The 288,358-nt window shown below is 41.5% G+C and overlaps 5 protein-coding genes across 6 annotated transcripts; 4 read left to right on the forward strand and 1 right to left on the reverse strand.

The window, feature by feature from the left end:
- Positions 1 to 16,317: 16,317 nt before the first annotated feature.
- On the forward strand, positions 16,318 to 162,133 carry dlg2 (discs, large homolog 2; the record flags this gene model as incomplete). The annotated part of the gene is made up of 23 exons (XM_080749255.1): positions 16,318 to 16,416; positions 31,190 to 31,351; positions 105,851 to 105,904; positions 108,229 to 108,279; positions 108,923 to 109,047; positions 110,388 to 110,557; positions 111,934 to 112,070; positions 114,757 to 114,901; positions 116,142 to 116,283; positions 129,666 to 129,824; positions 130,274 to 130,409; positions 133,627 to 133,854; positions 137,604 to 137,706; positions 145,699 to 145,813; positions 147,133 to 147,309; positions 148,415 to 148,490; positions 150,402 to 150,498; positions 156,784 to 156,834; positions 157,812 to 157,913; positions 159,769 to 159,941; positions 160,055 to 160,164; positions 160,268 to 160,359; positions 162,003 to 162,133. 23 exons carry the CDS (start codon positions 16,318 to 16,320, stop codon positions 162,107 to 162,109), a joined length of 2,811 nt encoding a protein of 936 aa, XP_080605381.1. The 3' UTR covers positions 162,110 to 162,133.
- Positions 162,134 to 196,793: 34,660 nt separating this feature from the next.
- bbx (BBX high mobility group box domain containing) lies at positions 196,794 to 216,505 on the forward strand (the record flags this gene model as incomplete). 2 transcript variants are annotated; one of them, XM_080748936.1, is made up of 14 exons in its annotated part: positions 196,794 to 196,952; positions 197,632 to 197,889; positions 201,424 to 201,628; positions 202,743 to 202,810; positions 203,543 to 203,620; positions 205,268 to 205,348; positions 206,529 to 206,591; positions 206,679 to 207,495; positions 208,203 to 208,332; positions 208,600 to 208,751; positions 210,812 to 210,898; positions 214,068 to 214,265; positions 214,831 to 215,026; positions 216,257 to 216,505. In XM_080748936.1, 14 exons carry the CDS (start codon positions 196,794 to 196,796, stop codon positions 216,333 to 216,335), a joined length of 2,571 nt encoding a protein of 856 aa, XP_080605062.1. In that variant the 3' UTR covers positions 216,336 to 216,505. The 2 variants fall into 2 exon arrangements, with proteins under 2 accessions (XP_080605062.1, XP_080605063.1); XM_080748937.1 differs by having other exon boundaries at positions 197,635 to 197,889.
- Positions 216,506 to 223,707: 7,202 nt separating this feature from the next.
- vps11 (VPS11 core subunit of CORVET and HOPS complexes) lies at positions 223,708 to 244,831 on the forward strand. The gene is made up of 16 exons (XM_080748839.1): positions 223,708 to 223,858; positions 224,905 to 225,053; positions 225,690 to 225,825; positions 226,535 to 226,698; positions 228,613 to 228,863; positions 233,365 to 233,566; positions 234,608 to 234,759; positions 235,774 to 235,960; positions 237,188 to 237,331; positions 237,793 to 237,990; positions 238,729 to 238,890; positions 239,483 to 239,616; positions 241,469 to 241,671; positions 242,475 to 242,646; positions 243,121 to 243,343; positions 244,135 to 244,831. The coding sequence occupies exons 1-16, from the start codon at positions 223,717 to 223,719 to the stop codon at positions 244,297 to 244,299; spliced, it is 2,784 nt and encodes a 927-aa protein (XP_080604965.1). The 5' UTR covers positions 223,708 to 223,716; the 3' UTR covers positions 244,300 to 244,831.
- A 2,786-nt stretch (positions 244,832 to 247,617) lies between these two features.
- hyou1 (hypoxia up-regulated 1) lies at positions 247,618 to 271,843 on the forward strand. The gene is made up of 24 exons (XM_080748553.1): positions 247,618 to 247,790; positions 250,224 to 250,297; positions 250,621 to 250,714; positions 251,024 to 251,102; positions 251,280 to 251,434; positions 252,968 to 253,044; positions 253,185 to 253,366; positions 254,525 to 254,640; positions 255,925 to 256,111; positions 258,362 to 258,496; positions 258,845 to 258,927; positions 259,499 to 259,631; positions 261,215 to 261,402; positions 262,139 to 262,277; positions 262,846 to 262,903; positions 263,215 to 263,291; positions 264,632 to 264,805; positions 265,361 to 265,545; positions 266,272 to 266,359; positions 267,734 to 267,990; positions 269,765 to 269,849; positions 270,385 to 270,646; positions 270,905 to 271,015; positions 271,730 to 271,843. Exons 2-24 carry the CDS (start codon positions 250,231 to 250,233, stop codon positions 271,777 to 271,779), a joined length of 2,982 nt encoding a protein of 993 aa, XP_080604679.1. The 5' UTR covers positions 247,618 to 247,790; positions 250,224 to 250,230; the 3' UTR covers positions 271,780 to 271,843.
- A 5,403-nt stretch (positions 271,844 to 277,246) lies between these two features.
- On the reverse strand, positions 277,247 to 286,386 carry LOC308304632 (zona pellucida-like domain-containing protein 1; the record flags this gene model as incomplete). The annotated part of the gene is made up of 10 exons (XM_080749256.1): positions 277,247 to 277,401; positions 277,489 to 277,509; positions 278,201 to 278,342; positions 279,588 to 279,759; positions 280,387 to 280,467; positions 281,095 to 281,192; positions 281,833 to 281,905; positions 282,271 to 282,458; positions 283,362 to 283,588; positions 286,245 to 286,386. 10 exons carry the CDS (start codon positions 286,384 to 286,386, stop codon positions 277,247 to 277,249), a joined length of 1,299 nt encoding a protein of 432 aa, XP_080605382.1.
- Positions 286,387 to 288,358: the final 1,972 nt, after the last annotated feature.

Raw genomic sequence — 288,358 nt, forward strand, 5'->3', positions numbered from 1 at the left:
CTGAACTTCCTAAACTTCGGCACGCTACTAGTCCCACAGTTTTGCCACCACACACTCGCGCCATATGTCAAATCGACCGGCTTACTCGGGAATCGTGGGCTAGTAACTTGCTAAGAGAAAGGTTCAATAGTTTAATTGATATTAATTTATTAGTGAATTAATTTTCCCCATTGACTTATAATGGGAATCGCAAAAACTCACATTCAATTATTTGTCTCTCGCAAACCATAGGGGCTAGAGTTTCAAGACTTGGAGAGGAGGTTCATAATGATTTCAAGGATTAAATAAAAAATAATTGTGTCATTTGGCCGCATGGTGGCGCCATAACACCCCACTTTACGTTTTGGCCTGTAACTCTTGAACCGTAGGTCGGAAATTTAAAAATATTTTTTCCCTGGATTCCTTGGGTCATGACGCATCTCCCCATATAGGCCACGCCCATTTGCGCCATGATAGATTTTCCGCCATCTTGAATTTTCTCCAAAACACACTTTTTGCTCCTTTTCCTACATATTTTCTTCAAATGTCACAAAAATCGGTACACATGATCCACACACACACACACACACACACACACACACACACACACACACACACACACACACACACACACAGCTCCACTTCACACGGGTGTGATTTTTAACATAATAATGCTATTTATGATTCAGTGTTTTAAAGACATTACCAGTGTGGACTAAGGCTAAAGGATTTTACATACTGGGATGATCTTATTTGTGGTGGGGAGCAATTTATGATGAAAATAATAATATTTGTATTTATATGGCACATTTTTTACAGTTTACAAAGTCATTAACACAACACAACATGTATATTAAAGGGCAGAATCTCACATTTACTAGAACGACATTAATAACATAAAACAGGGCTAAAACAATATATGGTAAAAGACATCAAGTAAACCGAACAGCAACCAGTAAGATTGAAGAGTAGAAGAGAGGGTTGACTCCTTGTTTTTGTCCCACAGCCCTCTTTGTCAGGGCCAACAACATGGCCCCTATAGCCCATTCATCCCGTCCCCCTCTGTCCGTCTCTCTCCTCCCTCTTTCCAGCGCTCCCTTTCTCTTGTCAGAATGCAGGTATTGTTTAGGGAGGAAAGCCCCCTTCTGTTTGATTCTGGTGGAATGGCTGTGGTGTAGGGAAGAGAGCACAGGGCTGGTGGAAAGGCTGTAGGGGTGTAGTAGGGATGAAAGCATGGGTCTGGTGGAATGGCATGGGTGCAGTGGTGGAAAAAGTGCTAAAACTCAAGTAAAAGTATCAATACTGCAATGTAGAATGTAGAAATAATGTAGAAATAATCTGTTAAGTCAAGAATTCAAAATTGACTTGAGTAAAAAGTACTAAAGTATTGTCATGAAAATGTACTAAAGTACCAAAAGTAAAAGTACTCATTTTGCATAATGTCCCATTTCAAGTTTTCAAATGTATGCAAATCTTTTGAAAATAAGCTCACAATGCGACACATTAATGTAGGTTAATGTATGTTGTAAAAATAATCAAAATCTTCAAAGTAACTAGTAACGACAGTTTTCAAATAAATGTAGTGGAGTAAAAGTACAGAGATGTGGTGGAGTAGAAGTAAAAGTATTGAAAATTAGAAATACTCAAGTGAAGTACAAATAACTCAAAAGTGTATTTAAGTAAATGAATGTACTTAGTTACTTCTTAGTTACTTTACACCACTGGCTGGGTGTAGGGAAGAAAGCATGGGTCTGGTAGAATGGCTGGGTGTAGGGAAGAGAAAGGGAACCAGAACAGGTTTTGAGAAAGAAATGTACAAGGTCCCGTGTAGATATCAAGGAACCAGTTGAGTCATACAAATATTGCTGGTTTTGAGTAATTAAATTGCAAATGAAGTCACTTGGAGGTCAGAAAACCCAAAACTATCACATACGCTGTCTGTCTGTCTGTCTGTCTGTCTGTCTGTCTGTCTGTCTGTCTGTCTGTCTGTCTGTCTCTCTCGCTCTCTCTCTGTCTCTGTCTCTCTCTCTCTCTCTCTCTCTCTCTCTCTCTCTCTCTCTCTCTCTCTCTCTCTCTCTCCAATTCACAATTCACAATTTAGGCATTTAGCAGACACTTAATCCAGATCGATTTACAGTAAGCAAGGCAAACAAACACATCAAATGCATAGAATTAGTAATCTCTCTCTCTCTCTCTCTCTCTGGGTGTTTTCTTTAAGTTCAATCAATCAATTTAGTTTTTCAATTCATTTTTTAAATGCTTTACGGTTGCATTTACTATAAAAACCTGCAGATCCTGTGCGTGCGTCACAATGCGTGACAGCCCATCCCAGCTCAGAAGAAGGATATAGCTGACCTGTTCTGACATCACAATGACGCCTCATGTCACGCTGAGGAGTCCCGTTTTGACCATCTGTTTGCCTGTGTCCATTCATGCCCATATATGGAGATATCTGTCTGTCTGCATCCATTTTATGCCCATATTTGGAGATCTCTGTATCTGCCTGACGGGCGGCCGAGCGTCTAGTCGAGGACCAGCCTGCTTGGGAACGATGTAAATAGGGAATGAATGCCCCACCCTTTAATGCAAACTCCATTATACCTGTTGTCATAGGACTTGTTTTAACCATCTGTTTGCCTGTGTCCATTTATGCCCATATATGGAGATATCTGTCTGTCTGCGTCCATGTAATGCCGATATATGGAGATCTCTGTATCTGCCTGACGGGCGGCTTAGAGTCGAGGACCGCATACCGGGTAGGGTCGAGGCCGGGCACTGCACTCCCTGCTGTGGCGGGGAATGTGCGTGCTGAAGTCTGTGTAATGCAAACCCCATTATACCTGTTGTCTGTTTTAACCATCTGTTTGCCTGTGTCCATTTATGCCCATATATGGAGATATCTGTATCTGTCTGTCTGCGTCCATTTTATGACCATATATGGAGATCTCTGCAGACAGTGCGGTTCCGGAATCCCCTGATGTCAGACATCAGCTCCACATACGGAGAATCTGAACCTTTCGCACCTGTTCCGGAAAATCGTGTATCGGGTCGGGTTGAGGCCGGGAACTGCACTACCTGCTGCGGCAGAGATACGCGGATTTCATACATACATACACGCTCACAGAGATGTTTTACCTCGCCTGGTATGATGCCTGTCATGGTGATGATGTGCATAGCCTGGTTCATAGGCTACCATCAGCATATCGTCATTGTCGGGTGGAAACCTTGTATGTCCAAAACCGTTCGTTTTGCATTTATCATTTTAAAAATTATTATACTAGTGATCTACAAGCACTACAAGCACACAACGCCTCGCAGTGCGAGGCGTTGTGTGCTTGTAGATCGGCTGTTTTCACTACTTGTGTGCGACGGCCTTGTATGATGAAGCAAGGCTTTACTTTGTGAAAAAACATACAAATTTGAAACTTGGAGAAACGAGGTTTCCACCCGACCACGACGATATCGTCGTTATGGGGTGGAAACCATGCATGGGCGGACTGGTCGTCTGGCATACCGGGCAAATGCCCGTTGGGCCGCTAGGCTAGGGGGCGGCCCAGTGGCAAAGAAAAAAAAAATGCAACAGTTGTTTAGAATGGACATATCAAACTCAATGTCCAACAGATTGCTTTGTGTTAACAGCTGAGTTTCTAGTGTCAATCTCCCTCTGGAAGAGATTACACTGAGGCCTCACTGCAGTCTGTGTTTTATGCTTTGAAGAGGACATTACATTATGTCTGTAGTGTTTTCTCACTGTAACATTGCTGTCTGTATAATGACTGGTTGCACCTGAGGGGAGCTGTGGAAACATTTGGTGGATACTAGGCTAGTATGCACAACTAAAAGAACTGATGCACTATTGTGTTGGAGCGCCTCAGTGCGGCTGCAGAGTTAAGGTGCTATCTATTCCTGATTGATTGATTGAAGACTATTTGAAGTTTGCATAGGAAAAGGTACAGTTTCACTATGGTTGAGGGCTATCTTATGGAGAGTGTCTGGTTGCTTTATTTTAGGTGATTATAGAATTTAAAGGAGCTATAGTCAACTTTTTCTTGAAAAACGGATCATAAAATAAAAATAATCTTTCGAAAATATGTTATAAAAAAATAAGCTTCATAAATGTGTTTCTATTAACACATATGGTGCCAACCCCGAGTTTCCCGAGTTTGTATTGGTACTACCGCTGTGCCAACCCCGAGTTTCCCGAGTTTGGGACGTTTTTGAAAAAAAAAAAAAATTTCAAAAACATTTTTTGGACCTCCAGAAATGTATTAGGCATGATCGCGATCGCGAAATTGCATGTTTAACCCCCATACCAACTCATTCTTTCAAACATGGCAGCCTTGTTTGTTTACATCTGAAGAAAACATAATGGCTGATAATTGATAAATCATGAATGCCTGAACGGATTTCCAAGCGGATTTTTTTGTTTGAAAGCTGTGAACAGCATCTACACACGTGGTGCATCATCTAGGCATGGGCGTGCACTTTTTACACAATTGCACAATTACATGGAAGTCTATGGTAACCATGGCAACGCGAGACATTGAAGAGAAAAAATCATTGCAACATAAGTGTTAAAAAATGACCACAAAAAGCGTAAAATAATGATAAAATAATCATTTTGGCCATTGTCAGACCGACACTTTGTTTACATTCTAGTCTATAGACTAGGATGTAAACAAAGTGTCGACCCTACAATGAAAAAGTTGACTATAGCTCCTTTAAGTGCTCTCTTTTTTACTTTTATAATGAGTGGGTATCGTCCTAATTCTGCACTGCAAGCATTGTTTGTTGTTTTCCGTTGGGTGCGGAGTATAGATTTGCAGAGTTCTGCGTGCAGAGTCTCAGTTTGGTGTCTGTGTCATGCTCTAGGATATAATATACAGTAGCCAATAGCCTACTGCATATTGAACAATACAATACAACTTGTTTGTCCAATTCTCAGATCAATATGCTTATTTTCCATTCATTAGCTAACTTGCCAAAGTTCTGACACATTTTTGGCACTAATCATGTTCATACTCCGCTTGTTGGTGGTATAAAAGTTGTGGTATTAAAAGCTTAATTGTGTATTTATATGTGCTGCCCTCGACCCAACGAGTCGGTAGAGTATCTGCGCGCGCTGGTTGTGGGGGCTGGTCTAGTCAAGATGCCAGGGCTGAATTTTAGTCCCAGTCCGTCCCTGGTGGAAACCTTGTATGTCCAAAACCGTTCCTTTTGTGTTCATTCAATTAAAAAATGACCTAAAATAGTGAAAATAGACGATCTACAAGCACACAACGCCTCGCACCTTGAGGGGTTGTGTGCTTGTAGATCTGCTATTTTCACTAGTTTTGTGCGCCAGCCTTGTATGATGAGGCAGGGCTTTACTTGACGAAAAAAAAACCTACACATTTGAAACTTGGAGATACGATGTTTCTGCCCAACAGTGACGATGTACACATTTCTACAGTGTCACAATGCGTCGCGTCGCTGTACTTTAGATCAGCAAATTCTGGCGTGTGTCACTGGCGTTTCAAACAAACACGTGCTTCACTATGACCTCTCGCACATCTACTCCCGAAACGGGCATCTCAAATGTGGCTGCGCTGGTGCAACCCCTTTATTTTGTTTTTATGAACCCAGTTCAGTTCCTGCTTTTTTTCCCCTCATGCATTAAAAAACGGATTGACATTAGACATTAAACATAGTGAAAATGGCAGATCTACAATGTCAGCTTGTAGATCTGATATTTTCACTATATTTGAGGTAGGACTTAAGTGGTTAATTCATGCTTAGTCCCAAGAGCCTTTTAAGTACAACATTTGTATTTGAAATGTAGCATAGTGAAAGTCATGAGTTTGAGGGGAAATAATTACAGTACTCAAGTAAATATTACTGGCCACCTCTGGTTGTTATGTGCGGATGTGGAGCAATTTAGTAGTCAATATCACCTAGCAGCTATTGATCTGATTGGGCCTATTGTGTTTCCTCTGTGGAATTTTGGGTTACCACAATGCATGCTCCTTTTTAGATGGCTGTCATACATTTGAAGTTTTCACATTTGACACTGCAATATGAGATTACTGTAGCTTATAGTTTCTGCTATATCTTGAAATATTTATTTCCGTCGACTGCGGATCAAGATGACCTGCCAAAATGTGCGTTGGCAGCTACAGTTGTATATTATTAATGTCCCAGTGGCTTCATCCACTGTTGATGATGACTTTGCACGTCATTTTATTCGGGCCAAATTGACTTTAACATTGCATTACACACACACACACACACACACACACACACAAAAAAAACATTGTCAGTGGAATGCAAGTTCTTCTTGGAGATGGATCAATAGCGGCAGTGATGTGGCAACCTGATAAGTGCTATGAGAGCATTGTCCATTTGCTGAATCAACAGCTTTGATATGATGGAAAATAATTATGTCATAATTGTGTTTAATTGTAGCCTGGGTAGTGAAGGAAGAACTAAACCTCTATCAGTGTTGTTTTTGACAGAGAAATTTGATTTAGTTTTAGTCATAGTTTTTTTGAATAAAATGTCTTTTAGTTTTAGTCATAATTTAGTCACCTGAAAAGTTTTAGTTTTAGTCTAATTTTAGTTGACTAACTATTATAAGATGTATTTTGGCCGGCCTTGATGGCATCCTAATGACTGATTTTACACTTTTTTGCATGCTGAAAATAGCCGATCTACAAGCTCACAACGCTCCGCAGCGCGACACGTTGTGAGCTTGTAGAGCGGCTATTTTCAGCGCGCAACACCTGAGAGCAACCAAACATAAAATGACTCTCTTCTCCACTAGTCCCTCCCTAACGTTTTAGTCTAGTTTTTATAGTTTTGATGAAATTGTCAATATATTTAGTCTTAGTTTTAGTCACCATAGCTTAGTTTTGATTTAGTTTTGATTTAGTTTTCGTCAGTGAAAAAAACGTAGTCGACAAAACTTTTCGTCATAGTTTTAGTCGACGAAATCAACAATGACCTCTACCTACAGTATGTATGTACTGTAACTGTACCAGGGAGCCCATTTGTGTTGTTAAAATATATTTATATACTGTATATAAAAAAAGAAAGACGCAATGTGAGCTTGTCCCGTACCTAACTTTGAGCACCACTGGTTTACAGCCGTGTGTCTCTTATGTCTCTTGTGTGTCAGTGTTTATATTCCCCTTGCCATGACACATTTGTAACTGGATCATTAACATGTGCTGTATGTAAACAGTCATCAGTCAGCCACTGTGCAGCGTGGGTTTTAAATTACAGCTATGCTATCTGTCACTGAATCACAAGCTATCTGCTTGGGGCTGATGCATTAAAGCAGGAGTCTTCAACGTTTTCAGGCCAAGGAACCCTTAGCTGAGAGAGAGATGAAGCAGGGACCCCCTCTACATATTGTATAAATGTGTGATACAGATTTTCATCGATTTCATAGATAGATTCATAAACTTGTTTGACAGCACTGTCATCAGTCTGTTAGATTCGTGTTGATGTGTTTTCCTTTCAGACTTTTAACCACTTAAATCGTCGTTACTTACTAAACTTGACATTTCACTCTGTACTTGCCTGGTCTGCTCTTTTTTTTTACCTCCACGCCAAACCTATTTGCCAAAGAGGCGTTGAGAGCTTTTGGATCTGCTATTTTTGGCTAAACTTCTCCTCAGAATAGGGATGCGAGGGTTCAAGTTGTTAATTTTAAAAGAATGATCCTATCACACAAGGATTTGGCGGCCCCCCTGTAGTAACTCTGAGGACCCCCTAGGGGTCCTGGACCCCCTGTTGAAGTCCCTGCATTAAAGGTTTAGGATTGTTTAAGTGTTTTACAGGAGTCTGATACAGTAATCAAGTCTGAAGGCGATGAAGGCATGGATGAGAGTTTCTGCAGCAGTATGTGACAGTTGGTTCGGAAGCAGTGTTGATTTTGACAGTACATTTTGATTTTGTTTTAGTCAAATATAAATCTACAGTTGTAAAATGTATTTTGGCATTGCGACGTGTTGTGTGAGCTTGTAGATCTGCTATTTTCAGAGCACAACCAAGCATAAAATGACTTGTCTTGTCTTTCGGTTTTACTGGATCTCTTCGCCACTAGTCCCTCCCTAACATTTTTGTTTGTTGAAGAAAAATTCAATATACTTAGTCTTAGTTTTAGTCATTATAGCTTAGTTTAGATTTTTTTTCCCCGTCATAGTTTTAGTCTACGATATCAACACTGTGTCAAGGATGACTCTGGGGTTACCGACCTGGTTTTGGGAGGCTGTGGAAAATATGGAGCAGGCGAGGGAACCTGGACTGATTGTAAGAACTGCAGATTTATTGCAGTGGAGTTTTAGAAAGATTCTTTTCATGAATGTTTCATGAATGATGGCAGGTGATAAAGGTAGAGCAGGTGCACAGTAGCAGTGATGGCTTTTAGTGAGGTAGAGTTGCAGAGTAGGCAGCTTAGCAGTGGGATCCGAGGCCATGGTAGCGGAGGACAGTGGTGCAAAAAGTACTCAAAAGTATCAATACTGCAATGTACCGGTATAACTACTCCGTAAGGGTGCCCTCACACCAAAATACCTTGAGTGGAATCCGCCAATGCATTTCAATGAGAATGGAGGATTTCTGCAAAATACGCTCCATTCTCATTGAAATGCATTGGCGGATTCCACTCTAGGTATTTTGGTGTGAGGGCACCCTTACAAGTAAAAGTCCGGAATTCAAAATGTACTTGTGTGAAAGTATGAAAGTATTGGCTTGAAAATGTATTTAATCACCAAAAGTAAAAGAACAAAATGTTTGAAAATATTTTCAAATAGCCTAGGTATTTGAAGAAAAGGCTTACACACACCCAGTTCCTCTCTTAGCCTAGGTATAAAATAGGGCTAAAGCTGTTTATGGGGGCGCCTGGTGGCCTAGTGGATCAGGCATACCATATAGGCATTGCCATTTCGGCATCAATGCCTGTCGGCGTCGGCGGTTCGATTCCCGATCCGGGCGACCTTTGCCGCGTGTCACTCCCTGTCTCTCCCCCATTTCCTGTCAGTCTACTGTCCTATGCAATAAAGGCAAAAAGCCCAAAAAAAAAACAAATCTTTAAAGTGGTTTATGTATGTTTTATAATATTATAATTTAAAGTAACTAGTAACTAAAATGAAAGTACAAATACCTCAAATTGTACTTAAGTACAGTACTTAAGTAAATGTACTTAGTTACTTTACACCACTGGTGGAGGATCTATCCAAGAGAGTGGTTAAGCTTGGAGCAGCGGTTCTATGCCAGAATACACAATGTCACACATATCATATTATGATATGTGTGACATTGCATTCACAACGAGAATTCAGACATTTCACCAGATCAGCACTGATATAATGGTACTGGTACTGCATAACAGCACAGCCTGCAAGATCCAAAGAGCACCAGCAAGTACTAAAAGCAAACGGTACCTATATGGCAAGATGCCCGAGTCCCCAGTTATTGTGTTTTGAAGAAAACACAGACGGAGCAGCATCATTTGATGGCTCTAGGGACAAAGGATTACATTTGCTCCGGGCTCGTTTTCCAAGAAAAGCAGTTTTCAGATGAAAAGCCATCAGTTGAAGTCTCCCCAGGGGTTTGAAGTCTCTGCATTTCACCCAGCTGTAGGATGAAATCCCCCGTTCCTCCTTTTGATGCTGCCTTCCACAGTTACACATGCATGTCAACTTCTGTGTGTGGGCAAACGCTCACGATCACAGTATGCTAGGACAAGCGCCAGTGCTTCTCGGAAAGGATACAGTATTATATATGGCACTGTGTGTGTGTGTGTGTGTGTGTGTGTGTGTGTGTGTGTGTGTGTGTGTGTGTGTGTGTGTGTGTGTGTGTGTGTGTGTGTGTGTGTGTGTGTGTGTGTGTGCGTGCGTGTGTGTGTGTGCGTGCGTGCGTGTGTGCGCTCGCGCGCGCGCATGTGCACGTGTGTTTAATAACTTCACGTAACATAACTCTGTCTCGGTGTAATCGTTTCCCATCTTCCTAATTAATTAATCTTGACCTCCGCCACCATTCGCTGCTTATTAAATTGTGCTGTAATTGAGGTCTTAGTTACAGCTGTCTCTTCCCACTGTGCATCACTCATGAGCTGATGGTGCAGCAGCAGATATCCTAGATGGAAGTACACTTCCATCTAGTGGTTGTGTCCTGATAACACTGCAGAATGCAGTGTCCCAGATCACTGCTTCTCAAAGGACCTCCAAATTAATAAATTAATAGGTATTTGGCCCTGAACCCCCACCTGAAAATATTTTGTGCCGGGGACCCTCATAGAAAATTTGTGTTGTTAAAATGTTCCATTTTAAGATATTTAGAAAATAGACAATCTACAAGCTCACAATGTGCCGCAGTTAGCTGTTTTCAAAGAGCCGATATAGAGGTTAAACAAGATTTTGATGCTATATTAGAGCTCCAGGCAGGAATAACCTAACAGTACTGGAGAACTCTACGCACCTGTGTCACCTCAAGACCTCAGGAGGGACCCACCCAATACTTCCCCAGAGGAGCCTCTTGTTGGGAAAAAAAAAGAAAAATAGAGCAGGAGAGGGGAGTTTAACCTTGGTCAGGAGGAGGAGATGGGCAGTGATTTGGCCACCACTGCCGACCCTGCCATCAGGAGGGTGTAGCGGTTTAAGGGTCGAAACACCTTATGATCGATGGTTACCGCCTGAAGACATCAAATTTTCCTTGCCAAGGCTACATTCACCAAACGTGAATGGAGGAGAAGCATCGTTAGATGTAATTATAATCATTAACTAATTTGCCTGGGGACCCCTCCTCAAGACCCCCATTTTGAGAACCACTGTCATAGATGGAATAATGCTGTTATATATGTGAGTGTACTTGCTAAAGGTAATGCAAGAGGAACTGTTCCATGGCTTCTATCAGATGAAGCAGTAACGTAAACAGAAAGCGAATGGCAAGAGGGAGAAAGAAGTTTGGAATGTTTTAAACTGTGTTGTATAGTAGACACATCTGTAGGTTTTAAATTAAGTGTAGACTCAACAGTAGATGCCAGGCACACATTTCTTTTAAAATAAATAAATGTAATACATTTTAAATATGGTTAGGTATAAAATAGGGCTTAGTTGGTTAAATGTCTACATTTAAATGTATGGGTAAACAAAATAAATAAACGTAGAAAGAACAAGGCAAGAAACCTCACTGTGTATCAACACTGTGTATTAGTGTGTTTACTTTTACCTTGCTTTATTAATCCGCTGGGACTTTCTCTCTCGAAATGTTTAGTTACAGATGTGCCATTTCAAAACTTCCCACGTCCTGCCATTGGCAAGACAATAGGGGATCTGGGGATAGGGGTTTGCAGAACATTGAGCTTGTAGATCAGCTATTTTGCTATTTTTATGACCTTCTCTTACTTCTAAGTTTAAATGTATCTATGAAGGTGGATTCTGCTTTTCCATGGGAATGGAGTGGTTTCTTTCAATTTGCGAGTTTCAGCAGAAAATCGCTCCATTCTCCATAAAAATGTGAAACAAGCAAAACCGGGAAAGAAACGCATTTGCAGAAAAAGAGCAGTAAATACCGAAGGGTTGAAACGGCATATCTGTACGACCAAAACGGCAAGCTTTGTGTTTGTAAATGACCACTTAACAAAGTATAACACCTCAGACGCCCACATGTATACATGTGGCGCTGGGAGATGACTTAACAGATCAGCCCACTGTGGTTTTGTAATTTTCGCCTAGAATGTGCACATCAGTACTTCTCCTGCTCTCACCACTTACCTGCTGGTGTACCCTGGCAGGTAAATGTGTGGTGTAATAAGCTGTATTCAGACCCACACCCATGCATGTCCTCAGGGGTGTCGCACCAAATTCTGGGCCCTGGGTACAAGGATTCACTGCGGGCCCCCCATGAATGTTCTTCATAGGGGGAGGGGGTTTAACCCATTTAGACTGGGAACGCATTATTACGCATTATTTTGTGCTTTAACTTTTGAAAAATAGCAGATATACAAGCTCGCAGCGCAACACTTGTAGATCTGCTATTTTTGAAAAATCTTGAAAGTTTTGAAAAACCTATGTTTCTATGTCAGTGGTGCTCAAAACTTTTCACATGAAGGACACCCAAAATGATATGTATTTGGCCACGGACCTCCATCTCAAAATATTTAGTTCCAGGTACCCCCCCGAAGCAAGATTTGAGTTAAAAATGTTCACTTAAAAAATACATATATTCAAAGATTTGCACACATGTTCACGACTATTAAAAATAAATATTTTTCAATAGCTAAAGTATAAAATACTTTTGGGCCCTAGTAACTCAGTCCCACTCACCCCCCCCCCCCTTGTGACGCCCCTGCATGTCCTGTCAGAGAGTGGGTGGGTGGTGTAAACTTGTGTCTGCCAGGAGAGGGAGCTCAATATAATATAATGTTGTATAGACGGGTTTCTGGTCCACGTTACACTGATAAGAACTAGATGCGTGCGCAGGGTCAGTACCAGAATTAGCCAATGAAACCAGCGCTCCCCAAAACAACAGGTTTGGGGATTGGACGGAATTGATAACATGATACAGTCAGCTGTGCATTTAGTCTCAATGTTTGTAAACAAGAAACCCGTCTATATTCGTTGCTGTTGGGTCGGCTATTTTTAGAAGAGGAAAGTTACATTTACGAGAAAAAAATTATCATAAAAAGTAAACATAATGGAGATAAGAGGATTCTGCCAGACAGCTACAAGGTACCGTGATTAGCAAGGCATGGCATGAGTTACCATTGCAGGGATAAAAGTTCATCAATAATAGTAAATACAAGAAATAATGTAGGCAGACCAAGAACCTTATTCAGTAAAACGTTATATAGCGCCTTTATCCAAGGCGCTTTACATAGATTGTGCATTACATTAACACACACACACACACACACACACACACACACACACACACACACACACACACACACACACGTCACACACACACACACACACACACACACACACACACACACACACACACACACACACACACACACACACACTCTCTGATGGCAGAGGAAACCATGCAAGGCACCAACCTGCTCATCAGGAGCAGTTAGGGGTTCAGAGTCTTGCTCAAGGACACTTCGACACTAACTCTGGGGGAGCCCGGGATCGAACTGGGAACCTTTCGGTTGCCTAGCTCAAGCTGCCACTCTACCCCTGAGCCACTGCTGCCCTACAATGGATATTTAACCTGACTTTACACTTGGTTTCATTACCTTAGTAATGATTGTCATGAATACAGGGACCCACAAGCCCAAAAGCTCAAGGTATAGACCTGTGATGTCTTGCTGTACTTTTAATTTCAGTTTTATTTATTAGTTTGGTCATTAAGATCCACAGAATGAGAGGTCTGCTCTGCCGGAAACATCGCAAAAGAAAGTTATGGCCATTCGTATATATTCACTGTCCCATTCATTGATTCCACTACACAGGATCAGAAAAATATTTTAAAAAAGAAGAAAAAAATCTGCTTTGTGAGGGGCCATAACTTTTTTTTGCAATGTTTCCGGCAGAGCAGGCTGCTCATTCTGTGGACCTTAATGACCAAACTAATAGATAAAACTGAAATAAAAAGTACGGCAAGACATCACAGGTCATCTCACATTCTGGGCTTGTGGGTCCTTGGCAAGTAGTGCCCAGGATTACATTAGACAGTTGACACCGGCTGAAAAAATGGGTTACAAAATAGTAAAAAAAAAAAAAACTGTCATGTATTTATTTTGCTAGAGTATACTGTAACTGAGTATTTTTTCTTTTCTTTTTTGCTAAGCCCGAAGGGCTTGAGCCACTATTGTATCTGTACCTTTTATTCTTCCACCACTTTTAGCAACCGTGCAGCAAAAGTTGCAGAACCCTTGCAGAAATGTTGAGTAAAATAGGTGGCATATCGCTTTCCAAATGGCCAAATACATCAGGAAAAACCAGGGCCAGTTGGGGGCACTCTTGGGAGCCAATATAGACTGTGGCAGACATGCTGAAACACTTCCAATAGCATGTATTCCACATAGGGTTGCCACCCGTTCCGTATAATACGGAATCGTTCCGTATTGGACAATTAAAAGATGCGTTCCGTATTGAACCAATACGGAACGCGGTTTGTTCCGTATTTAACCAAATGCCCCATAAAGGTCTGTCACACAAACCTCAACACAGAATTTAACAATAATGAATGAAATAAAACACAGGAAAAGACAGCAAAAGGAGGGAGAGGCACGAAGGACCGTCTGTGAGGCGGGTCGCAGTCGCTGTCTCCTCTCCTCTCCTCTCCTCTCTAGCCCGGCCCCTGTCTGCATATGCACTGCATGTCGCTGTCAATCACCGTTGCCTAGTTACAGTCAGTGATCACTGAACTTCCTCCTTCCACCAGGCAGATGCACACGCGCGCTTTAAAAATGTCGTCTGAAGACAATACTCCACCGCCTCAAAAAAAGGACAGACGCCTACAAAGGTACAGACGCGAGTGGGAAGAAACAAACCTGTGGCTTGACAGCGTCAGTGAAGGTTGCTTGCCAAGCAACCTAGCCTACAGTGTGTGGAGAAAAATAACAACATGCAGTTGCCAGGTCTGATAATATAAGCCATGTTGGGCTAGGTTGGATGAAATACCATGCAGTGTTGCCAAATCTGACTATTATAAGTATTTTGGGCTCTTATTTCTGTAAAGTTGCTCAGGTTTAGGCTAGTGAAGCCTATTCAGCCTAAAGTAAAAAAAAATAATCTTCGTTGCTAATAAAGCACTTTAAACTTTAAGTATATGACTTAATGGTTTCTTGACTACCTTCTCTTTACTGACCACCAAGTGACCCAATACAAGAGCCAGGTTCAAATCATTCATACATTGCTTTATTTCATACAAAATTAACTTATTGATATTTTAGAAACAATTGGCCACTTCAAACCGCAAAACAATATAGGTTATACCATGTTGTGTGTTATAGTTATAACTATTCTATGCATTTCATGGGTTTGGGACTGCATTTTTTCGCCGGCCGGCGGCTGTGCCACGCGCACGGAACGCACGCACCGCGTGCCCGGAAGAGGTGTTCCTTATTTCAATTTCTGAAAGGTGGCAACCCTAATTCCACATGTAACACTCAGCTTGACTATTGATTATTATTAGTGTGGTTGACACAATGTAGTTCTGGGGAAAAAATATTTTCACTAGATAAACTTCACTAGATAAACTTTTCCACCACTAGATAAACTTTTACGCTTCCATTGGAAATTGATGGAATCAATGGGAATGGGAATCAATAGGGAATCAATGGGAGTGGGAATCAATAGGGAATCAATGGGAGTGGGAATCAATAGGGCAGTGTTTCTCAACCTTTTTTCTGCATGAGCACACTTTTCATGTCCCAAGAATCCATGAGCACACCAACATAATACGGGGGTGTAAATGTTTTCACTGTCGGGAAAAAACCTTGTATCTCCAAGTTTAAAATGTGTACGTTTCTTCGCAAAGTAAAGCCCTGCTTCATCATACAAGTCTGTTGCACAACAGTAGTGAAAACAGCAGATCTACAAGCACACAACGCCTCGCACCGCGAGGCGTTGTGTGCTTGTAGATCGGCTGTTTTCACTAGTTTAAATCATTTTTAAAATGATAAATACAATACTGGCTTTCAAGCCGTTTCAAGGGGCACACTTGACCCTATACTCAGGGGCACACCAAAGGTCCCTATCAGATAGGGAATATAGGGAATCAATGGGAGTGGGAATCATTAGGGAATCAATGGGAGTGGGAATCAATAGGGAATCAATTTTGTCGAGCTTCACATCACAGTTAGCTTGCTGCAGAATATAGTCAAGTCGGCAACCACACTTGCAATTTCCAATTGCATCTTTCTGGTTATTTTATGACCTGGTTATGAGCTCATGCTTCAGCAGTGACAGAGCTGTTCATAGGGGAATTATAATGCAAGGAGGTCACAGAGAAGGGAGTAAGGGTGGGTGGACATGGGGGGTGGTGGAGCGGGGGGTTGAGGGAGACAGAGAGAGTGTGAGAGAGAGAGAGGGAGAGAGAGAGAGAGAGAATCAGTAGGCACTGCTAACAGAATCAGACTGAGAATGAGATAGTATGGTAAAGAGTCAGCGTTAGGGTCGGTCTGTGTGAAACCTCTCTCTCTCTCTCTCTCTCTCTCTCTCTCTCTCTCTCTCTCTCTCTCTCTCTCTCTCTCTCTCCGTCTCATGCGTGCACCCTTTCTGTAGTTATTTCGTTCTTCTTTGTAGCACATCCCTTCTGTCTCTGTCTCTCTCTGCTTCCGTCCTCCGCGAGCTCTTTCTTCGCTACCTACCGTACGGTCGGTCCATTTGGACAGGAATGTCTCCCATAGTGAAAAGCCCGGAGTGCACTCCAGTGCTGTGCCACTGCAAAGTTGCCTGCACTAACAACACTTTGTCCTTGATGTTTGGATGCAAGGTAGGCTGCCTCCCTCCTGGTGACCTCTCTCTCTCTCTCTCTCTCTCTCTCTCTTTCTGTTGTTGTTGATGTTGAGCATAAGGATTTTGTTTGCTTTGGATATGTACAGTAGACTGTAAAATCCCAAGTGCTAATGTAACTCAGAGACAGTGGTGTAAAGTAACTGTACTTATGTACAGTGTTGAGGTATTTGTACTTTGCTTGAGTATTTCCAGTTTCCTGTACTTTTACTTCTACTCCACTACATTTCGGATCCGAATATTGTACTTTTACTCCACTACAATTATTTGAAAACTTTAGTTACTATTTACTTTGCAGATATAAATGATTATATTATAAAACATACATTAATGCACTTTTGCCCTATTCTATAGCCGATCTACAAGCTCACAGCGCGTCGCATCGCGACGCGTTGTGAGCTTGTAGATCTGCTATTTTCAAACATTTTGTACTTTTACTTTTGGTACTTTTAAGTACATTTTGATGCCAATACTTTCATACTTTTACTCAAGTACATTTTGAATTCCAGACTTTTACTTGTAACGGAGTACATCTGCATTGCAGTATTGATACTTTTACCGAAGTAACAAAATGTGAATACTTTTTCCACCACTGCTCAGAGAGTGTCCAAATGTAACCAAATGGACCTGTGTGCGTCCATTGGGTTACACTCTGGGCTCTATTATGATCCAGGTCTTATGCCTATGCCTTATTAAACTTCTTTGCCTTTTTTTACTATTTTGAAAAACATTTTTAAATACTTCAAATGCTGATCTACATCTGCACGTTGTGAGCTTGCAGATCAGCTATTTGAAATATTTAAAAAAATATGTCTATATAGTAAAAAAAAGGCAAAGAAGTTAAGGCATAAGACCTGGATCATAATAGAGCCCTGAGTGCTTAATGAGGCTAGAATAGATCTCAGGCATATGCATGGCTCGCGTAGTGTTTCTGCATCCTGTTACTGTCGTTCTTCATTAATTGTGTGAAAAGGTCAACATTTAGCCCCCCCCCCCCCCCCCCCCTCCTGTACTTCTGTTTCTCTCTCTGTGGTGCGAGTCACATGTGCCATCCTTGTTCTCCTCTGTCACACAGCGCTCCGCTTGACTTGTTTGATTGTGGCTGCCTTCAATCTCCTCCTCTTGGCTTCAGGACAGAACCCATGTGTTTACTCTGTCAGCTGGGGTGGTCAAAGTGAAAAAGGGGATTCGGGTCTAACAGAAATTGAATCTTGCCTGCACAAGAACAAAACTGCATTAATTCGATCTTCCCTTTTCTACATTTTGCTGATTTTTCTGTTATTCGCCATCAGCCCTGTGGAAAAATGGAAGTCATCTTGGATTCCGTGACTAAACGTGCAGTGCCCCAAATGAAACAGTCGCAGTATGTGCAAAGGAATTATTTGTTTTAGTGTAACAAGCGAGGCTCTTTTACGGGATCAGAATAATTATTTTTAAGGGATTAATTGTGTTTGTTGTTTGAATCTAGGTTATGTTAGCAGTGGAATGAATTCTGTTGGCTTGAGGCAAATCTTAGAAAGCCAATTTTCTTGATTTCGTTACGGCCTATTCATGCTACAGTTTGTAGACATCAGTAACAACAAGTTACAGTGTCTATTGTTCTCAGTGATCCATGTTTATGCTGAATCCGAGAGTCTTATGAAATAGAATATCCGAAAAAAACTCTGCTTTGATCTTTGCTTGTTAATTTTCAGTTTACTTTGTTGTTTAAAAGAAGAAAAAAAAACATAAATTCAACAATAATACACGAGAGGGAGTGCTATACCATGAAATATTGGCACTGACGTACTGCAGACATGGGAACGAGGCTGTAGGCCGAGTGCCATAGATCAGCACACTAGTGTCAAGATATGTTATAGTACGACCATGATTGTATTGCGATGATATCACAGTCTCATCAATAATATTCATGACTAGAAAGCAAAACATTTCAAGAAACAAAGAGTGCTGTATTAAATGCAAAATGAAACTAGAAAAGTGTGCCCAGGGTTCTGCCGTCTAGCTTGTGTAGCGGCTCCTATGGTTAATTTCTTTTAGCTGGGTTGATTGTTTGTCTTACGCGGTGCAAGAGTTATAGCAAAATGTGAAGCGTCACCATGAGGCCGATTAGAAACATTTGGGATGGAGGACCTTCCTGCAAAGTTGCATGCCAATTGGTCCAGCGGTGCCCGAGATTAGCTGCTCACAGATGGACGGACTGACGGACCCAAGGGAGGGAAAACATAGTCCTTCACCTTAGACCATTTTGGGGTTAACTAACTTATATAATATAGCTATATTTAATAACTTATGCATTCTCCAATAACTCCACCACCAACCAGAACAGTAACTCCCACTTGCATGAAGATGGCACCTTAAAGTATATTACTGTGTTTTACTGTACTGTGCTGTACTTAAGTTATAGTACTCTATTCCAGATTGTATTGTTCTCGATCTTCTTAAGTAATTATGCTACCTCATTCTCCAAACGATGTCCGTAGCATGTCAAGTCAAAGCTCTGTACAATACATACAAGTAGTGTAGTTTATTAACAAGTCGTTTGTTCGTTGTTCGTTGGTTCGTTTGTTGGTTCGTTCGTTGGTTCGTTCGTTCGTTCACTCATTCATTCATTCATTCATTCATTCAGTTGACTGATATGTGAAAGACATCATGTGGAGAATGAGGTTGTGTAATTGTTTGCTTATCCACAACTTTTCCATGTCCCGTCGTGCATTGCGCAGAAGGTGTGCGGCAGTTTCCGGTGTCGCAGCCGAGAATGATCTACAAGCTCACAACGGTTGCAACTGCGACGCGACTTGAGCTTTTATGTCTGCTGTTAACCGGAAGTGTCCCACAGATAATGCTACAGTAAATACTCGCGGAAACAGGTGGATAGAAGATACTAAAGTTTTCCTCAATGGTTAATCACATTGCTGCTTTGCTCCGGTCCTGTTTTAGTTGGGCTATATAGCACTATTATATTTAGCTGTACTCCACTCTTATCATGGATTCCTGACTGGTGGAAGTTCTTACTTTAAAAGTAAGAAATATATACCATGATTCGGGAATATTTTGTATAATTATGAGTAAATATTTTGACCAAACTAACTGGTCACCCATATTCTTGATTAACACTGGTTGTAGTGACGATGATGCCTTTTCATCAAGTACTCAGCTGAGGTCATTGAGAACTGTATTTTGTTCCCATTCCTAATCTTTTCTGTCAACAGGGTATTATGGTGTTTGCCAGAAAGGGACACAACCCAATGCTAAGAGGATTTCCAAATCATTAGAGATAGAGCTTTCCCCCCAACCCGCTAGTTTTACATTTAAAGTACAGTTAAGTGTACCTATTCCTCAGCATAACGATGATTTGAAATATCTGATATACTTTTCAAAATGTCGAGATCAAACATCAAATCCAATTGTCAAACTTTCTGTTAAGTGACAGCCCTACACAGGTAGGTCAAAGATCAGAAGCAATATTGTCAAGTTCAAAGTTTATGTCCAAGTCAATGTGTAGGGTCACTAGGGTTATTGCATTGACCTAGGATTTAAATATATTTATTTATATTTCATATTTATTGAAAAACATTATTCTAAACTCACAAGTCCACAAGAATTCTAACAATGTAGTAATGTGCACAAATGCACAAAAAAAGGCAAGAGTGCTGCTCTCTCTCTCTTTTCCTTATCGTTCGTTCAGCTGTTCATACGTGTTTTCAAGTGAAATGTTAAATATGTGGGGTTTCTGTTGTACGTCATTCATCGATGTATAAATAAGGTTCAACTGTCTTTAGGAATTAGGGCTATGGCAGAGAGGGGGTTGTGAGACGTGCGGTAGGTACATAAAGCCACAGAAAAGGGGGTCAGTGCACGCAACTGGCAGGAGATTCCACAATAATAATTCAGGCCTTGAATCTGCCCGTGGCCATGCCAGTGCACGTTTTCATCTCATCGTGTTTCTGCTGGCTTGGAAATCCAGGGGACTGCACGGGACATAGGAGCAGAGGAATCCTCTCTGTCAGTGTGGCACGTGAGCACTTAGTCCTGGAACACAGCTCACCAGGCCAGCCCTATAGCTAGGGCATCTTATGAATCCTCAAGTTGCATGGACTGTATGCTGTTTATTGAAGCCAGCTGGACTGCCGAAAGGAAAGGAATATTTATTAAAATCCCTATGTCGTTGTTGTCGGGTGGAAAGCTTGTACTGTATGTCCAAAACCGTTCCTATCGTTACCCTTGACTAAGTAATTTCAAGGGTAACGATAGTGAAAACAGCCGATCTACAAGCAAACAACGCCTCGAGGTGTGAATAGATCTGCTATTTTCACTAGTTTTGTGCAACAGTCTTGTGTGATGAAGCAGGGCTTTGCTTTACGAAAGAACATGCAAATTTGAAACTTGGAGATACAAGGTTTCTGCGTGACAGACTGACAGTGACGATGTACTTATAGTACGATAAACAACAGGAACCTTTTGGAGTTCCTTTTTTGGAGGAACTATCATTTTGGGGGTGAACTATTCCTTTAGGGCTGAATTGTGCAAAATGTGTTCTAATTAACTTGACATGATTACATTTCTCAAAATAGCCTTGCTGGTACAGTAGTAGCTAGTAGCTACGTTTATCTCATTTTGGCTGCAGTAGACTGGTGGGTGTGAGGGAAGGTTGTCGTTAGAGAAGGAACGATGCCACAACCAAGCTGGATTGTTTTGAGACAGAACAGCTTGTTATCATCATTCCCTTTGTTCATCATGCCATGTCATTCAGGGGCGGTTTTTATAAACTGGGGGCTCCCCACAAAGGTAGTAAAAGAGGCCCCCCCATGAGCGCGCGTGAAAAATAGGTATGCACGAAAAACAGTATGCGCGCGCGCGAAGCGCAGGAATTAAAAATGCCACCCTCCAATTCTGAAAAAGTGATGATTTAGCATGACAAGACAATGAACTTTACAAGACAATGAAGAGCAGAGGCAGAGGAAGCCTATTTGTTGTCATTATGGTTGGTTTTAAATACCTAACCACAATCATTTTGGATCTATTTGATTAATTTAAGAAGAGTACAGTAAGGTAAGTAAGGTAATCAAAGGTATATAGAGTAGGCCTATATTGTATATTTTTATACAGGACATATTTGATGCAGGACAATAATTATTTTAATAACAATAAGGGAATATCAGTGAATAATAATAGTTTAACATTTAAATTTTTACAATTTCTTTTTAACTCTTATTGTGCCTATCCCGAACTAGTTCGGGATAATTATTAACGTCCTGGGTGCCTATCCCGAACTAGTTCGGGATAGGCAGGCCGTCGGCCGTCATCTGTTTACACGGCCCGCGAGAGCGTCGCGCCGCCGATATTTACCATCCACTCCAATGCAATCCAGGATCTTTAGAGCTCATTTTCTCTGTTCCATGCATATCCATGAGGTGTGCAAGGTTTAATCATGGCTAAATCGCCGAAAATAGGGCTTCTAAAATGCTTGGTAGCCAATAGCTAACTTCAAGCTAACTTCATCCTGTCTCTGTTTATACTAGGGGTGTAACGATATTGTAACTACACCGAAACATCGTTTTTAACTTAAAAAATTGAAGTATATTGAAATGAAACGGATAAAATCGAATCGTATCGTTTGATTTTGTATCGTATCGAATCGGCAGTGCAAAGAATCGATTGTATCGATACTACCTACTTGTGCATTGTATTTAGCATTTTTAAGAAGAAAAAATGAAAAGGAGGGGTTTGATTACTTTTCCTTTCCATATATAGCTACACTGGTCTATCGATAAATGTGTGTAATCTCTGGGTTTATGTCAAAGTGCAGGTTTGGCAATATACAATGTCCATGTATTTGGCAGATAATCACTGTGTTTACTTATTTATATCCATAATAATACATGTTTCCCTTAAAAACCTGCACTATCCACACCTTTCACACAGATTTAATTTCTTTGCTAAATAGTTACTATATCGATTTTAAATCATTGAATCGTATCGTAACGCCATGAATGAACCAATATCGTCCATGTATTGTATCGTCAACCATGTATTGTGATATGTATCGAATCGCTATTAAAATGTATCGTTACACTCCTAGTTTATACGGTAAGTCACTATAAGTGGTCATTACTATCAGTCAAGAGTATTATCATGAAGCATTATATATTATATTGTACTTATTAGTGCTTATAACTGTAATTATACAGTAAGTAGATTATATTGCCTTATAAGTAGGTTTAAAATGCATTATAGATATATGGGCTTCATAAAAAGTATTAGCCGGCATTTTTGTCACACTTCATACTCAGAGGCCCTCTATTCTCACTCTGTGTTTCTGTGATTCTCTCTCGTGGTCTGTTGCTCCCTCCCTCCCTCCCTCCATCCTTCTCTGCGTCCCCACAGCACTAGTAGTCACTCATGGTTAAAGTATACGTCAGTTGTCTAAATCGTGCTCCATTAAGCTCACGTGGTCCTCATTTCCATGACTGCAGTTCCACTACTTTACACAGCAAAGTATAATGCTAGCTGGGGGGGCACTAAGCTCACACATCTGATGGTAGCTTATATCTATTGTTGGGTTAGAGCAGTGGTTCTTAAACATTTTCTTGTCAAGGACCCCCAAATTGATATGGATTTAACCACATGCAGACCCCCTTTTGAAAAGATTGCGTGGCAGGGACCCCATGCAGTGAGCTCACATGAGCTTAGACTATTATATCGTCGTTGTCGGGGGGGAAACCTCGTATCTCCAATTTTCAAATGTGTACGCTCTTTCGCAAAGTAAAGCCCTGCTTCATCGTACAAGGCCGTCACACAAAAGTAGTGAAAACAGCAGATCTACAAGCGCACAACGCCTCGCGCTGCGAGGCGTTGCGTGCTTGTAGATCGGCTGTTTTCACTAGTTTAGTTCTTTTTTTAAATGATAAATGCAAAAGGAATGGTTTTGGACATACAAGGTTTTCACCCGACAACGGCGATAGTCTTTAGTTTATTTTGTTCCTCATTTTGCTGAGCAAATCTAGACCCCTGGGACTCCCCGGACCCCACTTTTAGAAGCTCTACTGTATGTGCCGTATGTGACTCTTCACTGTTACATACTGTTAGAATTTCTAAAACACAATCTTCACCTAGTTGTAAATGAATGCCTGATTTATATATGGTTGCGCTTTGTGTCTATACAAATAAATAACCTATCTACAAGCTCACAACGCATGCTGTGGTACCCAACCAACAGAGCTCCTTAAATCTGTGATCATTCAGGTGGTTTTATTTCCCTCTGCCTGTTATTTTCGCCCAACGATACTCACTCTGGATTTATTTTGACCTCTACAAAACATCACAAACACAGCAATTACATTTGCCGCTGTGGGATATCTTGTGATTTTCCACATCAAGTCAAGTCACAGAAGAATCGTGATGCCACATGTTACGGAGAGGTTTATGAGAGGGTTTTGGAGGGACACCATTGGAGATGAGGGAACATCAATCTACGCCGGCTAAAAATGAAATGTTTTCTCAGTTCATCGAGAGCCGTCACAAAGTATAAAAAAACAGTTTTTGAAGCCTTACATGCTAGAAGATGCCTTAAAGGTGTTAAAATAAATATGAGTTTCTACTGTATGCCATTGCTTCAGACATGCATCACATTACAGTTTATCGAGTGGTCACATTGCTCTAAAAGGTTTTTCTTCACTGCTGTAAAACAGTTATGTAAGCATAGCTGATTGTACCTTGGGCTATTGTACTTGTTTTATATTGTAGGTCACTGGGCTTCTTTCAGGCACAATGTCAAATTAACTTTGATTTGTTCGAGATATGGCCTTTATCTCCGAGATTCCCGCTATACTGTATGTACTACAGCAATGTAACAGACTAAAGTCATGGGTCAGGTGTAGCCTATACTGCATATATTGTCCAAACTATGGACCATATCCCTGTTGACTGACTAGTAATTGTACATACATCCTCCTGACTGACATGAATTCTGTAGCCTGAATTTAAACCAATAACGGATTAGATGCCTTGTCTACACCGTCAACATGAAAGACCACATCTGTGTTTGTGTAATGGCCAAACTGGCCTTAAGCAGGCAGCATTGCTTCTAGCCTCCATCATGTTGTACTCTCTTGAGATTGTGTGTGTGTGTGTGTGTGTGTGTGTGTGTGTGTGTGTGTGTGTGTGTGTGTGTGTGTGTGTGTGTGTGTGTGTGTGTGTGTGTGTGTGTGTGTGTGTGTGTGTGTGTGTGTGTGTGTGTGTGTGTGTACATGTGTGCGTGTGTTAGAGAGAGCATGCATGCATTTTCAGTGCTTCCTCGTGCTTCCTCGTTATTTATTCAACACTGTTACGAAACCACTAAAAAAATATACAGTGATGCATTTCGAGCTTGTATTTTGCGCTATTTTCGATTCTCGCCTATATTGACATGCCCAAAATAGGGACTCCATAGTTGAAAGTTAACTGCTAATTAATTGCAAAACGAGCAGTTTGGAAGAACACTCATGTCAACTATTACATGTCGAACAGGAACAATGTGCTCCTCCTGTATCCCCTGAAGTTGAGGTTTGCTGAATAATCCTCCTCGCTGACTCTTGCTAATTACAGAGTACACTGAGACACAGCCTCAGTAAAACTCGCCTACCTAAGCGGTAATAACCCTCCAAAAATAGCAGTCACATAAAGAAAATGGAGCATAGACGCGCACATAAACTTGAGCACGTGTGCACACACCTGCTCCGAGACTCCCCCACTCCATCTCTATCCCCAAACTGGGTCTGCTCTCTTCGCCTTCCTCCATTCATACAGTAAGTATGTAGGCTAGGCTGAAAATGAATGGAGGGAAGTGAATGAAGCTTCACCTCAATGTGTGCCATTGTTTTTACATACATTACTGTTTATCGTCGTTGTCGGGTGGAAACCTTGTATGTCCAAAAAAACAGCAGATCTACAAGCACACAACGCCTCGCACCGCGAGGCTTTGTGTGCTTGTAGATCGGCTGTTTTCACTACTTTTGTGTGACAGCCTTGTATGATGAAGCAGGGCTTTACTTACACAAAAAACATACACATTTGAAACTTGGAGATACGAGGTTTCTGTCCGACAGTGACGTTATGCTGTGTTTGACGTTGATATCTCGTATGCACGTGGCACGCGCACACACACTCTGCAGACCTGCCTGCAGGGAAATCCCCGCAGACCCATTCCTGCAGGCTGCAGCCGTTAGTACTTGAAACCCATGTACACGACCAGACAGACGGAGACATAATGTGCCGTTTTACATACTAAACTGCGACCTTCGGTCGCAAAATGGGTACATTTACAGGATCTTGTGAACCGGGCCAGTGGACTAGAGACAGATATTCCTTTGGCTAGTATAGTATGTGTATTGGTACTTATTATTATAAATGAATGATATACAAGTATACTACTTCATTTGTACTTCATTTGCCCATCGTTCCCTATATGGAGCATAAGCCATCGATGACTATTCTCCATCCAACATGGCCTTGGGCTGTTGCTTTTAAGTTGTCGTTGATGCTTCTGTAACTCGCTTTTTCTTGGTAGGGGTTATGCCCCCTTTATCCCTTTTAACCCCCGGTGGTCTAATTTGTCTCACCTCTACCCTTTGACCGGTCCAGCGGGTGTGACCCTGACCGGTGCTTGCGCACAGGGGCGTCACAAGGGGTAGGAAAGTGGGACTGAGTTACCAGGGCCCAAGGTGGAGGGGCCCTATAGTAACTTTAGCTATTGAAAAAATAGCAGATATACAATCCTCGGTGCCGCGCTGTGAGCTTGTAGATCTGCTATTTTTGAAAAGTCGTGAAAATGTGTGCAAATCTTTGAATATGTATTTTTTAAGCGGACATCTGTAACTCAAATTTTGCTTCCGGGGGGGTCCCTGGAACTAAATATTTTGAGATGGGGGTCCGTGGCCAAATTCATATCATTTTGGGGGTCCCTCACATGAAAAAGTTTGAGCATCACTGACATGGAAACATGGGTTTCTTGCACACTTTTTCCACACTTTTTCAAAAATAGCAGATATACAAGCTCACAGCGCGGCACTCGGTGCCGCGCTGTGAGCTTGTATATTTGCTATTTTTCAATAGTTAACATTCATGGGGGGCCCGCAGTGAATCCTCGTACCCAGGGCCCAGAATTTGGTGTGACGCCCCTGCTTGCGCACCCGCTGGCAGGCTTTATCACCTGGTATTCATTCAAGGTTGTCCAACCGAGGCCTTGTTCTTCCCTGCATAAGAATTTAATACATCGGCAGCACTGGCTCCTTTTAGCCAGTAGTATAATATCGGAATTGTATCATTTTGAAAGAATTCTAATGGTCCAGGTTCAGACTAGGACAGCAGTGCACCTCAGTGATTAGCAGTAACCTGTGCTCATACTGATGTTCTATTCTGTCCTGTGTGGGAAGACTGGGTGATTAACTTCTACATGCTCTTCTACAGCGGTAGTACATTAAGCTGCTTGTCGCCTGGTAGCCTGGTAAGAGGGCGGAAAAAGAATAATTATGCAAATTACTTTCTGACAGGAATGTCAGAAAGTAATTACATTTTTTTGCTTCGGTAATCTGGATTTTATTGTGTATTTTCTTCCAAAACAAAATGATAAATGTAGATGTTTGTTAAAGTCAGACCCCTCTCAAGTTTCTTTTAAAGCCTGTGTTGTTTTCTTGCTCCAGTGCACATACAAGACTAAAGTATAAAGATTGAGCACAGGGAGATACATTCACATTAAATTAGACAGAGTCTTAGTCCAAATTAGTGCAGTCCAGTGAAATGTTCGCTGATGTTCACTGCAGTGAAGTTACTCTTAAGGAAAAGAAAGAGTTTCTCGTTCAGCTCAGTTGATTTCACATTTAGTGTAAAGTCTGGACCTGTGGTGTTTCTTTAGAGATGCTTTATGTTACTAAACAGATCAGGCAGACATTATCTTGCCACTTCCCTACATCTACTGGCATTATAGGAGTTCACGCATGAGACCACATCGCAGGCACAATTGTAGAATGTATTCCTATTTTTAGCAGCTCCAGTAGCTTATATATCATTAGCCCAGAGCTGTGCTGAGCTGCCGCTGTTTACAATGCTGCCTCGAGGCCTTATCAAAAATAACTGTAATCACTGGGGCGTCGCAATTGAGTTGCATCTCACTCATGCAGATATACACACGCTTTGCTTGGGGTTCTCGTCAGCTCTGTGTGTAGTAACTCTTTGAGAACTGTGACTGGCATCATGTCTCTCTATTAGCCAGTAATTTATTTTCAGTGTGAAGAAATTAAATATCACATACGGATGCCACAGAGGCATGCTTTTCTGTTAGGGTGACTCTTGTGGACTCGTCATAGCCTCACTTGCTAACAATTAATCTCTTCATGCTCTAGTGTTAACCCAGAGACGTTAAAGGGGAAGACCACCCATTTTCAATATTGAACTATGTCATTAATATACCTTAGAGGAGTTGTGTGGAAATAAAGAAAAAGTTCCCCCTCTTCTGTGTTGCCTAGAACTGGAGGATTGATTTTGGGGTTTGTATTGTAAAGTACAATGTGTGATGTCATCAAATTGTAATTTGCAATACAAACCCCAAAATCAATCCTCCAGTTCTAGGCAACACAGAAGAGGGGGAACTTTTTTTTCCCCCACACAACTCCTCTAAGGTATATTAATGACATAGTTCAATATTGTCACAAAAAGTCACTTTTTTAAATTTACTCATAGAGGAATTAAGGTCATTATTTGGGCCAAAGAATCGTGCTTTTCTGCACACCATTAGTCAACAAATGTAATTACTTCTCTTTCACTGGGGCAAGGGATTAGTGAATTAATCGTAGCTTTTGAATTGTGTGTGTGTGCGTGCGTGCGTATGTATGTGTGTGTGTGTGTGTGTACGTGCGTCCACATGTTCAAGTTTGAAATACCTGTATCTGTCATCTACTTTGTACTGACTTCTGCCTTTGACACACGCACGCACGCACGCCACGCACGCCACGCACGCCACGCACGCACGCACGCACGCACGCACGCACGCACGCACGCACGCACGCACACACACACACACACACACACACACACACACACACACACATCCTTTGTGTTGAGCTTCTTTCCTCACTACTTGAATGCTTTTTACCTGTTGTTTGGATGCCTATGATCTTCTAGTTTATGTGAAATATCTTCCAAATTGACATACAGGCCTACAGATGAATAGTTCATACTGCATCGTGTGGTTCTGGGAATAACAGCAGATGTGACTGACATTCAGCAATAGCGTCAGTCTGTACAGCGCCAAGTGTCAAGTCCTTCTTATTATTATCACTTGTCTTGTTTTGCTCTTGGTGTCCCTCCGGTGGTCACATGTGGTGCTACTCCTCTCTCCAGAACAGGCCACCGGCAGTGCAGGGGTCCCCACACAACGGCCAGCCCCCGCCCTGCATGAACCCCGCCTTGATGAACGCTCCCTGGGTGAGAGAGAGGGGGGGAGAGAGGTCTCTACTGTCATAGAACAACATCCTATCATAATCATAAATATTTGTCATAGAGTTTCTTGTATTTTTGTTTTGTTTGTTTCTCTCATGCCTTCTTCTCAGACCATACTTACCTACCATCACTGTGTCTGACATGATATACGTGTTTCTTCTCCTTTCTGATGTCGGTTAATTCTACTCTGTGAGCTGTTGAGTGGGTCAATTTGTGCACTCTCAGACTTAAAATAACACTCTTTTGCAGTGTACTCCTGCAGTGGCGTCAGTTCAGCAAAAGCTAAGGTATGGCAACATGACTGGTGTCTTGCACGCGCGCGATGTTGCCATACCTTAGCAACAGGCATGATACATTTATTTTAAGAAGTACATTTTATTTTTCCCCCCGTTTTACGGTTTCTTGGGCTGGATATGGCAGCCTGGAACGGTTGTTCAAGGGCAGCTAAACTTGGCATGTTAGTAAACGTGCCACAATTAACAATAATGCATTGCACCTGTGCAGCTGCCCTGCGGAACCTGGGAATATACCATTCTCAAGATAGAGAGATAATATTATAATACCTTGTTAAAGTGACCATTTTGTTAAATTTTGCATTTGTAGTTATTTTACTGTAATTTAACAACATAATAACCAGAACAGATAGACAAAGAGAAATTCATTTAAAAAAAGTAACTTTTATTTTCCCCCTGGACCCAGGGTATGGCAGCTGCATACCACTGCCATACCCAACTGACGCCCCTGTACTCCTGTTAACAATGCCGATGCAATTTAATAATCTATTCATTTGAAATATCTCCTGTCAACTTCTCTGCTGGTTTTCATTGGTGCTGAGGGGATGACACACAGGTGATGTCATCCCTATGACTTCACCTCAGCACTCTTCAGGGTCTTGGCTCAAAACTGATGTCATTGTCTGAATACCTCATTATGTGTTGGTGACATTATTCATGTTAACTCAGGGGCTTATGCACACCGTTTTGTCAAAACGGTTGCACAAGCCGAACACAAAATTACACACACATTTTAATTTTGTGTCATTTTGTGTTGTTATAGCAATGGGTACTTATTGTTCACAATATAAGCTGTAAGATGGTGGTGCATACTACTGCAATTCAGTCACTTACAAGTTTGCATTGCAAAAAGGGCCTTACTTAAATATGAATGTTTTTAAGTGAAATTCTAAAGAAGTAGAATAATGTAATCTAATCTTAAAATAGTTAAATACTAATAATATCTAACTAACTTAATTTAGTCCGTCCGTCTGACCATCTGCATGCTGACATTACTGATACTATACAGTCTAACTCAACTGTAATTGTTGCCATTTCTGATTGACTGATTACTACTTTAGATGTGTAAAATGTTCTATACATTTAAAAAAATCACACCCAATGTGAAGTGAGCGGTGGTTGTGCTTGCATAACATCTTCAGACTAGGATTTAAGTCTAGGATGTACAGGCTATGCTACACACACACGTTTTGCTATGGCAAAACGCTGAGGAAAAAGGCTACAGACATACGACATATGACATCACTAGACAAACATGATGCTACGCACACACATTTTATGGCAAAACGCTGAGGAAAAAGGCTACGGACACACGCACAGCCACGTATAGGAGCGGTTTGCACCGCTCAAAAATGAATACAATAAATAATAAACAGATTACTCGCTTGCGCATCATAGCTCACACCGTAAAGCAGCCCAGTGTGAGCTTGTAGATCGGCTGTTTTCGTTGTGAGACCCCGGCGCGCAACCAAGTACAAATCAGGCCTAAGTGTTCGTTTGTCTGTGTTGCGGTTTCCCCTCTGACGTCTTCTCTCTCTCTCTCTCCACCTTTCCTCCACCTCCCTCGCTCCTTCCCCCTCTCTCCACCTTTCCTCCACCTCCCTCACTCCTTCCCCCTCTCTCCACCTTTCCTCCACCTCCCTCGCTCCTTCCCCCTCTCTCCACCTTTCCTCCACCTCCCTCGCTCCTTCCCCTCTCTCTCCACCTTTCCTCCACCTCCCTCGCTCCTTCTCTCTCTCTCCACCTTTCCTCCACCTCCCTCGCTCCTTCCCCCTCCCTCCACCTTTCCTCCACCTCCCTCGCTCCTTCCCCCTCTCTCTCCACCTTTCCTCCACCTCCCTCACTCCTTCCCCCTCTCTCTCCACCTTTCCTCCACCTCCCTCGCTCCTTCCCCCTCTCTCCACCTTTCCTCCACCTCCCTCGCTCCTTCTCTCTCTCTCCACCTTTCCTCCACCTCCCTCGCTCCTTCCCCCGACCCCTCTGCAGCAGTATCACTACCAGGAGGAGGATTCCCCGCAGCTGGACCATGCCTTCCCGCGGCTCACCAACGAGGTGCGCGCCCCCGAGCTGGTGCATGTGTCCGAGAAGAACCTGTCGGAGATCGAGAATGTGCACGGCTACGTGTCGCACTCCCACATCTCCCCTCTCAAGGTGAGCTTCTGAAGCCCTGGCTGCCGGGACTGTGTTTGTGGCACCCGTCCGTCTGAGGTTCTCTCACAAAACCTCGTACCGACACGCTCACCATGAATGACTGCCAACGTGTTCTGTCAGTCTCCACTCTCCACCCCCACCTCTCTGACCCCTCCTCTGTTGCCTCTTTAGCTTACATCAGTCCACCAACATTACATGAAATACCGATGTCTCTGGTTCACATTGGCACATTTCCTGGGGCAATCTGCCCAGATCATGCATGTCTTCTTCTTCTTTTTTAGTTTTTTACTCTCAAAAAAGCATCTGCAATGTAATGCATTTGAAACTACATTGCAGTGCTCATCATGGGGTGATCACTGCTTGCCTCCTGTGAATTGTTTTATTTTAATTTTTGTTTATTTTATTTTTATTTTGTTGCTGAGTGAGGTCAGCAGCCAAAGTCACATGAGTGAGATGAAAAAACCTGAGTGAAATGTGCCAATGTCAACCAGAGACATCGGTACTTAATACTGTAATGGTAGGCCCCCATGCCCTTTTCGCTCTACTGACTTTTTATAGTCATGTGAGCTTTTTTCTCTCTTTTCCTCTTACATCAAGTTAGTGAAAATGACAGATAGAAGTTTACATAGCAACCCATATTGCATTCATATTTTTTTTTTTAAAGCTAACCATTAAGAAAAGCTATGAATATACATCATTTAGTATGTAATCAACACTTTTATTGAGATTCACAAAGAACGACCACGCCAAGTAAGATTAAACTCTTATTCGGTATCAATTACAAAAACAGCAGTGCCATAGAATATTTGTACATCCATGCTAATCCTGGAGCAGTGATGGAGAACAGATGCAAATCTTGTTGTTCTCAGGCAAAGTTTTATTTTCTTTTTGCGTCCTTTTTACGCCTGTTCTGGAATTGTTCATAATCCCCTCCTTCATTGTCTTGTCCCAGTCTCCTGTCCTGATCTACAGTAAGCCTGTCCACAAATACAGCTTGAATCCACACACACTAGACTGTTACACCATGGTGTGTCAGCCACAACCATACAATCATTTAATGAAGGATAAAATTAGATTCACAACAAAACAATCAGGCATAGGTCATTCCATTCACCCATTTTCATGCATTGAACAGTCAGGTCATACAGGCAAAATAACTCTTAGTATCCCTGCATGGCGATCCATTATTCCACCGGTTCTGGGCATCTTCTCTTCTGGGGGTCCACAAAATATGGTCAGATGGGGCCAAATACTTGTACCATACAATTTCTGGGTCCTTGACATGAAAAACATGGGAACCACTGCATTATTGTTCTTCAGGTGTAGAAGGTTGACAGAGATCAGGACCGTGCTAGTGAAATCAGTTAGAGCCTCTAGGGGGCAGTGTTGGAGATAAAAAGGGCAAGGCTGTTGGCAAATCACTAATTTATGAAGGGCTTTTTTCTTGTGTAGCATAATTTGTAGATAGAAAATATATATTGTTTGAGGTTAAATGAATCCATTTGTGGTGTTGTAACATAGTTTTGAAGAGTGAAATATTGAAGCTGTCTTAATCACCACAGGGACAAAAGGTTAAAATGAAGCAATACTTTGGGGAGTTAGACAGGATAACACATTTAACATCCTGCAGTAACTTAAATGCAATCCAACATTTTACATCTCAATAGCATTGTAGCAGTGTTGTTTTTGACAGCAAATTTTGATTTAGTCACCTGAAAAGTCACCTGAAAAGTAGAAGTTTTAGTCTAATTTTAGTCGACTAAATATCATACGATTTTAGTTGACTAAATCTACAGTTGATTTAGTCAACTGAAATACATTTTGACAGGCCTTGATGGCATCGTAATGACTGATTTTACACTTGGTTGCGTGCAGCGCGACGTGTTGTGAGCTTGTAGATCTGCTATTTTCAGCACGCAAAACCTGAGAGCAACCAAATATAAAATTACTCTCTTCTCCACTAGTCCCTCCCTAACGTTTTAGTCTAGTTTTTATTTTGTTGACGAAATTGTCAATATATTTAGTCTTAGTTTTAGTCATCACAGATTACTTTTTATTTTAGTTTTTATTTAGTTTTCGTCAGTGAAAAAAATGCAGTCGACAAACATTTATCGTCATAGTTTTAGTCGACGAAATCAACACTGCATTGTAGTACAATACATTTTCAGAGAGAGGTTTTCTCTCTTGATCAAATTTGTTTTAATCCTTTATTTGGGTTTAAACTGGTATAAAGTAGAATTTGAGTGCAAATCGTGTACACTATTGTCTCTGTTTTTTGAAGAAAGATAAACAGTGAATTGGTTAATCTTAACAATTCTGAGATATTATAAAGGAAGGGATTGTAGCATGCACTGTCCCGTGCTAATGTAGATTCATAGCTCTGAAATTACAGTCCAGTCAAAAAGAGCATACTGTACATACTGTACTGGATTGAATGAATAAGTGACAATCAATGACTGTAACAAGCTACGAAAAATGAACTTGTCATACAATATGTGGTCTAGATGCTCAGAGCATAGCATCTGACGCCTTTGGTGGGCTTCCTATCTGAAATGCAAACTACAGTAGTTGTATTTTAGAAGTTAATAGTTGCATTGCCAGAATGGAAAACTCTGGAATAGATGCAAGAGAGAGAGAGAGAGAGAGAGAGAGAGAGAGAGAGAGAGAGAGAGAGAGGAGAAGAGAAGAGGAGTCAGAATTGACACTGATGTCAGTATCAGTAGCATCCTGTCATATTGATGTCCATCACATCTCTCAAAAGCAAGTGTCTACTGACTCATGAAGAGAAGACATTTTGGAGCTTTCATTCATTATGTGTCATCATGATTCATCCTTGTTTTTATTATTGTTTTGCTGTGCCTCATTCCCTGGCTGTCACATTGTCCTTTTTTTTGAAAGATTATTTGATGGCATTATGCTGTATTAGGACAGGATAGTGCAGAGTGACAGGAAAGCGATGGCAGAAAGGATTGTCGGCACAAAGTTCCCGACCCAGTAATCAAAGCCTGGATGTTATGGTTATGTGGTCGGTGTATTGACTGGCTGAGCCACAAGGGTGCTCCCCTTCCCCCCTAGACGTTTATTCCCTCAAAGGCATCTTAATCTTCTGAGACATTTTTATTTATTTATTTTTGAAATATATTCTTTGGGCTTTTTCTGCCTTTATTGATAGTCCACAGTGAAGAGAGACATTAAACAGGGAGAGAGAGTCGAGGTGTGACATGCAGCAAAGGTCCGCCGGGCTCTGGAATCGAACCCGGGACTCGCTGTCAGGCTCCACAGAGCACGCGTGGTACTCGCCCCAACCACTCGGCCATCGGCACCCCAGAATGTTTTTGTCTTACCCCCAACAGTGAAGCCCTGCAAAATTCATACAGTACATTCATACAGTAAAAGCCTGCAAATTCATATTCCAAATGAACAGATTTGTTGTTATACTTTGTCTTAATGTAACTAATGTAACTGTTACACTTTGAAACAAAGTAGTTCCAAACAGGGGCGTCACACCAAATTCTGGGCCCTGGGTACAAGGATTCACTGCGGGCCCCCCATGAATGTTAACTGTTGAAAAATAGCAGATATACAAGCTCACAGCGCGGCACCGAGTGCCGCGCTGTGAGCTTGTAGATCTGCTATTTTTGAAAAATCGTGAAAATGTGTGCAAGAAACCTATGTCAAGGACCTCCAAGATGATATGTATTTGGCCACGGACCCCGATCTCAAAATATTTAGTTCCAGGGACCCCCCAGAAGCAAAATTTGAGTTAGAAATGTTTGCTTAAAAAATACATAATATTCAAAGACTTTCACACATTTTCACAACTTTTCAAAAATAGCAGATCTACAAGCTCGCAGCGCGGCACTCGGTGCCGCGCTGTGAGCTTGTATATCTGCTATTTTTCAATAGATAAAGTTATTAGGGCCCCTCCACCTTGGGCCCCAGTAACTCATTCCCACTTTCCTACCCCTTGTGACGCCCCTGGTTCCAAATACCGTTCCCGGTGGGGATAAGGTGAAATTAGCAGGTAGAGAAAGATGTGCTGTGTCTGTACCTCGCCACGCTTGCCACTTAGCAATAGATTGCTGTCGGCTTACTGAGCATGTTAAACACTGAACGCACAGATGAAGGTATAGCTGGACGTTTCAATCAGTGGCGTCAGTTCAGAAAAAGCTAAGGTGTGGCAACATGACTAGTGTCTTGCACGCGTGCCTTTCGTGCGCGTGTAAGAGACCAGTCATGTTGCCATACCTTAGCAACAGGCATGATACATTTATTTATTATTTTTTTTTTTTTAAGATTTGTTTTTGGGCTTTTTATGCCTTTATTGATAGGACAGTAGACTGACAGGAAATGGGGAGAGAGATGGGGAATGACATGCGGCAAAGGTCGTCCGGATCGGGAATCGAACCGGCGACGCCAGCAGGCATCATAGCCTAGTATGTGGTACGCGCCTTGACCACCAGGCCATTGGGTGCCCCGTGATACATTTATTTTAAGAAGTACATTTTATTTTTTCCCCCGTTTCTACGGTTTCTGGGGCTGGATATGGCAGCCTGGAATGGTTGTTCAAGTGCAGCTAAACTTGGCATGTTAGTAAACGTGCCACAATTAACAATAATGCATTGCACCTGTGCAGCTGGCCTACAGAACCTGGGAATATACCATCTTGTCAAGATGGGGAGAATAAAAGTGTGGAGAATATAATTATAATACCTTGTTAAAGTTACCAATGTGTTAAATTTTGCATTTGTAGTTATTTCACTGTAATTTAACAACATAATAACCAACACAGATAGACAAAGAGACATTCATGGATTTATATTTAAAAGTAACTTTTATTTTCCCCCTGGACCCAGGGTATGGCAGCTGCATACCCCTGCCATACCCAATTGACGCCCCTGATTTCAATACTGCACCACCTACAGTATTTTTTGCTTAGTGAAACCAACTTCAATATGTCACATGTTAAAGGGGAAGCAAGAGAGTTGGATATTTGAGAGGACATGGTTTATAATATAATAATAATAATAATAATAATAATATTTATTATTAAGTATTTGTTATATATTTATACAAGCATTAATTATTCAATGCGACAGATACAATTGAATAAACATATCGTCGTTGTCGGTTGGAAACCTCGTATCTCCAAGTTTCAAATTTGTATGTTCTTTCGCAAAGTAAAGCCCTGCTTCATCGTACAAGGCCGTCGCACAAAAGTAGTAAAAACAGCAGATCTACAAGCACACAACGCCTCGCGGTGCGAGGCGTTGTGTGCTTGTAGATCGGCTGTTTTCACTAGTTTAAATCATTTTTTTAATGAAAAATGCAAAATGAATGGTTTTGGACATACAAGGTTTCCACCCGACAACAACGATATACAGTATCACCCACCCACCCCGATGTCCCTGCTCCGACAATGCCCCAACTTAACGATAATTATATTTCCATAACAAAATGTCCATATTGTTCTCTAATCTCATCCTGTAGAATTCGATCGTAGGTAGAATTTGGTAGAAGGAAGCATTTAGTTACAGCATCGGCTTACACATGTTTCTTTCAATGTTATATACTAAGTAAGCTCTTTGCTGTTTGTGGCCGGAAATTATGTTCAATCTCTGAACAGAACACTTTGTTTCTACATTACCTTTCCCACACTAGACATTTGTTAAGTAGAGAATGTGTTCTCTTTGAGGCTTTATAGGCCCATTATTATGCAGGGAGCCATAATGGACTGCTCTTTCTCCTTCTCATCCCACATAATGTATGACTGGGTAACCATCAACTGTTTCCCCCCCATGTACAGTATTAGGTTTTCCATACCTCTCTCTCTGTCTCTCTGTCTCTGTCTCTGTCTCTCTCTGTCTCTCTCTCTCTCTCTCTCTCTCTCTCTCTCTCTCTCTCTCTCTCTCTCTCTCTCTCTCTCTCTCTCTCTCTCGCTCTCTCTCTCTCTCTCTCTCTCACACACACACACACACACACACACACGCACACACACACACACACACACACACACATCCTTTCTCCTCTCTTCCTAAATATTCTAGCTGGTGATGTTGTCTTGTATTTCTTACTTGCAGCCTGCGCTGGTTACCCGTTTTGATCTTGCATATCCGGGTGTGACCACAGCAAACTACATGGCAAGTTTTGTTTCGTTTTTAGTTTTTGTTTTTTGGGAGGCGTACGTATTACCTCTTCAATTTCTTTTTCTTTTACTTCTTTTTTTCCTTTTCTTCGTTTCAAACCTTCCTTGGTTTTTGGTGACCCTTGCACCCAAAACATACATTTTTTCCACGGTGATGCATGGACTTGTTGTTTTGATGTTGCATACTCTACTTGTGCAGTTTATTATCGCCTGATGAAACAATCATTCTTGAATGACATTGTTTGAGGTTCACGACTATTTGTATGACACGCTCCCATGTCTCTCTGTGATTCATCTGCTTGCCAAGAAATACTTAATGTGCTTGCTGCGGTCGGTGTTGTCCGCCACTGTGATACGGTGCCCTTCTTATCAATCATGTACGACTACGTTTGAAAATATCAGTGGCCCTAGCCTAGGTCATGTGCTTGGAACGTTGGCCTACACCGGGGGTCAACAACCTGCGGCTCTAGAGCCGCATGCGGCTCTTTAGCGCCGCCCTAGTGGCTCCCTGGAAGTTTTTCAAAAATGTATGAAAATGGAAAAAGATGGGGGGAAAAAATGTATTTTTTGTTTTAACGATTTTTTTATCGTCACTGTCGGGCAGAAACCTTGTATCTCCAAGTTTCAAATTTGTATGTTTTTTTTTCGTTAAGTAATGCCCTGCTTCATCATACAAGACTGACGCACAAAAGTAGTGAAAACAGCAGATCTACAAGCACACAACGCCTCGCACCGCGAGGCGTTGTGTGCTTGTAGATCGGCTGTTTTCACTAGTTTAGTTCATTTTTTTTAATGATAAATGCAAAATGAAGTTTTAGACATACAAGGTTTCCACCCGACAACGACGATATATAAGGCTTTTATAATTTTTTGCGGCTCCAGAGTCCAGACAGATTTGTTTCTTTTTTTTTTTGGTCCAATATGGCTCTTTCAACATTTTGGGTTGCCGACCCCTGGCCTACACGTATCCCAGTGTACTTTTACATTCATCCTTGCAAAAAAATCCTGTTTTATGTTTGCTGGTGTTGCTGCTTTACTATAGTAATTACTCTGTCTCTCTGTCTTTCCGTCCATCCATCCGTTCGTCCGTCTGTCCAATTTGATGATTACTATGTTTCTTGTGGCCACTAGGGCAGGGGCCCGCCCCTTTCTCACCTGCCAGATTTACATATTTGTGTCTGACTATGAATAGTAATTTGTGAAATTTATTGATTAACAATCAAGGAAGTTATTGGTGTGGGCTGGGTTTGCATTCCCACGGTGGGAGTGTGTGGCATAAAAAAGTATTATATTTGCATGGTTAGTGGTTTTGTGGTGTGTGTGTGTGTGTGTGTGTGTGTGTGTGTGTGTGTGTGTGTGTGTGTGTGCGCGTGTGCGTGTGCGTGATTAGGGGAGAATGGAGATAAGAGGGTACTTTCTTGCACTTCAAATATGGGGCTTTTAAGCCGTGACATCATTTTGTAGGCAGAGGAGAATCTGCCCCCAGAGCATTTTCTGTCCCTCGCTATTTCAAAAAACAACGACTAAAGTATAATTCTAACACTTTCCTTTCAACAACAAAGAGAAGAAAAATGTGTAAATAGTAAAAATAGTAAAAAGATTCACGGAAACTGGGGGCAGAAATTCTCCTCTGCCTACAAAATGATGTCATACTTAACAGCCCCATATAAAACAGTAGGCCTACTGGCTCCTGTCCAGACAACAGTCCTGTGTCCTGGAGTAGTGTGGATCACGTACGCCACTCTTCTCTTTCAGCACTCTTCCAAACAATGTCGCACCACAATATTGCACCATTCTCACACCTTTACAGTACATGTGATCAGGGGCGTCACAAGGGGGGAAAAGTGGGACTGAGTTACTAGGGTCCAAGGTGGAGGGCCCTGGCATAATTTTATACTTTAGCTATTGAAAAATAGCAGATATACAAGCTCACAGCTGCGAGCTCGTAGATCTGCTATTTTTGAAAAGTTGTGAAAATGTGTGCAAATCTTTGAATATATGTATTTTTTGAGCGAACATTTGTAACTCAAATTTTGGAATATTTTTTAAATATTTTGAGATGGGGGTCCTTAATACATATCACCTTCACCTGAAAACATTTCTGCACCACTGACATAGAAACATAGTTTTTTCAAAACACCTTAGAAGGATTTAGGAGAAATTTATAGAATCGCGTGAAAAATATTGAAAGACTTGCACACATTTTCTAGATTAAAACAGGTTTAAACCCCTTCCCCCCTATGAAGAACATTCATGGGGGGCCCGCAGTGAATCCTTGTACCCAGGGCCCAGAATTTGGTGTGACACCCCTGCGTGTGAATGAATAACTATTGACTGTCTCTGGATGTACTATCCTGCTGGGGTAACTAGTGGTGCAGTAGCCGACCTGAGCCGGTCCTTACGTGTAATTTCCTAGTGGGGATGTCTCCTCATGGCACAGTAGACGACATGAGTCTGTCCTTAACCACTTAAACCCTCTAGACCAGGGGTCTTCAACGTTTTCAGGGCCCCCTTAGCTGAGAGAGCGATGAAGCAGGGACCCCCTCTACATATTGTATAAATGTGCGATGGAGATTTTCGTCAATTTCATCGATAGATTGACTGATGACAGCACTGTCATCAGTCTATGTTGGATTCAATGTGTATTTTCAGACCTTTCACTATGTATGTACTTGGTCTGCTCTTTCTTTTACCTCCACACCAAACCTGTTTGCTGAAAATATTTTTTAGCTATTTTTGGCTAAAGTTCACCTCGGAATAGGGAAGCGAGGGTTCAAGTTGTTAATTAAAAGAATTCTCCTATCGCACAAGGATTTGGCGGCCCCCCTGTTATAACTCTAAGGACCCCCTGTTGAAGACCCCTGGACTAGTAAACCTAGTTGGCTCTGTACTTGGACCACTTCTTTTCCGATTCGACTGCCCGTCTAGACCATATCTCTTCATCCAAAACAGCCGAACAAGCTCACAGTGCGTCGCTAAGCGATGATCGGCTATGTTCCCCCCAGAATAGGGTTCTGTGTGGTTAATGCAAGTAAGTGCGGGTAAGGGAGAAGGAGGGACAGAGGGGTGTTGGCAGGGAGAGAAGGCAGTTCTCTTCCAGACCATTATATAAAAGACGTAAACCGGCCCAAGACTAAAACATTGTGCTTAGCCAATTTAGTTCACTCAGCCTATAGGGACTTGAATGAGAAATTGCTTTAATACAGCAAGTGTAATTGTAAAGGCAAGGTGGGAGGTAAGAATGATGGTTCCTCTATGACCTGAGAGAGAGAGAGAGAGAGAGAGAGAGAGCCCCTCCCTCGCTCGGCCAAAACAAGCAACACTGTTTGGAGGGCCAGACTCAGAGAAGGTGTTATCGATTCGAACCGTGTTCCGTTGCTTATCGATCCCTAGCCCGTTTCCTTGGTGATATAGGATTGTAAAAATACATGATTATTATGTTTTTTTTGTCTCTCTTTTTTTGGAGTGGCAATTACTTCTTTACCAATCTTTTTAAGTAATGAACAGCGGTTTAATGAATATCACCAAACTAGTCGCCGGCTGTCATTGGTTGAGGAGTCGCGCCGGTCGGATCGACGTGGGCTATTGGCTTTTCGGGTGCCTGTTATCCCAGGGGAGAAGATCATTCTCCTGACATCTACTCCTTGTTGTGATGATTCCTCTTCTGACTCGTTATCCACACAATGGGATGCGTTGATTGTGATTGGAATCCTTGTGATTGGCGTTTGAATCATTGAGCGTTCGCAGGAACTCAGATAAAGGCACTGCTGGCAACCGTGCCTCATCAGAGCAGCAGGGAGGATGAGAGAGTCATTTTGTGACCAGAGTCATACAGCAGCTTGCGTCAGTGCGGTTGTTTATTGTCTCCACCAGCCGAAGGCATGGGGGAGAGTATGTTTTCCCCTCCGTCCGTCCGTGTGTCCGTCCGTCCGTCCGTCCGTCCGTGCGTCCGTCCGTGCGTCCGTCCGTCCGTGCGTCCTCGCAGTTTGTGAGCTGCTAATCTCAGTCGCCGTTGGCCCGGACGCTGCCAAAGTGAGCACACACACTCCCTGGATGGCAATCTAGAACCTCTGCCCCAAATTTCTCAAATGGCCCTCATGGTGGCGCTATAACAGGCCCATTCGTCCTCCGAGTTTGTGTACAGCTAATCTCCGGCGCCGTTGGCCCGGTCGATCCCAAAATGAGCACACACACTCCCTGGATGCCAATTCAGAACCTCTGCCCCAAATTTTTCAAATGGCCCTCATGGTGGCGCTATAACAGGGCAATTTGTGTGGCCTGGTGGAGACCTGTGCTCGTTGCACTGTGTGAAAGTACACTGTCGATAGCCACTACAGTACAAGTCTTTTCAGCTTTTAAGTGATCTATTATTTCACTTTTCACTTCAAGTAAATATGAGAACTTTAATTTAGATAATTGCATTTACGATAAAAAACCTGCAGATCATGTGCGTTTGTGTGTGTGTGTGTGTGTGTGTGCGTCAGTCACAGTGCGTGACACCTCATCCCAGCTCAACAGAAGTATATCTGACCTGTTCTGACATCACAATGATGTTGCAAATTAATTCCGTACTTGTCCCTTTTATGCCCATTTATGGAAATCCCTGATGTCATCAATATTTATCCCATTTCTGTCAATGCCCATATGTGAGTCTCATGTGGTCTATGACATCAAACATCTATGATGTCAGACATCAGTCATCTCCATATTTGTGAAAATATGGCCACATTTTCTCCAACTTAAACAACCAACCAGGTCTGTGCTTTTTTTGGTCAACGTTGACCAAAGCGCTGGCACTCGCCCAGCAGTCTGCTGTCACCCAGGTGGATGCGTGCATGCGCCCATGTGCACGCGCCCATGTGCACGCGCCCATGTGTCGGTCCTCGACCCTTGAGTACTCAGGGAAATTATGTTATCCATAATCAACGCTGTTTGATATGTTTCTATGTTTGCAAAATTGTAGTTAGTGTGTAGTACACACTTTGATGAGGTAAACCATGCTGCCCATTCATTCAGTTGACATTTCAAGAAAATATTATTGTTGGTCCTATTATAACATCAAGCTGTGAAAAGTGCCACAACAACACTTTTACAAGCTTTTACAAAAGTACATTTACTTTACTATTCCTCAAAATGTTCTGGATGTACGGTATACTATACATGGAGTTCACACACACCTTTCCGTGAATATAAATTAATCTTGATTTTATTAACCCTATCAGTGCCAGCTTTCACCACTAGAGGGCACCCAGTGGCCAAAGAATTCATCATAAAGATACACTGTTACATGCACAAGCCCTGCGCAGCCATGATGCACCAGAACACTTTCCTCTGTTCATTTACAGGAACAGGATGAAGTTAGCTTGAAGTTAGCTATTGGCTACCAAGCATTTTAGAAGACCTATTTTCGGCGATTTAGCCATGATTAAACCTTGCACACCTCATGGATATGCTTGGAACAGAGAAAATGAGCTCTAAAGATCCTGGATTGCATTGGAGTGGATGGTAAATATCGGCGGCGCGACGCTCTCGCGGGCCGTGTAAACAGAATATAGTGGGGTTCAAAAAAAAAAGTAACTTAAAAAAAAAATTTACAAAAAAAAAAAAAAAATTATATCCCGAACTAGTTCGGGATAGGCACTCAGGACGTTAATACGGCCCAAATTATCCCGAACTAGTTCGGGATAGGCACTGTATGAGTTAAAATATTACATCAAATATGTATCTGAAAACATTGGGGATGAAAATAAGCAATGCAATGAATAAAAGTTCATTGATGCACTCTGTCTCTCTCCCTGCTTGCTGCCCTGATCAGTTCAGAGATCCCATAGCTCGAGGGAACAGGACCGCCGGCTGACGTTGTGGTCGGTCAACGAAAAAAAAACACACCCCTGAGCTAAACTTAGCAAAAACGTTAGCAAAAAAAGCCACGACTTTAAAAGAAAGAAAGAAGTATTGCGGATACTTAAAACAGTACTTATTATGGCATGATTTGCAGTCTGAAGGGTTGGGTTTTCAGACTTTGGAGGAAGATGGGGACTATGTTGTCCTGGCTTGACAGTTCATTTCAAATCCTGGTGGGAGCCAGGGAGTGAAGAGACTATGATGTGTAGATCATCTGGAGCAGGGGTCTTCAACGTTTTTAAGATAAGGACCCCTTAGCTGAGAGAGAGATGAAGCAGGGACCCCCACGACCTGTTCATAGATTCCATATAGTTTCATCGTTTGACAGCTCATCAGTGTATTTTGGATTCATGTCAATTTGTGTTAAGATATGTAACCACTTGAACCGTCAATACTTAATAAACTTGACCTTTCACTCTGTACTTAGTGTGCTCTTTTTTCCCCTCTACACCAAACCTCCTTGCTGAAAATAGCCGATCTACAAGCTCACAATGCCTCGCAGCACGAGGCGTTGTGAGCTTGTAGATCGGCTATTTTTGGCTAAAGTTCTCCGAATATGGACGTTAGGGTTAAAGTGGTTAATGTAAAAAAGGAGAAAACAAAAGTCACAAATATTTGGAGGACCCCCTGTAGTAACTCTGAGGACCCCCTAGGGGTTCCGGACCCCGTTGAAGACCCCTGATCTGGAGTGTTAAGCAGGTTATTGTAGGTACAGACGTCCTGTGCTTGCTGAATGTAGTGTGGGGGTGGGGGGGGCAGGTGTAAGCGCGTATTCACACTGGATAGGGAAGCGCTGTGAATTGCTGTGAAGTGAAAATCTCGCCCGAACAGGAGCCGGGCTGTTCGCACCAGAAGTGCATTTCTCACGTCGTTGCGTGTTACTCCAGCAGCATCCCAACAAATTAGCTGTGTGGGGTTTGGATTTTTCAAACATACTCAAACTGTCATAGAGTACAACTCCCTGTATTTCGCCACAACCTAGAAAACCACTTCAAAGCTTTCTCACAAAATGGTATTAAATATAGAGAATGTAACAGAAAGGTAGTTTGTTTTTGTGACTATAATAGCAGTAGTCCCAATGGCAGGTAGAGTACAGTTTGCTGTGAGACTTTTGTTGTGTCACTTAGAGCCATAACAATGATTATTATGGTTGAACATTTTTAATTTGTAAATACTTTTGGATAGGTCCTATGAACAAAATAGATTAACAAAATGTAGATCATTTTGTTTATTCACTCCCTCGGAAGAACTAAACAAACTCAGCACTCTAGATAGTTTGGAAATAAAAACTGTCAGGACTCTCCGGAAATCAGACAAATCTTTTGTGTCCTTCTTGTGGTTGATAGAACTTCTATCAATGGGCCCATCTGTCTAAGACAGACATTTCTTGACAATGCATTATCCTCAGACTTGTTGACTCACGTCTTTTTATTGTACAATGGGAAAAAGATGGAAACAGACAATGCACACATCTCCAATACATTTTCTCACCTAAAATGAGGCCTTGAATGTTGTTTGCACTACAGTATACAATAGATTCAAAATAAAGAATGGCTTCTTTTTTTTTATTCCATTTTGCCATACCTGTTCATATGATTGTATACAATTACTATAATTCTATTTATTTAGCATTTCTACTTTCTCTTAACACAGTTAATAGGATATGCATGCAGCATATCCTACAATATACACCCTTGGTCACTAAAAGTGTGGTTAAACGCTGATTGATACCACAATCTTATCTACTATTTATAAAAGTTACTAAAATGTGGCTTTTGTTGTTGCATTAGGCATTAGCCCACAGAGAGCGCCTTCTGAGCCATGGTAAACCACCCAAGCATCGTGCTTCAGCAGTTTTGTGTCAGTCAGAACTGGTTATGTGGACTTCACGTCTGCTATACAATTACAATGCCAGTGGTTCTCAAACTTTTACATTTCAAGGACAAATATAACTCTGAGAGTGTACAAATGGAACCAAATTTGGTTCCATGTGTCACTCTCAGAGTTACAGACCTGTAAGGGTCCGCCCTCTCTAGGTCGTCCTCAGACGAGCCTTCCATCGTCGCTTCCAGTCATCCCGGTTCTCCATACATCTGGCCAGCTCGTTGGTACTTTGCGCTCCTGCGTCTTTCTTGAGTACATCCACGTATGTGATTGTGGGACGTCCTCGTGACCGGTGCCCATGTGTTGGTTCCCACAGCACCTGGGCGCTTCAAGCAGACAGTAGTTCTACCTTTGGAAATTCTCCTGGCTGTGACTGACAACCTGGCAGTTTACTACCCGACGTTGAATCGTTCACAACCCTGAGAAGTCCTTGTTATTTGTGCTAATAACGTGGATAGACCGGACATTCAAGCACAGCTATGGTTGACCGGTTTGAACAAACGTGATCTAACAATGTTAGGTCATGTGTTTGGTCCATGATTAGTGAGGATGTGGCAGAAGTGGCAAACATAATCGCTGCGGGGGGTTTTGGTTCTCGACATCTGTCCATTTAGCTGTGGGCTAATTTGTACTTTGTCACATGACAATATCACCTCACCATAGCACGTACTGTACAGATACATCGTGGTGTACCACATTGGCTGCTGCTGTTCATTGGAGCGATGTGTCCACTCAGCCGCCATATGGGCAGGGACTGTATATAACTCACTGAATTCTTAACCCATTTAGGCCTAGAATTATTGAATGCTTTAACCAGTGAAAAATAGCAGATATACAAGCTCACAGCGCGGCACCGAGTGCCGCGCTGCGAGCTTGTAGATCTGCTATTTTTGAAAAAGTCGTGAAAATGTGTGCAAATCTTTGAATAGTCCTATATGTATTTTCAAAGCGAACGTTTGTAACTCAAATTTTGCTTCTGGGGGGGTCCCTGGAACTAAATATTTTGAGATGCGGGTCCGTGGCCAAATACATATCATTTTGGGGGTCCTTCACATGAAAAGGTTTGAGAACCTCTGACATAGTAGTCTCTCAAGAACAGACTAACTGAGCACCAGTTAAGTGAAAAGGACCTTTTCTTTGACGATGGCTGGCCAGATTGCTGACATAGAAACATAGGTTTTTCAAAAAGTCTTAGAAGGATTCAAAAGACACTTATAGAATCGGGTCAATCGGGATTTTTCAAAAATAGCGGATCTACAAGCTCGCAGCGCGGCACTCGGTGCTGCGCTGTGAGCTTGTATATCTGCTATTTTTCAATAGTTAAAGCATAAAATAATGATACACAATACTGTGTACCCGTTCTAAATGGGATTAACTGATTTTCGGCTTGGTTTGTTACAAATGTCAGACATGTAGTTGTGTTATATGATACAGAGGGTAGAATTTTTATAATGTTTACTCTCTGTTGTACATCTCTCTCTGTGGGGGCCACACATACTGTACAGTATTTGTGTACCTGTCTTGATGCCTGCTCTGTTTGTTAAAGGTTTTATTCTTAAGAGTCTGCTCGTGAAAGGGCGAGCAAGGAACGAGAAAGAGGAAACATGGAAAGAGGTACATCAAGGATGACGAACCTCTTTTACTGATGGCCTGTTCACAATAGGTTGTCATCACACCTAGATTGAACAAAATGGCCTGCTGAAAAAATAAGCCCACCGAAACCATCTAGCCATCCATGTGAGAGATTTGGTGCTGCCTCTCCACTTAGACACAATATGGGATCCTTGGAAATTGATTTGCTATTAGTGGCTCTCAGCGAGAGGTCAATGTTGAGTGTTTTAGACATTCTCTGTAGTTTTTTTTTCTCTCCTCCTGATGGAAAATCCATCTCTGAAAGAGTGAAAAAAGAGACATCCAATCCACTGAAGTATATTGTTGTAATATTGTCACAAAGGACATTTTCACTAAAGATCAGCCATGATGTACTTCTTTGCTTTTAAGCAGAAATCAATGACGACTGAATCTCAAATGCCAACTGACTTGGGTGGCCTTGTGTCACCAAGCCCTCACTATAAATCACTGACAACTGAATGAATTTGGCCTGTTATTCAACATTTAATATTAAAACAATGGCAACATTGTGGCCACCAGCACCATTAGTTGAATTAACCACATCAACCCGGCATTTAAGGTGTTTTTTCATTTTAGATTTTAGTTATTTGAGGAATTATAATGTATTACGATTGATTTTGGGGTTTGTAGCCTATTGCAAAGTACACCGGTGTGATGTCATCACGGTGTGATTTACAATGCAGACCCCAAAATCAATCCTCCAGTTCTAGGCAACACAGAAGGGGGGGGGGGGAACTTTTTTATTTTTATTTCCACACAACTCCTCTAATGTATATTAATGACATAGTTCAATATTGAAAATGGGTGGTTTTCCCCTTTAAGGCATAGCCAGGGATCATTTTAAATGCTTAAGGGAGGCTGCCTTGTGACACAAATATTAATTACATGATACAGAGTAATTTTCATTTGATAGTCAAGGATGGCTGGAGGTATTTTACTTGATGATTTGTGATTTCCAGTAGCTGATTGTATTCATGATAGTCCTCTGTGGTATGGGGACAGCTGTAAAGGAATATAATGGATGCATTCTTTTTGATGGAGCTGCATCCATGAGCAGAATATGCCGACATGGGCCCAAGGCAAGCACAGCATTTTTCACCAGCCCTGTCCCCATACATTACATAAAAATGTAATATTTAGTACTATAAGTCATGCATCAGCCCCTTTAATCATATTGACATTGTTTCCCTATTTTCTGCACATTTTCAAAAATATTCAATATTTACTATTTTAATTTTTCAAAAATAGCACGGATAGCAGGCACACAAGCTGTGTATGGTGCAAAATAAGCACCCACCCGGCCACCCAGTGAAGAACCCAGGGGTGTCGCACCAAATTCTGGGCCCTGGGTACAAGGATTCACTGCGTTATTTTGTGCTTTAACTATTGAAAAATAGCAGATATACAAGCTCACAGCGTGGCACTAAGTTCCGCTCTGCACGCTTGTAGATCTGCTATTTTTGAAAAATCGTGAATGCGGCACTCGGTGCTGTTAGCTTGTATATCTGCTATTTTTTAAGGCCCCTCCACCTTGGGCCCTAGTCAGTCCCACTTTTCCACCCCTGTGACGCACCTGGAAGAACCTGCAGTACCAAGTCAGTGAACATAAATTACACTTCATAATGTGTCTTGTAGAACGTGTGAGTTACAAATACCAGCAGTGGCCTTCATGCATCAGAGGAAAGAATCATCACATAATCATACTGTAGTATTCATCTCTCATAGCATTACAAACTGTTCCGTGGATTGCACAACAATATAGTCAGTAATATTGATGGCATGGCTTTACATTAAAACAGAAGAAGGAAAAAACTAGGGTATGCCTTGCTTGGACACATGACTGTACATTAGTATTATACATTTGTTAGTTATTGATCTGTATCTGTGTGTGTATTTCAGTTTCTACAGTGCTGTTGCACTTTGCCCAGTAAGTCAAGGTCAATGGCCCCGGGCCAATATTCCAGCCATGGTCAACAGACAGTTCTGGAAGTTGTGTGTGTGTGCGCGTGCATGCGTGCGTGCGTGTGCGTGTGTGCGTGCGAGGGAGCTGCAGGTTTCGTGTAGATGTCTGATTGTGGCATCGCATAATAGTACAGTGTAGACTGTAGACAACGGTCTTGATTTGTTTGTATGGCTGCCAGTTGATTTATTACATTTCGACTGGGATGGGTAATGCAATATAATGAAAGGTAAAGGGTCTGATGGACGTTAGCGATTGATTTTCCAGTGTGCATTATTGCCCATAAGCTGGATAATGGCTTTCTGAATGCTGGAGATTTGTGCTCAGAGGATGCAGGGCAGCCAACAGCTCCAGTGTCGTGGCTCATCTCCCCTGAAGACATAACTTACAGTACAGTAGGCCCATTGTATCTGCCTGTTTTGGTCAGCTTTCTATATTGTATGTTTTAAAGACGTATAGCTATATTTTCATCCATGCCTTACACCTTATCCCTAAACTTCTTTGCCCTTTTTTACTATTATGAAAAACATTTTTAAATACTTCAAATAGCCGATCTACATCGACACGTTGTGAAGCGGTGAACTTTTATTCTATGTGTTCTAGAGCTATGAACTCTGTGATCTATACATTCTTTCAATTCTGAATGAATGAATGATTTTATCTGGAGGTCCGAATTGTCATGTGAAGCTTGACCAATCCTCAAAGTATGGTCTCATTGGACATTTTGAATCATCCAATCATCAGACCAGGACGGACGTTACATCATATTCTTGATGTACGGGACAGATAAAACCTGTTCATTCTGGACTGGAATGACCATATATGGACATGAACGGGACACACACGGGACACACATGTACGGGACAGATAAAACCTTATATGGACATGAACGGGACACACAAAGCCACTCCTTGGAAGCGGCTTTCACCGCTTCAAAAATGTTTTTCATCATAGTAAAAAAGGGCAAAAGGTTTAGGGATAAGGGGTAAGGCCAGGCGTGTCGCACCACATTCTGGGCCCTGGGTACAAGAATTCACTGCGGGCCCCCCATGAATGTTCTTCATAGGAGAAGGGGGTTTAACCCATTTAGACTGGGAACGCATTATTATTATGCATTATTTTCTGCTTTAACTATTAAAAAATAGCAGATAGACTCCCTAATCGGGAGATAAAGCGTCCTTCAGGTCACATACAGAAACTTTAGAAGGCAATGGTAGACAAGGAATATGGGAAATGGGACAGATCCATGTTGATGACATGACTTTAGAGATACTGTGTACAGCTTTGCGTGATTTTAGGGAAACATCTGTAGGAACAGTGTCCAAAAATGTGTTTTGCAAGAATCTGCCTCATGGTGGCGCTAGAAGAGGGCCATGTGAGAAATGAATAATGCCATCTTGGATGGAGGTTGGAGGTTTTGATAGTAACTGCGACCTGACGGTCGCAACAAGCTCACAGCACGGCTGCGATGTGAGCCCACAATGTCCAATTGACGAATACATAGTGAGACATACTCTACAAGATGCCCACCCATCTGACTACTTAACACAGCATCCATAAAGTTATCCGATGGGTTGGCCGTGAATGCTTACGAGATTTTCAACTGGGCCCTGATCAAGAAAAAGGTTGAGAACCACTGGTTTAGGGGACACATAATCAAGTCGAACGGATGAGTGTCATTTCAAGGAATTGAAGATCTGAAAGAGGTTGAAACTGCCTCCAACAGATCATGTGAGGTTAGTTCACCTTTACATTAAATCTAAAACTTCTTAACCAAATGAACTACTATCTCATTTGGTAAATTGACCTACGTATAATTATTATTATTAATATTCTACACTGTAATTATCTGACTGTGACCATACATTGGGAAAGCAATGCATTCCACTACATTATTTAGCCCTGTAACCTTTCTGTGGGCATTATCTAGATTTTCTCCTTCCTGTTTCTATGAATGCATATCCATACATTACCAAGCCTTTCCAGCCTAGATAATGTACAGAGATACTACAGTATATCTCAATGCTGAGCGCCACCCTGCATCACAACGCATAAAAAACATCAAGAGTATTTGCATAGTGTTGCAGTATGGTAATACTAGCATATTGTGAGGTCCCTGGCAATTCCCTGGCAATTGTCAGAGAATGCAAATATGAAAGGCTGACCTCCTTTGCAAGGCCAAGGGTGCTGTGATGAGCTCAACCTTATCCCCACCACACACACACGCACGCACGCACGCACGCACGCACACGCACACAGTTTGTATTACTATATTTGTGAGGATATCAACATTTTAGGAGCGCCATTTTTAACCCTAAAACTAAAGACGTAAACAGCTAATCAGATCTACAATCTCATTATAAATGATTTAAAAAAAAATCCTTGTTTTGAGTGGTCTCGTGTAATATTGTAATATTTTGAAATATGGACTTTTGATATTCATTCATTTACAAAAAAGGTTTGGAATTATTCACTGAATGTGCCATGTATCTAGAATATATGAACGTTTCAAAAATATTTCATATAATAGTTCATATATTCTAGATACAATTTTCAGATACAATTTTCAAGAAAATTACATTTTACACAATATTCTTTTTATTTAGATGGATCTGTATGTGAGGAACATTTAAATTGTCCTCGCAATGTCTGCTTCTCAAACTTGACCATTCTTGTGGGGATGCTTGGCCCTCACAAGTGTAGTAGTACACGCGCACGCACGCACGCACTCACGCCGCACTCACGCACGCACGCACTCACGCACGCACGCACGCACGCACACACACACACAGGCGCACCAGTCAAGAACATGTGTGCTCCTCCACTGTGACCCTGGGGACACCAAGGAGCCTTCGCTCCAGATGGCCGAAGTCTCCTCCGGCCCTTCCACCTGTCAGCCAATCACATTCCACCACAGTCACGGAGGGCCCGGGCACCCTGGGGAGGCTAACCTTGGGTGATTTATCTCAACACATAAAAGCAGACATTACCTTGCAGAATGTCAAATGAGATACGTGTAGGATTTATTTACATACTCTCTCTCATCAAGGCTGTGGCACTGATAATGCCTTTCCCGGTGGCTCTCTTTGAATCGTGGATGGTTTCGCTTAGAACTGTGGGTAAAGACTGAAAGTTCACACGCAATACGCAGCATACAATGTCTGTGATTAGCAGGCATTTTGTGAGTTTTCTGTTGTCAGAGCAAGATTAACGACACTGGACTCATTATTATTATACACGCATACGAGTCAAAAATGCCTTGCGTGTCTTCAGGTGTGGATGTGTTTTCCTTTTTTTCCTTTTTTTCTTATTATTTTCTACAAAATAATGATCAATTCTTGTAATTGGAATTTAATTTAGTTTTGAGCAGTGGTGTAAAGTAACTAAGTAGATTTACTCAAGTACCACACTTTAGTAAAATGTTGAGGTATTTGTGCTTTATTGGGTATTTCCAATTTCCAATACTTTCTACATTCTACTCCACTACATCTTGGATCCTAATTTTGTACTTTTACTCCACCACAATTACTTGAAAACTTTAGTTACTAGTTACTTTGAAGATATAGATTGTAATATTATAAGACATATATAAACCACTTTAGCCCTATTTTATACCGTGGCTATTTGCAAATAGCCGATCTAATAGCTCACAACGCGTCACATCGCGACGTGTTGTGAGCTTGTAGATCTGCTATTTTCAAACATGTACTTTTACTTTTGGTACTTTAAGTACTTATTGATGGCAATACTTTTGTACTTACTCAAGTAAATGTTGTATTCCAGACCTTTACTTGTAACATGTCTCTATTGCAGTATTGATACTTTTTGAACATGTGAGTACTTTTTCCACCACTGGCTTTGAGGGGGACTTAAACACCAGCCTCATTGAGCAGAGGACACATACTGTATACAGTACAGTCTGCTCCGCAGTTGTTGTCCTTATAAAACAGTGTGGTGTCATTCTTCCTGGCTCTGCAGCTAACCCATAATGTTCCTTCTTCCCTGCAAGGCCCAGCGTTGCTTTTTGGCAACGTTTTTTAAATCATTTTTTAAAAAAATTTATAATTATTTTTCCTGTTCTTTTTTCACATTAACATCATCATTAAATCCTATTGTTTAGTATTACAATGCCATTGGCCACGATATTTGCATATAAATACCCCCCACAGAGACTGACATTCACACCTCCCAGAGAAGTTGAAATTCCAGCGTCTGGACGAACAACATCTCACTTTTTAACTGAAGCTATTCCTCACTAAAACATAAGTAAAATGCCTGTAATATTTTTTCTCGTGATCATTAGAATGTCTAGAACACGTGCATATGTTAATATTGTGAAAAATATCCCCAAAATGCAAATTAGAGCATGATTTATGATTTATGATTTATGGCTATAAAACCTTACAAAAAGATTATTAATTTTTTAACATTACATTTTCCTGTGATTAGGACTGCTACAACACCATCTGATTTTTTTTAATTTTTTTTGGCCAGTAGAAATTAATTCGGGCCTTGCAGGGTTAAGGGTTGGCAGTGTTGTTTAGCTTCACAATGTCAACACACATTCGCACACAGTATTATTTTTACCTAGTTTTTTTTTCTCTCAATTTAGTCATAATACAGTATTAATCCTGCCCACACATTTCACTGCTGTTAGCACCCACCGGGAGGATGCCTCTATCCTAATCCTCACGTTCAGGCCTCACCTCCCACACACACACACACACACACACACACACACACACACACACACACACACACACACACACACACACACACACACACACACACACACACACACACACACACACACACACACACACACACACACACACACACACACACACACACACACACACAGGTTTGCAATTGCTACTTTGTGGGGACATTACACATAGTCTACTATCTTTGTGGGGACATTCCATTCATTTTTAACCCTAACCCTAACCCTTAACCTAACCCCTAAACACCTTGTGGGGACATATTCATTTGTCCCCACTTGGTTTTTTCCTCCGATTGTACTATCTTTGTGGGGACATGAGGTCCCCACAAAGTAGCAATTCCCTGTCCCCACACACACACACACACACACACACACACACACACACACACACACACACACACACACCAAGGTTTCCCTCCCTGCCCGATGTCTCTCCCCCCCCCCCCGATGCGGCTAAGGAGGTCCTTTTTGAGGTCCAACCAGCACGCTTTGATGTGAGACAAGTCAGCCAATCGATCAGGGAAGGTTGGAATTGAGGCCAAGAGGTAAAATTGCAACGTGTCCACTTTCTGGCTTATTAACACGGCTGCATAGTGCGGTACAGTGCTAACAAGCACCCATTAAGAGGCGCGTTGTGAGCGCCTGACACGCTAATGAAAGAACATCCTTAACTGCTGATACAGTATTTGACAGGATGGCGTGATGGCGACGTGACAGGTTCCCTGAGGCATACATAGATAGATAGATAGATAGATAGATAGATACAGTATACTGTACAGTAGGACCACACTTATACAACTGTTGTGCTTACTGCTGTGTGTACTGAGGTCCATGGCATTACCAACCTTCGCTTTTGCTCTTGGGAAGCAAGTTTTCAGGCCAAGGACCCCTTAGCTGAGAGGGAGATGAAGCAGGGACCCACTCTACATATTGTATAAATGCGTTATGCAGGTTTTCATCCACTTGCTTGACAGCACTGTCATCAGTCTATGTTGGATTTGTGTTTCAGACATTTAGCCACTTAAATCGTCGATACTTAGTAAACTTGACCTTTCACTCTGTACTTGGTCTGCTCTCTTTTACCTCTACACCAAACCTATTTGCCTAAAACAGCCGATCTACAAGCTTGTAGGTCTGCTATTTTTGGCTAAAGTTCTCCTCAGATTAGGGATGCGAGGGTTCAAGTTTTTAATTGAAAAGAATTATCCTATCACACAAGGATTTGGTGGCCCCCTGTAGTAACTCTGAGAACCCCCTAGGGGTCCCGGACCCCCTGTTGAAGACCCCTGGTGCAGACAGCCACATGCCTCCTAATGCAAATTAGTTTGAGAAGTTTCAATGGGACAGCGTAAGGCATGTGAAGGTTCGTGATATCTCTTCCAGTTCCGCTCCCTGCAGAACAGGACTCTGCGACCCCGGGTTTCCAGAAGGTGCCATGAAGGTGTCATGTGTTTCCAGTTCGATTCCAATGAGATAAAGCTATGGGGAAACTGAACCAGAACAGTAAACAGGGTATGCCACCTTCTGGAAACCTGGGACTTACAGTTAGTGCCAAGCTGGAGGCACTGTGGAGGAATGGAAACCTGCGACCTCTGCAGTGGTGTTTTACCTCTACGCCACCCGGGCACCCTCTTCCATCTCAATAGGCTCTGTGCACAGCAGCCATATTGGAAAGAAATTGGGCCCCTTCCTTACTTCCTCCACAGGTGTTACCAATGATACTGATTAAGGTTGGGTCGGGGTGCTCATATTGTGCCTGTTGGCTCACTGAAAACTCTCTGCTACACCAGTGGGTCTCAAAAAGTGTCCCTGAGGGGGTTCCAAATGGCCCCTTATGGGCCTGTAACTCTGAGAGTGTACAAATAGAACCAAATGGACCCGTACAGGTCCATTTGGTTCCATTTGTACACTCTCAGAGTTATGGTGGTCCTTGAAATCAAAACGTTTGAGAACCACTGTGCTAAACTAAACGGAACAGAGCCTTCATTGGAATCACTGGTAACACCTGTGAAGGAAGTAAGGAGGGTGCCCAATTTCTTTGCAACATATGGCTGCTTTGCATAGAGCCAGTTCTCGGCAGAGACTCCTATACCTTAGGATGAGTAGCATTATGTCGTGCACATCTTTATCTTCATCTTCATCTCTATACAGTCTTGGCATTCATCGGCTCGGCCTCAGGTGAACCGGCGCTGATTGTCTTCCAGCTAGGTGAAGTATGGACACTGTAATGGCTGGTGCAGAATTACCGGCTGATCTCCGGGGCTGCAGACAGCCTTTTACCAATCTTAGATTGGGGCTGAAGATGTGCGTTGAGAGGTGTTTCCATGAGGAAGGTCCGCGCTACGCACACGCACACACACACACGTACGCACGCACCCACGCACGCACGCACGCACGCACGCACGCACACACGCACGCACACACGCACACACACAAACACACAAACACACACACACGAACACACACAAACACTCTCTCTCTCTCTCACCTCCCCCTCACTGTGTGGCAGAGCGAGCTCTGCCTCAGCCTCCACTTTACAGACACTCTCCTCCTGCAGGTCTCACTCCTCCGCTGTGTCTCCCACAGCCTCCTCCTCCTCCTCCTCCTCCTCCTCCTCCTCTCCCCTTCTCTCTCCTCTCTCTCTTTTCACTCTCATCTGGTGGTGGTGTACGCCGATAAGGAGCAGCCGGTCCAGATGGGCTGCAGCAGCTAGTCAAGTCAGCCGGGTGAATTTGCTGTGTTTGCTTCACCTGTCACTATGTTTGCTTCTATTTGGTACGCCAAGAAGCTAGGGAGACGACTTGTGCAGAACAGCAGGAAAGCCAAAATGCTGAAGGAGAAGGTACGTGAATCACGGGGCATGGTGGCTAATTGAATTAGGCTAATAATGCACGGTATATATTTTGAATCTGTGCTTCGAGCGGTGTCCAAGTTAGATAGATGTATAGAAAGATAGCTGGATGGATAGATAGATAGATAGATAGTTGACTTTATTAATCCCTGAAGGGAAATTACAAAGATACTTACCAGATAATTTTTTTCCCCCCACACAACTTCTAGTTTTTTGCATATTAACGATGTGCCTCATCGGAGTTAGCGCGTCTGCAATCACCTGTTGATTTATGGTGAGCTGCTTGTGTATGTGTAACAGTCAGATATAGAAGCCGGATAGATCTGACCTTGGGACCTATGTGAGATTTTGCATAATTTAAACATGGAAATGAGATGACCTTGCTAAGTGGCATCCTTTCCGGCTCATCCGAGAGGGACAAAGAGGGGAGAAGAGGGACACGCAAGTGATGTATTTTGACCCTGACGTGTGTGTGTGCGTGTGTGTGTGTGTGTGTGCGCGCGTGTGTGTGTGTGTGTTGGGGGTGGTTCTCACAAGCACCCTCTATCCGTCTCATTAGAGTGACAGCAGATCCCCTTATCTCAGTCATCCTGTCCCAGAGTAGCAATTCTCCTCCACACTGTCTCCTAAGTCATCCGCCTCCTGTAGCGCGGCCAAGTTTTGACAGTGCAGGCGCTGCTTGCGCAAGCACATCCTTCCTTTGGACTTGTGCGATCAATCAGATGAGGACTTTCAGGTCCATTGGCAGGACAGATGCTGTTTCTTATTTTTATGTTGCAGTCTAACAGTGGAGTCGGTGTTGCTCATTTGTCACAGAGAGAGTTGCCGTTTCTACACTGCTCCTCGATTGTTATGTGGGAGAGGCATATTGATTGACCACTATGGCTGAAGATATTGAGACGAAGTGAATCGAGTATGTTGTCTAGTTTGACTGAACTGCTGGGAGGTTCATTGTTGCATCACTCCTGTTCTTTTTTTTATCGTAATCTTTGTTTGCAATTATCACACGTACAGTACAGAGAATGCAGGGTCAACATATTCTATACATTATTTATGTCCTGGCCTGCGCGAGGGGTACAGGACCGTAGGACAAAACATTCAGAGAAAAAGGCAATAGAAGAATCTTGGACATTATGCTGCATTTAAGTTTTCCTTCTTTGAATTTCCAGTCCTCCCTGTTCCAATCGCAAATTTTTGATCAAAAAGAAAAACAATAAAACAAACAATAATTGACCCCCAAGGTAAAGAGGCTCGTTCGCCTTGCCCCGTCTAGTCTATGATTTAGCTAACCATAACCTTAACCTATTCTTCTTTGTCCCGTCCAATCTACAATCTGGCTAACCATATCAACATAAAAAAATATAGAAGAACACACAACCTAGAGAGGGCCCCTCTCTATGCTGTGTGTTCTTCCCCGAATATACAGGGACCAAATTTCTGATCATAAAATAGAAGGAGAATAAATACAAATAAGAATATAGGATGTACACCCATGTACTCATATGTAAACGTGCATCACTCCTGTTCTATTCTCTCTTTGAATATCTAGCAGTCATTTGTGTGTCTCGCACAGCCAGACGATCAAGAGATCTCAGCCTGCTCATACGTCCGGGGAAATCTAAATTCAATTAATGAGCTTGGACGCCAGAGAAAACCAGCCGTAACAATCCTACACTGCATCGGAGACCCCAGTATGAAGGACCGACCTAAAGTCTTTGTTTGCATTGGTTCTGTGCTGCTGTTTTATTTTTATTTTATTTTTCCTGAATTGTTTACACCCACTTTTAGCCCATTCACTGAATTTAGATGTCAACAGACGTATCAGTACTAAATGGGCATAGATCTGTGATCATGGCTATGCGAGACTAGGTAGTCCCAGTCACTTATGGTGCCATTTGGCACCATAAGAAGAAGAGGTTTATTGCATTGTGGCTACAAGCTTTTCGACAAGTGTACCCAGGGGCGTCACACCAAATTCTGGGCCCTGAGTACAAGGATTCACTGCGGGCCCCCCATGAATGTTTAACTATAGAAAAATAGCAGATATACAAGCTCACAGCGCGGCACCGCTCACAGCTCGGCACCGAGTGCCGCGCTGCGAGCTTGTAGATCTGCTATTTTTGAAAAATCGTGAAAATGTGTGCCAAGAAACCTATGTTTCCATGTCAGTGATGCTCAAACTTTTTCATGTGAAGGACCCCCCATCTCAAAATATTTAGTTCCAGGGACCCCCAGAAGCAAATTTTGAGTTGCAAAAAAATACATATATTCAAAGATTTGCGCACATTTTCACAACTTTTCAAAAATAGCAGATCTACAAGCTCGCAGCGCGGCACCGAGTGCCGCGCTGTGAGCTTGTATATCTGCTATTTTTCAATAGCTAAAGTTACTAGGGCCCCTCCACCTTGGGCCCTGGTAACTCAGTCCCACTTTCCTACCCCTTGTGACACCCCTGAGTGTACCTCCCCATGGTCAGTACCTCCTCACTGTGCTGTTGCTATGTACCCTTTAGGCCTAGGATTATTGACTGCTTTAACTATTGAAAAACAGCAGATATACAAGCTCACAGCGCGGCACCGAGTGCCGAGCTGCGAGCTTGTAGATCTGCTATTTTTGAAAAATCGTGAAAATTTGAATTTTGACCCGATTCTATAACTGTCCTTTGAATCCTTCTAAGGTGTTATGAAAAACCTATGTTTCTATGTCAGTAATCTGGCCAGCCATCGTCAAAGAAAAGGTCCTTTTCACTCGCTTAACTGGAGCTCAGTTAGTCTGTTCTTGAGAGACTACTGTGTCAGTGGTTCTCAAACCTTTTCATGTGAAGGACCCCCAAAATGATATGTATTTGGCCATGGACCCCCATCTGAAAATATCTAGTTCCAGGGACCACCCAGAAGCAAAATTTTAGTTAAAGACGTTCGCTTTGAAAATACATATATTCAAAGATTTGCGCACATTTTCATGACTTTTTCAAAAATAGCAGATCTACAAGCTCGAACCCCCAACCTCTGTCTGTGGTGGTGGGCAGACACTTTACCACGGCGCCACCCGAGCGCCGCTACATCATTGTGTTATCATTGCGTGACACAGGATATCCTGTACAAAACTGCCATTATAAATAACCAAGCTAATATAGCGCATGCAATTGTTTTGTTCACTGGACCACTGGATTAAATGGCAACCCCTGACAGCCATATACAGTCCAGTCACCAGCTCAAGTAATGAGAATAATCGATTTAGTCGATTATGAAAAATATATTCGAATGTTTTTGTGATGATTCGTTGATATATGTGGGGGGAATGAGCAAAATTATGTCAGAGGTTCTAAATGTTGGTTTTGATATATTTTCAGTTAATTGCACAGCCCCACCTGGTGCCAAAAGCAAGTAAAGTGGAGTCCAGCCGGAAGTTCTGTAGCTTTACTGGCGGTCTGAATTTTTCCCCCTTCAGGTCACTTTTTCACCACCTCTTCAGTGTGTTTCTAACACTTATCCTTCAGTGTGTTTCTAGTTCTCTTATCCTTAAGTGTGTTTCTACCTCTTATCCTTCAGTGTGTTTCTAACACTTATCCTTCAGTGTGTTTCTAGTTCTCTTATCCTTAAGTGTGTTTCTACCTCTTATCCTTCAGTGTGTTTCTAACACTTATCCTTCAGTGTGTTTCTAGTTCTCTTATCCTTAAGTGTGTTTCTACCTCTTATCCTTCAGTGTGTTTCTACCTCGTATCCTTTAGTGTGTTTTTGAGGTGAGAGCACCTTTGTTCGTTTCCTACCCAGCTGTCGCTACATCGTCTGCAGTCCCCTGTATTATGGTCCAACAGTGGCACACTCACTTAAATACAAAGCAGTGTGCTGCTTAGCAACACACTGTGTGCATATATACTGTATGTATGTGCATGCGTGGCGCGCGCATGTGTGCGTGAAAGCGAATGCATTTGTCAGTGTGGGAGAGGAGAGTGCTTGTCTTTTATTCAAATGGACTAAAGGGGCTATTATATCACTCAGGTGATGTGCTGTATTTGCAAGCAAAACCTCTAGCGGGATAATTTGCTATAAAAACATTAGGATTCGTTACAAAGTTCACTTCAATTCGTACATAAAATGTACCCTCAACTACAGTATGTGCCTGGTTAAGCATTCCCTCACTGCTACTGTACGTGTGCGTGTGCGTGCATGCATGTGCGTGAGAGAGTGAGAAAGAGATACTGCTTGTACCTGTGTGTGTACTGTACATCCATGTGTAATTATAGAGATAAACATACAGGAGTTTGATCATTTGCATGACCTAATTCTCCGCTTACCCAAGAATGAATGTGTGCAGGAGACGCATAGTACTGCCTATGTATGAGGGTAAAGTTATACTGTAGCTGTTTCCAGTATGTGTGTAAAGTTACTGCAATGTTAGCTCGGTTTACCGTATATCTGGGGGAAAGCCTGGTCTTCATTTACAAAACAGTTTGTTTGATCCGGTCTAGACCGGATGGCAACCTACGTCATTTTGTATTCAAAACGGACTACACTTTGGCAGGAAACACCAAATCGGAAACAGTTTCAACCCAGTTAACGCATGCGCAAGTAGTTTACTCATGCGCAAGTAGGGGTTAAAACTGTTTCCGGTTTGGTGTTTCCTGCCAAAGTGTAGTCCGTTTTGACTACAGAATGACGTAGGACGCCATCCGCTCCCGGCCGGATCAAAAGCCCGAAATTGGAAGCCAGCCCAGGCTAGGCTGAGTGTAGCCTGACAGCGTGTCGCTGGTTCGATTCCCGAGCCCGACCAGATTTGCTGCGTGTCATTCCCTATCTCTCTTCCAATTTCCTGTCAGTCTACTGTCCTGTCAATAAAGGCATAAAAAAACGTTATACTTTACTACTTTATACTTCCACTACCCCTCAGAGGCAAATATTGTTACTTTGTAGACTTAAATTATAATTACAAAACATACATTAACCACGGCCCTATTTTATACTTCAACTATTCTAAAATGGCACCACCAGGAGGCTGTGTCTCAGTCAGCACAGTGGGAACACAACTAATTGGTGCCCTGTGTCACCTGTGAAGATTTTAAATTATAGACATGAATAGGGAGCGGCCGCCATATTATCCAGGTCAGCATGCCATAACTCCAATGAAAGAAACATGCCTGAGTGGAAGTACCTGGGAATTGTGGTGGAATTCAGATCAATCAATAATCATGAGAAACAGAGGAGACAAGACAATTATATTAGGTGGTGGTGTGGTCAAGTTTATGTAACATGATATCATGGACAGAAGTACAATTAACACTCTGGGCAGTGGTACGGTAGTTCTGCGAAGAAGAATGGTCAGACACTAGAGTATACTGTGTGGCTTCAAGGCCTCTGGGACGAGGCGTACCATAACAAGATAGGCTTTAACAAAACAACAGTTACTGAGGCCTACTGAAGGCCTCTCTACTCCTAACTATCAAGTATTAGTATCATCATACAGACCTAGATATTAATATAATCAATGAATACATGATCTACTCTATAACGTCACACATAATCAATTATGATAACCTCTAATCTACGACAGAATACAACTACAATTACTGTTATTATTTATGGAAAACAAGGTGTTTTCCCACATTTCTTAATTTAACAAAATATCCTATATCATTACAACCAGTGCTGCATTGGTCCATGATATCTTTTTTGGCCAGTGTATGGCCTCTCACGCTCACATGCATGCATTGATTCAAAATAACCCCCGAATTCACACCTCGACAACGTGTAGTGTCACAGCAGGGTGATTTAACTAGTAAGACACCTGAGGGTGACATGCGACCTCAGGGTGACATGCGCCAATTCTTGACCATCTGGCCAACCACAGCGTTTCTCTGACGATTCTAGTTGTTGTCATTCTGGGGGGAGTTTGTTCATGTTTTTGTGAGGGTATCAACCCTAGGAGACGCGGGGAGAACATGCAAACTCCACACAGAAAGGCCCTATCGCCCACACCTTAGGTGGGGTTGGCTATAGGGCCTTTCTGTGTGGAGTTTGCCTAAACATGGAGATGTGGTACAGAATGACTCATATATGGGCATAAAAAGTATGTCATGTGACATCACTTCCTGTACAGACAGTCAGACAGACAGCCATTGACTCCGGCCTAACAATGGCTACTGTCTATGACGGTAGTCCCATATGACATGATGGACTGGACTATCTCCATATATAGTGTTCTCCACATCTCCATGTTTAAGCCAAACAGGTTTGCTCCATTTCTCCATGTATAGGTCCAAATGCCCAACGTTGAGCTTGACAACGAATCGTTCTTAACACAGCTGCCCCCATATTTACTTTAGAAAATATGTTAAATTCTAAGAACGTTTCGAGTACCGGTTTGATACAAGAGCGAATAAGCGCTACACTTCTGGAATCCTGTGCGTCGACTTAAAGTCTGATCCAGGCCTAATAACTTTATCTGGTCGCCCCGTTGCCACCTCCTTGTTACATTTTCTTTTCTCCGGGTGGATGGACATTCTTTCATAGGTGATCTAAGTCCAGCCGCCCCGTATCAGATCGGAGGAGGATACCGCACATTGTACCTCATCCACCCTTTCTTCTCTCTCCTTTTGGTATCTTCATCCTCCTCCTCCTTTTTTTCTTTTTTATTCTTCTCTTTTTTTGTCTTAGTCTTGTTTATCCTTCTCTTTTTTTTGTCTTTCTTAGTCTTGTGTAGCCGCCCCGTACAGGAAGTGATATTGATGTTTCTGTAGACTATGATAATCATCAACAATTAAATTCATTTGTTTCCCTTTAGGAATGAGAAATGGTGCTCTATGTGTGCTTTGCAGTTTATGCTGAATGAAAACACTGAAACAATTAAATTAATTTTTGTTCAAGGTCGTGGAAAGGTCACCAGGATCTTTCCCATATTCCACGTCATTATTAGATTAAAACATACTGTATGCCTCTCCTCGGTGAATTAGACCAAGCCAAGTCCAAGGTGCTTTGAAATCATTTTTTTTATTGGGTTGTTTTCAATTATTTGATCTGCATAAACCTTGCAGCATCTAAATGTTCCCAGGCGTTAAATCCCCCACAGAAACGACCCGTTTAATTTTGGTCACGTAAATGATTTAAAGATCCACTGTTGGCCTGGTGAGCACAGCAGTGGCAGAAAACTATTCCTCTCAAAGTTCAATTTTTTTTTCCTTTCTTTTATTGATTCAAGGCCATGGTAGTTATTGGGAATACATTTAGCTGTAGGTCATAAGTAGACTTCCACGCCTGCTTTATACTTTGTCGTACGACGCAGCATACATTAAGCACTTAAACCCCATACATTTTTGAGCGGTGGTCACACCGTCTCCTATATGTGGCCGTGTGTGTGGGTATGCGTCCGTCCGTCCGTCCGTGTCTGTATGTAGCCTGCAGTACCTTTTCTGACCACACATGTTAAGGGAGGGGCGCTGTTGTTCAGGCCAGGCACACTTGCGCGCGCGCGCACACACACACACACTCACACACACACACACACACACACACACACACACTTTACCGTGACTATACCCAGTCCTGTGATGCTCTAAGTACCCCAGAAGGGACTGATCAAGCAACTGCTCACGATTCAATATGCTGTGCAAGATTAGCGCGGCAGGGAAATAAATGCAAGCTTAAACCAGGGGCAAAGCAAGGACAAAGGATGAGAATTGGAAAGCACTGTCTAAAGATGAAACAGAACCTTTATGGGGCTATATAATGGTCAGTGTGGCCAACAAACCAGTGTCAGGGGATGAGTCACTAGTTCAGCCGAGGTGAGGGAGGGATGAGGTTTTTAATGAGGTTAAATCAGGTTGGCTATTTTGGTATATCCTGCCTAAAATCCTATTACCGCACCTCATATCATCAGAATAAGATTTCATTCAACAGTACGTGCCAGAAAAAGAAAAGGGGGGGGGATCACACTGGGTGGTACTGGGTGAAGGATTAATGTAAATTGTAAATAACCTAATATAGCTAAACACTTTGATCATAAGCTGCATGAGTAATATTTGAGCTCTTTGCGTCTGCGTTGTCTGGAATCACAATTGGGCCGTTAAATACTTGGCAGGAGGGGAAATGAATTCATCAGATGTTTTGTTTGTGCCTGCACACACCGCGGTCCAATGATCTCACCTCTGTCTGGCATCCAACAGCATTTATACCCCTTTGTTTCCGTTTGTAATAATAATTAATAATAACAATACCACACAGGGACGTGCAGAGAATGTTAAAGAGGCAGGGGCTGAAATTTCTAAAAGGGCCTTTTAGTGAAAATATCGAAAATAGCAGACCTCCATGCTCACAACGCGTCGCAGCGCGACGCTTTGTGAGCTATTTTTGGTGCTTAATACCACACTGAAGTATAATCAAGTCAGTACAGGAGATGTGGCTCTATAGTCATGTGATCAAGACTTGTGTCTGATCTCTCCCCCGAGGAGCACACTTTCCTAGTAGGTATTATAGACATCAAACATATAATTTTGCAAATGTCTGAGTGTCTGTCTGTCTGTCTGTCTGAAACAGCGTTTCTCCTCAGTGGCTGGAGCAATTGATCTGAAATCGCATCACCATTAGCATATGAACACACCTAACATAACTGTGAAGCCCGTTTGTCACTTTCACAAATCGTATGCTGTATATTAGCATTTTTATGGTGTATCTACTATATATTCTGCATCTAGCATGAGGCTCATCTATTCTGCATCTAGCATGAGGCAACATATGTTTAACCAGCTCTGTGTGTGTGTGTGTGTGTGTGTGTGTGTGTGTGTGTGTGTGTGTGTGTGTGTGTGTGTGTGTGTGTGTGTGTGTGTGTGTGTGTGTGTGGATGCGCGCGCGCAGGCGGCGGGGTGGGGGTGGGGGGGAGTGTCATGGCCCTGTTACAGATGTTGTCCAAAAATCATGCAGATCGGTACACAGTATCTCTATAGCCATTAAACGAAACGGGTATTTCTTACATTGATGCTCCTACATATTATCATGTAAGCACCAGTTAAAGTTACTTTCCCTCCCTCATATACTGTGTGCACAGTGCACCCCATAACCCACACACTGCACATCATTTCAGAGCTCATATCTTTGAACGGGTAAGGGCTAGTGTATCAAATCAAGCTTTATTTGTAGAGCACATTTAAAACAAAGTGACCAAAGTGCTGTACACAGTCAAATCAAAGCATCAACAAAACTGCATGTGCACCCACATAGGTACAGTAGCATAAAAAACACAAAAACAATGAAACAAGTATAATAACCTCAGATGTGATCAAAGGCTACTGAAAATAAATGAGTCGTAAGAAGAGATTTAAAAGCCTCAATAGACTGGGCACTTCTACTGGTAAAGGGCAGCCTGTTCCAGAGCTTAGAGAGGCTGCAGCAACAAAGCCACAATCTCCCCTGCATTTTAGCCTGGTTATGGGAACAATCAAGAGCAGGGTGTCTGCAGCCCTCAAAGCTCTGGCAGGAGTATAATCGTACAAAGGTTCAGATAGATATGAGGGGGCCAGCCGGTGTGTAGATATCTATAAACAAATAAAAAACACCTTAAAATTCATTCTAAACTTGACAGGGTGCTTGAATGAAGTGCAGCTAAAGTCGGGGTGACATGGTCGTGTTTCTTTATGCACTTAAGGAGGCGAGCGGCAGAGTTTTGAACCAGCTGCAAGTGCCTAGTGAGGACAACTCAATACCTGTGTACAAGGAGTTATAGTTGTCCTAGCCTGCCCTATTCCGAGTATTGCTGTATTGATACTTTTACTTAACTAAAACATTTGAGTACTTTTTCCCACCACTGCGTGCGTGTGATAGCATTGATTGCTTCATCTATTGCATCATATGATACAAAATGCATCATATGACCAGTTGTTGCATGCTGAAATACTAAAATATCTAAAAACACAGATTGAACACAAAACATAACTCAGGATTGTGTTGATCGTGTCCCAAACAACAATACAATAAGATCTGGTTGTCCCAGAGGTGAAGTGGTCCTTTAATAACATTGTGCAGTTGATATTAATTTCTAAGTGGTGTTTGAAAATTCTTGTTTAAGCACATTTCATGTTTCTAATAAGAGCCTCATTCCCCTGCTAATTGTGCTTAATTGGAATTGAACGCTTGATTAGAATGCATCTTTGACTGGTCCTAATTAATTGCTGGGCTGAAACTACCAATTGAATAATGAACAGCTGGCTGACGGCAGCGCTCCTTCATCTGTGTCTGATGTCCTGGTCACTTGAAAAGCAAGTCTGTTCATCCTTTCTTGGTCATACAGTAACAGTTCTGTAGTACTAAGGGCCGTCAAAGACTATCTGGATTGTGTTAATTTAACCCTGAGAGCAGGGGCGTCAATTGGGTATGGCATGGGTATGCAGCTGCCATACCCTGGATCCAGGGGGAGATTAAAAGTTACTTTTAAATATAAATCCATGATTGTCTCTTTTTCTATCTGTCTTATGTTGTTAAATTACAGTAAAGTAACTACAAATGCAAAATTTAACAAAATGGTCACTTTAACCCTTTAAGTGCCTATCCCGAACATGTTCGGGATATTCGGGATCAAAAACAATTTTTTATTTGCTATTTTACTTACCCCGAGCTGCTTGGAGCAACGTGGGTGGTCCCGGCTCGCCCAGCGCTCACCAACGAGAGACGCTAGATGCTCCGACGATTTATTCCATTGAAAATGGTTTAAAATAAAGTTTAGACCCCCCCCAATGTTCACCGAATGTTCATTGTAGGCGGCGCGACGTATTCCAGGGTGCCTATCCCGAACATGTCCGGGATATTTAATAAAATGAATTATTTTATCGGAGGCCTCAACGAAGCCCCGGTCTAGACGTCCATCCTTGGCCGGGACTTAGACTCGGCCATCCACGGGCCGTATTCGCGCTAACGGCCAAATCGCGCCGCCCACTCCAATAATAAATCACATTAGACAGGATTTTCTCCGGATTGTGTCCCCAGACCCAAAGAGAAAGTTTTTTGCGGCTGAAATAGCTTTAGATCGGGCTTCTAAATGGGTTAGCATTTTGGCTACGTGTCAGCTAGCTTCCTCCTCTCGACACCCATAGCATTGACTGGAGTGAAAACACAAGCCAGTTGGGAGAGGGTCGACGAAAGCTATAAAGAAGGTCTATGGAGAAATTTCTGGCACTCTAGCACCCCTTGTGGCCGGATGGCACTGTATGAGTTAACAAGGTATTACAGTATAATTATATTCTCCACATCTTGCCAAAATGGTAGCCTATAGGCTACCTATTCCCAGGTTCCGCAGGTCAGCTGCACAGGTGCAATGCATTATTGTTAATTGTGGCACTTTTACTAACATGACAAGTTTAGCTGCACTTGAACAACCATTCCGGCTGCCATATATCCAGCCCAAGAAACCGTAGAAACGGGGAAAAAAATAAAATGTACTTCTTAAAATAAATGTATCATGCCTGTTGCTAAGGTATGGCAACATGACTGGTGTCTTGCGTCATGTTGCCATACCTTAGCTTTTTCTGAACTGACGCCACTGCCTGAGTGTTGTATAGTTACAAATGTATACAAGTCCATTTGGTCACAGTGAATTTGTTTTTCTTTTGCACTTGAAAAGGCAGCATTGCAAGCAGGCGTCTATCTGCACAACTGTCCATCCGAAGATTTGAAATGAAGCTGTCATAACAGCTGTAAAAACAAATTATAGATATCTCTTAGGTTTGACTGGAAATGTTGTCTGGATGTCGCCTGCTGCTGTATATTTTAGATTTTCTTTGACAGTTTGATGAAAAGCCTGCAAAAAAAGAAAACAATGTTAAAAGTACCAGATCTCTAGCATCTAGTATCATCAGTCATCATATCATACAGCGAATACAAAAATATCTCATCTACAACCTCACAGTCTGATAGCTCTTTTTGAACATTGTTAGAATTTCTTTCCCTTTTTTTTATGTTTGGAAAATGTCCACCGATAATGACAGGCCCAAAATAGGGCCGCCAGGTTCCAAGTGAACCCATTCAGAACGGGTACACATTATTGTGTATCATTATTTTATGCTTTAACTATTTAAAAATAGCAGATATACAAGCTCACAGAGCGGCACCGAGTGCCGCGCTGCGAGCTTGTAGATCTGCTATTTTTGAAAAATCGTGAAAATTTGAATTTTGACCCGATTCTGCGTGTCTTTTGAATCCTTCTAAGGTTTTTTGAAAAACCTATGTTTCTAGGTATGTCAGCAATCTGGCCAGCCATCGTCAAAGAAAAGGTCCTTTTCACTTAACTGGAGCTCAGTGGTTCAGTGGTTCTCAAACCTTTTCATGTGAAGGACCCCCAAAATGATATTTATTTGGCCACGGACCCCCATCTCAAGATATTTAGTTCCAGGGACCCCCCCCCCAGAAGCAAAATTTGAGTTACAAACGTTTGCTTTGAAAATACATATATTCAGAGATTTGCACACATTTTCACGACTTTTTCACTGGTTAAAGCATTCAATAATTCTAGGCCTAATTGGGTTTGAGACTAATGTTTGAATAGTCATCACAGACACATTCAGGACATCTATCTGCATCAGACATGCTCACCCACACTGTCGTCCTCTCATTGTCCTTGTTGGCCCGGTGATTACATATCATTGTGTTCAGCTGCCATAATGTGAGTGAAGGGGTAAAAAAAAAAAAAGGCTCACTTTTTTCTCCATTCTATCTGGGACTTCTGCCTGTTAATATCTCTCGTATGGTTCCACATCAATACAGCGTGTGATTGTGGACAAAGTCTTTATCCAAAGGTAACAAAATGTACACTTACATTATGAACTTTATAAGCTTGCAATAATGTCAGAAGGTTCATGTTAATTTGTGTTTCCTGATATTTAACCACTTCAACCATCAATACTTAATAAACTTGATTTATCACTCTGTACTTAGTCTGCTCCTTTTCCCCTCTACACGAAACCTCTTTTCCAAAAATAGCCGATCTACAAGCTCACAACGCCTCGTGCTGCGAGGCGTTGTGAGCTTGTAGATCTGCTATTTTTGGCTAAAGTTCTCAGAATATGGACGCTAGGATTCAAGTGGTTAATATAGAAAAGTAGGAAAAAAAGCTTCTTATCACACAAAGATTTGGAGGACCCCCTGTAGTAACTCTGAGGACCCCCTAGGGGTCCCGACGGCCGGACCCCCTGTTGAAGACCCCTGCATTACAGTATCTAGCTACATGTCCGGTATTCTCGCTGTTTATGACTGATAGTGTTGACTGTTGTTTATTGTAACGACACAACAGCACCAGCGTCTAGTGTCACACTGTGCTGTTTGACAGCTGTCGGTAGATTGCATACATTTACACCTATTAGCCTATGCATTTATTTCGCTTCAAATACTGACACGGACTGAATACGTAGCAAACCGCAGTCACAGAAGCTCCATGACTGAAGCATTTTCCTTCACGGAGCAACATAAATGCTGGCTTTACAGATAAGTAGAGCATGCTAGTTGTATAACCCACTCAGTTGTCATTTGTCAACAACACCATTCTAAAGTTACAAAACACAGCTCTCCTCTCTCTCTCTCTCTCTCTCTCTCTCTCTCTCACCACTGTAGGGTCAGGACTGACTCGCACCACTCGCACGTGTATGACAGAGCAATCGTAAAACAACGCGCTGATGATGTGTAACGTTCCTGTGGCGGATTGCCTCTGAGCAGCGCATTTGTGCGATCAGAAATTATATTGGGAGGAGAAATTGTAGAGAAGCGGGGAGCGGTTGGAGACAGAAAGGTGCACAGACAGATTTCACGCCCCTGTCTCACCATGCCAGCTGTGCCTTTTATACAGACATTGATTACTAGTCTCTGTGACTACCCCTGCTGCCGCCTCACAAGCAGCATGACAGTGACCCCCCTCCCATTCTGTCTCCCTAGCTGTCATGGTCCAAGCAGTGGCGTCAGTTCAGAAAAAGGTAAGGTATGGCAACATGACTGGTGTCTTGCACGCGCGCCCTCGCGCGCGTGCAAGACACCAGTCATTTTGCCATACCTTAGCAACAGGCACAATGAAAAGTACATTTCATTATTTCCCCCTGTAGCCAAGGTATGGCAGCTGCATACCCCTGCCATACCCAATTGACGCCCCTGGGTCCAAGAAGTACTCAGATTCTTTAGCCATACTACAATATAAAAAAATACTCGTTACAAGTAAAAGGCCTGTATTCAAAATGATAGAAAGCAGAAGAAAATAAATACACTTAATTATATTCTTTTGAAAATATCACATCTACTGTACAAGCTCACTAGGGATGGTCACGGTATAAGCCATTGTACCGTACGTCAGGGTGTTCTTAAAGTAGCCTGGCGGTGCCAGCCTCTATCACACACTTCGTTTTACCGTCAGGGGGTGGTGTTGTGCGGTCTGGTTTATTAACCAGGCTGTTCTTGAAGTGCCTGCCGTGGCAACCGAGGGTGCCGTAAACCAAGTCCAGGGGTGCCTCAGAATACTTTGATAATATTTGGAATTCATCAATATCACTTCAGTTTAACCACTTATACTCGGTAAAACGGACCTTAGTTAAACTGTACTTGGTGCGATATTTTTCAGCCTACAGTACACCAAGTGTCTTCACTAAAAATCTACAGATCTACAAGCTGACGTTATGATGTGTTTGTAGCTTGTAGCTTGATCTGTCCTAATGGACTCGTGACATACGTACTGTATCTTAGGGGGAAAGATTTACATATAAATGTAAGGTACTTAAAATGTCATTTAGGGATGCCGTGGATGAAAACGTTATTTGCAGGGGTGACCTGAGCCAAAAATGAGCCAAAACCACTGCCGTACAATATTTACATTCGTACTTGATACCGTAATATTTCTGGGCCCACTGTATTTTTTATTTTAATATGTGCTTAAAATGTACATTAATGCATAACAATAAGAAAATTGCTGAGTCATGGTCTGAGTCCGTTTCAGAGGCTGAAAGTATGAAAACTAGGAATTTGGGGGTTTTGGGCAGTGTTGCCAGATTTCTCAAGAGAAATAAAGTAATAATAAAGTAGTGACCAACACAAGAGCACTTTAAGCCCATATACTGTACATCGTCTATTTGAAAATAGCCAATCTCACAACTTTGCTGGTCGAAAACAATCTTGGGAAAAAAAAAATTATATATATTTTTAAAACACAAATCTGGTATTTTGTGCCCCTGGCGCAACAATTACATATTAATCTGGGGGTCATTTAAATTAAAATGTTTGAGAACCACTGGTTTAAACAAGCAACTTAACAGAAAGTCCAAAGTCCCAAAGATGACATACTGTAGTTGTAGTTGACCATTTGCATATTCAGCCATTGAGGTCTTTGGACCGTTGGCAACACACAAACCCACGCATGTACACGCACACGCACACGCACACACACACACACACACACACACACACACACACACACACACACACACACACACACACACAGGCAAGCACGATCAAAGTTAATGTGGTACTGTGGAGATAACAAAACATTAGTTGCTATACTGTGAGAAACTCTGGCACTGGTGAGCTAAGTCCTAGCGTTGCTAGGTTACAGGTATAATAAAGTTAATAAGTTGGAGTGAGATACTTTTAAAGAAATTCCGTTTTTTATCTACAGTACGTGTGTGTGTGTGTGTGTGTGTGTGTGTGTGTGTGTGTGTGTGTGTGTGTGTGTGTGTGTGTGTGTGTGTGTGTGTGTGTGTGTGTGTGTGTGTGTGTGTGTGTGTGTGTGTGTGTGTGTGTGTGTGTGTGTGTGTGTGTCACTCTGTCTGCTGTGTGTGCTCTCATTATACTTTATCCTCATCAAATCACAACACAAGGCCATGAAGCTTCATGCTGTATATAGATCTCTTCCTCATATGGCACATTTTGGTAGTCATAGGTCAAAGTCAGCAGTGAGACATGCAGCTACTGAATGCACTCTATCTGCACTCACAGATCTGGCGATCTGCACAATCTGCACTCACAGATTCCACTATTTAATGTTGTTTTGATACAACCCCTGCTGGGCAACCCAGACTATATACTTGTCTGACTTTATTCATCTTCCATGATCGTCTCCGATGTATTTTCTTTTGCCGCGCTACTCCTCCCGCAGTTTTGGTGGCACGTACTTGGGCCATATCTCAAATCGACCGGCTTCATCGGGACACGCATGCGTGCTATTTTGCTAAGAGATACGTTATCTTCTTACAATGAATGCGACAAATCTCTGCGAGTATGTGCCCCGCGTATCTTGAGAACCGGCCACCCGAAGGGCATCACGTACGCCATATGAGTCAGCTGACTCAAGGGCATAAAGGGACACAGACAGACAGATACAGAGATCTCCATATATGGGCACAAAAGGGACACAGACAGACAGATACAGAGATCTCCATATATGGGCACAAAATGGACGCAGACAGACAGATATCTCCATATATGAGCATAAATGGACACAGGCAAACAGATGGTCAAAACGGGTCCTATGACAACAGGTATAATGAAGTTTGCATTAAAGGGTGGGGCATTCATTCTCTATTTACATCATTCCCGAGTAGGCCGGTCCCCGACTAGACTAGACTAGTATAGTTTAATTTATATTAATTCCATTGACTTTAATTAAACATTAAACTTTTCCCAAATATGGAGATTGCTGACATCATAGATGTCTGATCTCATTGTCCACATGAGACTGACCCAGTATGTTATGTACTGTATATATGTGGGCTTTCCTAGATATGGGTTTACTATAGATGACATCAGGGATCTCCATACTGTATATGGGCATAAAAGGACAAGGTCTGACACAGAGAGCTCCATATATGGCCATTCATTTATTAGTGAATTCATTTTCCACATTGACTTGAAAATTGTAATTTCCAATCTCTTATTTAGTTTGTGTTGTTTTGATATAACATTTAAGTTTAGGTTTAGGATGTTGTTTTGACATCTTGTAACTAGTAATACTTTCAAGTAATAGTAGTTTTGGTGGCGTGTGCGCTTGCCTGTGTGTGTCTGTGTGTCGCGTACCTGTATACCTGCACATTGTTATCGGTGTGAGGCCAGGCGAAGCTAATCCAGCGGCATCCCAACAAACAAAATCCACACGCATCCATCCCACCACAGGCTGATCCACCTTGAGACAGGCAGAGAAGAGGAGAAGGACAGACTGACGGAGTGTGGCAGGGAGATAGTCACCAGAGTCTGAGGAAAAAGTGCCTCTGACAAATGGCCAAATGAAAAACAGACAGGGAGTGTGAAGTTAGAGAAGAAGGATAGCGGACAGCCTGACAAAGCATATCTCTCTCTCTCTCTCTCTCTCTCTCTCTCTCTCTCTCTCTCTCTCTCTCTCTCCCCCCCCTCTCTCCCTCTCTCTCTCTACTCATCTCATTCCGTCCCAGCCTTCACTGAACGAACGGCCTTGCTCTGATTGCTCCAATCACAAAGGGGAGACAAAAGGTTGAAGCCGCTTTATTCTAAGAATTTTCAATTAGCCTTGAGACATTGTTCTGCTTTGGATTTGATTTACGTCCTCCTGCAGTCACCGAGCGTTTTGTGCTTCCATTTGGTTGGTATATTTTGCTCATGATTGTGTGTGCACGCGTGCATGCGTTAGTGGTATGGGCCAGCAGTGCTCTACGTCTCCTTACTCGTGTGCTCCATTGATCTGCCTCTAATCTAGTTCTGGCCTCCTGACAGAGCTGACTTTCCCTCTGGCATTAATTATGCCTCTATGTGATTTACATCACTGGGCCCCGGCATTCTAATCCGATTGGCCCTTACACTATGGCCCAGCTACTGCGGCTCTCACCAAATCAGATATATTGAATATGTGTCGCAAGCGTTTCCCCATGGCTCTTCCCCTGTTTTCTGTTGGCTATCGGCCCTCAAAACACCCACAGTGGCACTCCAGAGCCCCTCCGATGCCGACCGTTCACCTGCTGCCAAGGTACCAAAACACCTAGCAAGGGATGACCAGAGACTCATGTCACTCACGGAAGGAATCTTACCATGCCTTCAGAAATGTAGATCTTTTGGATTCATTCACAGCTGAAGGGGCTGGTGCGAAATGCCCACTTAAGGAATAACTTTGGATAACCTTTTGTTCTTTTTTGGAATTTATGGAAGACAGAGCAAGATGACTTCGTTTCTGTAGAATGTTCAAAAACGTGTCTTGGTGACTTCTGTTGAATTTAGTCTACATTTGGGATATACAAATCTGTTCCACGATGAGCCATATGGGCAAGCGGCGATGGGAGAGCCGCTTGCACAACTCCCCCATGGGCTACGGCAGTGCGCCGACCCTTCTGTCACCCCCGCGCACCGAGGGGCCCGGTATCCGCTTCCTAAAGAAGAGGCTTTCCATGGAGACTCTCCGAGGCTGGGCCGCTGACCTGGGCAGCCTGAGTATGGGACTCAATCTGAACCTGGGTGCACTGAAATGGCCCTTGCAAGTCCCCGGCCGCAAGTGGAAACCCAATCTGACCGAGAGGCTGCTGAAGAGACATGGTACAACTAGTGTGGATGGATCACAGGTTAGAAAGCAGTCTGGAGGAGGCACGTGGCTTGGCTTGAACGGAAGATGTCTATCATAGACAATTGATATGTGTCAAATTGTTAGGTAATCAAAGTGAAATAATAAGCACAGATTTGGGGGGAAAAATGGTTTGCTGTGTTAATGATGAAACACCATCTGTAGTGTATGTATGTATGTGTAACAGAGGTGATCCGAACCTTTCCACCCGGCTTCGAACCCGGGTCTCCCGCATGAAAGTCCAATATCTTAACCATTACTCCAAAGGGATATCCCTATGGAATGAGGGCAGATACTAGACTTTTGAGGCTTCAGGCTGGGGCTGCGACTCTCTCCGCCACATATGTATGTATGTATATACTTGTACTGTACATACAGTACATACTGTACGTACATATACATACAGTATGTCATACAGTACATACTGTACGTACATATACGTACAGTATGTCACACAGTTTGTGCCGCTACGCCCTTGGTGAAGTGAAAGTTAAAACTTATGAAGAGCATAAAAGTTGGGATGTGTTGTTGAAAATGTGTGCATGTAAGTGTGGAACCATTTGCCAGATATCAGAGTGCAGATTGCTGGGGTAAGTGGGACCTTTGATGAGCCTCTGGGTCCTGGTGATGTGCTGTCATAGTGTGACTCCTGACAGTTCCTCTTCAAGCTCTGTCTTTGTTAGAATGACATGATAGTGCTGCTTCCGAGGTTAACGACTTGAACCCGCTCTAGACTTAAATTGGACCTGAGTTGATCAAAGATTGTCCGTCCTGATGAAGGTCCACATGACCGAAAAGTCAAAATAAAGCTACAGTACACAGGCACGTGCACACATAGACACCTTTATCCGTCTGTAAAAAAGTGTCCTCTCCAGACCAAGAATGCAGTTTTTACTGTGGTGAAAGAAATGCTAATTTATGTCCTCTTTCCATGCCATACCAGAAGGCAGCGTTCAAGAGAATTGCCTTGTCCAAACTCTCCTGAACTTGAATGCAGCATCTTATGTTGAAAGAATTGCACTCTCTGTGTAGAAATCCATGCCATTACGGCAGATATTGACTTGATAATGCTTAGTTCAGTGTGGTATCATATACCGAGAATAGCCGACCTCCAAGCTCACAACGCGTCGCAGCACGACACGTTGTGAGCTTGGAGGTCTGCTATTTTCGGTATTTTCACCAAAGGCCCTTTTAGAAATGTCAGTCCCTGCCTCTCTAACATTCTTCTGCTACAGTCCCTGCTACAGTGCATTTCTTTTGCATGTTTTCTGACAGTGTGCGGGTCCTTTTCTTTTCTTTTATTATTAGAGATACCCTTTTGAATAGTTTGTCCCAATGAAATTATGTGTTGTTGATATTACATAACACTGTAGGTCCCTCATTGTGCCACAAATGGGTTTGTAGGGCCAGCAGCAATATGATGCCCCCAATCCATAGCCTCATAGGAGGAGTCAGTTTACTAGGCTAACCAATCCATATGATGACCATTGTTTATAGTCAGCAGCACATGTCTGAGTGACCTCAAATGCAACATCGCTCTCTCACTTACTATTATAATAACAGTGTTGTAAAGTAACTAAGTACATTTACTTAAGCACTGTACTTACATAACATTTTGAGGTATTTGTACTTTACTTGAGTATTTCGATTTTCAATACTTTAATTCCTACCCCACTACAGGCATGCATCGCGATGCGACGCGTTGTGAGCTTATAGATCGGCTATTTTCAAATGATTTCTATCCATTTTAAACATTGGAAAAGTTGTGAAACGTGACATTCTGCATACTGAGCACTTTCTACTTTTTGTACTTTAAGTACATTTTGATACTCAAGTAAATGTTGAATTCTGGACTTCTGGGGGGAACATTCCAAGAGATTTGGTATAGACAGAAAAAAGCAGTCCAAGTACAGCTGTAACTCTGTTTCACTAAGACTACGGGTTTAAGTGGTTAACTACAGCAGTGGTTCTCAACCTTTTCAGGCCATGACCCCCAAAATAATCATATTTAAACTGGGGACCCCCCACCCTGACGAGCACTAAGAGTTGAGGCATCTTGTATAACACGGTTCTATTGTGAAAATAGCAGATCTACATGCTCACAACGCCTCGCGCTGCGAGGCGTTGTGAGCATGTAGATCTGCTATTTTCACAATTTCTGCCTCTAATATTTGACAATTTGGACAATGTTTAATTTGTCATTTTAGAGGTGTTAAAAAGTAGGGGTGTAACGATACATATAATAGCGATTCGATACATATCACGATACATGGTTGATGATACGATACATGGACGATATTGGTTCATTCATGGCAATACGATACGATTCGATTTAATTATTTAAAATCGATATAGTAACTATTTAGCAAAGAAATTAAATCTGTGTGAAAGGTGTGGATAGTGCAGGTTTTTAAGGGAAACATGTATTATTATGTATATAAATAAGTAAACACAGTGATTATCTGCCAAATACATGGACATTGTATATTGACAAACCTGCACCTTGACATGAACCCAGAGATTACACACATTTATCGATAGACCAGTGTAGCTATATGGAAAGGAAAAGTAATTAAACCCCTCCTTTTAATTTGTTCTTCTTAAAAATGCCAAATACAATGGACAAAGTAGGTAGTATCGATACAATCGATTCTTTACACTGCCGATTCGATACGATACAAAATAAAACGATACGATTCGATTTTAGCTGTTTTCATTTCGATCTACTTCGATTTTTGAAGTTAAAAACGATATTTCGATACAGTTGCTATATCGTTACACCCCTATTAAAAAGTCCTTGAATTGTCACTTTAGAAATGTGCAGATACCCTCTATACACTTAAACTTTATGTTGGTTTGTTTACTGTTGAGTGAGAAAACAATGTTACACATTAAGCCAATCATCTGGGGACCCCCCAAAATAATTTGGGGACCCCCCTGGGGGTCCCAACCCACAGGTTGAGAACCACTGAACTACAGTAGTTGAATCCTCACCTCCCTGTTCTGGGCATGTCATAATAGGCGAACATTCTGCAAAACAAATGCCGATCTGTATAAGCTCACATCGCATCGCGAATCAACGCAATGTGTGGTGAGCTTGTACTGTAGGTGTGCTATTTTCGGTTATAGAGGAGAGGGAAAAAGGAGTGGGCCAAGGACAGACCCCTGGGGGATCCCCTTGTCAACGGAGGGTTTGAGTAGTTGGTGTTGAAGCTCTATTGTGTAATCAATTAGAGCTACATGGTTTCTGGACAACATTGTACATTGTAAAAGGCTGGTGTCCCTATGGCCCTATGAGGCTTGCTTGTTGGATAAATGTACTACTAAAGAAACATGGTGAAAACAGGCTGCTCTTTTTCCGGTCAGCTGAAGATTCTAGATTCTTCAAGAAGAGATTGTTGTGTGCTTCGATTTTTACATTCAGCTGTCAAATAATCACATGTTTTAAAGTGATTGCTGTCATATTAACATCGATTTGATTTCCTGGGGCCCAGGAGAGTTACGATTATAATAATGACGGCAGATATGTGCTGCCAGTATGACAGTATTATGATACAGTTGATAGTGTAACTGAAGTGCAAGTGCCCCCATGTGGCACTTTGGAGAAATTACACCTCACTGGCTGCTCTCATTGGCTAACAGTTTGAAAACAGTTGAAAAAAGTTTCATTTTATTCATTTCATTATAAGAAATGTTAGGCTTTGTCAGGGAGAGGTAATATGTCACTTCAGGGCTAAGGTATAGGGTGTCTTGTGATAGTCAAGAAGAGCATTTGGACAATGAGAAAACCATTACTATACAATCTCAGTGTTTTATAAATGCTCTTTTCAAGTCACCAAAATTGTAACTACATTATGTGTGCTGCTGATCCTAGACCATACATGGGCAACTGGCAGCCCGGGGGCCACATGCGGCTCCCCACCTTCACTTAATGCGGCCCGCAGGTTAATATCAGAATACTGATAGTTTATTGTTACAATTCCAAACATGCAAACGTGGCCCTCTTTAATTACTTAAAGAGGGCTACGTCTTTAATTAGTAGCTTAATTATTAGTATAGTAGTATTAAAATGTCTTTTTTATGACCCAACGTATCTGTATTTACATTCATAAAGTTAAAAGAAGTGTAACTACAGTAAATTCATTTGAAATTCATTCAAAATGTTAAATTTCAGGATTCCAATTAAAAAAGAACAAAATAATATTCAGGATTCAAATTCAAAAGAAGCTAAAATAGATGTGACGCGTTTTGAGCTTGTAGATCGGCTATTTTTGCTGCTTTTGTATGACATACTAGAATGGCCCCCTGGAGTGAGCGTGGAAATATAGTGGCCCTCTCCATCATCAAAGTTGCCCAACCCTGTTCTAGACACTGTCCAGCAGCCACAATAATAATAACACAACTATATTCTGGGCTATGCGTCATGGCATCAGCATAGATTAGCTTTAATCTCAAATGTCACACTGTATGCACATTTATTACAATAACACACTTTATCGGCAGTGAGAATTTAGCTTGAACATGTCCTTGAAAACAAAAGTGCCGTTTCGGGTCGAGTGGAAACGCCATATGTCCAAAACTGCTACTTTTCAGGATTCAAAGTGGAAAAATAGCAAAGGTTGCAGATCTACAAGCTCAAAAGCTCAAGCTTTATCTGTATATCTTGTAAGCTTTATCTGTATATCTTGTATATCTGCTACTTTTGATACTTTTGTGTGAGGCTCTTGTATGATCAAGTAGAGCGTTAATTAATGATAAAGTATGACAGAGTATGAAAAGAGTATAGAGATAAAAGTTTGCCCGGGACCCAAACTATTGAAAATAGCAGATCTACAAGCTCTACATTTCTTAGATTTGATGATGAAAATGTATAATAAAACATATATTTTTTTTTAAATACTTGTATATGTTTTATAAAAAAAATCTTTTGACTGTCTGGGACCCACTGCGTTAGAGCAGTGGTTCTCAACCTTTTCAGGCTGTGACCCCCAAAATAATCATATTTTAACTGGGGACCCCCACCCTGCACAAGCACTTGGAATTGTAGGAGTTGGCATTACATTTAGTTGACATAATCTATTCCATTGTGAAAATAGCTGATCTACATTCTCACAACTCCTCGCATTGCGAGGCGTTGTGAGCATGTAGATCTGCTATTTTCACAATGTCTGCCTCTAATATTTGACAGTTTCACCAATGTTTGACCAGAGGTACTAAAAAGGTCTTTAAAGTCCTTAAATTATCACTTTAGAAATGTTCAGATACCCTCTATACACTTAATTCAACTTTGTGTTGGTTTGTTTACTGTTGAGAGAGAAATCAATGTTGCACATTAAGTTAATCATCTGGGGACCCAAAATAATTTGGGGACCCCCCTGGGGGTTCCGACCCACAGGTTGAGAACCACTGCATTAGAGGACTGGCCGTATAATTAGAACGTGACCGGGTCATGGACCTGTGTTGCATGACACACCCCTCCCCCCTCCTCTGCTCGTGTTTATCGCTCTTCAGTCTTCACTGGACCACAAATGCATAAACTGCCTCACAAGAAGTAGAAAAAGAAGAAGAAACTTTAAACGAAGAATGCGCCTGTTAATGCAATTTCAACTGTCTTGCCAGGATGTCCCCCTGGTCTTTGCAGAGGAGATTGTGTTGCTTATAGTGACAGTGGTGCTGCAAGAGCCTGAGAGCATGCTCACTGAAGCGGCACAGACACAGTAAATGACCTGTCACATTTTGATTGGCCCGTCCCGTGCCGGTGCAAAGGGGGTCAAATGGTATTGGAGTGGAGTGGCATTGGCGATGATGAAACACACAGCGCTGCTGGACAGTGCACATGCGCGCGTACGCGCGCGCGCACGCACACACACACACACACACACACACACACACACACACACACACACACACACACACACACACACACACACACACACACACACACACAAACGCAGCCATTAGATGAGGCGTACTACATGGCAGGTAGACACATGCCATGTAGAGAATAATATAGATGAATATGACTTTGGAATAGGCAATGAATAGCAGCCAACGGCCATGCAGAGACTGACAATCAATCACTTTTCACCAGCATGCTGACAGTTTCAATCCTAACGTTGTTTGCCAATCAAAATGTGCCCTTACATGTAACAGATGTGTAGGCCATTATGTTAAATAGAGACTAGGTAAAAAATAAATATGTAGATGATAATAATAATAATAATAACAGCAATAACAGTAAGAATAATAAACATTTATCTCAAACTTATCGCATTGAATTTCATCAGTCTTTGTGCACCTATTAGTTTTAGGCCCCTCCCACAACTTTGGAAGGCAATAACAGCCAATTGGAATGGAATATGAGAACTCTGAATGTTAATCACAGGACTATACTCTGAAGTATGTCATTACATTATGGCTCCAAACCCACCAAAGCTCTTGTTCTGTCTCCATTGTGACCATGACCTTTGACCTATGCGACCCCAAAACGTTGTCATGCCTTTGGGCCGCTTCGATCGTTCCCACCAAGTTCCATATAAATCTGCTCATCAGTTCATCCGATTTTGACCTTGAACTTAATTGTGACCTTGTCCTTTGTACTGTGTACTCGACCCAAAAGTGAATCTCCTCTGTGCAGCCTACTGATAAATGGTAAATGGTGAATGGTGCATTTATATAGCGCTTTTATCCAAGGCGCTTTACATAGATTGTGCATTACATTCACCCATTCACACACACATTCATTCACCGGTGGCAGAGGAAACCATGCAAGGCACCAACCTACTCACCGGGAGCAACTAGGGGTTCAGAGTCTTGCTCAAGGACTCTTTGACATTAACTTAGGGGGAGCCCGGATTCGAACTAGGAACCCTTCGGAAAACCCTTTGTGCTCTTATAACGGTTTCTCTACCCCTGAACTATGCCACCAGGTTGCATGTTCATCCAAGTTATTTTAACATAGCTGTCTGGTAGAAAACATAATCTCTTGATTGATTGATTGATTGATTGATTGATTGATTGATTGATTGATTGAAGACATTATTAGAAGTTTGCATAGGAAAATGTACAGTTTCATGACGGTACAGTTCACTGGTACAAGGTCTACTAAAAGGAGATCTGAATGACAGACGGATAGAACACAGTACTATGCAGTAGATATAGTCAGGAAAAAAGGGGAAAACATAAAAAAATAAAAAAAATAAAAACATACAGTAGGTAAATACAAGCCTGACAGAGGTGACAGACACAGTTATGATTTTGTCCGATGTAGTGGAATCATGCGATTATCTTGGCAGCTTGATTGACAGTATGTTACATTTTAATTCCAACATACATGCTTTGCAAAAGGGGACAGCCTCTGAAAAATGTCAAAGTTCCCTCTTGACCCTTTTTTTTTTACATAAATTATACATAGAAACTGCATTAACATTTACTTCAATATGCTCGTATGGCAAATTCAGCATCAGGGCCAAAACTGCTCTTTTCAAAATAGTGCAAGTCAGCAGTACAGATGTCCAGCAAGGTGACCTCACTTAGCGTTGAGAGCTCCACTATTTTCTCTATTTTAGAGAATTTGGGCTTAATAAGTTACCACTTGTAACTTAGTTTTTTGCTGCCCCCTGTTTCTTTCTGAAATGATCCCTTTGTCCCTCTGTAAAGACCAGTGGTGGAAAAGGTACTCTCATGTTTTACTAGTAAAAGTATCAATACTGCAATATAGAAATTATCTGTTACAAGTAAAAGTCTGTAATTCAAAAGTTACTTGTGTAAAAGTATGAATGTATTGGCATCAAAGTATACTTAAAGTAACAAAAGTAAAAAGTACAAAATGTAAGAAAATAGTGGATCTACAAGCTCACAATGCGTCGCATCGCGGCGCGTTGTGAGCTTGTAGATCGGCTATTTTCAAACAGCCTTGGTACAAAACATGGCTAAAGTGGTATGTTTTAAAATATCATAACTCATACATGAAAAGTAACTAGTAACTAAAGTTTTCAAATAAATGTTGTGGAGTTAAAGTACAATATTTTGATCCGAGATGTAGTGGAGTAGAAGTAAAAGTATTGGAAATTGGAAATACTCAAGTAAAGTACAAATACCTAAAAATTTTACTTAAGTACACAGTACTTAAGTAAATGTACTTAGTTACTTTACAACACTGGTAAAGACTGGAGCAATAGATACAGTAGATACAGTAATACTCATTCATCCCCACCTCCATTTCCCTGATGAACTCATGCCAGGGGATATAGATGACAGTGATGGTGTTGTTTTGTTTGTTCTTTGATGCTGATGAGGATGTTGACGATGACGCACGCACATTTATTTGTTCTTCTTTTTTATGATCCTATGTTTTTTTTTACATAACAGCAAGTATATATATATATATATATATATATATATATATATATATATATATATATATATATATATATATATTGGCTTGCATTTACATGCCTAACAAAGTCAATTTATTGAGTCTTTGAAACGATGTGCGTCATACCGTAACTGGAGGCTCAATGGAGTCTCTGGCCTTGGCAATTTACCTTAGTGGTCTTGAAAGCTCAACATATTGTGCATCAAAGCTGGTATCTGCAGCTCTCTCAACAGCCCCCCCTGCATTGTATAAAATATAGACAGTATATTAGGTAAGATGTTGATTGTGGACTATATATTGTCCTGTCCCTCAACACGTTATGTGGTTTTAAATCAAACTGAGAACACTGTTGTTTTCCCAGAGTCCGCTGCATTCTGTGTGTCAACATGTTTATTACATTATATGCAGTTTATTACCATGAATTACCAACTATCTTTCAAGTATGCATTATGCTATGCTATTATATATACTGATATCATCATGGATCTCCATATGTGTGCATACAAAGTAGAAGGACAGACAGATATAGAGATCTCCATATATGGGCATAAAAAGTACAAGGACAGACATATATAGAGATCTCCATTTATGGGCATAAAAAGTACAAGGACAGACAGTTAGAGATGTCCATATAAGGGCATAAAAAGTAGAAGGACAGACAGCTATAATAGAGATCTCCATTATGAGCATAAAAAGATATACAGGCAGACAGACAGACAGATACTGAGATCTCCATATATGGGCACAAAAGGGTCACAGACAGACAGACGGTTAAAACGGGTGTTATGACAACGAGTATAACAGGGTCGATGCATTCCCTAGTTTCATTGTTCCCAACTTGCATCGTAGCCAAGTAGGCCGCTGCTCAATGGGCACAGGACAGGTCTAGTTGTTTTAAAACTAAGACCATTTTAAAATGTATAGATATTGTACTGGACAATCTGATCACCATTGGTAACATTTTTAAATGCCACTATTCTAACCTTGAATTAGTTAGTTGCTCTTTTCGTTGTCTTTCTGTCTCTCTCGCTTTCATGCGCACACACACGGTGTAACCTTGTGTCAGCTGATGCCCTCTCGGTCCCAATGTATGGCAATATATCGTCGTTGTCGGTTGGAAACCTCGTATCTCCAAGTTTCAAATTTGTATGTTCTTTCACAAAGTAAAGCCCTGCTTCATCGTACAAGGCCGTCGCACAAAAGTAGTGAAAACAGCAGATCTACAAGCACACAACGCCTCACGGTGCGAGGCGTTGTGTGCTTGTAGATCGGCTGTTTTCACTAGTTTAAATAATTTTTAAAATGAAAAATGCAAAATGAACGGTTTTGGACATACTGTACAAGGTTTTTACCCAACAACGACGATATGCTACTTTTTTATGTCCTGGTGCTGTGGTACTCAGCAGGATGCAGAGTGCCTCAGGGACTACATGACTATTAAAAAGTGTGGTAAACTACAGTACTGTGCCTACAGTAACTGAAGAGGAACTACAGTACTGTGCCTACAGTAACTGAAGAGGAACTACAGTACTGTGCCTACAGTAACTGAAGAGGAACTACAGTAGCTGTGCCTACCAGTACTGTGCCTACAGTAACTGAAGAGGAACTACAGTACTGTGCCTACAGTAACTGAAGAGGAACTACAGTACTGTGCCTACAGTAACTGAAGAGGAACTACAGTAGCTGTGCCTACAGTAACTGAAGAGGAACTACAGTACTGTGCCTACAGTAACTGAAGAGGAACTACAGTACTGTGCCTACAGTAACTGAAGAGGGTTGTAGTCATGACGTGCCCACAGTCTGGATTAGGGATGCGGTATCGGTACTCGTGGTATCGGTACTCGACCCGATACAACCCTATTTTGCTGTACTCGTACTCGCCAGATACTTCTCACGGCAGCGCCCGATACTCTGCTGGGGCGTCACAAGGGGGAGAAAAGTGGGACTGAGTTACTAGGGCTCAAGGTGAAAGCCAGGGCCTTAATTATTTTATACTTTTGCTATTGAAAAATAGCAGATATGCAAGCTCACAGTGCCGCACTGCGAACGAGGCACCAGTGCTCCAACGATACAGCTGCGACCACTTAAAGGCATCAGCATCACGGCATGCCTTGTTGCGCTAAACTTACCTCTAAAGTTGAATCTCTTTCATATATCCTTCACCACCTCACGCAAATTGCAAAGTATAGGCTACTGTAGGTAAGTTAAACTTCCCACTAGAAAGCTGTGTGTGTGTGTTTGTTTGTTTGTCTCTGTCGCTCTTGTCTTGCAAGCTCGCTCTCTCGGTGAAGTGTGTGTCTGTCTGCAGGGACGTGCAGAGAAATTTTAGAGAGGCAGGGGCTGATATTTCTAGAAGGCCTTTTGGTGGACAATTCTCTTGAATGCAGCCTTCAGTTATGGTATGGAAAGGGCCCGGGGACATTTGCATTTTTTACCATAGTAAAAAAATGCATTCATGGACACTTTTTACAGACTGATCTGGCAGGGGCTCAAGCCCCCGTTGATGTCAAATTGTCAATGTGTGTACGTGCCTGCCTGCCAGTGTAGCACAGCTGAAAAAAGACGATTGATTGAAGAGAATAGAGATTCTGTGGGCTTCGCCACCTAGTGGTGGAAGAAATTACCTCTGGGAACTCAGATTGCTGTGGGCTAAATCAATGAATGCATTTCTGAGAATACCAGAAAAAAATAATAATTTGACATTATGTTATAGTTGCGGAAATTGGATAATATATTTTTTTAGAGGAAAAAAAAAGCGTAATTTAAATACATTTTGTATTATTAATTGTACTCGTATCGGTACTCGGTATCGGCGAGTACTCAACATGAAGTACTTGTACTCGTACTCGGTCAGCAAAAAAGTGGTATCGGGACATCCCTAGTCTGGATGTCATAATCACAGTGTTGTGGTGTTCATCGACACTATTGTTCTCTCCTAACTAACCTTTAGCCAATGAGGAAGTGGCATTCTCGGTGACGTCACCTTTTTAGACTAGAGTAACCCCTAAAACGTTTTAGAGTAACCCCATTGAAAATGCAAAAAACGGCAGCCACACTCGCAATTTCCCACAATTGCATATTTCTAGTTTATCAATTAGTGTGATCCTTTACGCTTTAGAAGTTTAGATTATTGCACAATGAAGCCTGGTTTGTTCCCCCAGCCAACAGTAAGAAAAGGCAATCTGTGATGTTCTCGAGCAACACTTTTGCGGAGCTGCTCCACTGACGGCAAATAGCAGATTGATGATGTGGACACCGACACTGCACAGCATAATCTTCCTGGGCTTTGGGTGGTTTGTGGTTCAGAGCCCTGAATTGAGGAAAAATACAGTTTATTTGGGTGTAAAAGCTCAACGTTTTATTAGATCACATTATCACCCTTCCGCTTTACTGCCGGCAGCTCCAATAAGTGTCTAAATATCTGAGGCCTTTCGTTTGTGGAGAAACAGGTATTAAGGAAAAACGATGCCACCCTTATTTCAGCATACTGTAGCATATCGTCGTTGTCGGGTGAACACCTTGTATGTCCAAAACCGTTCGTTTAGCATTTATCAGTTTAAAAATGAGAGAATGATTTAAACAACGCCGCCGCGAGGCGTTGTGTGCTTGTAGACAGGCGCGCCCGATTTCGTTTTTTTTGCGTGCAGAGATCGGTTTTCGGGCGGTTTTCCCCCCTCATTTTCCTTCAGATACGGGCATTAACGGTTTTATGATGTATTATTTATTTACTTTTCAAGTTATCACTACTGCAATACATCTGTACATGAAAACACACTTCATCAGAAAGTCACAACTTAAATAAATAGTAAAAACGTAAATAGTAACTTACCATTGTTGCTTGTTGGTCAACTTGGTCCTCCCGAAATGTACAGTTCTAGTTCTGTAGCAACTTGGGACAGGTTGTGAGGTCGGTATCCATTTAATTCCAATAAATGTACATATAGTCCATTCCAGCTGTCCAATGAAAAAATCATGCTGTTTCTTCCACACCACAGCCAAAACAAAGTCGCCACATTATGATGTCATCACTCACTGAGAGTCAACTGTAAGCTATACAGGCTGCGACCGCGTATTTCCCGGTGAACCTAAGCGCAAAGGTGGGGCTTAGGAGCAATGAAATAGAAATGGGCGTTGCTATTTACTCAGGGCACTGGACCGAACCATTTCGGGGATTTTAGACGGGGGGGGTTTTAAACATTATCGCTCGCGTTTAGTGCGTGATTTTCAGAATTCAGACCCCTAAAAGTTTGGCTTGGGGGTCCCTGACTGCGGGGGACGGGGGGGGTCTTCTAGAAGTGAATGGAGGGGACGAAATTGGACCTGGAAGGTGACAAAAACCCCTTGTGCCCCCCGCCATTTTCGCCTATGCTTGCTAGATCGGCTGTTTTCACTACTTTTGTGTGACGGCCTTGCACGATGAAGCAGGGCTTTACTTTGCGAAAGAACATACAAATTGAAACTTGGAGATACGAGGTTTCCACCCGACAACGACGATATGTGTAAGAGCCATTTGAGGCATCTTGTTATTTAGGCTTAATTTGATGAATCATAGCTCAAGGCCATGGTTGCCTGGGTTACTGCCAGGTATTTAACTCTGTAATCAGCCTCAGGTGTTGCCAGTGGCAGAGGCAAACGGTTTTTGACTGTGATTCATGCGCCGTGGTCTTATGAGCGTTTTGTTTGTTCATTTATTTACTTATTAATTTGTATGCTGAAAGTATAGGACCTAGGCTACAGAGAAATAAATATAATGTATATGCAGTCAAAGGAAACGTTTGGACTTCAGTTATTATGAGCACACGTCTGAACTCCCTCGGCAACCAGTAGCACACAAGTATAGGACTACAATATGTATTACAGTATACTAGGTGTATGTTGATGCGTGTGAGGGTGTCACAATATGTGTGAATTAACCAATTAAACCATACTCTCTTGATCTCTTGTTTCCCCGGGAGTCTATACTTGCCCAGTTCCTTTTTTGAGCGGTGGTCACACCGTCTCCTATTCGTGGCCATGTGTGTAGGCGGGAGGCCGTGTCTGTATGTAGCCTGAGTCTGTATGTAGCCTGAGTATCAACTGCAATACCAGTGGCGGCCTGAGTGAGCAAGTATGGCTCACACACACACACACACACACACACACACACACACACACACACATACACATACACATACACATACACATACACATACACACACACACACAGGGGGGGGTTGGGGGGGGTCAGCACACGCCACACACACACACACACACGCACACACACACACACACACACACACACACACACACACACACACACACACACACACACACACACACACACAAGCTGTGTTTTCTTTTGGAGAGAGGAGGACAGAGTCTGGTTGCCAGATTCTGTGATTGAAACAAGCGACCAGGTCTATGAAATACTGCACCCACCCAGTAGTGCTGTTGCGCAGCCTCCACAACCACCGCTCAGTTCACACGGGTGTGATTTTTTCCTCTGCACCCTTCTTTCCAACCAGCCACTCCTATGCATTCCTACATAAGCTTTGTTAATGTAATAACTCTCTCCGCCATTGGTATTGTGAACATAATATCGCTGCCTGGCAGGTGAATCTGACACTGGCGGTCGAGCATACAATTTCTAATCTGGTACTTCATAACATCCTGTGCAGCACAAGAAGGAAATATAACTTTGATATCAGACACCAGGTTTCAGTGTAACTTTTGTGTCGTATCGATGCAGGCTATTTCCTCAGTTCACCTCGGGTTTCGCCAAACGTCACCCTTCAAATGGCGACACGATCTCAGAACACATGAGAGGCAGGGGAAAAAAGCAGTGCTGTAGAGCAGGGGTTCCCAAACTTTTTTGGCTCAGGGTACCCCATATTTTTTTTTTAAATCTGAGACACCCCTACATTATAATTTTCACTCCCAGCACCTTATATTTATAGCATATCGTCGTTGTCGGGTGGAAACCTTGTATGTCCAAAACCGTTTGTTTTGTATTTATCATCTATAAAATGTACTAAACTAGTGAAAACAGCAGTCTTGTATGATGATGAAGCAGGGCTTTGCTTTACCAAAAGACGTACACATTTGAAACTTGGAGATACGAGGTTTCTGCCCGACAGTGACGATATTTTAGTGATTATGTTGCGAGGAAAACGTTGAGATAATAGCCATTTTGGTTAGAACTGACTGAAAATAACTGTGTACTTCAAGTTTAAAATGAGTGTCCAAATAAATTCCAAATATTATCAAATGATCTCGCGGCACCCCTGGACTGCCGTCTCGGCACCCCAGGGTGCCCCGTCACCCACTTTGAAAACCCCTGCTGTAGAGAGTACTTGTAGAGGGAATCAGAAATTCTAATGAAGTTTACATACAGTGTTGTGCATGTTAGTCGTGCGTTCTCCCTCACCTTTCAGGCCAATATCGTGCCAGCCCAGCGCCATATACGCCCACACACGCCACGCACTCCACTTTACTGGCCGCTTTGATCTCACCTGCGAACATTCAGACATTCTGTACTTTTGCACGCACACACACACTTGGGCTGTCCACTGTGACACTTATTATTCACTTTCCAAAGGTTTGAGTGCGTGCATGTACAGCACATGTACTGTACTGTTTGCTGCTAGGGGTGTCACGACATTTTACATGACGATAATTATTTGTCACTCAAATAATTGCGATTAGCGATTTAATTGTGTTTTTGTCGTTGACAATTACATTTCTGTTTGGCTTTTAGGCTTTGAAGTTGCACATGGTAGATATGACACATAACCTAAATATACAAAGAAATTATTGACATATTTGACAACTTTATACTTAAAAAATAACATTGATAGTGGAAATAGCCGATCTACAAGCTCACAACGCGTCGCGATGCAACGCGTTGTGAGCTTGTAGATCTGCTAATTCCACTATTTTCGCCTTTAAAAAAAACACGAACATTTTTCAACATGGAAACGATTATGACGATTATGAAAAATAATGGGGATTATGTCAATTAATTGCGATTAGACAATTATGTAATAGTTTGCTGCCACAGCTGGCCCTGACGAGGTGTTATTCTCCATCACTGATTGTCATCTCTCGTGCCTGTGGTACGTCATCGCTGTCGGGATGGAAACCTTGCATGTCCAGAAACTATTACTTTTTCAGGGAATCTATAAATAGGACCTGTATGTAGTCACGAGCTGTTGTTAGTGCTTTCCATTGGTTCAATAGCACGTTGTGAGCGTGTAGATCGGCAGTTTTGTGGGACACTCCATGGCACAGTAGGGGCGGGCATGTCAAAATATGGAGATACAAGGTGCCCGACTCAGCGGCATGTAATAGGCGATGAGAGCGCACGCACGCGCACACACACACACACACACACGCACACACACACACACACACACACACACACACACACACACACACACACACACACACGCACACACACACACACACACACACTTACAGTACTGTGCACAGACAGGACACATCACACATTTCATTTCCTTTCACATTTTCACCATACATGACAGAAACGCTGTCAGTGCTGTTCAGATTTCACAGGCAGTGCAGTGTCATGTTGATGCTCTTGCATTAGAATGCGATTAATTTGGCAAACACGAGTGTGTGTGTGTGCGCGGTCGTGTGCTTGACATTGGTTTGTGGGGGGTGTGTGTGACTTGTTTTGCAGTCACGTCACAGAGGCCGTTGATGCATACGCAGCAGGATGGCTTAGCATACATCGCTCCCAACTAAAGCCCCGCGGCCTCTGATTAGATCTGATCAACAGACACACAGCCCAACGATCTGATTGAATTAGCGATCCTCCAGTAACCTTTATGCCCGATGATGCATCGTGGGTTTATTTATATATTTATTTACTTTCTCTCTCTCTTTGCTCTTCAGATTGATGTTTTCAGATCTATTTGCTGTGTTGTGTTCTAGTTTCCAATCATCTGATAGATGGTAGGGCCATGACTTCAGGGAAATTATTCATGTCACGATGTATGTGCTACTGTATTTACACAAGGCTGGCTTTCTGTGGGTTTTGAAAGAGACACTTTCAACCTTGTGTTCCTATTTTGGGCATTTCATCATAGGTGAATGAAATATATATATACTGTATATTCTTTTTAAAATTTTGAAGCAGCGAAAATAGCTGATTGCTACACATTGTGGGCTTGAAGATCAGATTTTTATTTGTATTTGCTATCTGTCGTACATTGAAGTGTATAGGGCTTACGTGATTAAGCTCTTGAAGGAGAAGAGGACGTGACATTGTTTAGTTTCCCTCTCTGCACACCATGGACGCAGCCACTTCTAGCAGCGGCACCCAGGGATTTGTAGTTGAAACGTCCGTCCGTCCGTCCGTCCGTCCAGAAGCGTCCGTCCGTCCGTCCATCCGCTCCTGTTCCCAGCTGTGCAGGCCATCGATTCCTCCTGCCTGGAGATGTGGGTGTTGTCAGATAGCACTGCCAGTTGAGACACTATTGACACAGCAGGGCTGGCAACCAATACACCCCCCCCCCCCCCCCCTCCCTCTCTCTCTCTCAATTTCCTGCCATTTGTCATCTGTACTACTACCACTCCATCCCTCACCCCTTATTATTTCACTTTTTTCTTCTATCGCTCTTTCCTCCATTTCTCCCCATCCCTCTTATGCACTTTCACTGATTATGTTGCTCTATTCCTCCTCTTCTCTCTCTCTTCTGGAGAAAATGGAGAGAGAGAGAAAGTGTTCTCTCTCTCTCTCTCTCTCTCTCTCTCCCTGGCCTCTCTCTCTCCTCTCTCTCTCTCTCTCCTCTCTCTCTCTCTCTCTCTCTGTCCCCCTCCCCCTTCCCTCTCATTTCTCTTTCTCTCACTCCACTGGCTCATACTGTCACACACACACACACGCACACGCACACACACGCTCACACACACTACACTACACAACACAACACAACACAACACAACACACGTGCACTCTCACTCACATTTTAGCCAGCAGAGCTACAGCAGCCAGTTGGTTCATTCATCATTCATTGCCGGAGCGAGCGACTCACACATCACCTGGTACGTGCTCTCTCTCTCTCTCTCTCTCTCTCTCTCTCTCTCTCTCTCTCTCTCTCTCTCCCCCTCTCTCTCTCTCTCTCTCTCTCTCTCTCTCTCTCTCTCTCTCTCTCCCTCCCTCCCTCTCCCACTCCTTCTTCCTCGCATTTGATGACTGCATTGAAAGCCTCCAAGAGAGAGGGGACAGAACAGTGTTAGGCTTTGACAGAAAGTGGAGAAGTAACCAAAGGTTAGTGCGGTGCGGTGCGACGCGGTGCGACGCGGCGGTGGCGGGATGACTGCCTACCTAAGGAAGCAGCGCAGCTGCTACGCGGACCTGGACGGCAGGGGAGGAGGCTGCTGCAGCTGCGGGGAGTCGCCGTGCTCCTGCGGCTGGCAGCACCACTACTACCCCCATCAGCCCCAGTCCCAGTCCCAGCGCTACCACCACCACTATGGCCCCGGCGGAGGAGGAGCCACCACGCTGCCCAGGAAGGCGGGCCGGATGATAGCCTGGCACTCGGAGGGCTCGAGCCCCCCCGGCCCCCTGGCGGGCGTCCGGGCCAAGGGGGGCAGCTGTGACCTGTGGCCCTCGGAGTGCGGCTGCCTCCAGAGCTGCCAGCAGCAGCCCTATCAGGTAAACAACATGACATCTGCCCCCGTGCAGCCCGGAGCTGCCTGGGTCCCCCCCCACCGCCACCACCACCGTGTCAGGGCTGCTGGGAGAGAGAGAGAGAGAGAGAGAGAGAGAGAGAGAGAGAGTCTCTGTTTGTTTCCCTCTGAGGACTTGAGGCTGTTAGTTGATGCGATGTGTTTTGTGGTAAAGCGGAGAGAGGCGGTGAAGGAATGCTTTTCAACCACCCTCTGGCATCACTGTTTTGGATGGATGTTTCTCTTTGTTTTAAGATTTCCAGAATTTTCAAAAAACGCTAAGATAGCAGCTCTTCAAGCTCACAATGTGGGCTATATTTCTTATTTTTTTGCTTCTTTTGAAATAGGGCATAAGTTGTTAATGTTTTCTGTGTGTGCGTGTGTGTGCGTGTGTGCTTGCGTGTGTGTGTGTGTGTGTGTGTGTGTGTGTGTGTGTGTGTGTGTGTGTGTGTGTGTGTGTGTGTGTGTGTGTGTGTGTGTGTGTGTGTGTGTGTGTGTGTGTGTGTGTGTGTGTGTGTGTGTGTGTGTGTGTGTGTGTGTGTGTGTGTGCGCGCGTGTGCGTGCGTGCGTGCGTGTGTCTGGTCTGCTGTGTCCTACTCTACGTTGACCTGATGAACCAGTGACTGTCTCAAACAAAGCTGCGTCAGAGTTGCTGTTTTCGCACTAGAGTCATTTGATGACTCGATTTATGCATTATTAAATACGGACATGCCTATGGACACATAGAGACTTCTATCCCTATTTTTTCCTTTTTGGTAGATGTTTTATGGAACCTTACGGATGCAGACAAAACCGAGCAATACCATGGTAAATCGTGGGAGCAGTGTAGACCGTGAACTAACCGGTTGGGGCTACAACAATACGCCACAACTCCAACCACCCCCTCCCAACCCAGTGCTCCGCGAAAATACTGACGACAGTGGTCCTTGATGCAAAAAAGGTTGCTCTAAAAAAAGATTTGAAAGGAAAGTAACTTGTACTTTCCTTGTATATATTAACCATGTACCTTTTTAATTTTAGTTGAGTATGTTAAGTGGTAATTTTAACTTTTACTAAAGTAATATTTTATGTGAGTTATGGTACTTATAATTTCTAGTATTCTATTACAGGGGTCTTCAACAGGGGGTCCGGGACCCCTAGGGGGTCCTCAGAGTTACTACAGGGGGGCCACCAAATCCTTGTGTGATAGGATAATTATTTTCAATGAAAAACGTTGATCCCTCGCATCCCTTGCACTGCGAGGCGTTGAGAGTTTGTAGATCGGCTATGTTCGTCAAAGAGGTTTGGTGTAGAGGTCAAAAAGAGCGGACCAAGTACAGAGTGAGTGGTCAAGTTTACTACGTATCGACAATTGAAGTGGCTAAATGTCTGGGGAAAAAAAACATTAACACAAATCAACGTGAATGATGACAGTGCTGTCAAACAATTCAATGAAAATCTGCATAACCCATTTATACAATATGTAGAGGGGGTCCCTGCTTCAGCTCTCTCTCAGTTAAGGGGTCCTTAGCCTGAAAACGTTGAAGACCCCTGCTCTAGTACTCAGTATGCAATCCTGATTAGTGATTATATTATGACATCTTAGACTGTTGCCATGTTTGTTGTCAGAAAACCTTTGACTCTGAACTGACCTCTAGTGGATGCATTGCTTAACATCCATGCCAATGTAAAGGATGTATATTAGAGCAGGGGTCTTCAACGTTTTCAGGCCAAGGACCCCTTAGTTGAGAGAGAGATGAAGTAGGGACCCCCACAACCTGTTTATAGATATAGTTTCATTGTTTGACAGCACGATCAACAGTGTATTTTGGATTCATGTTAATGTGTGTTTTCAGATATTTAACCACTTGAACGGTCAATAATTAATAAACTTAACCTTTGTCTGCTCTTTTCCTCCTCCAAAGCTCTTTGCCGGAAATAGCCGATCTATGAGCTTGTAGATCTGCTATTTTTGGCTAAAGTTAATATGAACGCTAGGGTTCAAGTGGTTAATATAAGAAAGGGGAAAAAAAACAAGTTCCTATCACACAAAGATTTGGAGGACCCCCTGTAGCAACTCCGGACCCCTGTTGAAGACCCCTGTATTAGAGGGTATATAGCTCACTTTGATGACTAGATTCTGAACAGTATGGGTGAAACACTCACAATGAGACTGGATAGATACCTTTTGACACAGAACGGCTGCTGGCAGTTTTGTTACACATACTCCTAACTCACCATACACAACAAACATGAACAGTATTATTAATTAGTGATGCCATATTCTATATGGGTTACAGATGCACGGAAGTATATGAGCAGTGACAGTTACACTGATGGAAATGGCCGTATTTCTTTTCATACGCAAAAGGGAGCATAAATTAGCTTTAAGTCTGCATCGATTAATGTTTGATTGTGTGTGTGTGTGTGTGTGTGTGTGTGTGTGTGTGTGTGTGTGTGTGTGTGTGTGTGTGTGTGTGTGTGTGTGTGTGTGTGTGTGTGTGTGTGTGTTTTTTTGGCATTTATGTTATTTATTTATTCAACACACCACGCACGCACGCACGCACGCACGCACGCACGCACGCACGCACGCACGCACGCACGCACGCACGCACGCACGCACGCACACACACACACACACACACACACACACACACACACACACACACACACACACACACACACACACACACACACACACACACACACACACCACATGATCAGCTGACTAGCCGGGTATAGAATGTCACTTCATCTGGCTTCTTTACAAGTCTGAACATAAAGTGCTGAGTGAAGATTCTAGAAGGGCGTGGCTGCAGATTCAGACGCTGCTCTGCCTAATGAAGCCGTGAGCTTGACGAGCTTTTCAAAAGACGCGTCTCCACTCAAGTGTGAATAAAGGCCCAAGCTTTGCTTTGCAGACCCTTTATTAAAGTCGATGCGTGTGTTCTGGTGTGTGTCTGTGCATGCGCGCGTTTGTGCACGCATGCGTGTGAGAAAGCATACGAGAAATAGTTTACCTCCTTACTTTTTTGTGAGCAATCCAGCGGCACTAGTAAACAGTTGTTCTATTTCTCTTCATGCCGACTGTAGTTTGGACATGGGTTAAAGTACTGTATCAGCCTCTGTTCCATTTCACTCTTCTATCCTGTAATGTGGATCTCTGGTTCTCATAGTCAGGTCTGGAGACCACCAGGGATCCAAAAGTACACGTACAGGTTTATAACTCAGAGAGCGTACAAATGGAACCATTTGTACACTCTTTTATGGTGTCGAGATAAAAATGGATAAAAAGAAATTGCATTAAATGGATGTTCGTGGCTTAATGCATATTAGGTCCTTGAACTGAAAAGGTTTGAGAATCAGTGATGTAGATCCTTCCAAGTGGATGGGTGTCTGCAGAGCTGTTGATGGCCATGATGACTCAGCACTACATTATATTCATAACTGCCTAATACTTGGACATCTGGATCTGAGTCTGAACATTATCACTGTTAGCAGCTCGGAGGGAAGTCTGCCAAGTTCAGCCCGGTACATTTTTCTTTGACTGGATGGATTGTCTTTTCCACCTTTCATCCCAGAATTGAGCCAAAGTACACCGCCATGAAACTGTTTTAAGTGCGTTTCAGCCACTTATCCAGTGAGCCACTTAACCACAAGAAAATTGTGAATGATTTAGAAAATAGCCAATCTAGAAGTTCGCAACGTGTCATGCTGCAAACTGTCAAAATAGTCATTTTGTTATTCTCTTTTGTCCCCTATAATGACATGCCCAAAACTGTGATGCCAGGTAAAAAGTGGTTAAAGTTGAAAAGTAAATGGGGCACGGTGGCGCAGTGGTTAGCGCTTCGCCTCACAGCTAGAAGGTCCTGGGTTCGATTCCCGCCGGGGGACGCTGTGGGTGCTGGGGGCGTGTTTCTCCCTCCGCGTCATCAGCGCCCACACCCTAGGTGGGGTTGGCGATAGGGCCTTTCTGTGTGGAGTTTGCATGTTCCCCCCGTGTCTCCTAGGGTTGATACCCTCACAAAAACATGCAGTAATCCTGGTCTCAATAATGCCTCCCCCTGGCCAGCCGGGGCGCTTGATGGAGGGGAAAGGAACTGGTTGGAATAACGTGTTCCTTCCACGTGCTACGTCCATCCCGGGGAAATCCCCCCTGTCAGGTGAAAAGAAACAACTTGGACTACTCATGCATTGAAGGAAGCATGAGGTCAGTCCGTTGTCTCCCCAGGTGCGGCAGAGGGAGAGCAGAGCCCAGGATTACATAGGCAATTGGCACTGGGTTAAAAATTATAGAAGAAAAGTTGAAAAATAACATTGTGTGCTCGCCTGTGTGAATCCATATTTTTCTGAATGACAATTGCACCTGTTACAAAGATGTATAAGTGAGCACCTGCGCATCCTGATGCATTGTGTTTGTGCAGCCATAACATGAGTTAAGGTTGCCTTGGGCGAGGCTGGCAGCAGTTAATGCAAGACCATCCATCATCTGGCTCAGTGAAGGAAAGAGGGACTCCATACGGTCATTCATTTATACTTAGCTGTGTGGCAGCGTTGCACATTGAATATCGTCGTTGTCGGGTGGAAACCTTGTATGTCCGAAAACCGTTTGTTTTGTATTTATCATTTTTAAAATGATTTAAACTAGTGAAAACAGCCGATCTACAAGCACACAATGTGTGCTTGTAGATCAGCTGTTTTCACTACTTTTGTGCGACCGCCTTGTATGATGAAGTGGGGCTTTACTTTACGAAAGAACGAACACATTTGATACTTGGAGATTTCCGCTCGACAACGACGATATACTACTGTAAATCTTCAAGATCACGACACGTCAAAGCACGCTGCGGCGTCGCGTTGTGAGCTTGTAGACCGCCTATTTAACGACCTATTTAACGGCCTATTTAACGGCTAACGGTGTTAGCTTGTATTGTAGATCGACTAGTTTCACTCTTTCCAGTGAAACTCCTCCTTGTCAGGAAAAAAGAAGCAGCTGGTGACTCCATGTGTGTCAGGATAGAAGTGGTTGCCTCTCCAGGCCAACAGTGAGGGTTAGAATATATCGGTTTGGCCGCTATATCAGCCATTATTAGATTTTTTTGGAGAACGTCTGGATCAGCAGTAGTCGATGCACAAGTCATGGATTATTTATCCTGTGGGTTAGGGTTACACTGTATGCTCCCAAAATTGAATCTGTGTGACCTTGAAATGTTACTGGGAGCTTTTGTGCAAATAAATAATGGTGCAACCCTTTTGGTCTTTCTTTTTCATATTCGTATTCTGTAATGTTATCTTTGAATAGGCAACAATGAGTTATCAGTACAGAAAGCCATAGAGTCAAGTTACATAATGCAGACATCTTTATCAGGGTTGGAGACTTTCTCCATAGACAGATATTAATATTTCTTTCACCGTTAGGACAAAAGCTGGGACTTCCCAGTTCGATTCCAGGCTGGCCGGACCATTTGCTGAGTGTCATCCCTGTCTCTCTCCACTTCTTGGATTGATTGAATACTTAATTAACACGTTTGTTAACGGGTTTACAGGTAGTACAGTTATGCTAAAGCCCAAGGGGCTTGTTTCCATTGTGGTCCTTTGTAGTTTGTACTCAATTAATCAGTAATTGCGACCAAAGGTTTAGTATGTGAAACGGCACATCATGTCTCTGTCTGTCTGGACACTTTTTACGGTCTATGGGTTTGTCGCTCTGACATCACTGTGATGTCAGGGGTTAACCACACTAACAGAATCCCTTTTATGCCTATATATGGAGATCCCTGATGTCATCAATATTAAGCCCATATCTAACAGGACTTCATATGGGAATGCCCATATATGGAGGCCACATCGGCCACATACCACACTAACAGAATCCATATATGGCCAAGACAGCCCATATATGTGTGGCTGGTTCAGAGAGGGATCTCTATGTATGGGCATAAAAGGGATTATGTATGATGTCAGATGTCATAGAAGTCATAGGACTTTCACATAACGAATAACTGAGTAAGCATGTTTGGGCTCTCACAGCATATCTCCATATACTGTACATTACATGGATCTCCATATATGGGTATCAGGGGTCTCCATATATGGGCAACTGGTCCGATATGCATCACTGGCCAGATGGCCAAGACAAGATTGCCCTTTAGGGCGAGGTCGCTTGTCGCCCTGAGGCGTCTTACGAGTACATACAGTACAGTATAATATAAAATACAATGCAATACAATACATATTGGAAGAAAAATCTGTAGCATAATAAGGTATATTTACAGAGAAAGCAGGATTGGGGGCAGAGGATGCTACTACAAAGGTGTTCAATACTCAATTGTATTTTAAGGTCAGCCATTCTTGTTCGTTAGTTGGGGTAGGGAGTCAAGATCTTTCATGGGTATTGGTATGTCGTTACACATTTTGGCAACATAGCAGAATGCATTTCCCCCATGTTGCAGTCAATAAAGGCAAAACAGATAATTCCCCCTAAATATCTTGAAAAATAATTATATCGTCACTGTCGGGCAGAAACCTCGTATCTCCAAGTTTCACATTTGTAATTTTTTTCGCTAAGTAAAGCACAGCTTCATCATACAAGGCCGTCGCACAGGTAGTGAAAACAGCCGATCTACAACGCCTCACTGAATCATTTTTAAAATGATAAATGCAAAACGAAGAGTTTTGGACACACAAGGTTTCCACCCGACAGTGACGATATGCTGTACATATATATTGATTGATTCATATTGTGATATCCAGATATCTCATCAGGAATAGCATTGTTATATGTAAGAATGTGAACAGATGCTCCTTTGTTTATTTACTGGCTGGCTGCCACTCCCAGGTTGAGTTTGTTTGTCCATTTAGTGTTCCTACTGTATGCATGCTTTTACAGCCTCCTCATCTGGGCTTGTGTTGACTATTTTTACATGGGATGCTATAGTGAAATATTCATGGACTCCCCGTTTTTCTCCATGAGCCACTACACATAAGTGTTGTCCCTGAATTATTGAGGAAAACCCAAGTATAGGACAAACCCTAAGTCAAGAAATACAAGCTACATACAGTACAGTAGACTGCCTGATATCAGGCTCTTATTTACTCCTACCCCCTTATTATATACTATTCATAATCCATATAAACAATTACAAATATAAATGTACATCATATTATGATATACATTATGATATACATTATGATGCATTATGATATACATACTATGATATACATTCCTATACTTACTATACATTCTGTTATATATTCTGTAATATACATACCGACTTTTGCGTGTGTGCGCTTGTGTGTGTGTGTGTGTGTGTGTGTGTGTGTGTGTGTGTGTGTGTGTGTGTGTGTGTGTGTGTGTGTGTGTGTGTGCGTGTGTGCGTGTGTGCGTGCGTGCGTGCGTGCGTGCGTGCGCACACGTGTTGTGTATAGGCATAACTGTTCTATTTCTTGTATTACACTCACTGAATGTAATTTGTCATGAATCATTGGTATGGTTTATGTGTGGTGGGTTGCTATTATCAGATCACACATGAATGTCAGTCTTAATGTGCTGCTTTGAGGCAGTGGAGCCATCAACACAAACACAAATGAGTCTCAGTGCATCTGAGCATGTCATTTATGTGCTCACTTGACTGCCCATTACTTCTGCAGGCGCACACCCTGTGAGACTGTGTGTGTGTGTGTGTGTGTGTGTGTGTGTGTGTGTGTGTGTGTGTGTGTGTGTGTGTGTGTGTGTACTCTTTACTGTGAGTTCTACTTGTGCTTTTATAGGACATGTAAAGGGATGGGCGAGCAGTTCTGTGCGTTCATGTGTTTGACAGCGAGAGACATGTACTGTATATCAAGCACTGTACTGCTGCACATGCCAATATGGGCTTCTGTTCTTTAAACACTTTAACCGTCTATTCTTAGCAAAACGGACCTGAGTTGCAACTGTACTTGAACCCATTTGCCTAAAATAACCGATCTACAAGCTCACAACGTGTTGCAATGTGACCCGTTCTGAGATTGTAGATCTGCTATTTTTTAATGTTCTCCCCAGAGTGGATGCTGGGGTTCAAGTTGTTTACGCAGGGGTCTTAGAGTAGTTAGGAATGACATTATTAGTAGCTGTAAATGAGTCTCGATCCCCATCACCATTCCCCTCACAAAGCCCATTTACCCACAGTTATTGACTGGCTTCGCTATCCAGCAGAGCTGGTGAATGGTAATCTATTCCTCTCTTTTTAAATACGCGTCAGTCACCCTGACACCCACACTTTCCCTCTCTCTGTTTCTCTGGCAAAATGTGGTCCTGCACACACCACACATGAACTCAGGCGCACACGCAGGCACACATTAACAGACAAATTATTAATTTGTCAGAAAATGAGTATGAAGTATGAATATGAATGAACATCACAGGTACATAAAATGCTATGATTCATATTGTTGTTGTCGGGTGGAAACCTTATTGTATGTCCAAAACCGTTTGTTTTGCATTTATCATTTTAAAAATGATTTAAACTCGTGAAAATAACCGATCTACAAGCACACAACGCCTTCTGCTCCGCGGGCTTTGTGCGCTTGTGGATCTGATATTCTCACTAGTTTTGTTTTTTCTTTTAGCGACAGTCTTGTATGATGCAGCAGGGCTCTACTTCACACAAAAGAAAGACGTACACATTTGGAAACTTGGAGATACAAGGTTTCTGCCCGACAATGACGATATTCTCTTTTAAGATATGTCTATAGTTGTGCTCTATTCTGTAGGAATTGCTTAGGGACGCTTGTGGGTTGAGTGCCATTTGCTGTATATCTTGTGGTGAAGTGACTGCATAAAACATGTCCTAAGTGCATTGCTTATAAACAGGGGAAAATATTTAAACGTAACAGTGTAGTGATGAGGTTTATTTTATTTTATTATATTTGTGTGGTATCCCAAACCTCAACCAAATAGACTTTTCCTAACCCTGAACCAAACAGCAAAAAAATAATTGATCAAGTTAAACTTTGTCTTGAGCCAAAAGTTACACAAATCCACCATGAGACACTGGAAGTTTGAGCTGATATTGTTCTATGTGGTCTGGAATTTGAGTTGTACAAAATGTACACAACTTTCTGTAATGAATGATATTACAAATTGATGTGACAAATGTGCACCGACTATGCTTTTTGTAGGATAGGAACTAGGGATGCACCGATATCTTATTGGTATCGGGTCCCGATATGACTTAATTAAGTCATATTGGGATAGTGGATGTCACCGATCCAAGTCCCAGATAAAAAATGGAACAATCATCTTTTATTTTCTCCAAATACAATCTAAAATATGAACCCTTGTTGTAAAAAAAACAAAGTTGTCCTTTAATTGAAAGGCAGTGCATTTTCTTTGTACTTGCTATGTAGCCTACTGTATCGGGTATCTGTAAAGTATCGGGAAATATCCAAATGTATTTATACTACATCTACACGACATCTTGCAAAGGTGACATGGGTGTTTGAATTTTTAAGCTACCGTATATTTAGTACATATGTAGTACATCTTGGCCAAGTGGTTTGGTATTAAGTTAGCGATACATACGGGTGATGACCCGGAAGTAGATCAGTAGAATATAAAGATCAGATCGGATCGAAATGGAAAAAACCTCTCTCGGTGCATCCCTAATATGAACTTAGTTACAAAGGTCCTTCACCCACTTCACGGTCTGATGCGTAGGAGCAGGCAGTCGATGCAATGAGCCTGAATGTCAGTGAGGTCAGTGAGATGAAGGTCAGTGTGGTCAGTAAGCCATGTTGCAGACAGTCGCTGATCTGCTCTCCAGAAGATGTAGGTCTACTGATGGGCCATCAGGATATAGCAAGTGGACCCCCAAATAATTGTCAAAGCTTAAGATCTTATAGTATATAACATTTAGTACTAAAACATTTATAAATAAAAAAAGTCACAGCGTTTTCTTCTTTAAAACCTAAAATAATTACGGTAGTTTTCATTGTAATACCTATAAACACAAACAGGAACTTAAAGTATACTATACCAGTAAGACTCCCTAATCAAGAGATAAGCGACCGTCAGGTCGCGTACACAAACTTTAGAAGGCAATCGTGGCCAATCAGGAGGGAATATGGGAAATGATCCATGTTGATGACATGACTGTAGAGATACTGTGTACTGCTTTGCGTGATTTTAGGCCAAAATCTGTAGGAGCAGTGTCCAAAAATGTGTTCGGCAAAAATCGGCCTGATGGTGGCGCTAGAAGAGGGCCATGTGAGAAATGAGGTTGTGAGTTGCCATCTAAGGAGTGAGAAATGAGGTTGTGAGTTGCCATCTAAGGAGTGAGAAATGAGGTTGTGAGTTGCCATCTAAGGAGTGTGTGTGCAAAGTTTGGCATGGATAGGGGAAACGGTGCCTAGATAAGGGTAGGGCAAAAGGTGACGGGACGGACGGACGGACGGACGGTGGAGCTTTTCATAGTAACATAGTTCCATTGCCGAAACACAATGGATTAACTGATCATTAACATAAGCATGCTCTCAAAATGCACATGGCCCACCCATCTGACCACTTAACAGGGCTGCTGTGAGTGTGAACTGGAGACGGAGGACAAATTCTGTTGACATTTTCTTGGCCCAGGGCAGATAACTGAGTTTGATTTATAAAAGAGAGACACTATGTGAAAACACTCTGTCATTCATTTGTTCCTGAGAGGTCTGAGGGCCTTTGGAGCTTTCACATTATGCACGAAAATGCTGACTAATGCTATGATCTCAACTGAGAGGCAGACACAGAACAAGTCCGAAAACGTGTTTAGAAATAGAATGATATGGAAGCTGTGCTCTTGATTCATGTGACTTTGGAACAGATGAAGAGCAACTATTGCATTGTACATTGTATATATTGTATGTGACTATGTGTTCCAATCTGAAATATCTTCATGACATTGATATACATCTGATCTCTAAGAGATACAAGTTTGATTTGAAAGCAGGTGCAGGACTTTCTCATGTACTGAATGTCGGTGATTTAGCAGTGCAAGTTTGACCTAGTGACTTGGTCATAATTTATCTGCTGTCAGTCACAGAGATACTAGAGCAGGATGGCCCTGAATACAGTAGAAAAGGGATGGAACATGACAAGACACATAAATGCAGGCCTGATGTCATACCGTCAGTGAGAACCAAGCACCGCCCTCTTTTATTTTTTTTTGCATCTTGTCACTAACATTCACACTGCACCGCAAATAAGTAACTAGGTCGGAGGGGCTTATTGTCGGTACCAGCCGAGAACACAGGGGTCTATCCCCGTTACAATGAGCTAGGAGATAGGAGATGGGGAGATGTGGGAGCGCCACAACTACCAATTATATTATAGTATGTTATAGCTATTTACTATATTGTGGTATGTACAAAGTGCTGTACAATGTGTAGTATGCATAATCTACCCATTGCAAATGTATGGACTGCAAACATGAGATGTCGAAGCTGTTGGGAATCCCTTATAAACATGCAAATCCTCCCAACTACTCGAGCGCTCTCATCTCTAACACACAATATGGTGTAATTGATATGCATTGCATTCTTTTTCATGATAATTATTCAGAGAGAGTTGATGAACCCATTCTATTATTATTTCCCTTGATTACCGAGTTTTATTCATCTTGTAAGGATAAAATCAAAGGCATCATTTCAAAGGAACCTCAAAATACATCCTTCGGCAGTGTCTTTTGATGTAAGCTTTATGTGTTGAGCATGTTGTTTACATGTCTGGTATGTTGTGCCTATGACCAGAACTGACAAACACTGAATTCACATGATGGGAACCCTAACTTTGGACATTTCTACATGTGCAAGGGAGTGTTTTTTGTGGTTGGATGTTATACATGGTCTGTCATTGCCTTATAATTGTGCCTTTTTAAAGTGCACCAAGCACGTTAATATCCAGTAGTAATAAAAGACAAACCACAGGGAAAAAAAATTAAGAATAGTGTAAATTGCTACCTTCCGAATTGGACTGAATGTGACCGTGAAATATTCCTTTCATTATTTTGCAAAAACAAATTTCATTTTAGGTGTAGAAGCAAGCTAGCGGCATAAACCTGCAAGCCAGTCATGTACTTCACAAATGTATTGCGTTTGTATGAAATGTGTTTTTGCACACCTGCTATCTTTGGAAAGGTATGCAGGAGAGGGAAAGTTAAAGTAAAACAAAAAGAGAGTTTATTAATTCAACATTTTGGTCAACCCATCTTCATCAGTCATGATGAAGGTACAGTGTGTTGACCAAAAGGCTGCATTAATAAACATGCTAGTTGAAGACAGCGTTCCCAACTACTCTCTTTTAAGAAGTGCTTGGCCATCATTTTAATTAGGACGTTTACCCCTCCTCATAATCCTACACAGACCGGGATAAAGAAAAATCTAAAAAAGAAATCTGCTACTATCACAAAATGGAAACATCTTTGGGAACAAGGTTATTATAAGGGTTTAATATCACAATACTTAAGTTGCGTAGACGTATCATGTAACCCTTCTCCATGCCCTCGTTTAATAACATCTCTCATCTCGTATTTCCCTTTTCCCTCAAGTTAAAAGTGTCTCGCTGTAATGGCCAAATCAGAGGGATGCTCAGTGCGTCCTGCTGTATGAGGGGATGTTTATGGTACCATCCAGCAAATGGAGGGCTGTTAAATTGTTTATGATGCTGATGTCACACAGCATGATTCAGAAGCTCAGGATCCATTTTTATGGTAATGGGCCTGGGCATCTGCCTAACACACTGCTGCCCATTCGTACTAACACTGCTCTCTCTCTCTCTCTCTGTGTGTCTGTCTCCATCTCTCTCTCCCTCTCTTTCCCTCTTCTCTAATTACAGGCCAGCCCCGCCCCAATAATAGTCAACACCGATACGTTGGAGTCAGTACCTTACGTGAGTTTTCTTTTCTCTTTTTATTCGAATGTTTGTACAAATACATATTTATTGTTTTAAAGAAAATATTAGCCTCAGCTTCCTTTCGTTCATGCTTCCAGGTTTAAGGGAAACTAAATAAGCGTGGCGGTGTTTCACTGCAGAACACGCCAAATCTCTGTAAAACAAATTTTACGTTTTTGTAATGAATTATTGATAGTTTTTGAAGAAGAAAAAAAGACTGCACTTTGTTTAGGGTTAGGTTTTGTCAGATAAATAAACAAATAATATATTCTACAAATGAGGCTTTTCAGAGTGTTAGTCTCACTCTGTATGCATCCATTGTCACACTAGAGTTAATTAGTCTAAATCTCTGGATTTTACTGTGTGCATACTAGGAGGAGGTAGTTATTTGTGCTTGATAAAGTTGGCAGGCTTTGGGGCCATAATAAAAGTTGCTAAATATACGACTGCTTCCATGGCAGGCAATGAGAACTCTAGATTATGCCTGCCAGTGGTTACTTGCCTGTGAAAGTCTAGACTAGTGGTTCTCAAGCATTTTAATTTCAAGGACCCCCTTAACTCTGAGAGTGTACAACGGTCCATTTGGTTCCATGTGTACACTTTCAGAGTTATAGACCTATAGAGGTCCATTTGGAACCTCTCAATGACCGCCAGGTCGCAAGTTACTATGAAAAGCTCCACCGGCTGTCCCTCCCACCGTCACGTCACACTTTTGCCCTACTCATATCTCCGTCACCGTTGCCCCACACATTTTTGGACACTGCTCCTACAGATTTTGGCCTAAAATCACGCAAAGCGGTACACAGTATCTCTAAAGTCATGTCATCAAAATGGATCTGTCACATTTCCCATATTCCCTCCTGATTGGCTACGATTGCCTTCTAAAGTTTGTGTCGCTTATCTCCCGATTAGGGAGTCTTACTGTTTTTTTTTTCTTTCTGCCAAGTGACAATACTCATACTTCATCATTAAGACTCCCTAATCTGGAGATACGCGACCGTCAGGTCGCATGTATACACACTGCAAAAAGCAACCTCATGGTGGCGCTAAAAGAGGGGCATGTGAGAAATCAGGGGTGGAGGTTGTGGTTTGCCAGCCAAGTAGTGTGTGCGCAAAGTTTGGCATGGATAGTGGCATTAGCGTCGGAGATAAGAGTAGGGCCAAAAGTGTGACGTGGGGTGACAGACAGACTGACAGACATAGTTAGGGTTAATGTAACTGTTTTGGTCTTATTTTTGGTATTATATCTGTATGTGTCTTAATTGTTGATTTTTGTGTAATTTCAACAGCATTGCAAACGAGGATAAACCTCATTGCTCTTTTCTAGAATAAATACGATTTCAATCTACAATTACATTAGTAAAATAGAGTTAATGAAAGGGAATAGACTTTTGTCATTGAAAAAGTGTGATTTGTAAAAAGAAATTGCTCTTCTTCATGCTCAGCTAACTGTGTTTTGCAATGTGCTGAGGTTAATACAAAAATAAAGCAGCACTAAGAAACAAATGAACCAGACAGATGTATTAGTATAATCCTCTGTGTCAAGCTCTTAATAGCTCTTAGAGATTAGCCTGATAGCGCTCCAGCATCAAGACAAAAGATTATGCACCTAATGCTAGGTGACAAGTGTGTATGAGGAAGAAATAAAGTTCACATACGAAGGATTCTTGCATAGAAAAAGGATTATTGATGCGTAACACCTTCTCATATGCCTGTGTGCTGCTATTCCTGTTCACGAGCATTATGAAGAGGAAGTGCTTGTTGCTAATTAATCATCTCGGCAAGTGACAGGAAGAGACAGCATCCCCCTTGAACACGTTTGTTGTGTTCTGAAATAGTGTAGCTAATGTTGATAAGGAGGTAGACATTCTACTTTTCCCCCTTGACGCAAGGCCTATTTAGCACAAAAATGTTAAGCAGCCGTGGGGACAGGATTTTTGCATCCCAAACACAAAAGAAGTTGCTGTAGAACTTAGCTGGGGGAAGATGAACCTACCCAATAGTTTAATATTCCTCTATCCACCTGTTTACGCTGGAGTTTACTGGAGATTATTTGGACCACACTTCCGGTTTAACAGCAGACATACAAGCTCATGTCGCGTCGCAGATGCAGCCCGTTGTGAGCTTGTAAATCACACTCGGCTGCGGCGCCGGAAGCTCGTTACAACGTCTGCGCAATGCACTATGGGGCGTTGGAAAGCCGTCGATAGCCTCTATAGATGATAGATATTTTTTGTTCAATTCTTTCTGTGTTCATCATGTACTTATCATGTACTATTAACATACATGCACTGTTTGCAAATTTTTGTCATCCTTTTCAGGTCAATGGGACAGAAATTGAATATGAATTTGAAGAAATCACACTAGAGCGGGTGAGTACTGTATGGCACATAATAAAGCAATGTTTCTTGTTAACTTTTCATTAATCTCAGCAACACATCTCTTATCTTGTTTTAACATTGATGGTCTTTAGAAGATCCCTACTGATTCAATAGTGTACATAAAATGTAATCATCGAAAGCTATTACAAATATCCAGTTTCACTAGCAACATGCAATGATGTCCCTTTTTTATTTAACATTTTAAACATGAGCATACTGTAGGCTTCACATTAAATGCCTAGTCTGTAATAAACTAATGCCACCCTATTTAAACATTGTCATTTGAGCATTGTTAATAGGACCCTGCTTAACATGACTGTGAAATTATATTCTATACCGGTAGTACAGTAAAAACTGTCACGAGTGATTGATAATATAGAATAATATTATATTATATATATATATATATATATATATATATATATATATATATATTTTGGGGACTTTTTGCCTTAGACAGGAAATAGGGAGAAAGGCTGTCGGGATCGGGACTCGAACCCACGATGCGCTGTCAGGCATCAGAGCCTAGACCGCTAGGCCAGTGGGCCCCCCCCCCCCTTAATTGATATTTGATATGGGATTTGATATAAGTGGCCTTTGTTGAGTCACTGCTCTCTCCTGTCCACTGCCACAGGGTAATTCAGGTTTGGGCTTTAGCATTGCTGGAGGAACAGACAACCCGCACATTGGAGACGACCCTGGCATCTTCATCACTAAGATCATCCCCGGAGGAGCTGCAGCCGAGGACGGACGCCTGCGGTCAGTATCCCAGACACACTTTAGGGCAGGGGTGGGCAACTTTTTTTGCAAGAATAAATGTCCAACATTCTCAGAAAAATACAATATTGGGGGCTTTAGAAATGTCATTTGTAATTTTAGCATTACAAACTGATGTTCGAGACCTCTTTTGTAAGTGAGACCTGCCTAAAGATGAGGCCAAAGCAGTATAAAAGCAACAAACAAGATAAAAACAAAACAGAAATGTCCAATGGATACATAACCCAAGAAGCAAAAATACAATACATTTTCAGCCAATAATTTGATTATTAGAATTAAGACCCTCATGTATCTGGTAGGAGACACAAAGAGTCTCCTTTTGCACTATGTTTACTTGTTACTTGCGCCAGCAGAGTGCGCAAGCACTGCGTTCGGTGGCGTATCTGTCACGTATCTGTTTGTGTTTAGCCAATCAGGGACCAGCATTCCTGGTGACGTCACCATCAACAGCCAATGAGGGACCAGCATTCTTGGTGACGTCACCAGTGCACAAGGCTCAAGTTGGCACCTCGACAGAGTGCAGTCTTGTCTTGTACCAGAGTGAATTGAGAGAGAGAGTGGTGCCACCGAGGGGTCAGAAAATTAACTGCGTCACATGACCCATGTTTCAGCTCTAAAGTGACAAGCGGGAGATTTAAAAAAAGATTTCAATAGCAGCGTCACGAATATCGGCATTTTTAGGTAAATAAATACACAACATGACAACTGTTTTAAAGTATTTTACAGTGACAACTAAAGTCTCTGTAATATTTACTTTATACTATTGCCAAAGAACGATGTAAAATAACGTGGTTAACGTGGCTAATCAATGCGTCTTCATAACGTTATTAACATGCACAATAGCACCACCGAGTGGCAGCTGAAAGTAAGACAATGAAAGGCATGTACTCTGTTATCGTGAGACTGACTGTTGCTATTGCTTTCTTTTTTTTTTAAAGATTTGTTTTTTTTTGGGGCTTTTTATTCCTTTATTTGATAGGATAGTAGACTGACAGGAAATGGGAAGAGAGATGGGGAATGACATGTGGCAAAGGTCGTCCGGATCGGGAATCGAACCGGCGACGCCAGCAGGCATCACAGCCTAATATGTGGTATGCGCCTTGACCACCAGGCCAGCGGGCGCCCCTGCTATTGCTTTCTAACCAATTCTCGCGATTTGTCACTTTAGAAGCTCCCCACGAGCCGCCATTGGACTCGCCCCATGAAGTGAACGTAGGGGGCAGAACTCTCCATTCCAGGGCTCTGTCTTGTACTCTATTGATATTTCTCGCACTAAATCTGGCGACGCTGACCATTGCTCTCCGCCACCCTCCCCCTCCCAGAGTGAACGACTGCATCCTGAGGGTGAACGATGCGGACGTGTCTGAAGTGTCCCACAGCAGAGCGGTGGAGGCCCTCAAGGTGGCGGGCTCCATCGTCAGGCTCTACGTGCGGCGCCGCATGCCCATGATGGAGACCGTCATTGAGATCAAACTCATCAAAGGACCAAAAGGTGGGTGATCCAGTTAGTCTGTAGATTGTGTATATCGTCGTTGTCGGGTGAAAACCTTGTATGTCCAAAACCGTTTGTTTTGCATTTATCATTTTTTAAATGATTTAAACTAGTGAAAACAGCCAATCTACAAGCACACAACGCCTTGCGGTGCGAGGCGTTGTGTGCTTGTAGATCTGCTGTTTTCACTACTTTTGTGCGACGGCCTTGTGTGAGGAAGCAGGGCTTTACTTTGTGAAAGAACGTACACATTTGAAACTTGGAGATACGAGGTTTCCAGCCGAGAACGACGGTATACAGATGAGCCATTTCGAAACTTCACACGTCCTGCCATTGGCAAGACAGTAGATCTTCAGGGGATTTGCTGAACATTGAGCTTGTAGATCAGCTATTTTTGCTTTTTTTATGACCTTCTCTAATTATGAAGTTGACATCTACCTATGAAGGTGGATCCTGCTTTTCAATGGAAATAGAGTGGTTTCTTGACATTTTGTGAAATTCTGCAGAAATACGTATTCTCCATAAAAATTAGAAAGGCAAAACAGGGAAAGAAACCTGTGGAAAAAATGCAATTGCAGGACATTTTCAGGAAAATAGCGTCATAGATTATCCTTTTTTTTTTACATCACTATCGTACTGTTAGCACCATCATAATGTTTTTTTTTGAGCGGTGGTCACAACGCTCCTATACGTGGCCGTGTGTGTGGGTCTGTCTGTCTGTTTGTCTGTTTGTCTGTCTGTCTGTCTGTCTGTCTCCGGGTATGTAGCCTGCAGTAACCTTTTCTGACCACACATGTTAAGGGAGGGGCGCTGTTGTTCAGGATAGGCCAGGCACACTCACACACAAACACACACAGGGGGCACACACACACACACACACACAGGGGGCACACACACACACACACACACACACACACACACACACACACACACACACACACACACACACACACACACACCACCGCTCAGTTCACACGAGTGTGATTTTTTGTAATGTGTATTTTCACACATTTAACCACTTGAACCCTCAGTACTTGGTCTGCTCTTTCTTTCTCCTCTAGTCTACACCAAATCTCTTTGCCGAACATAGCAGATCTTTGCTCTGCGACGCGTTGTGAGCGTGTAGATCTGCTATTTTCGGTGTATGTCCCCCCCCCCCCCCCCCCCCCCCAGAATAGGGATGCTTGGGTTCAAGTGGTTAATGTAAAAGAAGATTTGGCGCCCTTCCCCCGTGTAGTAGCTCTGAGGACCCCCAGGGGGTCCTGGACCCCCTGTTGAAAACCCATTCTGTAGTCATACAAACAACAACACACACACGCACACGCGAGCGCGCACACACGTCCTCAACGTAACCAGCTAATCTTCTATGCACACAGGGCTGGGCTTTAGTATTGCTGGTGGCGTGGGAAACCAGCACATACCTGGAGACAACAGCATCTACGTCACCAAGATCATTGATGGCGGGGCAGCTCAGAAGGACGCCAGGCTTCAGGTCGGAGACAGGCTTATTATGGTGAGGCACGCTGGGTCTCGCTGCTGGGGACCCCCGTCTTACGGGGACTCTGCATGTCCTTGAATGAGGTTATCTTTGGTATATTACCAGGAAATGTGCTGACGCAGCACAATCCTCAGAACAATCTTCCTTCAAACAAATTGCGTGTGTGTGTGTGTGTGTGTGTGTGTGTGTGTGTGTGTGTGTGTGTGTGTGTGTGTGTGTGTGTGTGTGTGTGTGTGTGTGCACGCGCGCGCGTGTTTATGTTTTGTTTTACATTGACAGTTTAAAGGGGGCCTGTCACCTAAAGGGTTACTGTCACTTTAAGAATCATCTTAAAAAAACAAGTTAATTTTTTTATGATGTCATTGTGGGGATGCGCAATTATAAGCCAATCAAATTAATTGTCTGTATCGCCTGACTGTGACTACTTACTGTACTGGTCAGCTGTTGTTGGGGGGCGAGGGGCAGATTACACTGTGACATGAGCTTCAGACTGTTTCAGACCGTTTTCAGAGAAGCTCATGTCACGGTGTAATCTGCCCATCAACCCCTTTAGGTGACAGTACCCCTTTAATTAAAATATACTACAGCAGTACTGAGATACACAACTAATTATCACATACAGAACTGTACCCATTGCCTTATTTATTAACATTGAGAAAATAGCATTTGATCAACATTTTTATAAAATAAATTTAATAATTACATTACCGCCGCAGCAAACAAAGTGGTCGTCCCACTGGGATTTCCTGACAGTGTTGGGAGGGAGTTGGCAGAAAACACGTGGGTGGTGCTGGCAGCCGGCCTCGCCATCGTTGGCGTGCGCCTGTGCGGCCAGAATCATCTTTATCTGTCACATCACAGGTTTACAGTTTGTTTTGTGTGTCATTAATTTTGTAGTATTCCATGAGAAGAGACAGGATAGAGGTAGTGAGAGCAGAAGGGAAAGAGCTGAAGGTTGAATAAAACAAATAAAGATATGCATGTAGATAACACATGGGATGGCACATGGCAGATACAATATTATACATTCATAATAATAATAATAATAATATATTGCATTTTTATAGCGCTTTTCTAAGCAAGTTGCGAACTCAAAGCGCTTTACAATGGTCCATTCATTCATACCGGTACATTGGATTCATACATTAGCAGTGTAATGCATGTGTGTAGGCCTACATGTTATTTCAGAAACATTAGCATCATATGCAGGTGTGTGCATAACATGCTGCCATGAGGCTGGGATGAAGGCTGGGTTTCTGACTAAACCATCAAAGGTCGCTGTTCTCCGCTTTGTGTTTTGGTTTATTTGCACCCAGAGGAGCTCCACTCCAGTGTCTCCTAAGCCGTGTATTTTACCGCACGATCCTCAGCTGGATTTCTTTCGTCATATTTGACATGTTGAGTTCATTCATCAACGAGGGAGCTCGCGGTGACAGTTCAGTGCGTGTTGGCACTGATTGAACACGCTAGCTGTGTTAGCCCTAGGACAGATATGGCTTTTAGTTATCACTCATCCCCTCAGACAGACCACATACTGTGATGTGTTTTATTTGGTAAGATAATTTATCATATGCTGGCCTTTGTTTTAGCTTCGGGCAAAAGACAAATGCCTGGGTGAAAATCTGCATATACTGTGTAGAATGAGTGACTGCCCCGGCCCCATCCATTGAGTTGGACAGGACAGGTGGCGTCAACTTGGGAGGTTTTCTCAGCTATTATTTTCAACTAGTCCTGTGCCCGGGGGAGTGCACTGTAGCCTATATGAGGGATTGAATGTAGGAGTCTCAGAAGTAATGTTGGAGAACCCAGACCGGTGTCCGTTGGGAAGAATGGTCACCACTGATGTCCAGTTGTGCAATACCCGATGTATCCGTCTGTCTGTCTGTCTGGCCCTCTTTTATGCCCATATACTGTATGGTGTAGTCTATTGTGTCCAGGCCAGTCTATGATGTCATCTCCAAATTTGGGCACTGTAGTGATATCAGTCAGTGATGACAGTTTGGCATTGTTTTAGCATGGTTCCCTGCATGCAGTGTACTGTAAATACGTGGCACTCCCACTGAAAACAATTCAAAACATACGCTGTGCTCTGGAAACTATGCCTTTTGGACATAGCCCCTTATATATCCATGCCTGGACGGGCAGAACAATAACTAGCCAGAAAAAAAAAAAAAACACATAATTTTATTTTGAATACCACATAATTTGATGTGTCACAGGTAAGGGTTTCACCTTCATGTTCCCTTCATTGGATTGTATCAATACGATGAAGTTTAAAGAGAGAATACATTGGACTACAAGGTTACAAAGTCGTGACAGCTCAGGTACCCCGAGCATCTCAATTGACATGGCATGACATTACACGATCATGAGAAGAAACCAAGCCACGGCTCCGTGTTCCTGTGGCAGTCTCTCGGCGGTGTAATTGCACCATCCCTCTTGAAGAGAGGCCTCTACGTGCTTAACCACCGCTTAATTCCATTACCCTCCTACCCTCATCCTCTCTCCGGGAGACCATCTGTTATATTCCAGTCGGCTGAAGAAAGGGAGGGAGGCAGGGGAGGAGAGAGAGAGAGGGGGGGCGGCATGCTGGCTCGACAGGCGGAGAACATTGGAAATACAAAGTAGTTTCTAATAATAAGGCGTAACCGATAGCGACGCGCTCCCTTTCCCCTCTCTCTCTCTGCTCATGTGGCCACAGGTGAACAACTACACCCTGGAGGAGGTGACCCACGAGGAGGCCGTGGCCATACTGAAGAACACGTCGGACGTGGTCTCGCTGAAGGTGGGGAAGCCCACCAATATGTACCTATCAGATCCCTATGGGCCACCTGATATCACACACTGTGAGTCCTCCTCAACCTCTTTTAGAAGTAGATCTGAGCTCTCGTTAGAATGGTTTAGCGTTGGGATAGCGATGCATAACTGAGTGTATTGTCTTCTCTGTCGGTCAGAAACCTTGTATTTTTTCATGAATGAATGCCCTATTTTAGTACTTTGTTGTATGACAATGTTGCACAAAAGCGGTATCACAACGTGCCAATCGACTGTTTCTGCCATTTTAGAAATATTTTTGAACAATTTTGAAAATGTTCACCTACTGTTGAACGACAAGTCTGTCATGACTTTTATGAATATTTAACCAATATTTATCGTATTTAATCAAAAGTATTAACGAGACCTGGATCCATGTGCTAAAAAGTTACAGTTTTGGGCAAACAAGATTTCCACCATGCAGTATGTATATATATATATATGTACACTACAGTACAGTATGTATGCTACATACAGTATGTATGCTAATATATTAGTCATATGTACTGTACATGTACATGCCAATGGCTTGCAAGGGTGGGAACACGGTTACCATCCAGAATTTATAGATAGCTGTTGGCTATGTTTCAGACTGAGCATGTATCTATAAATGAAACAATTCACAAACGAAGAGCTCTGTGTTCCACTGCTTTTGTTCATTTTCATTCACTGTTCAGTGGCTTGTATATATTTACTTTGGGATGAGACCCTGTTTAACTGGAATAAACACAGGTAGGGCTGTCACAATTATTACATAATCGTCTAATCGCAATTATTTGAGGTAATCGCAATTATTTTGCATAATCGTCATAATCGTTTCCATGTTGAGAAATGTTAATATAGTTACAAACACTTTCAAAAAGTAGTGGAAATACTTAGCCGAAATACTTAGCCGATCTACTGTATAGCTGTATGCTGTATAGCTGTATCCAGCTGTATCTACAAGCTCACAACGCGTCGTGTGAGCTTGTAGATCGGATATTTCCACTATCAATGTTCTTTTTTAAGTATAAAATGTTCAAATATGTCAGTAATTTCTTTGTACATTTAAGTTATGTGTCATGGTTGCCATGTGCAACTTCAAAACCTAAAAGCCAAACAGAAATGTAATTGTCTACAACAAATACACGATTAAATCGTTAAATCGCAATTATTTGAGTGACAATTAATCGTCATGTAAAATGTCATAATCGTGACAGCCCTAAACACAGGCGTCCCCTCACATGTTATGACAACAGCTTTCTCTTGTCTTCCTCCCTCCTTTCTCCCCAGCGTTCAATCCAGCAATGGAAAATCATATCTCTTCTGTCGGCAACAGCGGCACCCTGGAGTACAAGTCTGGTCTTCCCCCCATCTCCCCCGGGAGTTACTCCCCCCTCCCTAGGCACTTACTGGGGGAAGAGGATGTAAACAGGTTGGATGGTTTTTCCTTCTTACGGTAATTACCTCCCTTCCTTACCAGAGAAACACTAGAACTAACAGGTAGCAGTTTTGTCCAAACACCCTACCCCAGGGGTCTTCAACAGGGGGTCCGGGACCCCTAAGGGGGTCCTCAGAGTTACTACAGGGGGTCCTCCAAATCTTTGAGTGATAGAAAGTTTTTTTCTCTTTTTTTATATCAACCACTTGAACTCTAGTGTCCATATTCTGAGAACTTTAGCCAAAAATAGTCGATCTACAAGCTCACAACGCCTCGCGCTGCGAGGCGCTTTGAGCTTGTAGATCGGATATTTTCGGCAAAGAGGTTTGGTGTAGAGGGGAAAAAAGAGCAGACTAAGTACAGTGTGAAAGGTTACGTTTATTAATTATTGACGGTTCAAGTGGTTTAATATCAGAAAACACACATTGACATGAATCCAAAATACACCGATGATCGTGCTGTCAAACGATAAAACTATATGGAATCTATGAACAGGTAGTGGGGGTCCCTGCTTCATCTCTCTCTCAACTAAGGGGTCCTTGGCCTGAAAACGTTGAAGACCCCTACCCTACCCCATCTGTGCTCCCCTGTCCTCCTGGTTTATTGGTGTTTGTCGCTGCGGCAAAAACACTTAAAAAATCTCATTGTGGATTATGATGTCTTTGAAAAAATATCCCATTTTCTCTCTGTTTTTGGGTCACCTGTTCCTCCATCCCCACCAATAAATGTCGTTCCTGTAGTGTTTTTTCAAAGCATGGGACCTAAAGCAGTTTGCAGAATGATTACAATGGGTTCCTAAATCCTTCTGTAAAAAACAAGTTGTGACTTGTGCTTACATGTGCATCACATTTTCACAAGAAACATTTGTGACAACGTGGGTGCCCAGTAAAACTAAATTTGAGTATTGTCCTGTTGTGTCAGTCTCTCTATCTTTTTTTTGTTGTCTCCAGACATTGTGGTTTATGCCTTTTTGATTTAGCCCATCCGCTAAGCATTGGAAAGTTGTGTTGTTTAGTTTGGTCCACAGAGACAGCCTGGCTTCGATTACGTTGTACATGTCACACAAATGAACACAGTTTTGTACAAAACTAACCAAGAATGTTCCCGGTGCACCAGAGTCTGCACCTTGTCTGCAGAACAGCAAGGTAGAAATGTAATTCTTTTCATGGAGCGTTAAAGGACCACTTCACCTCTGGGACAACCAGATCGTATTTTATTGTTGTTCGGGACACGATCAACACAATCTGGTCACATGATACAAAATGCATCATATGACCTCAGTGACATCAGTTGTAGCATGCTGAAATACTAAAATATCTAAAAACACAGGTTGAACAAAAAATAATAACTCAGGATTGTGTTGATCGTGTCCCAAACAACAATAAAATAAGATCTGGTTGTCCCAGTGGTGAAGTGGTCATTTAATGGTTGAAGACAGGATGATTTCCAATTCATCTGGTTTAGTATTGATAGATATTATACTGTATCTCCTTAGCAAAACATACCCTTTTCTGAGTAGAAGTTGACACTCATGTACTGTTACATCTGAGAGTCATTTGTGTCTCTCATTCTCCCTCTCCAGTTTTATCAGTAACTGTCACTGTTAGTGTAGGGTGACCATATTTTCAGCCACTCAAACCGGGACGCAAACCACTGTTGCTTAAAACCGGGACCTTAAAAGCAATGCGCACGTTACCGTGCACGTGCGTGCCCATTCTCTAACGTTCGTGCACGCGCACACACACACCGCAGGGTTGCAAACAGGCAGTGAGTGATTGTCAAACAGCCTCAGTGTTGAATTCAGACACGCAATGAATGTGTTTATGTTTTCTGATTGGTTGGTGAGCATGTTTTCATGAAAAGAACATGATGAATGTCTATGCAACCACTGAAAACAGCTACTATTATTTTAATTCTGGCGAAAACCGGGACAATCTTGCAGTGAATGTTGAAAACCGGGACATATTAGTGTTTTAGAGATATTTGTCAGGACACTGGGACACGCAGCTTGAAAACGGGACTGTCCCGGGTAAAACGGGACGTCTGGTCACCCTATGTTAGTGTGTTGTCTGGGGACCAACAGGGGTCCTTGAGGGATTTACAGGGGTGGCCAGCTAAATGATTGATAGTTATGAACCAAATGGACCATTACGGGTCTGTAACTCTTGAGGGCCCTACATGTATCTCCCGCCTTTCCAACCGACGCAGTTGTCATTTTTACACCCAGCTCCCATGTTGTTTACTAGAAGTTTGCGGCCCTTCGCTGCGCGGCCTTCACCGCCATGTTGCGGCAGTGTGGTGTGTGTAATGGCCAAATATGGTAGCTTTTTGAGAAAAAAAAGTTTTTTGAGAAAAAAAAGTTTTTTGAGAAAAAAACTAAGTTTTTTGAGAAAAAAAAAGTTAATTTTTTTTGAAAAAAAAAAACATTTTTGAAAAAAATTTTTTTTTGAAAAAAATAATTTTTTTGGGAAAAAAAAAACGCTTGCGCACACACACGCGCGCGCACGCACGCACGCACGCACACACACACACACACCCCCCTCTGTTGTAATTCGATACTCTACTCTGCTCAGCTCCTCTCCCACCTCCCTCCCCCTCCCTCCCTCTGTAACTTGATACCCTGATGATCATTTCAGCACTGGCCAGAATGTTCAGAATACTATGTCAGGACTGGCTGCTCTGCGTGAGGCGAAAGGCGAGATGTTGTTAAATTGAAATAAATGCCGTTCAAAGAGTGGCATGTTTAAAATGTGGACAGTTGTAAATTTTCACGCTTGTTCGACGTGGTGGCTATGTTTGTGAGAGGTGTAGCGAGACAATGGAGCTAAACATTCAGGTTCTAAATTGCGACCACTTTGTGTTTGCTCAATTGTATGTATTAGATTATTTAGAGCCCATGGGCATGTTGGTCTTAAAATGAGGTGTGGTCTGACGCTTTTGGACCAGCTTTTAGTCTTATCAGCCGGCATAGTGACGGCGCAGATATTTCCCTACTATTTTGGACAACGCAGCGCTCAACGCAACAACAGGTCACCATCACATTTAGGTCTCCTGACGCACAGAGCGAGCAGCCTTCCATCATGTTTTAATAAGTGGTTTGGCCTGGTTGGATGACAATGATCTTGCTCAGATTATCTATATATTGCATTGGTGAGTGAAAGGGATAAAAATAGAGGCATTTACTTCAATTAGTAATAGCTTACAATTAATTACTGAATGATAGAATATCTTCAGATACATTCAGTTTGTCAAAATTCCTAAGACAAAAACAATAAATGATTATAGTAAATTTACCCCGCATTGATTCCGGATGGAGACACAAATGCATTTGCGTCCCCATCCGGAATCAATGGGGGTAAATTAATTCTAATCAAATTTGTGTCTGAACTCAAGTCTCCATGGCGTGAGTAATCAATAGGAAAGAAAGTCATTTTGGGGGTGAACTACTCCTTTAACTGTCATTAACTCTTATTCTGCTTTGAACGTTCCTGTTCGCCCCAATTTTAACGAGTGAGGACGGCCAATACGGCGCTCGTTCGTTTACCTCGTCTGATGACTGTAAGCTGATGAGGGGTCGTGCCGCCGTGTACTGTAATCACATCGCGAGCAGTGATGTTCTTAAAAATCCATTATGCGTTGACATCAACGGAGACCATTTTGCTTCCGTGTTGATTATCTCAGGCCCTGGGGCTGTGTGTGCATTTGTGTCTTCCCATTGTATGGGAAGAGGAAGCGGCCACATTCACATTAATGGCATTACGCCCCCCTCTGCTGGCTGGCCTGCGAAAGCGCAGCCAGCCAGGCAATATAAGGCAAAAAATAAAATAAAATAAAAAAAGTCTCAAAATCTACTATAACGTTGCAAAGGTAAGCCGCTTTTTGATGGCGCCAGACCCAATAAATAAATAAATAATCTGGCAGTAAGAGAGTTAATATCCATAGAGCTCTGACTCGAGGACGAACAAGATGCACAGTCAGCAGTGTCTACAGGTCATGCTTTAATTGATGGCTTACATAACGAAGAACACGAGTGAGAATGAGCGAGTGATTATTAAGTGGATAATGTCAAGATATCATGGATGTCACATTACAATGTCTGCTAGATCAGTGGTTCTCAACCTGTGAGTCGGGACCCCCAGGGGGGTCCACAAATTATTGATGATGATTAACTTAATGTGCAACATTGTTTTCTCACTCAACAGTAAACAAACCATTGTACGGTTTAATTGCATAGAGGGTATATGCACATTTCTAAAGTGACAATTTAAGGACTTTAAAGATCTTTTTTAGTACCTCTGGTCTAACATTGGTCAAATTGTCAAATATTAGAGGCAGCAATTGGAATAGATTGAGTCAAACTAAATGTAATGCAAAACTCCTAAAATTCCAAGTGCTTGTGCAAGGTGGGGTGTCCCTAGTTGAAATATGATCATTTTGGGGGTCCTTCTGTTAACACTTTTTAATCCTTTTAGAGTGGTATTTAAGGTGTCATATAGACAAAAATGAACAATGAAACTAAATAACAACGGTGCTGTTCACTGTATATAATTGAAGAGTAGTGTTTAAACTGCAAGTTTATCTTTAAGCGCATCTTCCCTTAAAAGGAATGGGAAAACAACTGATTGGTTTAATTAATTCATGTAATGCCTCAAAACACATCCATGACTAATTTAGAGCCTTAATTACAACAACTTAGTGCCGTGTGCCCGGGTTTTGTGACCATCTAGCTAGCAAAAGGTGTGCAGACATCCCTGTACAAAGTGTACAAAACAAATCGACCCTTACCGGTTCATTCGGTTAAATGTTTGCACTCTCAAGGTTAGATTAGATTAACAATTTGTAACAGGGCAGTATTGAGGAATATAGCAAACTGCGCCATTTGGGGAGTTGCGCCCCAGGAAATATGAATAAAACCTACTTCAACTACATCCTTGAGTACATTAGTGACTCCTCAGTCCTCACACAGTTAGTTTTACAATATATTGAGCAGCACAAGTGCAAAAAGGCTTTATTTAATTAAACCAGTTATTTCGTTCATTTCTCTCAGGGTTAGATTACGCAGATCAGTGTTTCTCAAACTTTTTTCTGCATGGGCACACTTTTCATGTCCCAAGAAACCATGGGCACACCAACATAATACGGGTGTGTAAATATCGTCAATGTCGGGAAGAAACCTTGTACCTCCAAGTTTCAAATGTGTACGTTTCTTCGCAAAGTAAAGCCCTGCTTCATCATACAAGGCTGTCGCCAAACAGTAGTGAAAACAGCAGAACTACAAGCACACAACGCCTGGCGTTGTGTGCTTGTAGCGTTGTGTGCTTGTAGATTGGCTGTTTTCACTAGTTTAAATCATTTTAAAAATGATAAATACAATACTGGCTGTCAAGCAGTTTCAAGGGGCACACTTGACCCTTCTCAGGGGCACACCAAAGGTTCCCAGGCACAGTGGTTGAGAAACACTGACGTGGATTAACACAGAAGATTTATACTCTGGGGTTTCAAATGGCGGTCCGTGGCCTAACGCAAACTGGGGGTCCTTGAAATTAAGCAAATCACAGCTGTAAGTTATTTCTCACTCATATCTGAGTCCAGTTCGGATGCGTCTCCATGCTGCTTTAGTGAAAATGCTGGCATAAGTATCCCCCCCCCCCCCAGCTCAGCCTCTCTCTCACCTAATCCCATAACAATCTGCTACAAAGCCGAGTGTCCATGTAATAGCAGGGCCATGGAGCCAGTCATCAAGTGTTGGCAGCGGGTGCTGGTTGGTTGTGTATCCAGGCAGGTCTCAGGTGTAACCATGCAACCTTGTGACGTACAGTACAGCCCATCTCGGTTGCAAGCCGATTGTACACCGCTGCTTTTGAAGCCTGTTAAACAATGGTGACCTTTGAGGCAGTTCATGAGAGATGCAAATGTTGACTGTCAAGCTGTATTTGAGTTCGGTTTAGCAGTGGTGTCAAGTAAGTAAGTACTGTACTTAAGTACAGTTTTGAGGTACTTTTACTTTACTGGAGTATTTCCAATTTTCAATACTTTTACTTCTACTCCACTACATCTCAGAGGCAAATATTGTACTTTTACTCCACTGCAATTATTTGAAAACTTAGTTACTAGTTACTTTGCAGATATACATTATAATATTATAAAACATGCATTAACCATTTTGGCCCTATTTTATACATAGAACTTTGTATTTCTACTTATAACAGAGTATTTCTACATTGCCATATTGATACTTTTACTTAAGTAAAACATTTGAGTACTTTTTACACCACTGCCTTTGAAGGCAGTTCATATGAGAGATGCAAATGTTGACTGTCGAGCTGTGTTTGAGGTGTGTTTTGTGTCATGAGGGTTCGCAGCGCATCACACAAAACGGCATCACACTAGACTAGATGCTGTGCACTGGAGGCTGGTGAAATAACATAGCGGCGATGAACAAAAGGTTGTTACCAGAAGATAAGAGAAAGATTAGTCCTCCATTCTTTTCAGGCTAAGAGGTTTACCACTTCCTCTTACTGGAGGTACATAATTACAGCAGGCACGTGCACACATAGACATAAAAGGGGGCATGAGCCCCTGCCCCTTTTCTCAGTCTGTAAAAAGTGCCCTCTCCAGACCATGAATGCAGTTTTTACTTTGGTGAAAGAAACGCAAATGCCCTCTTTCCATGCCATACCTGAAGGCATCATTCAAGAGAATAGCCTTGTCCAAACTCTCCTGAACTTGAATGCGGCATCTTATGTTGAAAGAATAGGGTTACTACATCAGTGGTTCTCAAACTTTTACATTGATGTTTTGTTTTTCTTCATGGTTTTGGTCTACGTCTAGATAATCCATTCCTTTGCAACCTGCACATTATTCTGAAGAAATCGATTAGAGGTGCAACAGTTACTCGAACTAAACGATTTTATCGATTATAAAACAACAAGCTCACTACGCATCGTAACATGACACATTGTGAGCTTGTAGATCTGCTATTTCTTTTTTTGTTTTGCATGACACTGTTGTGTGACATAGTATAAAAAGTGGTTTATCGTTTCAACCCATCCAGTGCCCAGAATCACCACATGAGGGCGCCTAATGGCCAGAGAATCCACCATAGACATACGCTGTATATGCACAAGCCGTGCGCAGCCATGACGCGCCTGAACACTTTCCTTTGTGTCATGAACAGAAACAGGATGAAGTTAGCTTGAAGTTAGCTATTGGCTACCAAGCATTTTAGAAGCCCTATTTTTGGCGATTTAGCCGTGATTAAACCTTGCGCACCTCATGGATATGCATGGAACAGAGAAAATGAGCTCTAAAGATCCTGGATTGCATTGGAGTGGACGGCAAATATCGGCTGCGCGACGCTCTCGCGGGCCGATGTAAACAGATGACGGCCGGCGGCCGGCTCGAAAATTTAGCCCGGTGTTTCGGTAAGGCCTCTGGGTGTTTTTTTTATTTTTCATAAAAAGCCGGACTAGTTCGGGATCGGCACCCCGAACCCCGAAAAGGCCGAAATAAAGCCGAACTAGTTCGGGATAGGCACAGTAAGAGTTCTTTTGTATATTTCAAAGATTTTTCAAAAACACGTATTAATCGGAGAAGTAGTTGCAGCCCTATTCTTCATTGCTTGCATCATTTTGCTGAAACCTTGCTCTGAAGAGTGTGCGTGCTTTTGGGCCTCTTGAGAAGTGCAAGGTTAGAAATTCTCATTCTAATTTTCCAGTCACAAATTGGCTAAATTAATTTGAAGCGTGCTTAACCTCCTGAGTTCCAAGTTAAAAGTGAACAACAAGTACAGGAAGAGAAGAGGGTGCACCAGTTCACTATACACGGCACAGTGGGTCTGTAAGGGTAAATGAACACTCAAGGCTTGGCTGTGTATTCTGCAGCCAGTGGCGTCAGTTCAGAAAAAGCTAAGGTATGGCAACATGACTGGTGTCTTGCACGCGCGCCTTCCAGTCATGTTGCCATACCTTAGCAACAGGCATGATACATTTTATTTCTTGGGCTAGATATAGCAGCCTGGAAAGGTTGTTCAAGTGCAGCTAAACTTGGCACGTTAGTAAACGTGCCACAATTAACAATAATGCATTGCACCTGTGCAGCTGACTTATTACGGAACCTGGGAATATACCATCTTGTCAAGATGGGGAGAATAAAAGTGTGGAGAATATAATTATAATACCTAACAACATAATAACCAGCACAGATACACAATTAAGAAATTCATGGATTTATATTTAAAAGTAACTTTTATTTTCCCCCCTGGACCCAGGGTATGGCAGCTGCATACCCCTGCCATACCCAATTGACGCCCCTGTCTGCAGCTCTGCTAATCATGAATGATTTATCAGAGGGAATGAACTCTGACTGCTCCATCCTCCTGCTACCACCACTGATACTGCTGATAATCCCAGAGGCACTGTTGGCCGAATGAGAAAAAAAGGCGATTTTTCAGGGAAACGTTTAACATTTTAAGCATCTCTTATATGAATAAAATGTACATGATTATCCTGATCCCATTGTCCATCTGTAGAGAAGGGAGAGTGTTTTTTGCAGGTTGTTCAGTCCGAGTGTATCGAAAGGGTGCGTTTGGAAATGTGCACCGTGAGTGCAGTAACCTCAGTAAAAGTATGCCTAACCCCTAAACCTAACCTTAACCCTAACCCTAACCTCAGTAAAACTATGCCTAAACCTAACCCTATAACCCTAACCCTAACCTTAACCCTAACCTCAGTAACCGTGACGCGGGTGATTATCTATTACCGGCATTTCCGAACGCACCCTTTGATACACTCGGACTGAACGACCTGCAAAGAATTCTCTCCCCTGTAGAGAAGCCACCTAGGACAGTGGTTCTCAACCTTTTCAGGCTGTGACCCCCAAAATAATCATATAACTGGGGACCACCCCCCCCCCCCCCCCCACCACCCTGACAAGCACTAAGAGTTGCAGTTCTTTTTTTTAAATAATTTTTATCCCACGATTTTGCAACCCATTTTTTCACCCAGTGCCAATTGCCTATGTAATCCTGGGCTCTGCACTCCCTCTGCTGTGCCTGGGGAGACAACGGACTAACTTCATGCTTCCTTCATGTATGGGTAGTCCAAGTTGTTTCTTTTCACCTGACAGGAGGGATTTCCCCGGGATGGACTTAGCGCGTGGAAGGAACACGTTATTCCAACCAGTTCCTTTCACCTCCATCAGGGGCCCCGGCTGGCCAGGGGGAGGCATTATTGAGACCAGGATTACTGCATGTTTTTGTGAGGGTATCAACCCTAGGAGACACGGGGAGAACATGCAAACTCCACACAGAAAGAGTTGCAGTTCTATTGTGAAAATAGCAGATCTACATGCTTACACGCCTCGCAATCCAAAAGGACCTCACAGATCTGTAACGCTGAGAGTTATGGGGATCCTTGAAATTGCATTAGAGTATACAGACCTGTTGGCTCTTGCAGCTCAGTATGTCATCAATAGTGCTCGTGAGCTTGCTATCCTGATAATGCAGTTCACACTGTGTTTTTTTCCAGAAGTGAAAGCGCTTTTGTAGGTGCGCTGTATGGAAGCCCTTCAACATGCAAGTCTAATTTGGCGGATGATTGGATGTTGCATTCATGACATACCGGTATGGTGATGTTTGTAAGAAATAGACCCGCCCACAAATTTGTGATGGCAATTGCAGGTGAATCAAAACACAGTTTGATGGTCATTGTCACATGATGCAGGACACCATTTGTGTGTCATTTGATGGAAACAGTCACATTTTTGCAACAAACAATGAGATTTGTAGCATTTGTATGGGAGCAGGTGACATGGCTTTTGGCTCAACGTTTCTCTTGACAATATTGTCAGGCAGAAACAAGTGTGGCCTATTATGGGGAGTTGCATCATGATCCAGTAGAGCCAGTGAAACATCTTTATTGTACGACCTACTACGATTACATAAAACATGCACCAGGGTATGAAACAACCGCTTAAATCTTTAGTTTTGTAACGTTTTCCCCGGAAAAGCCCCAGCGTAGTCTCGCGTGGCCAGAATGTTGCCTAACGCGATTTGCAAATGCTCCCTGGCTACGCAAGACTACAGTACTGGCATAGTCTGAGAGCGTGGAACTACCTTTACTTTTTGGATACAATTTCGGGAAAAGTGTTTTCTACCTAGACGTGGAGGCGTTCTACCCCAGCCCTGGTATACCTTTATAGGACCTCATCTCGGAGCACAACAGTATGCAGCGACGGGTGAGGTTCTATATGAGGCTAGTGTGATTGATGATGATAAATGCCTAATTCCATTTTTTTTTATCATAAAAGCTGGAGCTTGTTCTGATTGATAGGAAGACTGAAAGTGAGATAGGACAGAATGTTGTAGAGAGATTAGTGTGTGACTGAGTAGGAAATAGGAATACTACAGAAGAAGTCGTCGCTACAACTTGCATGCTCCAATTAACACAGCTGGATTCACAGCAGTTCACGCTCCCAAAAGCTAACACGCAAAACCATCATAGCATGTTGAGCCAACGCTTGAAGTGATCACTTTGTTTCTGCCAGATTAACGACATCTTTGCATACATTATGAACTCATCGGATTCCGAATATTTGATATTGGATGACGACATCGATGATAAACCTCTATATAAATGGTTGATATTCAGTGTATTTGAGGATGTGGCGTGTTCTGTTAACTTCCCCCACCGTCTGATGTCATGTTCTCTGTAAGCATGCTTCCAGGTGTGAGATTTCTCACACAGAAAATGCATGCCTCTCTTTGTTTAAGTGCATTCTTTCTGTATTTCTTTATTATGGTTCTTGATCAGTGCCTCAAAAAATGGAAACAGCTGCTGAAACTCAAATAGCAACACTAAAGCATGCAATTCTTAACCACATTAACTCTGGCGTCATTATATGCAAACATACATTTTGGTGAAGTTTGCATATCGGCTATATTCGGAAAATAGATTTTTTGTAAAGGGGGTAAAAAAGGAGCGGACCAAGTTTTGAGCCCTGAAGTCCCCCGTCAGCTAAGTACTGGGTGCATCCCCCCATTCTGACATGCTGCCATTCCGACATCCCCCCCATTCCGACACTAACCCTATACCTAATCCTAACACTAACCTCTATGGAAGTGCCGCCACTCAGACAATTAGCTAGTCAATGTCGGAATGGCAGCATGTTGGAATGGAGAGCGGCCCCCCTAAGTACTATTTAGGGGTTAAGTGGTTAAGTTAATCTTAGGGTTAATCTTATGGTTATTGATTATGAAGAACTGTATGGAAGGTTGTTAACTTTTGCCATCTACCTCCAATTAGAAATCCCTCACTAGATGACGGAGAGGGTCACAGGTTTGATTCCCAGCATTTCCAGTTGAGGTGAGATATCTTGACTGGTCAGTCACATATCGCTCTTTGCATGCTCATCAGACCATATCACTCTGTTTCTCAACATCTGGCCCGAGGAATGGGCCCTTATGGACCATTTATGTAACTCTGAGAGTGTACAAATTGAACCATTTTCTATCTTTGTGACCCAGCAACGTAGATGATTTAACTTGTATAAACGGAACCAAATGGACCCCGAATTGGAAGGGTCCATTTTGTTCTGTTTGTACACTCTCAGAGTTACAGACCTATAAGGGTCTATTTGGAGTGGACACAGTATTGAACACAAGATTATGTTGTTGTTGATGATGATGATGATGCATATTGACCTGGAAGTCATTCAAGAGTCTGTATGCATGCAGTGAGACTTTAGACTTGTCTTGCCTTGTGTTGTTTTGTGTTGCATGTGCGTGAACAGACATCACTGTTATCTTTGTATATAGGCCTATTCATGTTAACATTTCACTTTGACCTTTGACCTTGCTACCACTCTTCACATCATTTTCTACAGTTAGTTATGGTGACATATCTAAGGCGTGATTAACTATGCCTCTTTAAACAGCCAAATGAAGCAAATTGTCAAATAGATAGTTTTTTGTCTTAACCACTTTCAACCTGGCATTACTATTGTGGGCAAGTCATAGAAGAACCTGTCTGAAGATTTACCCCAAAAATTAAAGAAATTTAAAAAAAAAAATGTCAAAACATTAGCTAAACGTTGTGAGTTTGTATTATGTGCTATTTTGGCTGATGGTGAAGTGCATAGGTCATAAGCATACAGAAACATACTTATAAGAAGTAGTGAGGAATATGACCACTTACAACTGTAGAGTTAATAGAGCTTGATAAGAAGAGTATAGAAAGTCCGTGCTTGTTGTAGAACTGGAGAAATGTGAATACTTACACTAGCCTAACCTTCTCTCCCTCTGTCTGTCCTTCACTGTTTCTTATCCGGTATCTTCTCAGAGCTACTTGTCACTGCTCTGCTGACTCACCATCGCATTGCAAAGCACACGCCTCATTCTCTCCCCTCGAAACACTTTCTATGCTCATGGTTTCCCATTCAAACCACAAATCATTAAAGGGATATTTCACTTTCAAAAAAACTTTTGGTCATTTTATCGTCTAATCTGGCTTTTATGAACACACTGAACAGATTTTAATTTGCTTGATTCATTATTTAGATATTTGATGTAAATGTTACCAGGCCCTCCTCCTCCAGGGCCCCTCCCCATACACACCCATTGTAACTTCAAACGTCATTTTAACCATAGATTCATTCAAAACACACATTATTATTTTTTTACTCATACTACCCTCCTAATACGTGAGCTGGCCGTTTTTTTTTAGATAACCTTTTTCATTTATTTTTAATAATTCTTTGGGAAAATGGAAACATTAAATACAATACATTTCTTTACAAATAAATAAAAAAAGTTATTTAAAAAAATAAAAACACCTCCAGCTCACATATTAGAAGGGTAGTATGAGTCACCAGAAAAAATAATGGGTGTTTTTAATGAATCTATCATGGTTAAATTGGAGTTTGAAGTTACAATGGGTGTGTATGGGGAGGGGAACTAGAGGAGGAGGGCCTGATAACATTTACATCAAATATCTAAATATTGAATCAAGCAAATGCAAATCTGTTCAGGGTGTTCATAAAAGCCCGATTAGATGATACAAATGATGATGATACAATATCCCTTTAACTCATCTTCAGTGGAAAAACAGCCTAAACACATTAGCCTTGAGGAAGCTGGCATTGTTAATGCCAACATGCATAAAGAGAGACTAGTAGGATGGCAGACATGTCAGCATCCATGCCTTCTTTTCTCCCCCTCTCACCATCCCGTTTTCTTCATTTATTTCTCTTGCTTTCTTGCTGTCTCTGGAGGTCATTTCCATCTCTCCAACCTCCTCCTCCTCCTCCTTCTCCTCTGTGTGTGCTAATCTCTGTGCTCTTGTCTCTCTCTCTCTCTCTCTCTCTCGCCTCCCTTGTAGGCCTCCTGAGCCAGTTTACAGCACTGTGAACAAGCTATGTGACCGAGCACCCTCCCCCAGACACTATTCCCCCGTGGAGTGTGACAAAAGCCCCCTCCTTCACTCCGTCCCCCTCCCAAACTATCACTTAGGCCTGTTCCCTGACACGGACGTCACCAGGTACTTCCCACCACCACCACCACCACCTCCTCCTCCTCCTCCTCACCGTCCTCCGCCCACCTGACTACAGTATGTGCATGACATTGCATGTCCTTTTTCCCCCCCTTTCTTCTTCCTATACACGTGTTCATTCACACGGCAGCCATTTTGCTGCGTGAATGTGGTCACCTCCACTCCCGTCCTTTAATCGTTCCCTGAAGTCTGCTGCTCTCAGTCTGAGCCATTGGTTTCTCAATTCAAAGTGGGCTCCCGGGGACCCCCAGGGGTCCTCGAGGGGGTTCCAGGGGGTCCCCATCCAAATGTGTTAATATTATCATCAAAATGAGTGGTTCCTGGCACAAAAAGCTTTTCAAATGGAGCGAAATACATTATTAATTTGGGGTCCTTGACATGAAAAGGTTTGAGAACCAAACGGCTCTAAGTCCTCTACCAGTCTCTTCCATTCACAGGCTGAAGGCCCAGGGCTCCCCCACACTTTTCTTTTGCCCACACACTGCGGCTCTTATCCACATATATGTGACTCACACTATCCAAGCAGGTGGTCAGTGGTTCTCGACAGTTCTCAAGAGAAAGAACGGGTCCGTGGTACTGTATTTATGTGGCAAAAAGTCTCCTACGCCAGTTTAAAAATATCACTTTCAGCAACACTTTTAACAAAGTGATGTCTTGAGAGACATGTTGTGCCTTGCTCTCCATGTTGCTCCATGTTTAAGGCTGTTGCATGCTGCCCAATATCAACTGACCATTTGGCTTCACCTGTAGTTTGCCATCATATTTGAATAACATTTGTTTGTTTTAAAACCTTACCTAATGCCTAACCTAACCCCCTCTGTTCACGTATACTGTATGTATGTATCCAAGTCGAATACTTTACTATTTAATATAGCCTAGTAGTGTGTCAATGGTCTGAATTTATTCACATGTTTTGGCTTAATACCTGTCAGTTACCGTGACTGAGTGAATGTGTGATGTCTGTTTCTGCCAGTCCTGTCTAAATGTGACATTGACCTCTCCGACATGATATACTGTAAATCATGTTTTGTCATGTGAATGATTCTTGTCCAACCATTTGGTTGACTGGTATCGTTCCCACCCTTTTATTCCTGCGCTGTAGACCAGCACTGTACTTAGCTTTCACAAGTCTCAAGTGAGAAGACAATATAAAAATGTGATGAGTTATCCAAGGATGAAGCTCATATAAAATGAATTGGAGCCTTGGGGCTGTAGGCGACCAAAGATATCATCAAAGGAGCCCATATCGACAGCTGCAAGACTGCTTATGGCTCAGCTATTCTGACTATGCAGCCTATCTGAGTTTTGTTGTTGTTGCTATAAGCATCCTTTTAACATGCTAAATTAATTTTCTAATGAGGTTTTTTTTTGCCTGGCCAGGCCATCTCCCTGAGTCAAAATGAGTGCTGTAGTCAATTTAAGCCAACTGTATGCTTATGTATGAATTATATTTGTGTCAAACACACAGGGAAAAGCAGGTATCCTACCTAGTCACTGCCTCTGTTATCCAACACAATGTGAGGACCTGATGTTGTACAAGAGGAATAAAGAAGTTAATCACTTGTATAGGAATCTTAAATAAAGAGCATTTAAAAGAACATCTCCCTGCTAATAGATGTTTATATTAGCAATGTGAATGTAACACAACAATGTGGATGTATTTCATCGTTAGGATGGTTTAAGTCAGGCAGAAGTGACAGTGGTGGCTCTCTGGTGTTTGCCTCTGTTGAAAGGATATTTTGTGGATCAAGGGTTTTTACATTTTGTTTTACATTTATCTTATGTCTGTGTGCATGTTGAGAGCTGGGCACTCTGTGTGCGGTGTGTGGAGCAGGATTATAGCAGATCTCACTGGAAGTACAGTAATTCAACACCTCAACTGCTGATATGCACATAATAATGTTCGAACAACTCAATGTCTTTTCTCTTACCATTGTGATAAATGGCTGATACGGTTGGTAAACCTGCTCTTGTCTTGACTGTTGACTTTGAGCCCCTTTTTGGTCCAATATAGTAAATGTGTTCTTTCATAGCTTCCTTTTATGGTTTGAACTTTGAAGAGGCCCGTGGACATTTATGATTGTGCGTCTTGTGATGTAACAAGGCATTAAGCAGATGACTACATATGAGATAATGGATGCTGATCAGTGTACTCGCTCAGTCACTCTGCGCTTGTTAGAATGAAGGCATTGAAAGGAATCTAGATGAGACTCAAAATTGTAATTCTATCTGAATTGGGTCAGTGGAATCTCCTCCCAACATATTATAATAGTTGAGCTTGTGTAGATCAGTGGTTCTCAAAGTGGATTCCAGGGACTCTGTGGGTTCTTTTATGGGGGTCCATACAAGTCTGTAACTCTGACAGTGTACGAATGGAACCAAATGAACCCTGACGGGTTCATTTGGTTCCATTTTTACACTGTCAGAGTTAAGGGAGACCTTGAAATTTGAAAGTTTGAGAAACACTGGCGTAGAGCTTGGATGTATTAAACGCAGTGCTGTGGAGACCTTCACCCACACAGCAGTAGTTCCTGCATTCACCAGCAGATGGCAGAACAACATTTATGATGAGAGAAGATGGACCGTACTCCCTGAGCACACCTTTCAGTGGCAGAGAAAAGAGAACGCCAGCAATGATAACCAAGCAACCTTGGCTGGTCTTCATCATGATGAAGACGATGATGGACAAAATATGCTCCTTGTTGTCGCTGTCTTGTCTGTAAATGCACTTTGTAGTTAGAGCAAAAGAGGACAAAATGTGCCACAGAGGCACAACAATCCAGGTCCAGGCACTCAGGTGGATTTAAAAATAAAAGGCCTTTATTCAACGGGCTAGAACATTAAAAAACACCAACGCTTTTGGCAAACACCTTCTTCAGGGTGTTACTTTGTAGTTAGTTTTAGGCGAGTACTGTACAAATCAAGTCCGCTTTATGGATATTTGAACAGTTTTATCCAATAGACAATGACCTGGCATTTTATTTTTGGATAATTTTCCACTGATAAATGTCGTGGGAGGGGTCAGTTGTATTTCTGCAATGCACATACTGTGTTCACGTGAATCACCTGATTCGTAGTAAGTAGCCTGCGATACTTGAGCAGACCGAATGCTGCGTTTTGTTTGTGTTGGTGCGTAGCTGTGCGTGCATCCTGTTGTACCTCAGTGTCTGTGTGTGTGTGTGTGTGTGCGTGTGCGTGTGCGTGTGCGTGTGTGTGTGTGTGTGTGTGTGAGGTATTTATTACCTTTTACTATTATTTGAAAACTTTAGTTACTTTGCAGATATACATTATACTATTATAAAACCTGCATTAACCACTTTAGCTTCATGTTATACCTAGGCTATTTCCAAACATTTAGTATGTTTACTTTTGGTGCTTTAAATATACACTTGGTGCTTTAAATATAGACGTTTGTACTTCTACTCAAGTACATTTTGAATTCCGGACATTTACTTGTAACAGAGTATTTCTACATTGCAGTATTCTTACTTAAGTAAAAACGGTGAGTTCTTGTTCCACCACTGGTGTGTGTGTATGTGTGTGTGCGCGCGAGCGCGAGAGTGTGACGAGGTTCCTTTTCCATCAGAATTGGGACAAGTGGTCCTAAAGTAGAGCACCGTCCCCCCTGTGGGCGCCGACCGCCTTTGTGCTCCGCCTTGCACTGAGCAACAGAGAAGGCTTGTGTCCGCGGCGCGCGCACACACACACACACGTACAGTACACGCGCACGTGCTGCTGCTGCTGCAACACCTCATTTTCTCTCCAACACCCTCGTCCACCGCCCGTGAAGGAAGGAAAGATGCTGAGACCCACGGAGCCCCCCGAGCTGATGTACTATGTTGACTCTATGACCATGTACAGGGAACCCAGGAAGATGGTGCTCCACAAAGGCTCCACAGGCCTGGGCTTCAACATCGTGGGCGGAGAAGACGGCGAGGGGATCTTCGTGTCCTTCATCCTGGCGGGAGGGCCCGCCGACCTGAGCGGAGAGCTGCGCAGAGGAGACCAGATCTTATCGGTTAGTAGCAGCGGCGGCGCTTCTCGACACTCTTCTCACCCACATACAAGTAGTTTTGTGTCGTTAAAATGTTTTAGGAATACATGAAAAAATATAGAAATCATGATTTTGTTTGAGAACAGCAGATCTACAAGCTCACAACCTGTCGCATCTTGACGCGTTGTGGGCCTGTGGATCGGCTATTTTCAAATAGTGTATAGAGTTAAAGTGGTTAAATTGTTTAATACATTTGGCTGGGAACCCCTTGGAACGCCCTCAAGGACCCCTGGGGGTCCTTTACCCCACTGTGAGAACCACTGGGTTAGTGTACACATTCATTGTCACCCATCTTATATAAGCATTTTTGTCATAGTCACAACGATTACGCAAATCTGCGTTGTCAAGCAAAGGCCACGGTTTCCGTTTTGTCTGACATCACAATGCCCATAACTGGAGATCCCCAACGTTAGCATCATTCTGCGTTGTCAGGTGACGGTCTCTGTTGAGTGTGCCGTCAGCCCAGAGCTCCATCAGTGAGGGCGTAGAGGAAGAGGATAAGGTCACAGAGGGCCTATTTTACCTATGATTCAACTCAGCTGCCTTCAAGGCAGGGGCGTCAATTGGGTATGGCAGGGGTATGCAGCTGCCATACCCTGGGTCCAGGGGGTGCTGGTTATTATGTTGTTAAATTACAGTAAAATAAAGTGCCAAATTTAACAAAATGGTCACTTTAACAAGGTATTATAATTATATTCTCCACACTTGTATTCTCCCCTTATTGACAAAATGGTATATTCCCAGGTTCCGCAGGTCGGCTGCACAGGTGCAATTCATTATTGTTAATTGTGGCACGTTTACTAACATGCCAAGTTTAGCTGCACTTGAACAACCGTTCCAGGCTGCCATATCCAGCCCAAGAAACCGTAGAAACGGGGGAAAAAATTAAATGTACTTCTTAAAATAAATGTATCGAAGGCACGTGTGCAAGACACCAGTCATGTTGCCATACCTTAGCTTTTTCTGAACTGACGCCACTGCTTCAAGGCCAGGACAGAAATACGGAACAAAGTGAGGGACAAATAAGCTGATGTCGTGTGCGAGGAGTACACGACACAAAAAGAAAGGAGGAGGCGACCGAGACAACGGAGCGATGCTGCGCAATTAAGCTCACCCTGAACGCATCGATCGACTGCCGTTGTTAGAGCGATAACTACGGCAACGCTGGGCAAGCTGATAACATCAGCGCTTCGTGCTGATTGGCATTCCCTTTATTCATTCATTCTTAGGAACTCAAAATGTAAAGGTTTTTCCTGTGCCAGTACATTCAGTACAACACAGTTAGTTATCTATACTATTCCTGGTTTAGCTGGGGACCACCTGGACGCCCCTCAAGGACCCCTGGGGGTCCACAGACCTCACGTTTAGAACCACTGCACTAATCTATAATGCTGCGGGCCCATACATGGAGAATTTGTTGGAAATCTTGGAAAAGGGGACTTTTGTGATTTATTTATGCAAAACCTGTCTTTTTGACAGATCGCCTTAATCAATTACTGCTTTGTGATGAAAAGATTAGAGGCAGTGATGCAGAGCTACTTGAACCTTGTCTCTGAACATTTTTTTAAAATATATAGGCTATTAATAGTTTAATTGTCCAATTTTACATTATACAAAACACATTTGACAAGGAAGTTAAAATGACAACACTAAATAAAAATCAATTTTCAGTCACAATAGGTACAACCCTTTTTAAATGTGGAAGTGTTCCTCCAGCCAAGAATCCCCAGGGAAACAGAGCAATCCAATGTCCAGAGCCGGTTGACAGTATCTCCAACATTGTCAGGTTTTTGACCCTTGTGTAATGGAATATGCCTAGACCATTTTGTATTGAACGACGTTTTCTGTTGGTAAAAAAAAAAAGATTTTAAAAACCCAAGTACAACTGTATAACGTCTCATGACATCTGACTGGGATCTTAAACAGGCTTAATGGTGAGTCTAATTGACTAGCGAATTGTGATGTCACTTCCGTGAAATGGTGTGAAATGTCGCCCTCTACGGGGTTCATGCTGGTATTGTTTTGTATTCAAATCGCCATTGGGGAATTTGCGATCACCGCATATAAGAACTGTGTTAAAAATATAAACACACCATGCTCTCGGATTGACCCAAATGGATATGAAGCATCGACTAAGGTGGAAATGTACAGATTTACCCAAAGAGTAACACAATAAACGCTAGAAACGAGTTACAACAGGCTATATCAGATATGAATGAATATCATAAACTATGCAGAACCCCCCCGCTGACAGAAACGCGCACATGGTGTGTTTATTTTTTTAACACAGTCCTTATATGCGGCGATCGCAGATTCCCCAATGGCGATTTCAATACAAAACAATACCAGCATGAGCCCCCTAGAGGGCGACATTACGCACAAATGACGACATGGCTTCGCTTCTCAATTTGGGTAGGAAATAAGTGCTCCCCCCGCCCACCCACGCTAATGCCACATGATTGTACAACCAATTAGACTGTCACGTTTCATAAAAGTGTCACGGTTTACCGAGGTCAGCCGATAAATAAACCTGGCCCTGTCAGTATGTTAGTTTTCTTCCAATCAGTAACTGAGTCTTCCACGGTGTCTTGATGGAACCAAATGGATTACATTCAACACGAACACTGGCCTGGTTCTGAAGTCTAAGAATAGCTGGCTCTCATGGGCACACATTCATTTCTCTCACTGTGTTTGGTATGTCTAACAGACCCCATGGCCATGCCGTGGTCACATGCGTGTTGCCCCTCACCAGATCGCTCGCCCCAAAACACGCTCGCCCTCATTTTTTTCCCGCCAAACTCACGCCGACCGCTCGGTGTGGCGGTTCTTGTATTCTTGTATTTCACTGAGGATAAGGTTATAAATACGTTTAGGGTTAGGCATAGTTTTACTGAGGTTAAGATTAGGAATACGGGGGCCACGGTGGCGCAGTCGGTAGCGCTGTCACCTCACAGCTAGAAGGTCCTGGGTTCGATTCCCGCCGGGGGACGCTGTGGGTGCTGGTGTTCTCTCCTCGGTGTCATCACATAAGGTTGGGGTTGGCGAAAAGGGCCTTTCTGTGTGGAATTTGCATGTTCTCCCCGTGTCTCCTAGGGTAGGTACTCTCACACAAACATGCAGTAATCCTAGTCTCTATAATGTCTCCCCCTGGGAAAGGAACTGGTTGGAATAACGTGTAACTTCCATGCGCTACATCCAACCGCGGGGAAGCTCCCCCCTGTCAGGTGACAAGAAGTGGCCTGCTCACTCCTCATGCTCTGAAGGAAGCATGAGCTCACTTCGGGGCCCTCCCCAGGTTGGCAGAGGGAGCGAAGCGCCCAGGATTACAGTTTAGGCAATTGGCACTGAGTGAAAAATGGGTTACAACACCCCACCCCACCCCCCCAAAAAAGGCTTAAAAAATCAAACATACAAGGTTGAGGAATAGTTTACCGAGGGTACTTTCTGGAATACCAGGCAAAGACCGTTCTACCGTTCTGCTGGATAGACACCCGAGGCGACTGTGTTTTGTGGCGAGCGTTTTGGTATCCCTCACCGGGGGTTGTTGCCAGCAACAGGCCGCACCAAATGTTACCAACATAAGAAATAATCAATGAGGAAATGTCCTTCACACTCAGCAGGAGCAAGGTTAACTTTAGCCTTTGTGTTCACTAAAGCAGTGCTGCTCAACAAAGCTGAAATAACATTTTGAAATTGTCTTTCCATCTGAACAGGTAAATGGCATTGACCTGCGAGGGGCCACCCACGAACAGGCTGCAGCTGCACTGAAAGGAGCGGGCCAAATGGTCTCCATCATTGCCCAGTACCGACCAGAAGGTAAAACATCTCAAATCCCCCATCTCAAATTCCAATTTAAAGGTGTGGCATTTACAGTAGTAGGAGACGCTGTCACTCGATCAGAGGCAATGGCATGAACGTTAGGCAATAAGTGATAGTGTAAATAGTCACACAAGTAGAGCGCAAAGAAAAAACTTTTAGTGCTTCAAGGAAACTAGGATACCATTTAAAAAGCCCATGCTGCCTGCGATTTTTAGTTTTTCTTACCTTCTTCAAGTAATCACAGAATACTTACCTCCAGTACGACCGATCCCCCGATCATTGGTAAAGATGGAGGTTATCTCTGTGCTTCCGCGAAAAAATAGCAAGTCATTTCGACCACCGGTTGTCTAGTTTTGCATTTCCGCGGAAGAAATAAACAGGGTGCAGACGAGTAGCCTAGCTGAGCTAGACATCCCAGCCATGTTAAAACAAGGTAGATACTGCAGTTAGTTTGCTAAATGCATTATCTAGGCTGGTTATACCAGGCTAGCAGACGAGGAGCTCATGATGTTGTGATGACGTCATTTCCTGTGGGACTGTGACTACGATTATTTGACACTAGAGGGAGCTCTTTGCTAATTATGTGTGGAGGTACGTGATTGGCAGTGAATGGCTTAAGCCTTATTTATTTAATTGTAAGATGAATAGCAAAAGTAGACAATCAACAAGCTCACTACTATACTGTATCACATCTTTATATAAATAATGATATAAATGTACATGCAGCCAACCAGTGCATACTTCACTTCATCTTTGTGTTCAACCATGCAAACATGTTGACTGAGGAGTACAAGAATACTGAGACCCCTGTTAAACCTGGTTACATGTGTCCTATAACCAGATGGTGTCCATATACGACATACATTTTAAACTGACATTCACCTTGACATCAGATCTCATTTGAAAAAGAAAATAATAAAATAAGGGTGCATTTACACTTGGGCCTTATGTGAGGAAATTAATTCATGTTACAGAACTAGTTGCTGAGGTTCATTTGGGTGTCTCTTGTAGTCTGAAAAGGTTGGTGACTGGTGTGTTATGGGAGATGATCCGAGGGCAAAAAGAAAATGCTGAATTGTATAATTTCATAATTTTGACTTTTATTTCTGTAAGATGCGCCTATCCCTGTTTTTTGGCCAGTCAAATGATTGGTAGTTAATATCTTCTTTAACATTGGCCCATACATGCTTATAATTCTTGGACATCTTCAGGCTAACAAATACAAACCATAGCAGACAACGCAGCACTATAGGTGCTTATATTGAACAAGACAGCCTTGATTGTTGTCATGCCACTTGTCATTAAGATCAGCAGTAGCATGCACAATGAAGCATGGTTCCAAAGCCTGAGATATACACATAATAGCTGTGCACGGGTGTCCCGGACTGAAAATAGGCGATCTACAAGCTCACAATGCGTCACTTGTAGATCTGCTGTTTTCAGCATGAGGTTCCAAACACAAAAGAATAGTTTGGACTACATGCGCAAATAAATCTATAGTATGAATCTGTCCTGTTGTCTAATGTTGTTTAACAGCCAATTATTTCACGGTTTTTGTTGGCTTCATAAATCTATTTCATATTTAATATGTGACCCGCCTATAAGACCTCAGACAGACTGGAGCAGTCCATGACCATTTTGTCAAGGACATTGGTGTGTGGAATCTTGTTTTAGAAAAAGTGCTGTCCCTCAACACTTCCTATTTTTAAAGTTTTAGGTGAGAGAGCAAGTAACATTTTATTTAAAACATTTTCAAACTGCATTGTCACACTGGAAAAGCAGGGGGTCATGAATATGACTGTTGATTTTCTTTTTTACACACCATTATAATGTCCTTTGATCATAATTACCGGATTACTGAATACTAAGTCTCCAGGTTTGCTTCAGAATATATAGACACTGTATTACTATGACACTATGCTATATTATGAGTCCAACTAGTACTAGTGGTTCTCAAACGTTTTATTTGCAAGGAGCCCCTTAACTCTGAGAGTGTTCAAATGGACCCGAGGCCTGTTATGGCCATTCAGGGTTAGCTCTTTATGTGTTTCTGGTAATATTATTGTCCACTCATTTTGTATGTCCGTGGTAAAAAAAAATTTTTTTTACAAAAATGTCCACCACAAGACAGCATGGTGTCCCGGGTGGCCCGGGGGCCACATACGGCCCCCACCTTCGCTTAATGCGGCCCGCAGGTTAATACTGGAATAGTGATATGTTATTGATTCACCCTTTGTTAGCCTTCTGGTTGGTCCCTGACTGACCAACCAGCAGGCTCTATCTGCCTTGTCCCGCCCCGGTCCCGCCTTTTTTATGTTGAATTTGCTAAAACATACATTTTGGAGAAATAAAAACATTTTAAAACATGCTGAGTCACTATACTGCCACTGAGCAGCTCCATTTTACTGAAACCAAGTTTGAAATTAGAATTGAACACCCAGAATAACAATACAAAGCAACTGGATTAAAATGGTAGTGGATGGAGTGTCCCACTGAGTGTCCCACCAAGACACACCAACCAATGGGTGTGAAGAGGGGCGGGACAATGGGCGGGACTTGACAAAGGGTGACCTGCTAATTCCGTCAGACTATATTAGTAGCTTAATGACTAGTATAGTAGTATTTATTTTTTATGTCCAATGTATTTGTATTTAAGTTCATAAAGTTAACATGAGTAGATAACCTAATGCGTTTGAAATTAAATCAAAATGTTACATTTCAGGATTCCAATTAAAAAAGAACAAAAAAGAATTCAGGATTCCAATTCAAAAGAAGCAAAAATAGCCGATCTACGAGCTCAAAACGCATCGCAGCGCGATGCGTTTTGAGCTTGTAGATCTGCTATTTTTGCTTCTTTTGTATGAGATAGTAGAATGACAAAGTAGGACGTAGCAACATGCAACGTGGCCCTCTGGAGTGAGGGTGGAAATATAGTGTCCCTAGCCATCATCAAAGTTGCCCACCCCTGATATAACTGAACTCACCCTGTGATCAAGGCAGTCTCTCAGGGACTTAGCTTTTCACGCCAGAGTTCCCGTTCAACCGGGAGCTCGCTTCTCCAAAAGCCCCTGCGCTTCACTCTGAGATGACGGCCAGTCTCCACGACCCCACTGGCACTAACCAACTGCTCTCTTTTCTTACCCATCAGAACTTGCTCTATGCTCGCCGCACCGGGCCCTGTCTCCAGCACCAGGTTTGTGCCATTGGCACCAGTGTGGCTGCTCTGAGCATTATTAGTATCATTCACAAAAGGGGCTGGCTAAGGGAGAGTCACTGTGTGAATGCAATCACAGACAGTCTACTCACACACCCCCTGTCCCCCTGGACACTTGTAACCCATTGACGCACCCCTGAATCTCGTCTTGAACCAACCCACCCCTAATATTTACTCTCACTCCCCGATCACCACACACCCTCTCTCTTTCAGCCCTCCTCACTTCCCCTCATGTTACATGTTCCTCCCAGGTGAATGCACACTGCAGTTGAAATCTTTAACCACTTGAACCCTAGATTGACCTAGTTGACCGGGGTCCCCCAGGGGTCTATCTATACACGGTCCCCTCCAAATGGCCCCCCACCAAATGTCTTTGCCGAAAATAGCCGATCTACAAGCTTGTGGATCTGCTATTTCTGCCAAATGTTGGTCTATTCTAACATGACCAGAATAGGGCCTCTGGGGTTCATGTGGTTAATATGCCCTGCCTGGCTTCATTGTTTTCTTTAAAAATGTTATAACAAAATGTCATGTTCAGCCTGTTTCTGTTGTGTATTTGTCTGGGAACAAATATAGAATTGCTGCTATTGTGTTAAATGTTATCAGGATGTCACTTGACTCATCCTGTGACCAGGCATCAAGGTTAGGCTACTCTGTCTTTCTCCAACTCAGTCCAACTGGACTGGTTAAAGGCTTTTATACACAATGTCAATTTGTCACCGGCTAATATTTCGCATCAAAGCTATTCATATAGTTGATGCATCATTCATACAGCCTTTTTTCGTGATGCAGAAGTGTACCTTTTTTCAAATGAAGATATTTTTTTTTTGTATTGCCCCATGATATTTGCGTTCTGTGTGAATGTTCTCATGGCACAAACGACAGTTTGAACAAATATATTTTCAGGCAAGTTAATTGCATGAAAATACTGCCCCTGGTGTGTAAGATCATTATAACAGTGGTTCTCAACATGTGGGCTAGGGTCCACTGGTGGGCCATGAGAATATTGCAAATGGGCCCCCAAATATTTGGCAAAACACATGCGGTGTCGCAGTCGGTAGTGCTGTCGCCTCACAGCTAGAAGGTCCTGGGTTTGATTCCCGCCGGGGACACTGGGGGTGTGTAACGTGTTCTCTACTCCGCGTCATCGGTGCCCATACCAATGTTGTGGTTGGCAAAAAGGGTCTTTCTGTGTGGAGTTTGCATGTTCTCCCCGTGTCTCCTAGTGTAGGTACCCTCACAAAAGACATGCAGTAATCCTGGTCTCTATACTGCCTCCCCCTGGCCAGCCGGGGCGCCTGATGGAAGGGAAAGGAACTGGTTAGAATAATGTGTTCCTTCCACTCGCTACGTCCAACTGGGGAAACTCCAACCCTGTCAGGTGAAAAGAAGCGACTTGGACTCCTCATGCATAGAATGAAGCATGAGGTCAATCCGTTGTCTCCCCAGGTTGGCAGAAGGAGTGTAGTGCCCAGGATTACATTAGATAATTGACATGGTGAGAAAAAAAAAGAAAAATCTTGAAAATTTGGTTTTAATTGCTATATTGCTAAAAGGGAACTTTAAGTATACTACATTAGTTGCATTGATCAAGCCGTTACACAATTGATGGATTGTTCACAACATGCTCTGAAAATGTACGGCCCGGGCGCCTACCATCTGATCTGATACCATCAGAATGGGGGCGTGAACACTAGAGTTTAGTGGGGCCTGATCCACAAAAGATTGAGAACCACCACTGCTTTATAAGAAATGTATGTACATTACAGTATAATCGTAGAGCAGAGACCCAAGGAGATATCTGACATATTCCGGTGGAAAAACAAGTGTCAAATAAGCATAATAGCAAAACATTCCCCTTTTAAAAGCGTTACAGTCCTGAGCAATCCCAATAGAGCAATCCCGAACTTACATAGCCTAAGCCTACTTTGACAAACAGCCTAGCCAATAATGGTTGTCTGTGAAATCTCAGCCTACGCTCTAGCAGCTTGTAACTTGTAAGCCATTAAAATATGTCAGCTGTAGCGTGTAAGCAAACTACTCTAGAAATTCTAAATTAATCATATCATGAGATCATATGATCACATGGTATCTATTTATTACTTGTTAACAATCTAGGCCAGTGTGATCGCTTGTTCTTGTTCATAGAGACAGAACAAGGCAGTACTGTAATAAAGGGGAGATTACTTTAAAAAGAACACCACACAGGCCAGCCTCTCCGTGTCTGCAAAACACAAAACCGATATTATCTTTGCAGTTAGGAAAATAGTTTGTCACATCTAAAGGTTTAAAGATTAATTAAATATACTGTAACCTAAAACGGTGCACAGACAGGATAGTTATGTGCACACTGCACAGCTAACAGATCAACGGATAAGAGAGTCTGTCTGGAAATATGCTCAGGGCCAGTAACAAGGATCTTGGATTTGTGTAGATTTATTTTGATTTATTTTCTGGGAGAACCGTTAGGCTAGGAATTGATTCATCTCTTTCATTATGTCGCACTGGCTTTGTCTACACACGTGTTCATGACGAGTTCAGGCTATATTCACTTAAGTTTCATGACATTATCTTGACCCCGGAGACAACAGTATCAATGTTTGTTTTCCAAAGTCCCTCCTCTCTAGTCTCTACCCTCTATAATTACTACACTTCAGCTCTGTACACGCTCTTCTTTTTCACCTCAACACCAAATCGCGTTGTCAGAAATTGCTACAAGCTCATAACGTGTGGCAACGCGAACACGTTATGAGCTTGTAGATCTGCTATTTTTGGTGAAAGCTCTCCCCAGAATAGGGATGTTAGGGTTGAAGTGGTTAATGTATTTTAGAACTCTTGTTTGAGTATGTACTTGTACCATAGCACCACTGTACATTAAGGGAAGCATAGCTGCCAATGGATCAGACTTATTGGATGTAACCGAGTAAAAATACCACTTTGCCGCTGGGATTGGGCATTTTTTGCTGTTTTTGTAAGATTGTATTTATAAATGCGTATGTCACAGTTACTACACTGTGATACAAATGTGTTATCAGCTGCAGTTCATCTATGTGATCGGAGGAGTCTTCCAATTTGATGGTGCATTATCACATGCTAGACTGATAGGGCAAACCTCCAATGGTCACTAAACAATTCTGCTGCTTGTCACATTCATTCCCACATCTCCCCTCCCATGTGCTTCCTTTGGTCAGCCAGTGGAGAGAGAGAGACAGAGAGAGGCATGTTTCTGTCTCTACTTAGCTCTGCACTAGTATAGTATAGTCATAGTGTTGTGACAGAGACACGGAGACCGACGACATCTGTAGGAAACAGACTCAGGAACTCAGTGAACAGGCAGAAAGGTATGTGAGTCTCATTTCAAAGGATAATGGTAGAAACATCAAGGGAGAGCATTTATCCAGGGTTTAAGTATTGTGCTGCTGTGAGACTCTGTGAGTGTATGGAAAGTTAGATCATTTCTTGTTTCAAAGTAGTAAAGTACCAACAGTAGTTTAACACTGTGTAGGCCTATTGTCGTTGTTCTACTAGCTTGTCTCAGAGGGCAGTGAGTTCATAAAAGCAAAACAATACATTATTGAATGATTGCACGTGAGGTGGTTTTATTTTCTTCTTTTTCTCATTGTTGCTTTCTAATTACTCTTTCTTCCCCAACATTAACGGTACATCAGTACAGTTGTAATGCAGGGACTGGCTATAACACGGGCTAAACGTGTCATGTCTCCTTACTGGTTGCTACGTTCTAGAAGCGACAGATAAGCGAGCCATGCCCGAACCTATCAGTATCATCGTGTCAGTGTCCTCACTGCCTGAGGAAAGCAGGGTTGTCAACAGTGAATCGGGGTTTCAAGCTCCTGACATCCTCTTTGGTTTTGTGGCCAAATCATCAGAGTAACGCTGTAGTTTTCACCATTCCGTGTTGTGATGTCGGTTGGCTCGACTTTGTTTTTTACGAGCCCACTGGTATAGCACCTCATGTTGGCTTAGGTCAAGGGTCTTCAACAGGGGGTCAGAGTTACTACAGGGGGTCCTCCAAATCTTTTTGTGATTGAAACCTTTTTTTTCTCCTTTTTTTATGTGAACCACTTGAACCCTAACGTCCATTTTCTGAGAACTTTAGCCAAAAATAGCAGATCTACAAGCTCACAACGCCTCGCGCTGCGAGGCGTTGTGAGCTTATGGATCGGCTATTTTCGGCAAAGAGGTTTGGTGTAGAGGGGAAAAAGAGCAGACTAAGTATAGAGTGAAAGGTCAAGTTTATGAAGTATTGACGGTTCAAGTGGTTAGATATCTGAAAACATTATTTGACACAATCCAAAATACACTGATGATTGTGCTGTCAAACGATTAAACGGAATATGGAATCTACAAAAAAGGTTGTGGGGATCCCTGCTTCATCGCTCTCTCAACTAAGGGGTCCTTGGCCTGAAAACGTTGAAGACCCCTGGCTTAGGTAACACATGAGAATGAAAATGCAACATACATCTCCCTAGTTGGACGTTGAGTAGAACTATTGGACATTGAGGGAAACGAAAAGGCATTTGAAGAAAAAGGGGGGTTGGTGTGTATGTGTGTGTGTGTGTGTGTGAATACTTTGGCCTGTGTCATCTCCTTGGGATGCCCAATGGTACATCATTTACGTAACAACTACGATCACATCTCTCATCATAGGTTCTACGAGTTTCATTTAAGTAACATGTTCTTGAGTGTGTTCTTGCCCAGAATGTATTGGAAGGAATTGAACTTGGTTCCTGATCCTGTCTGTGTTTCTCTTGCAGAGTATGGGCGTTTTGAGGCCAAAATCCATGACCTGCGGGAGCAAATGATGAACCACAGCATGAGTTCTGGGTCGGGATCGCTGAGAACCAATCAAAAGAGGTCCCTCTATGTCAGGTCAGGCAGTTTCACCGTTTTATCATACGTTTTGGCACATAAAAAAAATAATCGTATTTGCGTTCCATGCTAATGTAGTATTCACATTTCACATATTCACATTTCATGTAAATGTCTCACAATGATGCCTTTATGAATAAATAGATAAATAAATAGATACATAAATAAATAAATACGTATATAGATGAATGAATTAATAAATAATGTATTACATATAAAATGTAGTTCTGTCTTTTAGACTGTACGCCTATACTGTACTTAGTTGTCTGGGATAGCCACAGCGCACTATACTAAGTGTGATCCTTTCTTATAAAATAGCCAATCTGCATTGCATTATGAGCTTGTAGAATGTTCCCTCCCATAATGGCGTTACTAGGGTTCATGTGGTAAATGACATCTAGAGAATACATCACCCCAGATCGCTGACAATACTGAACTCTAACTCGGCAGTATCATTTTGTCATCACTGCTCCTCATGATGAATGACATTCAGAAGTCAAGTTTGAGGGCAATTATAGCTGAAGCAGAATGGCAGATAAGGTTTAGTTGCTTAATATAGCAAACCCCTCTGGACCAATAGTAACCATTTTCTCTGTCCCTGTAATGTTTCTAGCTTCTCAAAAAAGAACACTGTGTGTCAGGGGTAGTTTGACCTTACGTGTAACAACGATAATATGAACAGGGAACTGGATTGGAAACTCAATAGGGAAGACGATTATCATCGCTGCTGGGCAGAAACCTTGTATCTCCATATTTCATATTTGTATTATTTTTTTCAGAAATTAATGCCCTATTTTATACTGTCACATGACAGTGTCATGCAAAAGTAACGGAAATAGACGATCAGCTATAAAAAAAGGTTTGCCTTTGACATTCCCGGAATAGGGACCCCATATTGAAACCTGTCTTTAACCAATGAAACATATCGTCGTTGTCGGGTGAAAACCTAGCATGTCCAAAACCGTTCGTTTTTATCATTTAGATAAATTAACTAAACTAGTGAAAACAGCCGATCTACAAGCCGCGAGGCGTTGTGTGCTTGTAGATCAGCTGTTTTCACTACTTTTGTGAAACGGCCTTGTCTGATGAAGCAGGGCTTTGCTTCACGAAAAAACGTACAAATTTGAAACTTGGAGATACGAGGTTTCTGCCCTACAGTGACAATATTAAGAATTTGTAATACAATAATGATTACATTGGTCCATTGGAAGACAGGTTATTTTCTCTTGAAAGGCAACCATTTTGGACATAAAAGGTTTCTGCCCGAGAGTGACGATATGACGATAATCCCTAGTAATTAGTCCCTCTCACCCTAATAGGGCGCTGTTTGACTATGAGAAATCAAAGGACAGCGGCCTCCCAAGTCAAGGGCTCAGTTTCAGGTATGGGGACATCCTCCACGTCATCAATGCCTCAGATGACGAATGGTGGCAGGCCCGTCGAGTTACCCCTCACGGGGACAGTGAAGAGATGGGAGTCATCCCCAGCAAGAGAAGGTGAGACGTCAGAATGCTCCATGGTTCATGGAATATTCAAAGAACTGTCCCATAGTTTAACAAAATAGAAAATAAAATAACCCTCTATAATAATAAACCGTAAAATCATGTTACTTCATTTCCATTTGACCTGTCATTTTTTGTAGTTGTAAATCGTTGGATTCTGTCGCAGTAGCCGTCTTGCTAAATGTTTGTTTGTTACAGTAATGGCTTCTGGCTCAGTGTTTCAGCGTAATAAATGTTTTCACTCCCAGGGGCTTGTCCCGTTACTCTTTGCTCCACTTCTCTCTTGAACTAGAAAGGCTCGCTCAGTAGAGCGCACTGTCTGACGAAGTAACGTCAAACTGCGAAACTGCGTCTCTGCCTCTCTGTCTCTCTGCCTCTCTCTCTCTCTCTCTCTCTCTCTCTCTCTCTCTCTCTCTCTCTCTCTATCTGTCTATCTCTCTCTGCTAGCAACAGCGGCGTGTATTATATCAATTTCAAATAGGGCAAATGACAAAAACGTTGATCATTTAAATTTGGAGGGGCAGAGTATGTTTGCGCTCATGCAGCAACACCGCCGCCCATTGTGCTTGTCTGCAATTGGTTAGCAGTACCGGTCCTACCTATAAACCGGAGGGTCAGTCGCGTAATTGGTGAGTTAGCCGTATAGATCCCAGGCTCCCAATTGGCTAGTTGTAGTTCATAGCCACATGGGGTGCGTATCCCATGGCCTGGACGGACAATTTCTCTGTGATTGTTAATTCACAAAAATGACATTGTTGTCATTCACTGATTTGAAAAGAAAATGTGAGAATTTAGACCAGACCTTGGCCTGCTCTGCGTGCCCAAGACGTTTTACGCTCTTTGGCCTAGTAGTATGGCAGATTAGCTGCAGACAGACACACACGCACGTGCATCGCACACACATATACACACATGCACACACACACGCGCGCGCGTGTGAGCGCATGAATCTCCACGGTGAAGAAAGCGGACATTATCTGCTGAAATGCCATAGACACTCGGTTATATTTATCAAATTCCACAAGAGTTTGCGATGGCTGGATGCTATGTAGGCCAAGCGAGCTGCTGTCTGACTGCAGTCTGTCTCTGTGTTTGTCAGGGTGGAGAGGAAGGAGCGTGCACGCCTTAAGACGGTCAAGTTCAATGCAAAACCTGGCTCGTTTGATTCAAAAGCGGTAAGTTCCTTTTGGAGAGCTGGCAGGTGACAGATGATAGTGTCACACAAAGACTCATTTGTATAACAAGGATATATAAAGGTGACATTTCTGTGCCATAATTAGTAGAACATCAGATTTTCCACTATAAAAAACTCTGGGTAGACTACTAGCTCTTAACCGTTTGAACACATCCTTATACAAGGGGAACATTCACAGCTAAAATAGAAGATCTACAAGCTCTTTGCAACGCGTTGCAATTTGACCCATTGTGAACTTGTAGATCGGCTATTTTTGGCGAAGACATTTGGTAAAAAGAACTGTGTACCAATTGCATTTTCAACTCAAGTCCGTATAGAGGGTTTGAGTTGTTGAGTGGTTAAATTGCCTTTTTATATGTCACTTTTTATGACATTTCAGTTCCTTTCATAGGTTTGTGTTATCTATAACTGCCTAGTTGCACGCCCTACTTAGTCTCACGTGATTAGATTTCCTAGATGTAGTGCAGTTAGATCTCACTTATTCTATGGGTCATTTCCTCCCATTTTATCATATCATTTTATCATACTGTATTCATGTAGGCTACTGTTACTCATTTCAACTTCCATCAAAATATCACATTTCCAACCTCAAAACAAACGAACATATAAACTATGTTCAGACAACCTTTTCAAAATGAAACTTTTTTTTTTTTATTATTAAAACTACTTAGATATGTTTTTGTGGATTATCTGCTGTAAATGGTTCATTAATGAACCATTTTCTGCCTGTAACCTTTGCCATTGGAATGGCCCTATTTTCTTTTACACTCATGTTCACATGTGTTTGAAAGCAACACGCTAACAATCCACCGCCAACTTGTCATGGAACCTGACCTCACAACATAGAATCAGCTGCACCATTCATTGTTTTGTCTTCAAAGGACATTGATCATTCATTATTCTAATCTCACCCTCTCAACCCACTAAATCTAACCTCCCATTTCTTTAACTGCATGTATTTGATATGCCTTTCTGACGATCTCTTCTTTTACTAAACCTCAAATGTTACCTTTCTCACAGCATGATCTTGGCAACTCGTTTCCTGCCTTGCTTGTATTTATTTTATGTATGTCTTTTTTGCAACTGTGGCACGTCAAGTAGTGATCGGCTATAATCCCACACCAGCCATTTCACTCTTAAGTTATACCTGGGTGTGATGAACATGGACGATGGTCCAGGTATTCATAGATACACACAATATGGTTAATGGTAGCCTATAGGCCAGTGTTTCTCAACCTTTTTTCTGCATGGGCACACTTTTCATGTCCCAAGAATCCATGGGCACACCAACATAATACAGGGGTGTAAATATCGTCACTTTCGGGAAGAAACCTTGTATCTCCAAGTTTCAAATTTGTAAGTTTCTTCACAAAGTAAAGCCCTGCTTCATCATACAAGGCTGTCGCACAACAGTAGTGAAAACAGCAGATCTACAAGCACACAACGCCTCGCACCGCGAGGCGTTGTGTGCTTGTAGATTGGCTGTTTTCGCTAGTTTAAATCATTTTTAAAATGATAAATACAATACTGGCTTTCAAGCAGTTTCAAGGGGCGCACTTGACCCTTCTCAGGGGCACACCAAAGGTCCCCAGGCACAGTGGTTGAGAAACACTGCCCTAGGCTATGTGTGTCTAAAAGAATTAACTTCTCATGTGAGGAATCACAAAAATAGCCGATTTACAATTACAAGCCCACAACGCGTCATCATTTGACACATTGTGATCTCGTAAAGCCACTATTTTTGCTACTTTAGATTTTCTTTCATCATTTTTGGCAAAAGTGGCCAACTTCTTGACGTCCCACACTGTTTGCAAGCAGTTGTTATGGGTGTGCATGAATGTGACGACAGTCAGAAACACCTGTTTGCCCCCATGCTCTCTCTCCTCCACAGTCATTCAATGACAAACGTAAAAAGAATTTCATCTTTACACGAAAGTTCCCTTTCTACAAGAACAAAGAGGGTGAGCAAGATGGCAGTGATTCGGACCGTAAGTAAGCTGCAGCGCACACACATGTAGAGTGAATATACTGCAGACATGGACAGTGTAGGTTTACACGTAGGGCCGATAGGTACTGTATAGGACAGGGGTTTCATGGAGGCTCTCTCTCTCGCTTCCTCTCTTTTCCACGTTCTCTTCTTTTCTTCTCTTCTATCTCCCACGATGTCCTTTGTTTTGATTGTGCGGACGACCACAGTTTCGTAATCGGTCTGCATGTCTCGATTGCTTCTCGGTCACCACCAGGAGGAAATGCAGGCGGAAAGCAAATGCACTCCCAAAACAGTGTTCTTCTTTTTTTGGCATTGAATTCCTCCTCGAGGCTCGATTCGGTCCAAAAAACCAACAACACACACACACACACAATCCACACTGTGAAATTGGACAGTGTGGGACTGACTGCCCTACTTGTCCGGCTACAGTGTTTTGGCACCCTCTGGTGGCTGGTTAATGTCAGGGCAGGGACAGATGGTCACTGACCCTGCCCATAGGCTCGCTGAGTTCTTGGACAGCTCCTTCCTTTCAATGTCTCTCACCTCTTCCTCATCTGCGGCTGTGCCTCTTCCTCTCTCTCCTTTCATTGTGGCTCTCTCTGGACGCTGGTTTAGGACATCCTCCTGGGGATGGGTGATGATGGGTATGGGACAAAGGCATTCAGTAAGTTGACCCAGGAGTGGTCCCTCGTCTCCACTTTGTGTTTCCCCATAACATTGTCAGGGGTGTCGCAAACACATTCTGGGCCCCGGGGGTACAAGGATTCACTCACATTTTGTGCTGTAACTATTGAAAAAATAGCTGATGTACAAGTCCGAGCTTGTAGATCTGCTATTTTTGAAAGATCGTGAACATTTTTGCAAGTCTTTGAATATTTCAAATCCTTCCAAGATTTTTTTTGAAAAACCTATGTTTCTCTGTCAGTGGTGCTCAAACATGTGAAGGACGCCCAAAATGACGCGTATTTGGCTCCGGACCCCCATCTCAAAATATTTCGTTCCAGGGACCCCCCAGAAGCAAAATTTTAGTTACAAATGTTCGTTTAAAAACACATATATTCAAAGATTTGCACACATTTTCTCGACTTTTCAAAAGTAGCAGATCTACAAGCTCGCTGAGCGTGTAGATCTGCAATTTTTCAATAGCTAAAGTATAAAATAATTGAGGCCTCCTCCACCTTGGGCCCTGGTAACTCAGTCTCACTTTTCCCCCCGCTTGTGACACCCCTGAACATTATAATCTCCTTTTGAAAAGTATTTCTCAGTTTAGTTTATATATATTTTTGAATCTCAGCCTTGTTGCATGCTGTGTCTGGTGGGTTTGTCTTTTGTTTCTTATGGTTTGCTGTGTCTAAACCTCTCTCTGTTGACACTTGGGGTGACATGGTTCATCAAACTCTTTTGGGAGGGTGACATCAACCTCATGCTGGAAGTCTTGCCACCTAATTATGACTGAATGATGAATTCAATTGAAGCCGTGACAGCAATTTGAACGTCTATGACATCTAAACCACACAAGGCTGTGATTTGTTGCACGTTATATATAAAAGGAACTTGTTCCAGATATAGTAATAGTCCGAGCGTTTCGTGCACAAATCGTGCACTTTATGATAGAAGCATGAAATTTGGCACACAGTTAGAACATGCCATATGGACCATTTTTGGCTATAGGGACATCACAGATTTGTCTTGGGAAACTTTTGGGAGCAAATCAAAGTTGGGCTCTCATAGACTTTACTATACGGTAAAATAATGCAAAAAATAAATATGCTTTAAGTAGCATGTGAGGGGTCAAACTAGGGTTTTTTCGGGATTCTGAATCCAATGCAAGCATTGTTTTGCACGAAAAACATTCCTTTCCAAAACACGGCCCCCACAAAACTGTGAAAAGTGATGACTCATCACTAAACCATAGTTTTATGGGGGCTGTTTGTAGCCCAAGGAATGTTTTTCCTGCAAAACAAATGCTTGCATTGGATTCAGAATCATGAAAAAAAAACTAGTTTGACCCCTCACATGCTACTTGAAGCATATATTTTTTTGTATTATTTTCACTGTATAGTAAAGTCTATGAGACGCCAACTTTGATTGGCTCCCACAAGTTTCCCAAGACAAATCTGCGATGGCCCTATAGCCAAAAATGTTCCAAATATGGCATGTTCTAACTGTGTGCCAAATTTCATGCTTCTATCATAAAGTGCACGATTCCATCAACATACTGCCCAAAATGCCTGGACTATAAGTCTTTGTTGAAGACTTGCTCTGTAGTGTGCTGTGTTGCACCACACTGTATATTTGCACCAAATTGTCAGCCGTATGCCAACCTGTTGTATGACGCGATTTACGATATTATCGCGATAAGCAAATTCCATTATCCTGGGATGGAATGTTTGCCAAAAAATAGCAGATCTACAAGCTCACAACGCGTCGCAAGGCGACGCGTTGTGAGCTTGTAGATCGGCTATTTTTTGGCAAAGACACTTGATAGAGAGTGGAAAAAAAGACTGTATCAAGTACGTATAAGTACCTTTTACCAAAGGATTTAAGTGGTACCAGAATCTGCAGCTTGGCAAATAAAGGGTGAATTGATCCCCAGTGCATGACGGAGGACAATATCACGATAAATTAAACCTCCACGATACGACTATCGCGAGTGTTTTTTTATCACGATAAACGATAATATCGCGTATCGTCCCATGCATCCCTACGAAGGCTAACTGGATATCTGAGCAACTAACTGCACACAAATCTCTAACATTCACAGTTAACATTTACAAATCAACAAAACTTTGTAGCCAAACTTTAGAGCTTGCAGAATGATGTTCCCTGTGATTAAACGATTTGTCTTTTATTCACTTGTGTAGCTTATTAATCAAGAGCGGCATGCCATTGCTAAATAATTGTTGTACCATTCACCCCCGAATGGCCCCACATTTCAAATCGATCATGTTTATACGGTGGCCATTTTCACGTATGATGTAAGATAGGGGTCTTCAACGTTTTCAGGCCAAGGACCCCTTAGTTGAGAGAGAGATGAAGCAGGGACCCCCCACAACCTTTTCATAGATTCCATATGGTTTCATAGTTTGACAGCACGGTCATCAGTGTATTTTGGATTCATGCTAAAGTGTGTTTTCAGATATTTAACCACTTGAACCGTCAATACTTAATACACTTTCATTTTGTACTTAGTCTGCTCCTTTTCCTCTCTACACCAAAGCTCTTTGCCGAAAATAGCCGATCTACAAGCTCACAACGCCTCGCAGCGCGAGGCGTTGTGAGCTTGTAGTTCTGCTATTTTTGGCTAAAGTTCTCCAGATATGGACGCTAGGGTTCAAGTGGTTAATATAAAAAAGGAGAAAAAAAAACAACGTTTCATCACACAAAGATTTGGAGGACCCCCTGTAGTAACTCTGAGGACCCCCTAGGGGTCCCCGGATCCCCTGTTGAAGACCCCTGATGTAAGAGCAAAATGGCCACCATGTGAATATGGTCAATGATGTTGATTGAAGTATGGTTGCATGAAGCACACAGATAGAACTCTCCTCTTGTCTTACTGTATATAGTTGGCCTTATAAGTGGATGTCACCTATATTTGATTGCATCCTTAGAGATCATAATTATGATATTTGCGAGAATTGTGCTTTGCATGAACTACTTGGTACACATTGTCCTTCCTCTGTTGTATTGGATTATTTAATTATACATACAATAAGTAATGATACAATTATAAGCAATACATTGTGACACGTGTTGTCCCTATAGATTGAAATCGTAAGGACGCGGACAGGGTGAAGTGCTGTTTCTTTTACATTTGAACTATTCCGGAATTTCATAGAGAAATATTAATTGATCCCTTGTCTTCATACTATAATACTACTATATACTATACTAATATTTTTCATTCAGGTTCCTACATTGTTATTTTATTTTCAGCACCTAAGATTTATTAGAATTGTTAACTTTTCTGTCTAACATTAAAGCAGATAGGTAGTGCCAACTTCCTGCAAACACAATAATTATATTTATATATACCGCTATATATGTTTACTTAGTTAGTTAACTTAGTTAGTTGGTGTTAATACCAAATCCGCTTCACCGAAATGTGAAATTCCTGCTGATTTCAAATGTCAAGGAATGAATTGCCCTCATACAAGAGATCGCAAGATTTATAGTTTCACTAACAATCAGTAGGGTTAGTGCTAATCATGATTAAGAAATCAGAATTTGGGAATTTGAATTAATTTTTGTAAACCTTACCATCTCCATCTTTAGAAAAGCTACCTCAGTAGCCACTTGCAGCAGGCCTGATGTGTTCTATGCTAGGCCACATTGTTGCTGATGGTACAGTATTACTACTGCTACGTAATCACAGAGATTTGAACAGCCCTGCAATCCTGACCTAATCACTGTCTTTTAGTTCATTGCGTCAGTGGTTTCCAAACGGTGTGCACACTGGTGGGACGTGAGAGAAGTCCCACCAGTGTGCACACACGCATTTTTATTGCAATGTCCTACTATATCGTCACTGTCGGGCAGAAACCTTTCAAATTTGTAGATTTTTTCGCAAAGTAAAGCATGCTTCATCACACAAGGCCATCGCACAAAAGTAGTGAAAACAGCTGATCTACAAGCACACAACACCTCGCACCGCGAGGCGTTGTGTGCTTGTAGATCGGCTGTTTTCACTAGTTTAAATCATTTTAAACGTACAAAACAAACGGTTTTCACCCGACAACGACAATATACAACACAAGGATATGGATATGAATTATAGTTTGTTTTATTTGTCAGTACTCACTGTGTCAACTCATTTCCAAATAGTCATTCTATCTATACCCTAAAATGAAAACATAAAAAGAATGTTATTTTATTATTAATCTTCTTAAAACCCACACACAAAAGATGTATAAGCTCACAACGTAACGATTCGTCTATTTTCCCTATGAATGATTTTGACTTGTTCCTTGGGCACACAATGTAGAAAGCCACAATCAATAAATAATAGCCGATCTACAAGCTCACAACGCCTCACACTGCGAGGCGTTGTGAGCTTGTAGATCGGCTATTATTGATTGATTAGCTCACACCACTCCTATAGATACACATGGCATTATAAGGCATACGTGATACTGTAACATATTTAGTATGTCACTCTTCTTTCTTTATAGCTATTTATCTTTGTATAGCATAGTGTATGACAGGGTGTCAGTCTGTTATTTTATACTGCTGCAGTTATTCACTTTGATTGCATATTGGAAGACGTTCTGAACACAAGATGTGTAAACAACATAAATACACACGTATGTAGATCTGCTCACTGAAATTAAATCGAACTAGAAACTAGCTTGACGCCACAGTTATGATTGCTGCTCTTGTCTATATTTACAGTATATATCGTCGTTGTCGGGTGGAAACCTCGTATCTCCAAGTTTCAAATGTGGACGTTCTTTCGCAAAGTAAAGCCCTGCTTCATCATAGAAGGCTGTCGCACAAAAGTAGTGAAAACAGCAGATCTACAAGCACACAACGCCTCGCGGTGCGAGGCGTTGTGTGCTTGTAGATCGGCTGTTTTCACTAGTTTAAATCATTTTTAAAATGATAAATGCCAAACGAACGGTTTTGGACATACAAGGTTTTCATCGGACAACGACGATATGTCTTTACTTGTCCTGCTTTTCATGTCAGTGATGCGTATTTGACCTGAACGCCATCTGCTATACTTTTGGCCATAATGGAATTAGGATGGTGAATGATGATGATGATGATTTGCTTTGTCTGTTCGTCAGTTGTCACCATTATCGTAATGTAACCACGACAGCATTATTTTAGCGCTGCTTTACGCAAAATAACTGTGATTTCATGCCAAATCAGACGCATGATTGTCATTGATCAGTACTGTACGTACATTGACTACTGGTTGTAAGACTTACCAAACAACCAAACCATGAACTCTGTTTGCACCAGGGCCAAAGGCAACTCTAAAGCTGAAAAGACAAGTTGTGTCCTCTTATCTTACTGTATATCAAAATTAATCAATACCATCTTTAATCAATACTCAAGTCTTTAAGGGCCACATCACTGGAAATACTCACTTATTGTAGTATTCATGACCACATAACAAAATGACAAACAAATAAATCTACAAATCCAGTATGACATATTTACAATGCATGTGTCCCCCATAAAGAATACAACAGCAGCATGATGTTGTTGAAGTCAACTGGTAACTAACTGCTGGGCATTACCTAATGAAAGCATACATGCTATGTATCCTTACCAGGGAGTCAAGACGATGTCATACTGTCCTATGAACCTGTGATGCGACAAGAGAGTAAGTAGTCACACTCATCATGAGCACGTTTGAGCAAATGTATTGAGATGTATATCGTCGCTGTCTCCATATTCTAACAATAGATTAAAGGGATATATCACTATTCAACTTTTGGAAGAATAGGGTATATGCACGTACACCATTTTGTGCTACTTCCGGGTGTCTTTCGACTTCCTTCACAGGTGTTACTGATGATACTAATTAAGGCTCATGTTGGCTCTGGAGTGTTTCCAGTGAGCCAACATGCACAATATCAGCACCCTGACTCTGTTTGACCAGAATGGAACAGAGCCTTCATTAGTATCATCGGTAACACCTGTGAAGGAAGTCGAAAGACACCCGGAAGTAGAACAAAATGGCGTATGTGCAATTGTGCATATACCCTAACGGCCTACTCACGCATTAGAATGTCCTTCTAATGCATGAGGGGTCTGCGATTTTTCCATTACTATTATTTTTTGTATATTGTTTTATGTTTATTTTAAGTGAAATATCTTTTCACTTGATCGTACTACAGCGTCACACAAAAGCATCAAAAGTAGCGGATCCTCAAGCATCAAAAGTAGCAGATCCACAAGCTCGAAATGCTTCGCTTCACCCTGTATTTCAAGCTTGTAGATCTGCTACTTTTGCTGTTTTTGAATTTGAATCCTGAAAAGTAACAGTAACAGAGACGATATCAAGATGTTTTATTGATGCACTTCTTTGCATTCTGATATTAACGTATTGCTAGTATTATGGTTGACTTTTGCATTGTGTGTGATTGGTGTGACTGTTACAAGAAACACTTTCTGTTGTTTTACATACATTTAGTATATTCAACATTATTCCAAGCAAATGTATTCTCATTTGTATCCTCAGTTTCCATGCTCCCAAGTCCCAACTCAAAAAATGCACGCATAAATACATATTTTAACTTTCAGCAAGCTCACAAATTGTTCTCAGTCAGTAGAGTAAATCTTTATTTTCCATTCCAGTTAATTACGCGAGACCCGTCATAATCCTTGGACCAATGAAGGATCGAATCAACGACGATCTTATATCAGAGTTCCCTGACAAGTTTGGTTCCTGCGTGCCACGTAAGTACCCCTGGAACCAAATGAACGTACTGACAGCACTGGAATGGCAATCATTTTCTCTTTGACAGAAAATGTCATATGACATCCTTTTAATTTGTCATGGTGAGTAATGAGTAATGACTAATAGTACTAATACGTACCATGACAATTTGGTTGCTTTGTTTCTTTGAAAACAAATTCAGCTCATAAACATTTGTTTTGTAAAGCAGAACAATGCTGAACACAAAACATAAAAACATGTTTTACTGTAAACTGTACTTTCATTGTTAAGGTGTGTCAATTACTCTGGACTGGACTGTTTGTCATGGGAAATTCATGCTGTGTGGGGGAAAGAATATCACATTAAATTGCCATAGTTTTATTACTGTTACGTATTTTGTCAGGTCATCTGTAAAACATTTTGTATCCACATTTGAGTTGTACAGTTGTATGTGTATTTTTGTGTGCGCGTGTGCACACACAGGTGTATGTGCACATGCAGGTGTACACGTGCGTGCGTTCGTTATTTGTTCATGTGTGCGTGCATCATGTGTGCATGCTTTTTAGTTAACCTTTTCAGAACAGCCTCTGTCCTCTTTGTTTGCATTGTAGAATGTGCTTTTCCTTTGCATGTTTGGATTTACCCATCTCTTTTTTTATTCTAATTTACATTTTGAACCATATAAAGCTGCTAACAATTCAGGGTCACAAGGTAAGAGAGTCACTCCTTGTAGTTGAGTTTTCTTTTTGTTTCTTTCTCCCTCCTTTCTCCTTCTTTTTAATTAGAAGATGTGTCCTTCACGTTCGATTTCCCCCCTTGCTGATTAGCACAAATTACCATAAATAGTGGACAAACAATATCATTGGCTTTCTTTTGATGGGGATGTGTGTGTTTCATTGATTCGTATAGGTATACGTATGAATTATAGGTATACGTATGAATTAAGCTTAATTCGTGCGTATACCTATTTCTATGTAGTATGCCGGTCTTCAAGCTAACAACTAACAAACTACTGATAGTTAGCTTGAAGATCATTCCTTGCTGGCAAGCAACAATGCCATTCTATTGATTATAAATTAGGCTTCGGAACAGTGGTTCTCAAACATTTTAATATCAAGGACCCTTGTGACTTATAATATAACTTACAGGCCTGTAAGGATCAATTTAGAACCCCCAAGGAACCCTGAGGCTCCCTGGACCCCTCTTTGAGAACCACTGCTTTAGAGCAGGGGTTCCCACACTTTTTTGTCCCCGGGCACCCCATAAATATTTTTTTAATCCGAGGCACCCCTACATTATAATGTTGATTTATTTATAGCATATCGTCGTTGTCGGGTGGAAACCTTGTATATCCAAAACTGTTCGTTTTGTATTATCATCTATAAAATGTACTAAACTAGTGAAAACAGCAGATCTACAAGCACACAACGCCTCGCATCGCGATTTTCAGCAAATGAAACGGCAGTGAGTACAAGCACACAACGCCTCGCATCGCGAGGCGTTGTGTGCTTGTAGATCGGCTGTTTTCACTAGTTTTGTGTGACAGAGGTCTCTGCCTGACAGTGACGATATTTTAATGATTATGTTGTGAGGAAAACGTTGAGATAATAGCCATTTTGGTCAGAACTGACAGAAAATGATACTAAATATTTTTTCAAGTGTCCAAATAAATTCCAAATATTATCAAATGATCTCGCGTCACCCCTGGACTGCCGTCGCGGCACCCCAGGGTGCCCCGTCACCCACTTTGAAAACCCCTGCTTTAGAGGGTGTTCTGTGTGAACAGTTCATTGGTTGTAGAAGGTGGCTCTTGCTCTTGTTCAGACTGTTTCACAGAACAATGAAAAGGTCGGCTACTCTCTCCCCCTCTCGTAGATACCACTCGACCGAGGCGGGACTACGAGGTAGACGGCCGCGACTACCACTTTGTAATGTCCAGAGAGCAGATGGAGAAGGACATTCAAGAGCACAAGTTCATCGAGGCGGGTCAATATAATGATAATCTCTATGGGACTAGCGTCATGTCGGTGAAATATGTGGCTGAGAGGGTGAGGCTCATTAACTGGCAGTCGATACCGTATCCCCAAGAGCTAAACTGCATGTCTAGAAGCTGAGGAATTTGAGAAACTTTAAAAAAAAAACCTTCCTCCTTTTTTCTCAGGGTAAACACTGTATACTGGACGTGTCTGGAAACGCCATCAAACGACTACAAGTAGCACAACTCTACCCCATCGCCATTTTCATTAAGCCTCGGTCAATTGACTCGTTAATGTGAGTGGTAAATGCATGCTTTGTCTCGTTTCAATTCAAAGTGGACAAAACAAATGTCGTTTTTTTAGTTTCGTTTTTTTACCGTCACTCTCTCGTCCAACAGGGAGATGAATAAGCGACTGACAGAGGAGCAAGCCAAGAAGACGTTTGACAGGGCAATGAAGCTGGAGCAAGAGTTTGGCGAATACTTCACAGGTATGATATTCAAATATGAGAGATCTATTAGTAGCCATCTAAAACCAGTGGTTCTCAACCTTTTCAGGCCGCGACCCCCAAAATAATCATATTTGAACCCCCCCCCCCCCACCCTGACGAGCACTAAGATTTGAGGCATTACATTTTGTATAACATGGTTCTATTGAGAAAATAGCAGATCTACATGCTCACAACGCCTTGCGTAGATCGGCTATTTTCATAATGTCTGCCTCTAATATTTGACAATTTGGCCAATGTTTAATTTGCCATTTTAGAGGTGTTAAAAGTCCTTAAATTGTCACTTTAGAAATGTGCAGTACCCTCTCTATACACTTAAACTTTGTGTTGGTTTGTTGACTTTTGAGTGAGAAAACAATGTTGCACATTAAGTTAATCATCTGTGGAGTGGACCCCCCAAAAGAATTAGGGGACCCGCTGGGGGTCCCGACCCACAGGTTGAGAACCACTGATCAAAACAAAGCCCGACATAGACCACACAACAGCGGGGTACACACTGGGCCACAAGGCACAGCGTTGGCAATGGTTGCTTAAAACATTTGCATTGTGTTACTGCTAAGACAAACTGTTTTGTCACAGTTAGCGACATTCTGCAAAATGATATTGTGGTGTCCTCTCCTCGATTAATAGATACCAGTCTGTAATCTTCATTTGCTTCAATCCAAACTGCTATGATGACTACTTGAACAGTAATACCTTTGGTATCATGTTTTGAAAATGTGCAGAGTTGTCTTTCCCTCATTCAGTGACTCAAAATATTGACTACCTGTACTCTCATTCAGTGACTCAAAATATTGACTAGAAGCGATTGCCAAGCGACAATTAACCACTTACTTGGTTGTCCGGAGTACCTCAGAGCTCTATACTAGTAACTTTTTCTGTTTTTGCGCTACACTAAGTATCTTTGCTGAATATAGCAGATCTACAAGCTACAAGCGTTGCGATGCATTGTGAGCTGGTGCTGTAGATCTGCTATTTTCTGGTTTCACCCGGAATACAGACGCTAGGGTTTAAATGGTACATTTCTTGAATCGACCCCAGACCCATTCTGTGAGGGTAATCTACAGCAGAGGACATAAAGCAGACTAGCCCCAACGCTCAGCCCCTGCTGTTTTCAGCCGACTATCTATATTCTGTGTATTTTAGGCTTAACAGACATTTATTGATTCTAACCCTCTCGCGCAATATATGTTATAATGTTCTCCATTTAGAATGTTCTGCATGCATTAATTGGACTTAAAAGGAAGTGCTTGAAAGGAGAACCCTTGCTTTCCAAATTGTCTGCATATGACTGGTTCGTTATTGACTGGTTCGTAGAAGTGATCCGGATGTCTTTTCTTTTTTTTTTTTTTTTTACGGAAACGCCCTTTTCTCCGCTTCCTGACTTTTGCTCCGTCTTTGTCAAAACATTACATTTCAATCACCCATAACTTCCCCTTTAAGTTTGTTGCGGAAAATAAATGAATCTGGCTATCGTTTCAAATCACATTACTTCCTGTAATAATGATAGAAAGACAATAAGAAAGAGAGTATTTGACCATTGAGTCAAACGCCATTATGCATGCATAACATGTTTCACTGTGGAGTTGCATCTTGTGTCAAAATGGTTGCGCTTGTCCTTGCAGCCCTGGTTCAAGGAGAGACCTTAGAGGACATTTATAACCACTGCAAAATGGTCATAGAGGAACATTCAGGACCGTATATCTGGATTCCTTCAAAGGAGAAGCTATAACTCATCACCGTGGCAGGGACATTGGACTGCTAGATACTAGTAATAATTTGTAACATATTATGATAACTGTATGGCGATGAATAGTCTTCATAAAAAAAAAAAAGATATTGTGAATATTGTTTATTTTCTTTCCTTGGGGGGGAGGGGGTTTGGAAAAAAGACATATTTTCTTTTCTTTTTTTTTCTTTTGTCTTTTCTTTTTTTTTTCACAACATGAATGTTCCTGAATGTATACCACAAAGTGTTAGAACATTTTAGGTCTTGGAAAAATTGAAACATTTGTATGTTTTGTTTGTTTTTTTTTTGCAAAAAAAGAAAAGAAAAGAAAAAAGCAATGAAAATGAAATAAATACGGGGTACGTGTCCACTTTGACACTGTGTGGCATTTCACATAGGAAACAAGAGGTGACGTATAAATGTCTTCTCCACATTAACACTGGAAGAACTTCAATTTGTGTGCAAAATCCCCCTACCCCCACCCCCTCCCATTTACAACACACACACACACACACACACACACACAGACACACACACACACACGCACACACACACACACACACATAGGGCTGTCACGATTATGACATTGTACATGACGATTAATTTTCTCTCAAATAATTGCGATTAACGATTTAATTGTGTTTTCGTCGTTGACAATTACATTTCTGTTTGGCTTTTAGGCTTTGAAGTTACACATGGTAGATATGACACATAACCTAAATATACAAAGAAATTACTGACATATTTGACAACTTTATACTTAACGCGTTGTGAGCTTGTAGATCGGCTATTTCCACTATTTTTGACTGGAAACGATTATGACGATTATGAAAAATAATCACGATTATGTCAAATAATCACGATTAGACGATTATGTAATAATTGTGACAGCCCTACATACACACACACACCTTTGTATTACTATATTTGTGATTACATTTTAAGAGCATTTTTATTATAACATTTTTAACCAGTAGCCCTAAAGCCTAAAATAGCTGATCTATAAACTCACAACACGCTGCAGTAAAACGAGTTGTGAGCTTGTGGATCAGCTGTTGTCTGTCGTCCCTGATAACAAATACTAAAGACGTGTAAATCAGGTTTAACTTCAGCCCCAACCCTTAAAGCTAACCTCTCAATTCTTAATGCTAACCTTAATCCCAACCTTTTCCTAATTGTAAGCCTCTTTTTTTAACCAGAAAACAACCATTTCTTTCGTGAGGACCTCCATCTCACATTCTGCTATATATATATATATATATATATATATATATTTATTTTTTAATTTTTATTATTATTATTATTTCTACATAGCCATTACTTCCAGTGGTGGAAAAAGTACTCTGTTTTTTTACTTAAGTAAAAGTATCAATACTGCACTCCACTGTAGTGTACTCCATTACAAGTAAATGTCCAGAATTCAAAATGAACTTCAGTAAAAGTATGAAAGTGTTGGCATCAAAATGTACTTAATGTACCAAAAGTAAAAGTACAAAATGTTTGAAAATAGCAGATCTACAAGCTCACAACGCGCCGCGATGCGACACGTTGTGAGCTTGTAGATCGGCTATTTTCAAATAGCCACGGTATAAAATAGGGCTAAGGTGGGTTAATGTGTGTTTTATAATATTATATTTACACCTGCAAAGGAACTAGCAACTCAAGTTTTCAAATAAATGTAGTGGAGTAAAAGTACAATATTTCAATCCGAGATGTTGTGGAGTAGAAGTAAAAGTATTATAAATTGGAAATACTCAAGTAAAGTACAAATACCGCAACATTGTGCTTAAGTAAAGTACTTAAGTAAATGTACTTAGTTACTTTCACCACTGAATACTTCTTTACCCCCTTTTCCTCGCCCATTAAAGGCCTGTCCATACTTTGACCGAAACCGTCGTTTTCGGTCAAAAGGTAAGGTTCGACTACAAAATGACGTCACTCGTGACTTCTGAAAAGCATTAGACCGAATGAGAGTTCGGAAATTTGCACGTCGGAAAGTCCAACTCGCCGAACATTTCGGTCAAAGTATGGAGAGGCCTTTAGTCGTTACTCCAGTTGCTTCCTCTCCACACGCCTCTCTGTGTTATCACTGCTGTTGTATCCTACTGACTCACCTGCCAGCGAGGAGCCCCCACCGGGAGGACGAAGAGCCTTCGTTCTCCGGTGGATTCGAACTCACAACCTCTGTGGTGGTGGGCCAGGCCTTTACCACTGCTCCACCGGAGCGTCCCACGTTCTGCTACCGGTATATTCACAGTATCGGCCATCACAAGCAGGGACGTGAAGAGAATGTTAGAGAGGCAGGGGCTGAAATATCTAAAAGGGGCCTGTTGGTGAAAATAGCAGACCTCCAAGGTCTGCTATTTTCACTACTTGCCTTCATGGTCTGGAGAGGTGCACTTTTTTACAGACAGATAAAAGGGCAGGGGCTCAAGCCCCCTTTGATGTCTATGTGTGCACATGCCTGATCACAAGTATAGTAATAGAAGTACACGCACGCACGCACACGCGCACACACACACACACACACACACACACACACACACACACACACACACACACACACACACACCCACCAGTGACTATGATCAGGAGCTCACCTCATATAGTAGCTAAGCTGAACGTTCATTTGAATTTCACATCTATGCACTCACCATTGATATGCTTCTTCATTGTTCGTTTCTTTATTGGTTGACCCGTTCAGTTATTTATTTATTCCTTTGTTGACATTGAGAAGTGTCCAGGTTTGGAAAATGTTGTATTTGATATAAAATTTCCAGTTAGTTGTAATCGTTTCCGTAATGGAGTTTGTTTATTCAAGAGAAGATTTTTTTCTCGCTACACTGCTTTAAAGTGAGTAAAGGGAAGCGGCTTCTATAGGTAACCGAAATATAACACTATATTTTGCTACTTATATTGCTATAGAGGGCACAAAAGCACATAAGAATTTATTATTACAAAAAAGAAAAGAAAAGAAAAAAACGATATGTATATATATATACATATATACATATATAACTTTGATTAAAAGATAATTCACAGAGCCTATTTTATTTGCGTAATATGTGACATGGTGTACTATCAAATGTTTGATAGTATTGGAACGGGGGGAATATTATTTCATTTTAAAACAAAAACTCTTTGTCGACTCAATCAACTAATATAGGCTATTTCAACACGTTTTTGTCTGTGCTTGACAATAATGATAATTGTATATTAAAATTGTACGACGATAGCATAATTACACACTGATGTCAGATGTACAAAGTATTCAAACATGAAAAATAACAGTATTCCATGAGGTTTTACAGCACTGAAAAGGCCTGGTCACCTTTTAAATTGCAGCCTTGAAAAGTGGCTCTCAAAGTGGGGTCGAGGGACCATCAGGGTTCCTTGTGGGGGTTCCAAATGGACCCTTACAGGTCTGTAACTCTGAGAGTTATGGGGGTCCTTGAAATAAAATAACCAGCATTGTCCTGGTCACGCAGAAACGTGTAGCTTATTGTTCTGGAACAGGAATGAAAAGAAAAATCAATTGAATTAAATCCTTTTTGAATAGGGTAGGATTTCAAGACATCCTATAAAGCTATTGTTATAACAGCACATCTGTAATGTTATTGACTAATCATAAGGGATAATCTATGTAAAGAAATACCGAGATCAGGCCTAATTAAATAATAGAGAACAAAACCAGAGGAAAATCCTGTTGCCCACAAAGAAATACATTAGCACAGGACTGCTATAACCTGCATGGGGTTATTTTTTTTTACAGGGCTTCTAGGTAAAATATGCCATAATCTTTACAAGTCTGTAAAAATGACTAACGTGGCAAATTTGAATGTGATTAAAAATCACACAGATGCTTTGGTAATAATTACCGCACTTTACTAGTTCCATCCGAATAGGGCTTGTGACAAGAACAGAGACATTTATTGTATAGTGAAGGTATGGTTGACTATAAGTGGGCATGGTTTTAAAAGGGCCTTGCTTTTGTGATATCTCTTTGTCCATTTAGCTAAACTGACTTCTGGATCATGAAAGCACCCCTATGCAGTAAAATCCAAGTGTTAATTAACTCTAATTACTAAAAGATGAGTGATTCTCAACCTGTGGGCCGGGAACCACTGTTGGACCGCTGTAGTATATTCTGAGTGGGACCACACAAATGACTGGCAAAACACTCCAAAATATTATGTAAAACTAAATGACATGGTATTTCTTTCCTTTAAATACTCGAAATATTTTTTCGTGATCCCGATAAATAGGAGCTATGTGTTGTTCCAATAGGTCAATTGATTGATCATTGATTGATCATTTATCTTCTGACACCCGAGGAAAGAGTTGCTTTCTCGCGCAGCTTTGCCCAGTCAGTCATGTACAAATATACACACACAGGCTACTAAAGAGCACTTGGAGTGGCCAATAAAGTCTTCTTCCAGCTGGGACGTGCTGGCCATTGGGAAAAGCGGAACAACTCCCGAACGGCCGGTTCATTCCCGGCCGGTCCAGGCCGGCCATTAGGAAAAAAATAAAATGTCGGCCTTCATTCCATTTTGGGGGCTGGGCACTGGGCAGCCAAAAGTAAATCGTCACTGTCGGGCAGAAAACTTGTATCTCCAAGTCTCAAATTTGGATTTTTTTTTTTTCGCAAAGCAAAGCCCTGCTTCATCATACAAGGCTGTCACACAAAAGTAGTGAAAACAGCAGATCTACAAGCACACAACGCCTCGCGGTGCGAGGCGTTGTGTGCTTGTAGATCGGCTGTTTTCACTAGTTTAAATCATTTTTAAAATGGTTTTGGACATCCAAGGTTTCCACCCGACAATGACGAAATATAACTCGTGTAATTGGCCCACTGGCTTGTCACTTGTCATGATCTGAAATGGCAAATCTTTGAGTAGCAGCAGCGCTATAGAGAGAGATCTCTCTCTATAGCGCGCAACGAGGGCCTCTCCAACTCTTTTTCCCGGGCTGAATCAGGGGCCAGTGTGGTACTGTAGCAAACCCATTTTGTGTAATGCAGTGCTTTGTTTGATTCCCTTCAAATCTGTGATCAGTGTGTAATCTTATCATTCTTGGTGTTGATTTAGTAAGCATGCTTCTTCACCCAACGATGTTAACTGGTCTAGCAGTTAACCTAACATCAATGGCAGGTGTGGTATTAATCAGACGTCTCAGAAGTGCACTTATTCATCGTTGTATATTTTAGAGGAAGTATTAATAGGCACAGCATGGTTGGTATTGGCAAAATAAATATCTGTCCCTTCTTGGGAAAAAAAAACATCACAGAAAATGCCTCGTTACAAAATAAAACCTATAAAAACTGTGAGGACAGAGTTAGTGTGGACCACATAACTTTTAGTAGAATAATAAGTTACCTTTCTTTGTTTTTTTTGTATCTGAGGAGTATACTGTATGTACAGATATTATTCTATTTCCAACCACTCCTCATAATTGGTTGAAATTAGGGTCTGACACCAAAACATAGGTCAACAAGTATTTCAGCATTGATTTGTTCAGAAGAGCAAATTGTTTTATTTTATTGCAAATATGTTGGGTTAGCTGGCATCATTATTTTGCAAAGTTCCCATAACTAATTATTGGTCACCACTTGCCTTAACTGAGTAGGATTATATCAGAGATAAAAAGCTTATAAATGTACCTTTCCTTTTACCTTCATTTGAACATCTTAAGCATCTTCATCATTTCATATATATATATATATATATTGTCATTATGATTAACATATTGACGCCATTGTAGCCATCTGCTAATCAAGTACGAGGCTGTGTAAAGGCTGCATTACTCAAAGAGATATTTTATATTTTGCAATTTTATCTACAAATGAGCATGGGTGAATTTGCAAGACCTCGAGATATTGACATAGTTTTGCCCAGAATCCCACTAATATAGTGGTTCTCAAAGTGGATTTCAGGGACTCTCTAGGTTCCTTTATGGGGGTCTAAATCGACCCATACAAGTCTGTAACTCAGACAGTGTACAAATGGAACCAAATGGACCCATTAGGGTCCATTTTGTTCCATTTGTACACTGTCAGAGTTATGGGGAGACCCTCAAATGTCAAAGTTTGAGAAACACTCCACATATTAATGGTATTCTGGGTTTGGTAGTTTTTCCTAGATCAACAAACGTAATGTGTGATGAAGCTTGATTTATACGTGGTGGTATGATGGGGTGTAAATGAAGCATAGGTCCAGTGGGTATTGGTAAGGATGTGTTTTCCTATGCATGCTGCTACAGTCTTCTGTTTCCTGTGGTTGTGCAGTGTAGTTCACCACAACTGACCTGTTTGCTGTGTTAAAGCACTGGTTCCCAAACAGTGGGTCTGGGACCCATTTGTGGGTCACGTACCGATTTTTATGGGTCACGACCATTTTCTTTTCCTACGAAAAAATTTAAAATATATTTCAAAAGATGGAAAATCTTTTGAAATCTAGCAGTGAAAATAGCCGATCTACAAGCTCTCAAGGTGGACGGTGGGACGCGTTGTGAGCTTGTAGATCTGCCGTTTTCACTAGTTTGGGTCCTGGGCAAACGCCAGATTTCTCGTTTGGGAACCGGTGTGTTAAAGACATCAAAATGCAGTCTGTTTTAATCAATCGGTCAGTGTCTATTTTGAACCAAAATAAAATTATTTTACAAGATGGTGTCCAGGTAATATGTTTTTGCTGTTGTATTTATTTTCATATATCCTTCTTTTTTTTCATCATTACCATAAACCTCAATTATTAATTATTAATTATGACTTATCACACCCAATCACACCCTAACAACATTACCCCCAAATCAGCGTATACAGATGGCAATACGCAGACCCTCCATACAAAGGCCTTCTTTAATGATGTGTCCCTACATGGTTTCCAAATCAGAAAACATATTTCAAATAGAATGTGTGTAATTTTATTTCATTTCATTTATTTTTTATGTATTTGTTCTTTATTCTATTTTCTAGTTCAGGGGTCTTCAACAGGGGGTCCGGGACCCCTAGGGGGTCCTCAGAGTTACTCCAGGTGGTCCCCCAAATCCCCCAAATCTCACAACGCCTTGCGCTGCGAGGTGTTGTGGGCTTGTAGATCGCCTATTTTTAGCAAAGAGCTTTGGAGGGGGAAAAGAGCAGACTAAGTACAGTGAAAAGTCAAGTTTATTAAGTACAGTATTGACGGTTCAAGTGGTTAAATATCTAAAAACCCACATTAACATGAATCCAAAATATATTGATGATCGTGCTGTCAAACAATGAAACTACGGTATATGGAATCTATGAACATGTGGGGGTCCCTGCTTCATCTCTCAACTAAGGGGTCCTTGGCCTGAAAACGTTGAAGAACCCTGTTTTTGGGAGGGATAGTATTGTTGATTGACCTTGATGGTAGCAGTGGATACAATAATTAAACTGATGACTTGATGGTGAGACATATTCTCCAGGCATGCGTCAGAGCGCAGTGTTTTAAAATGTTTTTATTTTCAAAAGGTTTAAACAGGGCTTTGTACAAATAAACCAGAGTGTTAAAGTGAAACTGAGTGAGTGGATGGACGAATGATTGAATGGATGAATGGCTAGCAGTGTTAATAATGATTTGTACTAAACTTAAAGGGTGGAACACTCAAGGAGATTACTGAACATAATCAATGTAAAGTCACACAATCATCCTCGGCTTTTAGAAATGCACATTATATGTTTTGCTGTGTGTATTATTTTTGTGCCACTTTACAAAATACTGTACCAAATGTTTGTGCTGTATTTATTTGCATTCTCTTTTTCAGGATCCTGCCTAAAGGCTATGGATTTAGTTAATGGTAGCCCACAGTATGTTTTGCCACATTAGTTCTGTGTCTTTTTAAATGTAATTTATTCAAACTAGAAGATCAGTTTGTAGCCAGATTGGATTGGTTATTTGTCCTTATACCTTTTCATACGACAGTGTCTTGTGCCTAAAATAGCAGATCTACAAGCTCACAACACATCAATGCATTGTGAGCTTGTAGATGGATATTTCTGGTGGTTTTGGTGTGCAACACCATGGTGTGGTGGAGCATAGACCTCTCACAACATGCAGGGAATAGAAAAGGTGAGCTCAGTGTATTCAGATGTGATTACATTTACACTTCCACTTTTTTTAACACCAGGCCAGTAAAACGTCTGTTTAAAGAAAAGGGGGAACAAAATGCACTTGTTGAACTTTTTTGCAAGCAAATAGAAAAAGATTTACACATCAAATGTTTACAGATGTTTAACAACAAAAAAGAAAGCAGTTGAGCAATGATGACATTTTAACAATATGTGATAGTCGATGTAGTTTTCTTAAAGGCCTACTAGTGTAAAGAATAGGTGGGTATAATTTATTGTGTTGATATGGAAATGCTGAGTTGCTGACTATATAGCTTTAAAAAAAAAGATTTTTTCATGGAAATTGAGTGAGGATTGTTTTTTTGTTTTTTTTAATCTGCTTTCATTTTCCATCATTTTAAACCTTCGCATCTATTCAATGTCAACCAAGCACTTACTATAGTTAGGCACATATGATGTGCCATATATATTAATGATTTGGAGTAGTAAACAAATAAACATAACTCCTTGTTGAGCTGTTTTATTTATGTCAACATTGGTGTTTCTTTTTTTGTAATCTGTTTGGTTTTGTAAACTTAAAGTAATGAACAGGCAGAATACTGAAGCGGTCCATTCATTACGTTATTGTATGCATTCCTGGTTGCTATGGTGAAACACTTTAAGAGCATTGCTGTAATACATGCCATTACTACAGCAACTATCTTTTCAAAATAAAATAAAAAAGTGATACTTTAAAATGTCCTCGGTGTCAAACCCCCCCCCCCCCCCCATGTGACCTTGCTTTTGTGTGTGTGTGTGTGTGTGTGTGTGTGTGTGTGTGTGTGTGTGTGTGAGACAGACAGACAGACAGACAGACAGACAGACAGACAGACAGACAGACAGACAGGCAAAAAGTGTGTTTGAGGTGGATATTGAAAGAGGAACAGCTTGCAATTCTGCTTTATTGTTTGCATTATGATAATCACAAATTATAACAAAAGTTATGTTAGTGATCAATGATCAGATTTAAAAATGAGCCAGGTGGCTGGCTGTACCACTATGAAACACAAGAGGGCGCACCTACACCATCCAACTAGTGCAGTCATCCTAGTGATTCTGCTGGGCTGCTGCTCCTGTCACACCTCATCCCCCCAACCAGGGGCGTCACAAGGGGTAGAAAAGTGGGACTGAGTTACTGGGGCCCAAGGTGGAGGGGCCCTAATAAATGTATCTATTGAAAAATAGCAGATCTACAGGCTCACAGCGCGGCACCGAGTGCCGCGCTGCGAGCTTGTAGATCTGCTATTTTTGAAAAGTTGTGAAAATGAGTGAAAATCTTTGAATATATGTATTTTTTAAGCGAACATTTCTAACTCAAATTTTGCTTCTGGGGGTCCCTGGAACTAAATATTTTGAGATCGGGGTCCGCGGCCAAATACATATCATCTTGGGGGTCCTTCCTTGACATAGGTTTCTTGCACACATTTTCACGATTTAAAAAAAATAGCAGATATACAAGCTTGCAGCGCGGCACGCGGTGCCGCGCTGTGAGCTTGTATATCTACTATATCTACTACTATAATAGTTAACATTCATGGGGGGCCCGCAGTGAATCCTTGTACCCAGGGCACAGAATTTGGTGTGACGCCCCTGCCCCCAACCCCTCAGCCTGCTGCTCAGGCTCTCTCAACCTGTGGTGGGAAAATAAAGTAGGCCTACTCACATATTTTACTAAGTAAAAGTATCAATACTAAAATATAGAAATACTCTGTTACAAGTTAAAAGTCCGGCATTCAAAATGTACTTGAGTAAATGTATGAAAGTGTTGACATCAAAATGTACCAAAAGTAAAAGTACAAAATGTTTGAAAATAGCAGCTCTACAAGCTTACAATGCATCGCAATACAAGTTAAAAGTCCGGCATTCAAAATGTACTTGAGTAAATGTATGAAAGTGTTGACATTAAAATGTACCAAAAGTAAAAGTACAAAATGTTTGAAAATAGCAGCTCTACAAGCTTACAATGCATCGCAATGTAACATGTTGTGAGCTTGTAGATCGTCTATTCTCAAATAAGCCAAGGTATAAAATAGAGATAAAGTGGTTTATGTATTATGTATGTATTATAATATTATAATGTATACCTGCAAAGTAACTAGTAACTAAAGTGTTCAAATAATTGTAGTGGAGTAAAAGTACTATATTTGGATCCAAGATGTAGTGGAGTAGAAGTACCAGTAAGACTCCCTAATCGCGAGATAAGCGACCGTCAGGTCGCAGTGTGATTTTAGGCCAAAATGTGTAGGAGCAGTGTCCAAAAATGTGTTTGAAAAAATCGGCCTGATGGTGGCGCTATATGGGACAGATCCATGTTGATGACATGAGTGTAGACATACTGTGTAGCGATTTGCATGATTTTAGGGCACAATCTGTAGGAGTAGTGTCCAAAAATGTGTTTTAAAAAATTGGCCTGAAGGTGGCGCTAAATGGGACAGATCCATGTTGATGAGATGAGTGTAGACATACTGTGTATCGATTTGTGTGATTTTAGGGCAAAAATTGTAGGAGCAGTGTCCAAAAATGTGTTTTGCAAGAATCGGCCTCATGGTGGCGCTAGAAGAGGGCTATGTAAGAACTGTTGTGGTTTGGTAGGCAAGGAGTGTGTGTGTAAAATTTGGCATGGATCGGGGCAACGGTTGCGGAGATATGAGCAGGGCAAAAGTGTGTTTTTCCAAAATCTTCCTGATGGTGCCGTTAGATGGGACAGATGCGTTTTGATTACATGACTGTAGAGATACTGTGCGATTTGCGTGATTTTAGGGCAAAATCTGTAGGAGCAGTGTCCATAAATGTGTTTTAAAAAATCGGCCTGCAGGTGGCGCTAAATGGGACAGATCCATGTTGATGAGATGAGTGTAGACATACTGTGTACCGATTTGCGTGATTTTAGGGCAAAATCTGTAGGAGCAGTGTCCAAAAATGTGTTTGAAAAAATCGGCCTGAAATATGGGACAGATCCATGTTGATGACATGAGTGTAGACATACTGTGTAGTGATGTTCGTGATTTTAGGGCAAAATCTGTAGGAGCAGTGTCCAAAAATGTGTTTTTAAAAATCGGCCTGAAGGTGGCGCTATATGGGACAGATCCATGTTGATGAGATGAGTGTAGACATACTGTGTAGCGAATTGCGTGATTTTAGGGCAAGAATTGTAGGAGCAGTGGCCAAAAATGTGTTTTAAAAATCGGCCTGAAGGTGGCGCAATATGGGACAGATCCAAGTTGATGAAATGAGTGTAGACATACTGTGTACCGATTTGTGTGATTTTAGGGCAAAAATTGTAGGAGCAGTGTCCAAAAATGTGTTTTGCAAGAATCGGCCTCATGGTGGCGCTAGAAGAGGGCCATGTGAGAAATGAGGGGTGGGGTCTCCGCGCCGCCTTGGCGGACGAATAGGTACCGGCCCCGGCTCTCCCGGACGCTCCTAGCCCGAGTTACGGCATTTTATGTGAGCTGCAGTGGAGGGGGTCCTCCACTGGGGGCGTCACCACTTTTGCATCCGTTCTGGAGCACCAGGAGTCGGTGGTTCCCGGGAATTCCCCGTGAGCAGCCCCGTTGGGGTGGTCATTTGGTAATTTTTGCACATTTGGTCATTCTTTACACCTGGGGGTCCCCCAGGGACCTGGGGGTCCCTGGAGCTCTGGGGAGTGAGGAGTGTGTGTGCAAAATTTGGCATGGATCGGGGCAACGGTTGCGGAGATATGAGCAGGGCAAAAGTGTGACGTGTGACAGACTGACAGCTGGTCGAGGTTTTGAGACTAACTGCGACCTGTCACCTGACGGTCGCAAAAAGTATAGGATATCGGAAATACTCAAGTAAAGTACTAATACCTCAAAGTTGTTCTTACCGGTAAGACTCCCTAATCGGGAGATAAGCGACCGTTGGTCGCTTATCTCCACAAATAGGGCAAAAATGTGTTTTTCCAAAATCTTCCTGATGGTGCCGTTAGATGGGACAGATGCGTTTTGATTACATGACTGTAGAGATACTGTGCGATTTGCGTGATTTTAGGGCAAAATCTGTAGGAGCAGTGTCCATAAATGTGTTTTAAAAAATCGGCCTGCAGGTGGCGCTAAATGGGACAGATCCATGTTGATGAGATGAGTGTAGACATACTGTGTACCGATTTGCGTGATTTTAGGGCAAAATCTGTAGGAGCAGTGTCCAAAAATGTGTTTGAAAAAATCGGCCTGAAATATGGGACAGATCCATGTTGATGACATGAGTGTAGACATACTGTGTAGTGATGTTCGTGATTTTAGGGCAAAATCTGTAGGAGCAGTGTCCAAAAATGTGTTTTTAAAAATCGGCCTGAAGGTGGCGCTATATGGGACAGATCCATGTTGATGAGATGAGTGTAGACATACTGTGTAGCGAATTGCGTGATTTTAGGGCAAAAATTGTAGGAGCAGTGGCCAAAAATGTGTTTTAAAAATCGGCCTGAAGGTGGCGCAATATGGGACAGATCCAAGTTGATGAAATGAGTGTAGACATACTGTGTACCGATTTGCGTGATTTTAGGGCAAAAATTGTAGGAGCAGTGTCCAAAAATGTGTTTTGCAAGAATCGGCCTCATGGTGGCGCTAGAAGAGGGCCATGTGAGAAATGAGGGGTGGGGTCTCCGCGCCGCCTTGGCGGACGAATAGGTACCGGCCCCGGCTCTCCCGGACGCTCCTAGCCCGAGTTACGGTATTTTATGTGAGCTGCAGTGGAGGGGGTCCTCCACTGGGGGCGTCACCACTTTTGCATCCGTTCTGGAGCACCAGGAGTCGGTGGTCCCCGGGAATTCCCTGTGAGCAGCCCCGGTGGTCATTTGGTAATTTTTGCACATTTGGTCATTCTTTACACCTGGGGGTCCCCCAGGGACCTGGGGGTCTCTGGAGCTCTGGGGAGTGAGGAGTGTGTGTGCAAAATTTGGCATGGATCGGGGCAACGGTTGCGGAGATATGAGCAGGGCAAAAGTGTGACGTGTGACGTGTGACAGACTGAGGGAGGGACGGACGGACTGACAGTCGGTGGAGGTTTGGATAGTATAGGAGTGCAAGTAACTGCGACCTACGGTCGCAATAAAGTACAGTACTTATAAAGGTATTTAGTTACTTTACACCACTGTCAACCACACCTAGTTGTATTGTGAAGCCAATTCTCAATCAGGCTAATAGACCGTTTGTCAGCCTTCTGATTGGTCCCTGAGACTCCCTGACTGGCCAACCAGAAAAAAACATTCACTTTTTGCTATCGGGGGTGGAGTTTGTGCAGTGGAGAATGTTGCTTCAGGCTTTCAAAAACTGTCCGCAGTGCGCGACACGGAGATCGGCCGGTACGGTGATAGCGACGGCAAGCGTCAAGCGATCTCGCTCATCATAACGAATAAGCTTCAACAAACTAGTTCACATGTACCTTATCAATGGTCTAAGAGTCACGATTGGGTACATATAATTTAAATGGGCAGAATTACGAAAAGCCAGCCTATTATGTGAGGAGAAACATTCTCTCTGTCCTCTTCCTAGTACCCAAGATGCAATGCGCTTCTCTTTCTATCTCTGATCCAGAGGATTAAACTAATTAAAACATTTATTTTTCGGGGGAAAACTACTGTTTTGCTATGTAATTACTGTACCTTTTTCTTCCCTTTTTATTAATATCACGTAGATGTGTTTTTTGTGGTACTTTATATAGCTGTAATGAGGCTATGAAGGGGAAAAAAATCCCATCCACTTCCACTATAAAAGAATCTGCAAAGAGGATTCTGTCCCACTGGGATTAAACACATTAAAACATATATTTTCGGGTAAACCCCCTGTTTTGCAATGTAACTACTGTACCTTTGTCTTCCCTTTTTATTAATATCACCTAGGTGTTTTTCCTTTGGTACTTTATATAGCTGTAATGAGGCTATGAAGGGAAAAAAAATCCCATCCACTTCCACTATAAAAACAATCTGCCCAGGGTTAATGTCCCATCATAGTAACAGGGCAGAATGGGGCGGGATTTACAAAAGGGTTTATTACAATCACCACTGGCCAGTGCTGGAAGCAGTAAGAACATTCTACTAGGGCTGCACTCACACCAAAGTAGGCCTACATATGAGAGTGGATTCCCGTGCATTCCGCCAATGCATTTCAATGAGAAAGGAGCGGTTTCATGCCAGTAGAGGATTTCTGAAAACAACGCTCCATTCTCATTGAAACACATTGGCAGAATGTGGGGTGCAGCCTTATAGCTGTAAAAGTAGTAATACCACAATAAAAAATAAATAAATAAAACTCTGTAGGCCTAAAGAGTAAAAGTCCTGTATTTCTTCCGAAATTGTAATTGTATTCAACATTTTACTTGAGTACGAAAGCATTGGCAATGCATCAAAAATATTCTGGTACCAAATACAAAGGTACCGTAATAGTAGGCTATTCATTATTTTAAGAATGTGTCCAAATCTTTCAGAAAATAGCAGATCTACAAGCTCTAGCGGCTATTTTTGAAAAGCTGAAGAATATAATAGGGCTTTATTGGTTAATGTCTGTTTTGTATTACTAATCTAAGCCTATACCTAATTAGTAACTAAAGCTTTCAAATAATTGTAGTGGAGTAAATGTACAATATTTGCCTCTGAGATATAGTGGAGTAGACGTATGAATTTGAAACATGGACATACTCAAGTAAAGTAAAAGTACCATAAAATTGTACTTACATATAGTGCTTGAGTACTTCGACATCTCCTTCTCCGTCTTCCCCTTTCTCTCATTCGTGAACAAGACCCCGAGATACTTAAACTCCTTAGTCGCTAAATCGCACTGTGGTGAAGAAAAGAGTTGAGCCGGAAGGCAAAGCTCTCTGTCTACCGAGCAATCTTCGTTCCTACTCTCACCTATGGTCATGAAGTGTGGGTCATGACCGAAAGTATAAGGTCGCGGGTGCAAGTGGCCGAAATGGGTTTCCTCAGACGGGTGGCTGGTATCTCCCTTAGAGATAGGGTGAGAAGTTCAGTCACCCGAGAGAGACTTGGAGTAGAACCGCTGCTCCTACACTTGGAAAGGAGTCAGCTTAGGTGGTTCGGGCATCTAGTACGGATGACTCCCGAGCGCCTTCCTAGGAAGGTCCTCGATGCGCGTCCCACTGGGAGGAGACCCCGTGGCAGACCAAAGACCAGATGGAGGGATTATATCTCCAAACTGGCTTGGGAGCGCCTCGGTATACTCCCTGAGGGAGTGGAGGAAGTTGCTCGGGATAAGGAAATCTGGAGGTCTCAGTTGGAACTGTTACCCCCGCGACCCGATTCCGGATAAGCGGTTGAAGATGGATGGATGGATGGAGTACTTCGACATTGGCCATTGGCTACTGAAACTATGGATATAGGGAAAATGAGACCGTTCAATACTGCTCTTAAGGCATTTTGTCAATGCTGCTCTCAGAGCATCATGAATGATATGCATATTATAGACCAATGTTAAATTGCTGCTCTGTCTTAGACAATGCCTTGTCTTATCACACAACTGGGAGAAGAAACTGCTTCAAGCACCTGTTGCAAACTCACCTGTGGAAAGGATGCATCAAAGTAAAGACAATTTAGATATTGTTAATTTACTGAAAGGTTTTATATTTCTTAATAGAGTTTGTTGTTCTGGCTATGCATTGCCTGCAACACATTGCCTGCTGTGTATGGCCACAGGCTACAGCAGTTGTACAAATCTAGATTTTCAGGCAGCTATGCTGCCTTCAAATCTAGTTTAAAGTGGTCTCCATATGTGGGCAATGTCTGTCAGTCCGTCAGTCAGTCGGTCTGTCACACATCACACTTTTGCCCTGCTCATATCTCCGAAACCGTTGCCCCGATCCATCCAATTCTCACATGGCCCTCTTCTAGCGCCACCATGAGGCCGATTCTTGCAAAACACATTTTTGGACACTGCTCCTACAATTTTTGCTCTAAAATGACGCAAACCGGCACACAGTATATCTACACTCATCTCATCAACCTGGATCTGTCCCATTTAGCGCCACCTTCAGGACGATTTTTTAACACATTTTTGGACACTGCTCCTACAGATTTTGCCCTAAAATCACGCAAAACGCTACACAGTATGTCTACACTCATGTCATCAACATGGATCTGTCCCATATAGCGCCACCATCAGGCCGATTTTTTTAAACACATTTTTGGACACTGCTCCTACAGATTTTGCCCTAAAATCACACAAATCGGTACACAGTATGTCTACACTCATGTCATCAACATGGATCTGTCCCATATAGCGCCACCATCAGGCCGATTATTTCAAACACATTTTTGGACACTGCTCCTACACATTTTGGCCTAAAATCACGCTGCGACCTGACGGTTGCTTATCTCCCGATTAGGGAGTCTTACTGGTGTAGTCTAGTATGCAGCTGGTGGGGGGCTGTAACAGGTGACCTTTGACCTTCTGTTCTCTACATTGAATCATACTTTTCTGCAACTATCCATCCACGACCACATCACATCTACTGTACTTTACTTTCTTATGCCTTTGAATTTGTGACAACACAAAAGTCAGTAAGTCACAGATGATCAACGTCCCCTCTCTTCTATCTTGGGTCAGCTTACTCCACAGTTCAGCAATACCTTTGTCCATGTTTGGCAATTAAACACACAGTTTTAGATGAGATATGAATTGGAAATGAATACTGCAAAAGGTATGTATATAATGTCTGTCATTATTAAATTAAGGAGACCAATCGTCTAACAATATATAAAGTACCAAAGACTGTGAGTAGATTATTGGACGATTCACTTCACCCTCTGATTTCACAAGCAAATCTAGTTCAGACAGCAAACAGACAAATACTGCACAATGTTTGAAGATAAGGACACACACAATGTAATGTGTGTCCCTAAATACATTCAATACCCTAAATACATTATTTTTCTTTGAAAAACACTGACAATGATGATAGCATATGTATAACAAATATAATATGAGCCAACAGGCAATATTTCAATTTAAAAAAAAAAAAAGTTAATAATCAAGTATACGGTAGATACAAAGTGACCCAGCATTTTAAGTTCTGGGGTACATCTATGCCGTCATACACAATTGAGAGCCAGCTGCAAAACAAGGACATTTCATCTGTTGTCCTTGCATTTGGACCCAAAGGCTATAGGCAGGCTCCAGAACCAGTCTTGTCATAGCTACTTACTAGTGTCTTTGTGATGGTCACTTATTTGATCCAGACATGAAGCCTTATTTAAAATTAAAATACAAAAAAAGGGAAAAGAAGTCATACTCATTCTGGAGATTGTAGGAAACATTCTGCCTCTCCTTTGGGTCCAAGTGTGGTTATTTCAGACAGAACACATCTCTACTGCAAGGACAAACAATTCAGTCAACAATGTCCTTGTTTTGCAGCTGGCTTTTGAATCCTGTGACTTTCTATCTAGACTGTAACGGTCAAGACTGGCCACACAGAAATTCTAGAATTGGGGATGACAGCGTAGTTTCACCTTTTGGAATTAACATTTTGGGTCACAACCTTGTATATTTAAAGACTATAGAATTGATTGTTAATATAGCGACCCATATATTAGGCCTATTCCTCTTTATTCAGTTACACTTGAAGGCCTACAACCTATATAAAATAGTCATGCTACTACATGTTGAATGACATTGTCATCACACTAATTATATTCTCTGCATTATTCAAAGGAAACATTGAAATATACAGTAAAAGTGTAAAATGATACTGACACCTATTGAACCTCTTTGCATCCAATTTTGGCTTTGGAGTTAATGGTTTGTGTCCTTCTCTTTGCACCTATAGGACCCTGTTGTGATTGTGCTGTGTTTTGGCACTGCACCTGTTAGGAGGAGGGTGAAGTTAATAGGCAAATTAACCTACTTTTACGATAATATAAATTATTACATGCAATAACTGTCTGTGAACATTCAGTTCAAAAGTGATATCTGCTTATTATTTCCAGAGACACATCAGGAAGGTATGCCTACTGTATATCAGTGCAACAACTTGTTGAGCTATATAGTAATAGTAGGCTATAACTATACTATGCCTATAGCTTATAGGTTTTTACATAATCCTTACCAGATCCTGGTGCTTGGTTTCATTTGACTATTACTGTTTAGCAGTTTTGTAAGGTGAGTTGACTGCATCACCCTTCCTGATTATCTGATGTTACATATTCATTTCCCCATCTGACCATATACTTTATATTGGATTTCCAATGCAAATTATTCTGTAGACTAACTGCTGTTGCTTTGTTCTGCCTGGTTTATAGCTGCTGTCGAGCTCCAAGCTCCATCATTAATTAGCCTGGATTTCCACTAGGCCAAGCTGCAGGATCACTTGTTTTGTCTCTGTAAAAGTTAAACTGGTATTTGTATTGCATTTGTTTGAAGCAAGCAAATATATTACAATGCAATAGTGTAACACATTTCTGCGACCTCTTTTGTACGTCATCGAAGTGCTTTGTGATAACAGGATGAATCATGTGGAAGATCTCTTTTAGTCTGTTGACAATCTCTGACACATTGTGCAGAGTGCAGACAGCATTGTTTACCTTTTACAACATGGTGAGTGATGCATGCTAACCCCGTGTTGCGCTATACGTTCATGCATTTCACTTGTTCCTCTCCACCTGGTGTGTGTGTGTGGCTACAGTGTGGCCTAACAGTGGCATACAGTAGGCTACATGTCCTGGTGAACATTATGAAGACATAATCTCGCTGTCTCAGAGTCAGAACAATACTCAATTGTAATGCCACATCTGAATGGTGGATTTTGTCTGTCCCTCAAGCGGGCGTCCAATCACGTGCCGCCTTACATGATAAGGGTATTTTCACTATGTACAGTATGTTGCAAAAACTGTTGTGATCGTTTAAGTCTAACGGGGGTCTCTAACGGGGGTCCGGCTGGAGCAGCACGCTTGCTAAGGTGGGTCGTTGCGGGTGAGTGCTGGAACAGCGGTTCTATTTTCCTAAACATTTTCTCCCGATTCATCAGTAGCAGCACAACACCCAGGAAGCTATGGTATGGCAAGTACAGTCACTCAACTGAAACTGACTGTGAGTCTGTCTGTGACTAACCTTTTCAATGGCATGGCAATGGGATCGCTTTTATAACGAGGTGGCCCACACATTTGCAGTGACCTTTGCCTAAGCAAGTCGATCGCGCAAAAAGATCAACTTTTGCGAGTGGCTCGGGGTCAGATTGCGAGTGATGTTAACATGGCTGAGGCCATCATCAGTGCAATAATAACGTCTGTGTGTGTGTGTGTGTGTGTGTGTGTGTGTGTGTGTGTCTCTCTCATTCTCCCTCTCTCTCTGTGAACATCAGCCTCGATCGGTGACTGGAACACTTTGCGAACGGGGGGGAGGGGAGGGCAAGATGGACAAGATGAGAAATGTGTTCGAGGAAAGCGAAAGTATTCCTCAAAATGTCACTGAAAACTTGTTGTAATTCCACTTAAATCCGTGCATATATTATGTGAGGCGCTCGATCGGGAAGGGGGGGGGGGGGCTCGCATGCGTTGTCGATTCGCCGACGATCACATTCATCCGGGGCGAAGTGTGTGTGTGAGAGTGTGTGTTCTTCCAGTCAGCGCTGCTGTATAACTGTTATGTGTCAATAAGTTAAAACAAGCTGGACGCTCGTTGAAGGATGAGAGGGCCCTGCTACTGCTGCTGCCACTGTACATCAGAGGTAGGTATGGCGAGGGTATTATTGAGCCGCCGTACATGACAGAGAACCTGTAGTTCTTCAATCTTTCATTCAATCCGAGTCGCAAGCTCTCATTCAGATCACTCTGAAAACGCTGTTATTATCGCCTGCCTTTGGACATGATGTCCTCCCTCAACCCGTGTGTGTGTCTCTCAACCCTTTCGTTATTTCCCCACACACACACCGAGATCGCATTCACAACTTGTGGCCACGCAACTCGCCCTCTCCTCCGCTGTTGTTCAATTTCTAATTCACAGTCGCGGTGGAATCGGCGTGTAAATAGGCGATATAAAGCAAAACTGTTTCTCTCTGTGTGTGTGAGAGGTGGTATGATCCCCCCCTTTAACCCCCCCTCCCACCGCCACCATCCGCATCAAATGCAACGGCTACAAAAACCAAACCTAATAGTTTGTGTATCGATCGGTTGCATAAACCAACTGACCACTTTTGTTTTTGCAGGCGTCTTGTTGTTCGGCCACAGTGTTTTGCCAGTGGGGACTTGAACACCATTGCATGTAAATGCTGTGACACGTCCAGTAGTCAGTCAGTCAGTGGGGCTGCTGTATACGTAAAGTGCTAGCACACTAGGCTAAGTAGCTACTTTTATTCCTAGTATAACTGGCAGGACATGGAGCTACCGTTCGGCAAAACGTCGCTGGACGGATGCATGTGTCCGGCTAGAACATCCCCAGTTTAATTAATGAACGGGGTGGCTTTGGTCGCGTGTGGCAGACATTCGGCCAGATATTGCATGATCAGTCTGAGAGTTGGAGACTAGACAGAGTGAGATCTCTCTCTCTCTCTCTATACTAAACACTGACTGGCTGCACTTGGTTGGTCGGTTCTCTCTCTCTCTCTCCCTCCAAAGCAAGATGGACTCTCTCTCATTCGCCTGTCTGTGTCTGTCTGTCTTGTCAGACTCCGGAGATCGACGTTTTTCTCGCTCGGAAATGAAAACGTGAGCTCGCCAGTCACACGCGCGTCAGGAGCACTAGGTAGGCGAATGTCAGCGAACGAACCCCCCCTAAAAGAATGCGTTGTTGTTGCACCCGAAACCCCCAATAGAGTCACTCAAGACTTCACTCTGGAGTGTGTGTGTGTACGGTCCAATCGGGCATCAGCACTTTTACCTGAAAACAACTAAACCTCTGCGCAGCGATTGACTGCCGCACTAAACTGTGCGTTTTAATGTAACCGAGCGAGAGACGACAAGGGGCTTTAATACATTGTGTTACATTTGGCGGATGATCGCGGGGCTTTGGCCTGCATGGATGCTTTGCTTGCTTTGGACTGGAAGGGTGGATTGACTACGCGACTGAAATGGTCAGTGACAAGCAAAATGTCCCACCATAGTTTCTCTCGCCTAGGACTCTGCGCAGTGGTGGAAAAACTGTACTCGCATGTTTTACTTGAGTAAAAAGTAGCAATACTGCACTGTAGAAAATCTCCAGTAAAGAGTCCAGAATTCAGAATTTACTTCAGTAAAAGTACAAAAGTATTGGTATAAAAATGTACTTATATACCCAAAGTAAGAACTGAAGTTGGCCTAATCGTTATACAGAATGTCCCGTTTCAAGTTTTCAAATGTATAAACATCATTTGAAAATAGCAGATCTACAAGCTCACAATGCGATCGGCTATTTTCAAATGTCAGAAATGTAGCTATACAGTTGTAATAATAATCAAACTCATAGCTAAAGTTTTCAAATAAATGTAGTAGAGTAAAAGTACAATATTTGCCTCTGAGATGTAGTGGAGTAGAAGTAAAAGTATTGGAAATTGGAAATACTCAAGTAAAGTAGGCTACAAACACCTAAAAAGCACAGTACTTAAGTAAATGTACTTTACCCCTGGTGTATGTGTGTGTGTACTAATCATAGAGTATATATAAAAGGTACTAATGCGGTTTCACTCGATTATGAAGTTGCTTTTGTCATTTCGGTGCTGTGTTTTTGTTTTGCCATGATTGTTGCAGCACTTAATCATTTAACACTTGATGAGACTAATGCCTTGTATTTTCATAGGGCATCTTCATTGCATGACAAAGACTGAGTGGCAGCTTCCATCTTCATCACCCCATACAGCATTTCCATAGTTTGTTCTTAAGTAAGTATCCCCGTTTTCCTGTTCAGTACATGGTTCTCAAACTTTTTTTAATTTCAAGGGCCGTTTCATTTGTACACACTCAGAGTTACAGACCTGTGAGGGTCCATTTAGAACCACCTTGGAACTCGGAGGGTCCTGGGACCCCACTTTGAGAACCACTGATCAATAACTACTCTTAAATCTGTTTTCACCATAGTGGCAATTTCCTTTTCATTTCGGCACAACAGTGTTGTAGTCCTAATCATTTCTTCATTAATTGTTAATTTTGGTTGTAATAGAGGCGAGCAACAAAGTTTGACGTAATTTACCCATCCTACCTGGTTCACGTTTCCCCCCCCCCCCATTCTGAATTACCATAGACTTTTTTTCATTTCGCGTCATATAAGAACTGTCAAACATAAACAAATCATCTAAGCGGTTTGACTCATATCACCTGATGGTGAGAAAACGCTAATGTTACTGTCGCCGAATAAGTTCCATTTTCGCTTGAAACAGGCTTTATCAAATATGAGTGACTGACTATCATAAACCATGCAGAGCCACCTCCCCAACAATATCGCGCAAACCGTTTGTTTATTTTTGGACCACAATGCTTATATGAGACGATTTTTAGATGACCCAATGTTATTCTCCACAGAGAAATTACTGCCGTGAACCGGGGGATGAGCGAGTCACGTCATTGATTAATTGTTGTTATTATTTATAGATTTTCACACACAATCTGTAAATCGATGTCACTATTACTCACTATAATGTAATCTTGCCATTTTGTGTCTACACAATACATGATGTCTGGACATCTCTGTCCAGCAAAGAGACCACAAGCGTAAAGTCTGCATCAAGGTGAGGTGAGGCGAAGTTGAACGATTCAACTTGGATTCAACTTGACTCCCAGGTTATTTCCTTGATTAAGTTATATTGACATTGTAGGCATTTAGCAGACCCACTTAGAATGACAATGCAACAGCAGAATGGATTAAACATCCCAGATCACCAGACTTAAAAAACAAGTCGTAACTGCCTGAGAGTCCCTAGAGTATTTGATGAATTTCTCCTTGTTAAAGAATTTAAAAGAGACAGAAAACTTGTTATTGGTGCAAAATCTGTTTCAGTGTTAATTAACAAATATTATTATCAGATTGACCTCCCAGGTTTTATAATCTAGAATGTGCTTCTACTGACATTAAGTATGTCGATGGTGATAATTAATAATAAGAAAAGTCATAATACCGTTTAATATAATTACCTTGTCAAAAACATTGCTTCTACAGGGTTGGCAGATAAGACAAAATATCCATGAACTAACCAGCATGGCAGTTGGTGGAAAATAATAAACAGATGAATAAGTTATTATTGAATAGTCGATGTCAAGCATTGTTTTCACATCAGGACTTCAATCATCACTACCCAAGTCAACTGGAAGGGTAACATGATATTGGTTCGACCTCCCGTTGGTTCGACCACCTAAACCTATCCTTAACCCTAACCTCAGTAAAACTTGCGCTGGTGAATGCTAACCTGCCGACGCTGGTGAATGCTAACCTGGTCGGACCAACAGGAGGTCTAACCTATGCTCAGTCCCCAACTGGAAGAGCCTCGCTTGATATAAACAATTAAGTCTAGATCAGGGATAGGCAACCTTGGCACGGGTGCCAACATTGGCACAGGGGAGGGTGATCACTGGCACACTGGCAGAAGTAAGTAAGAGAGAAGAGTTTTATTTTAAAATCAAATCTTTTTTTTTAAATGACAGTTAAATTAAAGGAGCTATAGTCAACCTTTTCATTGTAGGGCCGACACTTTGTTTCCTTAACAGCCCCATAGGGGAGAGAAGAGTTTTATTTTAAAATCAAATCTTTTTTTTTAAATGACAGTTAAATTAAAGGAGCTATAGTCAACTTTTTCATTGTAGGGCCGACACTTTGTTTCCTTAACAGCCCCATAGGGTTCCCATAGGGGCTGTTAAGTCTGACATCATTTTGTAGGCAGAGGAGAACTTTTGCTCCCAGTTTCCGTGAATCTTTTTACTATTTTTACTATTTACAAATTTTTCTTCTCTTTGTTGTTGAAAGGAAAGTGGTAGAATTATACTTTAGTCGTTATTTTTGTCTCGAATCTGTTGAAATAGCGAGGAACAGATAATAAATTGATAATAAATCTGTTTGGAGGTCTGACTACAAAATGATGTCACGGCTTAAAAGCCCGTACAAAGTGTCGGTCTGACAATGGCCAAAATGATTATTTTATCATTATTTTACGCTTTTTGTGGTAATTCTTGAATAGAAACACATATATGAAGCTTATTTTTTTATAAAATATTTTCGAAACATTATTTTTATTTTAGCATCCGTTTTTCAAGAAAAAGTTGACTATAGCTCCTTTAAGTCACCTAATTTACAGCGAATTACATCCTGCACATAATTCTACATTCATTAAAACTGAACGCTGACTGGGGAGGGAATCGGGGAGATAGGTGGATTATTGCTCTAATCTAATGCTCGTTATAACAATGTTCTGCCAATCAAAATATGTGAGAATGTTTGATGGCTTGTCATTAAAACTTACATGGCACACTGACTGACTAGAAAATAAAAAACATGGCACTTAATTTCAAAAAGGTTGCTGACACCTGGTCTAGATTGTTAATTGAACTCGGTGTCCAATGTAATGGACCCATAAAATAAGCATGAGTTAAATGAACACTGGATTTTGCAGTGCACCTTTGTTATGGGTTGGTTTCCGTTTGATGAAAATCATAATTGTAGCATCAAAAGGTAACACTCCACAACTCCCTACAGCCACCACAAACATCACCATGACATCCAATATGATTTGGCAATGAAGGACAATAAAAATAAATCACAAAATCACATGATTTGGCAATGAAAGACAATAAAAATAAATCACAAAACCCCAGCCACCAGACCACACAAACCCTCAATAAACGCAAACGTTAAAGCGCATCGCCATATCGCTCACGTTCCCAAAGGCACAAAGAGATTACAGAAGTCATCACCTATCACTTGGACAAAGATATGGCCCCAATCAACACCGTTCAAAAGGAGCGGTTTAAATGAAAAAAATGAAATGAAAATTTCAAAAGCGTTTGTGGCCAACCCATCTGGGTGGGCCGCGTGCATTTTCAGAGCATATTTATTTCAATGATCAATCAATCAATCGATTGTGTTCCGGCTTGGATCAACTACCGTAGTATACTATAATTTTAAGACCTGGAACCGAGTGCAGCACTGCGAGCTTGTAGATCTGCTATTTTTTGAAAAATCTTGAAAATGTGTGCAAATCTCAAATGTGTTTGAATATCTTTGAGTCGACTTCTAAATCCTTCCTCTAATCAGTGGTTCTCAAACTTTTTCATGTCAAGGACCCCCAAAATTACAGGTATTTGGCCGCAGACCCCCATCTCAAAATATGTTGTTCCAGGGACCCCCAGAAGCAAATATTTGAGTTACAATTGTTTGCTTTTAAATATTCAAAGACTTGCAAAAAAAGAATCTTGATTTTCAAAAAAAGCAGATCTACAAACTTGCACAATGCAGCATGGCACTCGGTGCTGCGCTGTGAGCTTGTAGATCTGCTATTTTTCAATAGTCAAAGCATTAAATAATTCTAGGCCTAAATGGCTTAAGTTCCTTTTTATTGGTGTCACAAAGAAAAGAAGATTTGTTTTTAAAGGTTTTAAAAGAGTAATATAATAATAGTATAATATTCTTTATTTATTTTTAGTATATGAATGTTATATCAAGTTGGGCCCACTTGCAATACTCTCATGGCCCACCAGTGGTCCCCAGCCAGAATCAGTGGTTTAAAAAAAAAACGCGATAAAGAAGCTAGAGAAGTGAACCTACACTACCTGCCCTGCACACTCAAGTGTTCAAACGACAGTCAAGGCAGAACTGGATAAAGAATGATTAATACATCAAACGTATGCCGGTTTTGCGCTCCAAAAATAGCAGATCTGCAAGTTCACAATATGTCACAAATCACAATGCGTTGTGAACTTGTATTCCTGCTATTTTTGTCGAGCAACACAGTGATACAATAAAAATATAAATCGGGCTTAAGCCTCAAAATGAGCATAGTCCTTGTGTTCAGTTGTCCAAAAATAACTGGGTTTATTTTCATTGTAATTATTTCTAAAGCTGTAACTTTTCATTCTATGTTTTCATATAGAGCAGCATTTAAGTTAATGACTTTGATTAACCGTTCTAGAGGAAAATAAGATAAAGTCCAACACTTTGTTTTAAATGAAGCACTTTGGTGATGATGTTAATATAAGTTCTCTAAAAATGTAGGATGTCCATAATTACAACACCAGAGGCAGCGCCACAGATCACGTTCAAGCAACCCAGAGTCACCTCAAACAAAGGGTCAAACTCGTTCTTCTGCTATACCACCAAAATGTGGAAAGCCTTACCGAAGGCCTTAAAGGATTGTGGATCCCTAGCATCCTCTAAAATCGCCCTGAAAAACCACTTACAGGCGGCAGCCGTTCGCAACTGGTAAAAACAAACCTAGCCCAGCCCTCCCCTCCCCTGACCCATCTTTGTATTTACCTACAGTATTGTTTTATGTTCCTTTTTTTCTGACTATATCTACTGCATAGTACTGTGATCTATGTTATATGAGATACGTCAATGATTTCCTGTGGAAATAAGCCAAGCGCTTTTCTAGGATCTCCTTTTAGTAGACCTCGTACCAGTGAACTGTACCGTCATGAAACTGTACCTTTTTCTATGCAAACTTCTAAGAAAGTCCTCAATCAATCAAAATCAATCAATCAATCAATCAAAGTCAGTTTAAAACCCTGTCTAGACAGGGACAGACTTAAAATAAGAATTGTGTGAGAGAATCGTGATCTCAATTCTTAGGTCGTGATTCACATTTGAGCAAGAATCGTGCAGCCCTAGTGTATTTGTGGCTGTGCTGTGACAGCTATCGGCTCCTAAACCTAATCTAACCCTTCCGACTCCTATCATGGAGGTCTTTGATTCAGACATCATGCAGACACCCCTGCTCCACTTCAATAAACCTTTCTTTCAGCTCCACAATGCAATGTAGCATTTATGTCGTTTATGAACCCATTTAGGCCTAGAATTATCGAACGCTTTAACCAGCGAAAAATAGCAGATATACAAGCTCACAGCGCGGCACCGAGTGCCGCGCTGCGAGCTTGTAGATCTGCTATTTTTGGAAAAAGTTGTGAAAATGCGTGCACATCTTTGAATGTATGTATTTTCAAAGCGAACGTTTGTAACTCAAATTTTGCTTCTGGGTGGTCCCTGGAACAAAATATTTTGAGATAGGGGGTCCGTGGCCAAATACATATCATTTTGGGGGTCCCACATGAAAAGGTTTGAGAACCACTGACATAGTAGGCTAGTCTCTCAAGAACAGACTAACTGAGCTCCAGTTAAAGTGAGAAGGACCTTTTCTTTGACGATGGCTGGCCAGATTGCTGACATAGAAACATAGGTTTTTCAAAAAATCTTAGAAGAATTCAAAAGACACTTATAGAATCTGGTCAAAATTCTAATATTCACGATTTTTCAACAATAGCAGATATACAAGCTCGCAGCGCCGCGCTGTGAGCTTGTATATCTGCTATTTTTCAATAGTTAAAGCATAAAATAATGATACACAATAATGTGTACCCGTTCTAAATGGGTTAATCACCCTCAACCCTCTATAGCAGTGGTTCTCAAACTGTTTGGGCTTCAGTACCCCCTTTTCCTGATTGCTGAATCCAAGTACCCCCTTTGATCGACAACAACATTTTGATTAGAAAATACTGACATCAAAAGTCCAGTTTTTATGTCAATATGTTGAAAATAAAAGAAAGTAGCCTGTTGTTTTCTATTCAGTAACAGTAAAATGCATTCTTAATTTTGTTTAAGGAACACGTTCACATACATTTGTGAATATTTTATCATTAATAACCGTAAAATAAATATTTACATTTGACATTTTCTCCCAAGTAACCCATGTAGTACCTCCGCGTACCCCTAGGGGTACACATACCCCCATTTGCAAAACACTGCTCTATAGGCTACTTAGTAAAACGGACCTAAGCTCTTTTTTCACGCTACAACACCACATCTTGTGACGGGTTGTGACTTGTGAGCTTGTAGATCTGCTATTGTTGGCGAATGTTCCCTCAGAATAGGGATGCTGGGGGTAGGACCATTAATAAGGAAACGTACGTGTGTGTGTGTGTTGTTGTTGGGACAAATGCCGTGCTCTTGTTGGCTGTTGCTAGGCACTGTCCTCAAGATTGATGTGTAAATTCAATATTTTTTTAAATGACCGAGGCAGACACAGACAGCTCAAAGACTAGGGGAGGCTCTGATGGACATCTTGACCCGCTACTTTCACTAGAGCCACAGTGCCAACCAAACACGCTGATCATACCTCGAATCTGATTTAGCTTTCCCTTTTCCGATCTTAAAAAATGTGTCTGCGATGACAAAATGGAGCTAAATACAGTCCTCAATACATATCCTGCGGTCTGAGAAAGTACATAAGTTATTCATGAGCCCATGCACTTGTAGCAACCAGCAACCAATCAACAGCGGGTTCAAACCCATTGGCGTGCAGTATTTTGGAACGGGCCACTCTGGCATCTTAACCACATGGACCCCAGGGCCTGGCGTCTCTTGCGTCTCCCTACATTCAGCAGTAATCGCAGATCTACAAGCTCACAATGTGATCTTGTTGATCGTCTGTTTTCGGGCGAAAAGATTTGATGTAAAGGGGAAAAGGAAAGGCCCAATAGACCCCTAGGGATCCTGGTCCGTGAAGTATTATAGAATTTAAGTGATTAACCACTTTCACCATGGAGTATTTTGGGCATGTCCAGGGCCGTAGCACGTCTAATCAGCGCTCTATGCAAGCTCTCTCGAATGCGCCTCTCTCCACTCTTTTTTTGTGGGTTTTGGCGTGACTTTAGTCGGTTTTGGGCTGATTTTGGGCCGGTTTGGGGCTGGTTTGGGTCCACTCCCTCCATTTCGGCGCCCCCTCTAGGATGGCGCTCTAGGTGGCCGCTTAGCTCGCCTATAGTTAAAAATGTCATTATAGGCAAAAACTTTACAGCAATTTAATAACATTTAAAAAAATTGTTGATCTACAAACTCACACTATGGCTCAACGTGGGTGTGTTGTCAGCTTGTAGATCTGCTATTTTCACTATTTTTCAAATGGGGCTTAAATTTACACAATTAAAATAGTTGCACGTCTTCTTTTCCTTTTGGCTGTTCCCTTCAGGGGTCGCCACAGCGAATCTGCCTCCATCCCACCCTGTCCTCTGCTTCCTCTTCTTTCACTACATCCATACATCTCCTGATCTGCTGAAAACAGCAGATCTACAAGCACACAACGCCTCACATCGCGAGGCGTTGTGTGCTTGTAGATCGGCTGTTTTCACTAGTTTTGTGCGACAGTCTTATATGATGAAGCAGGGCTTTGCTTTATCAAAAGACGTACACATTTGAAACTTGGAGATACGAGGTTTCTGCCCGACAGTGACGATACTTTAGTGATTATGTTGCGTAGGAAAACGTTGAGATAGCCATTTTGGTTAGAACTGACTGAAAATAACTTTGTACTTCAAGTTTAAAATGATACTAAATATTTTTTCAAGTGTCCAAATAAATTCCAAATATTATCATATTATCTCGCGGCACCCCTGGACTGCCGTCACAGCACCAAAGGGTGCCCCGTCACCCACTTTGAAAACCCCTGCTCTAGGCCTCCTGCCTGGCAGTTCCAACCTCAGCATCCTTCTACCGATATGCTCACTATCCCTCCTCTGTACAAAGTAAACCATCTCAGTCTGGCCTCTGGCTTTATCATGTATCAGACTTTATTTTTGGGGGACTTTTCCGTCACTTTTCCATGGCTGAGGACCTGTTTTAGAAAGGTTAACATCCATTGGAATCAGGAAGAAATAAGCATGTGTGGAAATGTCAGTTAATCTAGTGCTGATCAAATAGATGCTGATTAGCCTACTGACTCATGGTTCTCATTGAGTTCCTTTTTGATCAGTAATGCTACATGGGGAAATCTCATCACTACTCATTGATGTCCTTAAAGTGACACAGTGATGGTGTTCGTCACTCAAACCCTGTATCAGTGTTTCTCAAACCTTTTTAATTGCAGCCAAGGACCCCCAAGACCCCCATAACTGAGAATGTACAAATGTAGGTATCAATTATTGCCCCCATGGAACCCACCTAAGGACCCCTGGGGGTCCCCAGACCGCACTTTGACAACCACTGCCCTATATATAACTTTCAACACCATTCACAGAGGTCACCAAAGGTGTTTACCCCTCATTTTGCTTCCTAGTCTACACCAAATCTCTTTGCCCCAAAATAGATGATCTACAAGCTCATAACGTATCGCAATGTGATACTTGTATCTTGGCTGCGTGTAAGGTTTATTTTTTTATCCGAGTGCAATTTTATATTATGTATAATCATGTAAGCTAAAATCCAAAATGATAATAGCATTTGAGCAGTTCATATTCTGTTGAATGCATCTCATTGGTCTTTCCTTGTGGTATGGTCTGGAGCACAGTTGTGTAATGAAAGTATTAGCTTTGTAAATGACTAGACATCAAAGTCATTAGTAGGTAAACCGGTTTAAAAATATGCTGTTTGATGTTGCACATGGGTCCTTAAATAGCTGGGATTCTCCAAGGCCATTTTCCCATTGAGTTAAGTGAGAGAATTAGCATTGTAAATAAGAGGTGATGAAATCAAGGTCAGGAGGGGGTTCATTTTGGCTCTCTTAACTTATTCCCATGGTCTTGTTCTAGCAAAGCAAATAAAGATGCAAGCAGAAATGATGCTGTCTAAAGGGAAGGTAATTAATTCATTTAGGAACTTGCTAGTACCGTACGTACTCTGCTCACTAATTATGCTCCATTCCAGATTATGAGAAACATAATTCAGCAGTTCTCAAACCTTTCATATCAAGGAAGGACCCACACATGAATGTATTCAGCTACGGACCCCCATCAGAAAATAATTTGTGCCAGGGACCCCCATACAAGATTCGTGCTGTTAAAATATTACAAATCTTGAAACTCTCTTCAAGATTTTTAGAAAATAGCAGATATTTGAAATTGCTATATTAACACAGTGGTTCTCGACCTTTTCAGGTCGCGACCCCCCAAATAATCATATTTTAACTGGGACCCCCCCCCCCCCCCCCATCCATGAGCACTAAAGAGTCGAGGCATTACATTTTGTATAACACGGTTCTATTGTGAATATAGCAGATCTACATGCTCACAACACCTCAACACAACACCTCGCGTATCTCATATAACAATAAACACTGGGAGTGTGATGAATATACTGTACAATCTGGAAATGCGTCATGAATATTTCAAACTATTAACTTGGTGATGCCTCATACAAGTTGATGCTTTTTACATTATGTAGTCATTACACAATTATACTACTATTACACTACAAAGCATACTACGCCTGTATCATCCTTTAAGGCTGAAATCAGGTTTTACTTACAGTATGCATTGCAGCACAGCCGCAGTGTTTCCTAAACGTGGTTTGCGGACCGCATTTTTTTAAAAGATTTGTTTTTGGGCTTTTATGCCTTGATTGATTGATTGATTGATTGAAGACTTTATTAGTTTGCATAGAAAAAGGTACAGTTTCATGACGGTACAGTTCACTGGTACAAGGTCAACTAAAAGGAGATCCCAGAAAAGCACTTGGCTTATTTACACAGGAAACCATTGAAGTATCTCATATAACATTGAATGACAGACGGATAGAACAAACATAAAATAAAAATAAATAAATAAAATAAAAAGTGCAAAAAAATATATACAATAGGTAAATACAAAGAAGGGTCAGAGGAGGGTCAGGCTGGGCTAGGTTTGTTTTTGCCAGTTGCGAACGGCTGCTGCCTGTAAGTGGTTTCTCAGGGCGATTTTAAAGGATGCTAGGGAACCACACTCCTTTAAGGCCTTCGGTAAGGACAGTAGACTGACAGGAAATGGGGGGAGAGATGGGGAGTGACACGCGGCAAAGGTCATCCGGATCGGGAATCGAACCGTCAACGCTGCCAGGCATCCATGCCTATGTGGCAATGCCTAAGTGGTATGCGCCATTGCGCCTGGACCAGTAGGCCAGCGGGCGTCTCCCCCCCCCCCCCCCCCCCCCCCCCCCCCCCAGACCCATTTTTATGGGTTGAGAGTAAATGTAATCCCCCTTTCTTTCATTTTTTCATAGCAATGCATTATGAGACTAGATCAGCTGTTTTTGAAATGGTTATTTTGTAAGTTGGGGTCCTGGGAAGACACCAAATTTCTCTTTTGTGTCTCAAGCTGAAAAAGTTTGGGAACCTCCGCATTTTATTGATTGAGTTAATGAATACTATCGGTGTATCGGGCAGATGGCTCACAGAAATGAGGAAAGAAAACGGGCTGGTGAAGATGACTACCAGACTAGTCTGTTGTGTTATTTTATTATTTCTTTTTGACAAAAGCAGATCTCTACAAACTCACACAACGCATCATAAATGTGAGCTTGATTGCTACTTTAGCCACACAACACCACCATACTGTATGATGAAGTATAAAACTGAACTTAAGTGTTAAGAAACACAATGTAGTGCATTGTGTATCAAGTGTGATCATATTGCATGGCATTTACAGTATACAGTCTTTAAAATGAATGCAATTACTTGCATTTTCCCTCTCCTTTTTGCCCACTATTTGCATTAGAGCATTTTCTTTTTATAGCTGCCATGGGAACTAACTGCCAGACTGTTAGCTAGCTCTTGATATCGATTGTTTCAAACTAACAAATTAGTTGCAAATTAACCTTCTGGGGTGAAATGGAACATTCATTCAGTGAGAGAGAGACTGTAGCAGAACTAATGTACATATGCATGCTCCCACCTTTTTGTTAACTTGATAAATATTTTCCATGTTCTACACCAGTGTTTCTCAAACCTTTTTCTGCATGGGCACACTTTTCATGTCCCAAGAATCCATGGGCAGACGAACAAAATACGGGGGTGTAAATATCGTCACTGTCGGGAAGAAACCTTGTATGTCCAAGTTTCAAATTTGTACGTTTCTTCGCAAAGTAAAGCCCTGCTTCATCATACAAGGCTGTCGCACAACAGTAGTGAAAACAGCAGATCTACAAGCACACAACGCCTCGCACCGCGAGGCGTTGTGTGCTTGTGCTAGTACATTTTAAAAATGATAAATACAATACTTTCAAGCAGTTTCAAGGGGCACACTTGACCCTTCTCAGGGGCACACCAAAGGTCCCTAGGCACAGTGGTTGAGAAACACTGCTCTAAACCATTGTCCCCCTCTTATAAACAAATCAGGTTTCATAGTGATCTTTCAAATGTGAAATGGGTGCATGAAATGTGCATTTCATTCACACATTCATATAGAATGACATGGGGGCAGAGCAGCCACTTGGGAGCTGTTGTTCCCAGTTCGATCCCCCTCTCCCCTTGTGCTGGTGTCGGAAGTGTCCTTGAGCAAGACAATGTACCCCCTATGAGCATGTTGGAAGCCTTGCATGGTTTCCAACGTGTGTGTGTGTGTGTGTATAGTCGTCAGCCTGAGTGTAAGTCAGGTGCTCTTGCACTTACAACTAAACTTTGGCTTAGTTGCTCACAAACAAGTGGATCAGATGTCAAAATATTTATGCCAAATATATATACGTATTAGGGATGGGGCGATATGAAAATGTAATATCACGATTATTGTGACAAAATAAATCGCGATTTACGATATTATCACGTTAATCTTGTAGATCGGCTATTTTTTGACAAAGACATTTGATAGAGTGAAAAAAGACTGTATCAAGTACGTATATTATAAGTACCTTTTACCAATTATAGGGGGTTTAAGTGGTACCAGATATGCAGCTCAGCAAATAAAAGGTGAATTGATCTCAGTGCATGATGGAGGACGATATCACGATAGATTGAATCTCCACGATACGATTATCGTGAGTGTTTTTTATCACGATAAACGATAATATCGTATATCGTCCCATCCCTAATACGTATATCACATTGAGCCTAGCGTCCCGACTACTAGGCATGTCAACATCGGTGAACATTCTGCAAAAACAGAACCCCTCCGTCGTTCCATTCACTCTTTCTCTTTCTCCGTTCTGCCTGTACTCACTGGCAAAGCACGCTTGAATGAACAATTTGCAGATTTGAGACAAATGTGAAGTGCATTACAAATAATGTATTATTATAATGTTATTATTATCCTGTAACAGGATAACTTACTTTTGCATTTCCTTCTTGTCCATATCTTTGCCATTTAAAGCGCTGCCGTATGTGCAGAGGAAAGACCTGATCGTCTTCTGTGCCTGGTATTCACTCGCCACATGGATAAAAAGTCAAATAAGAATTCTCCAAGTGGAGATAGCTTATCTTTATAATATAGCCTATATGTCTTGAACCTTTGTGGTTACGCTGTTGGTAGCGTATAGCTCATGATGCTTAGTCCTACACATCCATCAGTCAGATGAAACATTGCTGGTAATGATCGTTGTGAATCATGTCAGATCCTACACTGATGAGTTTCCTCCGTACATGTCTGTTCTGCAGGCGCGGTGGTACCAGGAAGGGGTAAATCATGTCAAATTCAGCATTGATGAGTTTTCTGCTTGCCTGTCTGTGTGTTCGTTCTGCAGGCGCCGTAGTACCATGAAGGGTGGAGGAAGGGGTAAGGAGCCACCTGTTGTGGGGGAGATCAGTGGCAAGCGCCCCAAGCGTAAGTGTCTTCAGTGGCACCCGCTTCTCTCCAAGAAGGCCCTGGACTTTTCAGAGGAAGAAGAGGAGGAAGATGAAGAGGAATTGGACAAGGTAATTGTGATGCTCGTGTTGTTGTGTGACTGCTAGTTTTCTTGATTTGACCCTTCTATCAAAGGGTGATACAATTTTACAAAGAGTTACTTACTGTAAGCAGTGCACACACATGCAGTGGTGGAAAAAGTACGCTCATTCTTTACTTAAGTAAAAGTATCAATATTTCAATTTAGAAATACACTGTTACAAGTCTGGAATTCTAAAGTTACTTGAGTAAACGTACACCGGTATTGTTATCAAAATGCACTTAAAGTACCAAAAGTAGAAAGTGCTCATTGTGCAGAAGGTCCCATTTCACAAGTTTTCAAATGTATAAATGTTTAAGAATCCTTTGAAAATGGCAGCTCTACAAGCTCACAATGCGTTGCATCGCGACATTGTGAGCTTGTAGATCTACTAAAATATAGGGCTGAAGTGGTTAATGTATCTTTTGTAATAATAATCAGAATCTGCAAAGTGAGTTGTTAGTAGAGGAGTAACTGTAGTGGAGTAAAAGTACAATATTTGCCTCTGAGATGTAGCAGAGTAGAAGTAGTAAAAGTACAGAAAATTGGAAATACTCCTAAGTAAAAATACCTTGAATGTGTACCGTACTTTGGTACAGTACTTAGTTACTTTACACCACTGCATATACGCTGATTGGAGATGGGTAAAGAGCTTCTGAATGGTGTGTCAGCAGCCAGAGCTGTGCAAACAGGCCCAGGGAGCAGAGGTCCAGTGCGGAGTCCCGGCGGAGGAAGTGGAGGAGGACGCGTCTGAACAGCGCGCTCGCCGACCCATGAATGCCTTCCTCCTCTTCTGTAAGCGCCACCGCTCGCTGGTGCGGCAGGAGCACCCGCGCCTGGACAACCGCGGGGCCACCAAGATACTGGCTGACTGGTGGGCAGTTCTGGAGCCAAAGGAGAAGCAGAAGTACACTGACATGGCCAAGGAGGTGAGCAAGGGTCGTTTTCACATCTTGCGTTGAATTGATGTTGAACTTTGGTACTGTAGAACAGGGGTTCCCAAACCTTTTTTGTCTCGGGGCACCCCATAAATATTTTTTTTAATCCGAGGCACCCCTACATTATAACTTTCACTCCCAGCACCTTATATTTATAGCATATTGTCGTGGTCGGGTGGAAACCTTGTGTGTCCAAAACCGTTCGTTTTGTATTTATCATCTATAAAATGTACTAAACTAGTGAAAACAGCAGATCTACAAGCACAAGCGTTGTGTGCTTGTAGATCGGCTGTTTTCGCTAGTTTCGTGAGACAGTCTTGTATGATGAAGCGGGGCTTTGCTTTACCAAAAGACGTACACATTTGAAACTTAGAGATACAAAGTTTCTGCCCGACAGTGACGATATTTTAGTGATTATCTTGCGAGGAAAACATTGAGATAATAGCCATTTTGGTTAGAACTGACTGAAAATAACTTTTTACTTCAAGTTTAAAATGATACTAAATATCAGTGTCCAAATAAATTCCAAATATTATCAAAACCCCTGCTGTAGAACACTGAGTATTCATGGGTTGTAATTGTAGTCCTACACCCGCCATGTTGAGGACCAACACAGGTGTTCTGATTGGCGTATAACATTAGTTCTGTGCCAATCAGACAAATCAAACAGCTGAGTTGGTCCTCAATAGGGTGGGTGTAGGACTACAATTGCAACCCATGAATTGGGTACCAAGCCCAGAAATGGACACGCATAAAGCAAATTCTTAAACAAGAGTTATCACCTTTTGCGTCTCGCCCCCCCAATAGTAGGGTGATTTCGCATACTTTGTAATCATTTCATATGGCGCGGAAGCAGATGTAAACAATGGAGCCTGTTAAATCTGTGGTAGCAACAGATGAATGCCTGGGAAGGCATTAATTGATTGCCAAGCACGAGTTTCCTGAGATTAATTAGTTTTGATTAAAAATCCAAAATCAGATCGCCAATCCAAGGTGCGTAAGTGCCCCAAAGATGGTGCTTCCAGTTTGGATCGGAAAACGGAACCGGATCTGCATTCCTTTGGCTGGAACAACCCACCACTTCCTGTCTCATGGTTTATTTCTTATGTAAACACTCAGCAACAGTAGCATGGATTAAAAAAATAGCAGATCTACAAGCTCGCAGCGCGGCACTCGGTGCCGCGCTGTGAGCTTGTATATCTGCTATTTTTCACTGGTTAAAGCATTCAATAATTCTAGGCCTAAATGGGTTACGGTGGGGTCTTTTGCGATCGCAAACGGACTGCGGCGTGACACGCGATCGTGCGCGCGATCGTGCAAGATCCTTGCACCATTGTGCACGATGGACATGCACGTGCCCATGTTAAAAAGTAAAGTCACTTGACCTGTCGATGTGATTGGTAAAAAACTATCATTTAACCTACTTTGATTGGTCCTGGCCTCAGACAAAAAGGAGCGACTTAGTTGAGCACGTTAAATGGCTTGATTTGTGTTATAACACTCATTGAATTTGATAGAAGATCTTGTGTTACAGCTAAATCTGTGACCCATCGGATCCTGTGACGCTAGAGGGCGCCAAATAGGATTGGTACAGCATAACATGAATAAAGCCATTTTATTTTCCCTTAAGCATCATGATCAAACTGTATGTTTTGCCATGCAATGAAGAAACAAGACGGGGTCTAATAACCCACGTGGATCTTTGACTTCATGTGGCCAGTCTATGATGTCAGTTACTGGATCTGTGATGTATGTTGGTCTCCATATTTGGGCATGGTTTCAGCCTGATATAACCACCATACTTTCATATCTGTTTATGCTCTTGACCTACTGGCAGTGTGCACATGAAATTTGGCGCTGGTTTGCGAGATTAGCACCAAACAAACAGACAGATAGAAGTCTTGCCCCATGCAGAAAACACAATTGCTTGTTTGATGATTGACAATACTTGTATAGATAGACTTAACCATCGTAGCCATTATAGATAAACGTACCATCATTTAAAACCCAAGAATCTACAAAGGTTGAAAATTATTTCAAAAGAACGTGGCCTCTAGTTGAGGGCGATATACCTTTCCGTATGTTTATCAACAGCATGCAATTGATGGGTTTGCAAGTTTGACACAGCAGTGGAATCAGTACAACTGGCGCTGAGGACTAAAAATGGTTGGCCTAATGAAAAGGGACAACCAGCCATTTATTGCATTTTATTTCACCAACTCAACTCAGTCAGAGTGTCCAATCCAGTCAATGTGGTTCTCCAAAGAAAGGGGAAGAGGGAAGTCATATTTATTTGCCGGTTAGATTCGACTGTCGGTTCATCAGACTTGTTCATTGTCAGTGGGATATTTCTGACACACCTACAGTACATCCAGGAATGCCATATCAACTGTTACAATTTAGTAGATTCACACTACTTGGGAATCTAAACACTGACCACATATCTATTTTGTTAACACCTGCATGGAACTCTGAGGAAAATCTGTACTGTGTAGTTATTGGCTAAGTGTGCCAGTATACTGTTCCTCAAATTTGGGGCCCTTGTGGGACTTTGTGGGCCATAATATAAACCTCTCTGCTAATTTCTAGAACCATACTGAAATGCAGCGGTGGCGTGATAATAAGGTTCAAGGTTACAGTTTAATTGTCCCTTAGGGAAATGTATCTTGGACAAATATGCAGGCATATGTCATATGACTGCTAGGTGTTACCAAGTGCCCACAACAAAATGAATAGTGATTCATAATTCCAACACAATATTGATACATTGTGACACGCGGTACTGAGTAAGACCTTGTGCAAACGCCGCCCACTCAGATATCACGTCCTCTCGTTCCTCTCGTCATCCCTTCATCATTCAACATGGATGTGGCCATTCCAGTGTTAGTTGTTATCTCCACCAGCCGAACTTACTGTGTTTGTAATAGTTGTATAATGGTTGACATAGCACCATGTACCGGTATTATGTTTTATTTGGCAACCAATAATAACAGAAGTGTCTTTAATGTGTTTATTGTTTTGTGTTGCATCTCATGTAGTTGGATGTAGGCCTACATGTATGCAGGCATGATTGATGTGTGAGATCTTTCTTATTTGGGAGCACTCTTTTCTGTGGTTGGTTCTGCAGCTTTGTATTTCTTTGTTCCAAGCACATCCGTTTGTTTCATTTTATTGATAAACATATTGATTGACCTTTGCAATTAAATGTCTTCTAAACAAAGGGTTGACCTACTTTTCTTGGTGTAAAGTATATGTTAGAACAATTTCTAACAAAGTGGGGTCCGAGGACCCCCAGGGGTCCTTGATGGGGTTCTATAGGGTCTCCTCCACCAAACTTAGCTAACATAGCATAAAAAACTGTTTTGCTGCTTAATCTTAGCCAATGTATATACTGTAAGCTGCTCAAGACATTATGACATAAACTACACATTTATGTTATACCACAGAAAGTAAGAGCTTACCTGTTGTCTGTCATCTTTTTTCTTTTTCTTTTAACCCCATCTCTTCTACCTGGTCTAATTTTAGTACAAAGACGCGTTTATGAAGGCAAACCCTGGCTACAAGTGGTGCCCCACCACCAACAAACCGGTCAAGAGCCCAACGTGCCAGCCAGTCAGCAACCCACGCAAAAAAGTTTGGTCTTTCTCTTCCAACTCTGCCAAGGACTCTGTCACTGCCAAAAAAATGCCCAAGACGGACAGCACGCCACAGCTCAATTTCGCTATGGCAGGTGTGTAAAAAAAAATAATAATAAAATAAAATAAATTGTTGCTCGTGGAAACCTTGTATTATTATTTTTTAAATAGAATTCATAAAAATGACAGATCTAAACGCACTGCGATGCAATGCGTTGTGAGCTTGTAGCTCTGCTATTTTCACTACCTTTGTGTGACACTGTATGACGAAGCAAGGCATCAATTTAGTAAAAAAATATAATTCTACCACTTTTTGTGGTCACATGTTCAGATACTGGATTCTGATTGGCTTAAAACAGTGGTGAATCAGTCAACAACCTTGAGTTGGCTCATGGACCCCGCCCACGGAAACAATTAATGATTGTAACTAAATAACCTTGCAAGTTACAACTGTGTTTTCTTTCATTTATATGGTAGAAGTGGTAGAAAAGCTATTTACCATTCGTGGGTTGTTGGCTGATTTACCACCGTTTCGGGTTGTGTGGCACTTGGCTTCGCCTCGTGACACAACCCTGAAACAGTGGTAAATCAGCCAACAACCCACTCCCTCTCATGGTAAATGGCTTACCTAACAAAAGTTGACATAAGGTGATACAGAGGACTTAAAGGTGATACACCATGCATTTAAAAAGTATTTATGTCATATTGTTTATGTCCCAAAAACTTTTTTCAAAAGGTTTGAGGCTAAATTACCACTCCTAAATAGAGAGCCTCTCTCATTTTTGAATGGCTCTCAGAGCATTTCAGCTGCAGTACCACCTTTGGCCTGAACTGCGCCACCCCCCCCAAAATATTTGAAAAAAAAATGTTTTATGATAAAAAAATTTGATGATGACGTCACAATCGGCAGATGACGTCACAATCGGCAGCAAATCTGGACAGCCTGTTTTGAGAACCCGTGGGATACTTTTAACCTTCGCCTTCTCAAAACCAGAGAAAGACACAACGGTCAGAAATGGGACTTTGTGAGGATAGAAGGTGCTAGTGGGACCCCAAAAAAAGGTTTTAAAATAGGAAAAGTGAAATTTCATGGTGTATCACCTTTAAGGAGTTTCTTCCCAACAGCAACGATATCTTGAATGATTATTAGTGGTATGCACTATGGGTACGCCTCTTGTTTTGACATGCTTATTGTGGTTCTCTCATCAGATCCAACCAAGATGGGAGGCCTGAGCATGCTGCTTCTGGCAGGGGAACATGCCCTCACTACCAGAGAGGTAGGTCACAGGCAGCACCCTGCCTTCTATGCACCACTTCTCAACCACGTGGCCTAAATTAGTCTGTAGTTGTAGAGGCGAAGCTCCTGTTGGAATACTTTTTATTATTCAAATTATTTTTATATTATAATATTCTTAGGGTTATTATTTGTATATTAGAATATTATTATTATTTATTTTCTCATCTGTGTCTATGGGGCTGTTAAGTCTGACATCATTTTGTAGGCAGAGGAGAACTTTTGGGGGCAAAAGGCCCCAGCGCCCGTGAATCTTTTTACTATTTTTACTATTTACAATTTTTCTTCTCTTTGTTGTTGAAAGGAAAGTGGTAGAATTATACTTTAGTCGTTATTTTTGTCTCGTATCTGTTGATATAGCGAGGGACAGATAATGATAATAAATCTACTTGGAGGTCTGACTACAAAATGATGTCACGGCTTAAAAGCCCCATAGTACCGGTAGTCCAAGGAACTGATTGGTCGCTTTTTATTAAACGTAATACTGATGGAGGAAAGTATCTCCCATTCACACAACCTATGACCTTTCCTCTAGCGCCACCAACACACCAAACCTTTCTTATAGTCATCTTTTAGGCTTTTTTTCAGGGCCGAGACGGATGTGTAGAGAGACGGGAAACACAGAGCCCAGGGGAGTGACGTGATAGGCTATATCAAGGTTGAGAATCCCTGAAATAGACCAACTAACAGCTTCTTGTGTGTCCCCTGTTGTCAGGTCCCTTCCAGTGCTGCTAAACCCAGTCTACCTGAAGCAACAAGTGTGGGAAAGCCCTTTGCAGGCGTTAAGAAAGAGGTGTGTTTTCAGATTAGATTTCTTTTGCTTAAGCTCTCATAAAGCTTGCATTCTCTCTCCTAGGGCAGTATTTCATGGACTATAAAGCCACGGACCCCCATAACTGTGACAGTAGTACAGATGGCTGCCCTATGGGACAAACATGATGATTGACACACACAGGGGCGTCACAAGGGGGGCAAAAGTGGGACTGAGTTACTAGGGCCCAAGGTGGAGGGGCCTTAATTATTTTAGTTTTAGTTTAGTTAGTTTAGTTTTTAGTTTAGCTATTGAAAAATAGCAGATATTCAAGCTCACAGCGCGGCACCGAGTGCTACACTGCAAGCTTGTAGATCTGCTAGTTTTGAAAAGTCGTAAAAATGTGTGAAAATCTTTGAAAATATTTATTTTTTAAGCAAACATTTGTAACTCAAACTTTTTTTCTGGGGGGTCCCTGGAATATATTTTCAATAGTTAAAACACCAAACCTTGCGCCTTCAAATTAAGAGTGATTTACACCATTTTCACAATAACCACAGGGGTGGACATAATTATGTTTTAATGATAACAATTACATTTGCTCATCATGTGAAAAGTAATAGTATTGTCAGTGACATAAGTAAGTAAATAGTTGTATTGTAAGGGTCATTCAGAGACTGGGGGAGGGGGATGTGCACCCTTTATCCCCCCTGATGACGGGCTTGCTTAACCCATGTAGAACGGGTACACATTATTGCGTATCATTATTTTATGCTTTAACTATTGAAAAATAGCAGATATACAAGCTCACAGCGCGGCACCGAGTGCCGCGCTGCAAGCTTGTAGATCTGCTATTTTTGAAACATTGTGAAAATTTGAATTTTGACCCGATTCTATGTAAGTGTCTTTTGAATCCTTCTAAGATTTTTTGAAAAACCTATGTTTCCATGTCATCAATCTGGCCAGCCATCGTCAAAGAAAAGGTCCTTTTCACTTAAATGGAGCTCAGTTAGTCTGTTCTTGAGAGACTACTATGTCATTGGTTCTCAAACCTTTTCATGTGAAGGACCCCCAAAATTATATTTATTTGGCCACGGACACCCATCTCAAAATATTTAGTTCCAGGGACCCCCCAGAAGCAAAATTTGAGTTACAAACGTTCGCTTTGAACATACATATATTCAAAGATTTGCAAACATTTTCACGACTTTTTCAAAGGTGCCGCACTGTGAGCTTGTATATCTGCTATTTTTCACTGGTTAAAGCATTCAATAATTCTAGGCCTAAATGGCTTAAAGTCTGACCTTCAAAACGTGTCAATATTATTATTTTCTTCTTTAAAGACTTTATAATTGGCTTTTGTGTAGATGGGGTAAAATGAATCATATGAAAAAAATTGCTGGCAGAAGCAAACCTCAAGTGCATCGATCAAAAGGTTACAGTGCATAGGTTTTAATTGAACGTGGTTGTGTCATGTTATGCTGCATCTGCACTTGCTTATTGGAACATTTGGTAACAAGAGGAAATCCTGTTTGCCATCTTTTTGAAAGAAAAATAGCTTCCTATCATTATAATATCCAATAACAATGGAATGCTTGCCCCAGTTCCCCAGCAGATCAGTGGTTGGCAGTGTATTTGGTTGATTATAGATGAAATCACTGGCTAAATAATTCCCATCTCTACCTATAGAGATCATCTGAAACCATACAGAAGAGAGGGCCCGACATCACTAAAAGCACAGTCAAGGCTCCACTGTCCCCACCGACGGAGGTATGATTATTATTATCAGAATACATTTTCTGTTACTGCACAGAATTTTGTCGTTTAATGCCATGAATGTACAGTAGTTATTTTACAGCTCCTGGCTTGGAAAAATGAAAAACTCACAGTTTGTATAGTTTACCGTATTTTCTTTCCAAGCAGTATTGCACTTGTAGTGGTTCCCAAACCTTTTGGGCTCCGATCAATGGAACTTACAATACAAGTTCTTCTTCATCGGTATCACAAAGAAAACGTATTTGTCAAGATGTTAAAGAAAATAATACCATGACATTTTTTGTTTTGTTTATATTATCACTCTTGGAGCCATACACATCCAGGGACAAGATAAGGGGGCAGGGGAGGGGGGGTGGGTGTGTGTGCCAGGCAGTGTTATCTCATCCACAGACGAGTTAACTGTTGCCATGGTTACCAGCTAAACGGGTGCCGTGGTAGCGGCTGGTGAGCGAAAACACTACATATCCCATCATGCAACTCGGCCGCCTGCATTATTGATTGATTGATTGAATCATTTATTCGGACACATCATGAATAACAATGACAAGTACAAACAACACAACATTGTAGCACAGTCCGGTTACACATCCAGTCCAAAAAGGAACATCCCAATAAGACCGTTACGGCCTTGTTTACGTTGGAAGTCCAAATCAATTCATCGCAAAGTAGAACAAGAACACCATTTAATGTCAAGGAATTCGACACTTTTGTGGCAGTATTGTAGAAGGAGAATTTACCCATATTTGTGCTACATGTTTGTACTATCAGGTTAGAATTATCAGGTTATCTAATTATTATTAGAATGTATTTTTAGTTCCAAGAGTTGTTCTCCAGAAAGCGTGTAGGTAGGGGATTGGCCGTAGTAGGTTTATCTTTATAGCCCACATGAGTGCAATCTTATAGCAGAAATGGCTATTCTGAAGATGATAATCTACCCATATGTACAGAAAATGTCCTGTGTTGTTCTCAAAGCCATAATGTCCAATTCATTTCAATGGGTCTACAGTATATTTAATGTAAAGTCAAAGACTAGGAGGCCAGAGTCCTTTGTATTGTTTCTGGCTCTGGGAGTTGGCTGTAAATGTCCATTAATACAAATTGAAACTGAAATTCATGTTTTTTCCTTAACCCCTCTACTGTACTCTACTCTAATTTGATAAATGTGTCTTCACAGTCTACATCTATGGCACCAGAGGGAAAGCAGTGCCCGCAGTCTGCTCTCTTCCAGCTTGCTGAGGTAAATCTAGAGTCAACACATATCCAGTAGAGTTTGAATCCATACCTTCAGATGGCATGAATAAACGTTGAATTATTATTTTTTTAGATGTGCTTGGCGTCCGAAGCCTGCAAGATGGAGACCGCAGCCTCCCAGCCACAGGACACCACGTCTCCGTCCTCTGTCAAAGACAAAACAAACGCAGAGGTAAAGGCAGAGGAGGAGACAGGAAACCATCCCTCGTCCCCTCAAACGACATCCCCCTTGCCCTCCATCTCCTCCTCTACCTCGGCCGACGTCGTTCCCGCACAACCCGGCAGCCAAAATGCACGTGTCAAAAAGAAGAGCAAGAAGAAAGAGTCAAACGCCCACGACGGGAGCCCTTCGGCTAAGAAGAAAGGCGGTCAGGCGGAGTCGGACCTGGACAGCATCTTTTGCACGATCGAGGCGGTGGCCAAAGGGGCGTGGGAAGAGGCCGAGGAAAAACCCAAGAAGAGGACTCAAGTCAGTGCCGCCGCCGGGGGCTCCTCCTCTAGCTTGCCCAAAAAGAAGAGCAAGCCCAAAGCCAAGACCCCTCCTAAGGAAAGCGAGGAAGAGATGGAGGTGGACCACGGGCACAGCGAGCGGCTTGACTTTGCCGAGGTGGCGATGAAGGAGGAGACGACGACGACTCCGTTCCACCCAGAGAAAGACGCGGACGAAGCGGAGACTAAAAGCACAGAATCCCAGGGCGGCGTGGGCGAGCACGACGCCCCCTCCAGCCCCCTGAGGCACGACGAGGAGGAAAAGGAGCGGGTGAAGGACGACCAGGTTGACGCAGAGGCCCGCGGGTCCAGGAAGTCGGAGAGAAGCTGCAAAGGGGCCTTGTACAAGACCCTGGTCTCTGAAGGAATGCTGACATCGCTGAGAGCCAACATAGACCGAGGTACCCCATATCAAGACTCGGTTAACCACATAAGCCCTCGCGTCACTATTCTGGAGCAAATATTCTGCCAAAGACGTAACATCTAAGCTCTAGGGATGGGACGATACGCGATATTATCGTTTATCGTGATAAAAAACACTCAGGATAATCGTATCGTGGAGATTTAATTTATCGTGATATCGTCCTCCGTCACGCACTGGGATCAAGTCACCTTTTATTTGCAGAGCTGCATATCCGGTACCACTTAAACCCTCTATAATTGGTAAAAGCCTAAAAGGTACTTAGATATGTACTTGATACAGTTTTTTTTCACTCTGTATCAAATGTCTTTGCCAAAAAATAGCTGATCTACAAGCTCACAACGCGTCGCAACTGCAACGCTTTGTGAGCTTGTAGATCGGCTATTTTTTGGCAAATGTTCCGCACCCAGGATAATGGATTTTGATTATCGCGATAATATTGTAAATTGCGATTTCTTTTGTCACAATAATCGTGATATGAAATTTTCATATCGTCCTGTCCCTACTAAGCTCACAATTTGTCCAAACTTGTCACAAAGCAACGCGTTGTGGGGAACTTAAGTTCAGGGAGGGCGGGACCCCAGTCAACTAAGTACTGTATATACAGTAGGCTTTTAATGGTTAAAGGCAAATCAGTGAACAAAATGTGAGCTAGGTTTGCTATAATGAATGTTTTACACCTTCTAGGTAAAAGAGGTGCATTCCGTGGATCTGAAGATGGAAACTGGCCTGATGACAACTGGGCTGTTTCTCAGGTGGGGCCGAGTAACCCCAAGAAACTGAAAAAGTCCAAGTCCAAAGATGAGTCTACGCAAGGGTTAGTATTTTGTCTTTATTATTTTGCATTTGTCACTACAGTTTAATAATCATTATTATTATTATTATTATTTTTTTTTTCTAGAGGTAGAAGCAGGCATGTTGTAAATAATGTGTTTGATGCAGTATCTGACTACTGCCAATGAGCTCTTGTAAATAATATCTATCACGTAGTGATATTTATTTTTTATACTGTACATTTATTGCATTTTATCATTTTATTATGTGCAAATTAATCATACGCTCAACTTGAAACGCCACATTTCAGCCTTGGAAAACTGGAGGAAGAGTTTGAGAAGAAGTTCAACAGTCTGCCTCAGTACAGCCCAATGACATTTGATAAGAAGAACTCTGCTGTTGCAAAGAAGAAGAAAGCGGACATCGCCACAACACAAGAGGAAGCACCCAAAGCTGTCAAAGGTAAGAACCAACTTACTGGAAACAAGTTCAAGTTGAATCTGGGATACTTTTGGTATTTCAGGGTGTGGCCAATTCCACCATTAATACTTTTCTCAATTTTCAAACAACACATTGGCTGTTGGTAATCAATACCAGCACAATAGCATCAGGAAACAATAAAATATTTCAAGATTTTAAGTGCATTTAAGTACTACCAGGACTTTATCAGTATCAGGTAAAGCCTCTATCATAGTACAATGTGAAAAGCTATCACCTCACTGTGGTGTAGTTTTCTAGCTATCACCTAAAAATGTATAACAAAGCCTAGGTGATAGCTAGAAAACTACACCACAGTTGAGGTGATAGCTCTTCACCTTGGACTATGATAGAGGCTTAACAGCAAATGTTCCCGAACTCAACTGATGGCCTGAGGATTACCGTATTACCCCAGACATCGGCAGATGGTCTTTATGTCCATTCTTCATCCATTTTGGGTTATAGCAGTGTTTCTCAAACTTTCAAATTTCAAGGTCTCTCCTTAACTCTGACTGTGTACAAATGGAACCAAATGAACCCGTTAGGGTTCATTTGGTTCCATTTGAACCAAATGAACCCCGTTAGGGTTCATTTGGTTCCATTTGTACACTGTCAGAGTTACAGACTTGTATGGGTCAATTTAGACCCCCCTAAAGGAACCCACAGAGTCCCTGGAATCCACTTTGAGAACCACTGGGTTATAGGGTGCAGGCACACTTGACTGAACCCTGCAAATGTAGTTGATGGTCACATAAAAAAGCCATATAACCACAAAATAACCAAGAAAGAAGCACCCGTCTGCTTTTATTCTATGATTTCAATGCACCAAGTTGACACTAAAGCTGCGTCTCAAGTCCTTAAATCAAATCCTATTTCCTATTTCCTTGCTTGTATGTTAGTCCCTCCCATTGAGGAAATGGAGAAGAGGAGACGTCCCATTTCTGATGACAACATCACAGGTGATAGGGCCAACTCCCTTGCAGGGGCGTTCTATTGTTAGTGGGCGGGGCTAACATACAAGCAGTGGCGTCAGTTCAGAAAAAGCTAAGGTATGGCAACATGACAGTCATGTTGCCATACCTTAGCAACAGGCATGATACATTTATTTTAAGAAGTACATTCTATTTTTCCCCCGTTTCTATGGTTCCTTGGGCTAAACGTGCCACAATTAACAATAATGCATTGCACCTGTGCAGCTGACCGGCGGAACCTGGGAATATACCATTTTGTCAAGATGGGGAGAATACAAGTGTGGAGAATATAATTATAATACCTTGTTAAAGTAACCATTTTGTTACATTTTGCATGTGTAGTTATTTTACTGTAATTTAACAACATAATAACCAGAACAGATAGACAAAGAGACATTCATGGATTTTCATTTAAAAGTAACTTTTATTTTCCCCCTGGACCCAGGGTATGGTAGCTGCATACCCCTGCCATACCCAATTGACGCCCCTGCATACAAGGAAATAGGAAAGAAGTGTAGGAAATAGGATCTAATTTAAGGACTTGAGACACAGCTTAGGACAACATGCCGGAAGATTGATACGTCACGTGTGATGTCACGCTAGTCAGAAGAATAGTATGTCGATACTAAGCAATTAGGACATCTGCAGTGCTTGGAGGTGGTCTTGCTATAGCCTAGCTGGAGCTAGACTTCATCCCCACACATGTTAAAACCTATGGTTAAAACATGGAGGGGATCTATACGCAGTTACTAGTTAGCTGCATTGTATATAGGCTGGCCCCAGGCTAGTCTTGCTACTCTCCTTGGACTGGATTGGGCACTACACATCTTTATTGTAGTTTGGACTTCATTTCAATTACCACTCTCCACCAGCAGAGGGAGACAACAGACATAAAACATACAGGTTGTAGCTTTAATGACTGTTGGCTTGCTCTGAGCATTAAATGTAGTTGCATTTTCCATAACTTGTGTTATTCAGAACATTCTTTGTTTGTTAAATCTAAGGCACTTTGACATCATAACATGGCACTCCCATGCTCTTTTTTTCCTTTGTTTATTTTTTTTGTCATATCAGGGTCATCTCCATCTCAGAAAAAGACATCATTCCACAAGATTGTTAGGAAGCATAAAGTCAAAAAGGAGAAACCAGCTGTGGATAAAGGTGAACTATTTTAGTATGTAAGGATTTAGTAACAGGGTTCCCACGGTCATGAAATTCCTGGAAATATTTTGAAATTAGAAAAATATTTTTCCAGTACTGGAAAGGTTTTGAAATTGATCAAGGGTCCTGGAAAGTCTGGGAAAAAATAGCTACTTTTATTTTTGGCTATGCCTGTCTTTGGGCATTGCACATAGGAGTAAGCAACACGTTATTGCGCTGAATTATTGTTATATCGTTGTTGTCGGGTGGAAACCTTGTATGTCCAAAACCATTCGTTTTGCATTTATCATTTTAAAAATGATTTAAACTAGTGAAAACAGCCGATCTACAAGCACACAACGTCTCGCGGTGCGAGGCGTTGTGTGCTTGTAGATCTGCTGTTTTCACTACTTTTGTGCAACGGCCTTGTATGATGAAGCAGGGCTTTACTTTGCGAAAGGACGTATACATTTTAAACTTGGAGATACGAGGTTTCCACCCGACAACGACGATATAGTCCTTGGAAATTGGGTTAAATATTCTGGAAAAGTTTTGGAAATTTATTGGAAAAAATGTGTGGGAACCCTGTAGTAAGGATGATACATAATGTGCTTTCCAGGAGGGATGGGACGATATGAAAGTTTCATATCACGATTATTGTGACAAAAGAAATCGCAATTTACGATATTATCGCGATAATCAAAATCCTTTATCCCAAGGCGGAACATTTGCCAAGAAATAGCAGATCTACAAGCTCACAACGCGCGTTGTGAGCTTGCAGATCTGCTATTTTTTGGCAAAGACATTTGATAGAGAGTGAAAAAGACTGCTCAAGTACGGTACATATATTATTAAGTACCTTTTACCAATTATGGAGGGTTTAAAGCTATAATGTGTAAGATGCTCAACTAGTGGTCAGTAGCCCTATAGCAAACCGCGGTCTTTCGGCCGTTTTTCGTACCTTCACACCCCCGCGTCTGCCTCCACAACGCCGAGAGCTATCTTTAGAGGGGTCCCTGGTTCCTGTGCGTTCAGGCATTCCGGAGAAACGGACTACTTCACCCTGCCTGGTAGGCGAGATTACCTTTTGAGTAAAGAGACACACGGGCGACTGCAAATATGGCCGCCATAGCGACCCCACTTCAAGATGCGCTGTGATAGGCCGGCAGTGTATAACCCTCGCTGTGATTGGCCGGTAGTGTGATGACGCAATTTTTCCACGAAAACCGGTCCCTGGTAGGGCTCATAGAAAACATATAAAGAGAAGGCTTTAGAAGCTGAAAATAACGGAGTGGGGGTTCTAAAACTTTAGCGATTTAACAGTTAGGACAATTTTAAGATTTGTTTTATAAAAAAAGTTACATGGTATAACTTTAAGTGGTACCGGATATGCAGCTCGGCAAATAAAAGGTGAATTGATCCCAGTGCATGACGGAGAATGATATCACGATATATTAAATCTCAACGATACGTTTACCGTGAGTGCTTTTTATCACGATAAACGATAATATCGCTTATCGTCCCATCCCTACTTTCAAGTACCACTAACCGTTTGTACTTAAAGGGATATTTCACTTTAAAAAACTCTTTTGGTCATTTTATCGTCTAATCAGGCTTTTATGAACACCATGAACAGTTTTTAATTTGCTTGATTCAATTTTTAGATATTTGATGTAAATGTTACCAGGCCATCCTCCTCTAGTTCCCCTCCCCATACACACCCATTGTAAGTTCAAACTCCATTTTAACCATGATAGATTCATTAAAAACACCCATTATTTTCCTGGTGACTCATACTACCCTCCTAATACGTGAGCAGGCCGCATTTTTTCGATAACCTTTTTCATTTATTTTTAATAATTCTTTATTGTATTAAATTTTTTCCATTTCCCCAAAGAAAATGCTCACGTATTAGGATACTAGGTAGTATGAGTCAACAGAAAAAATAATGGTTACAATGGGTGTGTATGGGGAGAGCTCCTGGGCCTGGAGGGCCTGATAACATTTACATCAAATATCTAAATATTGTTTTTTTTAAAGTGAAATATCCCTTTAATCTTCTCTTTATTCCATGTTATTGTTGAAAGTCAGTTTTTCCAAATGCTTTCTAACAGATTTAACACAGACAAAAAAAAACATTTCCATCAAGCTGACCAATGAGTGTAAATGAGTTCTTACTTTTAACCTAACCTCATTGTGTAAATTGCTCTGCAGATATTATTGATATAAATAGCATATTTAAATTCTTAATTATGCTTTGTGCATTCAGTGTTTTTTGTTTTTATTTTTATTTTAGTATAATATCTAATATATAACTGCTTGAACACAGATGTTTGCCACTGAGAATATTTTAAATTGCTTATTGCACCATTGATGTGCATTGCCAGCCATGTACTGTATGAACATTTACCATAACGGAACAATACGCTCATTGGATAGTCTACACTAGTGCTGTATCGCAGTGGTTCCCAAACATTCCAGGTCGAGACCCCAAAAGAGAGATTAGACGTTTGCCCAGGTCCCAACATATTGAAAACCTCAGATCTACGAGCGCACAACGCGTCTTATTTATGGAATTTCTTAGATTTGTATTTTATTTATTAAATTACTTTATATGTTTTTTTTTATCCATGAAAATCGTTGCTTTCGAGGGAATGTTTTTTGAAATGTTTTGACAATATGTAGGAAACAAAAAGAATCCCGACTCGGTGTTTGGGAAGCAGTGCTATCAACCTTTTCAGGCCGTGATCCCTCATATTTTAACTGGGGGACCCCCCCACCCTCACCCTGATGAGCACTAAGAGTTGAGGCATTATATTTTGTATAACACGGTTCTGTTTGTGAGGCGTGGTGAGCACGTAGATCTGCTATTTTCACAATTTCTGCCTCTAATATTTGACAATTTGGCCAATGTTTAATTAGTCATTTTAGAGGTATTAAAAAGTCCTTAAATTGTCACTTTAGAAATGTGCAGATACCCTCTATACACTTAAACTTTTGGTTGGTTTGTTTACTGTTGAGTGAGAAAACAATGTTGAACATTAAGTTAATCATCTGGAGACCCCCCCCCCCCCCCTAAAAAAAAAAAAAAAAAAAACAATATTTGGGGGACCAGTGCTGTAGAGAAGAACCAACCCCCCCCAGCTCATCTCAAGCCATAGCGCCATTGTGATTAACCTTTTCTCCACAGTAGTCGTGCAGAGTGATTCCACCATGGCGGATTCTGCTTCCAAAGCCAAATCATGTGCCCCCATTGCCACAATGTGCCCAGATGCCCAGGTTGCCACTAGTATGGAGATGCTAGTGGGCAGCCAGAAGAGAAAGGCCAGGAAGAGCAAGATCACCCATCTGGTGCGCACAGCTGACGGCAGTGTGTCCCCAGTTGAGGGTGAGTTAAAAATAACAATTGTTTATGTAGTTAGCTAGTTTGTTTCTTTGATAATTAACCCACAAACCCAATAGCCCACCACTTGTATAACATGTTGTATCTTCATTCTAATAATCTATGGGCCTCTTAACTCTGACATCATCTTGTAGGCGGAGGAGAACTTCTGGTGCCAACGAGGCACCAGCACCCGTGAATCTTTTTATTTTTCTTCTCTTTCTTGTTGACAGGAAAGTGGTAGAATTATAGTTTAGTCGTTATTTTTGTCTCGGATCTGTTGAAATAGCGAAGGACACAGCACTGCCCATATTGACATTAAATCTGCTTGGCACCAGCGGGGGGTCTGACTACAAAATGATGTCACGGCTTAAGAAGCCCATAGACATTTCTGGAATACTATATCTGAAATTCAACATCCTTTCATTGAAAGATTCTATGCTCTGCTTGTTAGATAGAGAGAGAGAGAGAGAGAGAGAGAGAGAGAGAGAGAGAGTGTGTTTGATTTTCATGTAGGCTAATGAAGCTATGTAAGGAATAAAGGCCTTTTATTTATTTATTCCTTTTGCAGAAGACAAAATTAGGGACCTGAACCAGGAACAGGATGAGAAGCCATTACCCCAAAATAAGTTATGCAAAGAAAAGGGGAGCTGTAGTAGCACCCCCAGACCAGAGGAGGCAGACAGAAGCACTGTACCACAAGAGTTGCCTGCTTTCTTCAGCTTGGCTGCACTGGCTGAAGTTGCAGCCATGGAAAACGTTCACAGGTAAGTTGTCTCCTAATGTTGGTGTACATTGAAAATCATATTCCTACTTTTCTACATTATGCAAGGGATAATTGACGGTGCGCTGGTTGTTGTTGAGAAAAGTTCATAATTCCTCCAATCCGCCACTCTGACAGAACTCAATTTGAGAATAAAGTAGTCTTTATCATTCTGATAGATTAGTCCTCTGATGTATACTTCTGGTAGTTTAATTATTTCAAACTTTTAAAGTGCTACTCAGACTCAAAAAGCACTTCAATCAGCACCCTCTAAAAAAAACGCTTTGTGGTTGCCTTTTTGTACCAATTTTATCTAATCCGGAGAGAGAGAACTCCACAATTACATAATTTATCTAGCCTGCTTCCAGACCATAGACCCCGCCCACTCTCAGAGTGGACTCTTTCTCTGGTCTGGAGCTTAGTACATGAATCGGTTTTTATTTTCGGCTGTCCAATGAGCGCGCGGGGTGGGGGTGGGGGTGGGGGTGGGGTGGGTCTAACGAATATCCAATCCGCGCAGCAGTTGAAACGATTCAAACGAAGTTCACACACACACACACACACACACACGCACGAGCGCACTGATTTCACCAAGCTGTTTAATGTTGATTACAAGTTTCTGGTCGCAGTTCTGTGTGGAAGCAGTCACTGGCACAGACAGAGACACACACACACACTCCCCGACGGTGCGTCGCGTCCACCGTGCGTCGCGATCACTCGCGCGCGGACACGCGCGTGCACGCTCGCAAAAAAGTCCCCCGTAAATCGCTCAGAATGGAGCACAGTTTCAGACTAAAGCGTGAGCTGAGTCTGAAATCAGGCTATAATTTATCAGCTTCTACTTTAATTTTAGTCTTCCAAATGATTTTTTTTTTCTTTTTTTTTTTTATCATTTCCATTTCACTTGTTTATCCTGTATCCTTTGAGTTGTCTTGTCTCTGACTGAAAAATGTATGAGAGTTGGGAGACTGCGGATACTGAACAAATACTCATAAAGTTATTTACAGTATCACTTATTTTAACAAACAATTACCTTTGCTAATGATGGTGTAAAATGTCTCCACCTTTTTTACCTTTTCGATGAAAAACATTTGTTTTAGATTTCAATGAAAGACACTTTGTTATATCTCCTGTAAGTCATAAGTCCCCTTTAAATCATGAACCTACACTATGTCTCCTTTAAACATTTACACTAACGCAATACTGTTTCCCTTCTCCTTCCCTCCTATCCCAGAGGCCAGCGGGGCTTGGCTGAGAGTCAGAAGAAGGACCTCGCCCAGACTCCAGTCCTCATATCCTGCGCCGACCAGTGAAACGCTGCTCCGCTGCTGTCACGAGAAGCTAGAAACATGGACGCTGGCACCCGAGCTTCATGTTCTTTGATGTCCTAGCCCTGTGCTGAAAGGGGCGAACGAACAGGAGTCTTTGGACAGACTCCACCTCCCCCCTGTGGTGAATTAGCTTGAGCACTGGTCCCTGGGGGGAGGGAGGTTCCCCCCGCCCGCCCCGCCGTCTCAGTGTTCTCTTATAGCCTTCCTTTTGTAGGAGGAGGGTGCCTTTCTGATTCCCTCTCTTCCCTTTAGATGCTCCAACAGTAGGACCTGTGGAAGTACCAAGCTCTCCCCAGTGCATGGCTTCCTTTATACAGATGGTCGTCATGGGTTTTCGTGTACCCTTTCTTTCTTTTCTTTTCTTTACTTTTCTTTTTTTCCTTTGTTTTTTTTTTTTTTTCAGTTAGAGGCCATTTTAAAGGTCGGGTCTTGCAAACATTTGCAATTTAGCATTTTAACAAACACACAGCATTTGTTTTATTCAAACAAACACAGCTTTTGGTCACCTTTTTACCTCACACAACACCTGCTGAAAGATTCCCCTCCACCTCCCGTAGAATACCTCTATGTTTGGATGGCTCTCGTTGTGGCTCCCTTCTGCTCCTTCCAGCTTCGACCCAAACAGAACTAACCAGGGTAAATTATCACGACAGACAGGCTTCCATCACCTGCAACCTGTTTGGTGTTTTTGTGAAGTACATTTTTTCCTGGGTGTACACATACTATGAAGGAATAATGGTCAAAGTACTTGATATGTACCTTTTGACTTTCCTCTTGTGTTAGGAAGTGCTACTGTATAAATGTAATGTGGTAACGGCATTGTAATCCGTATATAGGATGTTTAAGAGTAGGCCTTTTAAACCCCTCACATTTGCACCACAGGTGACCATAGCTGAGGGAATCTTTTTTTTTTCTTTTTTTTTTCTTTGCTTTATCGTTTTTTTTGTTTTCTTTTTCTTTTCAGTTCTATCAGGTGGTAGGTCCACGTTAAAACCATTTATTTCGCTAGACGAGTAGTGTGTGATAAAATGATGGTTTGCTATAGCCTTAACCCCTCCCACCTAAACCTTCATACTACCACAAAGCCTGTAGCCCACTTTTTGCTTAAAGCCGAAATCCAGGATTTCCCCAATTTCTCTGATCCTCCCCCGCGGCAAGAAATACTTTTTTCCCGGATTCTACTCTACAAACAAGGTATATCAGCCATTGGCGCTCATGTGCCGTCAGTAAACTCGACAGTAAACTGTTCCCACCCTTGTAAAAATGGCATCCTCGGACCAGGTAATTTTACTTTAAATGTTTGTATGTTTTGTCATGAAATTAGGCAATAACATCGGTTATGGTGTTGTAAATATTGTGAATTCACAGTAAGAGTAGCCTAATGTGCGTGCTGCTATTGCCACCTCCTGTGTTCAGCTAAGAGTTCTTTGCTTTTGTCTTACCGGGTCAGAAATTTCAATAGATTCATATATGGAGTATCTCCAGCCATGGTAAAGATGCCAATTGGCATTATGTAACCTTTATCATGGTCCAAATGGAATAAATAGCTATTTATTAATGGAGACAAATCCCAGATTGGAGCTTTAATGCCATGAAACACACAATACTTCAAACTATTCCTAAACACTTTTTTTTTAATGCTGAAATGCAGTTTGTTTCAATACTTGATATTGCTGTTTGAATAGCATTTAGAAAGGCTATTTCAACGAGTGCTATCTCTTTACTTATTTTTTGTTTTAACACGAACTGCACTAATTTGTAGCTTGCGTATAGAGGCGTTTGGTTCAAATATGCCTCTTCTTCACTTAACTTTGGTTTAGCCATTCTGAAGCCCATCAGACTCGGTTAGCATCTCCACAGACTTTGACTTAAACTATATCATGGAAATGTTTAATTCAGTTTTATTAGTTAGAGGTCATACGATAATATGTGAAGTAGCGATTTAGGGGGAAAGGAGTTGAGCTTCTTATTTTCAAGAACTGGTGATTTTTGGTAAGCTGGCTAGCTCACATGTCGAAGCCTACTGTATGAGGCTACCCACAGATGGACTGAATAGGACTAGTGGTGACAGGTATTAATCAAGTGCCCCTTAACGTTTTTCCATAAGCCTTTGCTATTTAATTGACAAGTAATTGTCCACTCGTTGTCGATCGCAATTCAATGGTTAGCTGATATTTAGATGCAAAGGCATCCCTTCTTGCTTCTACTTTTGTCATTTTAAGTTCAGAGTCATTCCGTTTTCCGATTTTCTCTTGTCTGTAACACTGTTTACGGCGTGTGAACAGTAGTTCTAATGTAAGGGACATGCATGTCCATGATTAAGCTACGTTTGTTGTCTTCCCATTGGTTGGAATTAGTTTGAAGAGCTGCAGCAGGCTAGCTCAACCTGTGAGTGACAGCTTTGTATCACAGGTTAGTTTCTGTGTTTGGAGTCCCAGCCACAATTGGCTTTTCCAAGGAAGTTATCATCCTGCTACAAATATCCCTTTGTTGCTTTATGTAACACAGCCTGATCAACCGATCAACCAGTCATGTTGTAGGTTTTGTCTTTTTTGTTTTTTTAGGTTTCATGTGTGATTCCTCTTCTCTTATCAGTAATGTTCTTAGCATTACTGATAATCTTTTTTTTTTTTTTTTTACTAGTTAGGATTTCCTCTTTCTTTGTTAACTTAAGTGGTTATTTTCCTGAGGTCAAGTTTACTGGATTAAGACTGTTGTCTAATAGAACAAGCTCATACAAAAATGAATGCATCTATGCTTAACTGTTAAGCAAATAGGCACTGAGATAAAATGCACCGCTTCTAGTTAAGGATTGTCACTTCACCTTTAGAGGTGTGCGTTTGATTGCGACTGCATCGTGATATCGGAGTTATGTGTTGGGTGGGTTTTTCCTGACTCAAAACAAAACAAAACGAGAGAACGAGTAAAAGAAAAAGGGGCAGAGATACCCTTTTCCTCTTGAAATAAATGTATTTAGCCTTAGCCAAGGCATTGTTACATGGTTTAAAAATATATTCTGATAATTTAGGCTCTTGTGTGCAAATAGTGCACAACATCCATTGAAGCAGTAATGAATTGAATCGGACCTTAAATGCTAACAAATTGATCAACAACCAATTGTTTCCCACTTACGTTTAAGGAAACAAATTATGCTTTAAGATAATCCTAATAGTATATATATTTTTCAAATATGAGTGCAAGTTACATTAAGGATTCAAGCAGCAAACTGTATAGTTCTTCCACTGTTGGACATCAATATAATTCTTTGCAGAGACAAAGAAATTGTCTTCCCCCAAAAGGATAAATATATTTGCTTATAGCAAGTGAGTTTATTGACAGTTGCCAAAGAAAAGGGAAAGTCATTGTCAAATGGAAATTCTGTTCTGAAAGCTAGCTTAACAGTTGCACTGCATTTTATAGGTGTACAAATCTTCAGGTAACATGTATGATATCAGCACAACTAATCCTATGTACCTACGTTCTCTTGGTGTTTGAAGGGAACCCAGAGTTTGAATGGTGTGCAACAAAAGGGCACCTCTCAATGCCTCTTTTGATATACAGTATTTGCACCTTATGATCCAAACCAAAATGATCATGATCTTTAAAGAAAATATATAATTTTTACCCCATCAATGGAATTATGCATTTTAACAACTATATCTATATACGAGTCCATTCAATAACAGACACATCTACAAAACAGCCATATTATACTGTAATTTCACACTCCCCTCACTTTTTCTATCTAGAAAATGCCTCTATAAAGTTGAAATTCCTATATTAGTTACCTAAATGACTATAAATAATTCCCTTTTGTGCTAGTACTGTCTGTTGAATGTAATCATTTTGTACCTGTATTTTTCTAATTCCAATTCAGTCTTGATTGTACTGTATGTATGTGATGGTATACTGTTCCCAGGTGCATAGTTCGCTACTACCAACAGTTTTCGTAACAAGATGGCTGCTGTGTTGCGAACTCATTGGAATTGTGTGGTGTTTTAAGTCCAAAGGACTTAATTTGTGAGCAAACAGAGTGATGGTTGAGAGATTCTTGTATTTTTAATGATGGGACAATAACTCTTCCCCGGATTATTTTCTTTTCTTTGCAGTAACATTGAGATGCTGTTCAGGACAGTATAACCAGGGACACTCCTGCAATGGAATAGAATTGACTGCTTGGTTTCTTTTCAACTTATTTATTACAATCCATTTTTTTATAGTTGTAGGCAAATACAATTAAATATAAAACTGAATATGCATCCATTCATACATAAATCTGCATTACATTATCTAATATCTACCCTTTACTGGAATGTAGATAGTGGCTTCATGTTTTTGTGAAGAGGTTATGCCAGATCTTTAAGTCTATTTCCTCTGATAGTTTGTACAACATGATGTGATCACTCTAAATTATGTTAATATTTAGTATCATGACATGTTTTTTTGATTGTTACAGCCCACTTGTTAATTGCAGCCTTGCCTTACTGGAACCCCTGCTTTGAGAGGGATCCCTTAGCCATTTCCCTCTGCCACCCACCTCACCCCAGAACTCCTATGTCATAACACTGTTTGCTGATGCAACTATTATTCCTTTTACACTTTCTGCTGACGCAACTATTACTCCTTGAACACCTATTAAAATAACCTAATTATATTAAATCTGTGGAACTCTGAAGTCTTTATTTTTTTAGCTCCTAGCTGGCTATGTTGATTGGTCCATCTGCCCAACACTTACTTACCGTGGAATTGGCTGTGACCCAAAAGCCGTACCAATTTAACCACCATTAGGCCAACATGTCCAATTACACTCTAAGATATCTAAGGGGTGGATTACCATGAAACCTGCTGAGCACATTCATGCCCCCTGGAGGATGAACCTTGACCAAATGAGTGAACCCATTGTCTTGTCTTTCCTCCTGTGTCACGCTCGCCTTTGCAAAAAGCCACTCGTGTCCAACCCATATCTCCTTATATCTCATCATAATCTGATAGACAGATTGCAGGATTTTGATTTGGTGATCGCACAGCCTTCCCCTAGCAACATGTTATGATGTTTCTCTCAATTAAATCAAGGCTAAAACAAATGAAACTACATGTGCACACTGCAAGGCGCAAACATATTGGCACAGAAATACAGTATATATATATGAACTCGTAGAGAGTCATCCATACAGGCATATGTGACAACTGACAAGGACAACATCGCCTCCTATTGCAGTGGAGCAGTACAGAACTTTCAAGACTAGTGTAGACTATCACTATACAGTAGATTCAGCATTCTATCTTTGTGCTGTTGTCCAGCATGGCATGCAACACAGTGCAGCTGTGACTGCAAATACAGCATTGGGCTCACATATGAAGTGAGAGTAGAATGGGAATACAACACAGCCACAAATTCAGATCATGTCAGGTACAATGCACTGCTTATTGCTGATGTCTGAACATGGACTACTGACAATTAGTAAGGGAAAGTTAGCCTCATGCTGGACCAATTTGGGAACTAAATCATTTCCAATATCTTTCTTCACAAATGTGTTCATAAAGGTGTCTACTATCACCTCTGAACTTTCTCAATCGCAACTCCCTCTGGAAACGTTGTGGGAGCCAATCAAAGTTGGGGGTATCCTGAGGGCCTGGGATTAAAGGGGGGACATTTTAAATATTGTCAATATGAGCGTATGAGGTGTGTAATTAGGGTATGTTGGAGCTGCTGAATCCATTCCAACCATTAGTTATCAGTAGAAATGACTCCTTGGCCATAAAATAGTCCACGCTTAGTTTTGTATGTCCATGAGACATAATATTTGCAATAAAAAAATGGTTGGAGTAGGGTTTGAATTCATGAAAACTATTCAAGGTAAGCGCACATCATGACACACAGGATAACATGATACAATCTGACAAGGAACACTCGAACACAGGGTTTAAAACATAGGGACTAACAGGACACAGGTGAACTTGAATGACATGATTGGCTAAGCCGTAGCCAATTAGGCCTATTTTATGGCCAAGTAGTCAGTTTAACTGAAAACAAAGGGTTGGAATGGATTTGGCAGCCCAAAAATACCATAATTACACACCTCATATGCTCATTGGCATTTTTTTCCCCCTTATAATCCCAGGCTCAGGGTATCCCGATACCCCCAACTTTGATTGGCTCCCACAACGTTTCCAGAGGGAGTTGCGATTGAGAAAGTTCAGAGGTGATAGTAGACACCTTTATGAACACATTTGTGAAGAAAGATATTGGAAATTATTTAGTTCCCAGATTGGTCCAGCATGAGGCTAACTTTCCCTTACTAAATGCACATCATCACTTTATTGAAGTAGGCCTAGGCTGCACCATCACTGTCTTACTCATGCACCTATTCGCCAATAGGCCTACTAGGCCTACTTCATTTATTCGTTCATCCATGTTCATGAATATATGTCAACTAATATTAGGAGGTATATTCCTCAACATTGACATAATGCTTGCTCAATTAAATGTATTAAAACGTGTTCAGGATCTATTGTTGATCCATATAGCCCATTAATTCAGTTCATTCATATTGTCTGTTGTTAGACTATTGAATTCCAATCATATAGACCTAATCAATGCAACAGAACTGTAGCCTTTATTCATTTCTATGTGAATTCACTGGTGCTGGCATGATGAAAATGCATCAAAAGCATCAAAAGTAAAAGCACTAAATGTTTGAAAATGTTGCACCACAGCATAGCCTATAGGGCTTAAGTGGTTTATGTATATTTTATATAACATAATTTATATCTGCAAAGTAACTACAGTAACAGTAGTAATAAAGTCTTCAAATAAAATAAATGTAGTGAAGTGGAGTAAAAGTACAATGTTTGGATCTGAGATGTAGTGGAGTAAATGTAAAAGTATTGGAAATATTTGAGTGATATTTTTATATTAACCACTTGAATCCTAGTGTCCGTATTCTGAGACATTTAGCCAAAAATAGAAGATCTACAAGCTATTTTTGGCTAAGAGCTTTGGTGTAGAGGGGAAAAAGCAGACTAGAGTGAAAGGTCAAGTTTATTAAGTATTGAAGATTCAAGTGCCTGGTTAAATATCTGAAAACACAAATTGACATGAATCCAACATACAAACTGTGCTGTAAAAAATGAAACTATATGGAATCTATGAACAGGTTGTGGGGAGGCTAGTGGGGGTCCTTGCTTCATCTAATTCCTTGGCCTGAAAACTTTTGAGCAGCACCCAGCTGCAGCCACTAGGGGTCTGTTGATGCTTTTCGCCTGTCAGTTGACCAGCTGTGATCACATGATCTTTGTTAGTGTCACATGACGACAGACACCGTCTCAAGCTAACTAGCTCCAGTGACAGTGCTAGCACAAAATGGCTGCATTCTTACAGTGGAGGAGATTCGTGTTTTTTGATAAAGAAACGGTGAAGGATCCAGGAGATAATGGGAAAAACCTGCTTCTCCCGGCTGGAATATCGGCGTGTGATTCCGGTCGTGGCCACATCGTTCTTGGAGATATCCTTCACATCATCACATGACAACACATAAACATGAGCTTGAATGACAGCACAACATTATGGCGCACCCAGCGTACTGTCTGAAAGCAAAGTGTACCTAACAAGTAACTACATAGCTAAGATCATAAATGAACGTTATCGACATTGTTAGATCCTTGGACAATGAATGGAAGAAAGAGAAGTTGTAGCTATAGGACGTTAATTCGAATGTGATGCATGTTTGACAGGTTTCCAACATAACACTGTAGGTTGCAATAACTAAATGATAGCCCCTTTGGGACCCTTGTTTACCTATTTGTATTGGGAAGTCGGTAACAAACCTTCCCAATACAAAAAAGGTAAACAAGGGTCCCGACTCCCGAAAGAGGCTAACTAAATGGTAGCTCTGGCAGGCCAGGATAAAGAACCAGAAAAGAGATCTGGAAAAACATGTTAGCTTGGTTAGTTGGGGTTCTATACAGTGCTTTTAGTGCAAAAGTGATAACATGATTGAAATGTCTAATCTGTGAATTTCTTCCAAAATAAACATAGACTATGTAAACTGGGGACCCCCCACCCTGACAAGCACTACATGTAGATCTGATATTTTCTCAATGTTCGCCTCTTGCTTACTTAACAGTTTGGCCAGTTTGGTATTAAAAGGGTCTTGAAAATCTTTAGATCGACACTTAATAAATGTGCAGATACCCTGTATACACTTATGTTGGGGTTTCTTTCTACCATTGAGTGAGACATTCTTTCTACATGTTCTTTTCTTTTTTCTTTTTTTTTTTTTTACATACAGCTACCGGTAATCAATCATTTGGGGACCCCACCCCACACAATACTTTGGGGACCCCACTTGGGGTCCCGACCCCAAGTTTGCATCATTGTATCAAAGGGCGAAAACATTATAGAGATGATTAACAATTAACTAAAGTAAGCCTGTCATTATTTGTACATCCAAACAATAGCAATTTGATGCCAATTCATAAATATCCTGCTTTCATCCTGGGACCAACAGCTTAGAGCTTACAGAGTTGACCTTAACCCTTTTAATAATACATATGGAAGGCCAGATCTGGCTCATGACACGCTCTCTACAGTTGTCATCCTTCCAGGCCTACAAATTGCGGGTAACCCACATCTATCAGCTGAAGCAGCACAGCATCCTTGTGTCAGTGGGACAAGATGAACATGGAATAAACCCTCTTGTAAGTTAGTTCTATAACTTCTATCGCACTCACAATAATTACCTGCTTCCCTGATCTAATAATAAATTCATCTGTTCAAAAATGTTCATGAAATGTCAAACATTTTCAAAAAACAGCGGAAAAAGTAGATCAAGCTTACAACAAGTGTGGCGGAGAGAGTCGCAGCCCCAGCCTGAAGCCTCAAAAGTCTAGTATCTCCCTCGTTACATAGGGATATCCCTTTGGAGTAATTGGTTAAGGACTTTTCACGCAGGAGGACTGGGTTCAAAGCCCGGGTGGGGAGGTTCGGATCACCTCCGTTACAATGGTGCCGTGACCCGGATCCGGGCATCCCCGTAGGAGGAGGTCTAAAGGGGGGTGAGTGTGGCGGAGAGAGTCGCAGCCCCAGCTCGAAGCCTCAAAAGTCTAGTATCTCCCTCATTCCATAGGGATATCCCTTTGGAATAATGGTTAAGGTATTGGACTTTCACGTGGGAGGCCCAGGTTAAAGCCCGGGTGGGGAGGTTTGGATCACCTCCGTTACACATGCATTAACAACATTTTCATGATCGTGACTGTAGTGTGTCCTATGTAACTGGTCTTGTTTTCTGAAGTGTCACGTGACATACTGTACATTACTCTTATGACACCTCCCAGGTGAAAGTATGGAACCTAGACAAGCGAGACAGTGGGAATCCTCTGTGCACCAGGATATTCCCTGCCATACCTGGCAACAAACCCACGGAGGTGTCATGCCTCAGTGTACACGAGAACCTCAACTTCATGGCCATTGGTGAGCTAAGAGTGTATTTCTCAACCTTACTGATTAGCTCTATTGCAGTGATTCTCAAACCTTTTAATATCAAGGACCCCTGCCCAGTTTGATATGCCACAGACCCCCATAGGGATGGGACGATAAGCGATATTATCGTTTATCGCGATAAAAAACACCCACGATAATCGTATCGTGGAGATTACATTTATCGTGAAATCGTCCTCTGTCATGCACAGGGATCACCTCACCTTTTATTTACCGAGCTGCATATAATACGTACTTGATACAGTCTTTTTTTCACTCTACCAAATGGATTTTAATTATCGCGATAATATCGTAAATCGTGATTTCTTTGGTCACAATAGTCGTGATATGAAATTTTCATATGGTCCCATCCCTAGACCTAGCCTCGCAACAGCCAGGAAGCACATTGGTGGTGACGTAGCTCGGGATGGCTTGCGAGGCTACCCTAGACCCCCATAACTCTAAGAAAGCGCACAAATAGATTGGTTTAGTTTGTACACTCTGAGTTACAGACCTGTACGGGTCCATTTTGGTGCCTACTTTTCCTAACAATCGATCATTTGATTTAGCTGGGCCCCCCTGGAACCCCCTCAAGGACCGAAAACCCACTTTGAGAATCCCTGCTATATTGACCCGGCTGCCACAAAATGTTTAACTTAGCTTCTTGTAAGTGGATACTGATGACTTTGTTATTTCTTTGCAGGCTTCACAGATGGCAGTGTGGTGTTGACCAAGGGTGACATCACCAGGGACAGGCACAGTAAAACTCTGACCCTGCATGAGGGCACTTCCCCAGTTACTGGCCTTGCCTTCCGACAGATGGGCAAGGTCACTCATCTGTTCGTTGCCACTCTGGAGAAAGTCCATGTAAGTCATACTAATTATTACTCTTTGTACTGGTTCTGCAGACCACTTTTTGGGCGACTATTTGTATTATTTTCCTTTGTTTGGTGAAATGAATTCACTCTCTTGGATTTTCCGATGCCAAATCAGTGATGTTACTAGGTTTTCAATGTAATGGGTCCCGGGACCCACAGGTGGTCATTCAAATGGGTCCCAGAAAGGTTTTATGAGTCCTCAATATAAAGTTTACGCGTGCAAAATGGCATCGGACGTCGGTGGAATCAAAACATTGACATTCTATCGCCTGTTTAAGACTTTCTATGTGGATTTTATTTGTGTTAACGTAGGGTAAAGTAGGATGCTTTCACCCATGAACAATGGTGGTGTCTGTGGATTTTTTTTTTCTTTTTTTTTTACTGCGACGCGGTAAATTATTTTAACATGGACTCCAATGGAGGCGCATCCCCGGGACCCCAGGACCATGACATGAATGAGTCCCTGGGTGACTTGAATGAGTTTTTGATGCAGGATGCGCACGTAATGACATCACTGCCAAATGTATGAACTAAATTAATTAGAATAGTATCACATACATTCCCTTTGCCCTCGGAGTCATAAGCTTGCGCTGATTGGTCAGCTGCCATATCTGCCAGCCTAACCCTAACCCTTGACCAATTAGCACGGCTTAAGTTCCACTGCGAGCTGAACTGGCGTTGCGAGCAACCTGCAACATTCACAGAATGACTGCTTACCAAAAAAGGCAAGGCATGCTTGCATTGCAACACCTTTTTCTCCCCACACGTTGGAAATGTTCTTCCCGTTCCCAATTATCAGTACCGGTAATTTAATCTGTTAATTTGACATTTAAAAACAAAATGCTATCTTGTCATTGTCTTTGTGAATTAATAATAATAATAAATAAATAAATATGAGTTGTTGTGATAAACAAATTATCACCTGACATTCGTCCATCTTATCCAAACCCGGCCAACAACACAATGTGCAAGAGACAAATTGTATGTTACACAGGTTATACAGTACATGTATGTGCTGGGCACCTTTTGGTGCAAGACACTTTAATATCATAAATCATAAATCAGTCAATCAATTTATGTTTAGTCCCTAATCTGACTGTTTTACATTTATTTGTTCCAGAGTTTAGTTAGATTTCAAAGATCCTGTTTTATAAATGAATAGTTTTTCGAGATATGTGACTTCTGTTTTTAAAACAAACTTTATTATAAAAACTCTTAATATATATTATATTGTCATACTGTCAGTAATTAATCAAATGCGAAATGCTTATTATCCAATTTTATACCATCACTTACAGATTTAGCCTGTAATACAATAATGGGTGCCTATCTTGAGATTTCCTCAACTGCCTGCCATCCCTTGATTTAAAGCTATACTGTGTAAGATGCTCAACTAGTGGTCAGTAGCCCTATAGCAAACCGCGGTCGTGTCCGCGTCTTTCGCCCGTTTTTCGTACCTTCACACCCCCGCGTCTGCCTCCACAACGCCGAGAGCTATCTTTAGAGGGGTCCCTGGTTCCTGTGCGTTCAGGCATTCCGGAGAAACGGACTACTTCACCCTGCCTGGTAGGCGAGATTACCTTTTGAGTAAAGAGACACACGGGCGACTACAAATATGGCCGCCATAGCGACCCCACTTCAAGATGCGCTGTGATTGGCCGGCAGTGTATAACCCTCGCTGTGATTGGCCGGTAGTGTGATGACGCAATTTTTCCGCGAAAACCGTTCCCCGGTAGGGATCATAGAAAACATATAAAGAGAAGGCTTTAGAAGCTGAAAATAACGGAGAGGGGGTTCTAAAACTTTAGCGATTTAACAGTTAGGACAATTTTAAGATTTGTTTTATAAACAAAGTTACATGGTATAACTTTAAGTCAACCATCATTTTCTCCTCCATGGGCAGTGCTACACCCTATCCATCAAGGAGTACCCCAGGTTTGAGCTGGACGCACAACATGGCTGTGCGCTCCGCTGCTCCTCCATCACGGATCCCTCCCAGGACTCTCAGTTCATTGTGGCCGGTGATGAATGTGTGTATCTGTACCAGCCGGATGAGCGAGGGCCCTGCTTTGCTTTTGATGGACACAAGCTGTTGGCCCACTGGCACCGAGGCTATTTGCTCTTGCTCATTCGGGACACAAAGTTACCAAACAAGTAAGGAGAATCTTAAAGGACAACTTTAGTTTTTTACAACAAGGGTTCATATTTTAGATTGTAATTAAAGAATATAAACGACTAGACCTTACCCGTTCGAAGATATGTGCTCCAAAATATGTCAAACGCACCCGGTGAAAGTGTGAGAGAGAGAGAGAGAGAAACATTCCTAACTGTGAGAGAAAGGGGTGTGTGTGTGTGGCAGAGATGCCCACGAGTCTCATGATCACGAGTCGAGTCGAGTCAAGAGTCTTTGGGGGAGGAGTCCGAGTCGAGTGTCGAGTCTCTGGGGGACGTGGGGGACGAGTCGAGTCGAGTCTCAAGTCTTTAAGTGGCGAGTCCGAGTCGAGTTACGAGTCTTTATATACATATATATCTTTTTTTATTATTTTTTATAATGATCTAGCCTCCAGCTGAAAAAGTTAGATGGCGCATCATGATCACCCGGTACTCACAGATACAGCTACAGCAGCAGCCAGAAGCCATGGCAGGCTAAATTAGGAAAGACACATGCATGTATGTACTCACAATCACGCTACGGAGGCTGTTAAATGTTCCACGATTAATAATAATGGATCCATTTCCCCCAGAAAACAGCTCTGAAGTAGACCTCCTGCCTCTCCTTCCTCGGTGAAAGGTCCTTGGAAGCAACGCAGTTATGTCCAATAGTAGCAGGGTCCCCGGCCGTCCGATCATCATCCAATGAATAAAATAATCCCAAAACCAGCCACACTTCAGTTGCTTGCTTGACACTTAAATCCTTTTTGTAGACCATTGTAGCTATCTGTACTGACATTTTCCTAAGACAGCTTGAGCTAGACAAGTACTCAAATGTTGTTTTTAATAGGAATTGCGAAGCAATCACAATTTTTCTATTTGAAGAAGCCGCCAGAGCTGGACAGTAAGCAACATAACACTTTACTGCAGTTACTGCCGTAAAACGTATCGCTACTGGTTACCATAGCGACGTGTACTCTCAGTGGGGATTGGACCTGGGAATACATTTTACATCACTGTCGTAAACGTTTGTTGCCGGCGTATAATTAATATACTATATTAATTAAATTGTACTGGCAAGTGCATGATTGTATTCATGATCACTCCTTTACTGTATTAATATAAACAGACAGTATGTCAGGATTGATACATTACTTAGTCATTGATACAGCATCATTTTCAATAGCAGTTTTAGTTAAGATATAAATTAAAAAAAATAAACGTGGTTCAACATAATCTTTATTCCAAAATAAAGCTTTTCTTTTACTTCTTTAGCATAAAGTTTTTTTTCCCTTTCATTTCCACTCCCCTCCTGCTTTTTTAAAAGCTATTTTTCTTTTTTAAAGTTACTGCAGTGCTGTGAAGAATCCTGACAGCACAACTGTAACATTACGGGCATATTTGGCATAACTTCACGTTAATGCTTTGAACAATAATTACGTGGGGTTAATTAGTAGATGCAGCTGGTGGAATTGACATCATGAAGAGAAGAGCCCACCGGAGAAAAAAGTGAAAACCCGACGCTAGAAAAGCACTGTCTCACGGAAAATCCTATTATCTTATCAAATTATTAAACAAATGCCACGTTAACTGAAGTAGAATAGCTGATGATGAGCTAAACATATGTGTTTTATTTCGCCGTTTTAATATTTAAATCTTATTCTGAAAGGCTGCATGCAGCAGCTGTCCTGCCTACTGCTGCTACTGAACTAACAGCCTAGGCCTAGGCTACTGTAGGTTTATTGTTCAGCCTATAAACCTCTCAAAATCAACTATGGCTTATATTGTTTAGCCTATAAGGCTCCCAAAAAATCAGAGTTGCAAGCTATTAATCCACCTTGTCATGGCGCGTCGGCGTCTAGATATCATGGAAAGACGCACTATAGCCTATACGTGCGAGCGCAACAGATACAAAAAACAATTTAATAATCCTCTAGCAGTGTAACAGTAGGGCTACTGGGCATGGTAACCTCACGTTACTGCTTTAAACAATAAGTTAACTTACGAGGGGTTAATGAGCTCAGCTATTAGACCTATATAGCTGCAGCTGGTGGTAGTGGAACATTATTAATATTATTACGAGAGGAGGCTGCGCTCTGGAGAGAAACCCGACGTTAGATAAGCAGGTTCTCACAGATAATCCTATCATTTTATACAATTATTGAACAAATGCCAGGTTAGCTGAAGTAAAATAGCTGATGATGAGCTAAACATATATGTTTTATTTCGCCGTTTTAATATTTAAATCTTAGGATGAAAGGTCCATGCAGACGGCTGTGTCTGCCACGCTTTGCGAGACAGACTGCGGTTTTCCCAACGGCCCTGAGCTGCGCGCGGTCCAAGTGAACACAGCGAAGCGCTCCTGGGCTGGCCCCCACCGTTGCGCTTAAGTACGTTGGGAAAAACAACGCGGTCGCCGCTGTCTCCGTGCGCAACACTCAGCAGCACAGCGGCGCGCAGCCGCGCAACAGAGAAGAAAGAAAGAAGAAAGGAGAAGGAAGGGCAATATTTGTCGTGCTTGTCATGCATTATAGTGCTTAAAATAAAGATTGTTCACGTCGTGAACAATCTTTATTTTAAGCACCGCTCATAAGACTCGTGAACTTAACGAGTCTTATGAGCACGAGTCGAGTCAAGTCACGAGTTTTTGAGGGGCGAGTCCGAGTCGAGTGACGAGTCGCCAAAAGTGTCACTCGATTCGACTCGAGTGACGAGTCTTTAACTCGAGTCCCCATCTCTGGTGTGTGGGGCTACAGATCCCATGGCCTGGAGGAACGGACCGTAACCCTGGCAACAGACAGCAGAGTTCAACAGAAGTGGTTAAGAAAACGCTAAGAAACTGCTTTAATTTGGGAGAAATGAAATTCGGGCTCCGTCAGCGTTGGTATAATGCTAATGGCTAATACCATGTGAACTTTGGTATCAGTTGCTGAAGCGAGTGAATAGATAAACGTAGATAAGCGTGAGCGTTAGAGCGTTAGAGCGTGAGCGTTAGAGCGTTAGAGCGTGAGTTTGCTCCTTTATTAGTAGGATGAGTGCTGAATTGATTTCATTTACTTCTTTCTATTGTTTTAGAGATTCTTATTTCAGTGGTTGGGGGCATGCGTGCAAGTGGCTAAATATGTCATTTTACACAGAATAAGCCCATTCCCAAGATACAACGCAACCTCTCATGGTTGGATGTGACTTATGGGGTCTAGAAGTGCTACTGTAAATAGCAATAAAGAAACTGCTGGCTTATTGTGTCTAAAAAGACATATTTAGCCACTTGTACGCATGCCCCCATGTGTACGCGTGCCCCACATTTTAGCACGGTAAACGCGATAAAACAATAGAACAAAGCAATGAAAACATTTTAACACTCACCTTTTCTTTTCTCTAATTACAATCTAAAATATGAAACCTTGTTGTAAAAAAACAAAGTTGTCCTTTAACCATTTTATGTTGTCTATTCTATTCAGAAAGCTCACAGCGCGTAGCAATGCAGAGATTTGCTTTTTCAAAACAACATTGTTTACATTTAGTACATTCTGTAAATCTTTGAAAAAGGTTTGAAGCATTTTAGTAAAAAAGGACATGCTCAAAATAGGGACGCCAGTATGAAAGTGTATCAGTCGTTTTCTGATATTCTGCATACAATTTAACAGGCATTAAAGGGTAATCCCATGTAAAGTCGTGGATATGCAAAATCAGCAAAAAACACATTTGATCTATAAAGTATTAACTCATTTAGTGCCACCCCTTTCACCACTAGAGGGCGCCCAGTGGCCATAGAAAATCCCATAGAGATATGCTGGTATATGCAGAAGCCCTGCAGCCATGACTTGCCTGAACACTTTCCTTTGTGCATGTACAGGAAGAGGATGAAGTTAGCTTGAAGTTAGCTATTGGCTACCAAGCATTTTAGAAGCCTTATTTTCGTCAACTTAGCCATGATTAAACCTTGCACACCTCATGCATGGGAAAAAAACAGAGAAGAATGAGCTCTAAAAAATCCAATGCAATCCTGGATTGCATTGGAGTGGATTTGTGCAGTTTTCAAACAAAAAAATCCGATTGGAAATCCGTTCAGGCATTCTTGAGATAATCGCCATTATGTTTTACATGTTATGTAAACAAACATGGCTGCCCTGTATGTTAGATGGGGTTGTATGGGGGTGGAACATGCAAAATCGCGATTGAAATCATGTTCACCAGATTTGATGGGGTCCAAAAAAAAAAAAAAAAAATTCAAAAAGTTTTTTTTCAAAAAAAAAAAAAATATATTTCTTTTTTTTTTTTTTTTTTTTTAAAGCCGAACTTGTTCGGGATCGGCACTCTGCGATACGATAATAAAGCCGAACTAGTTCGGGATTGGCACTCAATGAGTTAATATACTGATTTACATGGATGATGCCATATAGCACTTTGAATATTACAACGTGATTTACGGTACATAAAACTGAAGAAAATGTGTTTTTATTTGAAGTTGTGATTCTAATGGCTCTGTTTCTTCTACATCCAGGTCTGGATTTGCTAGCAGGGAGTCCTCACCCTCAGAAAAACAACTCCTAACCATCTATGACCTGGACAACAAGTTCATCGCCTATAGCGGCTCTTTTGATGACATCGTGGACGTGCTGGCCGAGTGGGGCTCCTTCTACATCCTGACCAGAGATGGCAAGATGTTTGTTCTCCAGGAGAAGGACACTCAGACCAAACTAGAGGTGAGTCCCAAAGGTTGGCTACCTGTATCTCTCTTGTTCTGATACCTCTGAGGTCCCCGGAAAGGACGCGCTGTGATTGACTAGTAGTTACTTTGATCGGCAGGTGTACCTTGTGAGACAGGGAACTATGTCCTTGCCCAACGGGCAAGTGCCTCTGAGACCTTAGTGTCAACCCCTGCCTAATACTAGACCTAGACCAGGGGTCGGCAACCCAAAATGTTGAAAGAGCCATATTGGACCAAAAAACAAATCTGTCTGGAGCCGCAAAAAATTATAAAAGCCTTATATATCGTTGTTGTCGGGTGGAAACCTTGTATGTCCAAAACTTCGTTTTGTATTTATCATTTAAAAAATGAACTAAACTAGTGAAAACAGCCGATCTACAAGCACACAACGCCTCGCACCGCGAGGCGTTGTGTGCTTGTAGATCTGCTGTTTTCACTACTTTTGTGCGTCAGTCTTGTATGATGAAGCAGGGCTTTACTTTGCGAAAAAACAAACAAACATACAAATTTGAAACTTGGAGATACAAGGTTTCTGCCCGACAGTGACGATAAAAAAATCGTTAAAACAACATTTTTTTTTTTTCCCCATCATCTTTTTCCATTTTCATACATTTTTGAAAAAGCTCCAGGGAGCCTCTAGGGTTGCGCTAAAGAGCCGCATGCGGCTCTAGAGCCACGGGTTGCTGAAAGAATTGTCCACAGCAAGATTCGATCCCAGGAGGTTTAGACAGATTAGTGAGACACACCATTGAGGCAGGTGCTGGATATATTTGAATGTGACTCGGGGCGGTGTCCTTGTTGAGGAAGGGGTTCCCAAGAGTTTTCAGCTCAAAACGCCAACACATGATTTGTGTCTTCCTGGGACCCGAAGAGAAAAAGAGAAATTATTTAGGAAAAACTAAAAACAAAACAATGGTCGACTTGTGACCGTTCTTTTTAGGACACACTGCTCTAAGGGAATGTTTATGAGAATAGTATTTCTTGACATTCCAACAGTCAAGATGTGTTTTTTATTTTGGTGCCTGTTTCCTTCTAGATGCTATTCAAAAAGAACCTGTTTGTAATGGCCATAAACCTGGCCAAGAGCCAACACTTGGATAGTGATGGCCTGTCAGAGATCTTCAGACAGTATGGCGATCACCTCTACCTAAAGGGAGACCATGACGGAGCTATTCAACAGTACATTCGGTAAGATTTCTCAAAAAACTAAAACATAAATAAAACATGAATCTACTGTAACACAGTTTACCATGTACTCTACTCCTTCGTAATATCACCAATATCAGAGGTATAGTGGTGTATATTAGTTTATTGAAAGATGTTTCAAATGGCTGACTCTCATAGCAAATGCATTAAACGCACATTAAAGATACTCTGCTGTATTACAGTCACCTTCTGTTATAACAGAGACAGTTAACATGGTACCACCAGGAGGCCTTTCATAATGTTAAATAAAGATATCATGCTTTTAAGTCAACAACATGATGAATTGTGGAATAGGAGAAAGCCACAAATGGTATAAAATGCAGACATTTTTATTAACACTTGTCTTTTATAACCATAGAAATATAACCATAAAAACCATGTCAAATAAGCAACAAGACAGCCTGAAAAAGAAAACACATTGTTATGGTACCTAAATAGCTGCATTGCATTTGAGACCATCGTTCCCCAGCTTTTGAACAACTTTTGGAGACTGGAAATACATTGAGTTGACACCACAAATTGCTGTTAAACATTTCAACCCTATATATACTGTACTTTGTTGACCAGGGTCCCCTTTAGGGGTGGGCGATATGGAAAAATACAATATCACAATATTTTCCCAAGCTTTATCACGATACAAGTAGAGACCTACTGATTTAGACCAAAATGCAGGTTTAAATTGAATTCTGCAATGAATCTCTGTATTAACGATTAAACAGGATTTTTTTTACAAGGCTCCCTCAATTGTATCACGATATATACTATATCTCTGAAAAGGCATATTGTGGAGACATTGTATCGTCTCAACGATATCACCTATCGCCCACCCCTACTCATGGGTCTATACTTAATCCCCACCTTTTATCCCTCTAGGCAAAATCTCTTTGCCAAATATAACTGATTTGCTGTGTTCGGCCATTTCCACCAAAATGTTTGGTAGGGGGACCGTACGCTAGGGTTCAAGTGGGTTAAGCCGCCATCCTCATTTTCTTCCAGCACCATTGGAAAGCTGGAGCCCTCCTATGTGATCCGGAAATTCCTGGACGCTCAGAGGATCCACAACCTGACCGCCTACCTGCAGGCTCTGCACAGGCAGTCCCTGGCCAACGCAGACCACACCACCCTGCTGCTCAACTGCTACACCAAGCTGAAAGACAGCTCCAAGCTGGAGGAGTTCATCAAGGTGAGTGTGACGTGACTGCTGTGAGTTAGGGCATTCACGAATAGTGATTTTTAGCATTCGAATTATTCGACCTCAAAGTATTCGAATAGTCGAATATTCGACAGGACTGGCCAAACTGTCAAATATTAAGTAAGCAAGAGGCGAACGTTGTGAAAATAGCCGATCTACATGCTCACGCGAGGCGTTGTGAGCATGTAGATCGGCTATTTTCACAATATTTATCTGTGGAACCGAGTCACATTAAATGTAATACCTACAATTCCAAGTGCTTGTCAGGGTGGGGGGTCCCCAGTTCAAATATGTTTATTTTGGGTATCACAGCCTAAAAAGGTTTGAGAACCCCTGGTATAGGGCATTAAAACAAATTCATCCACCAGGGGCATTGGCAAAAAGAAAGGAAAAAAAAAGAATATTCGACTTCGGTGAACAACGTCGAATAGTGACTTTGATATTCGAATATTCTAATATTAGGTGAATGCCCTACTGTGAGTCAGCTTTTCTTTTAGGACATACTCAGGGGTTAAAGTTCTCAGTCCTGGGGACTGATTTCAGTCTTGAGGATTCCATAGGAGCTATTTCTGAGATCAGTGAAGATCCATAAAAAATAAATAAAATAAGGTGTAGTGATGGCCACGCCGTGAATGACAATGTCGTCAAAACGCTAGTCAAGTGATCTCCAAACTAAAGATCAGTTATAATTTCAAGATATGAGTATTTGCTTTGGCTAGACTAGCAACAGAACTTAAGAAGATACTTCTATAAAATGTAGCTTGGATTGGCACACACATTCAGTGAAGGCAGTTCAGAACTTCAGGGAAACGACCCAGATATTGGTGTGCCATGTTTTTCAGACCATGTCACATATTGGGACATGGTCTGAAAAAATAATTCAGTCTTGGCATTCGTTTTGGCTTTAACCCCTGCATACTGTATCTGATGCTGATTCCAGTGGATACAAAAATGTTAGAATTGTTGTAATTATCCATATGAACCCTAGCATCCCTATTTACAGACTCACAATGCATCACAACACATTGAGCAGCGTGTAGATGGGCTACTTTCGCAACGTACAGTATAAACTTTAGGGTTTAAGTGGTTATAGAATATGGATTTTGCCTGGTTCCTGGTGTCATTGTTTGGACAAGAGGACAGGTTATGACCAGGGTGAGTGCTTGATTCTTTTTAGAGTGTTCACTCATTAGTCACTTTCCCTTCTGTGTTCAACAGAGCAGTGAGAGTGAGGTCCACTTTGATGTCGAGATCGCCATCAAGGTTCTGCGGCAGGCCGGATACCACAGCCATGCTGTTTTCCTGGCCGAGAAACACGTGCACCATGAGTGGTACCTGAAGATCCAACTGGAAGACCTGAAGGTGAAAAACATCGCTCTATGTAATATTAGCGGCACCGAGTGCCACGCTGCGAGCTTGTAGATCTGTCATTTTTCGTGAAAATCTGTGCAAGTCTTTGAATATTTCAAATCCTTCCAAGGTTTCTATGTCAGTGGTGCTCAAATCTTTTCATGTGAAGGACCCCCAAAATGATATGTATTTGGCCACGGACCCCCCCCCCCCATCTCAAAATATTTTGTTTCAGGGACCCCCCAGAAGCGAAAATCTGAGTTACAAATGTCCACTTAAAAAATACATATATTCAAAGATTTGCACGCATTTCCACGACTTTTCAAAAATAGCAGATCTACAAGCTCGTGAGTTTCTATATCTGCTATTTTTCAATAATAGCTAAAGTATAAAATAATTAAGGCCCCTCCACCTTGGGGCCCTAGTAACTCAGTCCCCCCCCCCCCCCCCCCCCTTGTGACGCCCCTGCACAGAACTACCAGGAAGCGCTCCGCTACATCGGACGGCTGCCGTTTGAACAGGCCGAGAGCAACATGAAGCGCTACGGCAAGACCCTGATGCACCACGTCCCCGATGGCACCACGCTGCTGCTAAAGGGCCTGTGCACAGACTACCAGCCCAACCGAGACGCCACCGACAGAGACAGCCTGGACAAGGGGGCCACAAATAAGGTCAGCCTGCCATGCAGCCTGTGTGTCATGTTAGGCCAAGTTCCTATTTTGTATGTGTCAATCATACAATGGAAACAAGGGGCTTCTTGTGTTATCATTTTAGCGTTATTGAATACGTGTACCTTTTTGCACACTGGTGATCAATCAATCAATCAATGGATCACTGGGAAATAATAATCCTGGAAATACCTCAGTACTCCTAAGTGTGCTTAAATTGTAATTATTCAAAATTCTGCTGATAATAATGGGTCATATTCAGTCGAGATGATAAATATACTTTAATGACCCAGTGAAACAAATAAATTGATATCTTTGATTTATTAAGGGATGTTTAGCAGCTCTGTAATCAAAGGAGATGATACAGTCTAAAAAATGCTTACTGGACAAACAGTTTTGACTACATTCAGTTTGTTTTGTTTTTCTTTGGCGTTTTCTTTAAGACTAAATCAAAATCTACTGTCAAATAGACTGATGTCACTGATAGACGCTATCAAACGGGTACCAAAACTCTGCAACAAGAACCCCGAATGTTGCAAAAGCTCCAGTAATGTAGAAATCCAGTTGATTAGGCCCTGTTAAGTTACAGCAAGTGATGGAATCTGTTTGAAATATAATGTCTACCTACTATACCCCCTTTCGTATACTTGTTGTGAGCTTGGCTTATAACATCAACGCTGATAACCATTGTTCAAATGCTTATCTCATGTCTTTATATATCAATACATCTTCTGGTCTCAGGCCAACTCCGAAGAGTTCATCCCAATATTTGCCAATAACCCACGCGAGCTGAAGGCCTTCCTGGAGCACATGATCGAGGTGGAGCCCTTCTCTAGTCAGGGCGTCTACGACACACTGCTGGAGCTACGGCTGCAAGACTGGGCGCACGAACAGAACCCTGAGGTTAATGCAAAACACCCGCTAATTTGTAATTTTTTTCCTTCTTTTTTTCCTTGATTTATACAGGGTTCCCACGGTCATGAAATTCCTGGAAATATTTTGAAATTAGAAAAAAAGAATTCCAGTACTGGAAAAGTTTTGGAATTGATCAAGGGTCCTGGAAGGTCCTGGAAAAATAGCTATGCATTGTCTTTGGTTATTGATTTTGTTAATACCTCTGAAATGACAAATTAAACATTGGCCAAATTGTCAAATATTAGAGGCTGAAATTGTGAAAATAGCAGATCTACATGCTCACAACGCCTCGCCGTGTTTTCCAAAATTCCTCTACTCTTAGTGCTCGTCAGGGTGCCGGGGTCCCCAGTTAAAATATGATTATTTCGGGGGTCACGGCCTGAAAAGGTTGAGAACCACTGGCATACACTAACCTGTCTTTAGGCATTGCACATAGGAGTAAGCGACTCGTTATTGAGCTGAATTATTGTTATATAGTCCTGGAAATCTGGTTAAATATTCTGGAAAAGTTTTGGAAAAGTTTTGGAAATGTGAGTTTTGAGTGATGTGAAAGAGCATCTTGTTCTTGTTTGTCTTGCAGAGAAAAAAGGTCCTCCAGGGGGCAGCACTGTCACTACTGAGGAGTGATAACACTGTCTTTGATAAGGCCCTGGTCCTCTGTCAGATGCACAACTTCAAAGAAGGGGTCCTCTACCTGTATGAGAAAGGCAAACTGTAAGTGTGCTTAACTCTCAAATACCTGGAACGCGCCCGAGTCGCGTTAGATTTTAACCACTTTAACCATTATTTTATGCTTTAACTTTAGAAAAATAGCAGATATACAAGCTCACAGCGCGGCACCGAGTGCCGCGCTGCGAACTTGTAGATCTGCTATTTTTGAAAAATCGTGAAAATGTGTGCAAGTCCTTGAATATCTTTGACACGATCTTTGACCCGACTTCTAAATCCTTCCTCTAAATCAGTAGTTCTCAAACCTTTTCATGTCAAGGACCCCCAAAATTACAGGTATTTAGCCACGGACCCCCATCTCAAAATATGTTGTTCCAGGGACCACCCAGAGCAAATATTTGAGTTACAAATGTTCGCTTTTAAATAGATATATTCAAAGACTTGCAAAGAAAAATCATGATTTTTCAAAAATAGCAGATCTACAAGCTTGCAGCGCGGCACTCGGTGCCGTGCTGTGAGCTTGTATATCTGCTATTTTTCAATAGTTAAAGCAGTCAATAATCCTAGGCCTAAATGGGTTAATACAAATAAAAAAAGAAGAGGATTTGGGTTTCAAAGCTGTTGCAAAGGGAAACCTTAGAAAACATTGACAGTTCTTCTATTTTGTTACGCTAGAGAAGGATTTCGGTACATGATAATTCTGACAACTTTGAAATGTCAATCAAGTCATTATCTACAGTACTTCACCCAACAGAGCATGTTGCTGGCCACTAGTCTGGCAATAGATGTATTGTTATTATTTATAATTGAATCCACAACAACTCTTCCATGCAAATCAATTAGCTGTGGCCCCACAAGATGCATCGATAAAACAATTCTCTCATTTGCAAATCCCGCCCCATTCTGCCCTGTTACTGTGGTGGTACAATTGACCCTGGGCAGATTCATTATGATGAGCGAAATCGCTATCAGCTCGCGGCGCCGTACTGCACGCACGCCGTGCTCCGCAGAGTGGACCGTTGTTGAAAGCCTGAAGCAACATTCTCCACTGCACAAACTCCACCCCCGATAGCAAAAAGTGAATGATTTTTTCTGGTTGGCCAGTCAGGGAGTCTCAGGGACCAATCAGAAGGCTGACAAACGGTGGATTATCGATGCATCAGTGGCTCAAGTGTGGTTTTGTGACGCAATTTCGTGATTTGGTAGATTGAAGATGTAGCCGTAGGACCCTACCTAAAGGTTTGAGGACACAGCCCTTTCATCATGCCTAATATGCTGATAACAGCTTTCTACACCACAATCATTTCAGAGTTGTTAGACAGGCTAGTTGTTCATTGTTCACTGTGGCAGATAGCCAATCCTGTCCTACAACTTTAGTTAGCTCAAACCATCCCAGCAAATACGGTCAGGACCTGAACCAATCAGTGACGTCTCGATTGGGGCCAGATCAAGTCAAATCATGACTAGTCAGATCTGGCCTAGTATATGACCTGATTTCAACCAACATAAATCCTGCCCACGAAAACGAACGTCCTGGATTAATCAGAGAGGGTCCGATCGAGGCCAGATAAATATCATAACTGGTCAGATATGTCCCAGAATATAACCTTATACGCTCATATTTCAACTAACATTACAAACAATAACATTAATCCTGTCAAACAAAAAAATCCATATGACGTCCTGGTAATGACATCAAGATCATCCCCATATGAGCTGTGATCTGGCCTAGTTCTGAACCTCACCGGAGTCAACGGAGGATGTCCTCATGACGTCATTTGGCTTGCTGGGATATATACTGGATTACTTTCGTTGAATCTGTCTGAGTATCAAACTCTACAACAATGTCATCATAATTTGAGTAGAATGCTGACCATTTCATCCATTTTCTGAACAGATACCAGCAGATTATGCACTACCATATGCAGAACGAGGAGTATGGCAAAGTGGTGGAGGCCTGCAAGCGCTTTGGAGACCAGGAGGTGTGCCTGTGGGAGCAGGCGCTGGGCTATTTTGCCAGGAAAGAAGAAGACTGCAAGGCCTACATCAGTGAAGTGTTGCATCACATAGACCAAAACAACCTGATGCCCCCTCTACTTGGTGAGTTGACGTTGCTTTTAATGCATTGTGAACAGAAATTCTAAATACTAATGAGCAAAATAGCAAAAACAAAGCAGTACAAATAGCATTTAACTTCAGTTTGTTACAATGGGGGTTTTCCAATTTGACCATGTTATAAATTAGTTAAGGGTTTGAATTTGTCATCAGGACACTTATTCTGTCTAAGAGCACAGTGAAATTATGAAATGGTATACATTATTTCTCCGTAAATCCTCCACCTTAGCCTGTAGCACTTGCCGTAGCCTTAATGAGCTTGCAGGCTTATGCAAAGGCTAAAATGTAATTAGATAGCATGTTATGTAGCACATGTCATTGTTGACCTGGCATCCTATAGTGTGTGTGCATTTACACATTCATGCAAGTGATGAAGTAAGCCACGAAGTGTGGCTTATGTGTCCATGTCCACCATATGTTTGCACATTAGACCATAAACTGCACACACGCACGCGCACACACACACACACACACACACACGCAAGTGTGGCAGATTACTGAGCATTATGTGTGCAGAATGTGGAGTCAGTAGGTGCGAGACCCTCTCCAACGCAGACTCTGAACTCTGAATGGGTGTCGGCCTTAATTCTGGTAGCTGGTTTGGGAATTAAAATCAGTTCAAAGTTATGAGCCACAATCTGAATAAGTTGCTGAGTCATTCACATTGTCTGGGATCAAATATACATCACATGTCCCACTGATAAACTGGACCTTTTTGACCTGTCCCACTCCATTCAGTAGACAACAATGTTGCTTAGTGTAACTTGTGTACGTGTTTGCTGTCACAGTGGTGCAAACGCTGGCACACAACTCCACGGCCACGCTGTCCGTCATCAAGGACTACCTCATCAACAAGCTGCAGAGGGAGAGCCAGCAGATCGAAGACGACGAGCGCAAGATCAGCCGGTACCGCGAGGACACAGCCCACCTCCGCTCTGAGATCCAGGAGCTCCGGAGCAGGTTGGTTGTTTTCAGGGTCCTTTAACTCATTTACTTCCAAGATTGTTTTTCGACTTAATTTTTCTTACCTTTTAAAAGTAGTCAAGCATATCCATCTCAAGTAAGATCCAGTAGATCGTGCACGATCCACATGCACGCCGCTCCACGGCGCAGATGACAAAAGATTGCACGTAAATCCATCAAACCGTTCCAGAGATACAAGCTAACTAGTTAGCATTGTTCATACCACAGACGCTAGGCAGGATCAGGTAACAGAGAATGGGCATTTTCCTGCAAAATGTATCTTTGAACTGTTTCCGGGTCAAAACAAGATGCGCTACTTTTTGATAAACCAGCGTTGGACTAAATTAAATTAAAAAGAAGTGAAGTTTATAAAATAATCCTGTCAACAGATCACAGAAACTGGGTTTTATTTTTCATTTTTACTCTATGTTGTGGATTGTTGATTTTTCTACCTTGGTCTTTACCATGCAGCGCAAAGATTTTCCAGAAGACGAAGTGCAACATGTGCAACAGCCCTCTGGAGCTGCCCTCCGTTCATTTCCTGTGCAGTCACTCCTTCCACCAGCACTGCTTTGAGAGCTACGCTGAGAGCGAGGCAGAGTGCCCCACCTGCACGCCGGAGAACCGCAAGGTCATGGACATGCTGCGGGCCCAGGACCAGAAACGAGACCTCCATGACCATTTCACCAGACAGGTGATTAGGGATGGGACCATATAAAGATTTCATATCACGATTTTTGTGACCAAAGAATTCGCGAATCACAACCATCAAAATATCCCTAACATCCATTATTCTGGGGCAGTACATTTGCCAAAAAATAGCACAGCTTGTAGATCGGCTATTTTTTGTGAAAAATAAAAAAGACGTATGGTTTACCAGATTTACGAATAGAGGGTTTAAATGGGGGGTTAAAATGTGAATTGATCCCAGTGCATGACGGAGGACGATTTCACGATAAATTAAATCTCCAATATACGATTATCGTTAGTGTTTTTTATCACGATAAACGATAATATCGCTTATCGTCCCATCCCTACAGGTGATCCACTTCATCGCAAGCTGGCAGGAAATGCAAACAAAATAGTTCGCACTATAAAGGTCTTCACACACAGAGAGCGTGATGAATCAATGATCTGAAAATGAGTTGTGGTTATTTCACATGATACTATTATTTGTTGATGCCTCAGACACACTAAATAAATGCTCCTCATATGTAAGTAAGGCCTTTAAACGTGGGTAAGGCTCTATTTTGAGGCATGTATAGGTACAAAAAAAAATTTAAGACTATTTTTATAAAGATTTTAGGAATAGTGGAAAATAGCAGCTCTACAAGCTCACAAAGCGTTGCGATGGACAGAGCTTGAGTGGTTAAGCTGGGCTTCCTTCCTTTCTGTTTACTGTGACATACACATGTAATGGGTAGCAGATTGCAATCAACACATTGATACATTTTTGATCTGTGTGATTTCTCTTTTTTTCCCCAGCTGCGTTGCTCCAACGATGGTTTCTCGGTTGTGGCTGACTATTTCGGCAGAGGGGTGTTTAACAAACTGACGCTGGTCACCGACCCTCCTGGAAGCAAGAATGTGGGAAATCTAGAGGTAGATCTCCAGAGGGATCTTCTCATCCAGACCAAAAGGAACAGCTAAAACACACACGTACATAACACACAACAATAGAATCATACGTGGAACCATGGCTCAGAGGCTTTTCTGCCGTTGCACAGGATTCACTTCATTTTATTAGAGTATAAACAGATGCCTGCTGCAGTAACCATGACGAAATGTGTTTGCACAGTTCCTGCTTGGGGACTCATAATAATGTATATAAGATTGAAACACGTCTTACTGTGTCTATAAACTGCTATGAACGATGCCTTCAACTTTTTGGTTATGAGCGCTTGATTTCATATTGCCCTGATTCATGTGCATTCCGTATTGTAAAGAAATACTGTAGCGTCATTAGTGTCTGTTATGCTTGCAGAATAAAATTGTAAAGGACTGAGTCGAGACAAGCCTATCAATTGGTCTATATTCTCTTCAGCCTTGTTTCCAGACTATATGTATTTTATGGCTGCAACTAATGATTATTTTCTCAATCAATTACTCTTGATTATTTCAATAATTGATTAATTAATTTAAAGTAGACATAAAAGTATTGTATGATCAATAATTGATTAATTTAAACTAGACCATAGAAGTATTTATTGTATGATAATAAAGTACAAGATTATGGCAAAGGCTCATTTCTGCATTCTTGAAAACAAAAAGACAATTACCGGCACTTATACCCAGCAAAAACATAACTTAATTTTACAATATGAAACTAATTCACATTTTGGCGTTTTAAAGATTTGTTTTGGGGCTTTTATGCCTTTATTGGTAGGACAGTAGACTGACAGGAAATTGGGAGAGAGATGGGGAAAGAGGTCGTCGGTATCGGGACTCGAACCCGTGACACACTGTCAGGCATCAGAGCCTATGTGGTATGCGCCTGGACCCGCTAGGCCAGCGGGCACCCCACATTTTGATGTTTTAACGGGGAGCGCTTCGCTGTTACTACGTGTCATCTTTTCGACACCCAAACCCAACCCTTACTGCAACCCTAACCTCCGTGGGGTGAGTCGCTAACCCTCCCGACGCTCCGTTGTCGAAATGATGACACGTAGTAGTAGCGAGATTTCACCGTTTTAAATAGCGTAATCACACTAAACCGATGACTAAATCGATTCCAGATCTAGATGTTCAATATAGAGGGGGGAAAAGGAGAGGTCTAGTTTACACCCCAGCGGGACTCTGGTCAACAAAGTACAGTATATACAGGTTTTAAGTGGTTAATTACTGAGAATGATGGCAGTTTGTTAATAATACAACTTCTGGAAGTGAGAGTCATGCACAAAACGGAACAATGACCGGAATAAAGACTGAAGCTTATTACTGTACAGTGCGTTCAAAAATGTATGCAGAGGCCTCAGGCAGCTGTTTCCTCCAGGCAAAGGCACACTCACTGGTTTGGTGGCCCATGACACTTTACTGTAGTTTATGCTGGCACCGTCTGGAAAAAGCACCACTACTCCAATATCCTAGAAAAAGGTATGAATGTTTGACAATAAACACTTTTTTTTTTTTTTTTTTTTTTTACTCTGTACTATCACCCAAATGAAATAATGTACTATGGGACTCTCACACTCCATAACAAAGTGTAGCCTGTTGACCGAATTTAATCTGCAAACAAAATCCTTTTTTTCTTTTTTTTTTTAAACAAAGCATATCATATTTCTCTATGACTGACCGTGGAAAGTTTCTCAGGGTCAGTCTGGAAGTGATGTCATGCCATAAATCAATCGCTGTCACGTAGACCAGTCCATATACATTTTCTTTACACAAAATGTGTGAGTCAAGCAGAGTAGTAGTAGACTTCAGCCCAAACCCGTCAATGCTCCTGGATTTCCCAGGAGTCTCCTGGATTTTGACCCCATCTCCTGGGAACCTCCTGGATTGGCAAATCTCCTGGATTTCTCCTGGATGTTGTATCAAACCATAGTTATAAGTATCATACTCCCAAAATTCTCCAGAACACAGGAAGTTAAATTTACTATGTTCATTTTTTTCAGGGGGAGGACCCCCAGACCCCCTGCTTTAGGGGTGGGGCCGTGGGGGCAATGCATGCAAGATCATACAGATATTCACTTAAAGGAGTAGTTCACCCCCAAAATGACTTTTTTTCTATTGATTACTCATGCCATGGAGAGTAGAGTTCAATAATATTTTTTGGTTTTTGTCACATTCCTAAGACAAAAATTTGATTCGAGTAAATTTACCCATCCGGAACGAATGGGGGTAGGGCCTACATTTATTGTTATCACATTTTTGTCTTAGGAATGCGACAAAAAACTAAGAATATTATTGAACTCTAGTCTCCATGGCGTGACTAATCAATAGAAAAAAGTCATTTGGGGGGTGAACTACTCCTTTAAGTAATGACTTAAAGTTGAGAAGTCAAGTCATCCTTAAAGATGTCTTACTTACCTCATAGGCCTATTGGCCTATAAGACATGATACACTGTCACTCATGTTTGCCAATAAAAACCTTGAGAACCGACTCCATTAGAGTGTTTGATTGTGTTTTTCGTTTGGTGTTGTTTGCTTTTTTATTATAATAATTTATGTATTTATTTTGATGTGGGGGGGGGGTACTTTTTAAAACCTTATGACGAGTGTGTGTGCCATGCACATGACATGAACGGCATTACAATAATATTTTGCAGACCCTCTCTCCCTACTCTGATGTAATGATATGTAAAAGCCATACATCTTGCCAGTGGTTGCAACTTGCAACCTCGATGGACACATACAGCATGGACCCTCTGCGCAGGCGCAGACCGGTCTTTGTTTTGACGCGGAATCGGTTCACGCCCATTCATTGAACGTGGACCAATCGCGTGCGGACAAGGGGTTCTTTCCAGCGTCACTCACGTCACTCACGGCACGTGGACCTATCACCGCCCAGTGCGTGGAGAGAGTTGGGCGGGCTCTGCGGGGTGGAGGGTCATCGCTGGAACTTTGACGACACACAGTCTAGATCCCATATTCGGGATGACCTATCGCGTTGTGATTGGCTGGTTGGTTGTCAGGCCAACCACCCACTTAACAAACAGGATACATTGATTGCAACACGCTGTCAACAGTGTATCCTGTGATACGATAGGCCCTACTGTTTTCTCTGTGGTTCACTGGACGAGTGTGTTCTCTAGCGTTGCAAATGCGTGTATGAGTTTACGCACACAGCTGTCAAAATAATTAGTAAAAATATAATGACAACATGACATCCTTGTGTCAGCAGTTGCCCTGACAACCCAACTACCCAATCCTAGCGCGGCCGTTCACCCGGGCGATGGGATCCAGAGCTTCCCCCCTCGCAGCGGCGTCAGTGGATCCAATGAGATCACGCCGCGTTCCGGGCCCTATGTGAGAACAAGCCGGTGATAAGAGGAAAATAAAAACGTTGTGTGAATGAGAGAAAACGCGGAAACTAAAGCTCACAAACGTCCCGAAAAGAGAACTCTTTAGTTGACTGGTCTGAGTCTCTGTGAGCCACGCGCAGGTTGCTGCTCCATTCATCTGTGCTGGTTTAAAGAGGGGTAAGTTGTGTCATGTGTCACTCATGTATTCTTGATGGCTGGGAGGCAGGCTGGCTGCAGGCTAGCTAACAGGCTGTCAAACTTGCCATATAGGTATGATAATCAAGTTGGTGGAGTAGCTTAATTCATTGAACAGGGCAACACATGGAACGAGATTACCTTATTGTCCAGCAATGATTGAATTTAAATGTTCAAGGTGTGTATTCATCATAACCATGACTCTCTTTGACAGCCTATGTAATGTCCAAGATGTTTCCAGAAACTAAAGAGAGTGCTCTTTGTTTATGAATGGCCAGATTTCACCTGTGCATCTGTTTGGTGTTATGTGTCATTGCTGGAAGTATCCATGTTCAAGAACATGCTCATATACAGCCTGTTCTTCTCCCCTGAATACACATTTATTGTTGTGCATTGTGTTTGTGTGTAAACTACAGTCAACTCATTTTGAGGCTCTGGCAAAGACATGTATTTGTCCCCTTAAGATCAGAAGAGATTAATTATCCTCCTGTTCAAAATAATCTTTTGATTGATTGAATACTTTATTAACAGTTAACAAAACAAAGGCAGTTACAGTTCAATATAAAGGATGCAAAAAAAAAAAAGGACAAACCCAAGAAAGAACCATGGCTTGTTTCCATTGGGGTCCTGTGATGTAATTCAAGTAATCGAAATTGCCTGCCACAAGTTGTAGGTGTTAAAAAAATATTACACACTTAACAATGGCATTAATGCCACGTGTTTGGAAACACTATACACACCTCATATGCTGCTCAGTGGGTTCATTAAGTGCAGTGCACCTGGCTGGTTGCCCAACCGAGGAAGATCCTTCCTTATCCCACATAAAGTCAATCTAACTTTTAACTCCAGCGAATCAATATGTAGGACACATAGTATTGGTGAGAGATGATGATTATGTAAAATTCCCCTGGCAAAATCTTGAATGGTTGGGTAGGGACATGGAAAATAGCCAGAGCCTTCTAGTTCTAGCCTTTGTTTCTTTCATGGACAGGTTAGTGAGGCCAGTAATCGAGGCTGCCATAACCGGAAGTTTTGACTTGTAAGCCCATGAAGTGAACATTTTTGGTCTGTAAACAGATGAGTAAACATCATGATGCACATTGGAATATGTATACAGATTTCTTATTTTACACCTGGGAAATACTTTTGATTCTTGGAAAAATGAATTAAAATGCCATTAATTGAATCAACTAGCCAGGCTATTTAATGTTAATTGACATATGAAAGTGAAATAGATGGTTGTCAGATGGCAAGAGAAGAGAGACAGGAAACCAAGTGCACAGGAGGACCTAAAATGTGTACCCGTTAGTCAGCATTTCACTGTTCAAGCTGTCAGTGTTGCAGAAGCAGGTTATTATTTGTATTTAATTGAAATCTGGCATATTTAACTGGCTGAGCCACCAGTCACCCCTGGCCACTTTGTAACCCTACTGTAATTACACATTCACATAGACGGTCCCTTCCTGTTCTTCTAACATTATGTTTCTCCTGACTGATGCCAGTTCTTTGGGTCCAATCCTGATTTTGAAGAGTCCTAGACCTCTTATTGCCAAGCTCACAACCTGCAGCATCACGATGCGTTGTGAGCTTGTAAGTCTGCTATTTTAGATTGTCTTTATTTTTTGTTGCCTGTAATGACAGTGACATGCCCAAATAGATGCCAGGTTGAAAGTGGTTCAAATCAATAGACCTACATATCAGCTGCATTTAATTACAAATATAGTCAGCCGGGCTCTAGTATATACTGTACATGTAGTTCTTAAAATAGGATACTTGCAGCAGATCCTGTGTGCTGGCTTGAAAATCAATAAAATGTAAGTAAATACTGAGTGAAGGAACGCTGCAATTGCAGTAAAAGTTGATAATGCGAGCATGCTCTATGAAATACATTTTCAACCGTTTCAGCAGTGACATTGACACACCTTTTGTTTGAAATTCACAATATCTGAAATTATTACTAATGTACATAGAATGTAGGTAGAATGCCAGATGTATGGAAAGATTGGAAACTGGAAACCGGGATGACTGGAAGTGACGATGGAGGGCTTGTCTGAGGACGACCTAGAGAGAGAGAGAGAGAGAGAGAGAGAGAGAGAGAGAGAGAGGTAGAATTGGCCAGTCATGTTTTCATAACTGAAAGAGTGTTCCTCTAATCGTCTTCAGTTCAGTGGCGTGTCCCTGTCCAGTCAGTGGCACAGGCCACCCATACCTGCCAACATTATACTGTGACAGTACATGTCCCCAACCCCCCCAAAATGGTAATAAAAGCTACTCCATCGCTTGTGTGCTTGTGTGCAAACTGTGCATACATGCACCTGTGTAGGGCCATCCCAGTCCAAAAAGTCTAGACACCACACTGCTTCAGTTTTTACAGAAGAGAATGAATGATGGTTTTTTTTTTTTTTTTAATAACAGGTTCATCATGAGGAGAAAGCTGCCATTGTGTGCTCTCTTCTGTCTGGTTTTGGCAATGCTGCCTTCTCATACAGGTAACGAAAATGGTCATATACATCACAATGCCACAATATTTCTTTATACTGAGGTAATCCTTATACACTGTGTTTAACATGTGTTTTGCAATTGCACACTGATTAAAAATCAAGCAAGTATAAGCAAGGTGGACAAAGTAAATCTGAGGAAAAAAACAAACAGTAACATCGCTGCATTGATTAAGCATCACACTGTATGAAGTGAAAGAAATGCAGAAATTCAGTGTCGGTGTCCTGGCCAAAAATATTTGAAACATGTATGGTACTTTGTACTTTTTTCTGTTGCCCATGTCTCTGCCTAACACACAGTTTTCTCCTTGCAGCATCTGTAGCAGTCATGTCGGTTGACTTGGGCAGTGAGTGGATGAAAGTAGCAATAGTGAAACCTGGTGTGCCAATGGAAATTGCTCTCAACAAGTGAGTATATCTGTTCCAGTATTCTAGTCTAATTGTATACTACTTGACCAGCTGTCCTTGTTGTGGATGACCCTACCTTGACGTTTTTACAGTACAGTGCTTGCATGTAACTTCATCTCATAACTTTAATATTATGCTAGCTGTGTGGCTATTATGTATTTATTGGAAGAGCATGATGATCTTTTTCTTTTTTTGGAATGGGTATTAAAGTTAATGGTACAAGACAAAAGCAAGCACAGTTGGTTGCTTGTGGAAGTGTACAGAAAGAGTCTTTCAAACTGCCTATATTGTAAACTGTCTTCTGCACAGGGAGTCGAGGAGGAAAACGCCAGTAGCCGTGTGTCTTAAGGAAACCGAGCGACTATTTGGAGATGGTGCATTAGGAGTGGTGAGATGGTTTCTTGGATTATCTGACACGTTGAAAGCTCAGCTCCACTTGAACTTTCACCAATGGAAGGATTAGTTGCACAGTGAATATACGGCTCCACTGATGACCAAATGACAGTATCTTCTTAACTATCAATGTATTTTCTCATACATTTTGTCAACTTGCCACTATTTTCAGTCTGTGAAGAACCCCAAGATCGTCTATAGGCACATTCAGAGCCTACTGGGCAAGAAGCACGACAACCTCCAGGTGGCGCTCTACCAGAAACGCTTCCCTGAGCACCAGCTGCTAGAGGACCAGGCCAGAAGCACAGTTTACTTTAAAAACTCAGAGTAAGTCTTTCATACTGTGGTATAGCATTCATTGGGAGGGTGTATGGAGTGCAGTGTGTAACTGTGCAGTGGGTCACAAAAAAGTGTGAATATCTTGTAATTGTCATGCTCTGAAAATCTCAGATTATGAATGTAATGGAGACCCTGTCAGCATGTTTCATTAGTTGAGTTGACTTTTGTTATTTTGTCCTGACTCCTTAATATTTTACTTTGGGAAACTATTTACGGTACATACAGTATAACTATTTACATACAGTATACTATACTTTCAGTGCTTGTGTGTAGAGAACATGTGTTGGTACGTCATTAAACTGTGTTCATCTTGTACAAGGTTAGGCTCAGGCTGCAGTTTCTTTAGAGTTGAGCTTTAAAGAGAGATGATATGATAATATCAAAAGTAACAGAACGTCTCTGAATTACCATGGTTTGAATGGAGTGCAACATGATCCAGCCGTCTCGCATCTTTATCAGATGATAAAGCCTGGAATTTGTTGTCTGACACATTTTCTTTTGGGTGTTCTTCAGTCACTCCAAAACAGTGACATTTATGTGGGCCGTGATAGCGCTAATTGGAGACATGGCAAAGGGTGTGCCAACAAGGTTGTGCTTAGCTTAAGCTTCAACTGTGACCCTGCTTTGATGAATGCAAATATCAGTCTAAAGCATTTACATAATGATTTCTACTGTGCTGCTTGTGTTTAAGATCAGCTTTAGTAGTTGCATGGATATTTGGTGATGGTGCTATTTATTTCGACTGGGATGGACTGATTGATTGAGGTTTTTTTTAGCAGTTTGCAATAGAAAAAGGTACAGTTTCATGACAGCACAAATCACTGGTACAAGGTCAACTAAAAGGAGATCCTAGTAAGCTTTACGTCTTATTTACACAGGAACCACTTTATGTATCTCATAACATTGAAAGACAGACAGATAGAACATAGTACTTTACAAAGAATAACATCAATTACAAAAGCAGAAAAGGGGGGGGGCATGGGGGCTTAGTCTATTTACAAGTCTCAAGTAGCAGCTGCCTGAAGGTTACTTTTCATACCAATTTTGAAGGAGGCTAGGGATTTGCACTCCTGGCTTGCGGAAGGGTGTTGCACATGTTGGTGGTATAGCTGGAGAAGAGCCTTTTATAGTGTTAAATCTAGGTTGAACATGATTAGTGGAGCTGCCTCTGGTGTTATGATCGTGGACATCCTTGACCTTTAGGAAGAAGTTTGTCAGGTACATGGGTATCTTGGAGGTGTAGTGTATCTTGTACACCAGGCCCATTGCAAGATGCTGTACTCTGTCAGCTACTTTGAGCCACCTCACGCATTCGTGGTGATGAACTGTAAGGTGGTCCCGAGGAGGAAGACCAAGCACGACCCTAATCAGTTTGTTCTGGGCTGTTTGGAGCTTTAACTTTAAGGCAACTGTAATTTCATGTTATGGAAAATAAAAATAATTGATAACAAAAAAAACTTTAAGGCAACTGGGGCATCGTATATGTATGGGTGTATGACCTGATGTTCTTATTTCTGCCAGGGAACTACAATATACCCCTGAGGAACTCCTCGGCATGGTCTTGAATTATTCTCGTGCGCTGGCTCAGGACTTTGCAGGTCAGTTTGCTCATTAATACTGAAACATATAAATGTTACTGCACTTAACCATACAAATGTGTCAAGCATGTAACATTGTATACTTTTTATACAATCTTTATAACACTTTCTGCCCCCTTTTACCTGTATCACACTGACAGAGCAACCAATCCAAGATGCAGTCATCACCGTTCCAGCCTTTTTCAACCAGGCAGAGCGGAGGGCAGTCCTGCAGGCAGCTGAGATGGCGGGTCTGAAGGTCCTTCAGCTCATCAATGATAACACAGCCGTGGCCTTGAACTACGGAGTCTTCAGAAGGAAAGACGTCAACAGCACAGCTAAGGTGCTCATTCACAGTAACTGTTAAACGCATGACTTCACATTTATTAGCTTTACTGTTGACAATACATTTGGTCCAACAATACATGGGGATTACAATTATGGTTATTCACTAGTGGTGATTGAAAAGGAAGCTGATGATTCCTGCAAGTTCATAATAAATATTTTCTCACAAATTGGCATCATGAAAGCTATATTAATTTTAATTCACTACTTGTAATAATAATATAATAATCATATTCATCATTATAAATCAATCATATTATTATTAAACACTTGAACCCTAGTGCATCTATTCAGGGCAAGTCATAATCGACTAGCCGCAAATTACAACACTAGATTTCTTTTAAAAATCTGATGTGCATCTGATCTAGGGTTGCAATAACTCCCATATGGATTCATTGCATCACAACGTCAAACTCACCAATATTGCGGCTCTATGGAAAGCTTGAATTATGCTTTTCCAATCAAGTGTTTGTTTCAGAAAAATCCACCATAGACATGTTATGAGTTACTTTCTGTCAAGAAATCCGGGAAGACATGTTCAAGTGTTGAACTTTGGAAGCGCTTGTCTTCGTTAACACAACATCCTGCTGCCTCCTGCATTATGTGACATTTAGAACCAGCTGGTACACAGACAGGACTGTTAAGTGATCTCCCACGAGTGCTTCCAAATTCCAACACTTAAAAATAATCACCTGAACTGAATTTATTGACAGAAAGTAGCTCATAACATCTCTATGGTGGATTCAGAAACAAACACTGCAGATAGAAAGAGCATAATTTCCATAGAGGTGAGTTTGACGTTGTTTTATCAGATAGCAAAAAGAAAACATGTTTTGATGCATTGAATCCCGGTTGGAGGTATTGCAACCTTAGATTCATCAGATTAAAAAAAATCTAGTGTTGGGACTGAGGCGTTCCCTGCTCGTTAGCGAGATATACCCACCGGATAAAGTGTCAAGTAACATGTGGGTTTGACTGTGGACTCTATCGCCCTGTGCGTTTGAACCTCTTTTATTTTACTTTTTTTATTTAATTTTTTTGTCTTAGTATGTCTGTCTCTTATTTTTGCTTGTTGTTGTTTTTGTCTGTTCACTAGGGTGAACTATAAACTAGGGTTTGTTCATTCACCCCTGATGTGAATATTTTTCCCTCACAGAATATGATGTTCTATGACATGGGCTCAGGATGCACCACGGCCACCATCGTCACCTACCAGACAGTCAAAACCAAGGAGTCAGGCACCCAGCCCCAGATGCAGATCAGAGGTGTAGGGTGAGTGCAATAAATAGGGCTGTCACGATTATGACATTTTACATGACAATTAATTTTCTCTCAAATAATTGCGATTAACGATTTAATTGTGTTTTTGTCGTTGACAATTACATTTCTGTTTGGCTTTTAGGCTTTGAAGTTGCACATGGTAGATATGACACATAACCTAAATATACAAAGAAATTACTGACATATTTGACAACTTTATACTTAAAAAAGAACATTGATAGTGGATGCGACGCGTTGAGCTTGTAGAGCGGCTATTTCGACTATTTTTCACTTTAAAAAAATATATATGAAAAATGGAAACGATTATGACGATTATGAAAAATAATCGTGATTATGTCAAATAATTGCGATTAGACGATTATGTATTAATTGTGACAGCCCTAACAATACAGTCCCATGTGCCCAAAAAGTCCTTACATCCTTTGTAACGGCAAAAATATTATTTAATACTGCTGGCATGTGACAATCCCAATAGCCTAGCGTCTCACTATGATTTGAAGGTATTCATGTGTAATATGAAAGATATGAATGTATAGTATGCTGATATACAAAGATGGGAAAATGAATGTGACCTTGAACACCAGGGTGGTAACTTTTATTTGGACAAGGAATTGTATTTTGAAGAGAGTCTTTTCTATACTGGAATACTGTACATTTCAATAAGGAAAAGATGAAGTAATTCATTAAGAAAACATTGGTGAAGCAGTGCTCTTTTAATCAGATGTCTCTAAAGATGTCAAACAAAACACAATCATGCCTATACACTAGACCAGGGGTAGGCAACCTTGGGGCACAGGGGAGGGTGATCACTGGCACACTGGCAGAAGTGTGAGAGAGGATTTCTATTTTAAAATCAAATATTGTTTTAAATTAAGTAACCTAATTTGCAACACATTACATCCTGCACATAATTCTACATTCAATAAAACACTGAACTTTGACTAGGGGTGGGTGTCTGGGAGATGGGTGGGTTATTGCTTGAGTCTAATGATCGTTATAACAATGACCTGACAATCAAAATATATCTGAACTTTTAATTGGGTGTCATTAAAATCTATGTTGACAATGACATGGCACACTGACTATCTAGAAAACAAAAACATGGCACTTAATTTCAAATTTCAAATATTGTGGAAGTAGCCGATCTACTGGCTCCCAATGTGTAGCGTTGTGACACGTTGTGAGCTTGTAGGTCCTTCTAAATCCGTTGCCCCGAATAATTGTGCAACGAAGTACAAATAGGGCTTAAAGTTGTTCATTGACTGGTCCCCCCAGGTTTGACCGTGGGTTGGGGGGCTTCGAGATGGACCTGCGTCTGCGGGACCACCTGGCAGCAGCCTTCAACAGCCAGGGCAAGAGTAAGAAGGATGTGAGGGAGAACCCCCGCGCCATGGCCAAGCTCCTCAAAGAGGCCCAGCGCCTCAAGACGGTGCTCAGCGCCAACGCTGACCACATGGCACAGGTCAGTCAGAAGTGTGGGATGGGACCATAAGACATATTATCGTTTATCGTGATTAAAAAACACTCACGATAATCGTATCGTGGAGATTTAATTCATGCACTGGGATCAGTTCACCTTTTATTTGCCGAGCTGCATATCCGGTACCACTTAAACCCTCCATAATTGGTAAAAGGTACTTGTTGTGAGCTTGTAAATCGGCTGTTTTTTGGCAAATGTTCCGCCTCGGGATAAAGGATTTTGATTATCGCGATAATATCGTAAATCACAATAATCATGATATGAAACTTTCATATCGTATTCGTTCCCATCCCTAGTCAGCAGTGTGGGAAAAGTACTTCCATGTTCAAGTAAAAGTATCAATAATGCGATGTAGAAATACTCGGTTAAAAGTAAGTCTGGAATTCAACATTTACTTGTTTGAAAGTACAAAAGTATTGGCATCAAAAGGTAGAAAGTAGAAAGTACTCATTTTGCAGAATGTCCCATTTCACAACTTTTCAAATGTATGAAAATATTTTGGAAATAGCAGATCTACAAGCTCACAATGGCGACTCATTGTGAGCTTGTGGATCTGCTATTTTCAAATGGCCGAAAAGTATATAGGATTGTGGTTAATGTATGTTTTGTAATAATAATCAAAATCTACAAAGTAACTGGTAACAAAAGCTTTCAAATAAACAAATGTAGTGGAGTAAAAGTACAATATTTGGATCCGAGATGTATCGGAGTAGAAGTAAAAGTATTAAATTAAGTAAAAATAAAAGTAAAAATAAGTAAATTACAAATACCTCAAAATTGTACTTAAAGGGGCACTCCACCACTTTTCAACCTATGTTCATATAATTGGTCCTCACTCAAAAATAGCTTTTTTCTTTTTTTTTTTTTTTTTTTCTCAGAGGAGGGCTGTGGGCAGGTCAGAAACCCATCGTCTTGTGACATCATCGATTGCCAATCCAGCTTATAGAAACTGCAGGCTTTCTATTCCTGAAAATTTGCAATTTTAAAGTGGAAGCCATTGTTCTCGCGATAATAAAAATCTAAATATTTTTTTCAAAAATATTGATACATTTTTTTTTTGGAAAATGATGATGTCACAAGACGATGGATTCTGAACTTCCCACAGCTCTCCTAGGAGACTTGGATTGAGTAGAAAAAAATTGTGATATTTTATCATGAAGATTAGTGAGGACCTATTATATGAAGACAGGTTGAAAAGTGGTGAACTACTCCTTTAAGTACAGTACTTAGTCAGTCCAGTGAGACACGGCCAGTGGTGGAAGAAGTACTCCAACTCCAAATAAATGTAGTGGAATAAAAAGTTCAACATTTGCCTCTGATGTTGTGGAGTAGAAGTATCAAGAAATATAAATACTCGCGACATTGTACTCACACAGAGAACTTGAGTAATTTGCATCACTGGACGCGCCAAATCTCGTCTTTCTCACTCCATCTCATGTCTCTAATCCTCAGATTTCTTGCCAGCGGGCTTTCTCACATTACACATCAACACGTTTGTCATCTCTCTCACATTACTACACGTAGTGTTTGACCTGAATAGACGCTATAGGAGATGAACACGTGGAGGGAGACATGTTTCATGTTTTGTTGCTAACATTATACACTAATAGTGGTTTCCGCACGAGACGACATACTCAAGCCAAGTAGAATTACATGGGGGATTTTTTATTTTGCAAAAACAATATGAAAGTTGAGACATTAATGAAACGTGAACAGTGGCGTCAGTTCAGAAAAAGTTAAGGAATGGCAACATGACTGGTGTCTTGCACACGCGCGATACATTTAATTTCCCCCCCCCCCCCCTCGTTTCTACGGTTTCTTGGGCTGGATATGGCAGCCTGGAACAGTTGTTCAAGTGCAGCTAAACTTGGCATGTTAGTAAACGTGCCACAATTAACAATAATGCATTGCACCTGTGCAGCTGACCTGTGAAACCTGGGAATATACCATCTTGTCAAGATGGGGATGAATAAAAGTGTGGAGAATATAATTATAATAACTTGTTAAAGTGACCATTTTGTAAAATGTTGCATTTGTAGTTATTTTACTGTAATTTAACAACATAATAACGGGCACAGATACACAAAGAGACATTCATGGATTTATATTTAAAAGTAACTTTTCTTTTTCCCCTGGACCCAGGGTATGGCAGCTGCATACCCCTACCATACCCAATTGACGCCCCTGAACGTGAAACGTGTTTGGTATAAACTAAATCTGTCTTTATTCCAGGTAGAAGGACTGATGGATGATATTGACTTCAAAGCCAAGGTGAGCAGGGCTGAATTTGAGGAGCTGTGTGCAGACCTTTTTGAGAGGGTGGCCCGCCCGGTGCAGGATGCGCTTTCCTCTGCAGAGATGACCTTGGTTAGTACCCTCAGAACCTCTTACCATTTCTCTAGCACTAAATGTACCCACACGGTGGAATAGAAGTCATTATGAGATTACTTTTAAAATGCACCCCTGTGCAATTTAAAAGGCTTTTTTGCAAATGTCATCACCCTTGTACCAAAGAGTACCTTGTTTGGGTTTTCATTCATCTGGCAAAAAGGCATGTTACTATCTCTCTTTTTATTATGAAATGTTACAGAGGTTATTTTAATGGATTTAATTAATAGGAAAAAGTGTTTTAGAGCACACGCACACACACACGCATTATATTGTCTGTCTTGTCTGTGTGCTGTGAGTCTGAGGCCTGTCCATTTCCTCCGACAGGATGAGCTAGAGCAGGTGATCTTAGTCGGCGGTGCCACTCGTGTACCCAAGGTTCAGGAAGCGCTGCTCAAAGCTGTGGGGAAGTAAGTGTCAAAAAGAAACGCACCATTAAACAAAACGGTGCACTGATCAGTGAAGCACTTACAGTACTACCTACAGTGATTTGGATAGAATTTGAACGACACACAATCTTGATTGCTCATTATTGCTCTACACTCATGTCATCAACATGGATCTGTCCCATTTAGCGCCACCTTCAGGCCGATTTTTTAAAACACATTTTTGGTCACTACTCCTACACATTTGCCCTAAAACCACGCTGCGACCTTACGGTCGCTTATCTCCCGATTGGGAAGTCTTACTGGTAAATATTTTTTGCCCTAAAATCACGCAAATCGCTACACAGTATGTCTAGACTCATGTCATCAACATGGATCTGTCCCATATAGCGCCACCATCAGGCCCATTTTTTCAAACACATTTTTGGACACGGCTCCTACACATTTGCCCTAAAACCACGCTGCGACCTTACGGTCGCTTATCTCCCGATTGGGAAGTCTTACTGGTAAATATTGAAAGTGTTAGTGTCCCTCTTGATGGTTGATCGTGTGTGCGCGTGTGTGTGTGTGTGTGTGTGTGTGTGTGTGTGTGTAGAGAGGAGCTTGGGAAGAACATTAACGCAGATGAAGCAGCAGCTATGGGTGCAGTGTACCAGGCTGCTGCCCTCAGCAAGGCCTTCAAGGTCAAACCCTTCCTGGTCAGAGACGCGGCTGTTTTCCCCATTCAGGTAATGATGTGTTAATTTAGTGGCTGATGTAATACTCGTATTCGTATGTATTTATTGTTTTGTGATTTTGTATTTGTCAAGTGTTAACACTTATGTTGCTATGATTTTTTCTCTTCAATGTCCCACGTTGCCATGGTTACCATAGACTTCCATGTAATTGCGCAATTGTGTAAAAAGTGCACGTCCATGCCTAGCTGATGCACCACGTGTGTGCACACTGTTCACAGCTTTCAAACAAAAAAATCCGCTTGGAAATCCGTTCAGGCATCATGATTTATGGGCCATTATGTTTTCTTCAGATGTAAACAAACATGGCTGCCATGTTTGAAAGAATGGGTTGGTATGGGGGTTAAACATGCAATTTCGCGATCGCGATCATGCCTAATACATTTCTGGAGGTCCAAAAAAGAAATTGAAAAAAAAAAAATTGAAAAAAAAAAAACGGCCCAAACTCGGGAAACTCGGGGTTGGCACAGCATTGGTACCAATACAAACTCTGGAAACTCGGGGTTGGCACCAGATGTGTTAAGAGTAAATACATTTTCTTTAGCCACCCCTTATTCCTCTGGTTCTCAAACTTTTTTGAGAACCACCCCTTATACTGATTTCTGAAGCCAAGTACCCCATTCCCCTGACTACAGCATTTTGAACTGGACTTTACATCAAAAGTCCAGTTCCAATGCCGATATGTTCAAACTAAAACAGCATAATGGCAAATAAACATTGCTTTCATATATGCCCTGATGAAGACCCCGAGAGGGTCGAAACATGTCGGCTTTTATTATGACTTGAAATAAAGTACACTGCTTTTACGTCCGTTCCCCTCCTTTTTATTTTTTGAGTGCTCGGATCCTCCTTCTCTTTTTTCAAACATTGCTTTCTATTTGTATTAGTCAGTAATGTAATTGATATAATTTGGTTTAACAATGAACAAATGAGAAGGTTCACACAAAGACTGTCAAAGTTTTGTCATTACTCATAACAGTAAAATACATATTCACCATTTCTCCTGTACCCCAGCGTAACCCTAGGGGTACCCGTACCCCTATTTGAGAAACACTTATTCCACCCTGCGTTCTAGGGCATTCACGAATAGTGATTTTTAGTATTCGAATTATTCGACCTCAAAGTATTCGAATAGTCGAATATTCGACAGGACTGGCCAAACTGTCAAATATTAACTAAGCAAGAGGCGAACATTGTGAAAATAGCCGATCTACATGCTCACAAGCATGTAGATCGGCTATTTTCACAATATTTATCTGCAGAACCGAGTCACATTAAATGTAATACCTACAATTCCAAGTGCTTGTCAAGGGTGGGGGTCCCCAGTTCAAATATGTTTATTTTGGGGGTCACGGCCTAAAAAGGTTTGAGAACCCCTGGTATAGAGCATTAACAAATTCATCCACCAGGGGCATTGACAACTCGTTCTTATGACTTCCTATCTCGCAAAACTTTATAAACTATATATTTTTTAAAGAAAAGAAAAGCGAATATTCGACTTCGGTGAACAACGTCGAATAGTGACTTTGATATTCGAATATTCGGTGAATGCCCTACTGCGTTCTTGTTGTGACCAGGTGGAGTTCACTCGTGAGACGGAGGAAGAGGACGGCACCAAAAGTCTGAAGCACAACAAGCGCATCCTGTTCCAGAGGATGGCGCCGTATCCCCAGCGGAAGGTTATCACCTTCAACCGCTACAGCGACGACTTCTCCTTCGACATCAACTACGGCGACCTCGGCTTCCTGGGACAAGAGGACCTCAGGTCAGATACACCTTGGACACCTGAGCTCCTCCCGCCCTAACACCCCATGCTTAGCCCTAGAATTATTTAATGCTTTAACTATTGAAAAATAGCAGATATACAAGCTCACAGCGCGGCACCGAGTGCCGCGCTGCGAGCTTGTAGATCTGCTATTTTTTGAAAAATCATTCATCATTTTTTTTTTTTTTTTTTTTTTTTTAATTCTTGTGAATATATATTTTTTAAAAGCGAACATTTGTAACTCAAATATTTGCTTCTGGGTGGTCCCTGGAACAACATATTTTGAGATGGAGGTCCGCGGCCAAATACAACATGTAATTTTGGGGGGTCCTTGACATGAAAAAGTTTGAGAACCACTGATTTTAGAAGAACGATTTAGAAGACATTTATAGAATCGGGTCAAAATATTCAAAGGCTTGCACAAAATAATGTTCACGATTTTTCGAAAACAGCAGATCTATAAGGTCGCAGTAAGGTGCTTGTATATCTGCTATTTTTGAATAGTTAAAGCATAACATAGTGGTTGATGGTGATGGTTAAAGTGGTTCAAATCTAAAGTTACACAGATTTGCGTTCAGATTTGAATGGGTTAACGTATTGTCATGTGACTAATGAAAGGACCGATCCTAAAAATAAAAATAAATATATACAGTATATATTTTTACTTTTGGAAATGACTAAGTATGCTGTCTCTGAATGTAACGTAGAGCTCCTTTGTCTTCTGTTTGTCCTGTAGCATATTTGGCTCTCTGAACCTGACCACGGTCAAGCTGTCAGGGGTGGGCAGCAGCTTTGAGAAGCACACGGATGCAGAGTCCAAGGGAATCAAGGCCCACTTCAACATGGACGAGAGCGGCGTGCTTGTGCTGGACAGGGTCAGTGGCACTGTTTGTTCACATTGTAACTTTAGCCACATGAACCCTAGCACCCCTATTCTGGGCATATGATAATATAATAGGTGAACATGCGACAAAAAAGGCGATTTGGTGTAGATGGCATGAAGGAGGGGACCAAGTCTATACTAGACCTCTGGGGGACCCAGGTGTGTTAAGGTTTAAAGGAGCACCTCGGCCATTTTCAACCATAGCTTCATATATTTGAGTCTTTTCTGAGACTCGTTGGTGAGCTATGGGTAATTCAGAAACCTGCCTACCAATGACATCGTTGGTGGGATTCCAAGCTAATAGAAACTACAGCATTTCTCTTATTGGAAAGTTGGCATGCTGAATTGCATAAAATACCATTGCATTAAAAAACTAAGTTTGAGTTCTGTTTGAAATTACCAAACCTGCCTACTGATGATATCACTGGTAGGCAGTTTTCTGAACTTAATTTCTTAATTGACTCATAATTCAATGACTTGAAGCAGAGGTTAAAATCTCAGGAAAAAAATCTCAGGAAAAAGTTGAACTAACCTTTTTAAATCATGATTTTAATCTACAGGTTGAGTCCGTCTTTGAAACTATTGTTGAAGAGAAGGAAGAGGAATCAACATTAACAAGTAGGTTTGATATTGATAACCTCAACAAACTACACTAGTACCTGTAAGAACATTGTTTCAATGACCTTTCCCCCCCTTATTTACACAATTTCTTCATTTCCACAAACAACTAAGGCAAGAAAGTACTATACTAACTGTCAGTTTGAAGATGTTAACTAGTTTCAATCTACTAGTAGCGCTGATCACACAAAGCTTGGGCCAATCAAATCAAATCTGCATGTTATGTTTGTGAGGCCCCTCGTGGCAATATTAATATAGAATAAAGTGGTTACAACATTCATTTGTTTTGATTTGTCTTTTCCCCCTTTTAGAACTGGGAAACACCATTTCCAGCTTGTTTGGAGGGGGATCCACAGAACCTGCTGCTAATGTGACTGAGCCAGTCCAGGTAACTGCTGCTGTGTTCTGCCTCTGTGGAATAATGTTTTTACATTGTGGATAGTAGGGCATTAACGGAAAAGTCGACTCAGTCGACTTCATTTCACAAGTTGACTCCCACCAGAGAAAGTCGAAATTGAAAAAAAATAAAAAATAAAAAACGTTCTATTGTGAAAATAGCCGATCTACATGCGAGGCGTTGTGAGCATGTAGATCGGCTATTTTCACAATTTCTGCCTCTATATACAGTATTTGACAATTTGGACAATGTTTAATTTGTCATTTTAGAGGTATTAACCCTATAAGTGCCTATCCCGAACAAGTTCGGCTTTATTTCAATCCAATACAATATTTTATTTGCTATTTTACTTACCCCGAGCTGCTTGGAGCAACGTGGGTGGTCCTTGCTCATCCAGCGCTAGCCAACGAGAGACGCTAGATGGTCCGACGATTTATTCCATTGAAAATGGTTTAAAATAAAGTTTAGAGCCCCCCAAAAAAACCTCAATATATACTGTCGGCGGCGCGACGTATTCCAGGGTGCCTATCCCGAACTAGTTCGGGATATTTAATAAAATGAATTATTTAATCGGAGGCCTCAACAAAGCCCCGGTCTAAACGTCCATCCATGGTCCAGGCCAACACTCGGCCATACACGGGCCGTAGTCGCGCTAACGGCCGCATCGCGCCGCCCACTCCAATAATAAATCACATCTTTAGACAGGATTTTCTCCGGATTGTGTTCCCAGACCCAAAGAAAAAGTTTTTTGCGACTGAAATAGCTTTAGATCGGGCTACGTGTCAGCTAGCTTCCTCCTCTCGTCACCCATAGCATTGGCTGGAGTGAAATCCCAAGGCACTTGGGACAGTGTCGACGGAAGCTAGAGCGAAGGTCTATAGAGAAATTTCTGGCACTCTAGTGCCCCTTGTGGCCGGCGGCACTGTATGAGTTAAAAAGTCCTTAAATTGGCACTTTAGAAATATGAAGATACCCTCTATACACTTAATCATTCTGTTGGTTTGTTTACAGTTGAGTGAGAAAACGTGTTTCACATTAAGTTAATCATCTAAAAATCATCCAAAATAATTGGGGGGTCGTGTGTGATGTGATGACGTCATCAAACGATTAAGTCGACTTCAACTCAACTTTTTACTGAGTCGAGTCGACTTGCAAAAATCACAAGTCGTTAATACCCTAGTGGATAGTACACCTTTTCATCCATTTTGTTGGTGCTGTATGTGCCTCTCTCTTTTTCTTAAATGGATATCTCTTTTTCAAAAATGAATTATCTATAATATCATAATCATCTCTCTCGCTCTAAATCCCCCGCTTTGTGTATTTACATCCAGGATGAGGAAGAGGTGCCACCGGAGTCTGGAAAAGAGACAAAGGAGGAGACCCAAAAGGAAGAAGCTCCTCAGGAGGAACAGCCTGAGGCTGCAGAGACAGAGAAACCTGCAGCTGAAGAGGCATCGCAGGAGAAAACTAATACAGAAGACTCTGGAACAAAGGCTGAAACTAAGGTACAGAAACTTTCCATCACACAAATCATAATCATATGTTGGAAATGGTTGGGGAGGTAGAGGAATGTTGATTGATTGATTGATTGAAGAATTTATTAGAAGTTTGCAATAGAAAAAAGTACAGTTTCATGACAGTACAAATCACTGGTACAAGGTCAACTAAAAGGAGATCCTAGAAAGCCGAGGCTTATTTCCACAGGAACCACACAATGTTCAAATACACCCAGGTAAAAGCTACGTTGCAAAATGATATAATTTATTTAGCCAGCATCTTCACCTGCCCAGTAATTCTCCATGTAAAGCATGACCACACTAGTGACTACAGTCACTTTTGTTTGTTGAGGATAAGCAAACATGATGGAAAGATGTGATTACACTTATTTTCATGTATATTTGTTTATATCAATAAGTAGCAGCAATCAGGTATCCTAGTAATGTGTATTTTTCCTCGTTGAATCCACTTCTGTTAACAAAATGGTTATTTGTGGTTTAACTCAGTTGGCTCAAAGTGACACGATATTAACCTTTTTATAATGTGTACCTCTGACCCTGAAGGAGGAGGAGAAGGAGGGAGAGACACCCGGAACGGCAGAGGCGGAAAAAGCAACGGAGGAGAAGGATGTAGAGAAAAAGGAAAAACCCCAAAAGAAGGCCAAGATCTCTGTGGACATCACTGCGGACCTTTTAATCAACGATCTTCTCAACCCGACTGCAGATGAAATCGCTTTATCCAAGAAGAAGTAAAGAATTAGCTGTTTTCTTGACTTTGAAACTGGCTTTAATGAATTTCTGTAATATGATATGATGGAGGGTTAGTATAATAACCCATTTAGGCCTGAACACATTATGACGCAATATTTTATGCTTTAAATATAAAAAAATAGCAGATATACAAGCTCACAGCGCGGCACCGAGTGCCGCGCTGCGAGCTTGTAGATCTGCTATTTTTGAAAAATCGTGAAAATTTGAATTTTGACCCGATTCTATAAGTGTCTTTTGAATCCTTCTAAGATGTTTGTTTCTACATCAGCAATCTGGCCAGCCATCGTCAAAGAAAAGGTCCTTTTCACTTCAACTGGAGCTCAGTTAGTCTGTTCTTGAGAGACTACTATGTCAGTGGTGCTCAAACCCTTTCATTTGAAGGACCCCCAAAATGATATTTATTTGGCCACGGACCCCCATTTCAAAATATCTAGTTCCAGGGACCACCCAGAAGCAAAATTTGAGTTACAAACGTTCGCTTTGAAAATACATATATTCAAAGGTTTGCACACATTTTCACGACTTTTTCAAAAATAGCAGATCTACAAGCTCGCAGCGCGGCACTCGGTGCCGCGCTGTGAGCTTGTATATCTGCTATTTTTCACTGGTTAGAGCATTCAATAATTCTAGGCCTAAATGGGTTAATGAATTTCTGTAATATGACATGATGGAGGGTTAGTATAATAATCTTGGTGTCTTTTCAGGCTGAAGGACTTGACAGACAGAGACTTGCAGAAACAGGAGAGGGAAAAGACGCTGAACACTCTTGAGGCTTTTATCTTCGAGACACAGGTAAAATAGCTGAACAAATCATCAACTCATAACATGGCTGCTGCATGCATCGACTCTTATCAGTTTGTGTGTCAATTCTTTACCTTTCCGAAAGGAACTTACCAAGGGAAATGCCTATGGGCAAAGAAACAACAAAATAATTAAATTGTAAAACCAGTGAAGGCTGCTTTTTCGCCAGTGTTCTGCTCTTACTTGTGTTATTATATTAATTATATAATTCTGGCTCCCAAAACTCTGGAATGAACTCCCCATTGCAATTAGAACTGCAGACTCGGGCGCCCGCTGGCCTACTGGTCCAGGCGCTTACCACTTAGGCATTGCCACATAGGCATGGATGCCTGGCGGCGTTGCCGGTTCGATTCCCAATCCGGATGTACCTTTTCTGTGTGTCACTCCCCCCATTTCCTGTTCAGTCTACTGTCCTATCATTAAATAGTGCAGGCGTTTCGGGCAGTATTTTGATGGAATCGTGCACTTTATGAAAGAAGCATGAAATTTGGCACACAGTTAGAACATGCCATATGGAACATTTTTGGCTATAGGGGCATCGCAGATTTGTCTTGGGAAACTTGTGGGAGCCAATCAAAGTTGGGCTCTCATAGACTTTACTATAGAGTAAAATAATACAAAACATAAATATGCTTTAAGTAGCATGTGAGGGGTCAAACTAGATGTTTTTCATGATTCTGAATCCAATGCAAACATTTGTTTTGCAGGAAAAACATTCCTTGGGCTAAAAACGGACACCATAAAAGTGATAAAACTATGGTTTATTGATGAGTCATCACTTTTCACAGTTTTTTGGCGTCCGTTTCTCGGAAAGGAATGTTTTTCGTGCAAAACAAATGCCTGCATTGGATTCAGAATCCCGAACAACACCTAGTTTGACCCCTCACATGCTACTTAAAGCATATTTATTTTTTGTATTATTTTACTATATAGTAAAGTCTATGAGAGCCCGACTTTGATTGGCTCCCACAAGTTTCCCAAGACAAATCTGCGATGCCCCTATAGCCAAAAATGTTCCATATGGCATGTTCTAACTGTGTGCCAAATTTCATGCTTCTTTCATAAAGTGCACGATTCTTTCCTGAAACGCTCGCACTAAAAGGCATAAAAGCCCAAAAACAAATCCTATAGTTTCAATGTACCTGTACTGATTATTGATTTTTGGAGAGCTGTTAGACCTGACGGTTCTTGGTTTACCTACGATCCTAGATCACTATTGCTATGCATTTGATGCATTACCTTGTGCTGTCCTGGCTCATTGTCCTTGCGTATTGTAAATCGCTATGGATCAAGAGCGTCTGATAAATTATGTACAATTTACCAAAGTTCCATCTTGATGATGTATGCATCTTTCTTTCCCTCCAGGACAAGATGTACCAGGACGAGTATCAGTTTGTGGTGTCGGAGGAGGAGAAGGAGGAGATCACGGGCAAGCTGAGCGAGGCCTCGGCCTGGATGGACGAGGACGGCTACTCGGCCACCACCAAGGAGCTGAGGGAGAAGCTGTCCGGCCTGAAGAGCCTGTGCAAGCCCATGTTCTTCAGGGTGGAGGAGCGGCGCAAGTGGCCCGACCGCCTGGCCGCCCTGGACAGCATGCTGAACACCTCCAGCTTCTTCCTCAGGTGGGCTGAGGAGCAGGGGCGTCACAAGGGGGGGGGACTGAGTTACTAGGGCCCAAGGTGGAGGGTCCTTAATTATTTTATACTTTAGCTATTGAAAAATAGCAGATATACAAGCTCACAGCGCGGCACCGAGTGCCGCACTGCAAGCTTGTAGATCTGCTATTTTTTGAGAAGTCGTGAAAATGTGCAAATCTTTGAATGTATGTATTTTTTACGTGAACATTTGTAACTCACATTTTGCTTCTGGGGGTGTCCCTGGAACTAAATATTTTAAGATGGGGGTCTGTGGCCAAATACATATATCATTTTGGGGGTCCTTCACATGAAAAAGGTTTGAGTACCACTGACATAGAAACAAGGATTTACCGGTAGAAGACACATAGGCTATAGATTCGGGTCAAAATATTCAAAGACTAACATACATTTTCGAGATTTTTCAAGCTTACAGCGCGGCACTCGGTGCCGAGGCCCACGCTGTGGGCTTCTATATCTGCTAATTTTTCAATAGTTAAAGTACAAATAATGTGTAATAATACGTTCCCAGTCTAAATGGGTTAAACCCCCTCCCCCTATGAAGAACATTCATGGGAGGCCCGCAGTGAATCCTTTTACCCAGGGGCCCAGAATTTGGTGCGACACCCCCGGTGAGGAGGAGGCGTGGGTGGAAAGGGATGGATTACCCAACGGGCACAATGGGCCCAGGCCCAGGGGCCCCTGAGCTAGGGGGCCCCTCAGCTTGAGCCACCGTGTGACCGCGTCCCTGTTATTAACGTTGCGCTATTTGCCAGACTCTATTTTATTAGTTCATCTAAAAAATAACCCCAAATATTCCTAAAACACCATGATACATATTATACTGTAAGTGTTTAGCTCCTCAGTTTATCTATAAGACTTCAAAACAACAACAATTTTACATTTTCTAATGTCCACGCATTACAACAATGTAGTGGTAGTAGATAAACCGGGGTAGATAACATAACTGTTATGTTATCTACCCCGACATAACTGTTATGTTATCTACCCCGATTAATCTAAATGGGCCCCCTCATTCATACCATAGCATCATTCATATACTGTAACACTTGACTGTATGGTCCTTTAAGTATGTGTTACCACCAGCCTTACCTGGTTGCCTGGGACAAGTCAGATTCTTTGCATAAACATAAAAAGACCTATCAAATGTATAGGGGCCAAACTCTTGCAAGAAGTATAATGAATAATGTATTATTAAAATATAGATAATAATATATCTAAAATAAATAAGTCAGCACCCAATTTTATATAAAGTATTGTTAGATTTTCTTATTTTTTTCTTTTAAGTTGCTTTAGCAGCTAACATAAGCATGATGAAGAATGTTATCACACAGCATAGAATAACTTTGAACCTGGCAGCACTGTTTTTAGGGCAGAGGAGAGGGAAAATAAACCCATCCAAAATGTTTTCAAGAATAGCTACTATGTTATCTACACAAGATTGTGTGTTATAGTTACGGTATAACTATTCTATACATTTCAGGGGCTCTTTTTTTGGGACTTTAAAAACTCTATTTTTTTTCTGGCGCGGCTGTGCCGCGCACACGGAACACACACCATCGCTGTGCGGTCGTAAGAAGGGGGGCCCTTTGGATTTTGGGGCCCAGGGGCCCATTTTTTCATAGTCCGTCTATGAAAGTATCGCTACTCTGTGGAGAGGAATAGGGTTTGTGGTAGTTATCGTATGTAGTATCTAGTACAGTATGTGTCAATGTGTTCTTATGCATTCTCCCCTTTTTAGGAGCGCTAAACTGATTCCAGAAGATGATCAAATCTTCACTGAAGTTGAGCTGAAGACGTTAGAGAAAGTGATCAATGAGACCACGGTGTGTATTATTATTATTTTTTTAATATACTTTGTTGCACAGCTGTGTCACTCTCTGAAAAAACAGTTATATATCGTCGTTGTCGGGTGGAAACCTCGTATCTCCAAGTATCAAATTTGGACGTTCTTTCGCAAAGTAAAGCCCTGCTTCTTCATACGAGGCCGTCGCACAAAAGTAGTGAAAACAGCCGATCTACAAGCACACAACGCCTCGCGGTGCGAGGCGTTGTGTGCTTGTAGATCGGCTGTTTTCACTAGTTTAAATCATTTTTAAAATGATAAATGCAAAACGAACGGTTTTGGACATACAAGGTTTTCACCCGCCCACGACGATACGATATGGCAAGCCACACTATCTTGTGACAAAGTATACATTTAAATTAGATTTTATTCTAATATGTTTTGTCTAGGCAGCATTGGTTTGGATTGATGTGGATTATGTCAGTCATGTGTTTTGGTGTTCACTGTTTGTGAAACTTTAAAAATGCGTTAACGCCTGACCTCTTCCCTCGCCAACTACGGCCACCTCCACCCAGACATGGAAAAATGAGACGGTGGCGCAGCAGGACAGCCGCTCCCCCACGGAGAGACCCATCCTGCTGTCCAAAGAAATCGAGTCCAAGCTGGCACTTCTCGACCGCGAAGTCAACTACCTGCTAAATAAAGCCAAGTTCGCCAAACCCAAGGCCAAGGCCAAAGCCAAGAACAGCACCAGCTCCGAAAAGACCAGCAAGGCCAATGCCACAGCCGAGGAGAAAGTAATTCCTCCCGCGGAGGAGAGCACAGACAACGGCGGTGGTGGGTGGAACAGTAATAAGCTATTAAAACTTTTACCTTTTTTCTTTGTCCCAAAATCTGTTGTATTAAGGTGATACTTGATCCTTTTATAACAATTTAGTGTCAATAGAAAATTGTGGATTTGATGATTTTTGATGCTTGCTTGTCACTATCAAAGGGTGGGCTAGTCAAGTGTATGCAGTTTTCACGACAGCTGTATGCATTGTGCTAAATCATGGCGGAGAGAGAGGGACCTGATTTTATTTTATTCATTGTTAGATAAAACGGAGGAGGTGCCGCCAGGTGAAGCCCCACCCACTGAGGAGACGGCTGCAGAGAATACAGAGTCGCCGACTCCATCAGAGCCTTCAGAGGAAACGGAAAGTACAGGTAGGTCTGCTGTGTTTAGAATCAGAGTACATGTAGGTCTCCTAGCCAATCCAAAATCAGTCTAATCTAAGGTAAAGTCATTAACAGTGTGTGATAAAGCATGGCGTTGGTATCCGTTAATGAAACTGCAATGGCAACAAGAAATCGTTTGTCCAAAAATAAAAACAACAAAACATAAGCTTGTTGCATTGACATGTCACTCCACTAGTTCCTCTAGCAACAGACATTACCATAGCAACTGCTTACTGCATATAGGAATCGGTACCATGAAAGCGTTAAACATGGGCCTTTAAATAGAAACGGGTGACTCTCCATCAAAAAAAGAGATTTCTGTATTTTATTTGACGAGTTAACAACTTCCCTAGCCTTACCTGGCATCCCTAGTTTTACCATGTCAATATACGTGAATATTACACTTTTTCAGAATAGTTTACAAAAATCCAAAGCTTTCTATCAATCCATGTTACCTACAGTATATGATTAGCTGGCAAGGCCTTCTTTTATTTGTAATTTGTATGAACATTTATTTATATCTGTACCGTAGTAGATGACAGTCATGACACTGAGTATGATTATTATTATTTTTTTAAGCCAATTGCTTGATTAATCATTATATTAGATAAAATACTCATTTACCAAAACAACCAATAGTTACAGCACTGTGATCTATCTCTGTCCCATATTACATATTTCTTTTTTGCCACCATTTTTTAGGACCAACAGAGAAGCCCCAATCTGAAAACCACATAGAAGATGAATTATAACAGCTGGAACTGAAAGATATTTCACTATATTTATTGACAGTGTATAAATGTTAAAGTTTCCTTCTCCCTTTGTTTTGGATTGTTTTAATTACCTTATTTGTTGAACTCCTGGAAATGCGTTGGATGAGATTGGAGGCCACTCAGCTTACCTATTTTTTTCCCCCCTTTTTCTTCCTACACTGTAAGAGTGTTCATTTAGCTTGGAGTGTCCAAAAGGAACCAAATCGACCCACAAGGCAGGGGTTCCCAAACTTTTTTGTCTCAAGGCACCCCATAAATATTTTTTAATCCGAGGCACCCCTACATTATTTTCACTCCCAGCACCTTATGTTTATAGCATATCGTCGTTGTCGGTGGAAACCTTGTATGTCCAAAACCATTCGTTTTGTATTTATCATCTATAAAATGATCTAAACTAGTGAAAACGGCCGATCTACAAGCACACAACGCCTCGCATCGCGAGGCGTTGTGTGTTTGTAGATCGGCTGTTTTCACTAGTTTTGTGCGACAGTGTTGTATGATGAAGCAGGGCTTTACTTTACCAAAAGACGTACACATTTGAAACTTGGAGATACGACGCTTCTGCCCGACAGTGACGATATTTTAGTGATTATGTTGCGAGGAAAACGTTGAGATAATAGCCATTTTGGTTAGAACTGACTGAAAATAACTTTGTAGCCTACTTCATGTTTAAAATGATACTAAATATATATTTTTTCAATTGTCCAAATAAATTCCAAATATTATCAAATGATCTTGCGGCACCCCAGGGTGCCCCGTCACCCACTTTAAAAACCCCTGCCACAAGGGTCGCTTTGGTTCCATTTGTACACTCACTTAGTTAAAGTAACACTGAGGATTTTACTGTGTATCCTGTGCTATTCATCTCTTTTCCAATGTCACTGATGTAGTGACGTCACAGAGCACTTAGACTGCGAGGATGCAGTTTTCACTGAATTAGACCCAACACAGCATCAGTGTCATCGTTATATTCTGCCCCAATAGAGTAACGAAGTCATGACGTCGCTCGCTCATCCCCCGGTTCACGGAAGTTATTTCTCTACGGAGAATAACTTTGGGTCATCTTAAAATCGCCTCATATACAGTAAGCATTGTGGTCCAAAAAGAAACAAACGGTCTCCACGATATTGTCGGGGAGGTGGCTCTGTATGGTTTATGACAGTCAGTCACTCTTTTGATACAGTCTGTTTCTAGCGAAAATGTAACTTATTCGGCGACAGTAACATTAGCGTTTTCTCACCGTCAGGTGATTCTTCATATCCATATGAGTCAAAAAGTTGAGATAATTTGTTTATCTTTGGAACACAGATCTTATATGACGCGATATGAAAACTGTCTATGGGAATTCAGAATGGGGGGGGGGGGGGACGGACGGACGTGAACCAGGTAGGATGTGTAAATTACTTTGTTACTCTATGTTCAAGACATGCCACACTCCCACACTGAACTTTAATAAACAAGAAAAGCACCGTCAGTCTCTGCTAGGAGGCATGCCCTAATAATATTGACGTATGCAGTGAAATATCTACCCACAGTCATGAGAGTAGCGCATCGTCTATACTACACTCTTCCTGGGATGTCCTTATGACATCACCCAAAACACGTTGTTTTAATCCGGCATGCTTGTTGGCCAACTCTACGCATCTGTCATTTCAAGGCGGCGCTGTATTACGCTATATTAGTGTTGGTGCAAGCTTTGCTGTGTATCGGAACTCTAAACTCTGGTAAAGTGGAGAAAGGCTGAGTTAAGGCAGTTCAGACTGAGTTCAATGTGCGCGGACATTAATTAAGACTGTAATTAGTTGTTGTTGTTTTTTTTGGGGGGGGTTATCTTGTCATGTTTATAAATGTATATTTTGGTGTCATCTAATGTCTGCTTGTACCGGTAAACTTGGCATGTCTACGATTAGCTTGGTCCATTACATCCCATAAGCTCCAGGGACGGGAGCATTGTAATTGGCTAAACTGGCGGGACACTTAACCCATAGCCTGGAGGGACTATAATGGGACTGTAATGGGTCCCTCCAAAAAAAGACACTTGGCATTGACCGATTTTTAAAAAATATTTCAGAATTGAGGTCCCTGGCCTGCTGTCAATAAATGGTGCATTTATGTAGCGCCTTCATCCAAAGTGCATTACATTCACCCGTTCATATTCACTCGCGATGCCGGGGATCGACCTGGGATTGGGAACCATAAATATGATTCTTATCGGCCTAGTCGTGTGCAAGATTAGCACTAGCAAACATGCATGCATACACACACACACACACATACAGGGCATGATCTCCTGGCGGAGATGATGACTGCTATGCAAAGACTCAACATTTGAGAGAGATAAGAGATTCATGTTTGTATAGCACTTTTCAAAAACCGGTTTACAAAGTGCTTCGCAAACAAAACTAATCTATTACGACCCCCCAAATGCTCAAATCTAAAAATCACGTTACCCCGTCTTTAAACAGTTGTGACTAAGCTTTTCTGTACAGGTTGTCAGACTGCAATTCAAGTAAACTTGAAACATTAATACCTGGAGATCCTTATTTCAAAAACCACTGGACTAACCTAATAGTTCCTGGCATGTCACATACAGTGTTTTAAAGAACGGATGTTAAGTATAAAGTGGTCTAAGTTACAGTAAATTATTTTCCTGAAGAGTTGCTAACTATGGCCATATCATGCAAAAGCAAGGACACTTGTCAAACCCCAAACTTGGCCAAAAAAAGATCCTTCAAATAATGATTCAAATTCATATAGCATTTAATTTTTTCAGTGTGCTCCATGTGTAGCTCTGAGCTTGTATCATTACTCCCTGATCGGCCCTTTGAGAGCTTGAATGTGCTGCACTGACTGATGGTTGGACAGACCCCATGTTTTAGTTTCCTAAGCTGCTAAATGGCCTGGTCCGTTCACTGGTCCTTACCTCAAAATACAGTACAGACATTGTCCCTTGGCACAGATCCACGTCACATGTTGAAAGCACTTAACCTCGGTCAGTAGGAAAGTGGACAACTGAACTTGGATTGGCAACTAGGGTCAACTGTGTTCTTCTGAGTGTGTGAGTGTGTGTGTGTGTGTGTGTGTGTGTGTGTGTGTGTGTGTGTTATGTGTGAGAGATAATTTGAAGAGGGGAACTGAAGCAAAGAATAGGGAGATGACAACATTGTTTTGTTTCTAAACTGTTAATAAAAATCTTTTTTTTTTAATGTGGTTGTCTTTCAATTTGTTCTGTATTTTATATGCATTTTTCTGTCTTGTTCGTTTCTGTTGTTGGGGAATTATAGTTAATTAATTACACTTGCTCTGGGAATTCAGTTTTAACGGACCCCTGAGAATAAAGGTTTCAGGATTTTTGAATAATTACCTTATTCATCATTGCTTTTAACATTGAAATGTCATGTCAGGCGGAAAAAGGTGTTTTGGACATTGATATGAGCCTAAACTCTCAAAACCGCATGGCAGGTATTACATGCTGTAACTGTGTGGAGTGTGGAGTAGAGTTGTTTTCAAGAACTTTCATTCAGCGCACTAGTATTTCTTACAGAACGATTCCTTTTTTTTATATTATTCTGAGCTAATATGCCTATTACCTGATTTGTGTTCTTTTTAAAGAAAACAAAACACTGAGTTCCCAATATTCCAAACTGACCATGATGAAACATTTTCTTGAGTGTCCAGTAGGAGGCTGATTGATTGAATACTTTATTAGAAGTTTGCATAGGAATAGTACAGTATACAGTTCAGATAAGGTCTACTAAAAGGATTTAAACCACAAGAACGTGCAAAGGATTGTTTGCATTGGAGTCCTTTTGTACTCGACTCATAAAAATCTAATTGCTAATCTTTCCTAGGGTCGGTGCTCTTGGCAGAACAATCAGATGCTGGTGCCTTGCAGCAGCAATTGAAGGCAAACAAAACTACTGTATCAATTATTTTCCTATCAGGAGAGGGAAGCAAAAATGATATAGCCTTTTTCATAAAGTCAAAATCAGGCAGATAAAATAATTCTCAAAGGTCAGCTAGAATAGCAAGGCATTGAAGAATGTTTGCTGGCCAGCAGTTCACTATCTTACAATGATTGTTACCAGGGAAAACACAAGCTTAGTGTAGGTCAACAACTGCCTCAGAAAGTAGTGAATGACACATGGCAATACATTTTAAATGTTATTAACCTTAAATTGACTCAATATAAATTCTATTTGTTAAATATGTAACATTGAAAAAAGACAATCTTACAGACATACAGTATAATATTTTACATTTTTATTAAATATACCACGTAAAATTGCATGTGGAATTGTGTGTGTGATTTTCAATAACCCCTGATAATTCACCATAATCAGTCAAAATAATCTCTCGTAGAAATAATGGTAATACCGCATTTTAGTGAGACCCACTAAAAGCATGGCCCTGCTTAGATTTCACAGTGCTTAATTTCATTTCCTAATTTTCGGAAAATAAAATGATAGAAAAGACTGAAGCAGTGCATAAGTGCTCTATTGTTAGACATGCATATTATATGGTGCTTTATATAGGCTATATTTATAGTATATATCTGACTCTTCTCTTATTTCCTGTTTCCTTGTAAACATTACAAATGAAAAGCAAAGATTGCATGTCGTCTTCTGTTATACTGGCTTCACTTGGCGTCCCTTCACAGTTCCCACATGTAGCCTATTATTTATTTAACTTTAGCATGTCCTCTGTTTTTCCCTATTGACATTAATTGCGAGAAATTACTTTTCACTTTCAGCTTATAGGACCACACCACCAGTCTTGTCAAATGGGTCACTCACTTTAATAGGATTTAATTCCTAAATGTATGCTGTATTATATACAGTACATGCCTATTCATGATTGTTGTTGAAGTCTGGTGGCTCTCAAACTGTATCTTAACCACCTAGAAATCACATGAAACTTGCCACACTTCACAAAATGTAAGTTCTCACTTACATTTTGTAATTTTGTTCCATTGTGCCATAGGCTAATGCGCCCTCCCACCTAGTCCCTTGCATATACTGCATGCTTATGGGACTTACTTATGGATTATGCCACAATGGACTGAAAATCTAAGCGAGAACATCTGAAAAGCATGTTGATTAAGTGAAGCGCGGTATGATTATTTAGTGGTGGTTAAGATATGCTTTGAGAGGCATCAGACTTCAATAACAACCATGCTGCTGATGTATCAAAATAACAGAAAATAATACATGCAAAAAATAAATAAAACTATTTTGAGAAATTCAATCCTATGACGTCAGATGTACAATAATTGACAAAGGGCCCTCAGGTCAGAAAGGCTGGTACAGTATGGTCCATCAAGACTTACAGTAAGTCACCAGTGCTGTCATGCCATTTCAAGCCATACTGTAATAAATGGAGGAAACAGGACTTAAGAGAGCAAGGGACCCAACAACGGGTTACAATCTTCAAAGCTGTCAGAAGCTTATGTCTGCTGTAGGAATGGATGCCTCACGCTGGAGTTGCCTTTTGACTGGAGGCGGTAGCCAATGAACAGCATCAAGGTAACGCAGAGGGCTGCTAGGATCCCTGCTGCTATGGAAACCCCCAGCACACTTCCGCCTCCAGTCTCCTGTGCTGCTGAAAAGAGAGAGTGCATCAGTACTGCAGAGAGAGACTAAGATTAGACAATCCAATATAGCATGATCGCCACTTAAGCATGCTTACCTTCAGAATGTGCTGTTGTTGCTGTAACAGAAATACAAAAAACAACTCTCAGTTCATTCGTATGTGAAAGGAACTTCATACAACATACTGTATATGGTACATACTAGGATAAAAAGAAAAAAAAACTATGAAAAGCAATAGCTTAATTTATATTTAAATGAGGCATATTGTTGTGCTACTGCTGCTGCTATGTAATTAAAAGCTGGAGTATTAGGCTTACAGTCAGGGGCGTCACAAGGGGGGGGGGGGGGGAGTGGGACTGAGTTACTATGGCCCAAGGTGGATAGCAGATATACAAGCTCACAGCGCTGTTAGCTTGTATATCTGCTATTTTTGAAAAGTCGTGAAAATCATTTGTAACTCAAATTTTGCTTCTGGGGGGGGGGGGGGGGGGGTCCCTGGAACTAAATATTTTGAGGTGGGGGTATGTGGCCAAATACATATCATTTTGGGGGTCCTTGACATGAAAAGGTTTGATCACCACTGACATAGAAACATAGGTTTTTCAAAAAAACCTTCAAAGACTTTCACAAATCGTCATGATTTAAAAAAAAAAAAAAAATAGCAGATCTACAAGCTCGCAGCGCGGCACTCGGTGCCACGCTGTGAGCTTGTATATCTGCTATGTTTCAATAGTTAAAGCACAATAACGCAGTGAATCCTTGTACCCAGGGCCAAGAATTTGGTGGACACCCCGGCATGCTTACAGTACCTGTGGTAGGAGAATCGTGCAGTTTCCTGTCCATGTGGGTTATTATTTGGGATGAGGTCACGGTAGCCTCCTCAGTCACTGTAGTGCTGCCTGGGTCATGGACGCTACGACGCACTCTGTTCAGGCCGTTCCTGGAGCAGTTCTGTGCAAATGGATGCTCGGATGAGTGTTGAGTGCGAGTTGTACAGGATGTGTAACTTAAGGATGCATCTGCATTCTGCAACACTGACAGCTGTCAGCAGGCCTGGACTTTCGTCATTTTAGGGGCAAGGCCACTTGGCCTCTTGTGTAGTACCTTCTTTTGAGGGCACAAAGGCCAAATGCCAGGGAAGGAAGGCCATCAAATAAAACAAGATTTTAGTCCTTTGAAAGAATTTGTCGAATTTAAAGGTTAGGGATGATAACCTAATCTGTTTACAATCTTGCTCCATGCTCAGCCCTGCGGCAATGAAAGTCATTGGATTGGTTTAAGGATGGGGACTCTGGGGAGTTAGAATCTCAACAAAAGACACTACTGGAGTCTACATGACAAGAAAGAGACACCAGTGTCTACTGTCTACATATTGACAAAGAGACAGAGGAGAAAGTGGTACAGTCAGCTGGGGCATTAAGGCCACTGTGGCCTCAGGTCATACCATTGGTTTGAACTGAGGGGCAACGACGGCCATGGCCTCCATGAAATTCCTGCCCTGCATGGCTGTCAGTGAACCTTGTGACGTCTGAATGCTAATTTATTGTTGCATATAAGGAAGCATTAGCATTGTAATCATAGTTGTAAATGTGTCATAGAATGCTTAAATGTGTCTGTTCCTGTTCTAATGAGCACCAGAAGAGCACCAGGAAATGTAAATACTGTAGCTCAGGGGTCTTCAACAGTTCCAGGATCCCTAGGGGTTCCTCAGAGTTACTACAGGGGGGCCAACAAATCTTTGTGTGATAGGATATATATACCGGTGCATATATATTTTTTTTACACATTAGCCACTTGAACCCTAGCTTGAATCCCTATTCTGAGGAGAACTTTAGCTACAAATAGTAGTTCTGCAAGCTCACAACGCCTCGCAATGCTAGGCATTGTGAGCTTGTATATCTGCAATTTTTAGTATTAAATGGTAACATTTAAGTATTGACAGTTTAAGTGGTGTGGTTAAAAGTCTGAAAATACACATTAACATGAATCCAACATACACTGATGATAGTGCTGTCAAACAAGACTATGGTTAAGCTATCGATGAAATCTATGAAAAACGTTTAATCTGAAACCCATTTTATACAATATGTAGTGTTCCTGCTTCATCTTTCTCTCAGCTAAGGGGTCCTTGGCCTGAGAAATGTTGAAGACCCCTGCTGTAGCTTATAGGACAAGAACAACACAGGGACTGCTTACCGGAAATAGGGAGGCGCACACAGAGGCCTCGCAGAGTCTGGTTGCACAGTGTATGTAGTACGTCGACAGAGTCCTGTTCTCATGCTGTACAAATCTGAAGGTCTCAAAACTGAAGCGAGCAGCCTGCGCCAATCCATTCACATCAATCATTGTCTGGCCATCCAAGTTGCATCTGTGTGAGGACAGGTTTCAAGTTGGTCTTGCATTTCATGATCAGAAATGTAGAAATGGCTGCTTTCGCACTTTGATTCTTTTGATTGAACATGGGTCTATCTATTGTGAAAGGTATATCAGCACATCAATGAGTATTTATCTACTGTTAAAATTGGAGGTATTTGCCAAGATTTGCTGAATATCATCATCATAACGTTTATTTCAACTCGGAGTACAGTTGAGGGGCAGGCCCTCATTTTCAATGTAGCCGAGGTACAGAACACAATACTCAAGGTGGATACCATGAATCAGAAGACAGAAAAAAATAAAGCAGTTACAATCTTGAACAAAGGTGTTGAAAACTATTGCCCTAGATTGACCCAAAGAATGAAGTTAAGTGGTTTTTAATTACTTCTGGAGATCATTCCATGAACATCCTTATCTCCATCTTCATCTTCATTCATCACAAAAAGCCTACACTTGCCTAAATTGGGTCAGTGCATGATCTAATGTTACAGTATACGCAAATTTTCCATATGGGAGAAATTGGTAATGTTATATCAACCTATTGTCGGAATGGAACTTGAGACTTTTACATTGTTTTGCGTGATTTGGTTAAGTGTTCCAGAAAGGTTGACTCACTTACCCAACAAAGAGGTCATAATAGTCGCTGGTCAAAGGAAAAGGAGTAGTCGTAGCATAGCATCGGTCCAACAGGACCTTGAATCTGTTTGGGAAGATTGTTGGCATCAATAAAATAATCGTTTCGTTTCCAGTTTAGGTCTACTACCTAAACATGGAACGTTTTAACTTTATCTTATATAACATTTCAATCAAGATCTGCATGTACAAATGTATGTCAATATCAGGGAAAGGATGCTCTATGCTCAGAGGTAACCTATGTTCAGTGGTGGAAAAGGTACTTACATGTTTTACTAAAAGGAAAAGTATCAATACTGCAGTATAGAAATACTATGTCACAAGTAAAAGTCCCGGAATTCAAAACGTACGAACGTTTTGACATCAATATATTGACAATATATTGACTTTGGTACTTAAAGTACCAAAAGTAAAAGTACAAAATGTTTGAAAATAGCAGATCGGCTATTTTGAAATAGCCTAGGTATAAAATAGGGCTAAAGTGTATTAATCTATGTTTTATAATATAATTAATATCAAAGTAACTAGTAAAGTTTTCAAATGATTGTAGTGGAGTAAAAGTACAATATTTGGATCAGAGATTGGAGTAGAAGTATTGGAAATTGGAAATACTCAAGCAAAGTACAAATACCTCAAAACTGTACTTAAGTACAGTACTTAAGTAAATGTACTTAGTTACTTTACACCTGTTTACCTGTCTGTGAGGTTAGTGGCCTTCACTTCTACAAAGATCCTGGTCTTCAGCTCAAGGCCTTGACTGGGGATCTGCATCAATTTTGTGTAGGTATGTTCCTTTGAGGAGGAAGAATGCCATTAAGATTCACATCTTGATGCTTGATAAAAGGTAATGGTTCAGAAAATGTTAATATTCTGTAAATACAGCTTTTTCCCAAACTAATTCACCATTCATATTTTACAATATTCTTTTCTGGAGTTTCAAGATCACAAGTATGTGAACAATTTTCGGGTATCTTAAATACGTCTGTCCCTGACTAAGGATTTCTATAGTCGAATATGATTGGCTGACTAATGCCAATAGTTGACTGGCAGTCGACTATTATAGGCAACTACAGAAACAAATACTAATCTCTTAGTCGAAATACTTTTTTTCCGACTAAGAGATTAGTAGCCGACTATAAGACTCCCTCAATCGATTAGTCGACTATTCAGGCCTGTAATTCAAACATCAAAATGTGTTATTTTGTCTACCTTTTGTTTTGCATATTTCCCTTTGAATAATTATTCATAGTTCCACACTGTACTAGGATATTCTGTTTTCCAAAACTGTGCACGAGCAAAACATCTCTTTGTTGTTAAATTTGCAATAGATACTTTTATTGCAATACAGAAACCCACTTATTTGACCTTATTGATACACACAATATTGATTATTGTGTGTTTCATTTCCATAAACCAAAGGAATTCCTCTTACCGAGTAGAGTTTCATGCTTAATGCACTGATGAAACTGCCATTATTTTCATTATATGCCAGGCTTACACCAGATCTGTTGGGAAGAATAAGCACATTAGCAACTGTCATCACGGGAAAATCCCAACGTGTTCTACAACCAGGTCATTCATTCATTTGATATACTGCACAGGAAGAAACCACACACTCATGTACGTAGGTGGGAAGGTGATAAAACAGATGTTGAAACTAGGTGCAGGTGGAGCACACACCCTAAAGAGCCATATGATAACCAATTTACAGTAATTCTATACCTCTGGGAGATCCATAATCGCTCTTGATTACAGTGATTACATCGGCAGTACATTTTGATCTACCAAATATGAACCGCTGAAAAACAACTGTAGAGTGTATATGAGTTTGCTTCTTTCTCTTCTGAGTTTGCTGGTGGGGACAACTTACACGCTCATCTCAGTTCTGTTGACAAGGTATTGGAGAGGATAGTGGCAGGAGAACTTGTACAACACGTCTTGTTTGTAGGTGATTGTTCCAGTATCATCAGGATCATTGGATTTGATCCTTCCTGAGATGTTGACGAACTGAACATTGGAGAAGTCAGCAAAGATTCCAGTACCCACTTCTTGAGTGACCTGTTGGAGAGACAGGGAGAGAGATCAGCATAATAGACAGTCAAATGCAGTCTTGTTTTAACTCTTACTTTGAGAGTTATGAACACTTCAGATTTAGCTGATAAGGTATCTCTTTTGAGAATATAAACGCCACTTTTAACTTGGACAATATTGGTCAAAGTCGAAGGGCTTTACAGTGGATTGTACATTGCATCCAGGGTACGTTGCTATCAAGTCATACAAGTGCTCTGCTTTCCCTGTCGTGCATGAGCATGTTCAGTGCCACTGACATTTACTGTAGTTCTTTTAACGGGTACACATTATTGTGTATTATTATTTTATGCTTTAACTATTGAAAAATAGCAGATCTACAAGCTCACAACACGGCACCGAGTGCCGCGCTGCGAGCTTGTTGATCTGCTATTTTTGAAAAGTCGTGAAAAATTTAATTTTGACCCGATTCTATAAGTGTCTTTTGAATCCTTCTAAGGTTCTTTTTTGTTGAAAAACCTATGTTTCTATGTCAGTAATCTGGCTAGCCATCGTCAAAGAAAAGGTCCTTTTCACTTAAATGGAGCTCAGTTAGTCTGTTCTTGAGAGACTACTATGCCAGTGGTTCTCAAACTTATTCATGTGAAGGACCCCCAAAATGATATGTATTTGGCCACGGACCCCCATCACAAAATATTTACTTCCAGGGACCACCCAGAAGCAAAATTTTTGTTACAAATGTTCGCTTCAAAAATACATACAAGTCAAAGATTTGTAAACATTTTCACTACTTTTTTCAAAAATAGCAGATATACAAGCTCGCAGCGCGGCACTTTGTGCCGCGCTGTGAGCTTGTATATCTGCTATTTTTCCATAGTTAAAGCATTCAATAATCTCAGGCCTAAATGGGTTAAAGTGTGGATATGAAAATACCATCATGGTGTTGGAACAAGCTGCGATGGACTCCTCGCTGATGGAGAAGTTGAACCTTAGAACTGGTGGGTCCACCGTCCAGTCAGTTGTCCCTTTGCACTCTTCTTTGTCAAACCGAGAATTGAGGGCCATCAGCGATTCGTTGTATCCACAAAAATAGATTGGACACAGCAGAATCTCAAGCTCCATCTTCTCGGTTCCACAGACGACATCAATGTCGGAATTAACTGAGATGAGAGCAGATGAGTACAAGATTAGTTCATGAGATTTTTTTAATGCCATTATGGTGCCGGCTACATGAAGCTGGATATTTCTGAATCTAGAATTTTTTTGGTGCTGTTGGGGCTTGCAGCCACACGAAGCTAGATATTTCGGCCGCAAAGCTGGATATTTTTTAAACCGGATAAATGAGTGGAGAGATTGAAAAATATCCGATTCACTGGACCCGTGTAGACAGGGAACCCGGATATCTCTGAAGACTTTACTGTGTGTGTGCTTGTTAGACCTAGATATCTTTGTCGTGTGGACCTAGATATTTTTCTATGTGGATATCTGAAAAACCAGGATATCTGAAAAATCCAGCTCCGTGTAGCCATGGCCTATGTTGTCTGTATTTTGATTGTAGTGATGATTTGGGACATTGATATCAATATCAATTTGCATGTGATTATTGGTATCCAAATACAGCCTAAATCATACTTCCATCAGACAGTGGTCTTACTCACTGTAAACTGTTTTTTTTTGTTTGTTTTTTGAGTGTGACAAAGTATAGATTAGGCCAGAAGTAGCATTCACTGGCAATGCAAATTACTCTTCACAATTAAACTATAGTATGCTCTTACCTATCAAGAGGTAATTGAACAAGACATAATTACATAATTAGTCATAATAGTATGCAGAGAACAACTAATTGACTTCAGCTTTCCTCCCTACGACACAGATGCTCTCATTATTAACCCATTAAACAAAACAACAACAAGATTCTCATCCTGATCATTATTTAACTTTTGAATGTGAGAGCCGATCTGTAAGGGTACATTTTTGAATTCAGAGGTTAGAGGTAACATGTTCTGTCCCTGTAGACTGTTACTATGTAACTGTAAATAGATGCAAAGTCATTTGAGGTAAAGCTTTAGGGAAAAGCTGTAGGGTGGCTTATTTCACTGACCTGGCTTCCTGAATGTAGGGTGTGTAGAGCAACTATTCTGAGCTTGCAAGAGAGAGACTATGGGTAGGTGACACACAAGAAGAGCCAGCCACATTGTCCTGAAACTGAAAACGGTAGAAAAATAACCATATGAGACACCGTTATAGTAGATTAGTCTAGTACAGTAAACAGCATGTCTATGTTTTACAAACATATGAGTAATAATAAAACAATATTGTAAAGACACCTACAGTATCAAGACAGAAATGGATTAAGAATGTAATGAAAACTATAACGGTGATCATAAATGCTATACGACTAAATAATCAATAATAATAATCACTAATTCTGACAAAGGAGGTGTCCAAATTGAGAAGATATTTGAGAATTGACAGACTATGTAATTACAATTATATTTGACAACAAAACATAAAACGACCATAACTATGTAATTGAGCAATGCTCATAATGTCAATACAAGCTTTTGACCAAGAGAAGATGAGAGCTAACAACATTATAAACAAAAGAAATTGAAGTTGATAGACATTCCTAAATTAATTCAAATGTTATATACTGTAAATATAATAATTTATTTCCTATTGGAAAATAGCAAATTGAAAAAATTATATTGTTTACCGGTTTATATGCAGCAGCATATTGGTAAGCTGTGGTGGAAACCAACTTAACATGGTTAAGATTGGAGTCATTTTCGTCAGAAGATTTGCAGCCGCATTCTGTTCTACAGTAGCTGTAGTTGAGAGAGGCAGTAATCATAAACTATCAAGGTCTATGATGTAAAATGCACAAAATTCAGCCTAATTGTTATTTTTCCTTCAATGTCTATGGTAAAGAGCAAGGGCTGTTCCTTACCTTGTGTAAATCCTGGGTCTGTTCCCTCCCACCTTCCTCTTAGTGTGTCATTTGTCTCTCTGCTCTTACCTTCATGACTTTCCACTATTTATACTGGCCTCATTTCCAGCAAGTGGTTGTGGAAGAGAGCTGAGGTAAAGGGGGATGGCTATAAGACTGACACAATCTTAACAATCGTCTGACAGACAGGAAGTAGATCATGAAGCTATTGTCTTTGGTATGGGAAGACAGAACTAAAAATGTACCACTGAAGCACTTGAGAAGCGGTTGTGACATAACTTTTAATGCCTCAAATGGACACCAAAAATACTATAACATTTTATGATTACCAGGAAGAAAATCGAGGTTTAGATCAAGTTAACGATGCGTTTCAAATTGCTCTGCCATTATTTGGCCCATTTTAACAACTTATATTTAACAACTATATTGTCATAAATTTGTATATTGTCAAAAGATAATATCATGAATGTTCTTTATTGTAGGGTGCAAAAGAAATGTTGTATACAATATTGCTTATACATGACCAGAACTTGAACTTGAACTTCTAATGGCTGGACCAAGACCAATCAACACCTGTCAAGATCCGGTGTGAATATAAACCTATGAATATCTGCAAAAACGTAAAGTCATAAGACCTACAGAATTTACATGACCACTTTATTGACAATGGCATCCTCTTGATACTATTTCATGACCACATTGTTTCAGGTCACTTTCACGTAACGGCATTTGAAAGGGCCTTTACCAAGAGAGGCCACTAAAGTGATGCTTGTTTTCACAGCCCCCTGTTTTGCCAGGGGCTACTACTCTTTGTTAAGAAATTAGGTCTCCTGCACCCCATCTCAGACACAGACAGGAAGGCACACCCAGCCACACAAAACCTTCTACTACTTTTAGTGTCACCTGAACCGCAGCTGAACCATCAGTGAAGCTCCACTCCTGGAAACCCTGAGAGTAGGCCCAAACAATGGTCTTCAGGTGGGCTTTCCGAGATGTCACAGACAGCATTACTGTATGTCGAACTTTTTCCTAATCTAGTCCAGAACCACGACTATGTCTGAATGGGTATTAGGTACATGATGGACATGATGATCGTCTGCCAAAGCTTGAGGGAGTAATACTGGACAATGACTTGAATTACGGGACATTTCTATGTCTCTCCTGTGAAACCTGTTTACCTGAACCAGAATTGACCGGAGTTAGATGGATTTATATGTTGGACTTGGTCTCCTCTGCCAAAGCTTGAGGGAGTAATAATGAACAATGACTTGAATTACGGGATATTTCTATGTATCTCCTGTGAAACTTGTTTCCCTCCACCCATACAGTATTAGGCTGTAATTGACCGGTGATGCTGCAGATATATTATATATAATTCATTATTCAGATTTTGAAATACTCTGCAGATTCATCAGAGTTTTCCATTATAACAACTGTTAAATGCCTAAATTGTAAAAAAAAAAAAAATATATATATATATATATATATATATATATATATACCGGTATATATATATTTGCGCACTTGATCTAGAATTACATTTTCCAATTATTTTGCAGTACCGTAATTGGATCCATGACTGAAGTAGGGTAACCAATCAAGATAGAGCAGTTTCTTTGTCAAAGGCCATGAACTTAACCCACCCAGAACACGCTGCTCCACTAACACCAAGACTTAGCTTTCCCACTTGAATATATAAACGTAATGCACTTGCAAAACATCAGACTAAGCCACAGCCCACGCCACATGAGTTGAGGTTAAATTCAATATCCAACATCCTCTCTGTTTGGTCTCCATTTCCATCACCTGGGGGTAGAAGGACCTTAATACTCAACTGATTGAACCTATTTCTTTCTTTGTTTGCTGCAGTAACAGAATCTGTATGATATCACAGAGACAACCTTGTTCTTTTGCTGCCCTGATTCTTGGCATAACAGATGATTAAGAGTTCTACTATGAAGATGAGCACGGTCTCTTGCATTCTTCAGTGATGACACTTGTCCCTAACGCAGTGTTGATTTCGTCGACTAAAACTATGACGAAAAATGTTTGTCGATTGTGTTTTTTTTTTCACTGACGAAAACTAAATAAAAACTAAATAAAGATTAAGCTGTGATGATGACTAAAACTAAGATTAAATATATTGACAATTTCGTCAACAAAATAAAAACTAGACAAAAACGTTAGGGAGGGACTAGTGGAGAAAAGTGTAAAATCAGTCATTACGATGCCATCAAGGCCTGCCAAAATACATTTTGGTCGACTAAATCAACTGTAGATTTAGTCGTTCCTTCATATATGGGCTTAATATTGATGACATCAGGGATCTCCATTTATGGGCATAAAAGAGATTATGTTAGAGTGGTTCCCATGACATCACAACATACAATTCCTTGTATGCCCATACATGGAGATCCCTGTCTGAACCAGCCACACAGATATGGGCTGTCTTCCTCCATATATGGGCATTCCCATATGAAGTCCTATATGGGCTTAATATTGATGACATCAGGGACTATATGGGCATAAAAGGGATTCTGTTAGAGTGGTTCCCATGACATCACAGTGATGTCAAAGCGTGATGTCAGAGCGGCAAACCCATAGACCACACCTGACACTGTGGTTCCCCTGACTGTGACAATGATGTGTCAGGGGAACCACAGTGTCGGGCGGTACCCGTCCGGACGGACGTATACGGACAAGCTGTGGCGGTTCTGATGACCTCTGCTCGCAATAATAATACACATGCATAACATACTGTAACATACATCTAAATTACATGCAAGGTCATTGAGTAATAAAAGAGAAAAAAGTCAGACACCAAATTTGCAGAGCTTTACTGTGGTAACGTGGCTCGAAACGTTACCACAGTAAAGCTCTATATTGGGAACTGCAAATTTGGTGTGCAGACTTTTTTCTCTTTTATTGTTGATTACCTTTAGTCCAGCACCCAGCCTATATGGCTCTGGATGTGCATGAT

Source organism: Nannobrachium achirus, assembly GCF_963921795.1.
Source record: "Nannobrachium achirus genome assembly, chromosome: 19".
In the NCBI taxonomy this organism is placed as follows: Eukaryota; Metazoa; Chordata; class Actinopteri; order Myctophiformes; family Myctophidae; genus Nannobrachium; species Nannobrachium achirus.

Bases quoted from the DNA above. Each gene is read 5' to 3' on its own strand.
- vps11 (XM_080748839.1), top strand. From the start codon at position 223,717: ATGGCTGCATTCTTACAGTGGAGGAGATTCGTGTTTTTTGATAAAGAA. The intron at 242,647-243,120 runs GTTGGTTGTTTT...TTTACCATGCAG, and splicing joins ATCCAGGAGCTCCGGAGCAG to CGCAAAGATTTTCCAGAAGA. The intron at 243,344-244,134 runs GTGATTAGGGAT...TTTTTTCCCCAG, and splicing joins ATGACCATTTCACCAGACAG to CTGCGTTGCTCCAACGATGG.
- hyou1 (XM_080748553.1), top strand. From the start codon at position 250,231: ATGAGGAGAAAGCTGCCATTGTGTGCTCTCTTCTGTCTGGTTTTGGCA. The intron at 253,367-254,524 runs GTGCTCATTCAC...TTTCCCTCACAG, and splicing joins ACGTCAACAGCACAGCTAAG to AATATGATGTTCTATGACAT. The intron at 266,360-267,733 runs GTAAAATAGCTG...CTTTCCCTCCAG, and splicing joins CTTTTATCTTCGAGACACAG to GACAAGATGTACCAGGACGA.